The sequence below is a fragment of the Rutilus rutilus genome (genome assembly GCF_951802725.1).
Source record: "Rutilus rutilus genome assembly, chromosome: 2".
Taxonomy (NCBI): domain Eukaryota; kingdom Metazoa; phylum Chordata; class Actinopteri; order Cypriniformes; family Leuciscidae; genus Rutilus; species Rutilus rutilus.
Genome location: NC_140210.1, coordinates 42,809,073 through 43,097,430, shown reverse-complemented (window position 1 = coordinate 43,097,430; position 288,358 = coordinate 42,809,073). Strand labels below are relative to the sequence as shown.

Below are 288,358 nucleotides of genomic sequence, written 5' to 3'. Positions count from 1 at the left end.
TATCTTTGGATATTCAAAGGATGTGGGAATATGTTTTCAACAGCATCTGCTGTAAAAAGATCAGAGATTATGGCAAGCCATATTATCTTAAAATGTTCCAAACGTTACTCATTCTAATTGCATTTTTGGTAATAAGAATTAAATTAGAGAGCTCTACAATTCAATTCTTATTAGTAACAATTACAATTAGAGAAATCTCAAATTCAATTACCAGTAACATTTCCTATTAGAGATCTCTACAATTAAATTCTTACTAGTAACCATTACAATTAGAGAGCTCACTAATTCCATTTTTACTAGTCAAAGAAAACACATTAAAGATATGTATAATTGCAGAGCTCTGCAATTGCATTCTTACTAGTAACAACTGAATTTGAGAGCTATCTAATTTAATTCGTACTAGTAAAAATGCAATTACGACGAGTAGTGCTGGGAACATTTTAAGCTAAAACGGCTTGCCATACTATTTACAGTTTTTTTGTCTACTGAAATTTCATTTTCATAAATTTTTTTTTTGCTTTGTTTGGTCAGCGGAACAATCCAAAAACACATTAAATAACAGTACAGCCCACTGAAGAGATTCATGTCAATCCCTCTCAGCCTCGCTTTCATTCCCGTTGAAAACCAAAGATGGCGCTGCTGTGAATAAGGTCTATAGATCAGTGATTCTTACTCTTACACTTTTCAAACAGATAATTGTAGTCTTTATATAAATAACATACTCTAAATTACCTATGTATATGATTATGATATATTAAAGATTAAATTAAATGTATTGAGAATAAAAACAGACTTGTCGCAGGCTCACTTGCGCCCTCTGGGTCATTCTGCGCATGCGCAAGAATCCGAATCATTTCCGGGCGAAGTGACTGCTAGTAAGTGTGATCCATACAGTTACTGCACTTTATAACATCTTTAGTACATAGTATTAAATGCTAGAAAAAGCAGCGACTCAACGTGAAGCAGTATAAACGGAGGCATTGTCGTGAACTGCGTCATTTGTTGAATTCACGCGGCTTATTTGTGTTTTTGATGGGCAATTTATGTCTCGTGCATGAACAACCTGTTGTGTTGTCCGGCTGATATTCTTAAAGCATCATTTTTAGATTATGTATAAGCTATATTAGTCATGTAGTTGAAAAGTTTGTGTGCTTTGTGTGAGTTCAAAGGGCTGATTTGATGGTGGGCAGTGTAAACAGTCATGCACAGATCTTATTGGTGAATAGATTACTAATAATGCTTGTTGTTTTGACTGAGTACAAGGATCAGCAGCTCATTTGCATTGCATGAAGTGTACATTATTCATGTGTAGACATAGAGACAGTAAGAGCTGTGTGCACGAGATGCAGTTCATTCTAAGAACATGCATGAAAAGTGTCCATATTGTGTACGTTGCATTCCTGTCGCGTGTCCAATAATGCGTGTGGGAGAAAGTGCAGTAGTTGGACTGAAACTAACTGATGATGTTTGTGTTTCAGAGGATGTTGGGGTATATCTGGCAGTGTTTCTATTCCTCCTGTCTGCGCTTCTGGCTGAAATGGTTCCTCCGGATTCTCACTGGAAGATGCGAGTTGCAGCGTATTTGTGCCCGATGCAAAGCTGGAGCTCTGAGGACATCACAGATAGGTGACGAGGACTTATTTATTTATGCCTTAAAATGAATGTATGGGAGAATAGTTAAAGGGATGGTTCACTCGAAACGGAAAATTCTGTCATTAATTACTCATCCTCATGTCGCTCCAAACCTGTAAGACTGAAACTTTCATTCATCTTCCAAACACAAATGAAGATTTTTTTGATCAAATCTGAGAGATTTCTGTCCCTCCAAAGTACCACTTCACCGCTTCAGAAAGTTCATAAAGAGATCATAATGTAATCTTCAAATGTAATCCATATGTATTTAGCAGTTTATATGAAAGATTTATATGATGAACAGATTTAATTTAGGCTTTTATTCACATATAAACATTCATCAGCGCACATGTCATGGTCGCTTGGTGTGCGAGAACCAATGAGGCACCAATATGTGAATAAAAGCCTAAATTAAATCTGTTCATTGGATAAATCTATCTCTCTTAAGAAAATTTGGACTAAACTGCTAAATTCATATGGATTTGTTTTACGATCGCTTTATGAACTTTTTGAAGCGTCAAAGTGGTAGTTGCGTAGCCTGTCAATGGAGGGACAGAAATCTCTCAGATTTAATTAAAAAGATCTAAATTTGTTTTCTGAAGATGAACGAAAGTCTTACAGGTCTGGAACGACATGAGGGTGAGTAATTAATGACTTAATAAATACCTTTCAAGGTATTGTTTAACCAAAAATGTGAGTTCTGTTCATGCAGTGACCTGTTTGTATTGATTATAATTGGATGAAATTTGTTCTTTTAAGACAGTATTTTAATTGTCACGCATCACTTTTGCAAACCTGTCGTTTTTGCCTTTCTTTGTAGAGTATTCTCTGAAGTCCTCCAAAAGCAAGGTATGTGTATAGACAAGATGGTCGCTTCAGCACTTCATTATCTGAGTATTAGCTAAACATTGATGTGGACCACAATCTTTAGCCAAGATTGATCTGATGAACTCACTTTATAGTGCACTCTAAACGTTTGTGTTTGATCAGGTGTTGCGAGCAGCTTTGTCTTTGAAGGAGAATGATTTGGAGGACCATCTGGCTCAAATAATCCGGGAAAAGAGAATCAAGGAGCAGAAAGATCCTACGTGAGGCTCTGTTAAGATTGTGTTAACTTCATTCAGTTGGGAAAATAAACTTAAAAGTGAAGACATTCACATTTTTTATTTTGGTCACAATATGCGATAATCTGTTGTTGCTGTTTTACATTATTAATCCTTCACACCACATTTATATATTTGCTCTGAAATGGCATAAACTGTAATTTTTCTGATTATAGGAACCATCATTTTGACCTAATAGCCTCGGTTGCCAAGTTTGTTGCTAAATGTTTATGTAAGATTTTGTTTTTAACAGTATATTTATTGTTTTTCCTTTTTACAAAATACAAATTACACATTACAAAAAAAAAAAAAAATCATTCTTTAATTTGAAATAACAATATTTCAAGGGAGAAAAAAAACTGCTCAGAAACTACAAGATCAACAATATATTTTGCAATGTATTCATGTAAAAATCTAGTTAAAAATAATCGGTTTTCCCTAATTAAAACAAAATAAATATACAAATAAGTTAAAATAAATATCAAAGCATTTTTAATAAATATTTTAAAATATATACATTTTTAATAAATTTTTCACTTGAAACGCATCTTAATACCAGCTGTAAACAGATTGTACTCAAGATATGTGTATGTTGTGGATATTATCAAGGTCTAACATCAGTTTTTCATGCAAAAATAAATAAATCTCTTACAGGTTTAAGGGGAATCTTCGTCAATGCTTGTTGCAAATCAACGGATATAACAATCTGTTTGAGGCGGTTGAGGAACTAAGAAAAGAGGTGTTCGACTCTGAAACCGAGGAACATGAGAACATGCTTCTGAAGGTGATTGATTTACAGTCTGATATCATACCTGACTGTGATTTGAGCTTCAGTTCTGACTGCTCTGTGTGTTTGCTTGCTCTCCTCCAGTTGTGGGACCTGTTGATGCCGTCAGAGAAGTTGGAATCGAGGATCACGAAGCAGTGGGGAAACATCGGTTTTCAGGGCGACGACCCGAAGACTGACTTCAGAGGGATGGGGATGCTGGGACTCACAAACCTTCTGTATGTGGAACCTTTCTGATCATGATGAGTTACAGGAAGTGGATGCTTTCATCCCGTTGCTTTCTTGATCATTCATGTTTTTCTTTGTTTGCTCAGTTTTTTCAGCGAGAAATACACCGACGCGGCCCGGCAGGTCCTGTCACACGCTAATCACCCCACACTAGGGTAAGTCCTCTACGCCATACGCCACACTCAGTGTTACTCAGCATCAGCACTCACAAAGTTAGTGAAATTGATAGTTATTGTAATTTCTTTGTCATTGCAGGTACTCGTATGCCATAGTGGGCATCAATCTGACTGAGATGGCGTACAGCTTGATGAAGAGTGACGCTCTGAAGCTTCATTTCTATAACACAGTCTCTGGAAAACCACAACTGCAGGACTTCCATCAGTTCTACTGTGAGTAAACACACACACTCACTCTCACACACACACACACACACACTCTCACACAGACACACAGACACACTCACACTCAGACGCTCACACTCTCACACACACACACACACACACACACACACACACACACACACACACTCACACAGACACACTCTCACACTCAGACGCTCACACTCTCACTCACACACACTCTCACTCTCACACTCAGTCACACACAGACAAACTCACTCTCACTCACACACAGACACACTCACTCAGACACACACACTCTCACTCACACTCACACACAGACACACTTCACTCTCACACACAGACACACTTACTTTCACACTCACACACACAATCTGACTCTCACACAGACACACACACACTCTCACTCTCACACTCAGACGCTCACACTCTCACTCACACTCACACACACACTCTCACTCTCACACTCAGACACACACACACACACTCTCACTCACACACAGACAAATTCACTCTCACTCACACAGACACTCACTCAGACACACACTCTCACTCACACTCACACACAGACAAACTCACTCTCACTCACACACAGACACACTCACTCAGACACACACACACACTCACACACAGACACACTCAGTCTCACACACAGACACACTTACTTTCACTCACACTCTCTCACTCACACACACACGTTATAGATAGATAGATTTATATTTGAATATATATCAACATAAAATCACTTCCATAGAAATGTTTAAAAATAGGGTATTAAAAAAGTTAAAAAAAAGTTAAAACATGATAGAAGAGTGAATCTGACAAAATTTGTCAAAATCATGGTCTTATATTATTTCATTCCAAAATAAAAATAAAAAATTAGAAATTATATATATATATATATTTTTTTTTAAGGAACACTATGTTGACAAAATACAAATACTTCACAATTTATACTTTAAAATTACTTTTTTAGTTAGTAAAAAAAAAAAAAAAAATTTTGCATAGTGCGTAAGTCATACTACATTTATGCTTATTTGAAAAAGTTTTATAAAGTATTACATTTTTGCCTTATATTACAGTAAATGTTGTATTCAAGGGTCCTAAAATAGGCTTACGTTTCTTTTATGTAAAACTCATATAATAAAAAAGTATTTGTTGTTTTTTCTTTATTGGACCTGTTTTTCGCTTCAGAAAATCCTCTCCGTTATGGTCACGTGTTTCCTCTGTCTCTGTTGGTAGGTTACCTGGCGTACGAGTTCGATAAGTTCTGGTTGGAAGAGGAGCCGGAGAGCATCATGGAGTTCAATCGCTACAGAGAGAAGTTTCACGACAAGGTCAAAGGGCAACTTCAGGTGCCGGAGGTCACGCTCATCATGACCGTGGGCCCAGAAAAGTGACTTCAGCATTCCAGCATCATTTCAAAGACAATGGGAAACCGCTACAGTTGATTTTGTTTTCTTTTTCCATTGATAGTTTTTAGTTGGGAAATGTACAACGTGCATGAAACGTTATTTGAATATAAATAATTAAACAGCAACTGTATAAAGTGTACATCGAGGGTACATAGCTGGTTGTTTAGCTACATTTACCCGGTCAGGGAAAAGACTTACACTGTTAAGTATTACTAATAATACTTTAGAAGTGATATTTTAAAGTTCCCCATCACACTTGAACGTTTTGTTCGTGCACACATGACTCCTGCTTCTTAATGTTCACCCATCTCAGGAAGTTGACGTTTCTGTTCATAAGATGTTAGGAAGTTGTTTTCGTTCTGTATGCAGATGATTCAACCTCTTTGCATGTTAAAATGCGTTTAAGTTGTATTAAACCCTCACCCGTCGTTATCCTCTGCACAATTCTTCGATGTGGCCTATAAACAAGTATTTAATGTCTAATCTGTTCTGTGAATATTATTATTATTCAGACCTCAACTCAATTCCAAAGTACAGCATTTTTATGCACAAATGTCAATGTAACACTGTGTTGTTTTATTTATAAACGGTGTTTGGTTTTGAAGATGTAACTTTTTATTCCTGATGACCCAATTAATTTTATAGTGTTGGATTCATACCTAATGTTGAAGAATAAAATTAGTGATTGAACATTATTACGCGATGTTTGCTTCTTTTCATTAGAGCTTTGGCAATAAGAATTAGTTAAATTAGTTTTGAACATTTCTTTTTTTAAATAGGTAATTCAATTAATGCAGTTCATGAGTTTTTTTTTGCACGTCTTCCATCCTATAACTGGTCACCATTTCATGTAATCATTTGTATTCACCTTTTTGCCTTTACTAGATGATCGTACTTTATCCTGTGATGTATGAATTTTTAGTCGCTCAAGAACAAATATGGTCATAAAATCTGCATGGCTAACAAGCAAAATGCGATTACATTGTTGTCACAAAAATGAGTTTAACCAATGAACATCTTCATGATATCATAAATATTAAAAGGGGTTATATATAGATTTCAGAAAATCTTGTTATTAGCGACACCGGCGGCCGTTAAGTGAAACTGCAGCCCGCAACTATTGCTCGTGCACACGTAATGTTCAAGAAGAGACTTCAACGCGATTCATTCAAGGGCCTGATAGGGCCTAAGTTCTTTTTCGTAAGTGAATAGACTTTTGAAATTCTATTTTATATTGAAATACTATTTTATATTTAAAATTCTATTAATATACATTTAACGAACATCCTGACGCCGTCCACGCTGCTGAGAGTGACGGTTAGAAGATGAACATGTGCGGCGCGCGCTTTCCTCTCAATAACAAAATAAACAGAAAGCAAATGGAAGCAGTGATAATCTGATCATAGCGATGTGGATACGTTTGCACCAGTAAAATTACACGATGATGATAGTTTGATTATAAAGTATATTTGAGACTATAGATAGGCTATACTATATCTGGCAATGTGAGACCGTTTGAATAAACGTGAAGCCTTTTGGCTTTCATAGGTAAATCCGGAGAAGGTCTCCTTTTTTAAGTTTCGTTACAAGCGGTTCACACATTGGCAGTAAAAAGCAATTAATACATTAAAAATTCTAACTGTAAATATCGACAATTATTTGCATCAGCAGGCCTAAAAAAATTTACGAAGGGAAACTCATATTTGTTTAAATATCAATCTTATTTCACTTAGTATCACAACTTAATATTCCACAGTCCCCATAAAGACATCCAGAAGTTGTATAAAGGTGTTTTATTGATGCAGACATGTGTACCTTTGTGTCTTGATTCCAGTGATGAGGCAATCTCACTTTCTAGGTCATTTCAGGTTTACGTGTTGGAAAAGTTTTAGGGTTAAATAGACATTAAAGTAAATAGTTGCTTTAAACAAAGAACTAATTGCTTAAAAAATGAGGACAGATAAATATTACATAAACATTATGTACATTAACATATCAAGGGGGGTGAGGTTCAGAACATCCTCTCATTTCAATCTGTGTGATGGATGATCAATCGTTGTTCAATGGCTTCATAATTATTTATACATGAAAAATGCCCTGAAGGAGAAAGGATGGCGATCATGATCTTGAATCTGATGTTTCAATCAAATGCTCATTGATGCATCCCGTATTGTTGCCTGTTCAGCTTCCATAGCGGAAGTCTGAAAGTGGAAGTTTCTGCGCCTGCGCTCTGGTTTTCATCGTCCCGTCAGTGGTGTTTAAAACAGCCGCTCATGTGAGTCCGTGTGTTTGCAAGGATGTTAGTTCGAGTTTAGCATCTACGTGGTGGCTTCGAATCTGGCCCTGGACATCATCATAGCCCTCTTCAGCTGCTCGAACGACACGAACATCACCACGTTCCAGGAGCCCAACCTCAGGAAAGATGGAACGAAACTGAAGGAGAAAGAGAGAAAAAAAAGTTTGGTCTGTTAACGAAAACGATAACGAAAACGATAAAGACCTGGTTCTAAAAATCGTTCTAAATATAAAAGAATAATTGTGAAACACCACAACTTTAACGGCACAGAGAAACAATATTGTTGGAATCACTTTTTTTTATTTATTATTTTTGTTTCCAGTTGATGAGCAATAAAAACATTGACAGCCAATCAGAATCCATCCTGCTGTGAAGAGCTTGAGCATTTAAAGCGACAGACAACAAAACCTCAGTGCAGCATTAGATCAGGTTTTATTATTATTCACCTTTATAGGGTGAAGGATGCAAATGTGAAATTGACAAGTAGTCTCCAATAAAATTTCATAATGTAACACTGATCCCAGTCGAATATTAGGCCCTATAAGCCACTCACCCTTTGTAAAAGGCGGTTGGTCCCTCTTTGGTCATCATCGTCCAGGCGCAGTTGATGGAGCTTCTGTACTGACCGGGAGGAGAGTTCATGTAGCGAGTCTTCACCACGTCCACTGGAGACGCGATCACGGTCGTGATGAAACCGGCGCCGAACGCAGACACGAAATGACACGGAAGATTGTCTGCGATGCAAAAACAGGAATAAATATTACTGATATGTGTGTTTGAAGCATAGACTGGTTTGAAGGCTCTTGTTAACTTCGTTCAGTGTGTCCAGTGCAAGTTATATATAGTTAACTAAAACATTAAAATAAAGAAATAAAGTGATATATATTTCATTGCAACATTTCTCATTTTCATTTAGTTTAACCCTCTGGTGCTGTTGAGTCATTTTTGACCAAAGAATTTTACGAAAAATGTAGAATTTTTTACTTCATCAGAATGGTACGAAACTTAGTAAAGGTTTTGGCGCTTACTATGTGAACACACACAAACACAAAATCATGGACATCTTTTGAAAAGGTTAAATGGTCCTGAAAAAAAATAGTCACACTTGTATTGTTCGCGGTCAAGAATGACCGCATCGGAAATTAAACGAATCGAAAACAAACAAATTTTATCTAGTGCAAACGTTTGGTACTGCGCCCATACAAAATCTTACTAATAATATTTTGAGATATCAACCTCAAATTTGGAGCACAACTTGTTTAGATCTATGGTTTTGATTTGAAAGTATTTTAGTATTTTTGAGTATTTTTTGGGGGGAAAATATATACTTTGTCATATATAATTAAAAAATATTAGTTTTAATTGAATAATATTAGTTTTCATAATAATAAACTTAAACTTCTACAACTTTTTTTGTTTGTTTCAGCAATAATCTGCCATGTGTCGTCTTTAAAAAGAGACCAGACTTAAGTCTGTGCTCCAAAGATTTCAAGATTGATCACAGTTTAAGTTGGAAAATTCATTTTCAGGTAATACATGGATCATAACTATTCCATATATATAATTTGGTACCATAAAATCCTCTAAAAATACTAATTATTAAACAAAAAACAATATCGAACTAAAATATAATACGATCATTTCATAAAAAAAAAGAAAAGAAAATCAGTTATTTAAAATATATAAATATAAACAATTTTTTTTTTAATGACAAAAAACAACAAAATTAATAAAGAATGAACTAAAATTAAAATGGAAAATATAAAAATATATTTTTAATATATTTACAATTTTTACTTTAATTTTAAGTTTCAGTAGTTTTTTTAATGAGAGATGTAATATTTTTATTTAGGTGCAATTGATTTTTATTTCGGATTTGGTTTTAGTAATTTTACTACTTGAAATTAAAACATTTGTTGTTAATTGAAAAAAAAAAAAGGAACCATTTCAGTTAGTTGGCAAGGTAGGTAGCATTTCAAATTTTAGTTTAAGTTAACACTGGTGCTTTCACAGGCCTTCACTACAGATGTGCTGATGTCATGTAACTGGTTTGCTGGTCACCAGTACTATCTTATCTGGTGAAAGTGGTTTGTACTGGTTGATTCCAACACGACCCACACTGGTTATTGGAGGTTGGACAGTAAAGGGAGGGTGTGTGAGCTTTTGACCAATCACAGACACTCCAGCTGTGTCACCTTATGGACTCTTGGCCTGTTTTCGAGGCTCCGTCACACACTGCCACACTCTTTGAGTTTTGGGGAACGTGCTGAAATCATATTTTATGGATTCCCTTCTTAATAAAAATGCTAAATAAAAACAAGCTATATGCTATATGAACAGGACGTTGGGAGCAACACGTCAAAGAGCTCGTCCTGTTTATTTAAATATCCAACTGGCTTTTTTAAGGTTCCTGATTTCCAGGCGTACTGTGAGTTTTCAGTCGTGGGTCTTACCTGACAGGAGTTTATGTTTGAGAATGGCTTCTTTGATGAGATCGTAAGACACCAGCTCTGTGCAGTTGACCAGGGCGTTCCTCGTGATGTTCGGCAGAGTTCCTGTATATCACACAAATCACATTTAAATAAGCATCAAATCATCAGTGCTGTTGTTTCTTAAGCAAAGCCAGAACACATGCATATTAGGATTAAGAAAATGATTTTGGCCAAAATATATGCTGCGCACATCTTGGAAATACATTTTTCTAAATATATTACGAAATGTACTTCAAGATGCGAACAAATAGATGACTAATTACTAATGTGTTGAGAAGGAAATCGGATGCGTATCATTATATTGGATCCGTGCATCAGGTCTTAAAGTGACAGCAACCTATAAATACCTGTAATGTTAATCAAACAACAAATCACAGCTTTAACAAAGATTTGTCTATTTTTAATTTATACAGTATAGTGTTATTTTAGATTTAGGCCTGATTATTAGCCTACATGTCTGTACCTGAATACACTATTTAGACCTTACTTTGTAATTTTGTTATATTAGTGTATTTGATCTTTTTTTTCCCTTTCTTTTTTACTGACGGTTCACTTGCCTTTAATACTGTTTGACCTTTATTAGTTAGGCTAGTCATTTTTGCAGTGGTATCGAAGAACTTAAAAGTGTGTTTTAAGTATGGCTGTAACGATACCCTCATGTCACGATTCGATACATATCACGATACTGAACTCACGATACTATTGCAATACTCCAAGACAAGTCATTTGGTAAACGGTTAACAAAAAATGCACTGTTGATTAAAATGCTAAATTTGATATTACATTGTGGGTGTAAATGAATATCTTGGACTTGGTGCTGGAATTATGTATTGTGTATAATTCACCCAAAAATAAAAATAATTCTGTGTGAAAAAAAAAAAAAAAACAGTTTACAGAGTTTTACTGTCAGTTACTATATAATGTTTAATAATGCAATTGGGGAATATTTGTGTGTCCTGATAATGCCAGATGTCTGATGTTGCCAATATTATTTTAAATATATCAAGTCAGTGCAATATTCGTCTAAAAAAATTCTTCATTTTCAGCTTCATTTTCAGCTTTACTCTGGTGTCTCTATTGTCCTGTGCATTGGGTTTCCATATTGTCACTATCCACGATACATATTGATGCATTTTTGAATTGTGATATATCGTGACACGATATATTGTTACACCCCTAGTTTTAAGTAATAAATTAAAAGCAGCGTTACTTTATTTTGCTGATCCGCTCCGTGAATCAAAAACCATAATGTGATCCAAACCGTGAGTTTTGTGATCCATTGAACCACTATCAGCTACAGTCTGAGTTAATAACACTGTAGGGCTTGGCAGAATACACACCTTTCCACAGGCCTTTGAGGCCCTCGAGCTGGAAGATCTGCCTGTAGGCCTGCATGGTCCCGTTGTAGCGGCGGCCCACACCCTGCAGGTTCATCTGGGCCTGGAAACGCACCTTCACCACATCTGTGGGCTGAGCCACGGACACAGCCATCGCTCCTGTGGTGCAGCCCGCCAAGATCCTCACGCCCACGTTAGGGTCTGCAAGGCCAAAACCAAACCTTCATCCCAATACCCCCACTCTCGTCTAAGCAGATCTTACTCTAGTCTTCTCTGTGCAGTGGTGTGTGTTATAGAGTGCTGAACTCACTGTCTTTGCCCTGCGTGTAGAAGCTCTTAACGCTGTCGTAGAGGCCGATTCGTATAGATGCGAAGGCCATCTGCCTCTGAAGACCTGCGATTAAGCCGTTGTAGAGCGAGCGCGGGCCCTCGGTTCTCACCATGGTGCTGATGGTCCCGAACACACCTCGGTAACGGATGCCCTTAGCAGCGCCCGTCACCGCCTTCTCTCCCTGGATCTGGGACAATACAGGGACACGGACTGATTGTGATGGAGTGGATCAGAGGAATACTTGAGTTGCAAGTATATGTAATAATGAAAGAAATTAAAATTGCAACTTTAAAAACAAAAATGTGTTTTTGTTTAATATATATAGGCCTGGTTTCACAGACGGGGTTTAGATTAAGCCAGGATTACGTCTTAGTTCAATTAAGATATGCAAGTAGCTTTTATAAACATGCTTTAAAGACATTACTGATGCGCATCTTGAGATAAAACAATGTCACTGACATATTTTAAGATATATCAGTGGAAGTTGCTTTCAGTTCAAACATGCATTTTAGTCTGGGACTAGATTAAGCCTCGTCTGTGAAACCGGGGGAATATGTTTAACATATAATATTTAAATATTTTTTTTTCTTTCAGAAATCCTTTTAAAAAAGAATGTATACATTTACAATTTTAAATTTTAATACCTAACAAAATTCCAAAACTACCCAGATTATTTATATAATATTCATAAAAATATTATTAGTGCAAAAACATAATAATATAATATATTGTAATATTTGAAAATATATTAGAATATATATTGCAATATAATTTAAATCAATCATATTCAGGAAAAGATTATTTTAAAAAGATTTACAATTTTAAATTATTATATAATAAAATTGTGTGTGTGTGTGTATATATATATATATAGAGAGATTATAGTATATATACAGATTATAATAATTTAAAATATTTTTTTATATTAATAATATATTCTTCAGAAATCTAAAAAAGAAGGTAGCCTATATATTTACAATTTGAACTATTAATACAAATATTATTAATACAAATTTAAAAAAAATAATATAAATATTAAACAAAGAAATCAATTAATTAACAAAATTCCTAACTACCCAGATTATTTATATATAATATATACACAAGTATTATTGGTGCAAACACAGTGATGCATCAGCTCAGAGTCCAGAGGTGCTGGGACGTCCCGTCTGTACCTGCAGGCGCACTTTAGCCGTGTCCAGGGGGAAGGTGACCAGATCAGCGATGCAGGCGGCCGTTCCTGCACTGAGGACCTTCACCGCCAGAGGAGGAGGAACATCGGACGGCTTCAGACCCACCATACTGACCACTGTCAACACACACACACACACTCTTCACTATAACCATCCAGCACATTTCACATTAATATAGTAAAGTCACACCTTTGAGGTGTGAAAACTGAGGTGCATCCTGGGATGCTTTTACATGATGCACACTTGTTGCACACAGTACAGCATACAGCATTTTTCATTCATTAAACATATTTCTTTAAGAAATTCATATTTAGGCACACATTATAATTATCTGCAACACTAATTTCAAGCATTTCAGCAGAAGCCTTGTGATCAAAAAGTTAAGTTGTAAAATCATGAGAAATATAAACTCAAGCTTTTGACCGGCGTTGTAAATATTTACAACACATGCAAATGATCTCCAAGTAAAGATCAAAGTATGTCAGCTAGCGTGTGTACTTTCATAACACAATATGAATAATATTACAAGTAATACATTACACTATTTTAAAGAATATAATTATATATCACGTATTTCTTCAGAAACTTAAATGATATTATATAAAATATTTGATTATAAACTCATGTTCTGATTTATAGACCATACACACACACACACACACACAGCTGTAAGATGACTGACCTGCGAGTGAATTCCTCTGTCTGATGGAGTGACAGGGCTGTGAGGATGAAAACCAGAGCTTTGGAGGGAAGAGGACAGGTTTGCTCCTTCTTTATATATCATTCTCCAAGACGGGCTTTTCCCTCCTCCGCTCGGGGAGGTGTTCCTCTGGGAACGATTACTGGCCAACACAAAGTCCACCCTCCAGCACAGAGTCCAAAACATCCCACATCCAGATAAACAAGCCTTACAGATAACTTAGTGGACACAAAGCTGGCCAAAACTTGAATTATTGCATCAATGAATGACTACAATTACAACGTGTTGGTGTGTAAAAACATTCCCTTCAGCTTTAAGCAGGATAGCGTGATTATATCTGTTCATTGCAACGCTGATTGGAGATGTTTGTCATATAGCTAATAACGAGAGTGCAGATCCATTGAAGGAGATCAACAACGCTCTCGGCCAATAGTAGAGCCGGACCGTCCTGCGGGGTCTCAAAGATGATTGGCTTCATGGCAGGGTGGGAAACCAAACAACAAACCTTTAGGAATGTCTATACATTTCTGTTTAACAGATGGAAAACATTCAAACACTGCACAAGTCTAATCAAACACAATAGTACAACCTGTACGTTCCTCAACAAATATGTTCTGCCCATTAAAACTAAACGAAGTGCTCCAATTATTTGAGCAGATATGGTTTTAAATTGAACCATCAATATCATCAAAGGACCGTTAAAATGTGATTTCTCTGCCACTGCTTTACCCCAAAAATATAAATGATAAATGTATATTTAAATGAAACATATAGTAAGTATTAATAATAATAATAATAATAATAATTCAAAATTATTAAAATCGAACTGTGATTTTTCTGCCACTGCATTACCAAATAAATTATTAAAATTAACTATATAAATAATATTAATAAATAAAAGAATAATCATTAATAACAATTATTAATATTATTAATAATAATCCTACATATAACCATTAAAATGAACCAAATTAAAATGGTTAAAATTGAATTAAAATGTGATTTCTCCTCCACTGCATTACCAAAAAACTATAAATGCTAAATGTATATTTAAATGAAACATTTAAATATTAATAATAATAATTATTATTATTTTAAATGATTGAAATAGAACTGTGATTTCTCCGCAACTGCATTAGCAAAAACTATAAAGGCTACATTTATATTTAAATTAACTATATAGATATTATGAATAATTAAGACAATAATAATTATTAACAATAATTGTTAAAATTGAACAAAATTTTGATTTATCCACCACTGCATTACAAAAAAAACTTGTTTTTAAAATAACCATATAAATATCTTTAAGATAATGTCAGATTATGTAATAATAAATAATAAAAAAACAGATAAGTATTTTTATGGCACAAAGACAATTAGAGTGACCGCATTCAACTTTAACCTACCCAGAATAAATAAATAAATATATATATATATATATCAGACAAAAATGGTGAATAAGGATTAACATCATTAAACCAAACATTTTACTACATAAAAGCAGGAGTAAAATCACGTTTGTCATGATTATTCCATTGACAATGAGTCATACTCATGAACCAGCAAATCAATGCACTGAAATGAACCGATTTCCTAAAACTAACCGTCAGAACCAATTCACTGAAAGAGGGAGGGGGATATTCTAGCTGTGTTTGCTTGAATGCAATGAAAAACATATGAGCTACTCAAAAATCAATATATATATGCTCAACTCTTTGTCAATCTGATCTGAGCTTCACTGTACGGTGATTCCCACTCGAGAGCGGCCCAGCAGTGGTGTAATGTTTATCTGAGTCTAATGTTTATGTGAAGGTGCGACTGAAGTTCATGAAGACTGATAACAGGCTTTCACCTTATGCAAGAGCCCAGACAAAAGCCACCAGATGCAGCTGGATCATTATCTTCAGCATCTGCTGACTCTCTTATGAACCACAGCTTATCACAGGTACATCAAGACTGAGACTTACTTTACGTCCAGTTCTGATGGCTTTTCATCTGGTCCACACTGTCATAATAACAATAATAAATATAGCTGCTATAGCAGCCATTATCGGGGCCAAGCACAAATAACATGATAAGCCTTGCCAACATGGCTGGGAGTGTCAGACCAACTGCAACTATGAGCAATTAAATACATTTTAAGATGATTTTAGTCAAAATGGCTGAAAAATCATAAATACAGTCACTAGTGATATGATTTAATGGATAAACACTTTCGACCGATAGGTGGCGCTGTGACCAAATTGATGTGGTGTGGTCAGAGTGAGGTGACGATAGCGGTTTCTATCACCCTGTTTTTATGCGCATTTTTGAAGCATCGCATCAGAAACGAGAGATGGAAACACCAAATTTCACACAAAAAAAAATCCCTTAATTTGCAAAAAAGCTTTAACACTCGCTTGAGGTGGTGGAGTTAATGTGAATAATGGGAGATGGTAACACATTTGCCGAATAAATTCTGACGTAACGCAAATTAAACCCACGTGACTGATGTTGGGAATTCCGGTTCTTTTTAGGGAACAGAACCGGATCATTTGGTTCAGTAAAAAAAAAAAGCACGATAAAATTCAAAATGGCCGACGTGGGAAAATTTGGGTATCGTTCGACTTGGCATGCTGGACCAAATCTAAAGAGACCATTTGTGATTTTTGGGCAAACCGTTCAGAAGTGCTAAGCAAAAAGAGCAATTTTTCATATCTCCTGACCACTAGGTGGCACTGTGCCAAAACTGCGCAGGTAGCCTCAAGTTATGGTTGTCATAACACACACCAAGTTTGGTCAGAATTCGCTAAAGCGTTGCAGAGACATACTTTCATTTTGGCATGCTCTTCATCGAATTCATTCGCACGTTATTCGAGAACGGTTTGACGAATCAACTAGAAATCCACAACTTTTTGTCAACATGGTCTAAAGATGATCTGGTTAAATTTTCGTGAATATTGGAGCAATGGCCTAGGAGTTCGAAAAAGTAGTTTTTCGGAAAATCGAAACCCAAGCAATCAGAGGAAAAAGGAATTTTGTTTCTAGCCCTTACCGGTCAGCTGGTGGCGCTAGAGGGATTGAGTTAGAAAGTCCAAAATTGTTATGGTGACAGTTCAAACTGTCCTCTATCTGTGTGCCAAATTTCATAACTTTCCCAAAAGCAGTTCTATGGGCTGCCATAGACTTCCAGAGCGGAAAAAGAAACGGGAGAACAATAATAATAATATAAACGCTAACGGATGCAATAGGTGCACGTATACTAACATACTGTACGCTTATAATTACTGTATATACGAACAGTGGTTTGAATGCTTGCAATGCATTGGCCAGGTTTTCATGTCTGCATTATAGACAATACAGCAAACTCTGTATGACATTACATGCATGTCCCAAAGGATAAAACAACACGACAACGTGTTTACACGACAACGATGTACTAAAAAACGGAAACGTTTTTCCTTCGTGTTTTTGGCGTACTGTCGACAACGTTGTCAAAACGATCCCCGTTCACACGGATGCACGAAAACAATTAAAAACTCTGTATTATTCATGCCAGGCCAGTAGATGGCGATGCCACTTTGTAAAGAAACACTACGCACCTATGGACTGAACACGTAATACTCATGCGCATTAAGTCACCGTTTTTGCATTTTTGTAGTTTACACTGAGACGAAAATGCTATCGTTTTCAGAAGTTTGCGTTTTCAGGCCGTTGTCGTGTAAATTAACGACCAAGACACATAAAACGCTTTACGGTTTTAGTTGAAAAAGGTGTTGTGTAAATTGACCCTCAATTAAATATTTCAATTAAAAGTATAAATACTAATGCTAAAAATAATAATACAAAATAAAATAAAAGTAATAATAACAAGTATTATTATTGTTATATTATAGTTTGATTACTGTACTAATGATAATAATAATAATAATAATAATTCTGGCCTTTTGCTGAGTTTGCAAAAATGATTAATTAACCTATTAATTAGATAAAATCAATGAATGAATGAATGAATTAAATAAATAATGAATAAATTAACAAATACATAAAGTAATGAATAAATAAATACATAAACAAGAAAGAAAGAAAGAACGTTAAAAATAAAATAGCACATATAATATTGACCTCGAAGGCTGAAGGAATAACTATTTTAAATTTACTGTTTTAAATGCAGTTTAACTTCATTCATCATATCAATTAATAAAATATCTTAAAACTTTAAATAATTTTAAACAACTTTTTGTGTTTTAAACACACATCAGTGCATTAATGATGCTGACACTTAAATTGCAACAGAGAGCTGCTACACAGATTGTCGAGTAAGCAGATTAAAGTAGACTTTGATTTTTTTGGTTAATTCATAAACGACAAAATGTACAGGGATGACTGACTGTTTGTATTGCTTTACAATCTATGGCACAACACTTGGATCGAGAGTACAAAAGATTGAGGTTAAAGATCAAACAATCCTTGATAGGTGAGCGGATAACCGGAGCAGATAAACAGCTGATTCAAGATCAAGAGGTTCATGATGGGAAACTGCTTTAGCGTGTTGTAAAGAGCTTTCTTTACAGGGGGTTTTGATTCGGAGAAAAGAAGAGGTGCTCATTAAAGCTTAGAGAAGGGTTTCTGCCAGGTAATGACGCAAGGCTTGTTGACCGAGACAGCATGGTGTCTTTATTTGAGTGCCAAGTATCTCCTGTGCTGGGACAATCAGGGGACACTAGCGTCTGATTGGACGGCTCCGCTCACACCCTCTGAACGTCAGCGGTGGCCCGACAGAGAGAGCAGGGAGTGCATCGGCATTTCATTCAGGACACACCGCTTCATTACAGCCCTGCACTCTCACAGACAGCAGAGAGTTGAAACACTCAGTCAAATGTGTGCAGATGAAAGCGTCTCTCTACTGGCCTCTAGTGGACAGGACTCTAAGCAGCGTCACACTCACACTCAGCATGACCAAGCAGAAAAACACAACCCTTCTGCTGGAGTCTGTGAGGTACACAAAATGTCCCCCCGTTTGCGTTCCCTGTCCACCGAGACATAAAATGTCCCCCTGAGAAACTTTGTTCCCTGTCCCCCGAGACACAAAATGTCCCCCCGAGAAACTTTGGTTTCCCTGTCCCCGAGACATAAAATGTCCCCCCAAAAACTTTGGGATCCCTGTCCCCCGAGACACAAAATGTCCCCCGAGAAACTTTGCGTTCCCTGTCCCCCGAGACATAAAATGTCCCCCGAGAAACTTTGCGTTCCCTGTCCCCGAGACATAAAATGTCCCCCGAGAAACGTTGCGTTCCCTGTCCACCATGACATAAAATGTCCCCCGAGAAACTTTGCGTTCCCTGTCCCCGAGACATAAAATGTCCCCCGAGAAACTTTGCATTCCCTGTCCCCGAGACATAAAATGTCCCCCGAGAAACGTTGCGTTCCCTGTCCAGCATGACATAAAATATCCCCCGAGAAACTTTGCGTTCCCTGTCCCCCAAGACATAAAATGTCCCCCGAGAAACTTTGCGTTCCCTGTCCCCGAGACATAAAATGTCCCCCGAGAAACGTTGCGTTCCCTGTCCACCATGACATAAAATGTCCCCCGAGAAACTTTGCGTTCCCTGTCCACCGAGACATAAAATGTCCCCCGAGAAACGTTGCGTTCCCTGTCCACCATGACATAAAATGTCCCCCGAGAAACTTTGCGTTCCCTGTCCCCCCGAGACATAAAATGTCCCCCGAGAAACTTTGCGTTCCCTGTCCCCGAGACATAAAATGTCCCCCGAGAAACGTTGCGTTCCCTGTCCACCATGACATAAAATATCCCCCGAGAAACTTTGCGTTCCCTGTCCCCCCAAGACATAAAATGTCCCCCGAGAAACGTTGCGTTCCCTGTCCACCCCAAGACATAAAATGTCCCCCGAGAAACGTTGCGTTCCCTGTCCACCATGACATAAAATGTCCCCGAGAAACTTTGCGTTCCCTGTCCCCCGAGACATAAAATGTCCCCCGAGAAACTTTGCGTTCCCTGTCCCCGAGACATAAAATGTCCCCCGAGAAACGTTGCGTTCCCTGTCCACCATGACATAAAATGTCCCCCGAGAAACTTTGCGTTCCCTGTCCCCCCGAGACATAAAATGTCCCCCGAGAAACTTTGCGTTCCCTGTCCCCGAGACATAAAATGTCCCCCGAGAAACGTTGCGTTCCCTGTCCACCATGACATAAAATGTCCCCCGAGAAACTTTGCGTTCCCTGTCCCCGAGACATAAAATGTCCCCCGAGAAACTTTGCATTCCCTGTCCCCGAGACATAAAATGTCCCCCGAGAAACGTTGCGTTCCCTGTCCACCATGACATAAAATATCCCCCGAGAAACTTTGCGTTCCCTGTCCCCCAAGACATAAAATGTCCCCCGAGAAACTTTGCGTTCCCTGTCCCCGAGACATAAAATGTCCCCCGAGAAACGTTGCGTTCCCTGTCCACCATGACATAAAATGTCCCCCGAGAAACTTTGCGTTCCCTGTCCACCGAGACATAAAATGTCCCCCGAGAAACGTTGCGTTCCCTGTCCACCATGACATAAAATGTCCCCCGAGAAACTTTGCGTTCCCTGTCCCCCCGAGACATAAAATGTCCCCCGAGAAACTTTGCGTTCCCTGTCCCCGAGACATAAAATGTCCCCCGAGAAACGTTGCGTTCCCTGTCCACCATGACATAAAATATCCCCCGAGAAACTTTGCGTTCCCTGTCCACCCCAAGACATAAAATGTCCCCCGAGAAACGTTGCGTTCCCTGTCCACCATGACATAAAATGTCCCCGAGAAACTTTGCGTTCCCTGTCCCCCGAGACATAAAATGTCCCCCGAGAAACTTTGCGTTCCCTGTCCCCGAGACATAAAATGTCCCCCGAGAAACGTTGCGTTCCCTGTCCACCATGACATAAAATGTCCCCCGAGAAACTTTGCGTTCCCTGTCCCCCGAGAAACTTTGCGTTCCCTGTCCCCGAGACATAAAATGTCCCCCGAGAAACGTTGCGTTCCCTGTCCACCATGACATAAAATATCCCCCGAGAAACTTTGCGTTCCCTGTCCCCCCAAGACATAAAATGTCCCCCGAGAAACTTTGCGTTCCCTGTCCCCCCAAGACATAAAATGTCCCCCGAGAAACGTTGCGTTCCCTGTCCACCATGACATAAAATGTCCCCCGAGAAACTTTGCGTTCCCTGTCCACCGAGACATAAAATGTCCTCCCAGAAACTTTGTTCCCTGTCCACCGAGACATAAAATGTTCCCCCGAGAAACGTTGTGTTCCCTGTCCACCATGACATAAAATGTCCCCCGTGAAACTTTGCGTTCCCTGTCCACCGAGACATAAAATGTCCCCCGAGAAACTTTGCGTTCCCTGTCCACCGAGACATAAAATGTCCTCCCAGAAACTTTGTTCCCTGTCCACCGAGACATAAAATGTTCCCCCGAGAAACTTTGCGTTCCCTGTCCACCGAGACATAAAATATCCCCCAAAAACTTTGGGATCCCTGTCCACCGAGACATAAAATGTCCCCCTGAGAAACTTTGTTCCCTGTCCACCGAGACATAAAATGTTCCCCCAGAAACTTTGGGTTCCCTGTCCACCAAGACATAAAATGTCCTCCCAGAAACTTTGGGATCCCTGTCCCCGACACATAAAATATTCCCCAAAAACTTTGGGATCCCTGTCCACCGAGACATAAAATGTCCCCCTGAGAAACTTTGTTCCCTGTCCACCGAGACATAAAATGTTCCCCCAGAAACTTTGGGTTCCCTGTCCACCAAGACATAAAATGTCCTCCCAGAAACTTTGGGATCCCTGTCCCCCGAGACATAAAATGTCCTCCCAGAAACTTTGGGATCCCTGTCCCCCGAGACATAAAATGTCCTCCCAGAAACTTTGGGATCCCTGTCCACCGAGACATAAAGTGTCCTCCCAGAAACTTTGCGTTCCCTGTCCCCCCGAGACACAAAATGTCCCCCCGAGAAACTTTGTGTTCCCTGTCCCCCGAGACATAAATTGTCCCCCGAGAAACTTTGCGTTCCCTGTCCCCCGAGACATAAAATGTCCCCCCGAGAAACTTTGCGTTCCCTGTCCCCCGAGACATAAAATGTCCCCCCCAAGAAACTTTGCGTTCCCTGTCCCCCGAGACATAAAATGTCCTCCCAGAAACTTTGTTCCCTGTCCACCGAGACATAAAATGTTCCCCCGAGAAACTTTGCGTTCCCTGTCCACTGAGACATAAAATATCCCCCAAAAACTTTGGGATCCCTGTCCACCGAGACATAAAATGTCCCCCTGAGAAACTTTGTTCCCTGTCCACCGAGACATAAAATGTTCCCCCGAGAAACTTTGCTTTCCCTGTCCACCAAGACATAAAATGTCCTCCCAGAAACTTTGGGATCCCTGTCCCCGACACATAAAATATTCCCCAAAAACTTTGGGATCCCTGTCCACCGAGACATAAAATATCCCCCAAAAACTTTGGGATCCCTGTACACCGAGACATAAAATATCCCCCAAAAACTTTGGGATCCCTGTCCACCAAGACATAAAATGTCCTCCCAGAAACTTTGGGATCCCTGTCCCCGACACATAAAATATTCCCCAAAAACTTTGGGATCCCTGTCCACCGAGACATAAAATATCCCCCAAAAACTTTGCGTTCCCTGTCCACCGAGACATAAAATATCCCCCAAAAACTTTGGGATCCCTGTCCACCGAGACATAAAATGTCCCCCTGAGAAACTTTGTTCCCTGTCCACCGAGACATAAAATGTTCCCCCGAGAAACTTTGCTTTCCCTGTCCACCAAGACATAAAATGTCCTCCCAGAAACTTTGCGTTCCCTGTCCCCCCGAGACATAAAATGTCCCCCCCGAGAAACTCTGCGTTCCCTGTCCCCCGAGACATAAAATGTCCCCCGAGAAACTTTGTGTTCCCTGTCCCCCGACATAAAATGTCCCCCCCCGAGAAACTTTGGGATCCCTGTCCCCCGAGACATAAAATGTCCCCCGAGAAACTTTGTGTTCCCTGTCCCCCGAGACATAAAATGTCCCCCGAGAAACTTTGCGTTCCCTGTCCCCCGAGACATAAAATGTCCCCCGAGAAACTTTGCGTTCCCTGTCCACCATGACATAAAATGTCCCCCGAGAAACTTTGCGTTCCCTGTCCCCCGAGACATAAAATGTCCCCCGAGAAACTTTGCGTTCCCTGTCCCCCGAGACATAAAATGTCCCCCGAGAAACTTTGTGTTCCCTGTCCCCCGACATAAAATGTCCCCCCCCGAGAAACTTTGGGATCCCTGTCCCCCGAGACATAAAATGTCCCCCGAGAAACTTTGTGTTCCCTGTCCCCCGAGACATAAAATGTCCCCCGAGAAACTTTGCGTTCCCTGTCCCCCGAGACATAAAATGTCCCCCGAGAAACTTTGCGTTCCCTGTCCCCCGAGACATAAAATGTCCCCCGAGAAACTTTGCGTTCCCTGTCCCCCGAGACATAAAATGTCCCCCGAGAAACTTTGCGTTCCCTGTCCCCCGAGACATAAAATGTCCCCCGAGAAACTTTGCGTTCCCTGTCCCCCGAGACATAAAATGTCCCCCCCCGAGAAACTTTGCGTTCCCTGTCCCCCGAGACATAAAATGTCCCCCCCGAGAAACTTTGCTTTGTGTTCCCTGTCCTCCGAGAAATAAAATGTCCCTCCAAAAACTTTGGGATCCCTGTCCCCCGAGACATAAGATGTCCCCCAAGCAAAGACAAAAGCATTGACATTTTTTTCCCCCTCCCATTTGGAAATTTATGCAAATTGTAGTGTTGACAATGAATCATGAAGATAAAAAAAAAAAAAAAAAGATATATTTCTGAGATGTAAGTTCATCAATAACTACGAACTAAAATTTGGACGCAAACTAGCTAGTTACTTCTGTGCCAGCTTTATTTAGCATTAATCTGTTCCCTTACCCATTCTAGCTTAAAAAAACTACTTTTTTTATTTAAACTTACAGGATTTCACTATTAAAAAAATATCCTTTTTTTTGCGGTTTAAGATTTACTGATCAAAACCATGACTTTAAGCATGTCTCAAAAACTTGGGTAAAACTTTTGTTTGACCTGAGATGGAGGAAAAACATTTCCCAAAGGTTCTTTCACTGAGAAAATTTACTTCATTCTTAATAGTTTCACACCACTTTCTGTCCCTCATTCACGGAAATGCCAAGCAGCAAAAGAAGCAGAACTGAAGAGTGTCTGATAACAGGACAGGACGTTTCCTTTCATACGTTTAATTCCGGGAAGTGGTCTGAATCATTTACAGGTCAATTTGAACCATTCACAATAAAAACAGAAACTTAAAAACAGCAGCATGAAATAAAGTAGAAACTCGTCTATTTAAAAAACAAAACAAAATAAGTTAGGAGAAGACATCATGCCTGGTGAGAACACAGCAAATGAAAAACTGTACAGGATACACTATAATAAACGGTGAACGTCAGATATTATACACAGCCCATTCTCTCAGCCCATTCATATCGGAGACTTCAGGTTACGAACATCCTCACTTTTTACAAAGAAGAACAACCCAAAGTGCAGGTGCAAAGGAAGTGAGAGAGGAGGAGAGAAATGAGAAATCTGGGACATTTTGTGGCACATCGTTCCAATAATCCCAGTATTTCACGTCCCAGTTTGTCGGGAAAAACCTCACGTACGGGATCTCCATTATTCCAGTGAACGCTCTCACATTAAAGATGCTTTACTATACTGTAAAAACAAAACCATTCTCTTAATCTGTATTTTTGTCTTATTTTTAAAGTCAAAATATCTAGATTGCACTATTTCAGAGAATATTATATATATTAAAGTATGCAGTTTAATTGTATTGTTCTCCCAAATAAACTTGTTTTAAAATGGCTTTTTTTTATAGCATAAATCTAAACATTTCTATTGAGGTTCATCCTTTTCCAAAAAAATTAAATAAATAAATAAAAAGTCATGTGATTGCACGCAGTTTTGTTTCCCCAAGTAAACTGATATTGTTTGTTTTTTTTAGGATGTTTAGATACATTTATTGGAACACAACCTAAAAATACGGATTAAGAAAATGTTTTCCTCAGACTAGTGAGCTATTCTAGTCACGATCACTGTGATAAACAGTCTAACTGTATTAGATACTATTAGTAAACATTTCTGTATATAAAGTACATCAAGCACATTGTAGTATCCAACAGTTCCTCTCAGACTCTGTACAGGTAAAAAGGTCATTCTGTTGGTCACATGATGAGCCTCTGGGGAAACTCGTTACCGTCGGTCCATAACGAGCTCACGCAGACATGAAGCCTCTGAAGTCTCCATTGGTTTAGAGGAGATGAATCAGGTGGCCAGTTAAAATGAAAGCTCTCTCATCATTTGCTGACCCTCATGCTGTTCCAAATGTTTTTAATGTAGAACACAAAAGGAGATATTTAGCCGAATGTCCATGCTGCTCTTTTCCATACAATGCAAGTTAATGGGGACTGGAGATTTTGATCTTCTAATGACAATAAAAGTGGCCAAAATTATTTGTATTACAAAACATCTGAGTCGTTCAATAGGTTTGAGCGAGGAACATACTAGAATTTAAGTCGTTATTTGCTATTGTATGGTTTAAAGGGATAGTTCGCCCCAAAAATGAAAATGATGTCATTAACTACTCACCCTCATGTCGTTCCAAACCCGTAAGACTTTCGTTCATCTTCGGAACACAAATAAAGATATTTTTAATAATATTTTAATGATTTCTGTCCCTCCATTGACAGCAACGCAACTACCATTTTGACGCTTCAGAAAGTTCATAAAGAGATCGTAAAACTAATCCATATGAATTGAGCGGTTTAGTCTCGATCACTTTATATGATGAACATATTTAATTTAGATTGAGTTCATGAATGTTTATATGTGAATAAAAGCCTAAATTCAATCTGTACATCATATAAAGTGAATCACCACTAGATTCATATGGATTAGTTTTACGATCTCTTTACGAACTTTCTGTTGCGTCAAAGTGGTAGTTGCGTAGACTGTCAATAGAGGGACAGAAATCTGTCAGATTTCATCAAAAATATCTTTATTTTTGTTCCGAAGATGAACGAAAGTCTTACGGGTTTGGAACAACATGAGGGTGAGTAATTAATGGCATAATTTTCATTTTTAGGTGAACTATCCCTTTAAGAAAACTCTTTTCAATTTTGACGGTGCTTTTTGTCCATTTTTTAGCTTGACAGAGATGGTCACCATCTACTTTCATTGTGTGGGGAAAAACTATCAGAAACACAGAAGAAAAAACATCATGGAACGACATGACAGTGAGTAAACGATGCTGGAATTCTCATTTTTGGATGAACTACAGTTTGTGAATGGAGGGGTTATAGTTTTTTGTAGCACGTTAGCCTGATAGCGAGATCTCATAGTCACTGACGGACATGTGCTGCTGTCCCACCTTGCGAACGTTCTTGGCGTTGGTAATTCTTGCGGCGATCTCGACGGGCTTCTCGAAATACTGTACCAGGGCATGTTCGGTGAGCACAGAGGCCAGGAACTGCTCGAACGAGATGGCCCAGTCCTTATCCACGCTGGCGCTGTGAGGAAGACCACCTCTCCCATGATGCACTGCTCCTCTATGCGTCCCGCCGTTGCGTATGAGAACCGTGTCGTCCGTGATGTCCTCGCACTGAAGCTCGTGGGAGCCGGCGCTCAGGACGGAGTACGAGGACATGGACGTGTCGTCTTTGGTCTCGTCGTCTGAGATGAGCATGGCGGAGGACGTGCCCGTGTCTTTGGGTGACGAATCCTCTGGTTTGATGATGTCTAACGGGCCCGTGATGCAGGAGTTGATCTCGGGATCGCAAGGTTTGTGTCTCGCTCTCTCTCGCTTGCTCATGCGCAGTGGGATGCGGTCGTCCTCTTCATCCTCGTCCTCCTCCTCCTCCTCGTTGTCCTTGTTGTTGGGACAGTTGAAGAGTTTTCCCACCTCTCCCATCTCCAGGAGCAGACTGGTGACCGTGGCGGTGGCGTGATACAGCTCCTGCTCGCTCGGGTCTTCGCTGAACATGTTGTAGAGAGTCTTGCACAGCTCGATGAACTGACTCTGAAGACAGAAGAGAAAAGAAACATATACATCAGAACAGAGTCACATTTAACCTGTGAATAAACTAACCTGATGTCCTTGTCTCGCTGTAGATTTATTTAAATATGTTTATTAGATATTAGTTGCTGTTAATAACAACTAATTAATTCCTGTGTGTGTGTGTCTATATATATATATAAATGCTGAAAATTATATAAAAGTGGTTAAGAAATGTAAATTTATTATATATATATATATATATATATATATATATATATATATATATATATATATATATATATAATCAGTTTAGTTTTAGCGAAAAATTTCAATTTATATAAAAAAAAAAATCTAAAAATTATATAAAGTTTTATCTTAAGTTGAAATTTATTATATAAAAAAATTAATATATATTTATTTTAGTTCTATACACAGTATATTTGTAAAGTATATTTTTAAATTCTATAAAAAAAATTATCAAAATTATATATATATAATACATTTATATTTATTAAATAAAATAAAAAATTACATATATATGAATAAATAAAAATTATAAATAATGTATGTATATATTTAGTTTATTTATATATGTTAGTAATTTGTGTATTTAGTCTGAAATTACTTTTTTTTTTTAATCAGAGAAATCATGATTTCAACAAACAATCATTGTTGTAAAATAGAATCAAATTATTTAAATGTCAAAAGCAAAATATACTAGCTATACGGTTTATCACAGTCAAGTCACCAATGAATTCAAAAGATCCCATGTTAACGTTCTTAATTCACATTCCTGTTTTATCTTCGTGCTCAGCCTCTGAAATGTCTTTTCTTTACATTTGATTGGTTGGGAATGTAACCATGTATCTTTAATAGGTCTTGAAGTAACTTTTGTCTGGTCTCCAGATGTACCTGGTTGAGTTTGGGCAGATCCTTCATGTTCTCCAGCTTCGCTTTGGTCTCCTGGTTCCACAGGCGCAGGTACGTGCGGTAATCTGGAGTGTGTGTTTTCTTAGCTACAGCACAGACAGAAAGAAAGAAGCCTTACTGCATGCTGCACATTTAAACCGGTCAACTCTGATCTGTATAAACAGAGAGGATGTTTCTCACACCTTTATCGCTCTTAAATGTGACCCTGACGAATCCATCATCCTTCTCGCTTCTGTTCTTGGAGTCGAGGCCTATCCACGAGAGGTCAAAGCATCAGTACCAGTGATCACAGTTAGTGTGGTAGGCAAATCAACATGTTCATATGGTAAATGTGAGTGAGTGTGATATGGTCCGTACCGCTGGAGGTCTCGGGGGTGATGTCCTCGAAGAAATACTGCGTGGCTTCACAGGCCGAGTCCGGCTCCTCCTGCTCATGATGCAGCTCTGACAACAACAAGTGTATTCAGTATACGGCTCAATACAAATCATTTCTATTTAGATAACAATATAAAAATGACTAAATCTTAGTGCTGGGCAACGATTAATCGCATCCAAAATAAAAGTTTGTGTTTACATAATATATGTGTGTGTAATGTGTTTAATTAGTTCACACACATGAATGTCTAATAATATACATAGATATATAATATATAAGAAAAAATGTGTTATTTATATATAAAATATTGATGTATAAATGATGTATAAATATATATACAGTATATACATGTAAATATTTCTTAAATATATACATGCATATATGTGTGTGTGTGTGTGTGTGTGTGTGTGTATATATATATATATATATATATATATATATATAAAATTCAGGTTGTTTTTTATATATATATATTAAAAACAACCTGAATTGTATAAAGCGCTATATAAATAAAGGTGACTTGATATGTTATATTTCATATTTGTATATATTTTATTATATTATTTCCTAAAAATTAAATAAAATAAAAGACCCTGAACATCTCCTGACAAGTAACTGGATATGATCATTAGGCTTATAGAAACACTTCAGTAACATTTCTATCAAGTTGAAGTTTTTCTTTGACAAAAAAGTATTTTGTCAAGGATGACATGATAAAGTTAAAAACTTATTTCCATTGTTGTTCTTGATATCATACAAAACGACACTCCTGGCGAAGGATCTCTATTACATTCTCAGTATCTTGAATCCTCTTTAAGGAGAATTTAATTTCTTATTCTATTGATTTGGGGGTTTAAATATGACCCTGATATATTCGTGACAGATTTCATGAGATTCACCACTAACGCAGTGCATAACAACTCAAGCGCGAGACGTGAAGAAAGAGCAAAACATCCGACTTCACTTTCATTTCTGCTTTTTATTCATGTTTCCTCTCGACTAATCGCACAGTTACCACATGTATTATATGCATGTGTGCAAAGGTAAACAAATACTGAAAATAATTAATAAACCAGTTTGAACTTTATTAATGACCAGCATAATGTTTACACCCACATATTCTCACCTACAGTTCCTGGAATTACGTGAATCTTGTAGAGAAATTTGAGTTTTTCCGTCAGGTCACCGTGACACAGGACACCTGCGACACAAACCAAACTGTCAAGTTCAGCATTTTATATGTGCACAAAAACAATCAGCCCGATGCACTCCAGTTTGAATTTAAACGCATTTAAATCATATCATATATTTTCATTTTTTATTTAACAACCACCACTAAATATAACCAAAATCGTCACAATAAAATAAAAAAATAAATAAAAATCATAACATTTATGATCATAATAATTGAAAATGAATTAGCAAGCATCATTAAATATAATCAAAATCATCTCAAAACAAAAAAAGGAAATTAAAAAGAATAAAAATCAAAACATTTATGTTAATAATGATCAATTATTTAGCAAGATTAAGCATTATCTAGCATTAACAAACAAAAAAAGACAAATAAAATTGCATTTGTATTAATAAGAAGAATTTTAATTGTTACATTAAATGATTAAACCATTAATATTATTATTTTTTACACTGAGGTCCACTTATATATTTTCTGCACATTACATAATACAATTTTCTGACTTGGACGTTTTGACTTCTAAATGTAAGCTTTATAGTACATCAAATTTTTCTGGAAAAGAATTTAAAGACACCATGAAATCATAATGTACAGTTCTTATGTTTTAATGGAATATTGCAGTATTCATAATAAATGAATTATCCTTACACATCATTATTTTTTTAAGTTCATGTGCCTCATTATCTTTCATCAACTTCCCCCCCTCTCTCACAGCATCATCTCTTCTCTTCTTTGATGATGCGTTTAATGGCGTGAGGGCGGGGCAACCTGTCACTCATATGAGATCAGCCAATAGCAAACCACAACCATCCAATCAATTCCCAATGGACAAAATCAAGCCCCGCCCTACATTTGTTCTTGTTCGAGAAGCCGTTTCACTCGAATACACGTCACAATAGGGAAGAAAAGACTAATCGCAACCTCTGTTTCATGCTGACTTTAAGGAAAATATGATTCTCCTGATTAAAGACACTCACTCAAGCCGCTGATGAACTCTCTGAAGTTGATGAGCGCGTCTGCGTTGTGGTCTAGCAGACGGAAGAAGCGCAGGGCCAGATCGTCGGTGTGTGAGCCGCAGGCCCAGGGGAACAGCAGAGCAAACAGGCCCTTGAACTGCTCCAGATCGATGCGGTACTGCTCCAGGTACGGCAGGCTCGGGTCGTGGCGGCTCATGGGGTTGCTGGTGCTGCCCCAGTAACAGCTGGTCAGATGCTCAGCCTAAAGGTGTTAAACACACAGGTCATGAAACTCTGGTAGAAAGTCAATGGCTATGGAACACATGACTTTAAACATTAACACCTGAATGCACCTGCAATGGTGTTAATGTGCTTCATCGTTTGCATAATAAAATTGTCTCCTTAAACTGTAACTATGCACACTGTAACTAAGTTCAACATTTAGGGTTAGGGGTTTATTTAAATTATTTATCAAGCACCACTAAATATGCCCAACATAATCTCAATACAACAATAAAAAATAAATTTAAAATAAAATAGAATTTATATTAATAATATTAATGGTAATTTAAAATGATTTAGCAAGCACCATTACATTTAACCAAATAAGCACAATAAAACAAAAAAGGAAAATAAATGTAATAAAAAGCTTCTTTTTTTTTTTTTGAGCAAGAAGCATTAAATATTTCAATAAAAAGACAAAAAAATAGCATACATAAGATTTTTGTCAACTTTTATATTAAATGAATAAATAATTAATATTGATTTATTAATTATTATTATTATAAAGTACATAATGATGATGATCATAATCATTTTAAATGATTTGGCAAGAACGATTAAATAATAATACAAATATAGCATGTTTAATAAAACATTTTAATTATATATATAATTATTAATTAATTAACATTGATTTAATAATCATTATTATAAAGTAAATAATACTACTAATAATAATAATATATATTTTTTAATTTAAACTCCAGCTAGGTTGCATAATTTGTTGAAAAATGATGTTTTATGTGACTTTTCATTATTTCCATATGCAAAGCATCCTCTGATTAATAACCACAATTACTCCTTTAAATGAACAAGGCATTTGGGACATAAATGGCTTTGATCCAGATCAGGAAAACTCTCAGAGCGGCTACTATGCCATTGCGAGCTAATGAATGTCTTGAAGAACAACTAAAGGGGAAGATACACGACTCTCTAATAAAAAAAGTCATCCATCTGCAATATATTCACACACTCACTCCATCCATTAGCCCATATAAGGAGGAGTCATTAACTTAAATCACTAAGACAAGTCTTCTCAGCCTTGTTCGGGAAGCAGACACACTCTGTCAGTTTAAATCTCTTCAACCTGGCATACACAGAACACTATCACATTTCTATAATTCACATCTGTTTATTAGATCATTATTAGGCTGCATAAATTAGGTCAACAACACCCTTGTGACATCATAAGAAGAGTGGCATCCACGCTAATATTAGTCTCAGTTTATCCCGAGGTTACCGTAGTCAGCCGGATCCGGTCCGTATCCAGATCCGATGGTGAACCTGCACCTAGACACGACCACAACTCAGACCACAAGAACCAGACAAGTCCTCCACACAGACACTATGACCAGCTTGGGCTCCATACCGGCGCGATGAACCCCATCTTCAAGCAAAAGGAACCGGATGAATATTGGAATGCTACCGATCCTGATCTGAATTGTAACTGCCTGAATCATAATCCCACCGTGTTCGTTCGTTGGCCAGAGGAGAACTGGCTCCCCGACTGAGCCTGGTTTCTCCCAAGGTTTTTTTCCTCCATTCTCTCACCTGATGGAGTTTGGGTTCCTTGGCACTCTCGCCTCTGCCTTGCTTAGTTTGGGACACTTAATATTCAACAACATAAAGGTCCTTGCAAACTGAGTCCGAAATTTTCAAATGCGTTTTTTTTTTTCCGTATTCGTCATCCTAAAAATTCGTCACGCACAGAAACCTTGCACACTGAGTCCGATGCGTATTCATTTATACGTTGCACAAAAAATGAGCAAAACAATGCAAAATGGAGTCTTTCAAGCAGTGAGGATGATTTTGTGGTCCTCTCACTTATTAAAAAGAGAAAAAATAAATAATTGAGTCCATCCAATCCTGAGATTGCGTAGAGAGGAAGGAGAGTTTCACCTCCTTATCAAGGAAGGAGCTGCGGGATTATCCCGAGCGATTCAAAGTTTACTTCAGGATGTCAATGGCTCAGTTTGATGCTTTGCCAGCAATACTGGAGTCACATATTAAAAATAAGACCAGCAATTTCCGTGAGCCAATTGATCCTGAACAGTTCAGGTGTACGGTTGTACGGTGGCTCTGAATTGTCAAAACACCTCTAAAAACGTAAAATTTCGGAGGCAGTGTGCATACCTGATTGACACAACGTGAGGTCGTATTAATTTTTTTAACGTGAGAAAATTTCGGACTCAGTGTGCAAGGACCTTTACTGATTTGACTGCACTGACACTATTGGATGAGAACTGAACTGAGTTTTCTACAGAACCGCTTATAGTTGAACTAATTTAATAACTGATGATCTTTACAGTGAATCAACACTGAACTGACCAGCTGAACAATGACACTTTTCTTATAGAGCTGCCGTACAGCTTAAATGAAGTGTTTGCATCACTGAATCATTCTCCTGTTATCCCTGTAAAGCTGCTTTGAAACAATCTGTGTTGTATAGAGCGCTATATAAATAACGGTGACTTGACTTGACACACTCATGTTGCTGGGGTCGGCTCATGACCTCGTCATGTGACTGACCTTAAAGAGTGTGTAGAGCTCCTCCAACTCATCGATGCTGAAGGGCGTCTCCGTCACGATGGTCCGCACCTGGAAAACCAGCGGATTAGGCAAACATGAACGTGTGTGCAGTGCTTCATTAAAACTAAAAGAGTCACAGATCCACTGATTTGAGTCAGTATGGAGAGTGTCAGATTACCACATTGCGTTTGGTGGTGTCTTCAATGGCCTGGATCACTCTCAGTCTCTGTTTGAAACGCATCTGCTCGATCACATCCGCACGAATGGAGCCGAACTTCTGTGAAAATGAGCAAACGCGCAATATGACACAGACAGAACACATGAACACACTTTAAGCCGGTGAGCCCTGTAATATATGCATCACCATGCTATTAGTAAACATTTAAGATAGAACAAGGAGAAACTTCAGGTGAACGAACCTCATACGAGCAGCGCACAAGTTTGAAGATGTCCACCTCAGGATGAGGCTCGCCGTTATCCGTCAGGAGCGAGTGAAGATGAGGGATCGGAGGAAGGGTGCTGTCCTTATTGGTCACGCTGTCCAGATACCTACAACACACACACTCGTTTGTGTCAGCATACTATATAAATGTAGTACAATATGTTTGTGGCATAGCGTGCTACATTTAGTCAACTTGTAGTATACTGTACACTCACTATGCAGTAGATAATCACTTTGCACCACTACATACACTCATTATGCAGCATACAACATACACTACTCATTCTGCTGCACACAAACGCTGAATTTGCTTATAGACTATGTTTACTCATTGCTTATAGACTATGTATACTGAGTACACAGTACACCATTTAACAGATCTTTCAGTATGTACTGTGTACTCTATGCAGCACATAATCACTTTGTATGAACATAATACAATACATTTGTTTATAGACTCACTACGTAGTACACTACATACACCAAATGTGCAGTATAGTGTACAATCAGTGTAATATGCAGCATACTGTATAATCATTTGCAGCACAACATAAACTTAGTTTACAAGCAATATGTACTCACTACTATTGTAGTAAAATACGAACTATGTACTCTGTAATTTGCAGCATATAGTATAACGACTTTGCATAAACAAACTTTGCTTACAGTCTATGTATACTAACTACATAGTATGCTGCATACACTAAATCTGCAATATACTGCATACTCTGGTATGCAGCATATGATCACTTTGCAGCACACAACATACACTAATAATGTGCTAATAAACTACATTTTCACACACTCATTACATAGAATATACACTATACTGCAAATTTCTTGTACTATGCAAATCGCGTACTATGTAGTATGCAGCATATCATATATTTGCAGTATACAAACATAAACTTTGCTTATAGACAATATTTATACTAACTATATAGTATGCTGCATATACAACATTTTCTAAATAGTGTATATGCAGCATTTAATAATATTGCAGTATACAAAAACTTTGCTTATAGACTATATTTTACTCACTGCATAGCACACTACTGTTGTATAGTCACATAAATCAAGAGATCACATTCAGGTAAATCACATGTCTCTTTACTAGCATTGCATGTACCAAAAAACAACTTTCTCTTCTCCTCTAACATGCATACCAGTTCCCCACACAATACATCAACTTCTCCTCTAGTGGGCATTTGCCAATCAACATTATTCAGTGAACACAACAGCTACACACACTAAATTTGCAGTATAGTGTATACTCTATGTAGTATGCAGCATATAATCACTTTGCAGTACAGTGCTTTAGCTAGTGCTACAGTACTAGGTAGCACACTAAACGTACTCATTATGCTGTATACTACACATACTCAGTAGTACGCGGCCGTCCTACCTGCCCAGGATGGTCATGGCTTCCCCGTCATCTTTACAGTCCAGCAGCTGATGGATGTTGGCGTCGAGCACAGACAGAGCGAGCTGGAAGATAACCTTGATGCCCTCGTAGAAGAAGCAGTCGACCACCACCACGGCGCTCTCGAAGGGCATGACGGACAGGAAGATTGTGAGGAACCAGGAGAGGGAGATGGTGGAGATGACGCCCAGAGCCTGCATGCAGTCGTACAGCTGAGGAACGTAGACGTGGGCCAGCTCCTCGAACACACCCTGGTCCACCAAAGCACCTGAGATACACACACACATTCAGTACTGTCAGATCTTCTTGTATCCGAGCCGTTTGGTGGCTGATAGGGCTGCACAACTAACAATTTGGCTTATTGCGATTGTGAAATCGCAAAGGCTGTGATTATTTTTAATGCGCAGCTTGTCATTGATGCACGGCTCTGTAAACGCTGCTCACTCTGAAAGCACTGTGAGTTTGAGTCACTTATAACGTGCATTTGAAAAAGCAACACTTCTTTCCAAACATGAGAAGCATTTATGAACCTCCTGTCCAACAAAAGACAATATTTAATAACATGCTTTACTCCAAACTCACTTCATAACGACAGTTGAGCTCATCCTTCTGTGAGATGATGTGGCTTCTTACACAGAATAAGGCAGTCGTGTGTTTATTAGTCATGTTTAATCAAAGCGTTTCAATCTTCTGTTTATTCAGCTACAGCAATAGAGATTTCCTGGGATGATGTGTGTTATCGTACTCTGCGGGGCATATTTGGCATGTGTGTGTGAGGCGCCCTGTGGTGTTCAGATGGAGTAGCATTTACTACCGATCAGCCGCTGCACTGACAAGCTGTGCATAAAATAATCGCAGCGTTTGTTTAATCGCAGATTAATCGTGCAGCCCTAGTGGCTGAGAAGCTGGATGATCCTGGAGCTCACCTACGACTCTGGTGTTGTAGTAATCGGGAAGCATCCGCTCACACAAGGCCACCAGGAGCCAGAAGGCCTCTTCTTCTTTAGCGTACAGCAGCAGGACCGAGGTCACGATGTTCATGGCCTGTGGAGGAAGACGAGCTGGCGTTATGACCGTGCTGTAAGTGTGTGTGTGTTGTGGAAGCTGTGGAGATGTGCATCATACCTGGCAGTAGCCGATGTTGGGGTTGCGAAAGGCGTACGCAGTGAGGACTCGACGCAAGGCTGCGATGCCCATCTCGTTCTGGAAGGCCGGATGCTCCGGGAGAGACCGGTGAAGGTCTCGCTCGATCTCCTCTGTGGCCAGATTATATTTCCCCATCGACTTCTCCACCAGATCCTCGTAATAACCAGGATGAGTGGCCATCTCATTAATCGCCCCTGCACGCAAATATACACACACTCAAAATTACACAAATGATTTAGCTAATTTAATTCAACTCTACTTTAATTTAATTCAATTCAATTCTACTTTAATTCAATTCAAGTCTACTTTTATATGCATGTTTTATGCATGCAATAATTTACAGGTACAATAAGCAGTTAAACTCCAATATTACAATTTGATATTTGACAGATTTTTATTTTTTTTAAAGATGCATTAAAGACATTGCTGAATGTAGTAGTGATACAACATTTTTAAATATTTTATTCATTCTTATTTTAAAATATCATAATATTTTTATTTAAACTTGTTTCATAAAATATATATTTTAACATGTAGTTTATTTATATATTTGATCACATATTAAAATATATTTTCTGCTATTTTTATTGTTTGACCATGCTAGTCAAAAGTGATTAAAAGTTCTTGATGTACTACATAGTTTGCATGAAATGCATCAATGAATTTAATAGTGGTCACTGTTATACAGGAAGTGATGCTGCATCTTTGCAATGCTCTGATGTTCTGACATAAAGCTTGCTTCTGCATTTCCACATGAGCCGTTTGGTTAACTACAGTTCAAAATGTATAAATTACGCCAATGTTTGTTATAACTATAGTGCATTAGGCTAAAATTACGATTATCAATTGTATCCACCATTTTGAACAGCTTTTTTTTAGTGTTACCTACAAAATGTGTCAATCATCACCAAAACTATTACTAAAACAATGATATTACTGTACATTTGGTTTCAACTTATAAATGTATTGAAGCTTCAAAGTAGTGAGCAGCTTGTGTGGTGAACTACAAGAGGGTTCAAAAGGGTAATTTAACAGTGGCTGAGCTACTTGATTTAAAGAACTTGTTGTTTCCCCTTGCTATTACACAAACCTGTGAAACACAAGGCAGCTAGATTATTTGCTTGTGCGGTCGTGTGTTTCAGTGTGTGCACTGGCCTATAAAACTCTACTCTTCAGAATAGGGTACTCAAATATACAAACAGGAAGCAGGGTTAAATATAAACAGGTACATGCACTGCACCACGAGATAACCACAAGAAAACAGGTGTGTGTGTGTGTGTGTGCACGTAAAAGAGAGTAAACACCTTTAAACATGTCCAGGTTGTTATTGAATATTCCACTGAACACAAATGTCTAGTGCAGTGGTTGGTTTTGCTTCACGACCCAGATTTCAAATGGGTCATGAAGTGGTGTCCTGATTATTGTTTATTGCATAATACAAAAATGTTTGTTAAAATGTTACATTTCAAAGTCAGTTGTTTTAAAGCAATGTTTAATGTTTTTAATAATTGTATGCCTTATGGTCACATTTAGCAGATTAGAGCTGTGTGATAATGTAGTTTACATTTTCCGATACGTAATCAAGCAGTTGTGATTTGCTATTTAGTATAAATCGTCAATAAAGTTGGACATGCTTATGTGTCAAACTTTATAAAGAGCTGCCCAATAATATAGTTACATTTTGCGACCAAATAAATAAATCAGGCAGCTGAGATTTGCTATACAGTTAAAAAAAATATATATATATCGAACTTAAATTTCATTATTATTTGATTTTCATTATTTCGAAATTAAAAACTATTTCTGTCATGACAACCCTCTGAGTGTAGTCATGACACGCAGCTTGTCCATGCTGGCATCACTCTAATTTAACTAGCTTCCACCAAATGACAGATAAATTAGTAGAAATTGTTTTGACAGACTCTTTGATGTCAACAACAAATGATATGAGCAGACAGAAGTAAATTACAAATATTGTTTGTTCTTTGACGAATTGCTTTTGTTCGTCTTTTGTAAAGTCACTGTGGATAAAAGCGTCTGCTAAATGCATTTATGTAAATGTAAAAAGTATTTATTTTGGTGCCCTAACTGTGCTTATCTGGGGCGCGTTTCCCAAAAGCATCGTTACGAACTAAAATTCCATTGAACTCTATTGGTAACGACAGAACTTGCGACCATGTTGGCTTTGGGAAACGCACCCCTGGTTAGTTGCATTTAGCTCTGTTTTTCTCCCCGTTGTCCGTGTGGGACGCGAGACGTCTGCTGGCCGTTTGACTCACCAGAAAACAGGAGCCACAGCTCTCCTCTCATGTTCTCCGGGATGCCCTGCAGAACGAGGTCTTTGGTCTTCTCCGTGCGGTACATGCACACTCCCTGGCCGTATTCGGTGAAGTGATTCTTCCAGGCCTGCTCCTTCAGAAACTCTTTAGCCTGAAAACAAGCGATTAAATAGAGAGCATCTCATCACTGCTGCACAGACTTCAACTTCAGAAGTGCTGATGACGGAGACTCTGACTTGAACGAATAAGCGAAGCCAGTGAGCCGTGAACAACATTAGCTTTCAATTCTGAAATTTGAAATGTGGTGCAGTTAATGTATATGAAAGCTTTAGATTAGACAATCTTGCGAGCAGAATCACTAAAATACTCCTCTGAATGCAAAACATAAATTTTTGCTCTAGCGCACTGATATTGTGACTAAATGAACACAGCATAACTAGGTTGAAAGTAAATGAGTAGAATCAGCAGGTTTTTCAGGTCATTTGTTGCAGGTCAGCAAACAGAACATGAGTTGCACTTCCTGTGTGTTTCTTACTAAAGCATCTGCTTTAACCGCAACAAACACAATAACATGTATCTTACTTCAGGTTTTGAATTCTGACTGGATGATGTGCATTCGAATGCCGATAAACGCACACCTGTAACCGCACATTATATGCTAAAGAGCCAAACAACCCGTAATTAAGCTCAAGAACTACGTAACTTCAAATAAGAATAGTTTACTCGAACAATTAATGTTAATTATTAATGTATAATTATAAACCTAAGTATTAAACAGGGCCTGAGTTGTAAACACAAAGGCTTTCTTTTTCCATGAGGGGGTTTGGCATCACGACGGCTTTATTTCCAGCGGACCATTAAAGAACGAGACACACAAGTCCTGCAGAATTTTAGGAAGCGTTTCCTAGTGTTTCCGAAACTACGCTTGCCCCTGCTATAGATTCCTGAGCTTCTTCATGAGTCCTATCAGTAAAAAGTGACAAAATTAAAAAAAAAAAAAAAAAAGCGTTACTGAGGGTGTCGTACCAGTTTGGGGTTGAACTCCTCCGGGGAGCGCCGGCGGTACATGGTCATCAGGGCTTGTGTTGCGGTGGGAACCCTGCTATCATTGAGATTGAACTGCCTCTCACTCTCTCCCTCAGAGCCGAGAGCGCTGCACTGAGGACTACATGACAGGACACTGCCCTGCTGCGAGTACACCTGCACACAGAGGACAGCATTAGACACAACATCTCTAGATATAGAAGTATATATGTGTGACCCGTGCTGGCAAAAGGAGTCGGAATGTGCACAGGCTGATTTCGAGCTACAGGCAAAACAATTGATTTTTTTTATTAGTATTTTTTATTTTGAGGTTCTAACAAAAATGTGTTCATTAAGTCCTCGCCTAGCGATCCCAATGCTCCAAATAGCAATTAAACATCTAAAAGTGTCTTTATTTGTGTGTTTTCTGAGAGGAGTACCTTTCCTTTGTCCATGAAAAATCCAGTTTTTCTCTGCTCACTTCTCACGCTTCCCCTTAGCACAAGTTTGGTATCGTTGTAAAGCGCAGCATTCAAAGTTTGTCAATATTTCTAGCGAATTCTCGATGGCATGAGTCTGAACCAATGAAATGTGATTTTCAAACTCATGCTGATGTTAACAAAACGATCTTACTCGCTCTGACTGACAGATCCGAAGCGTGCGCACAAAGGCTCTCGCGACAGCGCGCGATCCCGATATACACAAAATATCTGTCTTTGCGAGTATTCACGCAAACATTATCTGTTATGTCTTAAACATTTGGTTAACTGTTGGGGAAAATCATCTGATGTGTAACATTATATTACATTCATGCGGTACAGTAGGTCTGAATATAGGCTGTCTGTTAAATAAAATGTAAAAAAAATCAATATAGATCCTATAGATATTTGGTTTTGACTTGGTGTGTGCCAAATTTGGTGTTATTACCAGGGATTTTAAAGGGATGGTTGCTAGGTGATTTTGTTTTGTAACCTTCAGAAAACTTTAACTCGATTTCTCTTAAAATTGACTTAATTGACTTCAAACAGGTGTAACTCAGAAAATGTGCTCATTGCGACTCATTTTGCCAGCAGGGGTCCCATACACACATACAAACTATCAGTGTTGTTCCCACCTCGTCGTCTGAGCTGCTGAGGCTGCCTGTGATTTCCCGCTCAAAGTAGATTTTGGAGGAGGTCTGCTGAAGGAAGTCCGAGATCCTCTGCACCAGGAAGTCCCGGTCTTTGAGGTTGGCAAAGAGGAAGGTCATTTTGTTTTTGGTGCTGATTGACAAGGGGCTGGGAAGGACGTTGGAGCTATCGGCTTTCTCAACGATGGTCACCTAGTGACGAGAGAGAGAAGGACAGGATCATGCAACATGCAACTCACAACCCATTTTATTTTCTGAGAGAAACACTGAAAATGTTTTCATCCTTTTGGAACTGACTGGTTTGTGAAAGATGGAGGATAATGTGGGATAAATGCTTCTAAACACTCAGGCCTGGTTTCACAGACAGGGTTTAGATTAAGCCAGGATTAGGCCTCATTTAATTAGGACATTTAAGTAGCTTTTATAAACGTCCCTTAGCAAAAAAACATTACTGGTGTGCATCTAAACAATGGCACTTACATATTTTAAGATATATCAGTGCAAGTTGCTTTCAGTTAAAACAACTCAAACATGCATTTCAGTCTGGGACTAGACTCAAGCTTTGACTGTGAAACCGGGGGTCAATTATGTAAAGTTTTGATTAAAAAAAACCTTAATAAAACTTTTTATTAGAGTATCATGTCATTAGCTTAGCAATCCAGTGTCTGACCTCTCTGAGTGGGATAATCAGGCTGCAGGCGGTCTCCTCTTTACTGGTGAAGCAGATGTAGTTAGTGGAGACAAACATCTGTCCGAGGATGTGCATCTTGTTGAAGGGGGTCCATAGCGTGCAGTCTGTGTGGCCGTCCAATTTCTCGTCCTTCGGCAAGCGGAAAAGCGCCCGGTATCGCTCGCTTTTAGCCCTGGCGTCCAAATCTCTGAAGGTGCAGAAACAAATATAATACTGTAAAAAGGCTGCTATAAAGTTTCCTAAACTTCTTCTAAATCCATATCGCTAACAAAATTGGTGGAGCGGAGCCGTTCCGCATGTCACAGTGCTCTCAGATAATCCTCTTAGTTTGCACAGACGGCTTTCGAAGCGCTCTGAAGGAAAACCAGATTTGCTACTTCCAATTTCACACAGTTGCCAGATGGCCATTTACTCCAAAATGTAATCCTTCACTATTTAGCATTTACACTGACATCTTTAAGAAAATTGCAATACAAATCTGACCCTTTTATTGTTCATAATATTAACTTAAAAAGTTCCACAAGCAGTTGTGACAAAACAAAAATGTTACGGTATATCACTACGAGAATTTATTTAATCACAATATACATTTTATTTAATAATTTTCCTACACAGTAAAAGCATATATCACCTATACTTATAATTATTTTTTGCTTGTCTAGCTTTTAATGCACAAGCACTCTGAACTTTTTGCAAAATGCAGAAATAAAAACAATTTGTCTAGACTAGTTTTAGTCCGGACTGAATTCAGTGTGCGGTTAGCCATTTTCTTGTTTGTAATAATTTTTTGCAAGAAATTTCACCACCGTTTTTTTATGTATTACATAATCAAGTAGTAATGTATATATTTTTAGTGTATATCTAGTGAAATTAATACTTTTACTAAATTCCTACATATTAAAAGTACTTCATCAGGTAATCATTTAATAATTTTCTCTCTTTTAAATAAAAAAAATATATTTTTAAACTTTATAGACAAAAATTTGGAAGAATAATCACAACAAATTAACACATTTAAAATTAGTTATCTTATTAATCTTGTGAAATGAATACTTTTAATATGTAGTAATTTAGTAAAAGTACTTCAGGTACTCATTTAATGGTTTTTCTCTTTCAAATAAAAAAAAAGGCTTTTTTAAAAACTTTATAGAAAATTTCGGAAGAATAATCACAACAAATAAAAAAATAGTTATCCTTATAATCTAGTAAAATTAATACTTTAAATTATTACATATTTAAAAAGTACTTCATCGGGTACTCAATTCATCGTTTTTTTCTCTTTTAAATAAAAAAAGCCTATTTTTAAACTTTATAGTCAAAATTTCAGAAGACTAATCATGAATTAAGATTTAAAATTAGTCATTTTTATAATCTAGTGAAACGAATACTTTCACTAAATTACTACATATACATATTAAAAGTTCTTCAATGGTTGCACATTTTATCGTTTTACTCTTTTAAAAAAAATTTTTTTTATAGTCACATTTTCCGAAGAATAATTACAAATTTAACAGCAGTGCAAAAACAGCTTATTAAAAAAAAAAAATTATCAGTTCAGTCAATACCACTATTTCTCCATAAAAAGTATAAATGTCACCAAGTTTACTTGGCTCAGTTTTATATTGTTTTATCTCTTCACTGGCTTCATGAGCGACACTGGCACAGACCTTTTGAGGGCCGAGACTTTCTTGGGCGACTTCTTCTTGAGTTTGGGCAGAGAGCGGTCCTGCTCGAAGCCCTTGTTGTCCAGGAGCTGTCTCATGGCTATGTTGGCAAGCTGCTCCATGAGTTTAAAGGTCTCGTTGATGTTCAGGAAGACGGAGAAGACGTGCTCGCTGAGGCGTGTGCTGACGCGCACCATGTCCGGCAGCAGGAGCGTGGCGTTCTTCTCCAGCTGAGTGATGTCAGCCCAACGGATCACCAGCTTAGCTGAAACAAACAAGAAGAGCAAACGTTAAGATTCGTTGAGACAGAGCATATTAGCAGAAAATATAGTGGCTTTGAAAGTAAAAACCACACTGTTAGTCTATCCCTCAGAGAGTTTAAGGCAATATCTAATGCTATTTCATGCATTCTGACTTAATTACTGATTGTCGGCTTTTAATAAAACTTCAGATTAGGTTAACAATGGCTGATGCATAATTTTGCTGGTTTTAACATTGGGATGTCTAATGCCTTTTCATGTGTTCTGACTTATTTACACTGTTAAAGAGTTGGATTCTCATGCTAAACATGGCCAAAGTTTAAAAAATGAGTTGGACGTATGACGTAGTATTTCAACGCTGATACGGCAACGCTGTCATTTTGTTTTTAGACCACGAAATCAAAAACGTCACCAAAGAAGTGTGTTTTTGGTTGTGAAGGAAAGATAACCTTGTTCAGCTTCCCAAAGAACCCAGCGTTAGGGGAACAGTGGATGCAGTTTGTTTTTCCAGGGCAGCAACGAAGTTGTGCAAGTGTGTTTGTTTGTTCCTGGCATTTTGGTGACAAATGTTTTATAAGCAAGGCCCAGATCGACGCTGGATTTGCTGGATTTCAGATCGTTTGAATCTGAATGATAAAATATCCCGATCATGAGTCCGAATTGCAGGTGGTAAGTAACAACAAATGTCTGTGTTTTGTTGGCAATAGGCACGTAAGTGCATATAATGAACACAACACGAACTTGTAGTGAATCAAAGTTATCCAGTGAATTGAATAAGGTCTCTTGATCTCCTCATGCCGTACTCACCCTCTTTCCCGAGCAGGTATGAGTAAAAGCAGAGGTGGTTGATGCTGAGGTACAGCCAGCCCTGCCGTGGCACCTTCCCCTTCCAGTAACTGCAGGAGTAGTAGTTCACCAGCTTCTCCTCCTCCGGCATGCCGAAGAGCTTACGAAACTTAGCGATGGCCTCCTTGAACTTGTCCGTGTCGTCATCCTCTTTGATGTCGTGGCTCTTGTTGTATTCTGCTATAATTCCCTGGACACAAACACACAGACAGACACATGTGAACACCGACACGCGAACTGGTGTGACGTCACATTTCAGACAAAATTTGGAGTTCATTTTGGGAGTTCGGAACAGAAAGGTTTGCTACGGCTGGTAAACACCTTCGTACCACCATTGGTCCGTGGTGATTACGTAATAGGTAGGCGTGGCTCTGAGGCTCCGCCTTCTTTGACGTGAAAGTTGATTCATTCTGTTCGGTCTGTCGAGGTCAGACGTGAGTAAAAACATGGTGAGCTGCTTTATAGCAGAAACTGAAGTTGTAATTCTAATTGAAAGAGACACTGATAATGTTTTTTCATGTTTAATACTGTACAGCTGCTTGCTTTTAAATAATCTAGTGTATAAAGTGCTTTATGAATAAACGTGAAGTGACTTGACTGGAGTGCCGAATTGCAGAGCTGGTGCAAACATTTCCACGTCTCTATGATCAGATGGTTTCTTAAAGTCCCCACATGTCTATGTGGTGATTTTAATATGCTTTAAGACAAACCATGTGTAAATTCGTAAGTCGACACCATTGCTGAGTATTTTCTCCACACTGGTGTTTCTGACGTCACAAACTACCTTGTAACCAATCAGATCAACGTGTGATCGTCAACGTGTGGATCTCTGAGCTGGAGTAAGTGAGTGAGTGGAGGCGGGGCTCATTTGCATATTCAGAGAACCACATATATACTAAATGAGGCAAGGGTGTAGAGTTTAAGCTATTTTAAGGCATGAAGAATTTTTTTCACAGGAAAAAACTCTTAAATATGTCATTTTGGTGATCAAAGATGAATGAGTTTTAAAGAATAAAATTATTGACTACAGGGGGACTCTTCTCTTCTCACCCCTGTCATTTTTTTGTGTGTTTATTTTGTTACTGAGAGTAAAGCGCGCAGCATTTACATATTCATCTAAACGTCGCTCTCAGCAGCGAGGGTGATGTTGGGATGTTCGTTAACAGTATATCACTGCAAATGTATTTCCAACTTCTTTTTACCCCTGAGCGAAGAACGAAAAATAACTTTGCATTCAAGCATGAAAATCTAATCTAGCAGAACCCAATAACAAAAGCAAGACCTTTACAGGTACATATAAACCAGGGTACTTGAATACAGTTTCAAATGTTTGTCGGACCTGTATTTTGCCCTTGACGAACGTGGTGATGTCATTCTCGTTCTCGAAGATGGAGAGTGTCTGCAGCAGATTCTGCTCCAGCCATTCCCAGTTCTCCGTGATCTCCTTACGAGAGCTCCCTGCGAGAGACAAAAACATTTTGGCACCTCTTAGTTGTCAAATAATACTAATCCACCAGTTTAGGATATTGAATCTCATTTGAAGTCTTTATCCGCAGCGACTTCATTCGCTTCCAGTGCTGAACAGATGGGTCCGGATTCATCATTTAATTAGCTCTGAATTAGCACAGCTCTCCTCAGGCAATGAATCAAACACATTACTGGCAAGCGAAGTGATTCATTAAGATTGCTCTGTGACTAGTGCCCTGCAAACAGGTAAAGATGGAAATACACAATGACTTTAAAAACACACTACCCCATGTTATTTGACATTTAACCAGAACTCAGAAAACAAATACAGTTGTAGAACATAAACATCAATAAATGTAATAAAAGATTTGATCATTTTACATTAATATAATATAATATTTATTAATATGATATATATTATATATAAATAATATATAAATATAAATAATATATTAAATGTTATATTAAATATTTAAATTATTGAGTTTAATATTAAATTGTAATAATAATATTACATTTGTTTGGTTGTTTACTTATAAATAAATAATTTTATCATCTTACATTTATAACATATTTAAATGTATTAATATTACATATAATATATATTCTAAATAACAGAATACATGTATTATTATTATTAATATTTAATATACATAAATATATTACATTTTATATATTTTATATTAATATTAATATGTATATATATATATATATAATATTAATGTGTGTATATATATAAAATATTAATGTGTGTATATATATATATATATATATATATATATATATATTTATTTATTTATTTATTTATTTATTTATTTATTTATTATACCCATCTATCTACCCATCAATCTCTCTCTTTGTATGTAATACTTAATTTATTTAATTGTTTATTTTACCAAAAGTCTCAAAATACCAATGTACTGTAAATGCAGCCTAGAATTATTTCTAGAATATGCATCTAATAGAAATAAAGTGAAAATGCCAAGTCATGCTAAAGCCTTTCACAGAACACATGCACCCTCTCAGAGCAGGCAAACGGCTCTCCCGCCTTAAATTAAGACATTTACCAAATGGCTTGCAGCAACCAGAGTAACAGCTCGTGAAATATGAACCAGCATTCGCAGTTGCCCCTAAACCAGATTAGCTCAGAAACAGAGCACTCTCCGCTCCTCTGGGAAGCCAGAGCTTTCTTTCGGCTTCAGACATTATGCTCTCGGATGGGGTCGGATAATATGATGATGAATACTGTGTGACGGCGATACAAATGTTATTGAAATATCTTGTATTCCACTCCATGTTGACCCTTCTCTTACGAACATGCTCTCCGATGTCTGACCATTTTCATATTTTTGCTCTAGGATAACTTTATTATTAAATACTAATAAACTTCAAGCATTCTTTAATATATTTCTTTGTTTTTCATTTTATTTTTGAATATATACTGAATACAGATTTTTTTTTTTTAAGCAACTGAAAAATTATTGAAGGCTACATGACAATGTGCTATTTATTTAAAATGATTAATTTACATAAGTTTATTTTTATTTATGTTTAAAAGTAATATTTAAAAAAAAATACTGAGATAAATAAAATAGTGAAACCGTTAACTGCTCAATAACTGTTTTAGTAGTGGTATTTGGTATTGCTACTGGCTACCAAAATCTGGGTATTTTGACAAAACTATCTGTTTCTTCAAGTGCAATTTACATAAATCGCTCCTACACAAATATATCTACTGTGGCAAGAATTGTATAGCAGAACCTGTACTAGTTTAATTTAATAATTTAATGCGTATTTGGCTTTTTTAACCAATATTTACTTGAACTGACTGAAAAATGACTGTTTTAATACATCATTTATTTAGAATTAATATTTTAAATAACTTTATTTGTATTTATAAGCAATTTAAAAATATATTACCTTAAATTAAAAATAAGGTTAAATAAAATAAAATAGAGAAATAACATAAAAAATGTGTTGCAATTGCAGTAGTTATGCAATAAATAAACTTTTGTAGTGAAACTGGTATTGAGAAATTCTGAAAAATCGGCTTGCTGAAACGTTGGTATTGTGACAGAACTAATTCCATGTCTCTTGATATGAAAATAACAAAGTAGACCTGCAAAAAACATAGATCTACGAATCTATACTGGTTGACACATTTGTACCATTGCATGCCGCCGAGGCCTAACGATTGGTTCCTGACATGGCGCTTTAGTTTCAGTGCGTATTGCTGCTGCCTAACATAACCAGAGGCGCTCTCAACATAAGTGCTCTTAATTGCACATTAACCGCGCTCGCTGTCCTGCATCAGCAGACTCCTTGCATCCCTGCACAAATTCCAATTCCTAACAAACCGTGGCTTTGCTGAAGCATTGATTCCTGCATTGAAGTTTTGAACCTAAACTGAACTTTAAAAAGCCGAGGCAGTAAGCGAACGACATGAGCAGCGTTTGAAAGAAAAGTGGATTGATTTCCACTAGGGCATGAGGTAATGCTCCGGCAGCGAGAGGCCATCAGGGAGCAGGCGGGATGTGAGGGAATATTCCAGAACGGGAAGCGGTGTGTTACCGTGGGCGATGGTCCAGTAAACCAGGGAATCGGGGGTCTGGTAGAGGATCCTGTACGGGGCCACGCGGGCACTGGAGTCCAACACCACGTCAAGGGTGCCAACCAGCAGACCTGAGGGAAAACAGACAACACACGCTCAAGATGACGATGATGCTAGGATATCAGTAGCCTAAAACAGGAGAAATCAACAACACCTGCAAAATGAGTTTCAATCAAGCTACTTTAAGGCATAAAAAAAATTCAAAGGAAATAACGTTTAAATATGACATTTTGGTGATCAAAGATGAGTTAAGGAATACAATTATTAACTACAGGGGGACTTTAAATATATTTTAGTTTAATTTATTCATTAGTTTTAGCTCATTTTACAAATAGTTTTAATTTAAGTTAAGGGATCAACTGAAGACTCAACGGAACATTTCCTGAATTATTTGCTCAAGCATGAGAGAGTTAAGAAAGAGGTCTTATTGTATACAGAATATTATAACTGCTTTAGGAACAAAAATGGTATTATGGGCAAATTTGACTTATTTCCATGAATTAGGCCTAGTTCAAACTGAATATTTCAAAGAAGCGATTCATTTTAGCATTTCGCAGTAAAGCTCTTCAATCTGCTTGGTTATGGTGGCTGTTTGGTCAAACTGATGGTTCCTTTGACTGAATATACAAGTGTCACATGATTGTAATATGCTGATGTGAACAGTTGTGCTGCTTCATATTTATGTAGAAACTGTGATGCATTTTTTTTCAGTATTCTTTAATGAACAGAAAGTTCAAAAGAACAGCATATCAATGACTGCTGCTGCACAAATAGGCATCCATGAATCCAGTAGCAGATTTAGGCAGGTGGAGCTGGGGAGGTGGAGGGGTTTCAGAGAAACTCTGATAGCGCACAGCACGACTAGCTTACAGCGAACACTGAACTAGACTATTTAAATCTCATTGGCTGCAGGACAAAGAGTATAGAAGCCCAAGAGGCGAAACTCTGTTGTGTTATGGGTAACAGTCTGTAGATGGCGCTGCGGAGGCGAATCCGCCATTATGGACTGAAAGCTGCTGGAATCGTTAGCGCCAGTCAATGGCAAAATCCATTTTAGTATGTGTTAATAGTTCATGTGTGCACTGCTAGATTGCACATCTTTTTTGTACCTTTCCGCCTGTAATAGGACATTCATAGTTTTTTTTTCTTGCCATTGAAACGTTCACTGTGTAAAATATTAACTGTCTTTAGAAATATTCATTTATAAAAGTTTTTTTCAAAATCATATATATGGTGATGTTTACTAATTTCAAAATCAACATTTGAATAAATATCTTATTACTTATATCTAATTACTGTGTATCTGCCTATAGACAAGCGAACATATATTATTTCACGAATTTCTGTTAGTCATATAACAAGGAAAATGCATAATAGAACATAAATATTGATAGATTAAAGTTTTGCAGTAATTTTATAATTGTATCTTTGCAAACCGTAAGTGGTAGGCTAATGAAGCCGATTCGGTGGGGATACCCTTACTAAAAAGTACTAAGGAATCTTATAGTATTTTGGGACAAAATAAATGTTTTTTATTATTATTGTTTTCATATTTATAGTATTTTGGGACAAAATATTATAGTAATCTTATAGGAATACTATAGTAATTTGGGACATACTACATAAGTACGATAAGACTACTATAGCAGCTTAAAAATATTATAGAGAGGCTATACAGAACATCACAGAAGTATGTTATGTTCTGTAATACCTCTATAATATCCTAGAGCCGCTATAGTATTTCTATAGTAGTCTTATAGTACTTCTATAGTAATATTTTGTCCCAAAATACTATTTTCCTAACCAACACATATACGTATATTTTCTGTCATTTAACGTCGGTCATCCTCATTAATGTATTTTAAATTGTTTTCATATTTAGATATGATGGCCAGAAAAAATTAAGCTATGTTAAGTTTTTGTTATTTTAAGTTTTTCAGTGCCATTGACTCCCTTTATTTTTCGGCGTTTTCCTTCAGTTTTCAGTCCATAATGGCGGCCGCGCCGTCAAGTCATGGGGGCAACTGTTGCTATGGGGCTTTCTATTGAGTTTCGCCTCTTGGGCTTCTATACTCTTTGTGCAGGATCAGCAGAAGCCAATCAGCTTGTGCCTTGCGGTAACGATGTGATTGCTTGCAGATTGCACGTAAAGGACAGATCAGTCTGGGCCATCTAGAGTTTCATGACTGAATTAGATTTTTTTTTTTAAATAGAAATCTTTTGTAACATTACAAATGTCTTTCCTGTCACATAAAATAAAATAAACACCAAGGCACTCAAGAAATTTGTTTTTAGAAAAATATAAAAAGCATTTATTCTTTCATGGCTTAGGTATTTTAAAACAGGTGACGAGCACAGGTGACTAAATCTGTCACTTTTGATCAATTTAATGCATCCTTAATGAATAAATTATTAATTTATTTTAGAAAAAAAAAAAACTGGCCCCAAAATTTTGAACGAAAACCGGCTGCTTGTAAGGCCCCTAGGCGAGCCTGCAACCATTGTTAACTGCTTTGACGACTCCACCTGAGGAGCATTAGCATTGCCGCAGGGCGAGACGGTGCTAATATCAGTGTCAGAGCATCAGACACCACACATAGAAACACCTGCAAAACCTGCAGATCAGAGCAGGAGCTTCTGCCTCAAGCATCACGCTCTCTTTATCTCCAGCTCGCATTCTCGCTCTTCGCTCAGAAGGTGGAAATACAAAACCTACAACATTTCACAATCCAATGTGGACTGGACAGGGTCAAAAATGGGATTTTAGAGGTGGGAAAGAAGGCAGGATTTTCATGAATAACAGGTTAAATGTGAAGGTGTAAAGAGAAAACCACACTTAAAGGTGCTCTAAGCGATGTCACGCGTTTTTTAGGACAAAACATTTTTTGTCACATCCAGCAAACATCTCCTCACTATCCGCTAGCTGCCTGTCCCCTGAACACGCTGTAAAAAAACGCGGTCTCTGTAGACAGCCCAGGCTCCACAAACGGCAAGAAAAACAAACTGGCCCAGCCTGGACCACGAAACATAACAAACAGGGTTCCAGCCAATAACCGACAAGAATGATTTGGGGGTGGGGGTCGGGGGGTTAGAGCGCTAGAGGAGAGATGTCCAAGACAACGACTAACGTTACAATTGTATATTCTCTTGAATTTTGATATGGCCGACACACGACCAAAGAGACGACGTTCCGATGAACAAATAACAAACAATAGGGAAAAGGAGAAGGAACGCGAAGTCCCGAATTTACATTGGAAAAGCGTTCGAAAGGTGGCGAGAAGTCCGCCGGCAGAAGGGCTTCCAATCCGACATTCAGGTGGCTCTGTTTTTGCTGGACTCTGTTTTGTAAATCCAGTTTGTTTTTTCTAAATCCACGGAAGGGAGGGGGGTGGGGGGACGGGATGAAGAGGAGGGAGGGTCGAGCTAGCCTCCATTTTGTTTGACAATACTTCGAACGTCAACAAGAAGTGACGTCACCCAGCATCACTTAGAGCACCTTTAAGTAAAAGCAGAGATACCTTACAGCGACCTTGATTTATTGCAAAAAAAAAAAAAAAAAAAAACGTAGTCAGAAAACACTAGTTTATTAATAAACAATTAATATGTCTCCTTGCTATTTTCCCCCGACACATTCATAATCATTAGGCTACTTTTACCAGTGCTTTAAGGCAAGCTTTATATATGCGCTTGAGCGTGAGGTATATTCCGCCCCCCAGTGGCCTATATTGGCGCTTTTCCATTACCAGTACCAGCTCAACTCGACTCGACTCGGCTCGCTTTTCGCTCCGTTTTCCATTGCAGATATTATCTCCACAATAGTACCTGGTCGCCATTGCGACGCCGCAGGAAACTTCTACGCGACACACACCCGCTAGCGATATTTTTTTTCCCATGATGGTAGGGGAAGACTCATGAATATTCATTAGGGAAGTCATCCCTGATTGGTCTGATGACCTACCCCTAACCCCACCCCTAAACCTACCCGCCACTGGGGGTCTGATGACCTACTCCTAACCCCGCCCTAAACCTACCCGTCACTGGGGTTAAGACCAATCAGGGATGACTACCCTAATGAATATTCATGAGTCTTCCCCTACCATCCTGGGAAAAAAAATATCGCCACCCGCTACCCACACACACAGGCCAATGGAGGAAATCGCGTCTGGCGCGTGCAATGATGACGCAGTGAATAGTGACGATTCTCTCTGACCAATCAGCAGTCTGCCGTGTTTTCACGTCACATTTTAGTATCGCCTCAGCTTGCCTCAGCTCGCTCAGAACCTCGCCGGAGGTGATACGAAAAAAAGTACCTGGAAGCAGGTACAGGTACAACTTTTACACAGTGGAAAACCAAACAAAGGCGAGTCGAGTCGAGCTGGTACTGTGTAGTGGAAAAGCGCCATCAAAAAATAAAATCAACGTTTTTTTCTCAGGTAATCTTTTTTATTTGCTAATTTGTTTATTTCATAAAATTGGTCTCAAAAAAGGTATTGTTCAGGAACCGGTATCGAAGCCAAAGTATCGGTATCAATATCGAATTTTTTTTAACAATGTCCCAGCCCTAACAGTAACTAAATACAAATTACTCAAATACTGGGAATAACATAGACTGATGAACCATGCACAATAAAACCAGGAATGTGTATAAAGAGATAACATAGTCGTTTTTGACGTAAAGTCTCTGTGACTCTGTGATTTTTCCCAAATTTGAATGCGTAAATAGGGATCCACCAAAACAAATCTGGCTTCCCGTTTTTGCTAGAGCTCATGTGTGCAATAACACCCCCCCCTCCTCCAGAACACATGACTTTCTGTTCCTGCTTTCATATGCTCGGATGAGCCACGGTTTCCTTGGTTGCGAAACAAGAGAGCAGAGATTTGAGAATACTGTAAGGATCACATGATCTATTCAGTTGCAGAGATATATTCGGTTGTTTATTAGCCTTCGTGCCGACAGGAAACATTCAACACATTCTTTAATGAACCTTGTTCAGTTCAAGTATTTCAGGTTTCCCTGACAGGCAGAATCACACAACAGCCTTCATGTGTCAAGTGTCACAGTATATTGATATAACAACATTTAAGAAGTTAATTAATTTACAAATGCATTCAACATTCAACGTTAATGATTCAATTTCTTCTAGAAGCATGAAATATTCTACTCTTGGATCATGAATATTAATTAAGCTGCATGATTGGACAGTCCCAGAACTCCTGGCATAATTAACATTCACGCACTATGGCTTAAATTCATACCGTTACACAGTAGCAACGTCATTAAACATTTTATATTAAGGTGCAATCCCAAAGATTTCATGCAAAATCACTTTAAACTCCATAATGAATATGGGCAACAGGATATGAGGTCAAACTCTAGGGTTTTTGTATTTAAATGACAAATTAAAAAAACAGGTAATAATAAACACTATTGTACACTGCCCATTTTGACAAATGTAGTAGGGCTTCACTGCACAGCTTTTTACGGTCATGCTTGTGTTCCCCTGTTCACATGTACATGAATCCTGGGAACACAATTCAATCAGTCCAGCGTTTCTGATGTCTTGTTAGGACGTTTGGATGAGGAGTTGTGGGAGGAACATTTCATTGTTGTCTTTTCTCTTTCTAAATATAGGATGTTCTGCTCTCAATTGAATTCATTCCTGCTGAGAGACAAACAGCCTTTACAGCGCAGGGACAAAATCCATATCCAGCATCAACCTGATACATACTGTATTGGATTGCATTAAAAAAACACAAAGGAGCTGTTGACTTTATGGGTATTTAACTACAGGAAAGTAGCTTGGCCTCCGACTGATGCCTGAAGCCTTTGCATAATGGCCTGGACTAAAAGGCAACTGTGCTGGATACCCCTATTATGCTATTTTAAAGGTTCCTAATGTTTTATATAAAGAGTCTCCTACAACTACAGCAGATTTACATGCATAAAAAATGGCCAAAGAAATTCTCATTATAAATATTGCAGCATCACCTCTTTTTTTCATAGTGTCTGAAATGGTTCGATAAAGTAGTCAGTCTAAGCCTACTCTGCTCTGATTGGTCAGATGACCCAGTCTGTTGTGATTGGTCTACTGAGCTCTGATTGGTCAGATGACCCAGTCTGTTGTGATTGGTCTACTCTGCTCTGATTGGTCAGATAACCCAGTCTGTTGTGATTGGTCTACTCTGCTCTGATTGGTCAGATGTATTATATTGGTCAAATATAATCTTTAAAGGTAAAAAAGGTTGAGAATCACTGCTGTAGAGACGACACATGTGGGAGAATTTCTACTGAGATTTAGATAAGACCGAAGCAAACGCCTCCACGTGTTCTACATGTAATCTTACTGCTGTCAAGGAGAAAGAAGCGAGTTCTCAGTTGTCATTTTTTGCTCTTAAATAGAAGACGTAGAAGAACCTATGCTCTAAATGAAAATAATCAAAGCAATAACAATTTTTTTTTTTTATCATCTAAATAACTACATATAGTATTTGTTCATTTGTAAAAAAAAAAAAAAAAAAAAGTCACGTTTAAATAAAATTCAGAAGATATTTCGGTTTGACGTATGCAAACATACCGAACACATACATGTGCTTGTTTTTCCTAATGCTTTTTTTTTGGCCAATCGCCGGCTACCCAAGACTCTCCGGGTCAGTCTTCTGGGCCGTGCCAGGCTCACTGACTCTCACTGGCAACTGGCACACAGCTCGCACATTTATGTAACAATGACATCATCTTTCCTCGCTAGAGTACGCTTTGTGTCTGTCTTTTCTCACTGACAGACAAAAAGAGGCAGACGCACAAATCCCAGCAAAATTTTGGCTTACAATATTTGATCTCTGCCATCATCCACACCAAGTTTTACCCGTAAACACCTTGTTTTTCAAGAACTCCCCTCAAGGCTCCAGCATGATATCTGTCGATCAGAGATAAAGAGGCTGACAGAGAGCGCCACACATACCTGTCCACCTATAAACACTGGCCAGGTCAGCAGGTGAGATCAATAAAACACATTTCACAACCCCAAACCAGATCAGCTTTCTGTCCAGGGACAGTGATAATAAACTGAACCATACGAAGCCTGTTTGGCCACTAATATCTTACTAGAAGGACTTTTAGTGGCTCATTAGATGGATCTCTATACCGCCATACCAATTAATAAACCAATATTTGGTCATTCTGATATTATCAAAGCAATTGAGTTTGTGGAACAGTACTAAAATCTACTGAAATTGAATTCTAAATTAAGCATATTTTTTCACTCAGCCAAACTGATATCTAGACATAAGTATCAGCCATTGAAAAAACGGGTCAACCACTGGTTATTACAGCCACATTAAGAAGCATCCAACACAAACAATACTAAGATGCATTTATATGGCGCTTGAATCCATCTATACATCTCAGCATGGCCTGTTTACATGGATATAATATGATTATGAGGCTTTTTAGATCCACATGGGTCTATATAGGCCAATATGCACAACCATACATCAATAGCACACACTAAATATATGGAAAACTTGATTCTGATTACTCAGCCAAGTATCAGGCCATCCTTAAAAATATTCTTGTTTGCCGTAACCCGACCGACCCTGTCAATTTAGTACCGACCCAATTATTTATTTATTTTCCCTTTCAGTCCGACCGACTTGCCGGTTGTAAACTTGCGTTAAGACCGACAGATTTTTTTTTAACTCTTCAAACAACTAATACAAATGCAATAAAATAATATTAGTTATTAAGTATTGTGAATATAAATTGCCTAGACCTACATACAAACATAAGCTACGTTCTTTCTTTTAAATAAAAACCCGTGGCGCGTCATCTATGATTATGTTTACACCATTGGTTAACCGTTAACGCATGTCACACTACTGGCTTTTTTTGCTTCGTTTCATTCACTGTTCGCGCTTGGTAATGATGGCTGCGGCTTTACTCTAAAGATTATTTCATTTTTATATGTTGTTGAATATGGTTTATTAAAAAATAAACATGCGAGAGCGTGTTATAGGCTATATGTCATGTTTTAGTCAGATATGACGACGCTACTGCAACACGCATTGCCGCGATGAGAAGCTGAGCATCAACGTGCAAACTATCGCAAATCAAAGTGAAAGTAAGTCGCTGACGCTTAACACACAATCATCATCATTAAATGTAAAGAAACGAAATGATCTTACCAGGGCTGTTTCCGCTTTCTCTTATTGCGGGCTTTGATTCAGAAATTTTAGCTGATGATAAATAAAATAATGTAGTCATAACTGTTGCTTTCGGTGACGTGCACTCCATTAAATCTACATATAGCGGTAATTGAAGATCGGATTTATATCCGCAAAAAAACAACACACATTTAGCCTATGTAACCAGGTGTAAATGGAATCGTTTTGATAAATCAGATTGCAATCCGATCTGAGAAAACGCATGAAGTGGCCTGGTGTAAACAGCCCTTAGACATAGGTGAAAAATGTCACCTAATGTCACCCGACCCTGATTTTTTTTTTTTAAATGAAAAAATATATACTTTTTTATATTATTTTTTTTATATATAAAAAAATATAGACCGACCTACCGACCCTTTTTTTCTTTTTTTTTGCTGTTACTGCAAACCAAAATATTTTTAAGGATGGCCTCAGCAGTCTGAATAATAACTGTTGTCAAGAGGAACACTGTAACTAGCTGGAAACATATTTTCTTATCCTGTTCAATGAATATTCAAATCAATCAATATTTCTTGTTAGTTCAAAATCTAACTTAAACATTTTCAAAGCATTAGGAGTTTGACAAATTAAAGATACTGGATAACAAGGATAAGCAAGTTTTGCAAAAACTCGTCCATGTCATTACAGCAAAAAGTAGACATACTAATAAATATGAAACATTAATATTTTTAAATTATGCTGATGATATAATTGGTAATAAAAATAATGCACTGCATTGGGAAAATGCCATATACATTTAACAAATAATTAAATATATTATAATCACATCTGACCACACAGGTAAACGCGCACGCGCCTCACCATTCACGCGGCGCGACCAAAACCAGCACGCGTCCACGTGACTGTACAGGCATGAATGAAACACACCTGTGCATAAGCTGTCATCATAAATAACACGAGCATACAAGCAGTAGATTCAGTAATCATGGCTTTACCCGCGAGTCCTCCTCCGCCGTCTCCATGGCCCTTTCTCTTCTGCAGGATGAAATACGGGTTCGCTCTCTCTGTCATCCATAACGCGCTGGCCAACAGCACCTCATCAGGGTTCACCCACATCTTCAGCTCGAGTTCCTCACGAGGACATTAACAAATCTTATATACGTGGTCCAGTATAGAGTCTCTGTCCAAAAGCGTATCCAAGCGTCAAATCGCACACCCGATACAGCCAAGCGACGCGCTTCGAAGATCCGACGGCGATGTATAGCAAAATACTCAGCTGTCAGTTGGCTACAAAACTTAGTTTGTCGAGCAGATCGATAAATATTAAAATATGTGCATTTAAAAATTTATATAATCCTCCTGGAGCTCCACAAGACGCACGCGCGCTCGCGCACCTCACACTACACAAATAATAACACCATGAACACCTTTTCCTAAAGGACGACAACGACTTTAACGCCTAGCAGAGCCCTTGAAATGCAGAACTGGTGTGTTCCGCTGATTCATAGTGAGAGACAAAGATATTTTCAGCGTTTACACGAGCTAATGAAGCACGCAAAACAAACAATGCCTAACATCTCAGCCGTGTTTTATTGATGCTCAACTCACTAGCGCCACTGCAGCAGGGACGGCGGCGCGCGCTCAGCCTGCGTCATGGGCAGGCCATTGTGACGTGGTGATTGTGGGCGGAAAGTACGTTTGCTCATAGAAAAATGAAAATAAAAAAAGATTGACAGTTTATCTTGACTGAAACAAAATAAAAATATAATTTAAGGATTCTTATGAGCTCAAAATGGGTCCAACTAAGGTATCGCTATCAATATTGTAATAAAAATAAATAAATAATAGCCAAATGAATACATGAAAATTTTTTTGCATGTATTCATTTGGCTATTATTTATTTATTTTTTTACATTAGGCCTATATTATACACTTAATTTCATCTGTGGTTGGTTCAGTTAATAAAACCATCAATAAACAAAATAAAACCATCAATAAACAAATAATGTAATGTACACAGTATAAACACAGTGTTGGGTTGAATATTAATCATTGATCATGTGTGTGTATACACAATATATTTAACCAAATTGCCCCTTGGGGACATTAAAGATATTTTAATAAAAAAAAAATATATATATATATATATATATATCGTATATGCATATTACGTACACACACATTTATATACGCACACATTTTGTAGATTATATATTTATCAGTCCTGTCAAATGAATTAATCGTGATTAATTGTATAAATAATTTATATACTATATATATATATATAGTTTTGTCAGATGGAGTAATCACATCTAAGATAAAGTATATATATATATATAGGCCTATTCTAAATGTGTTTGTTATATAGGCCTAGGCCTAGCATTTTCTTGGTTCAAATAAACCTATCATAAAAAATAATGAATGTGTCTCTGCTTATTGTCTGAGTCTGGGCCAGGGTTCCCTCAGTCAACTCCTGTGCTTGATTATCAAAATATTGTCAAAAACATAATGATGTCATGAATTTCCAATTGATATTTTACAACAAAAGGACACACGTCCTATTTTTGCAATTGACATACCGGTTGGGTGAAATGAAAACCCTCATTCTACACAAATAGGTCAAGTAAATAAAACATAGGCTGATGTTTACATGAGGTGTTTCCCCGTCAGGTGGGTTTACATGTAGCCTATGTGATCCGATCTGAAGTGTATTTTTCCATGTGGCTAACCGCTGTGTCATTTAGGTTTAACACCCCTGCTCGACATGACAGGTGGTACAGAGTGAAGTTCAAAAGGACGAAGCAAAACAACCGCATAAGCAACCACATCGACAGGAAAACAGAGGTGCAAGCAGCATCATGCATCTATTACTGAGCTCCTGCTGCCGTGGTGGTTCATCAGCCGCTGGCGGGTGAGAGAGATCAAGCTCTTTCCTAACTAAACCACAGCAAGAAAACAAACAACAAACAAGCTTGTGTTGGCGGCGCTGAGGAGGCTGAGAAGGAAAGTGGTGTGAACTTGGAATAAGTGATAATGTACAGTCAGCAAAATAAACCTTCACGGGGTATTGTGCTATCTTGCTTAGATTAGCTTATTAGCTTAGAGCTAAGAAAACAAAGTTTTGAATGAATCATGTGACAGCAGAATGTTGAGGTAGGCCAATCAGAATGAAGTATTCCAGAGAGCTCATGTGTCATAAATTAAAGTCGGCATGAATCAGAAGTTGTGATAGTCTTTTCTTCCCTATTGTGACGTATATCCGAGTGAAACGGCTTCTCGAACAAGAACAAATGCAGGGCGGGGCTTGATTTTGTCCATTGGGAATTGATTGGATGGTTGTGGTTTGCTATTGGTGGATTTCATGTGAGTGACAGGTTGCCCTGCCCTCACGCCAGTTAACGCATCATCAGAGAAGAGAAGAGATGATGCTGTGAGAGGAAGGGGAAGTTATTTTGATTAAAGATTATGAGGACACATGAATTAAAAATAATAATAATGATGTTGTAAAGCTGGCACAATTGGCTCAACGACAGTTTCCAATAGTGCGGGTGAAGGTTTCTCGCGCGTTTGGTCTTTTCAGTGTGGAAAAGTAATTTTATTCCAAATAAACTTTTATCTGAGTCCATTTAAACGTTAAAACGCTAATTGACTATTGGCCAATGGTCTAATAATTCACCTACACATTTGATTATTCTGTTTAACTCTTTATTCAAATTACACTTGAACATTTCCATAACATTTCGAGTCTCGCACCAGCCGGATATACAGATCTCATCATAACAAACTCCTCAGTCTTGCTCATGAGCGATTGACTAATACCTTTAGATGCCACACCATGCTTGCTTATTTCTAAAAGTATGCTATTTAGTCCCCGTAGAACACTTAATTAAGGTAAGACTATATCTAACCAGAGGTCTTTACCAAGCTCACCAACTTAACTTCCTCTAATGGTAACTTTATATAATCATGCCATGGTTTCCCATGTACAATTAGATATTACATTAATCAGAGGTTGAGGCTCACACTATTTAGATTAGTCTAACAACACTTTGTTGCTCTAAATGGAAATTCCATTATTAGCCTCTACAGTCTAACATGATGACTAATGCGCATAAAACATAAAACATCAGTCTTCCTCTGCTCCACCTAATTTGAATTTTAGTCCGTTACTAACCTGAGTGTAGAATTGTGGTGTTATGGACTTTACTTTATCTAGAGTTAATCATTTCAGAGTCAATCAGAATAAACTCAATTGTAATAATTTATTATTGTCAGGTTTATGTATCATGCCAATTACATAATCAATTCAAAATGACCAATACAAAACATCAAATGCTCAGAATTAAAGAGTAAAAGATGCATAGGCTACCTGACATTAGAAAAATACATAATGCCGAGTGTCTGAAAGATCTGATCTGGCTATCGCCTTGAGGCTTTTGCAGCATTTCTTTAAATACCAAGACCATGACAAAACATCCTCCATGGAGACATGAGCTAACAGTGGGAATTTGCATTGATCAAGGTCCCAGATCTAGGTAGTTACCACCTTACTGAGGACAGAAGGTCATTTAGATGAAAGACCCTGGGAGAGGTCACACACCCACCACAGTAAGCAAAGTATCTCTAAACTCCTAAAACCTTTATTACCTTCTGGTTTACTTCTGTGAAGATGAGACCATTGTCAATGATACCAAACATGTTGAGTGTTGTATGGTAATTGTTCACATGAACCATTTTGGGTGAATTTTAGGTGATCTCAAAATGTGGAGAGAAGAGAGGAAAGGAATGCAGATGAGAAAATACTGAGGTGTGATTGTGTCTCGGGTGGGGATGCTAATTTTTGCAAGAGAGTGTTCAGATGTTAATTTCCAGAAGGAGTGTTTTGTTTTCTCAGAGAGTGGCCCTCTCTTGGTCCAGACAGCTCGGCACTAGCCTTACAATGTGCACGGATAAATCATGCAACATTCCATAAAAAAGAAACAAGAATTTTGAATCCATTTTGATTTCAAGCAGGATGTAAAAGTGAAATGGCGTGAAGTGTTCTCGTGTCAACTTGGACTTTTTTTTGGGTGGGTGGGAGGGATAATTCCAAAAAAATAGTAAAAATTATTCTTACAAAATTCCCTTCAAAAGTAAAGTCTGTGGTAGTCAGTTTGAGATTCTGTCAGCTCTGAATGACTAATTTGTGTTTCATTTCCTAGTCATTTATTTTCTTACTTCATAAAGATAATGTGGGACTTTTCAATGTTACAGAACTAACTTCTTTTTCAAGAAACATAAAATAATCCCGAATGGAAGGTTGCGAACATTACATCAGAATGTGTAAAATAAACTCAAGTCATCATGACAGCATTAAGAAAGGCTTGATTTGGACGTCATCAACCTAAATTAAATTAGTTTATTTCCCAGCAGGAATATTAATACTGTATACTGTGGTCAATCTGTTCCATTATATATTTTGTATGCATATTTTCAAGGTAAAGCATGCATGTGAAAAGCTTTGATTGTTCCATTAAATATTTTGTATGCATATTTTCAAGGTAAAGCATGGTGTGAAAAGCTTTGATTGAACATGTACATGTTAGGGGTTGTTTTGAGGGATTTCTTTATTACTAATGACTTTCCCCTCTAATGTCTTTTCACCACACACAGAAACATTACTAAGAATGAAACTGTGAAATCTGTAATTGTTCTAATTTTGCTTGTATGACTCATCTATAAGAATATATGACTCATATATGAACCTCAATCTGAATGTAGAACAGTTATCTGATACAATGAAACCAGAGCGTATCTGTTATGGCCTAATACTGCTCCTATTAAACAACACAACAACTCTGTTGTTTATGTTTCAGTTCTGGAGAACCCATTAGATGCAGAAGTGATGTCACATGCCTCATGACAGCAGACACTTCACATTACAGTCAGTCATACTGTAGTGACAAAAGTACTGATGTTACAGACAGGAGATCGACAGGGGAAATGTCCTACTGTAAAACACCGGGAAAATCACTAATGTGTTCGTGTTAAACCTGAAGAGAATGGAGCATGAAGAATGGAGCAATGTAAAATATATTACAGCTTGAGTTTTAGTCATTTTAGTACTGCAAGGCAACAAGATAGATAGATAGATAGATAGATAGATAGATAGATAGATAGATAGATAGATAGATAGATAGATAGATAACATTTGATTTGATTTGAATAATGTTGGTTACCAGACAGTTAACGGCAGCCTTTGACTCCAGTGTAGGAATGGAAATCAATGGCTAGCGTCATTGTCTGGTTAGGTAGACCCTTGCTATGGCCTTCAATGCATAAAACAAAAACATGCGAAGATGTAAATACATAATATACAAAGGTTAATGATGATAAAATACTGTATGAATAACAAAGTAGGCTAGGCTAAGTCAGTTGTCTGGTGCAGCTAAGTAATGATAAAAAACTAAGACATACAACTGAAGATATTTTAAAGTTCAGTGCTTATTTGAGAGACAAAAGTGGCCTCCACAAGAGGGCAGTGTGTCTTTAGGCAATAATCAAAGTAATATTCTGAACAGCAGCCACAACAGAGGCATCTGCAAAGAACATAGCCTCCTCATTTTAAGAAATCGGTTCTTCCTAACGGCTCTCCCTCTTATATGTAGCGTTGGAGAGTCCGATTCATTCTAGTGAATCGATTCGTTCTAAATGGTTCGCTCTCTCTGCAACGTTGGAAGGCCCGATCAATATAAGGTAAAATAATAAAAGAAATAGTTCACAGTTTCAAGTCCTTATATATTTTTTCTCACTTGGTTATGTAAATTACTACAATACAATTTACTATAGCCTACATTAACCTCGAGTATTCCAGAGTATTTAGGCTACCTGTTCTGATACCGTCACCCTAATTGTGATAGTTCATTCATTCAAAACCTCGCCTTGTTTTTGTGCCAGCAAAATACAGCCGTTTCAATTATAAAGTATTGGATAGTTATACTTTTTATTATAACTATTCAATATTATTGTTATAGTTTTACATATTACCGGATATTGCCCCTTAAGTTTTCAGTGTAGTTTTGTAGCTTGCATGCATAGCCTAACTAGCTTAATTTTTGAATGATTATCATGTAGTTTTGCAAGCTACAGTTTCAAAGTAGCTTCTCCAACACACTTTATGCATAAATTTATTAGATTTTAGGTGACATAGCCTATGTTATTAAAAGACATATTTTGCTGAAAGAGGAAATATTTACACATATTTATTTTTCATTGCAGTACAATGGGTCATGAAGTCCTTTCAGGACCCATTGTACTGCAATGAAAAATAAATAGCGATTCTGTTACCCTGACAAGGTCACCTGTCCAACAATAACATTATCTGCTGGCTGGTGCAGTCGCCAGATATGTGGCTTTGGCGACTGCACCAGCCAGCAGATATGTTGCTGTTGGACATGTGACCTTGTCAGGGTAACAGAATCGCTTTGAATCAGTAATATCAGCATGCCTGATGGAAGAGACAGAACATCATCAAAATTACACCATAAGCATTCCTGTAAATAATGAAGTGGATTGCAGCCAAACAGCTCAGCGACCTGCATTGAATAATACAATGCTGATTAACCTGATAACAGAGAACCAGCAGGGGCACGTTGAGACGAGTTATTGACATCCCAACCCAAAACGCTGAAAAGTTCAAGATCAGAAATTGGCAGGACGTCTGGTTTTCTAGCTAACTTTTAATTAAACAAGAGAAATCTGGTTTGCACAGTGCAGGGAACATCCAAAACCATCCACTTGAAGTGAGAGCGTAAGCAGGGTGGCTGTAGATCTAAAATAAGGAACAGGTTGGAAATCGAGGCCACGCTTTTGGGTTACAACGGCCTGTGCAAAGCTGAGATCCTCATCATGGCATAACAAAAGGATAAACTTATAAAGCAGAGGTTGTGTTTGAAGAGCGGAAAAGACTACTTTAAAAGGATCAGCCTAAGGACATCAAGATATCAGGCATGCATGGGTTTGAGTTTGATACTGATGTTTTGAGATTAGGAAGCGTTCTGGTATCCACCCATGTCTAAAAACACTGTAGCCTATATCCTATTCCACAGAATAGGGTGAGGCACATCTTGGACAACATTACATTTGATGACTCTAAGATCACAGCAAGATAAAGCACTAATTAAATTTCCTGAAGAAAATGTTGCATCCATAAACTTGTTGCACAATGGTGTGTTCAGAATGACTTCTTATAATAGCACTTTTAATAGCCTGGAGCAAAGCAGGCAATTCCAGATTAATGTTTGGACAAATACTGCAGGACAGATATTTATTCTGGTTGAAACTCTACACATCCTGACAGCAGAAGTGGTCTAAATATTAAAAATATATCTTCTGTGGAAGTCTCAGATCCAAAACAAATCGGTTCCGACCATTACAGTTCCTCCTGAACCAAAACAGCAAGCTTTTGCTGTGTTCATGCCATGTCATAACCGTAATTTAGAGATGGCAACACGTGACGTTCTCAGACTCGGATTATGCGTTTCTATGTCACTATCAACACCTAAATGAATCTACAGCAGTCAGGTGGTACAACTAGAGCTCTGTAAGTTGTTTACGTTCATTATTATTGTAATGTTATGTGCTTTGAGACATGAGGTATTTTAACGCCGACTGTTGCGCGCGTTCATTACGTGTTTTGAAGAACCCGTGGCTTTGGAGATGCTCTTAAGAGAGGGTGGGATATCATGCTTTCAAAGCTAGCTTGCTATTGCTAGCTGCTCCGAAATTGCCTACAGTGTCCCGGTAGCAGAACACATGGCACTTTGCCTTTTTATTTTAATTATCATCCTAAATTAGGTATGCTTGATAAACACTCAAAAATCATCCTAAAAACTGGACATGACGTCAACATGGAAACCATTCTTTAAATCCTTTTTGGCGGGCTCCTCCCCCTAGTGTCATGTTGCAAATTTGACAAAATCTACATTTAAAAAAGAAATCTTTTTCTAAACATAAACGGCAGAGACTCAAGGTTTCATATTTGGCCACTGTTTTGTGATAGAAGAGATATTGTGACAGATATGTATTCATTTGTGACAGGAGAACTAAGATTGTGGATTCTGGGTGTCACCCGGTGGCTATTTTTGGTAGAGCGCCCAAATCTCACAGGAATCTCATTTCAAGCTTCAAGTTTGGAACACAAATTGGTTAGACTTATGGCTTTGATCTTCTAGCAAGTTTAGAGTCCAAATTATTTTGTAAAATATATATTTTGTATAAAACAATGTTTAGTACAGAACCTTTGCTTTACAGAACTTTAAAGTACTGTAACTTTATACTTTTTTATTTTTTAAGTGCTTTCACTTCAGCAATAATGTTGAGTGTCTTCTTTAAATAGAGACCAACCTTGGGTCTGTATTACAAAGCATTCATGATTTACAACTACTGTATTTAAGTTTGTATTCATACCCGGGTATGAATTTATTATTAATCTTAAATATTTAATATTTATTATTCTCACCTTTCATCCGTCGATATGATGGAAACATCTTCAAGCGGCGGTTGCTCTGTTGACACAGCTTTGTCATTGTGTTTACTGGTCCCCACAGCAGATGTCAGCCGGCTGACACAAATGAAGACCCATACAGTCCAGACTGTCATCTTTATGTTAACTGTTGCTTGGAAACAACGCTGTTTTCTGCGCGGATGAACAGCATTAGAGGAAGACAAATGGCAGTTATGCAACCGTTTAGTCATTAAATGTGAGACGTGTCATTTCTGTGTCACTGTCGACACCAGACAAAACGGCAAGATTAACTAGATTTACACACTTCACCTTTAAATAATGAAGCAGGCTGTTATACCAGGCTTATCATGTGCTGTCGTAAAGCAAATTAAATGTCAGGGAATAATTGCTTGTTGGACCCTTCTAACCGTTCTTGGATGCTTCATAACTTCATGCTTTATAATATAAAAAAATATATTTATATAATAAAATATATGAATTACAATATATTCAGTATAAGAAGTCATATTGAGCTTATTTTAATATATACTGTACATCTACAGCACCTTAACTTTAGATATTTGATCAAATGTTGCATTTGGACACAACAGTTCAAGAGGTTTGAACTCATCAATGTTTTTAAAGAAGTCTCTTCTGCTCACCAGGGCATTTATTTGATAGAAACCACAGTAAAAACAGTAATATTGTGAAATATTATTACAATTCAAAATAAAAGTTTTCTTTTTTCAGTCTATTTCAATCTTCAGTGTCACATGATCCTTCAGAAATCATTCTAATATGATGTTTTCATGCTCAAGAAACATTTCTGATTAGTATCAATGTTGAAAACAGTTGTGCTGCTTCATATTTTTGTGGAAACGTTATAGGTTTTTTTTCTTTCTGGATTCTTTGATGAATAGAAAATGTAAAAAAAAATAAGACTATGGAACAAAGCAACAAAGCCGAGATGCCTGCTGGAATTTTCTTTTGGCCTAGACGCAATTATTATACCTTGTTCTTATCTGTTATTTCGCAATAACCAAGTGACATAATGTCCACACTTTAGTTCTACATCGTTTGCCTGTCTCTCTAATTGTGTCATTCTGCCAATTGATGGTCAACTCTTTCTCATAGGACACCTCTTAACAATGGTCTTATTCTTTCACATCGTCTGGTGTTTACCAGAAAATCCCAACTCTATCTCACGACCAATTCGTACGAATTCGTACGAGTGATAAAAAGGTGGCTAATTCGTACGAATTCGTACAACCTCTCTCATACGAATTTGTACGATTTGTCTAAACCCACGTGATGGGTAGGTTTACGGGCGGGGTCAGGGGTAGGTCATTCGTATGAATTCATACGAATTGGGCAATTCGTAAAATATGTACGATTTAGAAAAAATCGTACTAATTCGTACGAGTGAGGTCGTATGAATTCATACGAATTAGCCACCTCGTAGAATTCGTATGAATTGCCGTGAGATCAGGCTGGAAAATCCCTGACTATGCAAAAACTGCTCAGTGGCTGCACAAACTTCTCATCTTGACCTTTGTAGTCCCTCAAAAACACATCTGTAGTGTTATCCCTTAAAACCACATCTGTAGTCCCTCAAAAACACATCTGTAGTGTTATCCCTTAAAACCACATCTGTAGTGTTATCCCTTAAAACCACATCTGTAGTCCCTTAAAAACACATCTGTAGTGTTATCCCTTAAAACCACATCTGTAGTCCCTCAAAAACACATCTGTAGTATTATCCCTTAAAACCACATCTGTAGTCCCTCAAAAACACATCTGTAGTATTATCCCTTAAAACCACATCTGTAGTCCCTCAAAAACACATCTGTAGTGTTATCCCTTAAAGACACATCTGTAGTCCCTCAAAAACACATCTGTAGTGTTATCCCTTAAAACCACATCTGTAGTGTTGTCCCTTAAAAACACTTCTGGCTTTTATAGTATTCAAACTTATTCTACATTGTTTTCTATAGAATAGATAAAATATTTCCCAATGAAATGTATTGACCCTCAAAATCATGGACATGCAATGATGTATTATAACGTAATAACGTAATATCACAATCATAATTTTGTTGTACTGGGGGGATAAAAAGCACGTAATTTTACTGCAAAAACATTCATAGCAAACCAAGAAAGAAATCCAGTGCAATTGTGTTGATAAATTAGGGAAGGTTATCAACCAAATGCTAACTGTACCTGGATAGCACTGAATCATTTTACAAGAAGAATTCTATACATGAGCTTGATAAATCAGTCTTTACACCAAAGCTTTCAGGTCTGATTTATTTATTAATAAACAGCAGTCAACTCTGTCTACAACAACACACAGACATGTAGATTAGTTCCTATAAAGGGGTCATATAAGCAATATCATTTTCCTTGATCAACTTGATTTTGAACAAGATTTCAGCACCAGCTGTTTCAGTAATGTGTCCAAATGCAGGCTTTCATGTGTGAAGAGGCCATTTACATAGTCTTAAAGGCACAGGACACAAATATTGTAAATTAATTCCCTAAGGAGGAAAAATAAATAACAAAATACATGATATGACTGCTTTAATGGACTCCGAGACAGATATCAACCACAGATATCATTGAAAGAAAACACACTATCATGGGTGGGTAATCATCGAATCTTATAAAATTCCTCTAAACAACAGTTTATTCATGCCAGACTAAAGTTACAATAAAATAAATCTGCAGATCTCAGGGAAATCTCATGTGCTTTTTGGCCGACAGATGCACATAACACTGCACAAGCCTTTACGTTAAATATTACTAAATATATATATGAATATCAGGATCACAGACCCCAGTGCTTTTCTCCACAGCTCTACGACTGATCCCAGTTCAGTCCGTCTGCGCACATTTACATCCATCATGATGATCATTCATTACAATAGTGCAGGACAGATGTGAATACACGCCATAATCCACCTATCCTAACATAAGAAACATATACGCTGAAGCTTTGGTTTAGTGTGCTGAACATTCATCAGCCCATCTGACTGCAGTAGTGCATTCTGGGTACGAGGGCGTTTAACTGGGGGAGGACATTTGAGACAAAGTCTCTCTCATTGAGAAAAATATTTAAACACCAGAACAAAACGGCTACATATACCTACAAGTTAATAATAATTAATTTACATATCATTAATGCAATTGCTTTAATAATTCAAATAAAAATAATATAAATAAAGAACAGAAAGAAATATTTTAAGTTGGCTGATACACTGTAAACAGCCAGTCTGTATTCAACATTAACAGGCTACATGTTCACAATATTGATATACTGTATATAAAGGGAAAACTATTTAGTGAAACGATAATAATTATAATAATAAAACATAAATATTTAGAAGGGGTGTTTCGACAACACTGTAAAACATTTCTAACCTCCCCAACTCAAAATTTTCTAGTGACATATACATTTTTCAATCGGCCCAAGTGAAATTCTGTACATTTAATTTTATAATTTACAGAATTTCACTTGGGCCAATGGAAAATATTTAGATGTGACCACTAGGTTAGACATTTTTTACAGTGAATGTTTATCTTCATGTACTGTACGTGTCCTTTTTTTTTTTCTTTTTTCCTTTTTCTTTTAGAAAAATAAACCCTTTGATATCAAAATAACCATTCAATAGTCTTTCACTTTCCTACTGTGAATGATAGAAAGAAACGGTCATTTAAAACAGGTCGTTTACTATCCTTCTGCGAAAGTGTCGTGAGCAGCTGAAATCTGAGCAAAGTGCTTTTCCTGCTGGCTTACATGTGCAATTTACATGTGCAATTTCTGCAACAACCAAACAAAATAACAAAAATAATGACAAAGAACAAGTTTTTTTGGACAAACGCGTAGCTCACGCCGCTGGTTGAACTGTTCGGCCCAATTCGGCCGTCAGATCGCAATTCGGTCTGGTGTAGCAGAACTTACACACTTCCCTTTAACTGGGGCTAACTTTTTAAAAATAAAAAGCCTCTTGAAGACGTTAACGGCAGAGAAAAATGAAATATAGCACACTGCACTGGTTAGGGAGTGACAACTGCGTGTAATTGCGAGTGAATTGCTTTGCTACGTTTCACCCTTTTCCCCATGAAACAGGCTTCGCTTCACCTCCATTCAGAAACCCTCACCTGTGGCCTCATGGGATAGAAAGTGTCCGTCGAATGCTCACTTCAGAATCTCACCGGAAGTAGTAGGTCATCCGGGGACTTTTCGCATACTGTTTTTCGGATACTATGTATTCGGACATACTACTCTTTTGGCGTGTTGTTTTTCACATGCTATTTAGTAGGGAAGCATTCGATTTCGGACACAGCGAGCGAGTCGTCGAGTCATTCATTAGAACGATTCGTTCAAAAGCGAGGATTCATTCAGTAACCAAACTGAAACTGTGTTGCTCTGTGACGCGCAATGGCTCTAGTGTTTGGAACTGTTTTCATTGGCAAAATAGAAGAAAAACAGACATTAATGTGTCTAAAATGTAAGTCACCTAATAGCATATTAAAGGAACACTCCACCGTTTTTTGAAATAGGGCTTATTCACCTTCTTTCCTACATTTAGATAGGTGGGCAAATGCATTTTTGTCTCAGTGCATGCATTGTTTTAGTTTGACAGGGCCAGCGCTAGCTTAGCTTAGCATAATGAATGGAATCCTTTGTTGCCAGCTAGCATGTCCTGAGTAAAAGTGATATAAAAAAAACAAAAAAAACAACCTAATTATTTCTTGTGGCCTGCGTATTCACAACGAGTACAAATAGTGATGCAGATTAACACTAGGCGATTTCCTAGGCAGATATTGACATATATTAAGGACTATATTAGGGGGAAGCACAGGCGAAGCACTGCTACTTGGGTGTGATATCTCTGCACCCAAGTAGCAGTGCTTCGCCTGTGCTTCCCCCTAATATAGTCCCAAGTCAATATCTGCATAGGAAATCGCCTAGTGTTAATCTGCATTACTATTTGTACTTGTTGTGAATACGCAGGCCACAAGAAATAATTAGGTGGGTTTTTTTTATTTTATATATTACTTTTACTCATGACATGCTAGCTGGCAACAAAGGATTCCATTCATTATGCTAAGCTAAGCTAGGGCCGACCCTGTCAAACTAAAACAATGCATGCACTGAGACAAAAATGCATTTGCCCACCTATCTAAATGTAGGAAAGAAGGTGAATAAGCCCTATTTCAAAAAACGGTGGAGTGTTCCTTTAACTTCTTGTTCATAGAATCGTATAAAATCAATATCACATTTGCAAACGTGCTGATATTCGGGAAAACAGCACTTTTGCTTGTGCGATATTGCTTATGAATATTAAAAACAAGAACTTATACGGAGACTTTTTTTTTGCACCATATCTTGGTTTTTGGGGGCATTTTTGTTACGTTTGGCCGTCTTCAGGAAGCTAGTTATTATAACCAATAACATTTTAAATATGGATATTTTTCTTACACAAACGCATGGCTTCGCTTCAGAAGGCCTTTAATAACCCCTGGAGACGTATGGATTACTTTTATGATGGATGGATGCACTTTTTGGGGCTTCAAAATCTCGCCCCCCATTCGCTCCCATTATAAAGCTTGGAAGAGCCAGGATATTTTTTTAAATATAACTCTGATTGTGTCCGACTGAAATAAGGTAGTCATATACACCTAGGATGGCTTGAGGGCGAGTAAATCATGGGGTAATTTTTCATTTTTGGGTGAACTATCCCTTTAAGCACTCCAAACCGGAGTGACACTTAATTCAGCAGTGTGCATGTGGCCTGAGACTCTATTGGAATAGATGACAATACTTTGTCAAGACAAAATGAGTTGAAAGAATGTGCTTTAACTATGCTTTTCTGGTATTATGATATACAAGCCCTGCCTCTATCATAAACCATAGTCATAAACTGGGTTCTACTTCATAGGGACGATCATGTCGTTGTGGTGTGATTTGACACGTCACAATGCAAGTACGATAAGCACTGGTGATTCACAAATAGCATCTGTGAGATGACACCGGTTAGAGCACATGCTAATCGCTTTAGACACTCAAAGCAAATGTAGACCACATTCCTTGATGCATGTTTGTATTGGCAGTGATCCCATAGGGAAGTTGAAACAGTCAAAATTTCCCAAAAGTAAAAGCGAAAACATCCCTCTTAGGACCATGTGGCTTTTCTAGTCAAGCTCCGGACAGTAGACGCCGTGAGGTTGACAAAGCCAAGAGGAAGAGGACAAGCAAGCTGTTTTATAGTGGTGTCAATGAGGTCAAAAAAAGGAGGTTGCACACCTGTGCTGCTATTTCTCGTGCTCTTTTACTGTCCCGCTGCATTCCTGCTCCCTTTATGGCACCAAGAGGCTTCAGTAACCTTCAGGACTTCACATCGTCCTGCTCTGGATCGGACTGAAGCTCTACCTCGGACGGGACGAGCTCCACTGGCATGATGAGTGAGGTGTCTGAATCATTGCTCATGGAGGGCTGGTGCTCACCTGAAACAACAAAGAACATTACCAATGCCGTTTTGGCGCCAACTTAATAGTGTGAGGCGTCATTTTTGAATCTGAATAAAAATGTGAATAAGATTTCAGAGCTTCGGCGGAGGACTAATGGCTTGGAAGATTCCACATCATGGTGTTTTTTGTCCTTTTTGAAGCTTGATGGACGTATTTGCAGTGCTTGTGAGCAGAAACTAATCTAGTCTATTAATCTGACTAGAGCTGCGATGGAGAACCAGGACAGGCTGTGCTTTTATTTGCCAAAAGGTACCAAAAAAAAATGACCTAAATATAAGAGAGCTGAAAGTAGATCACACAGAAGACCACTGGAACAGACTAAAATAATCAAATCCAGATCGTGTAGGTCAATGTGGAATTAAAATTCCTTTTAAACATTTATTTTTTAGGACATTTTCCCATTTTGATAGACCCTCATTTGAGTTTCATTTCAACTAAAACAAATAAAATAAGAACTAAGGTCTATATTCCCACTTCTTTTGAATAATGATCTTCTATAAATTGTCCAGGTTTAAGGATTTTTTAAAATAATTTTATACAGATTCCATTGACAAAATAGCAATTCTAAATTCATTCAGTATAAAAAAAACATTTAGAAATTTCCCAGCCCTGGAAATCACCATTTTAAAATGTCCTAATATGTTTTCTTTGACCGTGGGAACTGTGAATTATGAATATTTAGGCGGCACTGCCTTTCAAAAGTTTGGGTACAGTAAACTTTTTGAAAGAAATTCACACTTTTATTCAGCAAGGTTGCATTAAATTGATCAAAATTGACATTAAAGACATTTTTAATGTTATAAAGATTGATGTTCGTTTGAACTGTTTATTCCTAAAAAAATCCTGAAAAAATATGCAGCAGCAAAACCGTTTTCAACATTGATAATAATCATGTTTCTTGAGCATCGAATCCTCATATTAGAAAGATTTCTGAAGGATCATGAAGTAATGATGCTGAAAATTCAGCTTTGATCACAGGAATAAATTACATTTTACCATATAATCACAATAGAAAACTTATTTTAAATTGTAATAATATTTCACAATATAACTATTATTTGTATTACTTTTGAATGGTAGTGTATGTCACGAAATTTATTCAGAGGCTAGAATTCATTTATAATTACTCAAATATAATATTCATGAATAATCGTGTTTATGTCAATATTACAGTTCAGGTAATGTAAGACACATGCCCGTTGGTTCATCCACATACTCACTGCTGGCGATGTGGTGGCTCTCTCCGGCCGGCGGGAACGGGAAGGAGTCCATCTCGTGGTAAATGTGCGACAGGCCTGTTGGTCTGAGCGCTGGGTCCAGGACCACCGAGCTCTCGCCCACGGAGACCTCACTCGCCCCCGTCACAGGATTGGTGGGCGGCCCGCTGATGGACATCTCATAATCAGGAGGCATGTCATCGGAACAGTCTGTATTGGGCTGTTTGAATGGAAAATTACAGCTTATTTCGAGCAAAACACAAGGTCATATGTAAAGGCCATGGCAAGCTTCTACTCTTACCGGGATGCCCAGGGCTTTAAGGATGTTCATTTTGCACATGGGACAGGTTCTGTGGTCCTGCAGCCAAGGGTCCACACAGCTCTTATGGAAGACATGACTGACAATAACAGCACAGTTACTTACTCAAAAAGACCCGAAAAACATGTTTAACACTTTTCAAACACATTTGAAAGAGGACCTATTATGCTTCTTTTTTTTTTTTTTTATCACACACTATCTTTCTGATGTTTGAGCATGAAAAAGGTCTGAAAAGTTACAAAGTCACTCTGACGGGAGTTATTCTCTATATCAGTGTCACTGTTTCTGAACTCCCTGAAACGCCTCCATTGTAGTCATGAGTTTCCTTTCGGGAACAAACATGTCACAATATTCCTCATTTAAATAATTCCCACTCAAGGCATGCTAAATAAACGGGTGGGGTTTGTTAGAGTCGACTAATCACATCACACTGTTCCAGCCGACCAATCAGAGCACATTGTGCTTTTCAGAAGGAGGGGCTTCATAGAGATGGGAACTAAACAGAGCGTTACTGACAGACTGGGAAGAGAGGGGCTGCAACAATGGAGAATATGTGAAAAACTGTTTTTTTTTAAACATTCAAGCATGGAAACATTCTAGTAGACCTTAAAAACTAAATAAAGACTTTGTAAAAGGGCATAATAAGTCCTCTTTAATGCGTTGAAACGGTTTTAAATTTGTCTTTGCACTGGCTATTTTAGCAAAACAGTTGCATGCTTACACTGTTGTGTGAAAACTAACATAAGGTAACAAACTTATGCAAAAGGCACGTTAATTATTACCACAGACAGCTCTAAAAGTTATCTATTTCTGTCCACCGTAGACACATTGTAAGCAATGCTTTGGCACGGTAATGTTCATATCACATGCTGCACTATTGGGGAAAACCACTTAAAGTTGCACAGATTAAAAGATGATGGCTTTAGTTAAATAGTTTTTGGTTGAACTTTAATACGGCCAACTAACGCTACCTATACCAACAATGCATTATGCATAGTTTTAAGCATTTTATTTCTCTGAGAATCAGAATTCATAATTTCATACTATGATGTTTGCCTGAAATCTTACCGACACGGCAGAATCCTGACGACGTCATTAGGTTTGTAGTCTTCGATACACACTGCGCAGTTGTCAAAGTCCGACTCGGTTTCCTAGAAACGGGGACGATAAATGTAGTGAGTAACCACACGTGGGCGACTACATGTGTACACTTCCCTGAAATCTCCATTAGAAAAGCAGCAGACGGGAACATATAGTCATAAAGCACGTCTAATGAGAATGAATCACAGATGGGTGTTAAAAGGACAGGATGCAGACAACAGATCAAAGATACTCCATAAAAAGATATAATGAAATGTCTTTTTATTTTATATAAGCTTTTGTCGTTTTCTCTTCAAACGTGATTCTTGCAATACGAATTTAGAATCAGAACAATACGAAAGAATTTAGAATCATAATACGTTTTATACCAGTGTTAAAAAATTTGAGGTCAGTATGATTTTTTTAAATACTTTTATTCAGCAAAGACGCATTAAATTGATCAAAAGTGACAGTATAGGCATTTATAATGTTACAAACAATTTAAATTTCAAATAAATGCTGTTCTTTTGGACTTTCTATTCATCAAAGAATCTCGAAAAAATTTGTTTCTACAAAAATTTTTATCAGCACAACTGATAATAATCAGAAATGTTTCTTGAGCATCGAATCCTCATATTAGAGTGATTTCTGAAGGATCATGTGACACTGAAGACTGGAGTAATGATGCTGAAAATTCAGCTTTGATCACGGGAATAAATTACACTTTACTATATATTCACATAGATAACAGCTATTTTAAATTGAAATAATATTTCACGATATTACTGTTTTTACTGCTTGGTGAGCAGAAGAGACTTATTTCAAAAACATTAAACTAAAAAAAAGTTTGTGTAGTGTTTAATAAGTTCTTTGATCATATTGATAAATTACGTTTTTTGTAAGAAAAGACCAACTTGGAAGGACAATGAGTTTTTGCATTATAATTATCGCATTATTGCATTGAATGAAGTGCTTGAAACGTTTCACAGTACTCAAATACTAAGTCAAACAAACCAAACCTTGTCCCCCTTCCTGATGGTCCGTACTTGTAACTTGCTTAAGGCCTTTTTTGCAGCGTCACCCAATCGCCTCTGCAAAAGACATGAATCGTGCTATACTGAAAAGTCTCATTTTAAGATTTGAGGTGTAAAGTAAACGTAGTGTTGTTGGCGTGGCTTAGAGCACCTGGTTGCGGTCTCGAGCGTTGGCGTAGCGGAACCTCTGGATGTAGTAGAAGACCAGCCATGCGAGAGAGATGATCATCAGGACGATGAAGGAGATGGAGACGAACACCACGGAGGTGCGGCTCACGTACTTCTGCAGGTTCCTCGTGCCGATGCTGATGTGCATGGCCACCGTTATGTTCTTCTCCAACAGGGCCACGATCTCGCGACCTTTGGGCTCGGGGATCATGATCGCCACCACGTCGCCCGTACCTGAAGGAATGATGTGGGGTTCAAATCTCAAATGATTCACTCAAAAGAAGTGCTAGAGGCACAGAGACGACATACTTCACGTCGCACAAACACACCAACACTGCACTGTCAAACACAATCCTCATCATTAAATGTCACATCTACACTTTTAGAAGGAAAGGTGGTACGCAGAATCTGTCAGGCATTCATATATAGAAGCTTTAAATGAAGCAGCTTGTAAACATACTTTATCAGTAGAATATTTCTGTCAGTCTATCCATCTATCCAACCCTCCATCCATCTATCTGTCTGTCAGTCTTTCCATCCATCCATCCATCCCTCCCTCCATCTATCTGTCAGTCTATCCATCCATCCATCCATCCATCTATCTGTCAGTCCATCCATCCATCCATCCATCCATCCATCCATCCATCCATCCATCCGTCTGTCTATCAGTCTATCCATCCATCCATCCATCCATCCATCTATCTGTCAGTCCATCCATCCATCCATCCATCCATCCATCCCTCCATCTATCAGTCAGTCTATCCATCCATCCATCCATCTATCTGTCAGTCCATCCATCCATCCATCCATCCATCCGTCCGTCCGTCTATCAGTCTATCCATCCAACCCTCCATCTATCCATCCATCCATCCAACCCTCCATCTTTCCATCCATCTATCTGTCTGTCAATCTATCCATCCATCCATCCATCTGTCAGTCCATCCATCCATCCCTCTATCCATCCATCTGTCTGTCCGTCCGTCCATCCATCCATCCATCCATCTGTCTGTCTATCCATCCAATATACAGGATTCATATCAGCGCAAAAAATTATAAAATTAAGAAAGAAAAAAAAACTAATTATAGCATGAATAGCATGAATTTGAATACATGAATACATGCATTAAATTGTCTATCTATATATACACACATCTCTCTCTCTCTCTCTCTCTCTCTCTATATATATATATCTTCAGGGCCCGGTTTCCCGATAACGCTCACTCTTAGTGCGCTAAGAGAGCTCGAAAGATATATCTTACCAAAGGTGTTTATGTTCCTAAGTGTGTTCCCCGAACCATACCTTAGGAAGCTGCTTAAGATATACCTTCTTACGTGCGACGTTACCCGGCGCTGTCAGTGGCGATGGTGCTGAATTGTTTGATATCGATGGCTCGACAATCAATTATTCTCTCGTGCAGGGGCTGTTTATGTGAGAAAGCGGTGATCTTTATAAATGAAGCACTTCAGAAATAGTTGAAATTGCAATTTATTATGATTATTGGATATTATAAAAAATAATCCAAACTATAATAGCCTATAATAGCCTAGCCTACATATTTTAAAATTGTAACATATATTGCTGCCACAATAACCTTTTCAAAAATTTACGTGCCTTCTTCTCTTTCCCATTTTTGTTCGCTGAGGTGGAGCTGCGATGAAATATTGTTCTTGTAAATAATTCCAGCATTTCAATAATAAAAGTTTACATCTTGCGTACGGTGCTCGGCAGTGATCAAAAAGGATTTAAACCGTGAATTTTGAATCTCTTGTAAACTCAGAGATGTGGATTCAGACGGCAATTAAATTACCACACAACCTGTTTGTCAAAAAACAGAAGGTACTAATTTGGCCAGGGATTTTTACGCGGGTTGGGTGAGAAAAACACTGATATTATGGATTCGGACGGCACTAAAATCACCGACTTACCCCTGTAAATGTTTAAAATACCGGACGAGCCCATGAGAAACAATATTAGCGTCCGAATAGGACTTAACTGACAGTAGCCTATGCCTTTAAAAGAGCGTTTTAATTAAATTAAAAATTAAAAATTAAATTAATTAAAAATCTAACAACAATCAGTGTAATGACAATTTTATTCTTTGCATGAAAACACTTGAATTAGCCTAATTTAATACTGTCTGGGTGTATTAAAACTTCAGAATTATATTCATATAGACCTGCAACAGTGATAAGGTAAAGCTAAGAGTGGTCCAGACCAACCTTACGAAAGTGTGACTTACAAAAGATATACTTAGCGTACGAACGTTTCGGGAACCGTCCCATAAGGTTAAGAGAGAGGTTAAGGAATAGGTTAAGAACTACTTAGAGATAAGAACGCTTTGGGAAACCGGGCCCAGGCCCTTATATCTATATATCTATATCTCTCTCTATATATATATATATCTATATCTATCTATCTATCTGTCTATATATATATATATATATATATATATATATATATATATAATGCTTTTTTTAACTTGGGCAATTCTGTCTTTAAGATCCATTGTAATGTTTTTAGTGGTTGGATATTTTTGCATTTAAACTATATTTCAGTGTGTTTTGCTTGTTTCAAGAGGGGCAGTTTTTCAATGCATGTCTTCTGTACCATTCTGTTAAAGTCTGCAGGACATGTGTAGCATCACCTAACATTTATCATATGAAACTGAAGACTTCACACATCTCAGCTAAGCTCAGCATTCAAATCTCTCTGGACTCATAACGTCCTGTTTGCAGCTGTTTGTCATTTCTTCCTTAAAATCAGGGCAGCTGGACTGAACTGTAACAGCCAGATGATGTGTGTTTAGGCTGTTGTTCAAGTATGCGTAACATTAACATCTCAAGCCTAAGCTGAAGTATCCAGATCTGTTGATCCCTGATGTACTTGTAATGCTCATGGGCAAAAGAGTTTCTCAGATGATTTCCACAATGTTGCTAATTTTCATTACTCCAAAAATAGAATGATGAAGAATTATGAATTATGAAGTTATGAAGTAAAAAATGTTGCACGACTTTGAAAATAAACATTTTATAGACTGGAAAGAGAGAAAAGAGGGTTTCTGTAACTATTAGTATCAGCTCTTTTCGAATTTGGAAGGACTTCCCTTTTGCAAATATTGTTTCTAAGGATGACATTTTTGGGTGAACTATCCCTGTAACATAAAAAAGGCATATATCTGCATTAACCGTCATATGCAAAATATTCTGTCTGAACACTGTTGCTCTGCATGACACTGACAAAAGTGGATCGGACTGAGCAGCACAACACACTTGTAGCCAATCAGCAGTAAGGGGCGTGTCCACTCATGATGGGGAAGGAGAGAGTGAGCCAATCAGCAGTAAGGGGCATGTCCACTCATGATGGGGAAGGAGAGAGTGAGCCAATCGGCAGTAAGGGGCGTGTCCACTCATGATGGGGAAGGAGAGAGTGAGCCAATCAGCAGTAAGGGGCATGTCCACTCATGATGGGGAAGGAGAGAGTGAGCCAATCAGCAGTAAGGGGCGTGTCCACTCATGATGGGGAAGGAGAGAGTGAGCCAATCAGCAGTAAGGGGCATGTCCACTCATGATGGGGAAGGAGAGAGTGAGCCAATCGGCAGTAGGGGGCGTGTCCAATGAGAGGAGAGAATGAACAAATCAGCAGTAGGGGGCATATCCACTCACGAGGGGGGAGAAGAGAGTGAGCAAGATTTGAAGAAAGACTGTAGAAAGAGAGATGGCTGAGAGACATTACAAAAGAGAAAAGGTCAGAGTAATATCAATGGAAAAAGAAGGGTTATGATCAGGCAAGAGCTTTAAGGCCCATCAGTTATGGTAAACTGAAGCTCAAGAATGTTCGCTTGACGTGCGAGAACCAATGAGATTCATTCTCGTGTTACGCAGCACGTTTGAGCTTCTGTTTATGTTTGCTGATCAATATTTATATGTGGACAAAAGCCTAAATTTAATCTGTTTATCATATAAAGTGATCAAGTCTCTTCAGAAAATTTGGACTAAACCCTTCAATTCATATGGATTAGTTTTACGATCTCTTTATGAACTTTTTGAAGCGTCAAATGGTAGTTGCGTAGACTGTCAATGGAGGGACAGAAATCTCTCAGATTTCATCAAAAAGATCTTCATTTGCGTTCTGAAGATGAACGAAAGTCTTACGGGGTATGGAATGACATGAGGGTGAGTAATTAATGAGAGGATTTTTATTTTTGGGTGAACTAACCCTTTAAGTGGGACATAAAGTTGATCTTTATCAATGAAAGTGGCCTCGTAAACTTGGGATACAGTGCACAACTTGTACTTTTAGCATAAGTTAATGGGCAAAATTCCATTGGAGAGCAAATGCAGAAGAAAAGAGAGTTGTGTCGTCTTACCGTGATGTGGCATAGTAATGGTGTCATTAGAGTTGCTGAAGCCCACATTGAAAATGACCACAGCAGATGCATTGAGAGTGGCAGCATGTCTGATCTTCTCCTTGTAGGTACAGTTTCCTCTGGATATCAGTGCTATCCATGGGATGTTGGGATGGGGAAGGGGGAATTTAGTGTTACTGTCACATGCCTGTCTGTCCTGCAAATGAGATGGCATGAACACAAAACCCCTGGCATCTCTTTTAGGAGAGTGCTCCCCATATCTGCCACATTCACTCTTGTCTGTCTTCATTTGAGATGTCACTGGGTCCAGATAAGTGATGTTGACGAAAGCAGTGTACCATTCCTCTTTCTCTGCCACTGTGAAGTCCAGACACAGCAAATGCACAAAGCAAAAGGACAGCAGCCACGTAGACAGGGCAAGACTCCGACAGGCTTGGTTTAGGGACATTGCCATGTTTTCAGAAATGATCCCAAACAAACCGTTTTCAAGCTGGGGAACGTCTTTATCCCACTTCTTTTTCAGTATATGATGATTCTTGAGTGCGGCATCATTTGGCAACCTCACAACACAAATAGAGGGCCGTCAGATCGAAACATCTCTCTGTCCAACTCCGTCGTCCTTTAAAAGTGGCTTATAGATGCAGTCCACCATCATGTAGATTGATTCACCCAGCAGCATTTGCGCCTGTGGTGACGGACCATCGAGGTTGCCAGATATTATTACTAAACCTACACTGCAGAGAAATCATGCAGTGGTTGGAGAATAACGCAAGATATAATTCAATATTAAGCAATAGAGATCTCAAAGCGTGTTATATTGTAATTTAATATAACAACAACAATAATACATAAAAAAAAAAAAAAAAAAAAAAAACTGTCCGGAATCAACACAAGTCAAATCAAGTCACCTATTTATATTGCGCTTTTTACCATACAGATTGTTTCAAAGCAGCTTTACAGTGATAACAGGGAAATAATGCAACAAAGTTTGTTTCTGCTGTACAGCAGATCTAGAAGAAAATAGTGTCATAGTCCATCTTAAGTAAATTCAGTGATGGTTAATTTCTGAATAGATAAAATATTTATCTATACACCCTCTCTGGAGAAAACAGTGGTCATCGTCCAGCTCAGTTCAGTTCTCATATAATGGTGTCAATGCATGCAGATAATATTGTTGAATATTAATGCAACAGAACACAAAGGTTGAACTCAAGATAGAAATTGCTGGTCAATCAAATACTGTTTCTTTGCATTTTATTAATTAAATAACATATTATATAAAAACAACAGGTGCAATAGTATGAAATAATGTAAAATATTATAATATATAAATATTAGAAAATAATCGGATATTAAAAAATAACGCAAAGTCTTAGCAGATTTAGAAGTTAGATTTTATTTGTTTTTAGATATACTACTTTTATATATATATATAAAATATATGCAATATTGGACTCTTGTCTTATTTTAATAGTTATCATCATGATTCATGTATTTAACAGAGGCAATGTTTCAAACTTTGGAATAATCCAGAAGCGATTTGGTAGAGTATCTGGCAACCGCTCCGTTACGGACAGCGCAGAATAGACTCGTTGCCCTCCTCTGTGATGGAGCGGGACTGCATCTCCTGTAATTCAAAATAAATAGAAAATATGGGGTAATATACATACATATTTTAATAGGATATAACTATATTAGATTACATTCTAAACAACTCGCGCCGCGCAAAAGACACCTATTGGTAAATGTTTGTGGAACTGATAACAGCGCATACTTAAGTTTCCTGCCGGACGATTTACTGTTACACACGCACCGGAATCAGCTGTGATCATCTGCCTGGTTTCAACGTGATTAAACCTTTATCCCGGTAAGTTTTTCATACGACAGAATGGATGGCATTTACGTTGAACTGTAAATAAAAATATGAAAGTGACTGTTTAGCTAAAATGTTTGAATAATGGTTGAGATGTTAAGATATTGAATGAGGTGTCAGGTCCCTCATGTAAGTTCAGTGGAAATCAGCAGCGCGGAGTCAACAGGTTATCGCAATATGTTTCATCTGGTTTCGAGTTAATGTGTCATATTTGCATTCTTCCGTTGATATTGGAGGTGAAAGATGCCTAAGAAGAAGACTGGAGCCCGTAAGAAGGCCGAGAGCCGAAAGGAGCGAGAGAAACAGAGTCGGGCCAATAGAGAGGCGATTGATGTGGCCAAACACCCATGTAATGGATCCATGGTGAGAGTCATCATGATCTCAAACTGCATTGACAGATTACAGAATTTTAAAAAGCTTTCAAATAATTCCATTTCTCTCTCTCTCTCTTTTTTTTTTTTACGTGAAACATTTACATTTAACTTTGTGTGTTTTCCAATAGAAAGTGACATTTAGCATATTTAAAATCCTTATTATTAACATCATTATCAAGCACACCCTCCCATTCAAATTATCATTAATGTTGTATTTAAAAAAATATGTATCTTGGTAAGAATACTGTTATAATGTTATTTTTTTTATTTAATTTAAATTGGCATAAATTAAAGTCACCATGAAATACAAATTGACAGTACTTGTGCCGTGAGGGCGTATAAACCTGTCACTCACATAAGATCCACAAATAGCAAACCACAGCCATCCAATCAATTCCCCATCGACAAATTCAAGTCCCACCCTACCTAATGGGCAGACATGCAATATTTGCAGTGTTTTATAATGGACTGAATTCACTACACCTGCTTAGCATTTCTCATGTAAACATCCTTTATTGTTATAGAAATACCCTGAGCCGCATTAAAAAACATACAGAGCATATATTGTCGTAACCATATATGTCTATTTGGCATCTGGAAGGGCAGCAGTTATGATCCTGGAATATGATTGACAGATCGAGATTGAATAAATGCTCTTTGAGATCACATAATTCAGTGGAAAATGAATAGAAATTATATTGTGCATAGTAAACATGTGAGAATAAATCTGTTCTCAGAAACCATTGATAATCTAAAGCTTAAGATTTTTTAGGCAAATATTTTTTATGACCCAGAGCTCTATACTATCAGTAAATTACATTAGGGTCCTTTGGGAATTTCTATCAAAACTCGGATGTAACCTACATGAATATTTTGGCATTTTTTTACCAGTTATGAGGCTGTTTTCAACATGTCAATTTTGCTGCAAGTTACTTTTTCAGTTGGTACATTAATGCACTGACCTAACTTTTTTCTCGTTTGTCTTTTTAGGAGTGTGATAAGTGTCAAAGGTAATGTGACTTATTTGTGATTTCTGCTTTACCTTTCACATGTAAACCATATAAACTGATAAACCCTACATAACATTCTTTTCTGTTTGCCAGGCGTCAAAAGAACCGAGCCTTCTGCTATTTCTGTTCTTCAGTGCAGAAACTTCCCACGTGTGCACAGTGTGGTGAGATAAACTTCCTCCATTCTTATGATAAGTGACCCTCATTTTCCTGGCAAACGTTGCTCTGTTTTCCAGTGTTTTTCTCAAACATGGTGAGGAAAGAAAGTAAAAGAACAGGAAAAGATACTATTTATTTAAGATAAATGACAAGAATTTAATTAAATCTGCAGCCTGGCATGGCTGCTTTTCTCACGCTTACGGCAACCCCTAACCCACGGCAACAAAAAAAAAAGACACAAAAGCATCAACACTATAAATTAAATGTCAGGGGAAATGTGAAATGAAATGATAATAAAAGAGTTTCCTAAAAAGGGTGGATATCCTTCAAAAATATTTTAACTGTGGCTATCAGTTTGTTACAGCTTGAGATAAATCACAAATAGTGCGTTACACAAAAAAGAAGCAGCACTTTATGAAATTAAGAAATTAAAATTTCTATTGTATGTTTCTTTATTTAAAGGCAAAACGAAATGTATGAAGTCTTCAGACTGTGTCATAAAACATCCTGGCGTTCACAGCACTGGAATGGGCATGGTGGTAAGTGTGAACATCACCTTAATCATCCTCACAGATTTCACACTTTACATGCATTACAGCAGAAATCCAAGCAACCGTCACGGAGATGCATGGGAACGCTAACCAATAGCGTTCTCCAGGTGTTATGCATGAAAAGGGCACATTTCTATGTGATTTAAATTGATTTCTGTAAAATTTTGGGGGGGAATGTTTATTCATTTATAATGAAACATAAGATTTGTGTTTGTCAGGTTTTGCAAACTTACTATTATCACAATTTGAACTGACATGCCTCACAAAAAGGAAAGATATACTCCACTAGTTAATCTCTGCCATCCACACTGAGTCTCTGCCAAGCTCAAAACAACACAATTATTGAACAAACAGTAACAAACGACGAGCCCCCAATCATTGTACGTCTCCCTATTTAAGATGCATAAGGGTAATAGGGTATGTAACATTAGTTTTAAAGTTAGATAAATTAAGAAAAATAACTAAATAAAAGAAACGGGTTCAGTTACTGATAGCTTGTGTGGTGAGATGAATCAGGTAGAGACCGATATGGATAAATGCTTTTAATTGGTCAAGGAGTAAAGATAATACACCCAATTGGTTTTACAAAGCAATAGTGAATAAAGAAATAAATATTTAGAGAATATGTACAAGTAATAAAACAAAAACACAGAAGAGTGGGACCATGATTGATGCTAAAGTAAAGAAATCAACAGCACCATGTAATGCACTAAACTAACAATGAAATAAAACACGAAAATAAACAAGTCTTCGGCAACGGATTGCCAGCTAAACTACAGTAACTAACAAACATAAATATGTGGGGTAGCATCCACTCCTTACCTGATGTGTATAAATAAACTCAAGCTCTAATGTGTTGCATTGTGTTGGTCACGTGGCATACTAACTAAGATATTTCAAAAAGAACAGCCGAGTCACGTCACAAATGAATCAAACAATATACAAAATCAGTTTCACTAAAAATAAACAAACAATCGAGGAGGCTAGTAACAATCGAGGAGGCTAGAAACAATCGAGGAGGCTAGAAACAATCGAGGAGGCTAGAAACAATCGAGGAGGCTAGAAACAATCGAGGAGGCTAGAAACAATCGAGGAGGCTAGAAACAATCGAGGAGGCTAGAAACAATCGAGGAGGCTAGAAACAATCGAGGAAGCTAGTAACAATCGAGGAAGCTAGTAACAATCGAGGCTAGTAGCTAGTAACCATCGAGGAGGCTAGAAACAATCGAGGAGGCTAGAAACAATCGAGGAGGCTAGAAACAATCGAGGAGGCTAGAAACAATCGAGGAGGCTAGAAACAATCGAGGAGGCTAGAAACAATCGAGGAGGCTAGAAACAATCGAGGAAGCTAGTAACAATCGAGGAAGCTAGTAACAATCGAGGCTAGTAGCTAGTAACCATCGAGGAGGCTAGAAACAATCGAGGAGGCTAGTAGCTAGTAACCATCGAGGAGGCTAGTAGCTAGAAACCATCGAGGAGGCTAGTAGCAAGAAACCATCGAGGAGGCTAGTAGCTAGTAACCATCGAGGAGGCTAGTAACAATCGAGGAGGCTAGAAACAATCGAGGAGGCTAGTAGCTAGTAACCATCGAGGAGGCTAGTAGCTAGAAACAATCGAGGAGGCTAGTAGCAAGAAACAATCGAGGAGGCTAGTAGCTAGTAACAATCGAGGAGGATAGTAACAATCGAGGAGGCTAGAAACAATCGAGGAGGCTAGTAGCTAGAAACCATCGAGGAGGCTAGTAGCTAGTAACAATCGAGGAGGCTAGTAACAATCGAGGAGGCTAGTAGCTAGTAACAATCGACAATCGAGGAGGCTAGTAACAATCGAGGAGGCTAGTAACAATCGAGGAGGCTAGTAGCTAGTAACAATCGAGGAGGCTAGTAACAATCGAGGCTAGTAGCTAGTAACAATCGAGGAGGCTAGTAACCATTGAGGAGGCTAGTAGCTAGTAACCATTGAGGAGGCTAGTAGCTAGTAACCATCGAGGAGGCTAGTAGCTAGTAACCATCGAGGAGGCTAGTAGCTAGTAACCATCGAGGAGGCTAGTAGCTAGTAACCATCGAGGAGGCTAGTAGCTAGAAACCATCGAGGAGGCTAGTAGCTAGTAACAATCGAGGAGGCTAGTAACAATCAAGGAGGCTAGTAGCTAGTAACCATCGAGGAGGCTAGTAGCTAGTAACCATCGAGGAGGCTAGTAGCTAGTAACCATCGAGGAGGCTAGTAGCTAGTAACCATCGAGGAGGCTAGTAGCTAGAAACCATCGAGGAGGCTAGTAGCTAGTAACAATCGAGGAGGCTAGTAACAATCAAGGAGGCTAGTAACAATCGAGGAGGCTAGTAGCTAGTAACCATCGAGGAGGCTAGTAGCTAGTAACCATCGAGGAGGCTAGTAGCTAGAAACCATTGAGGAGGCTAGTAGCTAGTAACCATCGAGGAGGCTAGTAGCTAGTAACAATCGAGGAGGCTAGTAACCATTGAGGAGGCTAGTAGCTAGTAACCATTGAGGAGGCTAGTAGCTAGTAACCATCGAGGAGGCTAGTAGCTAGTAACCATCGAGGAGGCTAGTAGCTAGTAACCATCGAGGAGGCTAGTAGCTAGTAACCATCGAGGAGGCTAGTAGCTAGTAACCATCGAGGAGGCTAGTAGCTAGTAACCATCGAGGAGGCTAGTAGCTAGAAACCATAGAGGAGGCTAGTAGCTAGTAACAATCGAGGAGGCTAGTAACCATCGAGGAGGCTAGTAGGTAGTAACCATCGAGGAGGCTAGTAGCTAGTAACCATCGAGGAGGCTAGTAGCTAGTAACCATCGAGGAGGCTAGTAGCTAGAAACCATCGAGGAGGCTAGTAGCTAGTAACAATCGAGGAGGCTAGTAACAATCAAGGAGGCTAGTAACAATCGAGGAGGCTAGTAGCTAGTAACCATCAAGGAGGCTAGTAGCTAGTAACAATCGAGGAGGCTAGTAGCTAGTAACCATCGAGGAGGCTAGTAGCTAGTAACCATCGAGGAGGCTAGTAGCTAGTAACCATCGAGGAGGCTAGTAGCTAGAAACCATCGAGGAGGCTAGTAGCTAGAAACCATCGAGGAGGCTAGTAGCTAGTAACCATCGAGGAGGCTAGTAGCCATCGAGGAGGCTAGTAGCTAGTAACCATCGAGGAGGCTAGTAGCTAGTAACCATCGAGGAGGCTAGTAGCTAGTAACCATCGAGGAGGCTAGTAGCTAGAAAGCATCGAGGAGGCTAGTAGCTAGTAACAATCGATGAGGCTAGTAACAATCGAGGAGGCTAGTAACAATCGAGGAGGCTAGTCTGTCTTTGAAAGGTGAGTTTGGATTGGTTCCTTGGGGGAATGTTGTCACGTTGACTCATGATGACTCACAATCGTGAGACCTAAGAATACAGACAGCCGAGAATGAAAGAAAGGGGGAAAGAAAACACGACCAAAATACGCCACAGAAGTAACCGTTCCCTTAATGGAACCGTTCCCTTAAAGCACACACACGTAACGAACACACGATAGATGTTTTTAAAAAACAAACCGTTATTTAATTATATTCGATCATAAACATACATCTCTAGACAGGTATTGAACATAATCTAGCTAACATTTATTTCAATCATGACAACTCTGAATAGTTTTAACATGTTATTGAGTATGGCAATGTTAATGTATCTAGGCGAACTAGATCTGCTACGCTGCTGCTGTTGATTATTGCAAGTATGGACTTGCTACTGCTAATAGATACACAGACACACTGCTGTGAGCACGTAAGATATGCTGCTGCTGTATAAATATACATACATAAATCCAGTAGCAGGTGGAGCTGGGGAGGTGGAGGGGTTCAGAGGAACTCTGTTAGCGTGCAGCACGACTAGCTTACAACAAACAGTGATGTGATTGCTTGCAGATTGCATGTAAAAGATCAGCCTGCACCCTCTTGATTTTCATGACTAAACTAGATCTAATTAATTTACGGCTAAAATGTTGCAGGTATATGTAACAAAGTATGTATCATGATAATCAGTGTGGTCCCAGCGTGTAGTGAGTTAGGGACCTACATCACTGTCTTTGCCAGTTTGCGTACACGATATACTGACGCACGGCCTAGGGAGCTGATTGAGACGCACCCACAGTTTCTTTTACAATCCACACTTTTTACCAGTTACTAGAAGTTAGTGCACAAATGGTTAGTTCTGAGAAAAAAACGGCATATTTTATTATTATTATTATTATTTTGTTGTCTATTACAGTGAAATTATTTATTATACCTATTAGTCATTAACCCTACTTCTATTTTCCAAATACTTTTTGGGCTCACTGAATAACTGAGAACATTAATTCCTGAGGATCAGGACTAGAGCTGCACGATTCTGGATAAATTGAGAATAATGATATGATTGTTTCAAACAGAGATCACAGTTCTCTTGGGGGATGAATATGTTGTGTGACCCATGTATACGTGGACTGCATATGTTAACCTTTTATCTGTTTTGAATATTTAGACGGCATATTTGTGTTCCCAGAGTCTTTTATTTGAACTCTGACACCCAACCCTCCTACCGCATTCCTGCTCAGGGGCCTTTTGTGGTCTCTCCCTCGTCTCTATGAGCAAGTGAGGAAAAAGACATTTCTAATGATAAAATTTTAACAGACCACAATCATAAGGGTGAATCACTATAGTATATAAACACACACATTTCAAAGGGTGGAGTGAAAAGACGATCTGTTCTTTTAAAGCTGCCGTCGGCAATTTTTTTTTTGATCAAATTCAGTGAAATTGACACTATAATCCGACAGAACAACATAAATAAGGTGGTTTTAGAAAAACCCCGAGCTTCTAACTCCACCTGGAGCGTGTTATTTGTTTTGCAAAAATCCACTGCTCCGGCTCATCGGGTCCAATCAGCGCAGGGGGGTGTGAGATCTGACTGTCAATCACAGGTCAGATTCCCTCTCCCTCGCGCAGACGCGCACGTTACAATATCACATGCACACGACACGCCTGAAGTTCGCCTGAAGATTGTACGAAGCGTGATGGCGGAGAGAAAATCTACTAACAAGCTTCCAATTCCTCGGTTATTGCTATCTATGGATAGATTAGCCAGGGCAGCCTACCTCCGAGTCCATGGTGTTGATCGATGCTGAAGAGACGGACGCGTTCACAGAAAATCAGGTACACACGCACTGACGATGGGCGGGTGCTCGTTGGTAGTGGGGGAGGGGCATGAGAGTTGTAAACATTCAAAATTTTGGCTAAGTCCACTCAATCTGCCAGACTTGCCGACTGCAGCTTTAAATGATTATAAGTGAAATGATTATAAATAATTATACTACAGGCTGTATGTTCTAAGGTGTGCAATTATTTTCAGGGAAACACACGGTAGTGTGTGTGTTTGAGTGGGAGGGAGAGCGTGAGAAAGAGATGTGCTTTTCCATATTAACTAAAAAATGCATAATACGTAATTTTGTGGTAAAAAACATGGAAATAATTTGTCATTTTTATCCTACTGTTTACTATACTTATTTGCTCGGTCAGTGTCGTTGTGGGTTTTGGTTCTGTAGGCTGTAAAGAGCTTCGAAATAACTGAAATCATTTGCCGAAGTGATATGACATGTAATGTGGTCAAGACTTGCCTGAAAATAATTGCACACCTTAGAACATTAGGCAACCAATCAGAATCAAGCATTCAACAGCCTGTAGTATAATTATATATTATAATTTCACTTTTAATCATGTAAAATACCAGAACGTTTTTTTTTTCACTCAACCTTTTGAAGTGTGTGTGCGGGTATAGTGATTCACCCTTATGATTATGGTCTGTTAAATTTTTCCTTAAATTCATCATTAGAAACTTATTTTTCTCACTTGCTCACACCCTGCATGTGCTGTACACACCCAATCAGAGTTCAAAAAAGACTCTTGGGAACACAAAATGCCGTCTAAATCTTCAAAACGGGTCATAGGTAAACATATGCAACATCGGTCATAGGACGTATTCATCCCCAATTTTTGCTGCCCTAAGCAAGATTTTACGTGGTGCCCCTTGCATCACAGCCCATTTCACCCCGTCATTTTGTTCATGATATTTTATACATATAGATAGATAGAGATATTTTAAATAAATATATTATAAATATATGCTATTTTAAATAAACCGGTATATAAATATCTTTACTAATTTCAGCCAAAACTGCCCAACTGTATAGTAAAAACATTAATATAAAAGTGATAGTACATGCGTCTAAAAAACGGACAAAATCACACTGTCCTCTGGAGGACTCAGAACAGCTGTTTGCATAAAGTTTAAGGTAATATAACTGCCATTAATTAGCAAACATTATAGTATCTTACTACTTTTAATAAACTGTTCATTCATTACAATCGTCTTTACCCCCTTTTTTCCTCTTCTCTTCTTCTTTTTGCCACTGTATCAATGGCAGACAATAATGCTAATTTATGATGTGTCATGTAAATCCTGCCATCCGTCACAATCAGGACTTACTAAGTTATTGTGGAGTTTTTTGTTTTAATTGGTAATATTTCGAATTAATAGTATAAGTAAAATAAGGCGCCCCTACGGTTGAGTGGCGACCCAAGCATTTGCCTATTCCACGGGCCGGCCTTGCTGGAGGATACCCGAGGTCAAAGGTGACTGTCGTGGGTGGTCAAGGACATGGCTGGGGTCATTTTGACACATCGTCTTCCATATGAAGTGCCAAGCTTATCCAGTTCTTCTGTGATGATTTGAATCATTGTAAGCTGTTTCAATTATAAACATGCTCTCATCAGGACTGTTTTCAGTGACCACAGACGAGTCTTTGATTGTTTTTGTTTCCATCAGGGAGCCATCTGTGATTTCTGCGAGGCCTGGGTATGCCATGGAAAGAAGTGCTTGAGCACCCACGCCTGCTCCTGTCCTCTGTGTGACGCAGACTGCATTGAATGTGACCGCAGCGTTTGGGAACACGGTAAAGAGCAAGCGTTCATGTCCAGTACGGTACAGACGGTTACCGTACTGTAAAGCACTTTAATGTTGTCGGAGAAACCAATAAAAGCCTGTTCGCTTGTGTGACGTACAGGTGGCCGCATTTTCCGCTGCTCTTTTTGCGACAACTTCCTGTGCGAGGATGATCAGTTTGAACACCAGGCGAGCTGCCAGGTCTTGGAAGCAGAGACTTATAAATGTACGTCTCGTTTCCAGTGGTTTGATGAATATTTGAATTCTTCAGACTGACTTTTTGTAACCTTTTAATGATATTTGCCCCAATTTCAGGTTTATCCTGTAATCGTCTCGGACAGCACTCTTGTCTCCGATGCAAGGTTAGGGTTTTCATCTGTCCGATTTGCTTCTATGCATATTTTGTTTGGACAAACTACAATTGAAATCCTGTCGTTCTAGGCTTGTTTCTGTGACGATCACGCTCGAAGCAAAGTGTTCAAGCAGGAGAAAGGCAAGGCACCTCCGTGCCCAAAGTGTGGACATGAGACTCAGGAGACCAAAGATCTCAGCATGTCCAGTGAGTGCCGTCTACCATCTACTGTTATAGTCGGTTTTGTTTTAACTGTATTTTGAGACATCCAAATTGAGACATGTTATTTAGTATAGTGTGGGGTTACGTACTCATCCTTCCCTCGGGTCATTTTGACCCAAATCTTTTTTTTTTAATTGAGTGTGCATCAGAGGGGTCCAAAACCCTAGGTCGCACTTGAACCACGAATACACACACAAAAAATGTAATGGATGCGAGTTTTGTGGTTTAATATTAAAAAAAGTAACAAATCCAATTTTGACCCCCTTAGGAATGAATGGAATGCTTTAGTACACATAGAAAAACCTAAAAATGCTCAATTCAAACTAAAAATGCTAAAACTTTACCAGAAAATGTCTACGTGTGTACATCTGAATGCATACTGAATGGGTCTGACTTTAGGACCCAGCGGAACAGCTCCATATAGAGCTATAAGGCCATCTAGTGGCAAGAGTCATGAAATATCATGTTATATTATTATGTTTCCACAAGAGGTCGGCATAGACACCCAATGTAAGATTTTTTGAGCTGACTTAAAGGTACAATATGTAAGAATTTTGCATTAAAATATCCCATTATCTCAAGGCCAGTGTTATATATTTTGTTAAGTTGATTACTTACAATATTCCAAATGTTTCCAACTATTTTTAAATCGTGAGAAAATTGCGATTTTTAACCAAGGAAACGGGGCGTTAGAGCAGGGGGGAGCTGGGAGTCGCCAGTCAATTGCGTCATATCCGCGTTACCCTCGGTTTCCGCTCGTACTGCGTGGAGTCCTGGACAAATGCGGAAGTTGTAGTTGTAGCATCTATCAAGCAACAAACGTTAGCTTGCTTCTTGCAGTCGTTATGGAACACAATTATTCTTTACCGATTGCAGCTGGTTCTGTCGACAAATCATGCTTAATTTGATATTTTCCAAATGTAGCATTCGGTAATAGTTCTGTTTATGTAAGGGAAGTATTATTGCTTTAGATTTGTGTTTAGTTTATTGACATTGTTTATCACGTCTGGTGTTTATGGCCATGTAAATAAACATAGCATGTGTTATACATAAAGATTAATCAGTATTTTGGCAAATGATGTGGGTATGTTCGAATGTACTTTTACAACAGTTGTTTAGAACACGTAAAACTGCGCCGCGTTATCACAACAATGAATTCGACATACAGTAACATCTATGATAACCAATGTAGTATTAAACCTTACTTTTCTTGCGGTTAATTCATTTTAATGAAATAAAAGTGTGATGAGGTTCAAGAGTCAGGAAGGAAGAAGACAGGGGTCGGCGTGACTGGGACTCGTACTTTATTAAAATAAAACAAAACAAACAAAAGTTGTGCACAACGCGCATTCACCGTGGCAACCGCGACGGCACAAAAGAGTTCAAAAATGAGAGCTCGGATCCACCGGTTTTCTTTCTCTGCATCCAATTTTCTCTCCAGTCTCTCTCTCGTTCCAGCGCGCGGCTTATAAGCGGTCTCTCCACGCGGATCACTGCAATAAGACACAGGTGTTCGTCATTTGCACTTGACCTACTTGCTCGTCTTTTCTCTCTCCCATTACAGACCGCGCTGAACCACGCCCCCCTCGCCACAAAAAGCATGTCATTATAAAAATAAAACTTAACCTTAACGACAGTTCCCATCATTCCACGCTCCTTCACATCGTCATCAAGCTACGGCGTTGTTGTTGTTTGGAATGTAGCGCCCTCTAGCGGCAAAAAATTCTTGCATATTGTACCTTTAAAAGGGTTATGCATGAAATTGTGTTATTTTGAATTTAAGTTAAAAGAATGTGAGGAATATGCTTAAATGACTCTTTATTTATTGATCAAATCTTGTAATTTAAAGGTAAATAAAAAAAAAAAAAAAAAATATTGCATTTAAAAAATAGAAAAAATATTATCAAAATGAAATAAAATAAGCTTTCTGGACTAAAAATAAATAAAATTAAGTATAATTTTAGGGCTTGACCCGTGAGGGAAAGATGTTACAAAGTGCGAGGGAAGGATGAAGGTTGATCAAAATAAAGCTATTAAAATGATTACTATGAGCTACTATGACCCACATATATATATATATATATAAAATATATTAGTTAAATATGAAAAATATTACTCTAATATAGCGCCTAGTTAAGTCTCTGCTATTAACTGGATGATTTTGTTTGATGTTCTTGCAGCCCGAACCCATAAATTTGGCCGTCAGACTGGCGCAGATGAAGACGATTATGGTGCGTCTGGATACAGCTCCTACTGGAAAAACTTGGAATCTGGAGGGGGATACCGAGACGAGGAGGATAATGAAGACGATGATGACTATGACGATGATGATGATGATGAAGAGGAGGAGGAAGATGATGACGATGAAGAGGAAGACAATCCTGAGGTTGAGGATTCAATCTCAAATCTGAGCTTGGGAGCGAGTGGAAAGACCTAATAAAAAGCTGTAGATGAGAGTCAGAAATTCAGATATAGACAGAGCCGTGGAGTCATCAAAGAAAAGAAAATTACACACGAGCTTTGCGGTCACAAGCGTCAGATATCTGGCCTTTTACTAATTAAGGTTTTCTGCCTAATGAAATGGAGAGTGCATTGATGTGTGTGCATAATTGTAGTGCAATATCTGACATTTTTGAATTGCAAATATATCTGAAGAAATGTTTTTAAAAGTCAGTTGCTTTGTGTATTTCTTTCAGTGTGATTTTTATGCCTTTTAAATATAACAATAATGCAGACCAACCTAAACTTCTCAGCTCTTAGGACACCTACACTAGATTTATCTGTTATTTCAAAGGAAATTGAAATGTCGGGTCGGGGATAGGTCTCTCACTTTCGTGTGCGCCTATGGGCCGAACTGCAGTGCAGAGTACCCGGCCCTCTTGGAGTCTCTGGGAGGGGTGCTGGAAAGTGCTGCCATGTGGGCAGTGACAGTGACACCTGAAGGGGCGTGATTGGGAGGAAAAGAAGAGGTCTGTTCTTACGAAGTGCCACAATAACCCTGGGACTGGCAATCATAGTGGCATCAGAGGCACTCAAAACAGGGTTATTGCTGGCTACTATTGGTCTACAATTATCCAGGAGTGAAAGAATGGGTAATTTTATATACTTAATGGGTATCTTATATCTATACTTAAGAATGTGTCTTACACTCTTTCACATCCTGGATAATTGTAGACCAATAGTAACCAGCAATAACCATTATTAACCCAGACCTCTTCCTCTGACAGGACAACTAACTGGCTACTAACAGTACTGCCTACTGGGGCAGATGTAGAAGAGTCTGTCGTCTGTTTTAAAAGGGAAAAAAAAAACGTCTGAAAGAGTTGAAGTTCAAAGTAAATAGAAAAAGATCATATTACTATCTGACAGATTAAATTACATTAAAGTCACTTGTATATTAATACCCAGATATGGGAGCTGAACAAGTACAGTTAACATAACTTGATATTTTAAACAAATTTGTGAATTTAGCACATGAGGTTGTACCAGTCAGTTCTCTTCCTTTTTTTTTTAAGTTATTTTTTGTTATTAAATCTTCCGGTTCTTATACCCCCGGTTTCACAGACAAGGCATAAGCTAGGCCCAGAGAGTAAAATGCGTATTTGAGCTGTTTTAACTAAAAGCAACACTGTGACTGATATTGTGGCGAACAGGACGAGGCCGGTGGCCTGATTACTGATGAGCAACACCTGCGCGATGCAGGTCTCGTATCTCTCACGGAGGAGCGACGACAGTGAAGAGCGAGAGAGGAACAGGCCTGAGTTTTATGTGATGTTTTGTTCCTGTTTTGTGTGGCCAGCAGTCGTCCGTGAGTGGCTGCTGGCTTATACTTTCGTTTTTGTATTGGTTTATTTATTAAAATATTTGAATGTTCGCCGGTTCCCGCCTCCTTCCCATAACAACGCACCTCGTTACAGATATCTTAAATATGTCAGCGCCATTTTTGTTGTCTCAAGATACACACCAGTAATGTTTATTTTTCCAAGGCACGTTTATAAGAGCTACTCATATGCCATAATTGAACTAAGACCTAATCCTGGCTTAGTCTAAGCCTTGTCTGTGAAACTGGGCCATAGTTACCTTTGATGATAGCCTACCTTTGACCGTTTCACTTTCCGACGTTCTGCGTGATTGTCAGGAATTTCTCATTTTACGAGAAATTCTTGAACTTGTACATAAAATGCAAAAGAATCCATGTAGACATCAATGCTATCTACGTAACCGAGACGTTTTTTTCGCACATACAGAACAGTACAGTACAGACCGAGTAGTGACAGTGACGTCCAGGGCCGGAGTGGGGCCACTTTTCAGCCCGGGAGTTTCAGGCCCAAGACCGGCCCACTTTTTCCACGGTGGAATTCCAAATTAGCACTTTTTCCAAATTGGATAAATGAAGCAACAGTTCAGCTCTTACTATTGTGTAGTTTTTATTAATACCATAGTTCAACAAATAATGTAAAGGTTAAATAATAATTGACTTAAGCTGAGAAGTTAACAAAAAATATTCCACTATTCCACAAGGATAGGTTGATAAATTAACAAAAGCAGAAAGAAAGCATTTGAAATGTATCCCACTCTTCCACAAAGAGGCATATTGAACTAATGTTTACAGTTCAAGTCACAGTACAGTTTACAGTTACATTGCGAATAGCACCAACAGCATCAGTAGCCGCCTAAGCAGTGCACTGGTTTCAGCCGATAACCGTGTGGTTGCTTAGACATGTGGATTTCCTTCTCTGTGTACATTAACATGAAAGCCTCCAAGTTGCCCTGACTCAATGAGTTTCGTAGCCTATTCTTCACAAATTTTAAAGTTGAGAAGCTTCTCTCACATGCAACCTGTGTGATGGACAAAGTCAACAGAAACTTATATGCTAACCCAATTACATGATAAGCATCTGTGAGGAGGTTATACTGTGAGGGTATTAAATGGACACAAATGGCACAGTTTTTGCAGGAGGAACAGGTCCTGCTTTCAAGCTCCATCTCTGGTTCTTCCATATGGCAGTCCGCCACTATCCTCCTGACCTTCCTGTGTCACCTCACTACATGTCCTGACAGTATAACCTTCAAGACAGGACTGTTTCAGTCTGTCCCACTGGTATGCCAGGATAGAAAGCTTAGTTTGTAATGTGCTAACTGTAGCTCTGTCATCAAACCTAAGCAGACATTTCGTCCCCTTGGAATTATAAGGTTCTATCTGCGTTCTGAGCAGTTTTGAGATATTGAGCTTTAAAGTTTTTGCATTCCATTCGACTGTGTAGAAAGAACCTTTTTATTTTCTAGTTAAAAAGTTCCAAAATGTACACAACTTAAAAAACAACATCACATTCAGAGTGCGAATTACCCCACCATAATTGGGGGGTACTGCTCCTTCACTTCTGCATCATGGTCCACTACCATATCAATCCCCACCGTGATCGCCAAGTGCAACATGTGTTGTGCAACACACATAGTCTAAACATGCGACAAACTGATAATCAGTAGGCTACAGAATATCTCATTGTTATTATATATCCAAAAGAGAACTGTTTTGATCAACTCCCAAAAGTTAGAAGTTAAGTGCACTGAAATACCATTCTAATTACTGGTAAAAGTAATACCTTTACAAGAAGCCTATTGCCTATTTCAGGGTTTTTTCCTGGCTCAAAATGAGGCAGAGGTGGTAAAATCATAATAATGTATTTTAATAATAAGATAATTAAATGCGTATTTTTTTGTAGATCATCATATAGCCTAATGTGTTTCCCACATTTTTTTGTTGGTGGAGCTTGTTATCTCTAGGGGGGTCCGGGGGCATGGCACCCCCGGAAGAAAATTTTGTACATTTTAAAGATAAATTCATTAATCTGGTGCACTTTGAGTCACCCGAATCCACTATTAAAAACAAATAATCCACCCACAAACCGCCCATATTCTTTGATTTAGATATCTGCATCTGATCATCATATTACAATTATTCTAATTCTTAGTGTTAAGCATGAGAATATGGTAACATATCACACTGAAGTAGGCTGATTTAAAATGAACATTTATTTAAAATAAAAGTTCTTCTTTTGGCAAAATTACATTTCCTTAATAGCCTAAACAGAGGCTTTACTCCCTTCAAGCTTAAATTGTCAATTACATCATTGTTTGAAAACACTCAGAATAATGTTTTGTACCTTTATAAAGGGCATTTTCCCCTAATTTTATTAAATGTATGCTCCATCTTTCATTTCAAATTCTTAAATTTGATAAATATATTCAATTAAAATAATTAGACACTAGGCTGTTACCAATCAAATGAAATAATATACATTGAAAAATTATAACTGTATTAAATTCGATTTTTTTAATATTTTTGAATATACAAATAAGGAATGTTGAAAAGAATGATACTTTATGAAACTAGCGTTTTGTCATTTAACGTTGTTACTTGCTAGAGAAGTTGAAGTCTATCTCCGTTGCACAGTGGTTAAAAATGGTACGGTCCACAATAGGGGTGTCTGAAATCGCTTTACATTAAAATGTTCCTACAGTGAAAATAGGAGTTGACTTGTATTGTAACTGTAATTATATTTTTTCACAATATCAGAAAAATTATCTGACCCCCCCAAAACTGATATTTCTGTCCCTTTGGGGGGACATTCGAACTATGATCACATAATGTATGTGTATGTAATGAATGTGAATAACAAAATTTTGACAAAAATGTCAGATAGAACCTTATAATTCCAAGGGGACGATTTGCTGATTTCCTGGAGTGCTGAGTTAGGGAGCCCATTTATCTTTATTTCAGGAAAGTTTTTAGGGTCAAGACAAGCTAAATCTGAGGCAAGTTTTGCATTTGCTGAAAACCTCCTATCTATGCTACCTGCCACAGTGTCCAGAATAACATTATGGACATTCACCTCAAAGGCAGCATCAGATGAGGCTACTGGTTCATCATCTAAAAGCTCTCCTGGCATTCTTTTCTTTTTTCGGACACGCTTCTCTGGAAGTGCAGTCTGCACAACTAGTTCATAGTTGTCCATCTCTTCCAGCTTTTCATCGGCCCAACTCACAAACTTATCAGCTGCCACTTTCACTCCCTCAAAGTCCCTGACATATTTTTGGAGGTTATCCTTTGTCCCCTCAACCAGACGCTGAGCTGACAAAATATCCATTCCGTGTGTCTGTAGGTACTATAATAATCTCATATTTCAGGAGATTTTCAATTAATCCCTTTGCTTTGATCCTCACTGTTGACTTCATACTTCCATCTGCCTCAACAGAGGCTAGGGTCAGCAGCAGGTCAACAAACAATGCATCCTGGGGATTACCAAAACAAAGACCTTAGTGAGAACCTGATCCTTAGCCCACCACCTGGTTTCCCCTACTGGGCTCAGTCTCCTGTGACGTTTGTCCTCTGTTGTCTCTTCCCAAGTCTGCATACGTTTATAAGACTCCCTGAGGAAAACTGCCACATCATTAAGTAGTGAGAAGAGAGATGCACTCTCTATGACACTGCCTGGGGGGGGGGGGGTTCTGCCAGTACCAGATTTAAAACATCTGCATAATACCAGACATGAATTTGTGTTGGAGACTGTAAAGGCTGGAAGCTTACGCTGCTATTTTGAACCAATAATCGGAACAAAAGGCAGTAAAGTATACAAAGGATAAAGTGTATAATTCAAATATTTATCTGACTCCAATATAATAAATCTGACTCCATTAAAGTTGTTGTTATTCTTTAACCTCTTATTCTTTAAAAGTAAAAGTCTTGCTTAGAACTGATAGGAAAACGTAGGATTTAACCTGAACGTTTAGATAACGAAAGTTATAATCACTTTAGCTTTCAACATAATCAGTGATAAAAGGAAAGATTCTCAAAGCCTTTAAAGCAGGCAAAGTTATTTATTAAGTTACATGTTTAAATATACAGACAGTAGAATGGAACAACATGCTGTATTAGAAACTTAGTCGTGCAGAAGAGGCCGTAAAAGCCTTTCTTGTGGTATGAGGTTACGCACCGGTGTGCGGGAGTGGCAGGGTTAAAGCCTTTCTCCTAGATCAACAGTTACCTTTCCTTCTTATTCCCTGAGCAAAGCATTGTTAAACATGAGTGGAATACCAACACCAAACCCAACGACAGGAAACCAAAAGATGAGGCAAATGGGTGGAGATCCAGAGGGGGAGAAGAACATTAACATATTCTCCTCAATGCATGTTTAACCAATAGTACCTAGATTGTACATTAGGATACTTTAATATGTCTATTAAGTTCACCACCATTCATTTCAGTTTATAAGCTGTCAGATGAGACCAAACATGGCATAGTTACATATTAGAACACACTAGTAAGGCAAGGCAAGTTTATTTATATAGCACATTTCATACACAATGGCAATTCAAAGTGCTTTACATAGAAGAAATTAAAATAATAAAAAGAAATAAGAACAGGATGAACAGTGGCACAGTGCTCATTCAGTAAATGCATAGCTAAACAGAAGTGTTTTGAGTCTGGATTTGAAAGTGACTACTGTAGGAGCACGTCTGATCTCCTCTGTAAGCTGGTTCCAGTTGGGCTGGCATAATAGCTAAAAGCAGATTCGTCATGCTTAGAGTGAACCCGTGGTATTTCTAGCTGATATGATCCTAATGGTCTGAGTCAGGGGCGTCAGACTCAGATTTGGCAGTAGGCCGGACTTGTTGGACTGAGACCTCATGGGGGCCGTCATTGCCAATTTTGTTCATATTTTATTTAATATTTCCAAATGTATTCAAAAATATTACTTTTTTAATAAAAAAAATGTGATACCTACTCTCAGATAAATGAGGCCTATGATTAATCAGATGCAAATAGAAATATAAAACCAGTCCTAATTGAAAGAAAACAAGTTGACAAAAAGATTGAATCCAATATTGGGTGATAATATAGTATAACGAGAGATTTATAAGCTATTTTTTGTAGGCCGATCATTTGATATTTATTTTGTACAAAATAAAAGTTTTTCAAAACAAATTTCCTGGTGAAAAATCAAAGTAGACTAGTGTGATCAACAGTGCCAATTTTTTTCATATTTTATGTAATATTTACAAATTTATTGAAGATTGAATCCAATATTGGGTGATTATATAGCCTAACAAGTGATTTATAAGCAATTTTTTGGAACACAAAAGGTGTTATAGGGTTTTGCACACAACCTGAAGGTTAAATAACTTTAATTCATATTGTTTACTCTGGTATCCTCTCTACCTGTCCCTGTAGTCATCATGGCCTCCTCATTTTCAGCGGGGGACTGGCTTATCTGCTGCTCAGAAGCTACAAAAAATTAATTAAGAGGTCATTTTACTGCATACACAGATCAAGCTTGAGTTTTGTTCTCAATATTTAAATTGCATAATATTTGCAAAGTCTATGAATCGCCATGTATTGGGGTGATACAAAAAGGCTAGTATTTTAATTACATTTTATATTTTGCTTGTGAATAGGTTGACAACGTTGAAGCGTTGCTAATGCTAATCATTACTAGGCCTATCTCTCTTTACCTGTTGCCACTTGTGTTTGTCCTCTTGAAAATAAATCTGTAAGCTTGGCACATTTGGCAGCATCCTCCTCCAATGCCTTTCTTTTTTTCAACCTGGCTTTTTCAGCCCCTCCTGGCCTCTTCCTCCCATCCATCCTCCCTGACGCGTACCGTTACGGTAGGGCCGGCCCAGCTATCGGTAGGCGGTGGCCTACCTGAGAAAACGTTTTGGAAAAGATGGGCTATGGACCCAACCAACTCTATGGGAGGGAAGGGGAGAGGAGAACTCCCTCACATGGTACAACCCATGCAGAGGCTGCGCGCTGCGGTGTCAGAATGCGGAACGTGTGTAGCCTAATGTAACAAATGTAAAAAAAAAATGTAAAAAAAATTCTCGACCGACCCAAAGGTGAAGCAGCCCACCGGGAATTCTACCGATTCTCCCGATTACCCACTGCTGACGTCGTTGTCGTAAAACCGTTGGCGATGACAGGAAGTGGCAGCAAAACTTGCGTTCTTGCACATGCGCAGTTACAGATCGTGTTTCCAGGACGGATCGAGTAGTGACAGGCACTATCGGAAGAAATGATGCAACTAGGCTACTAGTTGACTCGAAATTGAAAAGACGCCGTTTTATCGTGAGATCCCACCCCCTATGGACGGGTTGAAAACATGCGGAACTAGCTCCTACTACTGGCTGTAGTCTCTGGCCCTGTTCCAAATGACACACTTCATGTGCACTTTCGGTCTTGTGGACTTACAATGGCTGCCGCGTGCGCGTGTCCGTTAAGTCCGTGAGAACGCAGTGTGTCCCATTTGTCATTTTTAGATCTCAGAAGGGTGCTCGCGAGCGCCCCCCATGTGGTCGATTTGCGCCCTTAATGCGCACTTTTGCAGAGCCCGCGCTGATGCGGACACCGCAGCAGACTTCTTCCCGACAGTCAAAGCGGCATTACGTCACGAAAGTGCGGACTCAGAGGAAGACCGCGAGTGCTTAGGGTTCCATTTGGGACAGGGCCTCTAGCCTCTGGCCAAAAAAGCCTCAGATGACGCGAAAGGACGATTTTTGCGTCATCGGAGGTTTTTTTCCAGGCACAATAGGCTCTATGCTCGATCGCTTCCGCGTTTTGTCTCAGCCCGCCCAGTTACATCAGGTGCTGCGTCGGAAGCCGTTTTTGCATTCGATGGAGATAATGGCAAATTACACTCGCTGTTTACAAGAACTTCCAGCGGTTAATGTGAATGATGTTAACAATATTGTGAGGCAGTTAGCCGTCACACCTAAGAGTAAGAAAGAGAAGGGCTTTAAATGATATATTTTGAGCTACATCGACAACTTTGAGGGTGAGTATTCTCCCATATCATGCGAAATCCGACTAGCGAATCGGTTTCTAAAATCGTTGTCTCCGTTTCTGAGAAAATGAATTTTATTAAAGTTTTTCCGCTAGTACACTTCGCTATAGAACGCGCTATGCGGAAGTAAAGACGCTGGCTGAGATTCTACCGGAAATACGTCAGCAGCGTTCGTGCATAGAGCGTATACGGAAATCTCTCGTGTCAGGGGGACATGAGGGAGGGAAGCATGGTCATTCTAAAATACTACCGGGTTTCTACTGATACAAAGCTTAATGCTAATCGGTGAAGTATCCCTTTAAGGATGTAGGAACAGTGCAAGGGTAAGTGAAAGTGACATGCTGAAAATGTGAACTTTTGCTTTATTCAAATATAGTCAAATATTTATGCATTTCACACTAAGTGGTTAACTTTGTAATGAATTAATAGTAGGCCTAGGCTACTCATTGTTTTGGATTTAATGCATTCACGCCAATAGGTGAGAGTATTAAGTGAGTGTACTAACTGCTGCCGTATCACACCAAAGCTGTGTTTCTTTCAGTATTTTTCAGCCTCCATCTCATAAACCCACACACAACCATAACAGACACTCTAAATTCAGTCTCTGTGGTTTTTGCTTGTTTGTGATGTCAGCTAGCTAAACATTGTTTAGGTTTTCTAAAGCGCTTGCAGCATAGACTAAATGCGCTAAATAAACTTAATTTTATTGTTATTAGTACTAGTAGTAAATTGCGTGACATGTGGTCATGTGATGATGCCAGCATGGCAGTACCCATTAGGGGGCGGGTCGCGGGTCGCTCTACATAAAATAAAACAGATTTTTCCAAGTCCAACTTAAAGATTGATGACTGTGGAGTCTTCATCTCATGTGAGTGGAAAATCTTTTTAATCGTATTTCTCCAAACTGCTATTCATTTCTTTCACAAATGACATAACAACTCATATGTGACTTAATTACCGTATCTCGAGGTCTTGTCAGTCAGTGGACTTTAAACCTCTGCTTCCAACAGCGATTACATTACATTAGCTTGTTTCTTTATGTACCCGAGATTAATGTATTTTTAACACCCAAACAAACGTGTTGCTGAGTTACATAAAAGGAAGAGAACTCGCGTTGCACTTCACAGAGAAAACGCGCATGTTGTTAAAGTGAAAGAGCTCCGTCCACTGGCTGCAATGGGTGGGCGGGCGTGTGTGTGTGTGTGTGTGTGTGTGTGTGTGAGATAGTGTTTTCAGTTGCAGATTTGATCAGTGCTCACACGGAGGAAGAAGCCTTCAGTGTGCACTCATGGATTAATATCCAACTGGAGTTATCAAAAGGATTTCATACACCTCCATGACATACTACAAGGACTTTTACATAGCGAGATCATGTGAACTTCACGCAACTGTTGTGGTTGGCCTACCAACAATCTCGTTTCGATGATTTTAATGACCCTCTTCATCGCCTTTATCGCAGGATTTTGGAATAGGCCACCAAAAGCAAGGGTAGGAAATGCGCACTCGCGGTGCACTAATGTCACTCATCAAATTAATGTGTTGAATGCATTTGTAAGTTGATAGTGGTGATCATGTATGACCCATTGTGAGTGAAATGTCAGATTATCGATCTACTAAATATATTTGAACCATGTTGTAAATATGTTGTAAATATGTCGAACAGCATTGTTGTAAAACGTTCTATTTCAACGTATATAAAATGTGCAGGGAGGCGCATTTTCTATTGGAAATTTAGGCTATAGACAAAAAATTATATTCTTGCTGAAATGTAGGCTATTTCTAAATATTTAGGCTATTTATATTTAAAAAATAATTTTAATATACAAAGAAGGCTCAAACCTATTAAATATATGGTATTTAAATCTATTTTACAGCATGTAGGCCTATATATGGGGCATTTTACTTTACGTAGCCTATAGGCCACTGCGTTGTTGCATAATGTTATATATAGGCTAGATATCAGATTACAGTGGGCACATTGTGCACTAAAGCGTTAAATAAAACGATGAAAACGTACTTTAAAGTTTGCATGTTAGCATTGGAAATGACTCAATCAAACTTGCAGGTGCACGCGCTGTCACGCTTCACAGCTTGTTAAATCCTCTGCTATCAATTACGAAACGACACGATTTCATATAGACTTGATGATCTTGAAATATGAATTAATATTAATTTCTGTGAATCCTAATGGCAAGCCATTTTAATATCTAACTCATTCTTTTAAACTAAAGCGTCTAGGCTATAGGCTATTATGTAGTAGGCTAGCTTATTTTTACTTACTAGTAAGTAATCCAATATTGACTAGTATCAATTTTTATTTCACTACTAACTGTTTACCAGACACCAATTAGCCTATTTGTACTTTTTAATGCTACAAGTCATAGAGACTATTCGACTGTCACTGGCAACAAATTGCAAATTTGCCAAAGATTTGTGATTATATACTATTGACTAGTTTTATCTAGTCCTGTGTACTGTTTATTTGGTAGTAGTAGGCTACTTAAATGTTAGATACTAGTAACTATCCCAGTTGTAAAGTACTAGTAACAACTCTAGTTGCAGTTTCTGTTATAGCCTACTTCTGTAAAGACTATAGTCAGATTAGCTACTCTATAGATCGACCGCTACTCTTTGACTTTTTACTAAGCTTTTAAATGTTACTTATTGTAGGCATTAGTTTAGTAGGCCTACTAGTAAAACTGGAACGGTTAACAAAATCCATTTGAATGAAGTTAACAAATATAAGTAGTAGGCTACTAGAACTTAATGAATAGTTACTGGTAAAAAGAAAATCGGAAGTAAATTGTTAATATCTAAACTACAATTCAATGGCAAAAATGTGCTTTGTTACCAGTGAGAATACTTTAAGAAGTAATATCTAATATGTAAGTACTAGTAGGCTATGCAATGAAAAGTTATAAGTGAAACTAGGGATGCATCGAATTGAAACACTTTGAGAAAGCTGAATACCAAATTAGTTTTTTTTTTTGTGTGTGCATTTTTTCCCATTTATTTTTCCATACTATTTTGTCTTGCTTAAAAAAAAAAAAAAAAAAACTATTATATTACAATACAATAAAACATTTTTTATTTAACACTTTTTAACATTCCAGCAGACATTATACAAAGCACAATATAACTTAATATAAATCAATTATTAAACTAAAAATATTTGTATTTTGCCATCTTTGAGCAAGGAAAGATTAAATCAAGTGTTTACATGTTCTCTCGATCGGATAACAAAAGGAATAAACCACCCCTTTCAATCCGATCGATTAAGGTGTTTACATGAAGGTTTTTTAGTCCGATTGAGCCGTCAATCCGATTATAAGTGTCCATGTAAACGCAGCTATTGTTCGGTAAAATTTATTCTGTCTTTTCATTTATTCAACCGAATAATTTCGGTTGCCGAACATTCGGTGCTTCCCTATAATTAACCAAAAGACGTATCAGTAGCATAAAGATACTAAATAGGTTTAAGGAATAAATGGCTTGCTAGAAACATGCATGTTCATTTGGTAAACAGAATTGCTTTGTCAGTGTTTCTCAATGAATGTAGTTCAGTATTTGTGTTTAAGTTTCCATATACTGACTGTGCACTTTGTTTCCTGGAACTGTTATTCTTTCCAACAAATGAAAGATTCACTTCTCTATCTGTGGGATTTTTGCAGCATTTTGCACTTCTGAGTACTAAAAAAAAGTGTGATTTCTTACAGAGAACTGGAAGATGTGTTTGTAACCCTTGGTGCTTTGAGAATCACATGGAATGCCTTTTGAACTCAGAGGTTTGGAATTCTATCTTAATTCTGAGGTATATCTAAGAAATTAGACTGCTTATTTCTTTTGCTGATTGCTGTGTAAATCTGGCACGTTGAATCAGTTGTACTATAATGCACTGGGGGGAGAAAAAAAAATCAGTCTAGAAAGAATTTTCACTTAGAAATTGCACAAAGAAATGACAATTAACACATTGAATTAAATGTGAATTTGTGACTGAAATAGTGTTTTCTTCTAAAGCATACTCCAATAATCTTTATTTTATTACAACTCCGAAAAATCATTATTATTGCACAGAGAAATAATAATAATTCAACACCTTTTGTGACAATGTGCCCCAATAGCAGGTCATGTTGACACTAAATTATGGGGTAAGTTGTCACAATGGCCTGTCATTAAATAGTCTGAATGAAACATTAAGCGATTCTTGAAACAGCAAAAATAGAAGAAAATACAGTTGTTGAGGCCATGAGAAGTTGTGCTGAGTTATTAGTATAACATAATAATATATTACACGTGACAACTTTCCCCGACCTGACGTTTATGAAAGATAAATATATATATATATATATATATATATATATATACACAGGACATTTGTCTAATTGGACTTTGGACTCTTTACAGTTCTTGAGTTTATAATTGTTGAGATACAGCCCTTGTGACGACATCACCATGTGAGCAATCTGATGCACTAGATATTGAATCATCCGAGATTTCTGTAAAGTGCCGCCCCACTATAGAGTGCATTAGCTAAGCGTGCACGTCTTCATAAAATTCCCACACGACTTGTAATATGACTCTACAGGAGCAATCTCTGCCTCCTGTGCCTGGAGCAAACAACACTATTGTCTGTGATTGGCACAACGTTGTTTGGCCTTTTCAATTGTCTTCCAATCAAAAGGGTGGAGAATTGTGACCTTGAAAAGTGTTTAGATGTCAGATTTAGATTTCAATTCTATTATCACAATGGGGGTAAAAAAAAAGAAAAAAGAAGTGATATAAAACTTGACCCACTTTTAACTCTTTCCACACCATTGATGGAAATTTCCCGCGATCTGTGTTTTCACAGTTATAAGGTAGGGGGCGCTATTACGCATCATCTGAAAGAGTCCTGAAACTCCGGATCAAAACACGGACAAAGAAGAAGCAGAAGCTGTCAACTTTTTTCAAAAACGCTGGCGGGGAAAGAGTTAAAGGTTTTATATAAAGGAGAAATGTCTTCAATTATTGCATAATACTTTCATGTTTTGGGCTATTTAAAGCTACACTGTGTCATTTTTTAAGTTGATTCTTAGCAAAAAACACTTTGTTCTTTCAAAATGATATGTGCTCATTAATGTGTAATTACTTCTACCAAGTATTCTCGTAAGCGTAGAATCTGCCATTTAGAATACATACGAGCGAGTTGCTCAAATGGCGGCAGCCATGTTGCGCCTCCATCTTGAAAATACATTAGCCAAAGAGGGACATACCTGGAAATTCAAGCTTCGCCTTTCGTGTCGTTTTTACACTCAGTGGCACCGTGACGAATGCGAGGGGGAGATTACTCGCGACTGCCGGCAGATTTGAAATAATACGGCCACCGCAGGAGTTAAAACGCCCTCGGAATGGGAGGGGCTAGAAAGCAATATTCAGTTGGTAGTCATAAACAATTTCACCGCTAGATGGGAGAAAATCCTACACAGTGTAGCTTTAAAAAGATGTTGGTGATAAAGTAAGTTTACGAGCTGTAAGAAAAAAAAAAAAGAAGAAAAAAGAAAAAACTTTTTTGGACTAAATCCATGAAATGATCCCTTGATGAAACCTCTATAAGATTCTGAAGACTGGTTCATAGAAGGTTTTCTTCTAAAAGTTTACTTTGTCCTAAAATACCCTCTTTTGGAGATGATGACACTTTAATGCATTAATCTTACGGAAAAAAGTGAAATGTGGATTATTAATAGTTATGATTCATTAAAATACCAAGAAAGTATCTGATTACAAATGGGCTATTCTGGTGAACATCTGTGTGCTGTGTGTGTTTTCTGCTTATTTGAGGATTGTGCCATGAGTTTAGTAACATGATATGACCAGCCTCTTGTGCTTTGCACAACGTACAGATGTATTTCAACACTGATAATAATCATAAATGTTTCTTGAGCATCAAATCATCATATTAGGACACTGAAGACTGGAGTAATGATGCTGAAAAGTCAGCTTTGATCACAGGAATAAATTACATTTCACAACATATTCACATTTATTTTAAATTGTAATAATATTTCACCATATTTCCATTCTCACTGTATTTTTTTTAATAAATGCAGCCTTGGTGAGCAGAAGAGACTGAATTCAAAAACATAAAAAAAAAAAGTGATCCGAATCAGTCGATTACAAAGTTCTCTTTTCATTGAGATTTTGGAACAGAGCCATATGCTGCAGTATTGTGTCAGGGTTTATGCATAAACATTAAGGTTTATGTTCAGAAGAGCAATATAATGCAGTGAAACACTGGGAGTAAAGGGTTTATGAATTAAATGTTAACTGGAAAACTCTCTGGAAAACTTTAGTGCCTCATTAGTTGAAACTGCAACACGTGGCATTGCATGTGTATGTGTAATGGTGGTTAAGTGATTGTAATTGCAGGATTATTGAGCATTTTTAACTGATGTCATATTACGATTCTGTTTTTGTATTTTGTGTATGTTCAGCTGTCTAAGTGCTCTATTGCCCATGGCTGAAGGTCAAGCAATCCAGGCGCTGCGAGACCTCCAGAGAGCACTAGAAGAGACGGAGCATTTATTCAATGTAAGTGTGAAATCTGATATTTTGATGCATTGTAGGGAGAAACTGCGCAGTCGATTTATCTTAGTTTTGTGTCATAATCGCTATGTTTTGTGCAAGTCTATATATATATATCCAATCTGGCTTTATCATTCAGAATCCTAATTTCCAAACATCTTCTTTTCCAGAAATCTGATGCACGCTTGTACACTCCAAATACTGATAATATCAATGTAAGTTCACTTATATAACTAAAGGAAATGAGACCAGTCGGACAAAACGTAAGCCAACATGATGGATAAATTCTGCATAAACCCAATCCAGTGTTATTCTGTTTGTTTGCAGAACTGCACATATAAGCTTATCGACTGTTTTCTGATGGAGATGAATGTTCTCTTGCATGAAGAAGACCCATCAAATGATAACCAGCTCATGATAGAGACAACTTTAAAAAAATATAGTGGACCTGTAAGTCAAAGCAATAGCCACAGTGTGTGTGTCGGGGTTGTGCATCATTCAGAATTGACTAAATATTGAGGCAGCGGAATTGTAAATAATTTTTTAAATACAATTTTTTTTGTTTGTTATTAGTACACTCGTGTGAGATATTATAGCTAAATAATATTTATAAAGTTTATATATAAAATGATCTCTGAAAACAATATGGCGGACATTTTGTGGGGTTTCTTAAGGCTGATTACTGTATTCTTATTAGACAGATAATTCTGCATAATACCAGAAAATAAATGTGCGCAATTAATTGATTCAGTGTTTGTTCCATAACTTAATCGATTCCTAGTGGGTTGATTTGATTTGATCAAATCCTGCAATTCCAATTCAAGTTCACAGTCCTGAATAGGAAAAGGATCCGATTCTTCAATTCTGAATGATGTTGATATGCATAACAATAAATGATGGTCATGTTGGTAATGAGTTTGTGTTTGGACTGCTTCTATAGGAGTGTAAAAAAACATACTACTGTGAACAAGAACTCACCAATCCCATGGTTTTCTTTGAGAGGATGAAGACATTTCTCCAGAAACTGTCATCAGTTTGCCAGGGAAAACTTTCAGGGAAAATTCTAACATGTGATTAGAATCATACTTTATCTCACTGATTGCATGTACAATAAGCTCATTTATCTATTATCATTTTAAATTATGCTAGTGTCTTTTTTTGTATTACTATTTATATCACTTCACTCTGTTAATACTGTAAGAAAATATTTTGTAACAAAGGGGTTTTGTGAATAATTGTTGAACTGTGTCTTCTAAATGTACAGAATTTTGAGGTGAAATATGAAAAATTGTTTAATGTAATATAGCTTTTATATATTGTTTTATATTCCATGTATTGCTACATTAAAGCATTAACAGAAGTCGTTTTTTGGCATGTTGTGGTGAATTGGACTGGTTTCTTATCTCAATATTTATGCATTTGCTCTGAAGTGGATTACAAAGAGTGATTTAAAAAATAAAATCGAAAAACAAACCCAATGACATGAAAGAATGAGTGACCTGGAGGAAGCGTAAGGGCCAATATCATTATTTTTAACTTTGAGGAACAAAGAGGCTCTATTATTTTGCTTATCTAAGGAGGGATTTCCTGTGGAAGTGTTCTGTGAACTCCACGCCTGTCCCATGTGAGCCAACTACTTGTTCATGTCACCATGACTTATGCAGTTCAGTAAGTTGAATTATTTCAGCATTAGTTATTCAGCTGCTTACCTGATGTTGAGCTGGTTGATGCTGCAGGTGATCAGGACCCGTTTCAGGAGGTTCAACCAACTCTGAGCTAAAGTCCCTCTGTAGTCAATCATTTTATCCCTTAAAACTCATCTTTGATCACCGAAATTACACATTTAAATTAAATGTTTTTTTTTCCTTGAAAAAAGAATTATTTATGCCTTAATATAGCTTGAATGTAACTCGACACCCTTGCCTCATTTAGTATATGCGGTTCTATGAATATGCAAATGAGCCCCGCCTCCACTCACTCACTCAGCTCAGAGATCCACTCGTTGACGATCACACGTTGATCTGATTGGTTACAAGGTAGTTTGTGACGTCAGAAACACCAATGTTTTTGAGACTGTCTTTGGTTCACTGCAGTTTTAAGGAGAAAATACTCAGCAATGGTGTCGACTTATGAATTTACACATGGTTTGTCTTAAAGCATATTAAAAACACCACATAGACATATAAACAACATTAAAAGCTTGATTTTCACCACATTTTCATGGTATCCCACAGGCTAAAAAGAAAAAAGTATAAAAACATAATTCAATCAGGTAAAGCTTTAAGCATAAGGTTCATTGGTGTAGGGTACATGACTTTACAAACATTCGACATGTTAAATAAATATCATTCAGTGTCTATTAAAATGCGCAGAAGCTTTTTCCATATTCTAACGCTCTTTTCACATAATTAAATGTTCTCTAATCCAACCTGTTACATTTTGTAATTAGTGTAGCCTAATGAAATGAACATTTGATTTCTTATCAGCCAACAGCAAGAAGGCAGAGGTTTGCAAAATGGGGGGATGAAGAGGAGATGGCCACAATACCAAGTATTTATTTTGAAGAATATTAAAATCCAAGGAGTAAAAAAAATAAAGGCTCGTTCACACCTATAAAGATATCGTTCTCAATATTAAAGATTAGCAGGGTTCACAACACAGCTATAACGATAACGGCACAGAGAAACGATATTGCTGGAATCACTTTCAGAACGATTTTTTCCAGCTGATGAACGATGAAAAAATTGACGGCCAATCAGAATCCATCCTGCTTTAACGAGCTCGAGCATTTAAAGTGACAAACGAGCACTCGGAATAAACCGTCCGCTGGTGTGGACGCTAATATAGTTATCTTTATAGGTGTAAAAGGGCCTTTATGGTTACTTTTGTATTCGTAGGAAATAAATAAATAGTGGACCAAAGAAATAGTGAATAATTTGTGTGTAGGCCTATTTAACAGATTACTGTGGGATGCCAGATGGGTAGAGATATATGCCTTGCCCTGTTTCATTTCTTGAAGGAAATTAAACCCATCAATGTCATCCAACAACCAAATTGGAGATCCTAAAGGAAATTATTTCCAGAGGTCGCAGCAATATGCTATCAAGTGACCGGCATTTATCAGATTATCCTCATTTAAAGCAATTTCTACCCCACTGTGATGATACTCTTTAATGGCTCTCGCCGGGTTTGTGTTCAGGAAAAAACAAACTCTCAGGAAGAGCATGAGAGCGAGGCACACCTTCCTTCCCGCTCTGCGTATCAAAATATTCTTAAATCAAAATGCATTTTCTACATATGAAAAATGACATTAGGTATTTAGTCTTGTTTCCCTCATTTCAGGGTGAACGTTCCTTTCTGAAACGTCGTTGACTTGGTCTCTGACCTGAAAGCCGAGGACTGTCCGTAAAGAAGATACAAATTGCTGTGCTTATGAATGAACAGGCTCCCATATAGGACAAATGAATGCCAGTACTACTTTAGGAGGGAATGTGTTATAGGCAATGCGTACAACTATTTATGAATTATTATTAATGCATCCAGTAAGAGGGGCAGATACTGTAACATCCGCTGACCTTGCTTTAATGTATCCTGCGCTCAAATCGTAAACTGTTTTAAATTATCCAAACCTACTTACATTTACTTAAAGGGATGGTTTGGAGTAAAATCAACATAGGGTCCTTTGCACCATGACCTCGAGCCAAACACCCCCCCCCCCCCCAGAAGCCTTTATTCCCTTGGCTTTTCCCAAACCCCTGAAGTGACCTCGACGTCCGGGTTAGCAGTAGCATGAGCCGTCAGGCAAGTGTTATTTAAAGAAACTCCTGATGTACTTACAATCTTTCCAATCATGCCTCGTTTTATGAGTACAGAACCTATTTGTACTACTGTAGAAGTTTGGTACCATTCTGAGCATTATTAGTGGGGTAATTTACGAGATACAGCCTTGGATCCATTAGCGTCTGCACTAAGTCATCCGGCTGATATCTCTAAATAAGCTCTAACTTTAATAATGTTCAACCAAGGGGAAAAAGGCTTCTGGTGGGGTGTTTGGCTTGAGGTCATGGTGCAAAGGACCCTAGGTTGATTTTACTCCAAACCATCCCTTTCAGTAAAACTGTGTAAGATGTTAAGACTTGTTTTCGGTCTTAACATCCTGAATTATATCTCTTGAATTATGTTTATTGCTCTTCCCCAATTAGCAAATTGTTTTTTTAATTGTTCCAACATAAATCGAACCAAATTTAGAAGAAAAATTTAGCCGTGATAGTGAAAGAAAATGTTTCTCCTTTGTACGCTGTAAAAAAAGACACTATGAAAGCAATTCGGTCGAGTGAGTTTTCAAACGCCTCTGGAAGTGGTGGACGGAAAAACCTTGTAGACTTTTACACCTGTATTTAGAGTCGTCCGCTTGGGATCCGATCGAGCGAAACGCATCTTAAACAGGGCCTTCGATATCCCACAATCCTGTGCTTTTCATTCTGCGACAGTTGAGCTAAAAAAAAGATGGCGTCTGAAAGTTGCGGCTGGTCAGTTTGTGTGTAAATGCATGTTTTTAGCTTTTAACTTCTGATGTCATTTCTAGCAAGAAATTGACAATGAATCAGCCGACTTCATAGCGAATCTACACCGTGAACTGATCAGCACAAGTTCAGCGATGAAATGTCAAGTTGCTTTCTTTGTTGTTCGCTCGCAGACTCGTTTGTTTGTTTTTGTTTCAAGTCACTCGTTCCAGAGAGACGTTTTGTTCTGACCATAGACAGTATAAGAAGTGGACAGAGCCATCTCATTGGAACTCAACTGAGACAAGTGAAGCCCATTTTTAGCTATTTTTTAGGACTTCCGTTCCTGACGCGCAGACTCAAACAGAGCTTGACGACGTAGATGTGACGTGAGCAACCGTCTGTCTTCTAGTGGCTGTGGCATGAGAAATCTGAATCATTCCCTTCCGAAACTTGTAGAGACGGAGAGTGTGAGTAGGAGGTGTCCATGAGCTAGGAGCAGGAGAAACTTTTGCTATGTATTCTGATTAATTATTTTGTCATTTTGCCTCCACGTCCCCCCGATTGCGCGCGAGCTTCTCCTCCTGTCCATACGGTAATCTCTCTACTGTGCGATCGCAATCGTTAGCCTACTTTTACAAAAACTGCTTCTACGGGGCCGTAACGTAAGATACAAGGTAATGGAGCCTTTTATACATAAATTTTAAAATTTTTTATACATTTATAATAAATAATGGACAAATGGAGTCTTCAAACGCCTCAGATGTAAAGTTATTCGCTGTCAAAGTGACGCCAAAATGAATGGGAGTCAATGGAATGCTAACAGCAGGTGAAGTTCTGCTACAAGATGGTGGCACGCGGCCGGCTTCAACTTCCGGTCGACTTCCTTCCCGCTTGGTTCTGACCGATGACAAACATGAATGTGATCAGGCAAGAATAATCAGACCAACTCAACCGCACAAGGCACATAACATTTTGTTTGGCTTGAAGGATCAGCCATTATGAATCTGGTCCACCTGTACCGCGATAAGCATCTAAAAATACCACAAATTCACAAATAAATGCATAAGTGAAAAATGATAGAAATATGTCCAAGAATCATAATAAAAAAAACGTATATACGACAGTGAAATGGCTTTATATACCAACACAATCATAAAAACATACAGTACACACTTTCAGAAATGCCTCAATACAAAAAGAAACCAGTAACAACAAAAGATATGTGGTGTTGAGACACATCTATACAGACATGTGATGACTGTGACGGGTGCAAAACAGCTACTTGGCATTCAAAGCTACATATTCAGAACGATCGCTCGCTTTTCACCTTTAATAGAAAACATTTGTACACATTTGACATGTAAAAAAAGAAAAGAAAAAGAAGTATATTTACTATAGTTTACATTTAGTATTTTTAAATTATTTTTAAATAATGCACCGCATTGTTTCGTGAAACCATAAAAAAACATTCTGTTTGAATATATTCTGCATATGTAAAACATAAAACATTTAGTTTTCTGCTCCTCATTGGATGTAATGTTCATGTGCACACACACACGCACGCACACACACACACAGCAGGGTTCAAAAGTCTGAAATTTACAACATGGTGAGTGAAAATTTAATTTTACAAGAAACTGGCCTGATTTCACAGACAGGATATAGATTAAGCAAGGATTAGGCCTTAGTTTACTTAGGACTTTTAAGTAGCTTTTATAAACATGCCTTAAAACCATTGCTGGTGTGCATCTTGAGACAAAACAATGATCCTGACATATTTTGAGATATATCAGTGCAAGTTGCTTTCAGTTAAAACAGCTCAAACATGCATTTCAGTCTGAAACTTTAAACCTCGTCTGTGAAACCGGACAATTAAGTATTTGGTATATAAGGTTTTGCTCAAGTGCTTCTGTCATTAAAGCATTATTTATAAATAAATTCTTAAATATATATTTTTTTATCAATCCCATATCATTGTTTTTTTTATTTTACTCTTTACTCCAAATTTTAAATCCAAGATTTTCAATGTGGACTTTTGAACCTCACTGTATCTCTAGATGATAACAGTGGTTTTTCATGAGTCCACCTTCCCATACGTCCCTTCAGGAGGCCGGTAGTATTTGGGAAAGGCCATCAGCTGGAGCATGTTGAAAGCATATTTTCTGCACTTTATATTCTTTTGCACATTCTCAATCCGGCAGCCTTCTCTGATGAGGGGGAAGATGAAGAAAGAAAGAAAGAAAGAAAGAAAGAAAGAAAGAAAAAGGAAAGGGATGGTGATGAGGACGATGAAATCAAACTATCCAAAACAACAGTACAAAGGCCTCAGTGTTTCTACAGTAAATATGCAGAGCATGAGGAAACATTTAGATTCTAACTCAATAAATAACGCTTCAATTATGAAAGCGTAAAATGTAAAAGATTTGTGACGTTGATGGTGTATTTAGAGCGAGTCCTTCCTTCTCACCTTCTGATTTAAAAACATGATTGACCCAGATTGAGGATTCAGGCATCATTTACTGTACTTGCCCTCAGGCATTTCCAAACCTTTCATGCTCAACCAAGAAACAAAACATGAGGGTGGAAGACATGAGGGTTTAAACAAATAAATATTACCGAAAATCTCAGTTTGAGCGCTCAAAGTGAAAGTACTACAACTTGTTAGCTGCTAGTAGTGGTAAAACATCAAATACCCGTAAACATACAGTTGCCAGTCCTGTACGAGACACAGAGTTATTGGTGAAGACAGAGAGAAACACTCAAGGAAGCAAGTAAGAAGTTAGACGCAGCTGGGTTATAGCATAATCAGCAGTTTATTGGTATTTTGCAAGCAAAAAAACAAGACTTAAAATGAGCCACACCACCAGCAGGTGCGAGCTGACGAGCAGAAGGGCGATGGGATAGAAGTGGCGGGACGCCGGCTTGTTAATAGCTATGGATCCCGCTTCAGGGTCGTCCCATTGGGCAACCTCTCTCTGGGCCAAGAGACCGCTGAGCGTTCCCAGACGAAACGACAGAGAGAAACAAGCAAACATCCAACAAGAAGTTAGTTCAATGCGTCGGTTTGGACAAACAAATTCAAGAAAAGGTGACATGGGTTAGTCCGACATACAAGACACACACACTCAACAATATGCCAATACAAACCAGTTTTAAAATGATGACAAAATAATGGTAAATGGTGACAAAAATACCAGAAGCAGGATGACAGTATTCTCATTAATGGTTCTTGAATGTCTATATCTATCAGTTACGTGAACACTGATCTGACTGACCTTTCCGCAAGCCTACTCTGCTCTGATTGGTCAGATGACCCAGTCTGTTGTGACTGGTCTACTCTGCTCTGATTGGTCAGATGACCCAGTCTGTTGTGATTGGTCTACTCTGCTCTGATTGGTCAGATGGGTCAGTCTGTTGTGATTGGTCTACTCTGCTCTGATTGGTCAGATGGCCCAGTCTGTTGTGATTGGTCTACTCTGCTCTGATTGGTCAGATGGGTCAGTCTGTTGTGATTGGTCTACTCTGCTCTGATTGGTCAGATGACCCAGTCTGTTGTGACTGGTCTACTCTGCTCTGATTGGTCAGATGACCCAGTCTGTTGTGATTGGTCTACTCTGCTCTGATTGGTCAGATGGGTCAGTCTGTTGTGATTGGTCTACTCTGCTCTGATTGGTCAGATGGCCCAGTCTGTTGTGATTGGTCTACTCTGCTCTGATTGGTCAGATGACCCAGTCTGTTGTGATTGGTCTACTCTGCTCTGATTGGTCAGATGGGTCAGTCTGTTGTGATTGGTCTACTCTGCTCTGATTGGTCAGATGACCCAGTCTGTTGTGATTGGTCTACTCTGCTCTGATTGGTCAGATGGGTCAGTCTGTTGTGATTGGTCTACTCTGCTCTGATTGGTCAGATGGCTCAGTCTGTTGTGATTGGTCTATTCTGCTCTGATTGGTCAGATGACCCAGTCTGTTGTGATTGGTCTATTCTGCTCTGATTGGTCAGATGACCCAGTCTGTTGTGATTGGTCTACTCTGCTCTGATTGGTCAGATGACCCAGTCTGTTGTGATTGGTCTATTCTGCTCTGATTGGTCAGATGGGTCAGTCTGTTGTGACTGGTCTACTCTGCTCTGATTGGTCAGATGGGTCAGTCTGTTGTGATTGGTCTACTCTGCTCTGATTGGTCAGATGGCTCAGTCTGTTGTGATTGGTCTATTCTGCTCTGATTAGTCAGATGACCCAGTCTGTTGTGATTGGTCTGCTCTGCTCTGATTGGTCAGATGATCCAGTCTGTTGTGATTGGTCTATTCTGCTCTGATTTGTCACATATGCCCAGCATAATAGGGGCACCTTTTTAAATTAAACTATATATTTTTACAGATGCAGATAGAACCCCATACTATAATAATCTTGTACTTATTCAACAGCAAATAAACAACTTCAACTGACTTGTGTCAATTCAAGTCTGAATTGAATTTGATGTGAGAGACAAATTTGGTGCTGCAAAATGATACAAACATAATAAGCAGAATTATGCAATCTTTCTATTGTGTTGTGCACACAGACAAACACAGTGCAACAAGAGTAGTCTGATTCACAAACAAACTCAAACTCATAAATTATCTGCATCAGGCGGATTGTTGCTGACTTGCTAAATCACAAAACTAATCACCATTTTCAAACAGGTTTCCCAAACATTCCCTTACAAGTCATAAGTTACAAAGGAAGGCACACATTAATAGGTTTAAAATGCTCACTATCAATAACTGATTACTTTTTTTTAACACCAAAGCACAATTGTTTAACTAATGTTGACAGCATGATATTATGCAAATATTGTGTTAAAACGCCTGTCAATCATAGTAAGCTGTGTTCATATTGAGTTTCATATGAATAAAAAAAAAAAAATTCCAGAGCTCTATTTATAGATGCACGCAAAGTTCAATCGAGGTGACCTGTATCTGATTCAGGACTCCATTGTTCGTCTGCTGATATTCCTTTGAAAAGGAATGAAAGAGTTTTGTTTTTGTTCCAGATTTACACAATCTCTCATTGAAATGTCACAGTAAATCTATACAGCTGAGTGAATGTCACACAGGTTGACATCAATCCAAATTTGTCACAATGTGTGTCAGCTCAACTTTCTTCTTTAGCTTTAAACAATTTCTGCAGACCGGTTCTGCTACGTACAATCAACAGCCTTCTCATCTGCCATTGCAAAACAAGCAAATCCCAAGCCTTCAGGGCATTAACACCCAATACAAATAATAAGAGAATCGCCCATCAGCGCAGACACTTCAAACTCCGTATCTCATACACCAGAAGCATCTTTAGCAGGTTCTTACGGCTTTGGGAAGGAAACTCGCAAATCATTGTGCTTATTGTCTCTGAAAAGTTCATGCATAGCATTTCAAATATTCAAAAATGACCAGTACTCCTGATTTCTCAAATATGTGCTTAACCAATAGCAATGAGGTCCCTTACGAAAAAGTAGTTTATTCAAGTGTTCTATTAGTATGCTTCTTTTAAACTAAAAATAAGAAAGTATACTTTCAGTCTACATTTTATATACTTCTCAAAAATATACTTTAGGTACTTCTCAGAAATATACTTAAAATTACACTTAAGTGTACTTGACTTATACTGAGAGAAAAGTCCAGGCATATTTGGCCTGTACTTGTACTCAATCTTTTGATCGAGATATACTTAAAAGTATAATTAAGTATTCAAAGTATACGTGGCTTGTAGTTGTGTTAACTCTTTTGATCGAGTAGCCTATTAAATATACTTTTTTTTTTTTTTTACATAGTTTTTCATATACAGTCTTATGAAACTTACATTGTTTGAAAATATTGATTATAATATTTATATAAAACAGATATGTTTCTAATTCTGCGTATCTGAATTTTTGTGTAGGCTAGTCCACTGGTAGTGTATAGGAATTTACTCTAATTCTACTTTACTCTTTCCCCACCATTGACTGAATTTTCCAGCTATCCATGTTTCCACTGTTATACGCTAGGGGGCTCGACATTCAAGTGTTGTTTTTAAAATTAGTTAAAGTACAGTTAAAGGTATTTTTCAAGTGTAAAAAATAACATTTGAACATAGTAGTAGTATACTGCAAGTGCAAAAATAATATATAAATAGTAAACTATAAGTATAATGTTATGTTCACTTAAAGAAAACTTACAAGTATACATGCAGTATAAACTACTAAACTAGTCGTTTACTGAGAGTACACTTCAGTGTGTACTTTCATTAACTAAAACATGTACTAGTATTAAAATAGTAAACTACTAGTATACTTATAAGTTTACTTGTAGTACAGATGCATTACAAATGAGAAACCTAGTTGTGTACTTAAAGGAGCTGTATGTAAGAAATGTATTTCAATTAATGATAAAATGGCCCTGATATGTCACTAGACATTAAGAAATCATGTTCATTTCAAATACTTATATCACTGACAACAGTAGTCCGGCCAGGATATTGTCATTTAAAAAGTGAAGTTGCAGCCCTCAACTGATGTTGATGTTGTCATGTTGTGTTTTGGCCTGATGCTCCACCCTCCACCTATCTACCAATCACAAAGTCAGTAGTGTTTCGGCATCGGGGTTGCCAGCTCTGCTCTAGTTACCACAGCTACGTAGCAGCCTACGTTCCTGCTGGATCCTGCAGCCTATCTGGCAACCTCGAGTCAGGGGGGAGGGGGAGGGGATACACTGCTCTACATTAATTTGAAAGTGATTGCAGTACCAGTTTTGGCCATAATCTTACATACGGCTCCTTTAAAGTTTACTACTGTTACACTTATAGTAAACTTAAACATATACTGTTATATACTAAAAGTGGGCCAATTTAGTCCCAAGCAGTATTGAAATAGTACACTTACAAGTTTACTACAAGTACACATTGATATTAGTATACTTACTACATAAAGTATCCTTAAAAATATACTTGAACATTACTTAAGTATACTTCATAAAATTAACTTGAAGTATACTTCTTTTTTGTAAGGGGTTCCATAAAAATATTTTTACATGCAACGTGCATGATAACAACACAAAATGTTGGTTCTGAAAGCTGTATTAAAATACCTTACAGTCCAGCTAATATTTTAACTAGATGTTTTATAGGGTCTCTTGAGAGCAATGCAGTTTAAGGCAATTTGTTTACATTGGAAGTGTGATGATTTTCCAACGCTTAAATAAACAAGACCGATACGCAGATTATGAGCTGAGCAAATGAATCGTATTTCGACACAGGCATATTTGGAAAGTAAAACAAACGAATGAGGTGTCAACTGGCAGAAATGTAATGGCAGAAATAATTATTTTGTTACTGAGTTCACAGTGTGCAATTTGATAATATAAATATTATTGGAAATCTAGCACCTGTGTTCTCAAGAGATCTATTTAATGATTAAACAATACATGCAACCAAATGAAAATATTTTGGTAGGCGGCAGAGTCCTACACAGAAAGCTTAATGAAAGAGCCTTTGTTTGGGAACATTCAGGATATATTGTGTGTTTCTGTGTTTCACATGACTTCTTTTAAAGCCTCCTCATCTATATGTGCAGCTTCTGAAAGCTCTTTTGTGGTCAAATCTTCCGGCCGCCTACATTTCACAATGACCGGTTAAAATCTCTTAAAAGGTATATGACACAGATATTGAACTCTGTGCTGGGTCTCTTCTCCAAACATGAACAGGAAGCAAGTGTCACATATTTTAGCTTCTGTATCAGTCAATCTTCAGCCATTAACTACACTGGATTGGATTTCAACCAAACTGTGTGCTCACATACTGCTTAGGACGTATTTTATTGGTCGTGGGTGACTTTTGCTGCATCTTTGTTTTTGGCAAACATCCAAGACTTTCTTATTTTAACCTCTTTTAATTAATAAATTAATAAAAGAAATCAATGAAGAAGTGGTTTTAAAACAACTTCCTGTTTAAGGAATACCGACCTCTTGGACAATGCTGTTAAAATCATGTGCTTTTCTGGCACATTTCATATCCATAAATCCAGACTGACAGCATTTTCCCCCCTATTTTGTTCCGAGATAATACATTTAGCTAATTCCCTATTTTAACTACTGTGATGGATTTTTAATAGATAAGATAGTAAACTATCTTTTAAACTAACCATGTTTCTAACATCTAAACCTTACTTCCCCTTTTAGGCCTAACATTCTAACAGTTTAAAACAAAATGTACTAAAACGTTCTGGTCTTTGCCCTATTGTGTTATGGAAAATTCTGAAGTGCTGACGATGACAATATCAACAATATATTGTCTGCATTGTCTCATGACAATATTGAGTAATCAGCTGAACTCTTAACCCTTTCCTATGTTTTTTTGATGATTCGTGATAATTTTGCTTCTACAGTGGGGAGAACAAGTATTTGATACACTGCCGATTTTGCAGGTTTTCCTACTTACAAAGCATGTAGAGGTCTGTAATTTTTATCATAGGTACACTTCAGCTGTGAGAGACAGAATCTAAAACAAAAATCCAGAAAATCACATTGTATGATTTTTAAATAATTAATTTGCATTTTATTGCATGACATAAGTATTTGATCACCTACCAACCAGTAAGAATTCCGGCTCTCACAGACCTGTTAGTTTTTCTTTAAGAAGCCCTCCTGTTCTCCACTCATTACCTGTATTAACTGCACTTGTTTGAACTCGTTACCTGTATAAAAGGTCGACACCTGTCTACCACACACTCAATCAAACAGACTCCAACCTCTCCACAATGGCCAAGACCAGAGAACTGTGTAAGAACATCAGGGATAAAATTGTAGACCTGCACAAGGCTGGGATGGGCTACAGGACAATAGGCAAGCAGCTTGGTGAGAAGGCAACAACTGTTGGCGCAATTATTAGAAAATGGAAGAAGTTCAAGATGACGGTCAATCTCCCTTGGTCTGGGGCACCATGCAAGATCTCACCTCGTGGGGCATCAATGATCATGAGGAAGGTGAGGGATCAGCCCAGAACTACACGGCAGGACCTGGTCAATGACCTGAAGAGAGCTGGGACCACAGTCTCAAAGAATACCATTAGTAACACACTACGCCGTCATGGATTAAAATCCTGCAGCGCACGCAAGGTCCACCTGCTCAAGCCAGCGCGTGTCCAGGCCCGTCTGAAGTTTGCCAATGACCACCTGGATGATCCAGAGGAGGAATGGGAGAAGGTCATGTGGTCTGATGAGACAAAAATAGAGCTCTTTGGTCTAAACTCCACTCGCTGTGTTTGGAGGAAGAAGAAGGATGAGTACAACCACAAGAACACCATCCCAACCGTGAAGCATGGAAGTGGAAACCTCATTCTTTGGGGATGCTTTTCTGCAAAGGGGACAGGACGACTGCACCGTACTGAGGGGAGGATGGATGGGGCCATGTATCGCGAGATCTTGGCCAACAACCTCCTTCCCTGAGTAAGAGCACTGAAGATGGGTCGTGGCTGGGTCTTCCAGCATGACAACGACCCGAAACACACAGCCAGGGTAACTAAGGAGTGGCTCCGTAAGAAGCATCTCAAGGTCCTGGAGTGGCCTAGCCAGTCTCCAGACCTGAACCCAATAGAAAATCTTTGGAGGGAGCTGAAAGTCCGTATTGCCCAGCGACAGCCCCGAAACCTGAAGGATCTGGAGAAGGTCTGTATGGAGGAGTGGGCCAAAATCCCTGCTGCAGTGTGTGCAAACCTGGTCAAGAACTACAGGAAACGTATGATCTCTGTAATTGCAGACAACGGTTTCTGTACCAAATATTAAGTTCTGCTTTTCTGATGTATCAAATACTTATGTCATGCAATAAAATGCAAATTAATTACTTAAAAATCATACAATGTGATTTTCTGGATTTTTGTTTTAGATTCTGTCACTCACAGTTGAAGAGTACCTATGATAAAAATGACAGACTTCTACATGCTTTGTAAGTGGGAAAACCTGCAAAATCGGCAGTGTATTAAATACTTCAAATTGTAGGGAAATTATGTAATGTATCATGTCATTTTCGCCATGCTCCTATTCTATAAAAACTGTTGTATTCCTGTTTGCTGGTGGGATTCTCTCTGAAATTTGTCTGAGATCCTCCGGCCGTGATTAAAGCTTTTTCTTGGGGGAGATTCTCTGGAGAACTGCTCGAGAACTCTTCCGGCCGTGATTACAGTTTTTTCCAATTGCTAACACACAATTTTGCAAACTCGGCTGGTTTTATCAAAATACTTAACACAATTCACAAAACCACACACCCAAACTGCAAAATACATAATATATCCTGCAAAATGAAGCACTGCAACCAAAACTACATAATAGCATTATCAAAATCAAACTTTTGCACGGAATGGCACACACTTCATTCATTACCAGATTTTTGTCTAACCACCTACACACTGTTGGGCATAATGAAAAACACTCTCATCTTTAGTATGCTTTGCCATAATACTAAAATAGTTCAAATTGTAGAAAATTCTTCAGATTGTTCACATGCACAGAAATATTTGCAGATACACACACATGCCGTTGAAACATTTTTTAAAATCATTTTTCACCAAAAAAGTCAGTGCAACATATGCACAGCAGATATATTTACATTGGACTGAACACAAATATGCTCACAAAAAACAGTAAACTGAAAAATATTGAATTTTTAACAATTAACAATTGAGGTGTTTGGCCAGGTGGCACATGTATTGGCCAATTAGCTCATGTAGTGTCATTTTGAATGGCAGTGTTTTGAAATGGCAAACATGTGACTTTATGTCAGATTGTTGTGTCTTATACAGAGAACCATGTTCAGTGCATTTAAAAAGTGCCATTTTGAATTGCAAAATGTATGTAAAGCAGAAAATTTGTTTAGACTTTTGGAGACTTGAGAAGAGGTTTTGCTCTCTGTGTGTCAGTTTAAATAATTGTGCTGTGCATGTCATTTTAGTGTGTTAGCAATTGGAAAAAACTGTAAAGCATGTAAATGACATTTGCTGAAGTCTGTCTGTTTATTATTGCTGCGCAGCAAGTTAGTTAAGGGAACAGACGAGACCCAGGTAGACTAAACGTCGACTGTAGACGCTAGGGGACGTCGACTGTAGACGAGACCCAGATAGACTAAACGTCGACTGTAGACGTTCGGGGACGTCGATTGTAGATGAGACCCAGGTAGACTAAACGTCGACTGTAGACGCAAGGGGACGTCGACTGTAGATGCTAGGGGACGTCGACTGTAGACGAGACCCAGATAGACTAGACGTCAATTGTAGATGAGACCCAGGTAGACTAAACGTCGACAGTAGACGCTAGGGGACGTTGACTGTAGACGAGACCCAGATAGACTAAACGTCGACTGTAGACGTCCGGGGATGTCGATTGTAGACGAGACCCAGGTAGACTAAACGTCGACTGTAGACGCTAGGGGACGGCGACTGTGGACGAGACCCAGATAGACTAAACGTCAACCTTAGACGTTCGGGGACGTCAATTGTAGACGAGACCCAGGTAGACTAAACGTCGACTGTAGACGCAAGGGGATGTCGACTGTAGACGCTAGGGGACGTCGACTGTAGACGAGACCCAGATAGACTAGACGTCAATTGTAGACGAGACCCAGGTAGACTAAACGTCGACTGTAGACGCTAGGGGACGGCGACTGTGGACGAGACCCAGATAGACTAAACGTCGACTGTAGACGTCCGGGGATGTCGATTGTAGACGAGACCCAGGTAGACTAAACGTCGACTGTAGACGCTAGGGGACGTCGACTGTAGACGAGACCCAGATAGACTAAACGTTGACTGTAGACGTTCGGGGACGTCGATTGTAGACGAGACCCAGGTAGACTAAACGTCGACTGTAGACGCAAGGGGACTTCAACTGTAGACGCTAGGGGACGTCGACTGTAGACGAGACCCAGATAGACTAGACGTCAATTGTAGATGAGACCCAGGTAGACTAAACGTCGACAGTAGACGCTAGGGGACGTTGACTGTAGACGAGACCCAGATAGACTAAACGTCGACTGTAGACGTCCGGGGATGTCGATTGTAGACGAGACCCAGGTAGACTAAACGTCGACTGTAGACGCTAGGGGACGTCGACTGTAGACACTAGGGGACGTCGACTGTAGACGCTAGGGGACGTCGACTGTAGACGAGACCCAGATAGACTAGACGTCAATTGTAGACGAGACCCAGGTAGACTAAACGTCGACTGTAGACGCTAGGGGACGGCGACTGTGGACGAGACCCAGATAGACTAAACGTCAACCTTAGACGTTCGGGGACGTCAATTGTAGACGAGACCCAGGTAGACTAAACGTCGACTGTAGACGCAAGGGGACGTCGACTGTAGACGCTAGGGGACGTCGACTGTAGACGAGACCCAGATAGACTAGACGTCAATTGTAGACGAGACCCAGGTAGACTAAACGTCGACTGTAGACGCTAGGGGACGGCGACTGTGGACGAGACCCAGATAGACTAAACGTCAACCTTAGACGTTCGGGGACGTCAATTGTAGACGAGACCCAGGTAGACTAAACGTCGACTGTAGACGCTAGGGGACGTCGACTGTAGACGCTAGGGGACGTCGACTGTAGACGAGACCCAGGTAGACTTAGGTCAGGTGTGAAATAGAAGAGAAATGTACCACACTACAATGGGAAACATCCCAGGATTTAACTAAGATCATCAAGTCCATTATCAATAGCATAAAAACACAACATACAAATCTGACTGTTTTTCTCCCCAAATTCTGACTTTATAAACTCGCAATTGCAAGTTTATATCTCACAATAATTCAGAGGAAAATACAGAACTCCTAAAGAGCAGCATTATTATTACTCACTATATCGGCATTACACAATGACATGAAATCACACAGGGGAAAAAGTGAGAAAGAGAGAAAATAGTATTAATAATATAATATATGCATTTAGATTTTTTCCTTTCTTATCGAGCCAAATAATTGGTCTATTCTATGGAAGCTTGTTTCCGCCAGGGAATAAAAAAGGTAAATGTAAATAAAAAAATGTATCTCGGATTTCTGACTTTTTTCCATGCTTTTCTCTACGGAGCCCCTAAAGGACATTTTGATGTAAAAATATTTTTTTACATTTACCTTTTTTAATTCCCTGGCGGAAACAAGCTTCCATAGAATAGAGCAATTATTTTTGACTAGATAGGAAAGGAAAAAATCTAAATGCATATATTATATTATTAATACTATTTTCTCTCTTTTTCTCTCTGTGTGATTTCACGTCATTGTGTAATGCCGATATAGTGAGTAATAATAATGCTGCTTGTTACAAACAGCATAGTTAATCTTTGCTACATTAAAACACTCAAGACGGACTTTATTATCAGGATGAGATATTAAAGGTCAAGTAAGAGGTTAAAGGTCAGTGTAATGTGAACGCATGCATGCACGAGCAGGACAGGCGAGCAGGACTGATGAAGCTTACCTGCGCATGCAGTCCAGAGCTCGCACAAAGTAATCTTTATTGAGCTGGTGCTCATCCCGCAGCAGAGAGCACTGCTCCAGCGTCACTGACATAGACGTCCTGTCTTTGGCACTTTTACAGCTGGTGAAGCGGATACCATTCATCCGTCGACAGATCTGAGGAGAGACGTGACAGATGGGATCGTTTTTAATTTCGCTGCCTCAGGATGAAGTATGGCGTTGATGAATTGATGGTGATAAACTTGATAAACGTTCACTCTACGCTGGTTAAACTTTGCAACTAATCTGCGGATCACAATTACAATCTGTTCCACCCCTACTTTTGATTAATGTGTATTATAGGGATAGTTCATCCAAAAATGAAAATTACCCCATGATTTACTCGCCCTCAAGCCATCCTAGGTGTATATGACATTCTTCTTTCAGTCAAACACAATCAGAGATATATAAAAAAAAATATCCTGGCTTTATAATGGAAGTGAATGGGGGCGAGATTTTAAGCCCAAAAAAGTGCATCCCTCTGAATTGTCAAAACACCTCTCAAAATGCTTGCTACAGATGCGAAAAACGCAGAAAATCGAACCCGATCCAAATTTTTTTCTGACAGGCGAAAATTTCGGACTCAGTGTGCAAGGACCTTAACCCCTGACGCGATGTATTACGAAGGATATAGAAGTATCGTAAGCTTAGACACCTCGTGGTTTAAACAAATAGGGCTGTGCAACAAACTCAAGCTCCTCTTCTCTTATATCGAAATCCTCAGATATTTCTCTTTAAAATTTCTTGTTCTGACTTCTAATTCAATATTTTTTTTGATGGATGGATGCATTTTTTTGGGGCTTCAAAGTCTCGCCCCCCATTCACTCACATTATAAGGCTTGGAAGAGCCAGGATATTTTTAATATAACACCGATTGTGTTCGTCTGAAAGAAGATTTTACACCTAGGATGGCTTGAGGGAGAGTAAATCATGGTATCATTTTTATTTTTGGGTGAACTATTCCTTTAACTACTACCCCCAGCCCCCTAGCCCCCCCCCACCGAGCCCTACAATAACTCACTGACCACAAACTTTTAAACATTACATCAAACAAACAAACAAACAAACAAGCAAAAAAATAAAATAAATTCAAGATGGCAACAATTACCCACTCAAAAGTCCATTTTGGCACGACTTAAAAGGAATTGTACTGTTTTGCAAATGTGAGCTAATGGAACACAACAGAGCACACTTCCCGCACAAACTCTATGACCTTGAATTCAGCCTCACCATTCCTGCAAGCCACAGGATCTCCACATTCTTCCTCTTCTTGGTTACTACATTCTGTCCGAGTGTGTCGAGCAGTTCCTTAATGTCCGTCTGCGTCTGAAAGCACGGCAGGCCTTTGGAAAGAAGAGACAAAGAGAGAAGACACTTGAGACGTCACGCATCAACGAGTTTAAAGAGGGCTTGTTTGTCCCTGTATCGACAAGCACTAAAGATGAGATTGAAAAGTCTGGGGACATGTTATTTTTTGATAAACAGAGAGATTGAAAGAAGACAAGATGTGACATGCTGCGATGCAGTTTGGCATCCGTCTGCTGGGAGCATTCATCATCCCAAGCCGTCACGCTACTTAGACGTGATTCACATTTCAGAGAACAATAAATTCCTGCACTCAAATCCTTAAAACATGAGACGCTGTGCTCTGCACAAACACAGCAGAAGTGCCAAACTGAACGTGAAAAAATAGGGGCCTCATTTTCACTCTAGACCTCATTCGTATTACTTCCTTTTCAAGTATTAACAAAACACAAGTTGATAAACAGACTTTAGACAAAAATATGACGAGACAAACATATGATTTAAATCTCTTTATCAGCCAATAATCAAAGGGTTTAAGTCCCATTATAATAAAATGACTTTATGTCATAAAATATAAAATCTGTTTACTGGACTTTATGCTAAATTGAATCTCAGTTCAACCCCAAAATTATTGTACGATTTTATAATAGGGTTCCATTACTTAACGTTAGTTAATACATTAGCAAACATTAACTAACTATACATTTGTTACAGTATTGACTAATCTTTGTTAATGTTAGTTAATAAAAATACAACTGTTCTTTGTTAGTTCTTGTTAGCTTGGATCCATTAAATAATATTAACAAATACAACTTTTGATTTTAATAATGTATCAGTAAATGTTGAACATTAACTGAGATTAATAAATGCTTTAGAAGTATTTTTCAGTGATAGTTCATGTAAACTAATGTAGTAACCTTATTGTAAAGCGTCACTAAAATGATTGATAAGAATGTTGAGAAATTAACGAGAATGTTGGGTTACACTTTATTTTAAGGTGTCCTTGTTTCAGTGTAATTATACAAATAAGTACTGAGTAATATTAATTAACAACATGTCCTTACTATATTATTGGGGTTAGGGTTTTGTTTAGGGTTAATTGCATAATTGCAATTATGCATAACTTACTGTCATTATAATTACATGTAAGACGTGTAACAGGGACACTGTAAAATAACAGAAAGTTACAGAATGTTTGCATTTTTAATATCAACATCAACAATATTTGCAGTTTCTAGCTAATTTCTAAATAGTCTGATGTTCCTCATTTGCAAGTGGCTTTTGATTAAAGTGTCTGCTAAATGACTAAATGTAATATAAAACACAAAGCTCAGTTCTTGAGTGTTGAACTTACATTCAGACGGCACTGTGTTCGTTAAGGATTTATAGTAACCTTCTAGAATCTCGAAGTTCTTCTGGTTTATTCTCTCCTGTAAAGATATGTCACCAAACCTGAGAGGGAGAGACAAAGAAGATTACATCAATCATGCCTCAGCTCAGACATGCTTGTGTGCTAGGCTGTGCACTCATGTTTCAAGTTCATCAGTCAGTGCTTGTACCTCTCAGCGATGGTTTGTTGCTCATTTATGCCCACGTTGAAGAGCACGGGGAGCACGCGTAGTGGCTTGCCCTCGCGCAGCTCGTCCGGGAGCGTTTGGAAGGCATGATGTGGGAGAGGCACCTCGACAGTGTAACGGTCTCTGGGATAAAAACAAACAAACAAACACAGCTCACATTTCCAAACTCTGTCAACACAAGCATGAAGCTGCTCAACTTACAGGTTCACACAGCTTCTTTTACAGTCTTTTTTTCCACTTTTGAAAATCGTTTTTGGTTCCACAAAGAACCTTTCAGTGAACAGTTCTTCAAATAACTTCTTTATTAGAGTAAAGAACATTTAAATAACCTTTTTTGTAAAGTATTTTTATTGAGCACCAGTGGTACAGGGCATGTACATATACATGAATACAAAAGGCAACAATTGTATAAACAATGCTCACATTTTATAATAGCAACAACTCCCCCCTCGGAACGTGGGACATTCATCCAAGGCAAAAAATAATAAATTAAGACAGAAATATTTGAAGTAAAAAATAAATAAAAAAAAAATAAAAAAAAAAGTAATTAAAAAAGAAGAAGTATACACACAGACTCACTGCAACTAAGGCTGCACACTTCACAGGACATATGGTTCACATGGGTAAATAAATATCACAGTAACAAGTGAATAAGCAAGAGGGGCTGCTAGTTGGTACTAAGTGGGCATAGTCTTAAGTTTGCCCAGGTGTGACAGTACTGGGTTCCAGACATAGAAGAATTTGTCCCTGGACCCTCTCAGTGTGTATTTTATTTTTTCTAACTGTATGAATTGCATTAGGTCACTAAGCCATAAAGATACTTTAGGTGGATTGTTTGACTTCCAGTGTAATAAAATCCTTCTACATGCAAGCAATGTTGTGAAAGCAATTATGTTTTTATAATTTTTCCTTAGTGTAGAGTATCTTCTATCTGTAATACCGAAAATGGCCATTGCAGCGTTAGGTAGGAGGTCGATGTTAAGAGCCTCTGACAATGTTTTGAAAGTCATAGACCAGTAGGTCGTGAGGGCTGGACACAACCAGAACATATCGGTTAAGTTGGCAGGAGTGTTACGACACCTGTCACAGCTAGCATCTATGTTAGGATATATTTTAGCCAATTTCACTTTCGAGTAATGGATACGGTGTAGAATTTTGAATTGAATTAAGCTCAACTTGGCACCGGAATAAATAACCTTTTTTTTAAGCTGAATGTAAAAGAACCAAGTATAATCTATGTGAATATAGCTAATATAATCATGTTTCTGACTGTGTGTATGTGTAGAGGTCTGTAACACGAATGGAATGTGTTTGAATATTTTGTGGACTCGCGCTCTGCCATTACATAAATTATTAGATTTGTATCTCCTTCAGCCATTACAGAATATTTGTGACAATATAAATCATTCCACTTTCTAAAAACAGACTGGACTCACAACTAAAAATGGGGCAGAGTTTGAAATGAATAAGATGTATTGACTCCACCGTGGAGGAGAGCTCCAGGAAAACTGTATAAGGAGAGTGTGCGAGAGCTGGTCCAGTTGTTGTTCAGCAGACCAACTCGGCTTTATTTCTTTGTAACAAAGTCTATCTTCCGGCATCAAAACCAAAGACTTCGAGAGTGATTTTTGACATAGGCGAAAGAAGCCACTACACACTATAAAGAACCTTTTGTGGAATGGAAAGATTCCATTGATGTTAAAGGTTCTTTATGGAACCACAGATGTCAATAAAGAACATATATTTTTAAGATTACGTCGACGTCATATTTTTTTGCGTCGACGCTTCTTTATTTATTATCTATTTTTTTTTTGCACCATTCCCGGAGGTACAGCTCGCCAAACACACACCGCCCGCCGTGTTATTCTGCCATGTTTTCTCCCTTTCTTTCCAAACCGCGACAAACGCCAGTCTCCTTTCTCTGCAGAATGCCACAAATCCGCTCAACGCATCACAGCGCACCATTCCACGCATTGTAAACAGTAACAGTGGCGCTCTGACACCCGGCATCCTAGTTTTCCTTATCTACTTTGCACTTTTTGATCAACAAACAAACAAAAAAAATAATACATTGATGAACCTGTGGTGGATTCTGCCGTAGGGAAGAAACGTAAGCCATCGAAATCTAATCATTTACGTGAGGAGATTAAGAAGATGAGGCACGCGGGAGGAAGAGAAATGCCGACTGTTGCTTGTTCTCACACGACAGCGTCAAACTTCTGTCGAATGCTGACACGTTAACCCCAGGGGATCTTTTAAAAAACTTTCAATTCTTGTACTCAAAGTCAACGAAAACCGAGCAGGACCTAAGCCATTTTACAGCTGATCGCCGTCAAAAAAGAAGGTCGCCGTCGTTCAGAAGGTATTTCTAGCGATGGCTGATTGAATGTAGCCTATGTTTAGTCCAGATTAGTATTGACCGAGTTCAGAGGCTGTCATATGTGGATCAACTTACTTTGTTGTGTATTTTCAACAGTTTCAATGTGAAAAATAACTTTTATATTGATTCAATGGATTAATTGCATGAAAAAAAAGGATTTATCACATTTATACTATATTATTCAGAAGTAAACATTGTAGCTGACAGTGTGTTAATGTCAGAATGTTTATTTTTAAACCACAACCTTCTAAGTGCTTCTTTTACCAATATATTTAACATATCTTTTGCATTTCTCATCCAAACAACGTCAAACTTGGCACTGCACTTACTCGTGCCCAGACAGCTGTCGAGTTTGAAATCCATCGGAGTAACGGCTCGACAGAGATATGCGAATAACAGACAGGATAAATAATTCCAATTAGTCGTTAGATTAGTCGACTAATCGATAAAATAATCGCCCGACTAATCGTTTAATTAATAATCGTTTACCCCAGCCCTAGTTAAAATGTAATTTATTACCTGAATTTTCAGCATCATTACTCATGTGTCACATGATCCTTATATCATGTGTCACAATATGATGATTTGATGCTCGAGAAACATTTCTTATTATTATCAATGCTGAAATCAGTCAAAACGCTTCATATTTTTGTGGAAACAGCTAAATATATATTTTTTTCTGGATTCTTTGATGAACAGAAAGTTCAAAAGAACGGCGTTTATTAGAAATAGAATTTTCGGAAATTCAGAAATGTTCATTTGGTAACACTTTACAATAAGGTTCATTAGTTAACATTAATTAATGCATTAACTAACATGAACGAACCATGAGCAAAACATTTGTTACTGTATTTGTTAATCTTTGTTAACGTTAGTTAATAAAAAATACAGCTGTTCACTGTTTGTTCATGTTAGTTCACAGTGCATTAACTAATGTTAACATGATTTTAATAAAGCATTAGTAAATGTTGAAATTAACATTAACAAAGATTAATAAATGCTGTATAAGTGCAGTTCACTATTAGTTCATGCAAACTAATGTAGTTAACTAATGTTAACTAATGAACCTTATTGTAAAGTGTTACTGTTAATTTAATATTGTAACATCATACATTTTAAATATTACACATATAAATATTACCGGCTCGGAAAGAACTATGAGTTAGGACTCGAGCTTGGGCTGTCCGAAGTGCAACTGCGCTGCCTGTAATGACACATGCTCTGACTCATTGCGGTTTTAAAATTGCTGATGTTTCCAAGTTTTCATGACTGTGGGAACCCTGTCTATGAATGCGCACTGACAGACACATGCAAACCCCCTGTGAATGTGGGGTTTCTCTCACCGTCTACCGCTGATGGTGGGCTGCAGACTGACTGCTTCTTCAGACGCTGCCTCTGTGATCCTGAAGGTCACTCTGTGCAGGTCAGAGATCCCCACCTCCATGTCCTCCAGCATTCCTATTTCTTCACCTGCGTGACAAACATCTGTGTTAATATATTTATATAAATATAGACTATATTGCCAAAAGTTTTGGGACATCTGTCTTTACATGCACATACATAAACTTGAATGACATCCCATTCTTAATCCAAAGAATTTCATATGGAGTTGGCCAACACTTTGCAGCTCTAACAGCTTCAACTCTTCTTGGAAGGCTTTCCACAAAGTTTAGGAGTGTGTTTATGGGAATTTATATCCATTATAAATAGGCATGGTGTAGCCTATGCCGAAAAGAAGCGATCGACGTAATTTTCGTGCGAAGAAGAAAGCGACATAGTAAACAACAATGGATGACATACAGCACATCTTGTTCTTGCCTCTTGGCTGTTTGCCACAAGAAGCCAAGCGCCAACATTAGGCGTTTCTCAATGCCAAGTATGGAAAGTTAGGACTTGCCAAGTCTGACTCAGGAGAATGACTCCCGAGGACGTGAGTGTTCTGGTGCTCCTTCAGGGTCTTCTTTTTGATACAATATTATGTCACATGACATACCAAAATGCATTATGGTATAAAATGGTCATTGATGTCTGTTATGCAGGGCTGACATTAGAGAAATCACAATTTGGAGACAAAAGTCTTTCTGTCATGAATTTTTTAATAAGCTTAGTATTACCACTATACTATTTGTAGGTATCGTTGAAAACATCAATACAATTATGGCCAAGTATATTTTAAATACTTTTATTTATATATTTTTTTACATTTTTGTCATATTTTCGTATTCAGATTTTAAGTCGGGACAGTTACCTGGAATGACATTTTGGGACTTTTGAGCTCAATAGTTCCTTAAAGATGAATTATTTATAATAAATTCTCACATGAGTAATTAAAGAGGGGAAAGTTGAGTCACTTAATGAAGTGCATTTAAAAACGTATACATTTTTAATATTATGAATATGCTTTGGACACCAGAATTGACACGCCATGTCATTGACCCACATATCAATACTTTTTAGTATTAAATTATAAGGAGGCCTACAATTCTAATAATTTCTCTCAATCCAATTTGTGTTTTCTTTTTTGGATTTGCTGCCTACATGGATACACTGTAAAAAACACAACTTGAAAAAAGTTGAAATTACTGAAAAAATCTCGTACAACAAAAAAAAAAACACTTAGTACTATTTTCCCCTAGCTTTTTCTTGTTGACTCAACTTTTGTAAATAACAGTTATACGAACTGAAAATAAGTTGTCTGTGACACACAAAAAAAAACCTTTTAGTTGAGTCAACTTGACATTATTTGTTTTCTGGAGACGTGCAACTATTCTGTAACAAATCTTTTGTAGTTGAGCCAATTCAACATTTTTTGTCTATTGGAGACAGAAGTTCTTATTAAGAATAAGGTTCAGATGTAGATTTTTGTATTGAAAATGTTTGGTCACCATTTTGGTGATGAGCGTTTCCTTGAGTTGGGCAGTTTGACTCTTGGCATGTGAGTTTGTAATCTTTGTAACAGTGTTTAACAAAACACATAATTTGTTGCAAAGAAAGCCATAAACAAAAATGATCAGCTGATCTAGACAACAGCATCATAAAGGGGAATAGTTCACTATTCTTATTCCTGAAAAGTGATTATTTGTGAAAAATATATTATATTTACCAACAAAACTTTAATGCAGCAGATCAGACATTCTGAATTGTGATTTTAAAATACATTATAAGGGAAAAATGTATTTTGATACACACACAGACATCAAGAATCAGCATATGAATCTCAACAATGGTGACATGTTTCATGCCACAAAGCATGCTGGGAGCCATGATTTTAATACTACAGTATGGTGCATTGCGGCATGATGCATGTCACCATTGTTGAGATTCATATGCTGATTCTTGAGGTCTGTGTGTGTATCAAAATACATTTTTCCCTTATAATGTATTTTAAAATCACAATTCAGAATGTCTGATCTGCTGCAAGAACGTTTTGCTGGTAAAATATTAATAGAAAAAAGAATAAATTTTGGTCAGAAATAAGATTAGTGATTTATTCTAGTTTATGAGGCTGAAAACTTGATCATCTTGGTTTCTTTTTTCTTAGCAACAAATTATGTGTTTTGCTAAACACTGTTACAAAGACCACAAAAACCTCACACAAAAAGCCAAGAGTCAAACTGCCCGACCAAAGGAAACGCTCATCAAGAAATGGTGATGACCAAATGATTTCCAATAGACAAAAAATGTTGAATTGGCTCAACTACAAAAGATTTGTTACAGAATAGTTGCACCTATTCTGTAACAAATCATTTACATTACATCACATTTATGCATCTGGCAGGGGTCTTTGTCTGACTTCCTCGTGCATATTTAACTAGTAAAAATGTAGTGCATCCTGGGAACCTATGATCATAATATTCACTTATGCAATGAAAAAATTAAACTATAACTAATAAAAATGACAAAAGCACACAACAAAATGATTAAACCTAAGTGATACTAAAATAACATTGCCTAACTTCAACATTCATTTACCAACGATTTGGTATTTTTGTCCAACTGATAGGAATGCTGAATCTGGAACATGTTGTACTTCATCTTAACCCATCTAATTCTCTAAACATTTCTGCAAGAGTTACATGAGTAAACAGTTGAAAATAATCTCCCCACTGGCACTGCCTCAAAGGATCAGCTTTCCCTGTGTGCAGCAAACAAATGCAGTGATTCATGAGTCATCACACACACTTCACATCAAATAATCACAACAGCCTCGAGGTCTTCAACACGGCAAGAGCGGTGAACTTAGTTCAAAATCTAATCTAAAGAGCGCGTGCAGCTGGAAGTGTTTACCTCAAAGTTTGGTTGCTGTTGGAAACAGCAATACGAATAACTACATTAAGATTATACAAACTCTTATTGGCAATAAGCCAAGATTTTCATTATATAAACAAACTTTAAAAGTGATGGATCAGAAACCAATGAAATGGCATCATTGTCAAATTGTTCAGAAGCATGATTTGTTAAGGTTTTTTAAAGTTCTCATTTATAAAAACAGTATTTAAGTGTATATATGGCCTTGCCCCTGAGGTAATCTGTCAGTTGATAGAAAAATACAGCAGCGATGGGGTAAAGACCAGAGTGGGAATTGTAGAGTTCGGAGATGCAGAACTGCTGTGGGTCAATCATCCTTTTCAGTGAAAGGTGCTCATCTATGGAACATACCATGCCTGTAGATCTTAAGTTGCAACCAGAACGCACAGTTTTCTCCACAAAGCTGAGACAATGGCTGAAATCTTTACAGCGATGTGAACATCGAGTCTTTTTCAGATTAGTTACGTTATTTTTATGAAGTTGTTTGTAAAGTTGATGTGTTTAGGTATGTCAATATGCCATTGTTGATTTGTTGGGCACATGTATAAATGTGTGTATTTGTTTTGTTTCTTGTGATGATTGTGTTTGTGTTTTGATTTTGGAAGTTTTGATTTTATGTAAAAGCCATAACCAGGGACGCGGGCCGCAAACTAGCTTTACGCTATATGCCCTATGTACACGGCATCGGCTGTCTATGTGTAACGATGCCTAGTGTATTGTCCCTGTTAAATAAACATACAAAATAAATAAAAAAAGGTTGCATAACCATGAACTTTATAGCCTCAAAATGGCTTATTGTTTCAATTAAACACTTCTAACAGCAATATGATAAAATAGGGATGCCCTGATGTTATATTGTTTATAATATATAATGTTATGCATTATTATAATTATGCTTAACAACCAACAAATAATTGATATTAAAGTTCTATTGCTTTTTAGTTTACATAAATTACTAAACACTAACAACTAAAATAATGCTTCAGTTGAATTTCGGCATCATGACATTGTAATGTACAGTATGAAAATCTGTATTATGTATTATGCAAATTTGTATTATGAATATCTGAACATGCAATATATCAAAAGAAATAACAGACCCTCTGCTTAAAAAAAAAAAGAAGAAAAGAAAAGTTATTTTAAGGTGTCATCGTTACAGTGTAATTATATATTTAAGTACTGAGTAATATTAAGCAACTACATGTCATTCAAATACTTATTTGCAGCTGTATCATACAAATAAATAGTTAAAAAATCATACATTGTGATTTCTGGATTTCTTTTTTTAGATTATGTCTCTCACAGTGGACATGCACCTACGATGACAATTTCAGACCCCTCCATGATTTCCAAGTGGGAGAACTTGCAAAATAGCAGGGTGTTCAAATACTTATTTTCCTCACTGTAATTAAGTTCCTTTTGTTTGCTCTATGTATTTAGACCCTGTGTTCTCCCTCAGTCTTCGTCCGTTCTCGTTAATGTTAAGTGTGGTTTTCTCCTGGTTCCTGAGTTTTGTCTTTAAATACTATTACTATCCTCCTTCGTCTTCGTGCTATTTCCACTACCACGTTACGTAACAATGGGTAAGTTTCATAAGAAAAGCAACATTTTGAGCAAAAATGTTTTTGTCAGACAACATCTGGATTGGATTACAGTTTTTCTCGATTATTTACACACAGTGTCTGGTACTTGAGACACAATGACCACAACATGTAACTCATTCATCAACCTCCTGAACCAATTCTGCTAAACTACAAGCACAATTCCTGCTTTACACTCAAATTGCAGTTCTAAAACACACTTTTTTCAAAACACTACACACAATTCTCTGCTTTTGGCACAATTTTCATGCAGAAAATCTCTTGTTTTCACAAGGAACACACTGCCATTCAGATATGCACACTGACTCGTCACATGGGCCGTCACACAGTTTTACAATTAGCAATCAGAGCTTTAGCATAAAAGGGCAACAGGTGAGCTCTTCAATGGAGCAATGAAGGCCAACACTGGATTTTTTTATTTATTACTGTAACTGTATACAGTAAATTCTGCTGTTGTTTTGTATGTAGACCACTGTATGTACAACTTTGTGTTGGTTGGGATGTACACTGTGTACATTGTTTTTGTGGGAAAAATAAAATATATTTGTTACCGTGTATTTGTGTGTTCTGAGTATAAAAACAATATTTTACAGATATTTTACAACACACTTATGTATGTACTGTCTGTAGTAAGTGTAACACTGAGCCAAAAAAGGCCTAAGTCATTATGATGACTGGAGAAGAAGTGTTTTCCATTCATCATAGTGTTTTACATTGAGCACATCAGTGTTCAACTGGTTCTTATAAATGTCTATTCATATGATGGTTTGTGTGTGTCATTTGAAAACAAAATACCATTTTGAGAAGAAATAACATTGTTTTGAATGTAAAGTTTCATTTTGCAGGAGAATTGAGGGGTTTTGCCCATTGTGTGTGTGTTTTTGGATTTGTGTGTAGAGTTCTGAGAATATGAGGCATGCTTTCAGAAAATGTGTGTAAACAATCGAGAAAAACTGTAAGAATGATAATCAAAACACAGATGGAGTAGATCGAGTCCATCAACAGCCCTAATGCTACACAGTCCTGCAGCTCATCCTGGGTCGACTTTTCATTCAGTAAAATTAGGCAGTTATGATTTATATGCAGTTTAATGTTGAATTCTCGTGTTATTTTACATATGCATATGATCACATATTATATCGCTTGTTTCTTCTTCGCCTGTGTTTTGATCAGGAGATTCAGTACTCATTCAGAAGATGCATAGAAAACACGGAAAGCCATAAAATGTAATCTTTGGCGCTTTCTCATAAAAGACGAGATAACTCGTCAATGGAGGGGAAAGAGTTAAATATTAAAAATGTAATAACTTTATGTGAGCATTAGATGTCTTAAATGTCAAAAATGTAACAACAAGAGAAATGAGATTGCACAATTAAAGGTATAGTGGAGGATTTTCTTTTTCCGGGTGGATCATCAAGACTATTGGTCCTCCTAGTTGTCAATCATTCTGGTGATATGTTTACGTAAGGCCGTCGTACGTGCTCGTCCCTAGGTAGTTTTCGCTTTCTGCGCATGCGCACTTTCAGGTGTACGTTATATGTGTGGTGAGCTACGGTTTCAGCCATTCATTGAAGCTCGCCGTTCTCACCGGGTTTTTTCAAAAGTGTCTACGAATTGTATGACAAGAAGAAGAGAAAGGCCTCTGAAGAAAGAAACAAGACCAGAGTGCTTTTGGGAGAATATTTCACACGCTGGCGTGCGCTAAAAGCACAGGTTGGGCCTCCCACTGATGCCTCAGTCGCGAAGGTTCTACTCGACAGGTAAAGTTTGGCATGCTATTTGGAGAAATCCATTTAAAATCACTGCTAGTAAAAGTTAATGTAAGCTATGATTAGCGATGCTGGCACAAGTCATGCTCTCTCGTGCACACGTTTAATAGGCGTTCCCTCTCGGGAGCAGGTAGAGTGCTGCGCATGTGCATTTTTTCAAAAAGTGGAGAGGGCGGTTCTTTTCTAAAATTCGGGAAAATCCTCCACTATACCTTTAAATATAAACTGACATTTTTTAAATATATACTGTATATAAATATATTTTTTTTAAATAAAAAATCTAAAAATATTGTCTAATATCCGATATGGTATCCATACCATTTTGCATCCCTAAGACAAAAGATGCCAAAATTGCAATAAATAGCATATATGTTTTATTAATAGTAATAAATCAGAAAATTACATATTAGGGTTGCACTAAGTGACATGAAAAAAAAACGAATTAAATTGTTAATCGCAATCATTTATATGATAATTAATCGTCAGCACAATATTCATGATCGTGACAGGCCGAGTTTGAATAGTTGATTTGCATTGAGTTGCTTTCAGCAGGTTATTTTGCTGTGATTGTATGATCTGATGCAGGACACTCACTGTAAGTGCTGAGCAGACTCTCAAACTGGGCCACCAGTCCGACCGCATGCAGCTGTCTGAGAAAGCCCTTATCCTCCAAACCCGCGTATAAACGCATGACAAATCCACATGCCAGTGCAGCCAGCTGTGAACACAACACGCATATATCTTTACAAATGCCTTGTCAATAAATTAGATGTGTGAACATGACATGGGGTGAGAAAACAATAATAAAAACTAGGACAAACGGTCTAAGAGTTATGAGCAATTTTGTACTTTTGGTTGCTGTAGCGCCACCTTCTGCACCTTCATTGAGGCCTACCATCTGGCCAGGTTTCAAGTCTCTAGGCCTTATGGTTTGGCCTGCACGATCAGTTTTACAAATCCTTACAATTACAATAGGGTTTCAGCATTTCATGCTTGAACCCCTATTAACTGCATTTGCATTAATGTTAGAACAGGACAACTCCCTTCCCCACACACATTTGACTAAAAAGACCAGCCAATCATGCCAAGTCACATTTATTTACACAGCGCTTCACAGTAATAATAAAATGGCAGTTTTAATATTGAAAAGTTCTTCAATTATGAAACATGTAAAGCATATGTAAAGCAGCTCTAAATGTCATTATTCAGCTCAGTTCAGTTCAGTGTTGATTCATTTTAGTCCAATGACGGTGTCAATGTTGCAAAGTTCAAGAGTTTGGAAGCGAGCTATAAAGCAACAATAAAGCAGCTCTACAGAAGATAATGTCATTATTCAGTTCTGTGTTGATTCAGTAATAGTGCAAAGTTCATCAATTATGAAACTAGTTCAATTCAGCTATAAGCAGCTCTACTGAAGACACAAGTCTGTCCTATAAGCTATATAAAATCATAATGAGAACATTATAATTGTGTGCTTGGGACATGGATTTTAATGGTGAGACTTTTGTTTTTGTAATCAGGCTTTTGGATTAAAGATTTATCGGCCAATATATCGGTTATCGGCTTTCAAATATAAAGAAATCATCGGTTATCGGTATCGGCCAAAATGTTCATATCAACGCATCCCTAAGCGTATCTGTTTGTCGTCTGGGTCACTCACTGCTTGGCTGAAGACAGTGTCCCGTCTCTGCTGTAGCTGGAGACCCTGTGCTGAACTGCCCGCCGCCTCCTGGAGCAGGACGAAGATCACCGAGCGTCTGGCTCGCTCCGCCACCGCTGACACACACTCCTTCAGCGACTGGACCACAGCACCGAGCTGATCCCGGCCGTCCACAGCTGTCAGGGGACGATCTGAGGAAAAACAGGACATTGTGACCCAGTTTCCCAAATTTCCAGTAACCTGCCATTCCAAAAGACAATTTAGACTGGTTGTGTGTCTAGAAGACATATGTTAAGCATTAGTAAAGTGATGCATGGATGACATACTTTTGTAGGCCAAAAGCCAGGAAAAAGTGAACATTTGAGCCCCAGCTCCATTGTCCTGAAATAAATTGCTTTTTGGTTAAACGCCTAGAATGAGGTCAAGATATGTCCACGTTTTATTCTATGACAGAAAATACATGGGGGACCAATAATGTTGGGGACATTAAACTTCATCAGGTCGAACAGGTAAACTCATCTACTGAATAGTCCGCTTTTACAGCCTCATTGTGTATATAATCGCACTCTTGTAAAGTATCCGGACTCAGAATGTTTTCAAAGACTGAGAGAGTTGTCAGAAGCTTAGTGACGGTGACGTTGAAGTCATGTGACCGTGGTGTAGTTCCTTTTCAGTCTACGTTTAGCTTTTGACTTCTAGCGATTGTAGTAGTGAAGATTATCATGATGAACAAAACATGTAAGAATCATAAGCTTTTGCTGGTCACAGAGCTTATTTTCTACAATAATACAAAAGCCAATGGAAAAATCCTATTGGGTTCTTGTCGAGGGAACTTCATCACTGAGGCGCTCTATTGGATAGAGGAACAGCAAGTTTTTACATGTTGGTGAAAGGTGGCTAAGACAAACATTGTTTTTTCGATTTTTTTCATTTGAAATAATATGCACTGATAAATCGTCCACAATAAGACTAGGAATGTGCAGGGTCCATTTTTGAGTAAAATCATGCAAAACTGACCAAAGATCAGACCAAAAACATGGGAAATTGTTTTGCTTTCTTCAGCACACACACAAAAATTGAAGGTGACGAGCCAAGTTTATAGTCACTGCAAGTAAACCTGAATTTCATGCAGTAATACTTTCCTTAATCTTTGTGCAGTTTAATTTTTGTTTTTTGAGGATGATGGCATGTCACTCAACCTGTCCATGCTGACGTCTGTCTAATTCGCCTCTGACAGATAACGCACACAAAAACATGGGAAGCGTTTTCATTTCCTTTTGATAAAAGTTGATAAGCCTGTTTATTTATGCATGAAAGACTACTGTACATGGGTTGCATTTAATTATTTGCATTTAACATTGTGTTTTTCTTTGCTGGTTTCATATTTGGTAACAGATTCAACGGTATAATGAAGTTAAAGTTATAAAAGGTTTATGATCTACAATTGACGCAGTTTTATAATCTACAATTAAAATAAAATAAAGGGAGAGTTTGTTTATCAGTTCTTTATAAAGGAATGAAAACCTATGAACTAGCCCACTCGCATTTAAGATTACAATGCAATTAAAAAGCACATCGAATAAAGCGGATCAGAGCATTAGACTAAGCTGTGTTTAAGGAGTCTGTTTATTATCTAAATTACACACGGAGAAACCTACATCTCTTATGAAAGTCCTGAGAGCCATGAGACAGAATTAGACCAAAGGTTAGCAGATATGATCTCAGCACGAGCCACGGAAATCCTAGTCTTGGCTTCCTGGTCTGGAATATATAAACATCCCAGGTTTCCATAAGCTGTTGCTCAGATTTAGCTATTTTTGCTCCACCAACAAAATATCTCTAAACACAGCCGTTTGTGCTGTTTCTGCTTTTGAACGATTCTCTCGAAATAATTATTCAACGACTCACTCATAAAGGCAGTCACATGTTTTGTTCCTAAATTAATTACTTTTTGAACAAATTGGTGATTCAGTGACTCCCACATAAAGACAGTCAAATGCTTCATTCCTGACTGAATCAATGTTTTTGAACAAATCGGTTGAATTAATAATGATTCAGTGACTCACACGTAAAGACAATCACATGCTTAATTCCTGACTGAATCAATATTTTTGAATGAATCAGTTGAATTAATAATGATTTGATAATGATTAATAATGATCATTTTTCTTAAATGATTCAGTGACTCATTCATAAAGACAGTCACCTAATTCACTGCTGAATGAATTAAAGGGAAAATTCATCCACAAATGAAAATGTTGTCATCACTTACTCACCCTCATGTCGTCCCAAACCTGTATGAGCTTCTTTCTTCTGTTGAACACAAAAGAAGATATTTTCTTGACAGCACCCATTGGTCCATCAACTGATTGATTACCAACATTCTTTAAAATATCTTCTTTTGTGTTCAACAGAAGAAAGAAATCCATTTCATGTTTGTGAATGAATTGGTACAACAACTGTGTGGCGAGGGGGGCGTGGCCTAGCGAGATCTGCAATAGGAGAGAGGTAGGGAACGAGCGGTGTGTAAGTAGGTCACAAACACCAGTGACTTGACTTGATGTTTTCAAGGAGAAAACAGTTAGCTGTCTCTGTAGAGTGGTTTGTGCGAAATCCAAATTGCATTGGGTGTAAAGGGGTGTGGCCCAAGTTTAGATGGTTTTTCAGTCACTTTGGATATCACTGATAGAATACTAATGGGTCTATAATTTGACACCATTGTTTTATCACCAGACGTGTAGATCGGAGATACTACTGCTGTTTTCCAGGAGCTTGGAGAAGTACTTTGCCAAACTGACAGCTTGATCAGATGTTCCATGGGGCAAGCCAGTGCGTTCCCTGTGTGATTTTAAAAATGTGATATCCAAACCATATGAATCCTTTGCTTTTGAATTCCTTAGCGAGGTTATAATTTTGATAACCTCTGATTCAGATATTTCCTTTATTTTAAAAATAGGTTTAGCTTTATCAATGGGTATAGATGGTATAGTTTCAGTTGGGATACCTTGAGCCAGCTCCCTGACTGAATTTATAAAGAAATCATTAAATGTACTTGCTATCATATCATTATCTTGGGTCAGGATTCCATTCACTTTGAGTTCAGGTAAAGTTATCCTTTGTTCTTTATTCCTACCAGTTCATTTATTAAGATTTCTCCAGATGTTTACCATTTCTCTGTGCTTCGTTAATGATTCTGATAAAAAAAACTCTGCCTTAGCCTTTCTTAAATTCCTTAAAACCTTATTTTGGAGAGTTGATAAGGTGAGCCGGTCGCTACTATGCCCTGATTTTAGAGCAGAATCTCTCTCTTTCATTTGTTGCAAGAGAGTGTCATTTAGCCATGATAAGGTGGTCTTTTCTCCATGTTTACGCTTCACCTTTCTTGTGAAAGCTGCTCTTATCTTGGTAATCGTAGAAACGAAAGTGCTGCAGCTAATCTTAGTATATCTGCTGGTCAGAAGGTCAGACCAGTCAATTTGATTAATAGCTTTTACCAAGCTTATTGTTTCACTTTTAGGAATTTTCTAATAGAATTGATTTCTTTTGGTAGAATTTACAAATTGTTTTCTGGTAAGTTTCCTTACCAGCAGTGTGAAATTATGGTCGGACAGACCAGCATATTATGCGATGTAGTTACTCTCTCAGGTCTGTTCGTAAATATCAGATCAATTTGTGTCTGGGAGGAGTTGGTTATTCTTGTTGGACCTTGTATCAGTTGGGAGAGATTGAATTTGTTTGTTATCTCTTTAAGTTTTTTTGTCCCAGTTTATATTAAAGTCACCCATTAGTATTAACTCCTTTTTACCATCACATTACTTAAGAATATTATGGAGATGCTCATAAAATATGTTATTGGTTGATGGTGGTCGATATAGGCAAATGACAGTGAAAGACATTTGAGGAGATAGTGACATATTCAACCCAATATACACCATGTCTATTTCCTGTGACCATTCAATGAAGTTACATGTAATTGTGTTTTTAACATATACTAGCAATCCCCTCCTTGCCCTTGTTTCTATCCCTCCTAAACACATTATACCCAGAAATATCAAAGGAAGCATCGGGGGAGTGTTTGTTACAGAAAGGCCAAGAAAGTCCAAGTTAGAGTGAGACAGTAAGTGTTCTAGCTGATTGCTTTTAGAGACAATGCTTAGTATATTTAAATGTCCACCGAGTAATCCTTTGGGCTTGGATTGCGGATCCCAGATCAGTTTTGCGTGATTGAGAGTTTTTTCCGAATCGTCGGGTTTAGTCCCCAGTGTTGCCGGTTGAGAAGGGTCTGTTTGACGGGATTCGCAGTTTGATTGGGCCTATTTTCTTGTGAGGGTGGAGCAGTCAAAGTTTGAAACTCACCACTACCCAGAGTTCGTGGACAGGAGCGCTCTCCACACAGCATCCGATGAAAATCCCAAACAACTGCGGCCGTAACATCCAAAGCAGGGACAGCACACCGCGCGTCGGCACCAGAGGAAAGCGCCCGCGTCACGAACGCCGCTACCCAGCCAGGACAAATCAACCAGGCCACTCCATTCGCCGCCGCTGTCCCCCCGCCGCAACAGGCACCCCCACTCAGGAGGAAAATCCAAAGCTCCCGAAGAAGGCAGCAGATCGCCAGCGGAGGCCAAGCGAGGCCCTGGGTTTAGTTGGATATCACCAGCTAGCAGGAGGATTGCCATCAGGTAGATGATCTTTCTGTGCGGTTGTTTCAAGTTCTCAGCTCCTCAGGTATTTGTCCAGGTTGGTGGTCGGGTAGCACGGCCATAGTTTAGAATTTTGGCATAGGCTACATATTGGCTCCATGGGTTGAGATTGAAGCCGCGACGAATGTCACGTTCACAGCCAGGTTGTTGTTGTTGGCATGAATGGCAAATTCACACGGATAGTAGCAGCAGTGCAAACATATAGTTTAAAACAAATAGTCTTTGAACTATGTTGGCTATTCTACGTTTTTTGTGTGTATATTTAGAACACAATCCGTTTTTGTGTTGTTTGCGTGCGCTCCAGCATTGACCTGCCAGACTCCCGTTGCGCACCGCCATGACTTTTCAGCCATTCAACGACTTGTGCATAAATTGTAATATTTTGATTAATTTTGATATGTTATATATTAAACTAATCACAGTAAAAACAAATTCTACAAAATGTATTTATATAAATTAACATTATATGTAAGATTTTATTAATCAATGTAAGACAGATATTTAATAAAGGCCTGGTTTCACAGACAGGGTTTAGATTAAGCCAGGATTAGGTCTTAGTTCAATTAGGACATTTAAGTAGCTTTTATAAATGCGCCTTAGAAAAAACATATGTGAAGATATATCAGTGCAAGTTGCTTTCAGTTCAAACATGCCTTTTATAGTCAGGGACTAGATTAAAGTATTATCTTTAAAACCGGGGGGAAAGATCCTGTTGAAATTTCACACGCACTAGCTTGTTATTCTTGCCATTTATCATTCAGAGTTTGATTAGAGTTTATGAGAAAAGCGCTTCATTCGGACTCTTTAATCTACTGACTGGCTCTATCGTGTTCCTTTCACACCCATTTGTTTTGCAACATGCTCTGTGTTTAAATTTGTTTTGCATTAGTCATCAGATTTTTGGCAGTTGCCTACTATACTGTACCATTCTGCATGAGTGACTTTCACCCATTTAACCCCATTTCCCAAAAACAGAGTCATGTTCAATAGTTTGGTTCCTATCCAGGGTGTATTCATGCTATTGATCTAAATCGTTGCTCAGTAAATACATTTTTTATGTGCATGACATGAGACATCAACCTAAACCGGTCCGGCGACATTTCATCATGCCACAATTGCTTGTGTTATGTGAAGTATTTACACAGACACAATAACATTTTATACTGCAATTAAATGTTGAAATTGTCACACAAAATGTAAAAAAAAAAAAGATCCTGCAATGATGCAGTCTTGTGTGAGGAGAAAACACAAGCACACATTTGCATTCCAGTGCTTATGCTACTTTAAACCTGTAGGAAACTGCTGCAGCGAAAATATCAGATGCTAACAAAGCACACAGTATTTCTGAAATGAAAATTAAACTGTTTACAATCAAAAGGAATCAATAACCAATTGCTTTAACATGAACTGAAGGTTTAGCCTGCTAGATAGAATTACAACCTTTACTTAAAGATTGAGATGAATATGGAAAATTGTCAGAAATTAAAGTTAAATATGATCTCAGAATAACAAAAAGTGTCTTTGCCAATCAGAATATACGTTATATTGTGGATTGGCAACAGGCAGAACATTAAAATGCAGTTTCAGATGGTGTCCAAGTGGTGGCAGCATCGGCCATGTTAAAAACTTGTACTGCTTGTCAGCACTTGTAGAGTTTTTCCAGTTTAATAGCACTGAGTGTCAGAAGTTGCCTTTAACTATTTCTGTCTGACAGAAGATCCGTGGATGCCGCTAATATTCATCTCTCAACTGACAGATCTGACATGTGCTCGGGGGAAAAAAGACGTGGTTTGTTATTAAAGCGTGAAAAAAAAAGTAAAACCAGCGAAAAGTGAAGTGAAAAACCCTCTCAGGGAATGTCTCGAGTCAAAGTGGAAAATTTGCCATCAGAAGCTTATCTAAGATGCCTAAAGTTGCAGACACTTGTGCAATATTATTGCTGTTGAAATGATGAGGAACAAAATGATTATTTTTGAGAGGTTTTTCAGAACCAAATTTCAAATTAAATGCAATTTTAAAATCTTCATAACGGGGGGCATGAAGTGTAACAAAAATATGTATTTGTTCACAATCAATCCAGAGCAATGTCATAGCTAATTTGATCAAATGATAATTGTTTTCTCTCAGTTTATATTAAATCACCTTTAAGCATTTAATTGATCATTCCAGCATCCGTTTGACATGTTTGATTTGTTATTTTAACATTTAAGCATTTGATGGGTCAGTCTTGAGCTTCTGATTGGTCATTTGGGTTTTTCATCATTGGTTTGTGGTTGGACAGAGACGTACCGGGACTGTGTGAGGTGATGACGTCAGCGAGCGTTTGGCAGGGCGCTGACTCCTGGTTGTTGTTGTCTTGCTCCTGTAATTTATCCACCATGGCAATGACACAGTTCAAACTCTTCGCCACACTGGCCCAGACCCTGTCCTAGAAGAGTCAAAGCAAACGTTAATGGACCGACACTTACACCCCATTAACCAGCCACAGTCGTGATAAGCATTGAGTGTGCAAGTGACCTCTGGAATGATAAATTGGGAGATTCACTCCCATTTGAGGCACTAGTCACTACTAAATCTTTGCCGTGTGTACGTGGTCCAATTTTTTGCATCTTCTGTGCTGATTATGGGGCAAAAGGCATGAATTCAGACTGACAGGAAAATGTCTTTCATTTCCGGCAACTTACCAATCATTAATCAATATGTAACAACAATATAACTTCAATAAAAAGTATAAAAAAAAATATTACTAAAATATTACAATAAATTATTTAGCATATTTTATTTTGAATGCACATTTATACATTATTAAATATAAATAAAATATTAAACTGAATTATTTTGTATATCTATATGTATTATATGATATATACACTTTCTGTAAAGCTGCTTTGAGACAATATGTATTGTGAAAAGCGCTATACAAATAAATTTGAATTGAATTGAATATACAGACCCTTTCCAAAAAATTTGAATATCATGGAAAAGTTCATTTATTTCCATAATTCCATTCAAAACGTTAAACTTCCATAGATTATAGATTCAGGGCCCACAACTTAAACGATTTCAAGTATTTAGTTGTTTATTTGTACATAATGTGGGCTTCCAGCTCATAAAACCCACGAAAACAGGATTTCAAAAAATTTGAATATTACATGAAATCACACAGTAATTACACAGTGATACCATGGTCATTGAACCAGGTTTTGGTTCTTTTGGCAGTGTGGGCAGGTGCAAATCCTGCTGGAAAATGAAGGAAGCATGCTCTGAAAATGTCCTGGTAGACGGCTGCATTGACTCTGGATTTAATAAAGCACAGTGGACCAAAGTCCTGCAAATTTTGCATCTCATTTGGAAACCAAGGTCCCAGAGTCTGGAGGAAGAATGGAGAGGCACACAATCCAAGATGCTTGAAGTCCAGTGTGAAGTGTCCACAGTCTGTGTTGGTTTGGGGAGCCATGTCATCGGCTGGTGTTGGTCCACTGTGCTGTCCACTCAACGCAGCCGTCTACCAGGACATTTTCAGAGCACTTCATGCTTCCTTCAGCAGACAAGCTTTATGGAGATGCTGACTTCATTTTCCAGCAGGATTTGCACCTGTCCACACTGCCAAAAGAACCAAAACCTGGTTCAATGACCATGGTATCACTGTGTAATTACTGTGTGATTTCATGTAATATTCTAATTTTTTGAAATCCTGTTTTCATGGGTTTTATGAGCTGGAAGCCCAAATTATGTACAAATAAACAACTAAATACTTGAAATCGTTTAAGTTGTGGGCCCTGAATCTATAATCTATGGAAGTTTAACGTTTTGAATGGAATTATGGAAATAAATAAACTTGTCCATGATATAAACATTTTTAACATTTATAATATTATAATATATTTAATATATTTTAATCTATAATTAACATATATATAAATGTACATTTTACAGACACACATAAATAATAATTATTAAATAATTAAAAATTAAAACTTAAAATCAATTATTTTGTATACTTATGTATTATATCATTTATATTTTATATTTATATCATAATTATTTTTTATTATTTACACTGGTGATTGAAGCATACTTCTAAAAGGTAAACTATTTTATGTATACATTAAAAATGTTAATATTCAATAGCTTAGCTCTGAAAGGTTACTTCATTTGCATAATTTATTTGAAGGATTTTAAGGATTGTTTCGAATTTTCTGTATTTTCTGAACCTCTACTTGACTCCTTTCTACAAGTTTCTTCAACCAAAAGACGATATTTCTGTTCGCCTGTTTTCCGCTTCTGGGGCTTTATTACAGAAACTTCCTATCTTAAATGTTAAATTAAGATCTAGACGAGTTCAACAGAACGTATACAGATCCTAATTGAAATGGTTAAGAAGTCAGGATTTTTCTGTAATATGCCCCCGGGTCTCATTAAGAAACACTGTGGAAGCTACGCGCACACACACACACACACACACACACACACACACCGCTTGGACCGACAGATTAAGTTACAAAGAGCACCAAAAGATGGAAAAAGATGTGACGCAGGAGGAAAAGAAACAAGCGCGTTTGAGACTATAAAAGTAAAACATCTTCCATTTTATTGTACCTTTCTATGGAGAGATAGAAACAAAAAAAGACTTTTCATAATGTTTAATTAAGCACTTGCTGGTGACTACTACTAAGTTGATGCAAATTTCTACAATTCTATTGGCTGATAGAATTAAAAGAATTAAAACACAAATGTAAAACATTCTGAAAGAAAAACGACAACAATCCTTCCTGTATGAATATCGGGAGAAGTCTATACAACTAACTTCAGGCTTCATCTCTCTTCCCTCTTGTGAGTGGAGCTCAAGGGCACACAAGTTATTTTGGCATTGATTAGAGATGCTTGTCTTATCTTGGCCTCTAATCCTCTCCTGTTAGCTATGGTTATGGCACACACACACACACACACACACACACACACACACACACACACACACACGAAGGCAATTACAGGAATTAGACACCAGAGTTTAAAACAGCAGCACTGACTACACAAACAGAACTTGAGCCCCTTAATTCGAGGTTGTAGTTTGCGGTTCATCCTTCAGTTACTGTGGTAAAGGTTTCTACGAACAGAAGCTAATATGTGCTGATGTCACTGGCTTGGTTGTTATCCCTGTCTCGCCTCTAGTCCTGTGGAATGATTCAACCTCTCAAGATCCTATCAAATACGTCAGAGCACAGCTGCTTCTAACTGAGCTGAAGAGACAACCAGCACATGAGAAGCAAGACTTGAAACTAATATCAATTTACAAAAGAAACCTGCTCAGTTTAATACTAGGGTTTGTTTCAAGTCCCCCTGTAGTCAATAACTGTCTCCCTTAAAACTCATCTTTGAAGACCAAAATTCCATATTTAAAAGTTTTTTTCCATGAAAAAATGTCTTCATGTCTTAAAATAGCTTGAATGTAACCCTACACCCTTGCCTAATTTAGTATATGCGTTTCTATGAATATGCAAAAGAGCCCCGCCTCCACTCACTCACAGCAGCTCAGAGATCCACTCGTTGACGATCACACGTTGACCTGATTGGTTACAAGGTACACCAGCGATTTCAAACCGTGTTTTTGAGACTGTCTTTGGTTCACTGCAGTTTTAAGGAGAAAATACTCAGCAATGGTGTCGACTAATGAGTTTACACATGGTTTGTCTTAAAGCATATTAAAAACTCCACATAGACATATAAACAACATTAAAAGCTTTAGGGGGACTTTAAATAGTAAAAGTGCTATTAGCAAACACCACTTATAAACAGTGAAGATTAGCAATATTTCTAAATTACTAAAATATTTTTAACGAATCGAGTGAGTCATTGACTCTTAAAGATAATCACCTGCTTCGTTCCTGAATGAATCAGCCGTTTGGATGAATCGGTTGAGTGAATGATTCAATGACTCACTCATTAAGACTTGCTGCCATCTACTGGTGCTTTAGTTTCATATTTAGTGTCATTTCATTTTTCATTCCTATTCATGCCATTTCTGAGCTGCATTAAACAATGTGTAAATATACCTAAATGACATTTCAGATGCAGCTTTAGAAAAACAAAGTTATATGGCCACATTGTTGCTTTAAAAGATTATGTGTAATACATCCTATGTTGAATCGAATCGAATTTATTTCTAAAGCTACTTTTTGTAAAATCAATCCAAAGCTTTTCTCATCTAACTCAATAATGACTTTAAATGATCTTTTGGGGGTAATTTCTCAACCAAATGTGATGAATTCGATTAAAAGTAGTGCTGGGCAACGATTAATCACGATTAATCGCATCCAAAATAAAAGTTTGTGTTTACATAATATATGTGTGTTTATAATTATTTTGTAAATATAAATACACACACATGCATGTATATATTTAAGAAAAATGTGTTATTTATATATAATATAAATTATGTATAAATATATATAGAATATATACATGCAAATATTTCTTAAATATATACATGCAAGTGTGTATTTACATATACAAAATAATTATACACAGTGCACACATGTATTATTTTGGATGCGATTAATCACGATTAATCGTTGTCCAGCACTAATTAAAAGTTTGAATCGCTTGACAGCCCTAATTTTTACATTTCTGTCACTATCGTCAAATATGATTGACAATTAGCATACAGTTAGGATTGGCGGTATGGTTCTGTTCTGGCCAAGCATGCAGCCAAGCACGGATAAGAGCAGCGATAACCCCCCTTAGGGGAAACAGAACAGAACCAACATCATTTTAATGTACAACATAATTTGAGAATTTATCCTGATTCAGGGGGAATCAGAATGCCAAACTGACTGACGACAGGAGGAGCTGGGGAGGAAGGAGGGTAATTCGCTCCAGAGAAACGCGATAGCTGCTGATAATACTGAAGGAGCTTATATATGTATACAGTGATAGGCGTCGTGTTCCTATAGGTAGACGTGGATCAGCTGAGAGTCAGCTGATGCGAGCTTGACTAACCTGACCTGGCAGAACTGACTCTACTATTTTTGTGATTTATTTACTTCTCTTCTATTAAAAACGATTAACTTGAAACCCTGTTTTTTTTTTTTTTAAGGTGACGCTGCTATTACATAAATACACAGAGTTGAACAACACTTGCCCATTCCTCCTCGTCGTACTCTTTGTGATGCGGGATGGAGTCGGAGCGGACAGGGGACGCTTTGCTGTCCTTCTGGGGTGTTTGGGAGCCGTTAACATTATTGCTGATGGTGTGGGACTCCTCGGTCACGGCGGGGTGCGAGTCGGCCTTGTGTAGGCTGGACGGGGTAGAAGTCTGACTTTTGCTGACGTATCCGGGACGGGCGGCATGCAGCGCTAAGAGGGCGCTCTTCACCAGCTCGTCTTTCAGAGCGTGAACAAACTGATCCGTCTGCAGAGAGAGAGAGAGAGAGAGAGAGAGAGAGAGAGAGAGAGAGAGAGAGAGAGAGAGAGAGGGATGTTTTTTTATAGCATTTATATAACCAACATTTCATTAAACTATGGCGGAGCATGAGAGTGTGTGACAAAGATTAAAGGGACGTGGATGAGAAGCGTATCAGAAAACTAATAAGCAGACAAGAGCAAACAGTGATGGCTCAGTGGATAGAAAGAGAGGAGTGAAGTATGAGAATGCAGAAGAATTAAAGAGACACAAAAAGAGGCGCTGGTTCTTCTGAAACAAGGTCTCGGCACAACAACAATATATGATTCAATTAATCTTCTGGGATATTGAAAAGATCGCAAGAAAACAGAAGGACCTCATTCATATTCGTACGTACTTGTACATATTTGTATGTTTGGAGAAACACATCAGAGTAGGCAACATCTGAAAGTCCAAAAGTCTGATTTCACACTGACAATCTCATTGTTTATGAGTCATGGAGAAACTTTATCTGAGAAAGAACTTTTTAAATGTCAAATTTATTTATGAATGAAATCAAGATGGGACCAATAAAAGTCTGTGAAAAATTTATTTGTGACTCAGTTTCAGTATCAAAACTCAACAAATAAAAGGATTGCAATGTTAAACTGTTTCACTAATTTGTTTGTGTGCCGTTTCTGTTTGTTCACACTGATGTCAAATTAGGGAAATGAACTGCATTAAATAATCGTGTTAAACGTACTCAATCTGTTTAATTCATTACAATATAATCCACTAATTATTCTAACCTCAAAACTTTTGGACATCTCTAGGGCTCTCCCTTTCAGATGCTATTAGTATTAGTTAAAAAATATGTATACACTACAGTACAAGCACTACAAATGTGTCTGTGTGTGTGTGTGTGTGTGTGTGTGTGTGTATATATATTAACTGGCACAAAATACTTGAAGTTGACATGTCCATCTAAAACTATTTTAAATACGATTTTGCCAATTTTATTTTAGAATCAATGCATTCTGCTTTAATAACTTCATTTATGACAAAGAAGCCTTTGTCACACTAGCCATTTCTGAAAGATAATTTTTTTCCTGACACTGCCCACTATTGGCGTTCAGATAGCTGTGGCATTGCTTAAAAAAAAAGAAAGAAAAGAACCCAGTTAGGCCTCGCTTATCTTTTCAATGTAATTTGCCAGCCGTCACCAGTAAGGTTTACTCAGTGTCCTCATATTTCAGGGGCAGTTGTACAGATGCTGGATGGGACATTTGCATATCACCAAATCAACGCCCCTGTGACCTTTTCTCTACCCCACCAATCATTATCTTAGACATGATAATCACATCCCACAATTCATCAAATTCTCCAGCAATGAACTTCCACGCTCCCTCTGTTTCTATTCTCACCTGTCTGAAATGGCGGCATGTTTTAATGCAGCTTTACCGAGCTATTTTTAAACTCAATGGCATTTTAACAAGCCTGGTCTTCTTCACGCTCTCCACACTTTGAGTTACTGGCATTCCTGCGAGATGGTTTTTCATTCGCCTTATCACGCGTCAGGATCTGAAGCTTCCGTGTCATTACGGTAACACACATTCATGAGAACAAGCGTTGATTCTCAGACATGTGCAACAGTGACAGGAGCTGCAGGAAAGGTGAACGGACTAGACCTCAGATACCCAAACTTTCTTTTGCCACTTCAATAGTTTTCAAAGTTTGCGCCCTCCCTGCCACACTTGAAACCTGTTTTACTTTTGATTTATTTTCATTTATATGCACCAATTTAACAGTTCCTAACTACTATATGCACTTGCATTGATGCATAAAAATGAAGAATGATTAAAACTCATTCTTACCTCTGTTAATCATGAGAAACCTTAAAATTTTTAATTAAATAATTGCTGTTTGGTCAAAATAATAAAGCAAAAATAATGAAAATAAAATTGAAATGTATAAATACAGTATGAAAATACAATAAAATAAATTACAATAAAATAACTAAATATATATTTTGAATCAACTTCGTTACAACTGCTGTGTGGTCAAAAAATAATAATAATAATAAAGCAAAAAATAAAAACATAAAACAAAACATATAAAATAATGGTAAATGTGACAAATCCCCCCCAAAAAGTTGTTTGTAAATTGGTTGTAAATTGTCTGGAATAAAAAAAAATTTTTTTTTAAATATTTTGAAAACTTATTGCAATTTGGTCCAAAAAAAAAAAAAAAAAAAAAAAAAAAATTATATATATATATATATATATATATATATATATATATATATATATATATATATATATAAAATAAATTGCCGTTTGGTATAATAAATAAATAAAAAAGATATATTCTGAATCAGCTTCATTTCAATTGCTGTTTGTTAATCAACAGCTCTAAATAAAAACATAAATAAATAAATAAATAAACTATTTAGTTCTTAAACATTTTTAACATACTTAGGTACAATTGCTGTTTGGTCAAAATAATAAATAATAAAACAAAAATAAAAACAACATTATATATATATATGTGATGGCTCTAAACATAAATAAACAAATAAATAAATTAGTTCTTTGTAAATTGGTTGTAAATTGTAGTTTGGAATAGAATAGAATAAATAAAATAAAAAGGTAATAAAATTATATAGTTGTCACCGCCCTAGACTGTGTGTGTGTAGAGATCTAATGCAACAACACGCACACACACACACACACACACACACTGGCTCTGGAGATTTCAATCAGCTTGAGCGTCTGATCATGCGGGACCGTCACACTTCTAATCAGGAGGTGAAGAGAGGAGAATGAAGAAATGAAGGTGGATGATTGCCCATGCTCCTCTGTGGCAGAAACAATCCCTGTGTCACAGATTGCACACTGACGGCACCAGATGTAATTCATTAATTACAAACATAAAACACCAAGGCCTCCAAACCAGATCCTCGGCCTGGTGCTTCTGTTGTGTTTGGCAGAGGGGAACATGACAGGCCGATGGCCGTTCGTCAAAGAGCCTCGATGTTTGCTAATCAACCCGTTTCAGGCCAGGACTGGGTGGTCTCAGTGAACGGGACGACGTGGCTTAATGACAGGAACATGCTGTGTTTGCTCATGCTAAATCTGCTTTTGTCCTCAGAAACACATGATACAACAGAACACATTCAGTGAGCATACAATTTGATTTAATTTACATGCCACCATGGTTTTTGTTCAGTGTACCATGGTAAAACCATGTTTTCAGGCCTTACCATGATAGTAATACCATACAAAGAACTATGGTATATGAATATGGTAATCATACAGTACAGCACTATACATCAAAGCACCATGGTATTACCATCTGATTCGATTCCTGTACCAATTGAGTGTCATTCAGTGGCAGAAACACTAGACATCGTTTCTGTCACTCGATCACCAGCAGCTTCAGAATGTGTGACAGTAAAGTATTTCATTAGAAAAGATATTTGCCCTTAAAGCATGAACATTTGCAGGACTATTAATAGACGCACTATCAGCCGCACGATTCAGACTCATTTTACATTTATGCTCCCAAACCACCGTCTTGAAGATTAATACTTTATTTAAATTTTTACTTCTGCTTTAAAACTTTATGTAATTCCAAATTGACTTGGGTATTCAAGGACACTGGCTGAAATAGTCCTTCGGATGAAGATTTTTCAAAGGTTTTTTCTTTTCTTTTTATGAGTCATAGTAATACCGTAATAAATCTTTCCAGTTATTATCGTAAAAAAATAAATAAAAAAAAAATGATTTTTTTTAATAATAATTTAATATATTATTATATACATTTATTTTTACCGAGAATGTTTCTTTGGTTTTGATTTCAGTTTTAATTAACTATAATAAACGCACGCACAAACACTCACTCACGCACAAACACTCACTCACTCACTCACTCACTCACGCACTCACTCAATCACTCACGCACACTCACTCACGCACTCACTCAATCACTCACGCACACTCACTCACGCACTCACTCACGCACTCACTCAATCACTCACGCACACTCACTCACGCACTCACTCAATCACTCACGCACACTCACTCACGCACACTCACTCAATCACTCACTCACTCACGCACACTCACTCAATCACTCACTCACTCACGCACACTCACTCAATCACTCACTCACTCACTCACTCACTCACGCACTCACTCACTCACTCAATCACTCACGCACACTCACTCACGCACACTCACTCAATCACTCACTCACTCACGCACACTCACTCAATCACTCACTCACTCACGCACACTCACTCAATCACTCACTCACTCACTCACTCACTCACTCACTCACGCACTCACTCACTCACTCAATCACTCACTCACGCACACTCACTCACTCACTCACTCAATCACTCACTCACTCACGCACTCACTCACGCACACGCACACTCACTCACTCACTCACTCACGCACACTCACTCACGCACTCACTCACGCACACTCACTCACTCACTCAATCACTCACTCACTCACGCACTCACTCACGCACACGCACACTCACTCACTCACTCACTCACTCACGCACACTCACTCACGCACTCACTCACGCACACTCACTCACTCACTCACGCACTCACTCACGCACTCACTCACGCACTCACTCACGCACTCACTCACGCACTCACTCACGCACACTCACTCACGCACTCACTCACGCACTCACTCACGCACTCACTCACGCACACTCACTCACTCACGCACTCACTCACTCACGCACTCACTCACGCACACTCACTCACTCAATCACTCACTCACTCATGCACACTCACTCACTCAATCACTCACTCACTCACGCACACTCACTCACGCACTCACTCACACTCACTCACGCACTCACTCACTCAATCACTCACTCACGCACTCAATCACTCACTCACTCACGCACACTCACTCACGCACTCACGCACACTCACTCACTCACTCAATCACTCACTCACTCACTCACGCACACTCACTCACTCACTCACGCACACTCACTCACGCACTCACGCACACTCACTCAATCACTCACTCACTCACGCACACTCACTCACTCACTCACGCACTCACGCACTCACGCACACTCACTCACTCACTCACTCACTCACTCACTCACTCACGCACTCACGCACTCACGCACACTCACTCACTCAATCACTCACTCACGCACGCACACTCACTCACTCACTCACTCACTCACTCACTCACTCACTCACTCACTCACTCACGCACTCACGCACACTCACTCACTCACACTCACTCACTCACTCGCACAATCACTCACTCACTCACGCACAATCACTCACTCACTCACCCGCACACTCACTCACTCACTCACTCACTCACTCACTCACTCACTCGCACAATCACTCACTCACTCACTCACTCACTCACTCACTCACTCACTCACTCACTCACTCACTCACCCGCACACTCACTTACTCACGCACAATCACTCACTCACTCACTCACTCACTCATGCACAATCACTCACTCACTCACTCACCCGCACACTCACTCACTCACTCACTCACGCACAATCACTCACTCACTCACCCGCACACTCACTCACTCACGCACAATCACTCACCCGCACACTCACTCACTCACGCACAATCACTCACTCACTCGCACACTCACGCACTCACTCACTCGCACAATCACTCACTCACTCACTCACTCACTCAAAAAACAGCAATATTGTGCTGTTTAAAGTTTAAAATATTTTTTAATGTAATTTATTCCTGTGATCAAAGCTGAATTTTCAGCATCATTACTCCAGTCTTCAGTGTCACATGATCCTTCAGAGATCACTCTAATATGCTAATACTTTCCTGATTATTATGAATGATGAAAACAGGTTCATATTTCATCATATTTCTGTAGAAAACCATGATCCATTGTTTTCAGGATTCTTTAATGAATACAACGATCAAAAGAACAGCATTTATCTGAAACATCATCATTATAAACGTCTGTGCTGTCACTTCAGACCAATGTAACTGCGTGAGGAACCTCACCTTCTCCTCCAGGCTCTTCAGGACGTCCCGCAGAGCTTCAGTGGAGCAGTGCTGGGCTTGGAGCAGCTGGTCGGCCAGCGCAGAGATGAGCGGCTGGAGCTGGTACACCACACTCAGGATCTCACGCGCACGGGCCGTCTGATCCGGGGGATAGTAGATGCACTGATACGCTGTGCTGTGGCTGGAGGACATCGAGAGAGAGAGAGAGAGAGAGAGAGAGAGAGAGAGACTTAATTAATAACAGCAGGGAGATCAAGAGCGTAGTGCTGGGTGGTATGGCCAAAAATGCATATCACAGTATTTTTCAAAATGATACCTATTTAAAATTATATATATATTTATTATATATCTATTTTTTATATATATAAAATACAATACATATTTTTTATATATACATAATATATACATGTATTACATAATATAATAGTATAATGTAATATATATATAATATATAGTACCTTTATCATTTATCAGTGTAAATAATAAAAATTTATCATAATGTGTAATACAATATATAAATTATATAATACATATAAATACAAAAAAAGTATAACAATTTGTATAACTATATAATTAAAAATAGTTCAATTATATAGATTGTTTATTGGAATATTTTAGTAATATTTATAATTATAATGATTTTATATTAATATAATTAATATTTTAACATTTATTGATATGTATATATATATATATATATATATATATATATATATATATATATATAAATAATTGTGCCTGTATGTACAGTATCAATCATCAGTGTAAATAATAAAAATTATATGTCATATAATATATAATAATATAGTCTGATATGAATATACAAAATAAACAAAATAATATAACTATATAATTACAAATATATTATTTAAATTATATATATTATTATTCTTTTTTTTCTTCTTTTTCACATACTGTTTAGTGATTGGTATGTTCTAGGAAATTATTGTAAGACATATTCATACTCTGAATGGAGGCCTGAATTCATGTCTGGCATCTTTCACTCTCAGTCCATTGTGAGACGTATCGTCATATTTGCAGACAGAGGTCGTATATCTAAACATCCCGAGGGTCAGAGCGAGGGTAATGCGTCATAAAAAAGTAGATTATGACTTTATTTGGCCACAAAATGTGTAAGTGGCCATCAGGAGGGGAAATGAGCAGCTAAAAATGCGTGATATATTCCCTTTAAAAGAGCCATCTCTATTGCCCACCAGTGTCTTCTGAGCTGAGATGAAACACAGGCCGTGATGTTCAGTATTCACACAGGGATTGTAATTGGTTGGTCTGGGTTTATTAGATATGTTTCGTGTTCAGATTGCTTCATTGATGTCACAGTTCTGTAAATCACATCTGTTTGATGATGACAAGATGACGCTCTTCTAGTGCTGGGCGGTATACCAGTTCATACCGGATACTGGTGTTTATTTTTGTTACGATATGAATTTTTTATATACCGCAATATGTGTGTGGCTTAAACACCCTTGGGAACGCGGCGCGACACTGTTTGAGAGGGTCGCTTTTCACTGTTGCACTGTGATGATGCACAGCTGTATGTGTTACTAAGTGTGATGGAGAAGACGGAGAAGTTAAACTATAATTGATAGCTGTCAAATTATATTACAGTGTTTCTCATACACTGGTTCACAATAGCAACACTGCCGCCCACAAATACTTTTCCCAAAAGGTCTGGTGACATCTGCTGTTCCTCCAGAAACGCCAACGCTATCATCATTGTTCATTTGTTGTGCCTTCTCCAAACTCCAAAGGACTTCTGGCTCTTTGAAAAAAAAGAAACGTTCAACCTCTTTTAATCCTGAGGTGATCTGCCCGGTGTAAGAATTCACAATTTCTTTGTGGCATTTGTCCCAGCTGGAACAATTTTTATTAAGAAATAGAATATATAGATATGATTCATTAAACGTGTTTAATAGCATTACATTTAACATTAACACTAATTCGACATTATAAGTGTAATTCTCTGAACTACTGTGACACTGTTATTAGTCCCATCTGGAATTCATTTATAATAAATTTGCCATTACAAATATTTCTCCATCAATTACAATAAATGAAAGCCCTGCCATGTGTATTGAAGTCAAACGGCAGTTTCTCTCAATACAGTCATAAATGTGCCCACTTGAAAGAATACACGACGATAAGTGCCTGAATGTTAGATAAGGCCTTAAATAAAGTCCTCGAGCAGCCGAAGTGTCACGAGTATCCAATTCAAGTCCGCTATTAATGGCAGATTTCTTAAGGTGGCATCAAACACAGAACGACATCCACACTCGAACGAGGCGATAATGAGGAGAATCTGCGGGCGGTGACATCAGTGTTTCCCGCTATATCAGCCGGACACCAGTCCGTTCGTAAGTTTGTTTGTGATGCTGGAGATTAGAGACGGAGTTTGTGCCCTGTACCCTAACCCTAGATCAGCGTATCCGGGCGAGAATTCAGATAATTGGCTCCCGGGAGGATCGCTAACTATCGCCGCTCTGAGCAAATAAAAGGCCTTGCTTAAAGAGAGGAGACACACACCAATGGACAGTGAAAAATATGAGAGAACATCAAAAACACAAGCCACTGGACTCATTTAGCAGGTCTAAAATGACACAACACAGCAGGGAATACACTCCAAAAGTCAAACTGATGGTTAATGTCAGTGCAGGGGAGCACATTTCATAAACACATTTTCGTTTTTCCAGTATAGCTTGACAAAGCACTACTTCATTACAGTGAATCAGCTGGTAAGGACCAGTTCATTTCATTTCATCAACTTTTGTAGTCCAAAAAATAGACCCACTGATTAATTTGATTAATCACTGATCGTGTTCACAAACGTTTCTGCAAATAGTCTGTTTTAGAGAAATGATTTGTTCTGACTGCTCATTTCAAAGAACTGGGGCATTCACTATTGATTTGAGTCACTGTTGCCACAGTGTTCATTTGGGATTGTTTTAATGAAAATGCTTTGTTCCGGCAGCTCATTTTTATGAACTGGTTTTAAAACGTTTTGCCATTCATTACTCAAATGTGTTCAAATTGGTTCATTTAGACAGCTCATTTCAGTGAGTGGCTTCACAAATAGATTGAATGATTCCTTTGAGTTATTATCACTCAATTTTTAGCAATTCTGTTCATTCTGACAATTCATTTCAATCGACTGGTTTAAAAAATGTATTTACTGAATCATTCATCCAATAGTGTTCATTTTGTTTTAATCAAATCGATTCATTCAGAGAGTTCATTTCAATGAAATTGTTCAGATTCACAGATTTTTTTTTTTTTTTCATTGCTCAAAAGGTGTTTAGAAAAGTCAATTTGAGTTTTAGCGATTCAAATAATTCAGACACTTAATTTCAATTGACACATTTAAAAAAAATAGACAATTTGAGACAGTACTCAATAGTGTTCACAAAATTTAATTCCAATCAGTTTGATTTTTAATCAAATTGATTAGTTCAGACAATGAATTGGCTAAAAATAGATTCATCAATTAATTTGAGGTATCACTCAAAAGTGTTTAGAAATGTCCATTTGATTTGATTTAGTGATTCAGTTCATTGCAATTTAATTTTGCAAAGATTAATTTGAGTCAAAGTATTATATTTACATTTTTTGGTAGCACAATTATATATTTTGTAAAACATTTCAATATTTGTAATGCATAAAATGTACATTATCATAAAAAAAACTAATTTTGTGCCATTAGCTATACTTTTAATTAGCAACTACTTATCTTCACTGCAACTGCTTTAAATTGAGTAGTTGCACAATAACGCTGTATGCAATATGTGACCAACTCTGAGACCGATAAAACAAAAACATTTTAAAATCGATAAATGGCAGTGTCCTATAAATCAAATGAATGTGAGGCAGAAAGGGTGCGACGTTTCATCACAACACTTATTAGGATGTGATTCACAGAAAGTGACAGGACTATAATGCCATCTGAGACCCGGCTCGATGGCTAATGGCTTGTTGGCCGAGCACCACAGGAGAGCCAGACCTGATCTAGCCTGAAGAAGTTCTTTATCAACCTGGCTTCAAGAAAACAGCATTTGTGCCGCAGCCGACTCATTCATCACAAACCCTCCAGCTTCTCCAATCTCAAAGCCCAGACCGAATCCTTCAGATGTTTTTTGCATTTTCATTTACAAGTGGGCCAAGTAGATGGCGTATTATAAAACGAGGCAGAGACAATACTCAAATATCATTGGGATATAGCAAATAGTCTGATTAGCATAGTAGTCACATTCATTTTAGCATGTCAGTTCATTTAAATTAAATTATTCAAAATAATGATTCACAGATTTATCTGAATCATCAGTAAGTTGTGATCCGGAAAGATTCTGAGACATTTTACGTACAAATTGTTTTAAATATTTTCTCAAAGACAGCAGTAATAGAGCCCTGCATTTCAGCCCGAGCCCGACGGGCCCCGACTTTTTTACGCCCCTAGGGCCGGGCTTCGGGCCAATTTTCACGTCATAGTTCACATGCGGGCCGGGCCTCTGGCCTTTTTTGGGTTATCCTTCTTTTTATATTTTTAGACATTAATTAAAAAAATATGAGAAGTTGACGTCGACGATAGAAGAACAAACATAGAAAGACATTTAATAACCTCATAACTTTCATAATCTAATAATTACACTGACATATGATTGACATGACAGTTTCACGCACGCAAGCACGCGCACAAACAGAAGGTTTCCCGTCAGCGCAACCAACGATTCACCTCACTTGCAAATAATGCAGAATATTAAGAGAAAAATCGCAGAGTGATAGAAGAGAGGACTGGGTTAAAATCTCCCACTGTGGATGCTATTCTTTTTCTCCACGATGCTCTGTAAGAGACTGTTCTAACTTTTCGTTTGATTGGACTTTATTTTCATTTAACTGTTGGAAACTAGGCTACTGATGTTTTTCGTTTTTCGTTTGATTGGACTTTATTTTCGTTTAACTGTTGGAAATTACTGGAAAAAAGAATGGCCATGTTCTGTGGTGCATTTTTTGAGGTAAGATAACCTGCAAGTTTTTTTTTTTTTTTTTTTTTTTTTTATTTTTTTATTTGCTCTATTGCTCATTTCGTTTGCGAGCGCTGTTGCGAGCAGCCTGAGCCTGCCTCAGTATTTAAAAAAAAAATACTCACTGTGGTTTAATAAATAAACATTAAACTAACTGTCTGTGATATGCTTTAAGTGTTTTATATCTATGGATTTTATTGTAGCCAAGTAAAGTATTAGCGTTGATTTGAGAGGCTAAATTGATCAAACATGTTTTACTCGCTGTTGGCTCGGCTGCTTGCTCGTAATTTTTAGCGCAATTTTCCACCGGACAAAATTGCGATTGTTAACTCATGATTTCTGTTCTGTCTGTGCGCACCAATCTTGCACTTCTATCTACTCCTCAACCAGACCACCTAGAGACTTCGGGTTTTCGGCATTATGTTAAGGAAGGTCTAATCTCGGGAACGCACAAAAAAAAAATCCAGGAAAAGATTTACTATCTCTTAGTGTTGTGATCCCATGACGTCAGAAAATTGCGCTAAAACACTCACTGAGTTTTTATTACTTTTTTTTTTTTTTTTTTAAATGCTCCAAACATTTGTCTAAATTAACTTAATAAAGAAATGAAAAGAAAAGAAACATAACTAACAAAACGGACATATTTTAATGGCTGCAAATAGGGCAGGCTGCCGCTGTAAAAAAAAAAAAAAAAAAAAAAAAAACCGGGCTCGGGTCGGACTCGGGCTGATAATTCTGATGAGCTGTCGGACACGGGTCGGGCTAGGGCCTGAGCGTCTCGGGCCAGGGCCGGGCTCGGGCCTAGATTTGAGGCCCGTGCAGGGCTCTAAGCAGTAAATATAAATAATTTTCTGTACAAAAATATAAATATACAAATATATATATAATAAAACTACAATATTAAATAACAGTATATATATATACACTCACCTAAAGGATTATTAGGAACACCTGTTCAATTTCTCATTAATGCAATTATCTAATCAACCAATCACATGGCAGTTGCTTCAATGCATTTAGGGGTGTGGTCCTGGTCAAGACAATCTCCTGAACTCCAAACTGAATGTCAGAATGGGAAAGAAAGGTGATTTAAGCAATTTTGAGCGTGGCATGGTTGTTGGTGCCAGACAGGCCGGTCTGAGTATTTCACAATCTGCTCAGTTACTGGGATTTTCACGCACAACGATTTCTAGGGTTTACAAAGAATGGTGTGAAAAGGGAAAAACATCCAGTATGCGGCAGTCCTGTGGGCGAAAATGCCTTGTTGATGCTAGAGGTCAGAGGAGAATGGGCCGACTGATTCAAGCTGATAGAAGAGCAACTTTGACTGAAATAACCACTCGTTACAACCGAGGTATGCAGCAAAGCATTTGTGAAGCCACAACACGCACAACCTTGAGGCGGAACAGCAGAAGACCCCACCGGGTACCACTCATCTCCACTACAAATAGGAAAAAGAGGCTACAATTTGCACGAGCTCACCAAAATTGGACAGTTGAAGACTGGAAAAATGTTGACTGGTCTGATGAGTCTCGATTTCTGTTGAGACATTCAGATGGTAGAGTCAGAATTTGGCGTAAACAGAATGAGAACATGGATCCATCATGCCTTGTTACCACTGTGCAGGCTGGTGGTGGTGGTGTAATGGTGTGGGGGATGTTTTCTTGGCACACTTTAGGCCCCTTAGTGCCAATTGGGCATAGTTTAAATGCCACGGCCTACCTGAGCATTGTTTCTGACCATGTCCATCCCTTTATGACCACCATGTACCCATCCTCTGATGGCTACTTCCAGCAGGATAATGCACCATGTCACAAAGCTCGAATCATTTCAAATTGGTTTCTTGAACATGACAATGAGTTCACTGTACTAAAATGGCCCCCACAGTCACCAGATCTCAACCCAATAGAGCATCTTTGGGATGTGGTGGAACGGGAGCTTCGTGCCCTGGATGTGCACCCCAAAAATCTCCATCAACTGCAAGATGCTATCCTATCAATATGGGCCAACATTTCTAAAGAATGCTTTCAGCACCTTGTTGAATCAATGCCACGTAGAATTAAGGCAGTTCTGAAGGCGAAAGGGGGTCAAACACAGTATTAGTATGGTGTTCCTAATAATCCTTTAGGTGAGTGTATATATATATTTAGCAGTACATCTCAATTTAGTTTAATTTAGTTTTATTAGGTAAGTGTAAATCAAAAACAGTCTTTTTAAGGGTCTACTGATATCCTTATTGTGTTTGTGGCAGATACATGCTCTTTCTAACAATCTCGCCCTTTGCCAGGAGTTTGATTGACAGGCGATCTGACCAATCATAATCCGCCATCCGCCGAATCCGTTATTTTGTCCGACAAAGCAGTCAGGAGAGATAGTAGAATAACGCTGGAGGATTTGAACTTGAAAAACAGTGTGTGCTGACGTCTTTCCGCGGTTGAAACAACATTCCTTCTGATGTTCATTCAAGTTTATTTGATGCTATAAATTAACTAGAAGGAAGAGATGATCGGTTCACGAGCAGCTTTAACTGAGCGATCTGTCACGACACATTAAAGAGACACAAAACGGCATTTATTGTTTAAATTTCTTAAAAAAAATGACCAAATTTGAAAGTTGAGACTTTGTTTCATATCAAAAGTAACCAGCTCTGTCCTGTCTGTCGACGTGTTGTCAGTTTCCTCTTTAGTCCGCCATGTATTTTTCACTGCGTGAGAACATGTTGTGTGGCGTGATGAAAGCGGCGTGGCTTGTCAGACATAGCAACAGTAACTAAAGGGGGCGGGTCTTTGCGAACGGTCTGTTTTGTACCTCTAGCATAGTTAGCTTTTTCTTTGAAATCAATTTTCTATATTGAACCACTTTAAATTACCAGTAGCCTTATAGCTTGTGCAGCTGCAGAGTCAAAACCTCTTCCACAAAGCCTCATTGTCATACAATTAAATATACTGTCTACTCTAAAGTCTATAATCAAATATACAGTTCTTCAAAAGGGTGCATAACTAGCCTAAAATAATCTACACCGCAGCATCAAACACACACAGCAGGGGAGAGGGAAATTTCACCACAGAACAGCAGGAAATATTTCAAAGGAGCGCTACCATTAGCCACATCCTACACATACACGAAGATCAGTTAATGTGCAGTCCGGATATTCATAAATGATCAATGGATATAAAAATGATGCTAATGAGAGAAAAAGCAAACGCCAAGCCCCTCAGTGCAATAAGGCCCACATCTCTGGTGTGTCTCTCATTAAATGTACAAATGTAAAGGCAGAGAGGGACATTTACACCACAGGACAGGAGTTTACACCAGGCCAGGCCAGGGGTGTATAATATGGAGAAAGATATCTGTTAGCATTCCTATTCACTCCTAAGCAGGAACAACACTTAAACCAGCAAACGAAAATATGTTATAACAACATTTGGCTAAGATTCCCATTAAGTTAAATTCTCTAAACGTTCAAAACATCAATTTTTTTATCGTTTTGAAAACGTTTTCTTGGTTGCATGAACTTCAAGGGAACATTACTTTTTTTTTCAATTTGCAAACATTACTTTTGAATGTTCTCTGAACGTTCTAAAAAAGAAGCAACTGTAGACGAATGTTTTGAGAACATTATTAAAGACCAGATAACTTTTGAACGAACATTCTATAACTAGGGGTGTAACAATATATCGTAATACAAAAATGCATCAATATGTATCGTGGATAGTGACAATCTGTATTGTGGATAGTTCACCCAAAATGAAAACTACTGTGTGAGAAAAAAATTCAAGTTTTTAGAGTTTTAGTGTCAGTACTACTATATATAACTACTATATATAATGTTGAATATAACGTATAATAATGCAATGGGGGAATATTTGTGTGTCCTGATAATGCCAGATGTCTGATGTTACCAGTAAAAAGTGGCCTACATTATTTTAAATATACTGTATCTAGTCAGTGACAGAGTACAAGCTTATTCGTCTAAAATAATTCTGTATTTTCAGCTTCAGAATCATGAATATTTTTATTCTGGTGTCTCTATTGTCCTGTGCATTGGGTTTCCAGCACCAAGTCCAAGATATTCATTTACACCCACAATGTAATTACACAGTACATTTTTTGTTAACCTTTTACCACATGTCTTGGAGTATCGCAATAATATCGTATCGTGAGTTCAGTATCGTGAAATGTATCGAATCGTGACATGAGGGTATCGTTACAGCCCTGTCTATTACCGTTACATTTGTTTAGAACTTTGAGAGAACCTTGCCAGAACGTTCTGCCAAAGTTCCGAGAACTTTCCCTGTTAGCTGGGATGGAGTCAAAGTACACACACTCAAATCCACCACATAAACACTCGATCCCGCCATCTGGAAGAAGACGATTATCATTGTGCAGAAAGCAAATCGACTGCTTAACGACAGAACATTCTAGTCATGCAGACACGCTCAAATTAAAGGCAAATAAAAAGCTTGCGGATGTTAAGGAGAAATAAATGCCCGGCTCTGGGGCGGCCTCAGGGAACCAGAGAAATGGATATTGATTGGCTCTCACATAGCAGGCCAATCAAAGCCATTGTAGCTGCATATTACATTGGGCCGAGCGTCCAGCCCTGACCTGATGGATTCTTCCCTGCTTGGCTCTATAGGCAGAAGAAAAGACAGATGGCTCTTTCATTTCGCTTTCAGCGTCTTTTTTTCCCCAGCATCCTTTTTCTTCTGATACATTAATAACGGCCAATAATCGTGTCTGTCCAATTATTTGTCCTCTAATCAAAGAAAAAGCTAAAAGGTTGCTTTCCAGGAAGGTCCGGGCGGATGTGTGAATGAATATGGGTTTGCTCGTGAAGTCATCTCTCATTGTCCATGAAAATACACAAATTGATCGTTCACGCACGAGTTCTGCTGCACTACTTTGTCATTGTTGCATATTGTGTAAACTCCCCCTTTATGTGTTCAGAGATTAAAAAACAACCTAGAATGGAAGTTAAAGAGATCATTCACTGAAAAAAATGAACATTTTGCATTATTTATTTATACTCAAGTCGTTTATACACTTTGAAGAATGCATTCGGTCGCTCTTTTCCACGCAACTACAATGGGGACTCGATCTTTTAGGCTTCAAAAAGGACTTAAAAGTATCATAAAAGTACCCTATACAACACTATACTGCACTTTCAAGTCTTTGAGAGTAGCTTTTTGTGAGCAACCAACCAAATTTAAATCAATATTCACCGAACCTCTATCTGCCATTGTTCTGCTTTGCCGGATTGTGAACATTTCATTCTTTTGAGTCGGATCTTTCCAATGAATCAAATGATTCAGGTGATAAAACCAGTTCACACTTGGCATGTTTGGTTGGATTAAAACGAACCCTAGTGCGATTGCTCTGTCACTTATTTGAACAAGTGTGAACGCTGTCATCCTCGCAGCAGATCTGTGTGTGTGTGTGTGTGTGTGTGACGCAGGGATTCCTGCCAACTCCTTTACACATTTTATGAGCTCTTCACGAGTTCTCAGCTGGTCAAAATACCATCATATGAAGCTACGCACATACAGCGAGCGCATTTCGCCCAGAACACAACATTGGTTTGGATGTTCGGAACCGATCCGAACCGAAATATCCGTAATAAAAGCCGACCAATCAGGTTGTGAATGAATTCCTATGCCTTTAGGTTCGGTGTTAAAACGCCAATGTGAACGTTAGTTTTCTTTTTGGTTCGGACCAAACGAACCAAGCGAACCGAACTACAAGTGAGAACACGCCCTTAGTCTTCATTCATTGTAATTGCAGCAAAAGTACAATCTTTAAATACCTTTTACTTTCCAAAGAAAGTCACACAGGTTTAGAAGAACACAAGGGAGAGTAAATTATGCCAGTTTTAATTGTTGGGTGAACTTTCCCTTTAACAAGCATCTTTAACTTAATTTGCAAATTTAATAAAGCACTGTTTTAATAGAAAGAATTCTGAGGGTCCTTTCACACCTACCTTGTTTGGTCCGGATTTTCTGACTTTTTCAGATCCGAATCAAAATTACAGGTGTGAAACCTCCCCCGGACCACAGTCCGGACCAAACAGACGAAATTTGGTCAGACAAAAAGAGGTAGTCTCGGTTCGGATCAAACTGAACAAAGGTTTGGTTCTTTTCTAGCGTGAAAGCATTTTCTGTATGGTTCGGACTTTCAGACCATTTACAGGAAGTTACAGTAGTTCTCGCAGGATTGCTTGCAGTCTTCTCCTCCTTTCCTGCCGATAACGAGGACGTTCATTTGGCGAATTTGAACTAGCCTCGAGTATAGTTGATGCTGCAGGTAGTAATGCTGTAATAATAACAGTATAGTGGCAACGATATGCGTCTGTTCATTCGTTCTTTATTCTCAAGTTTTTTTTTATTTTATTCTTGTCAAAGTTACCCGCCGAATTGACAACACGCTGACATCAGACGCACGTCCGTTTACAAACCAATCAATGTCAAGATGCAGCCCACATAGATGATGACGACAGGACGCAAGTATGTCATGTAAAGTTGTTTAGTGCGCTCGCATAATTGCAATGTGAAACCAAACCAAAACTTACCGAATGCATAAAATGTATCAAAATATGAACTTTGGTTCGGACCTTGGTGCGGACTTTCAGGTGTGAAAACCCCCTAAAAAAGGAAGGACTCTCTCAGCTTGTGAGGAAGTAAAAAAAAGTAAAATCTGAGGATGAAGTAAAACATTAGCAAACTCAGAAAGGAAACAAAATGAGGCCCGTCTCAGCCTGGATTAATGTGCAGCGCGAACGCTCTTTCACAAATTGATTTCTCTCAGGTAGAAACGGCAAATGTCCTTGCCTCGTATCAGTGGCGCTCTCGACAGATAAATCTTCCCACCACTGGGGCTGGAAACCTTTGAAAGGATGTTGAATTCCTTCATAGTAGTATTCCTCTGTCGGTCAGGCTCAGTAACATGAAAAACCCCGGCACTGTAAAGAAAATAATTGGACTTTGCTTGGTTTTTTTAATGAGTCTATCCTCAGGGGGTTTGAGCGAAGTACAACTTAAATGCTAAAAAAATTGACACGTTCACATGATCAGCCTCGCATCAACAAAATCACCCCCTAAGATTGCATCCACGAAAGCCAGCTGTGATCCTTCACAAAAATGCAAATAACCGAATAAGAGAAATTTGTGTTGTGGAGCTCTTTACTTATGGATATCACAAGGGGGCTGAAATGACATGACATGCTTTTCCTTCTTCTTTAGAGGGCTGGGAATAAAAAAAAAAACACACTTATATTTGAAATGTTTGGTGTGACGGCAAGGACAGACAAACTGCTCAATGACTGCCAGGCATCTCTGTGAGGCCAAACTGAACAGAATATAAAGGAGAAGGAGTGGGTCGTGATTGATTTGAGAGTGACAAACAAGTCAGGAGAGACTCCAGAGCTGTGCCAATGGGATCCAATTGGGAAACTGTCCGACTCTGAAGTTACTGAAGTCATTAAAGACTCCAGAGAGAGAGAAAGAACAGTTCTACTATTACTGTATTTTCCAGGAGCACCAACAATTTGAAACTTATACTAAACTTCTGCTATCACAAGTGAACACTGATTACTCATGACAGTACAATCCTTGCAAGTGGTTTTAGCCTGATATGTCAAGCACGACCACTGTTGAGAAGACTAGATGAAGGCTGATCTGATTTAAGGCTGATTTAACATTAATAAAAACAATAACATCTGTAAATAACTTTTAATTTTTTTTTACAGGGGCCAGATTCTATGTTGTCGACACACCTCCATTATACATCAGTAAAAACAATAACATCTGTAAAATTTTAAACTCTCATTCTTAAAGGTTAAAATGAAAAAATACTTACCGAGTTAGAACTCTACTCTTATTAAAATTAACCAATGGTCATCTTGAGTTTCATACATTTAGATCATGAAAACCACACATGGTACCGTAAAAAAAAAAAAATGACAACATGGTTTCTATGGTATCTGAAATGGCTTTATGGTATTTAGTCAATCAACACATTTAGTATAAATACAAATGCACCAAACTATCTTATATCAAATGTATCTGCAATTTGCCCTATATTTTATTTAAAGTCCCCCTGTAGTCAATTATTGTATCCCTTTAAACTAATTTTTAATCACCAAAATGACATATTTAAACGTTTTTTCCTTGAAAAAAATCGTCATGCCTTAAAATAGCTTGAAAGTAACTTTACACCCTTGCCTCATTTAGTATATGCAGTTCTATTAAGATTCAAATGAGCCCCGCCTCCACTCACTCACTCACGCCAGCTCAGAGATCCACTCGTTGACGATCACACGTTGATCTGATTGGTTACAAGGTAGTTTGTGACATCAGACACCGTGTTTTTGAGACTGTCTTTGGTTCACTGCAGTTTTAAGGAGAAAATACTCAGCAATGACTTATGAATTTGCACATGGTTTGTCTTAAAGCATATTAAAAACACCACAGACACATAAACAACATTAAAAACTTGTTTTTCACCACAGGGGGACTTTCATACTTAATACATGTCTACATTGATAATATAATAAAATTGAATATGAATATCCTACATTTCTACTACTATACCATGTTTACAGTCAGTGTTACTACAGTAAATCCATGGTAAATGTTGGTGATTTGTGGATTGAAAAGTATTCTACCTGGATTGTTTGCCGCATCAGATGTTTTTCCGCGTCAGTGTTGTTGAGAACGTCAGCGCTGGTTTAATCTGGCTTTAAACTAGTTTAAATCACCAAGACATTTGTGTTTGTATCGGAGACTTCTGCGCTGAACTCGAACGCTTCTCACTAGATCTCACTGCGCTGTTTAGTGGGCGCGTGATTGAGACGGTCAGCTGGTAAACGCATTTCTTCTAAGCTCACGCTGCGCTGCCATTTGGCAGAGATAATAAATGGTCCGTGTGCCGCTTTTGCCGCGTTTAACGTTTCTCATAAGCGACAGAAATGGCAGCGCTTATCAGTTACCAAATTTAGTTTCACTCACGGTTTACTGCTACACCTGGCCTAAAATCTAGTGCTGTCAGTTTGTGCTGCCACTGTGAAACTGCATGATTTGTAAATGATGCGTGGCAGGCCACATATAATGTATTCTAATAGACAAGCTGCGGGCCGTTTAAAATTCATCCCCGGGCCACAATTGGCCTGCGGCCGGACCTTGGACACCCCTGCTCTACTCTGATAGTACACCTATGAATGTAAAATCCAGGCTTAACTGAAAGTCTAGCCATTCAAAATCGATAAAGCAGAAAATCATAGCGCTATTGGGTTCACGAATCAGGGCAACTGGAATGTGTGAGGAATTGTGAAACAACTCCATCATTCATCGAAATCAACCGGATTAACCGATTGATCAACTTAAAGAGTCTTAATGAGGGCAAATATTTGAGCCTGAAGGAAAAACATCAACAATATTAACTTCAAAAAGATAAAAATGTGCGCGTGTGGATTAGAGTTCTGCTTCCGAATGATGCAACCTTCGTACAATTCCCTAGAAATGCATCTAAATGTGCAGCAGCTCATGCGGCTTATATTTCTCTCTAGCAAAATAATCAATTTACACAGTGCAAGTTCCTGAGACTCACTACTATCGCGATGTGCATCACACAAAGTCAATGAGCAATACGTTTATAGTGTTTGTATAGTGTTTTGCCACCTTTTTTTCTGAGCTTGACAGCCTGTGGTCTCAAAATATTTTAACCAAAAGACACGGATGACAAGGATTACATGAATTTAGAATATCTCATTAAATGAAAAAACTCGTCAGTGGTCTTGTGTTGACAAATTAATCTTGTATAAAATCGTCTCCGCACAGATGACATACAGTACATGACATATTTTGTATTCAAAAAGCGAAATTTTCCAGTTTATATCTCTAAAGGGGGATGCTGTCAAATGCACAGATGGAGGCTTTTACGGTTTAATGCCAGAGAAAAATAATCATGCGTGCATGGCGTGTGCATACGTGTGGAGACTGACCTCTTCTTCTCGGATTCGTATTTGCTGAGCAGTTTCTGCAAGCCTCCGTTCTTGAAGCCTTGCGAATGTGATGCCGGAGCTCCTACTGTGACCACATCATAGAAGGAATCTGTGGAGGAAACAGCAAACATCCTTCAACAGGCCTTACAAATCACAAACAAGCCCACGGCGCACGATTTACGTCTATATTTTATTGTTTTATGTGCTTCCTGTTGTTCTGCGAATACATCCAAACAGCCTGTTCCAGCTGAAGAACTGTGATGCATCTATTGAACAGGATGTAGAAAGGAACGACGTGCTGTTTAGACATATTTAAATGTGTGATGCGTTTCAAGTATGGAAATCGCCTGCACAACAGCAAGGCTCCAGTATTAATACTTGTGAATATCATAAGTAATACGAACAAGATAGTATATGCTACAGTTTTATCATAAAACTTACATTTAATATCCAAATTTCCAGCTACTGCACAGTACATACATAGTACTTAACTACCCACAATCCTGAGCAATATCCACCTTTATGAATACCAAAAGTGAATTGATTTCTTTGTATTTTAGTCATTTTTAATGAAATATCATCGGAACATTACATCAAGACCAGCTCATGGACTCTTCAGGAGAAAATCTCAGTACTCCAGGAACACAATCTCAGGCATCATTAGACGACTAAACATTAAGAGCCGTATGCTACGAGGAACAAATGGGTCGCTCCATGAACCAACTACTGTGCAACTGTGCAAATAATATATTCCTTGTATATTTTATATCCTATAAAATGTGTGGTTGTAAAACACTTGTGTTTGTTGCAACTGTTCTGACAATACAATTCATTGAACAAATGGAACAAGCAGACTTTATGAGACTCATTCCAGTGATTCACCTGAGATCAGATTGCTTTGGTTTAAGGCTTAAAGGAACTTTTTGGGACTTAAAGACTGGAGGTAACACAAAGACTGGAGGTAAACGGCTCCAGCTAGCATACTGCTCCCAATAAGTGACAAAATAACGCCAACATTTTCCTATTTACATGTTGTGATTTGTATAGTAGCCATCTTCTAACCGTATACACACTGGGAACTATATTCTCAGAAGGCGAAGCACTGCTACTTGGGCGGAGTGATTTACACGCAGCGCCTGAGAAGCCCCGTGGTGAGGAGCAGAGCTCGCTCAGAGTTGGAGTAAATCACTCCGCAGAAGTAGCAGTGCTTCGCCTTCTGAGAATATAGTTCCCAGTATGTTTACGGTTAGAAGATGGCTGTCTCTCATGTGACCTTGTTATTTGTACACGCTGTGACTATACAAATCACAACATGTAAATAGGAAAATGTTGGCATTATTTTGTCACTTATTGGGAGCAGTATGCTAGCTGGAGCCGTTTACCTCCATTCTTTGTGCTAAGCTAGGCTAGCGGTGGGTGCGTCAGACAGAGTTACGGCACGCACGGAGATGAAAATGGTATGTATGGACTTATCTAACTCTGGGGGATACGGTGAATAAGCTAAAGTCCCAAAAAGTCAGTGTGTTCCTTTAAAACTAAAGGTTTCAATAATCGAAATAACTCTTTCCCACTATAAAGAACCTTTTGTGGAATGGAAAGATTCCATGGATGTTGAAGGTTCTTAATGGAACCATCAGTGCCAATAAAGAACCTTTATTTTTAAGAGTGTACAGGCAATATAGATTAGCTTAGAGCATAAACGGTGGAGAAAATTAATAAATATCACAACATCCTGACATTCATCACCCAGTATACACTGAAAGAAATTGGCAACCAAACGATTCAAACATGAAATTTGCAGTGGTTTAATTTTTAACACCCATTTTTACACTAACTGTGGCCCATTTTCATGATTTCACCTCGATTTCTCAAAGCCACCAATGGAGAAAATGAATGTGAAATATCGTGTGCGGTCACTGTGGAGGTCATACACTGCATCTGCAGTATTTCTGCTAGATATATGCAAGGTCAACCAATCGGCTCCACGGGAAGTGAGCACGAAACATTAAACAGAAAATAATGATTCAGGTCCCTTCAAACATAGGATCGTGACGATCCTTCGCTTCATTCCTTCGCTAATGACGACGAGGATCTTGTGTGACGACTCGGATCCCACCCTCACGCTCTCGCTGCTCCCCGGCCTCTTCAGGAGACTCTAATTGGCTGTTTCACAACAGTGCACCCACACGATGAATACAGTGGCATATATACAGGTCAGGATCATCCGTCACGCATGGCCCAATTTGGAGGCGATTTGTGCAGGTTCTTGCAGGCTCTATAAATGGAGGCTCTGATCCGAGGGGCTTAGGCACCTGGGTCTCTTAGTGGTGGAGATGAATTATTTGCAGAGGACTAGAAACCTTTAAAGTAGGGCTGTCAGTTCAACACGTTAATTTACTGCAATTAATTCTGTACTGTATGGAAGTACGCAAAAAATATAAACAATTATGCCAATTAAAGGGATAGCCCACCCAAAAAGATCATTGTCATCATTTCCTTGAGAGTCTTTCTCTCTATTGTGGAACATAAAAGTGGATATTTTGAAGAATACTGATGACTAAACAGTTTTGGTTCCCATTGACTTCCATAGTAAAAACTCAATGAAAGTCAATGGGAACTGAAACTTGTCTTCTTTTGTGTTCTGCTGAAGAGAGAAATGCATACAGGTTTGGAACAACATGAGCAGTGTTGGGGAAAGTTACTTTTAAAAGTAATGCGTTATTGTGTTACTCCCTTAAAAAAAAGGTAACTAATTGCATTAATTACTTAATTACTTTTTATGTAATTACATTACAGTAATTACATTAATTTTGCGTTACTTGGGCTGGGCTTGATTTATTTTCAACAAAAACAAAAAAACTTTCACACAAAAAGTGCAAATGCAAAAGGAAAGAGAGTGCAGTAGGACTGTAATATTAAAATTAGAATTTCGAATATTTGTCAAATTTTAAATAAAAATCCACGTTCTAAAACAAAACCGGTGCATTTGAATTTTAGGTGCGCGTCAGGCAGCCTTATCAGTGGCGAACAAGATGATGATTTAAGAGTTGTTGCGTTTTAATGTTTTTCTTAGTCTATCCAATTGAACCTACTTGATGCGGCGCTTCTGCGTTGTTCATTCAAAACATTGCAGAAATATAGAAGCTCAATGCGAAGGAGATATTAGTTACGTAAAAAACGCATTTTCTGCACTGCTTTTCCGTTGTTTTCTATGCAAACAAGCACTCGATGGACCATTGCTCTCGAGCATTGCAGCAGAGATCCGCATGTTTAGAAAGCCATGCACAGTTAAAAGTTCAACTTTTAGAAAACATTGATACTTTTGTGGGTTATTTTTCCATTCCACTGCTTCTCATGTTTTTAAATGCAAAAAAAAGAAAAAAGTACTCTGTTTGATCGGCGCCTCGGCTCTTTGTATTAAACTATGCATAAATACATGATGCTGTTTTGTTCATAATCGTTTACACAATTTACAAAATTATATTTGATTTATAAACATTATTTTAAACGTTATGCACTTTTTTGTCATGTTATTTCATTGCACAATATTTTGCCCATTGCGCCCTAGCTCTTGTGGCCTCAGGAGACAAGCTAAAACCGTTTCCCCCCTAACTGAAATTAAGTTAGAATATAATAATTATATTAAATTTGAATAGAATTCTTATATACGTAACATTTCATTATAAAACTCAAATATTTAGAGCGCAGTACAAACAAACCTTTCAGCTGTGCTGCCATTCTGGACTGCAGAAGAATAGGACGCAAGAGAAGAAAGTTCAACACTCTTACTTCTGCATTAAAAACAAAAAAAGTTATTTAAAGTTCTTTTTGGCTTATTAGTATGGTTGCAGTCCCTCTGCCTTGTCCTGCTCGCCACACTGGGCAGTGATTATTGTAATGTGATTAACGTGATTATTGCAATTAGTTGAATTAAATAATTCATAATAACATGTAACTAGATTAACAGTTTTAATTTGATTGACAGCTCTAATGTGAAATTGTTCCTGCAACGTATTATAAATGTAAGGTGAGGCTTGACATTTGAATGTGTGAATAGCTTTAGAAAGAAAAACACTTCCATATCTTTAAAAACTGACATTTGAAAACTATTTCAAGTAAAAAAATATTTGCCGTTATGGTCCTTAAGAGCAGCTGAGTGCTTGTCAGCACTGGGCAAAAAAGAAAAAGAAAGACATAGATGGCGTGTTGCTGGTAAGAAGTTGAAGGCCAGCCTGTAAAGTGCTGTCCACCACTGTCACCTCAGGACTTCTGTTTGAAGCTGTAAACAAAACCGGCTTCTAGGAAATTGTGTGTGAGCATTGTCTTTAAAGATGCAGCCCCATTAACAACATGAATCCAGCTGAATCAGGAGATGATGGCTGGCTTTTAAACTTTCATTCTGTCACTCAGCTGTTCAGTATCAGACATGAGTCATGGCTGAAAAAAACATTATTCTGTACATAAATATCATAATTTAACATTAGCAATCAATCAATCAATTAGTGAGGCCAGCAGGGGGCGCTCACCCTGGTGTCTGTGTGGGTCCTAACGCCCCAGTAGAGTGACGGGGACACTATACTGTGAAAAGAGCACCGTCCTTCGGATGAGACATTAAACCGAGGTCCTGACTCTCTGTGGTCATTAAAAATCCCATGGCACTTCTCGTAAAAGAGTAGGGGTGTAACCCCGGTGTCCTGGCCACATTCCCTCCATCGGCCATTGCCAATCATGGCCTCCTAATAATCCTCTCTCTCTCCTCTCCACCTATAGCTGGTGTGTGTGTGTGTGTGTGTGTGTGGTGAGCGCACTGGCGCCGTTGTACTGTGTCTGCCGTCGCATCATGTGGATGCTCACACTGGTGGTGTTGAGGAGAGATCCCGACATGATTGTAAAGAGCTTTGGGTGTACAGTATTACATATGAAAGCGCTATATAAATGCCTCATTCATGTTCATATTATATACTATTATATACAGTACTACAAGTGTATATAATATATACTGTTTTAAAAGTTCAGGAATTTTATTGAACCATTTTATTAAATTAAATTGATAAAAAAGAACAATCTTTTACATGGTTTATATATATTTATATATATGACATTCTTTTAATCTTTCTATTCATCAAAGAATCCTGAAAAAATGTATAAATAATTTTACAAATATTACAAAGAAATTATTTAACAATTTTATAAAAATATTATACAAAAGTATTCAAAAATATGAATCAGCACAACTGTTTTCATCATTAATAATAATAATGATAAATGTTTCTTGAGCATCAAATCATCATATTAGAGTGATTTCTGAAGGATCATGTGACACTGAAGACTGGAGTAATGATGCTGAAAATCAGCTTTGATCACAGGAATAAATTACATTTTAATATTTATTCAAACTAGGGTGACCACCTGCTAATAAGCCCAAGGGGGGACAATGGGTATGTTTCTGAGGGACAATGTGGGACACTGCCTGGCGCGGCGGTGCCCCACTGGCAGACTCACTGATAGTGGTGTACCCATTTCTAGCACATACCACCTTAGTATTAATAATGCCCTATTCTCCTAAACGTGTAATTTTTGATGTATGCTCATGAATAGGCCAACCAATGTGTGTTTTTTCTAAATAAAGACTCATAATATTTTGAACATTCAATGAATTGACAGATGTACTTCCACTTAAGATTTACTATTTAATTTTATTTATTTTTCATTACAATTTATTTACTTTAAATAAATTAATAAATTATAATATAAATGTATAGGATTAACAGGAATTGTAGTTGCTCAACACCACAGGAACAATTTAAAAAAAGTATTTTAAAAAAAAAAATACGATTGACCTCGTATTCCCCTCCCTCCATGTCCGATTGAGAAGGACGTTTTGCAAAGGTCACAAAAAGCCCTCTCGGTATCCCCCTCAACACCTTTCAGCCACAAATATTAATTTCCCCATTCTTGTTTCTTGTACTCACACCTTTTCTTTTTAATTGATGATGGCATTGCCTCTCAGACAGTCTCTTTCTCGAATTTTTCGAATTGGAAAGCGCGCATCTAAAAGTTCCTTCCTTCCCAGTGTGTCTGGTATGCGCGTGCGTGCGCTGTCATGACAACAACGAAAAAGTTGACAACCTAGTCAGCAGTTCAACTGAGGGGTTTGTGTGGCAACAATAGCGTGCTGAAATGTCAAGTAATGTTCGTTTGTCTGCTTGGGGCTCGAGTATATAGAGCGACCAACTTTTTTTTGAGCAAGCATAGATTATGCGTGACACGGTCTCAATTTGCGTGACGCGTGAATTGGGCTTCAAACGCTGTGCGCGCACGCGCTACGCGTGGTCACCCTAATTCAAACAGAGAAAAGTTATTTTTTTATCAAATAAATGCAGCCTTGTTTAGCAGAAGAGACTTCTTTCAGAAACAATAACAAATCTTACCAAACACAAACTTTTGAACGGTAAAGAATATATATATTTTTAAATATTTGAAATACTAAAAAAAGAGATTCATTACTTTGAGCATCTAAAAATCGAAACAACAAGGAATTTAAACGCGATATTTCAAGCTTGATGCATTGGCAGTATTTGTAAAACACTTCACAGTTGTGGTGAATGCTATTATTTTGACATGCATCTTGTCCAATCAGGAGTGAGTCTCCTGCTGTGCTGAAAGTGTATGCTGTCATATCCTCATTTACTCGTCTGCACCTGTCAACATCTCCCCGCTGACTGTCCCGCCACCTGCCACTGGGACACAAATGTGTGAAGCGAAGCACCAGAGGCGGCGGGGCTAACTGCACTTTGCTAATAGGGTGATGTACTGATCTCTGGGACCACCATGCACTGCTTCCCAGAACTAAATAAACAGCCAGACACAAGACAAAGAGAAGCTCTGTCGTACACTACCATGTTACTTTAACTACTCCTGCATTATATAGTATGCATACTGACTGTGCACAGTAAGCATAGCATTTGTGAAGTATACAACACTGCACAGAAAATAAATATAAATATTTTATAAACAAAAAAATGATCTATAAATGGTTTAAAAATATAAATATTTCAATGATATCAATAATGTATGGAATAATTACGTTTTTAATGATTTTAAATCTAGATGATCACCAAGGCTTATTTGTTTCAAATTGTGAAATATTATTATAATTTAATAACTTTCTTTCTATGTGAATAAATGTTCAAATGTAATTTATTCCTGTGATCAAAGCTGAATTTTCAGCATCATTACTCCAGTCTTCAGTGTCACATGATCCTTCAGAAATCACTCTAATGTGATGATTTGATGCTCAAGAAACATTTCTGATTATTATCAATGTTGAAAACAGTTGTGCTGATTCATATTTTGGTGGAAACCATGATACATACTAAGCAGCTAAAACTGTTTCTAACATTGATAATAATAAAAAAAAAACTATATTGAGTACCAATATTAACCAATAATAGAGCAATACTTGAAAATTTAATTACATTTTAAAATATATTCAAATAGAAAAAAGTCATTTAAATTGCAATAATTATTCACAATTTTACAGTGCATTTTGATGCAGCCTTGATAAGCATAAGAGACTTCTTTCAAAAACATGAAAAAAAAATCATTAATTGTAATTATTCCAAACTTTTGACTGGTAATGTATATTAATATAGAACTTTATAAATAAACACCTTTTTTTTAATGTTATTTTTTACCAAGTTAAATATAAATGCAATGGAATGAGATCATGTGACAAAAGAAGCATATTACTGTTTGAAATATTTATACATGTTTCTTTATATGTATGCTGTACAGAGTGTATATTCAGCACGCTTGCTTATAATCCCGAGAATATGAACAGAGGGAATAAAGAAAGCCTGGGACGCACCTGTTTTTCTTGGACACGTCACCCGCATTCTCTGTGTGTGCAGGTTGATGGGAACGAACTCCAGATATTTCTGGCCTTTGCTGCAGCTGGGCTTGAACGACGGGCCTGGGAAAGATCACCAAAAGCCAAGCGTTTAAATATAATCTGGTTCAGTCATCGTTCAAGAGCAAAACAAACAGGCAGAAGAGCACAAACAAACAGCGAGGGGCTCTGCCCCATCTGCTTCTATTGATTTACAGCTTCATGCAAATACATCCGTTAACTATTAGTCCGAGTTTGTGTGCGTTGCATGCGACGCGTTCGAGTACAAAGCGACGACCTGATCAAATGAATGCCATGTTGGTCTGATTAAATGAATAAAAAGAAGGCATTTAAACATCAATTAAAAGCGAGAGCCAAAGCAAAGAGCCTTCAAGCAAAGGCCTTTCATTTAAAGGTGTGACGGGAGCCACATAAAAGAAGCCCTGGATGACCTTGAGTGACTCGTGCTTTAGTAATGACCGCTGAGAGACGCACCACTGCATCAAAACATCACAATCTGATCACAGTTACAAATATCACTCTCCCAAATACCAGCTCATTTATTCTTAAATCCACTAAGCACCGGATTTTGCTGAAATGAGGCACCACCTGCTTTGTGCAAAAACAACCCAATTAAAATCTTAAGAAACGGATACTGTAAGCCCCTATGGTGAAGCAAATATCGCCCAGCGACACACGGCAGGCTTTTGATCCCTTCAATGTAATATATGCAAATATAGCCAACAAAGACTCTTTGAAATGTTATCAGCACTCCTAAGAACTTTCAAACTGAACAAATCATCTGAGCAACTGTGCTGTGAGTAGACAAAGAAATAATACAAATACACTGGTGATAAATAAATAACTTAAAGAGTGAAAATGCTGGGTTCTTTTAACAAAAGACAGCTAAAAAAAAAAACTAATTAGGGCATTTTTGCATGCTTTTTATATTAGTGCCCTCCAAATTAATGATTACTCTTAATTCTCAGATTTTTTTTTGTTTTCTATATCACAAAACTACTAACATGTATCAAGTACTGTGTTGGCTAAGTTCCCCTGTGAAAATCAAGTTTTTAATGTTGTTTAGATGTCTATATGGTGTTTTTAATATGCTTTCAGATAAACCGTGTGTGAATTCACTAGTCGACACCATTGCTGAGTATTTTCTCCTTAAAACTGCAGTGAACCAAAAGCCCTGTTCGCACGGGATAAGTATTACCTGGTGACCTCTAGTCATTTGTAATAATTGTGGAGGTTGTCTGTGATCTTAATCCAGTGCGAATCGCCCATGTCTGTAATTTGTAAAGTGAAAATTCCCCCGCAAATGACCGACCATATTTCGCCGAACACAGAGGTCCTGTGATAATAATAGTCCCGTGCGAATCGGCATCTCTGTGATTTGGCGGGGTCGTTTATAATTTGTTCAAGGTTTTTGTTTCCTGTGCGCTTATTTTATCCATCTTTCGTGAAGAATGGAGGCTGCGTTGGAGTGTTTACACCATACAACTGTACAATTTGCATAAAGAGAAAGCTGGAAACCTTGATTGGATGGAGACGGATGACATGTATAGCAGCATGCGGTAAGGAACATTCTTCTGTTCATCATATATCATACAGCTAGACCTATAATAACGACAAGACATTTCCAAGCAATAGCCTATTGACATCATATCCGGGAGATAAGTCAGTAAATTCGAGTAAAATCACAGGCTTCGCTTATCCCGTGCGAATGGGGCTAAAGACAGTCTCAAAAACACAGTTTAAAATCTCTGGTGTTTCTGACGTCACAAACTACCTTGTAACCAATCAGATCAACGTGTGATCGTCAACGAGTGGATCTCTGAGCTGGAGTGAGTGAGTGAGTGAGTGAGTGAGTGAGTGGAGGCGGGGCTCATTTGCATATTCATAGACCTGCATATACTAAATGAGGCAAGGGTGTCGAGTTACATTCAAGCTATTTTAATGCATGAAGAAATGTTTTCAAGGAAAAAACTTTTAAATATGTCATTTTGGTGATCAAAGACGAGTTTTAAGGGATAAAATGATTGACTACAGGGGGACTTTAAAACAGTTATTAATTACTAGACATTTTCAACAGCGTAATTGGATTACTGTACTAAAAAGTATTGGATTGCGTATTACTAATTACTTTCTCAATCCCATATCAACCATGACCAGATGAACAATACAAGGATAGACATAAAAAATGCTCTTTGTTCATTCAAATAAATAATATAACATTCATAAATTATTCTTAAACTGACAAAAGTATTTTAAGGGGGAAGGGTTGCATTAAAAATTAGACGTAAAATGTTTATGTTTTTGAATTGTTCTATAATCTATAAAGTATTTAAAGCAATTACTTAATTAAATGATAGAAAAAGGAGGAGTAATCCCTTACTTCAGTTATAGTAATCACCCAACACTGATTAAGTACAACAAAAACTACTGTGTATAATACAATTAGTTTACAAATTAAACAAATCAATACAATTTTGGGGAAAATTGTCAAGAAAATAAAGTCAATGCAAAAATTCATGGTCTTAAAACAGGCTTCATTTTGATAACAGGCTTTCATTTTATTCGATGCAAAACTTATAATTCATATTATCAATGGTGATTCTCATCACTGTAGTACAGAATGTATCTATATTACAAAAATACTGAAGTGTTTTTAATTTAAATAAGTACTATAAATACTACTACTTTAATGTACAAGTAAATAAATCCATACACACATAAATTGGGGGAAACTGGCATGAAAATAATGACACACAATGCAAAAATTTGTGAGGGTCTTTAAATATGCTTCATTTAATTTCATGCAAAACATCAAAACAAATAATGATAAGGTAACCCCCCCCCCCCCCCATTACTCTCATTACTGTACTACAGTATTTATCTTTATTACAAAAATGCAGATTTTAAAAAAAGTACTACAAATACTTTCAAATTAAATTAATTAATTAATTAAGTTAAAATTGTCATGAAAATAATAGCACACAATGCAACAATTAGTGATGTTCTTAAAGTAGGCTTAAACAGCCTTTAATGCGAGATGAAAATATGATCAGGGATTTACCCATATAATGTGTGAGCACTTTAACATTTAACAGCACATTCTCAATCGAAACCAAAAGCACAAACGGACTCTTGAAAAAGTTAAGTACTTTGATAATTACATGAGATAATACTGCTTTAAAAGCCCGCGAACATCAATTAAAGGTTAAACACCCCCGCCAGAGCCCACTGAACAACACAATCCACCAGCTTCCCATCACAACAACAGCTCAGACACTGCTCAATAACACTCAAATATACATCACACCTGCCACGACAAAATGTCCTTTTCATTTATAATAAAACATACCGAGAAAGTAAATAAATAAAGAGTAGCATCCACACTGAAACATGGCCTTTGCCCAAACATTTTATCTCTGCTGCAAGTTTGACCCTTGTTAAATGTAAAATGTGCACAGTGAAACTTTTAACAAGGCATAAATTCACTACACCTCCACAGCATTATGTTATGTGGGAAGACACAGCAGTCAGAAGCACGGACAAAAGAAATACATCATGAACCAAATTAGATACTGTATATATATATATATATATATATATATAATTTATACACACACACACATGTGTAAACCTTTATCTAATGAGTGCATCTTTAAGCGGCACTGATGCTGAGCACTTGCGGGTAGTTTAGTGTTGTTTCCAGGAATGCTCTGTGTGTCATGAGTCCCGAGACTGAGCTGTCAGTGGGACAGATGTGCTCTCTCCTGGGACACGGGCTAATGGAGGCGGGCCAGCCAGCCATGGCGGAGGAATTAGCCCCATCACACACACCATCTGCCCGCGCAGGTGCTGGCCAGGGAAACCCCATGAAAACTGACCACCCGTCCACATTGTTTAGCGGTGGATCCTGTGACTCAAACCTTATCACACTCTTAAAAATGAATGCTCTTTATTGGCATTGATGGTTCCATTAAGAACCTTTTACATCCATGGAATCTTTTCATTCCACAAAAGATTCTTTATAGCAGAAATATGTTCTTTAGATTTTTTATATGTTCTTCACACTAAGAAAAAAAAAAAAAAAAAACGGTTCTTTTAAAGGATTAGTTCTTTTCAGAATTAAAATTTCCTGATAACTGACTCACCCCTATGTCATCCAAGATGTCCATGTCTTTCTTTCTTCAGTCGAAAAAATAAATTAAGGTTTTTGAGGAAAACATTCCAGGATTCTTCTCCATATAATGGACTTCAACGGGAACCTATGGAAGCTTGTTTCCGCCACAGAATAAAACACTTAAAAACGTTTTGACTCGTCTGCACTAGCTGTGATGCGCCACGCATTATGTAATCACGTTGAAAGGTCGCGCGTGAAGTAGGCGGAAGTACCGACCTAGTGTTTACAAAGCGAGCAAAGACCAAGTCAAAAGCCCTTTCCAAAAATAGTATAGAAATAAAAGGTAAAACAACGATGACGGACGATTTTAAAGTTGCAGGAGAGTTTTTCGCCCTACCCTACATTTTCCGCCAACGTCAGGTTACCGTCGACCTTTCCAAAGTGAATACGTAATGCGTGAAGTCGTGGATGTGCAAGACGAGTATATGAATGTTTTATTTTTACAAAATGACAGATGGTTTGGCTAGATAAGATCCTTATTCCTCGGCTGGGATCGTGTCGAGCCTTTGAAGCTGCATTGAGACTGACATTTGGATCTTCAAACCGTTGGAGAAAAATCCTGAAATGTTTTCCTCAAAAACCTTAATTTCTTTTCGACTGAAGAAAGAAAGACACCTTGGATGACGTGGGGGTGAGTAAATTATAAGGACATTTTTATTCTGAAGTGAACTACTCCTTTAAGAACTGTTCTTTAAGTTCTTTGGGGAACCAAAAATGGGTCTTCTATGGCATGAAACAAAGTTTTGTTAACATTTAACTTTATTTAATTTAACATTTTATGGCCAGCAGCCATATCGCCCTGTAGCCCAACACTGGTTGCCCACTGAAGCTAAGCAGGGCTGAGACTGGTCAGTACCTGGATGGGAGACTCCTGGGAAAACCAGGTTTCTGCTGGAAGAGGTGTTAGTGAGGCCAGCAGGGGGCGCTCACCCTGTGGTCTGTGTGGGTCCTAACGCCCCAGTAGAGTGACGGGGACACTATACTGTGAAAAGAGCACCGTCCTTCGGATGAGACATTAAACCGAGGTCCTGACTCTCTGTGGTCATTAAAAATCCCATGGCACTTCTCGTAAAAGAGTAGGGGTGTAACCCCGGTGTCCTGGCCACATTCCCTCCATCGGCCATTGCCAATCATGGCCTCCTAATAATCCTCATCCACTGAATTGGCTCTATCACTCTCTCTCTCCTCTCCACCTATAGCTGGTGTGTGTGTGTGTGTGGTGAACGCACTGGCGCTGTTGTACTGTCTGCCGTCGCATCATGTGGATGCTCACACTGGAGAGATCCCCTGATATTATTGTAAAGAGCTTTGGGTGTACAGTAGTACATATGAAAAACACTATATAAATGCCTCATTCATTCATTTTAATTCAAATAACAAATATTGTATGGTTTATGGTTTTAGATTTAGTTGAATCTAATAACCCTGGTGCCGGGTGTCATCATGCACGTTTCCTTGCTTCCATCTCAGAAAGTACTGAGAAAAATACATACAGTGCTGCCGGCACAAACGCCTCTGACTGATTCAGATGTTCTCCTGCTTCACGGTAGGTCTCTTATGCCGAGCATTTTCAGGGTTTTCCTCCCGTCAAACAGGCACCAGAGTCCCAGGGCAACAGCAGCAGGAGTGTCTCGTGGAGTCTGCGGCCTGGAGGCTCACAGGCGGTCTGTGGTTTCACAACGCTTCTGGGAAACAAATCAGCGTCTGAGGCTTAATAAACTGTTTTTACGCCTATGAAAGGAAGCTAAAGTCAACAAAAGCATTTCGAAAACACTATAACAGTGTCCAGAGGCTGTCAAAAATCACCATAAAAGTATGATTAAAAAACCAGTCCAAATGACACATGCACTATATTTTGAGTCTTCTGAAGCCATATGACCGCTTTGAGTGAGGAAAAGATTGAAATTTAGATGCATCAATAACATTAAACTTGCCGTGATGTGGCATTTTTGAATCTGATAGCATTTGATTATGGGGTCAGTAAGATTATGTTTGCTCATCATTGCTGCATTCATTCGATCAACACTACAGTGCAAGCAGTCATACTGTGAAATATTATTACCATTTAAAATAACTGGTTTCTGTTTGATTATATTTTGAAATGTAATTTACTCCAGTAATGGCAAAAAAATACTTTTCTACTGTAGTGTATATACAGTATATCTATTTTATTGATATTTTATGGTGGTTTAAGAACCTGACAGATTAACTTATTCTACTGTCACTGTCAACTGGGTGTGTTGTAGTTCACACTTGTAGTTCGGTTCGCTTGGTTTGTTTGGTCAGGACCAAAAAAAAAACGTTTAGTCCTGGTCAGCTTAGCGTTCACATAGGCATTTTAACACTGAGTCTAAAGATACCGAACCTAAAGTCATTGAGATTCATTCACAACCTGATTGGTCGGCTTTTGGCAGCGTTCACACTTATTCAAATGAACCGCACTAACAGAGCAATCGCACCAGAGGTCACTTTAATCCAACCCAGGGCTCCAGACTAACTTTTTGCCTTGGTTGCACTGGTGCGCCTAACTTTTTTAATGCCACAATTTCAAGGTCACCTTTTTATCACGCTCTATATACATTCATATATATTTTATAAATGATTTTAAACAAGAATAAGGTGTAGGTAAATACTTTTTTTATTTGAAGCACAATTATACTGTATATAAAAATAAAAATCTTTTTTAAAAAGTAAAAAAAGTTTAAAGTGCTTCACTGAGCTGCCAAACTAACTATTTTGAGTCTCTAGCTCAGGCGCGGTAGGCTCTACCTCCGTCTCTGAGTCGGATGCCATCTCCGACGAAGGACCAGGGCTTGGCATCTTACCAGGGACTGGGGAGACTGGTGGCTGAAGTAGCTCCATGTCTGGGCTGTTGTCGGAGCATTGACCGGGGAGTAGGGTTTTAACGGTATTCCTACTCTTACCAATACTGCTTATTGATCCGGTACTTTAACTGTATTCTTATCGGTTCTTTTTATTTTATATATATATATATATATATATATATATATATATATATATATATATATATATATATATATATATATATATATATATATATATATATGTATATATTAAACAAACAAAAGATAAACAATTAAACAAATATACACATTATATAGGCCTACACAGTACTTTAATTTCAGGAAGGTCTACTACCATTACTGTTCAGGTATGGTCTAAAAAGAAATCTAATAAAGTAATCAAATGTAAAATAACACTGCATAATTTATCATAAATAGATTAATGCTTATTAAAGCTGAAGTTATTCTTTCAAGAGCTGTGAGTGATTTTTCTCTTGCTGTTTGATTCGCAGTAATGGCGCAATCGTCAGCATGTTTATTAGACTGCGGCCCCTTTAAGACCGAGTGCAGATCTAATAGGCAACTGGTGCACCATATTCTCCCAACTATTTCCATAACTACGTCCATTTAAGACATAAACTGTTTTTAGTGAATCTCCAAGCCGGTCATTTTGACATACTTTTGTGTACATTTGATCGTTTAGACGCGCACATGAAACTTAAAGTATAATTTGCTTGTCTCGGTCTGTTTCGCAGCGCACGCCGCCTTGCGAACAGCATCTCTTGCGCAGATTTTTGTGCTTTTAATAGCTCTTTTAATTATTTAGCGTGTCCCGCAATCTAGCAACAGTAGCTAGACTGCATTTTACAACAATCACCGATCGTGCTGATTCTGTCGTTAAAGGAGCCGTATGTAAGAAATGTATTTCAATGAATCATAAAATGGCCCTGATATGTCACTAGACATTAAGAAATCATGTTCATTTCAAATCCTTATATCACTGACAACAGTAGTCCGGCCAGGATATTGTCATTTAAAAAGTGAAGTTGCAGCCCTCAACTGATGTTGATGTTGTCATCTTGTGTTTTGGCCTGAAGCGCCACCCTCCACCTATCTACCAATCACGAAGTCAGTAGTGTTTCGGCATCGGGGTTGCCAGCTCTGCTCTAGTTACCACAGCTACGTAGCAGCCTACGTTCCTGCTGGATCCTGCAGCCTATCTGGCAACCTCGAGTCAGGGGGGAGGGGGAGGGGATACACCACTCTACAGTAATTTGAAAGTGATTGCAGTACCAGTTTTGGCCACAATCTTACATACGGCTCCTTTAAGTTTGAGTTCCATCAAAGGAGAACAAACGCTTAGTTCGTGGAGAGGCAGCGGATGCGAGGACGTTAGGTGCACCGGTGCGACCTAGGAAAAATTTTAGTCACACCCTTACAAGATTTGGTCGCACTCTAGAGCCCTGCAACCAAACATGCCAAGTGTGAACCCACCCAAACACACAAATACAGGATTTTCCTTTAAAGAAAAGTCCAGAAAGCTTCTTCGCTAAGGATTTTAATTACCCTAAACTCATTCCGTGGTTCAGTGGGGTCTTGGATTTGTCTTACTTTGCTCTCTCTGACGGGACGAGCGAGTATGTGGGTTTCGCTATCCCGCTGGAGGACTGACAAACAACAGGATTAGCTCCTAGTGCCTCTAATTCCACCGGCTGCAAAACAATGCTAACACAAAATGATTAATTCATTAGTTAACACACTCTTAAGTACCCCGAGACAGCCTTGTCTAATTAAAAATGAATTAAATGAACGAAAGAAAAAAACACCAGAGGTTTTTATTTTTTAATTTAGACCAGAGCCAAACGACTGCAATACCCGCCCCGAGGTGAAGAGGGCGGCGGGAGAACGGATCTGCCATTTGGAGGAACGACTGCTGAAAACCAAACACTCTCTAGAGCCACAAGTTGCCAACCTTGTTATAACTGATAACATTAGATATCAATAATTAATACTCTGCAGTGGCACTGCGGATTATGACAACATCCCACAGGACAGGAACAACATACACAGCTCCTATCAAGATGCTCCATTAATAATGTTGACTAGTGTTTCTAGCTTAGTTTACAGGTTTCATCTTTAAGATTTTAGCTGCAGTACAAAGGAGGATGCATTGAGGGATGCGTGTTGTAGCATGTTCTGTGTTAGCATGTTAACCTCTGTAAATGCACTGAAACATTTTGAAAGTTAAGGCTTTCAGTCCATGTGTATCAGAGATGATTTAAATGCACAGATATATGCATTATTTAAAATCCAGGAAAACGGGTCAAATGTATTGATGACTCAACCTGCACTAAATAGATTTTTGTCCAATCAAATGCTCTTAAGAAACTCTTTCACACTAATGCCGACTGCACTCGCGAGCTACTATTATATTTTGAATTAGTTTAAATTTTTTCCATTTTAATTTGAAAGTTTTAGTAATTTAGGTATGTTTTTTTGCATGATTTGAGACCCCTGCATTCCCAGCAAACAAGTTGGCTTTAAGTACTATGTACTTGCATCGAAAAATAAGTACAATGTACTTATTGTGTTGATGTTGTAATGTAAAAGACTTTTGCTGCTATTGAGGTGTGATACGGGTAAGGTTACGGACGGGTGTGGTGGTATCGGTGTGTTTAAGGGTGGGTTAAGGTGTAAGGAAAGGGTCAACAGTGTAATTATAAATGTAATTACATAAACTAAGTACAGCTGTAATTGCATGCAGGTATTTTTAAAATATAAGTACAACGTAAAAACATGTATGTACACTAAGTCCATTGTATCAAATTATTAATTTCAATGTTAGTACGTAAGTCGTTAAAGCCACTTAATATAAAGTGGGACCAAAAAACACCAAAAAACAACACTTCCCCTTTAAGACTGACTATTCTGTTGGATTTAAAAAATACATAGTTCTGCATATGCCTTGTATCAAGGGGAAAAGGGAAGATGGGAACGGCTGAGAGGGTACAGGGCGTCTGCTACACGGCAAACAAGATTAGAGGTCGATGTAGCAGCTGGGCACTCGTGGCCTGTCGAGAGGCAGAATAACCCGAGATCTCGCCATCTCTCCTCTCCTCCTTCAGGGACGGACACGTCAACACCGCTCAGCTGGCGAAACACAAGCTTTCAGAATTTCATCCCTGAATATTAGCCTCGGTAATGGGCCGATCGATCAGGCAGATCAGTTTTTCGGCCTGTCACGACTGATTATAAGGGCAAGATCATCAATGACTATTTTTGCTTGGTGTGAGGCGCGGCACGGCTGACAAATACTGGCATTTTGTGCCCCGGTTTATTTTTTCTCCAATGATATAGATCATGTTTTCAGGCTAGAGCCGGGCGGGATGATGGGATATATCGTACGACAGTGGCAATGTGTCAACTGGTAGACATACATAATGTTTATATGATGATCGCTAATGCAAAACGCACTGCGGCAATGTCTTATTTGTCATTTTGGCTTATGTGTTGTGTGTGTTTGTGCATCTGAAAAGCAGTAAACTTGTCATTTTTTAGTCAATTCAAACTTTGTTTCCTTGGCTGCATTGCTCCTGCGCAGAAATATGACATTGCATGCAATTTGCAATCGCAACACTACAGTACATCTTATTGTTGACAATTGACAAATATGTGATTACTGTAAACAAGCTTTATAGATTGTAATGCAATAGAAGGCAGTTATAAAAGTGCACACTCTGCGCCCGCTTGTTCCTTTACAACATGTGCAACCATGCGGGTTTAATATTGCATTGAATGTGACAGCAAACTGTGAGCTGTGTATAAAATTTTTATGAACTAAGAAATTCTGCATGAATGAGGCTAGATAAAAAATATTCATGCTTCTACATGACGGCACTGCTGATCAATTTTGTGTGATGTCACATGCAAATTGCAGAAACTGTTTGTATTAGAAAAAATTCTCATGCATGCAAAATGAGAAAGGCAGAATATTATGTGTGTGTGTGTGTGTGTTTGTGAGAGAGCATGTTTCACTGCATCAGAAGCCTTTACCAGTATGTTTCTCAAGCTCCGCCAGCGTGTCCTGGTATTCTTTGATGATCTGGTCGTAGCGAGAGATCACGTCCTTCCGTAGGTTGTCCCAGTGTGGAGAGAGCTCTCCCAGATCTTTCAGCTCCTGTATCCTGTAGGACACAACAACAATCAATCACCATTTTGTTAGCTTGACTTAAAGCATTCTCATATCGGACTTCCGAACAGGCCCAAATTCCCATAGACTTTCATTGAGGGGGTGAAAACTTTTATTCAAAGCAACAACTAGCCTAGGACAATGTGCTAGAAACATGCAAGCAACATGCTAAAACATGTTAGCCATGTGCATAAAAAATAATAACAATGTCTTAGCAACATGTTAAACATGATAACAGTGTACTAAAACATGTTAGAAACATGCTAAAATAATAACTATGCCAGAGGAATTCTAGAAATGTGCTAAACATGCTAGTAACATGCTATCGATGTGCTCCAACATACTACAAACCTGTTGGTCATGTGTTAAACATGATAGTAACATGCTACTAACATGTTAAAACAAGCTCAAAATGATAACAGTGTGCTAAAACATGTTATAAAATTGCTAAAACATGTTAACAGTGTGTTAAAACATGCTAGAGGAATACTAGAAATGTGTTAAAATGTGCTATCAACGTGCTAGTAATATTTTAAACATGCTAGTCACATGCTATCGGAGTGCTCAAACATACTACAAATCTGCTAGTGCTAAGCATGCTAGTAACATGTTAAAACAAGCTAAAACATGTTAGAAACATTAACTATGTTAAAACGTGCTAAAGGAATGCTGTGCTAACCATGCTATTAATGTGCTAAACCATGCTAGAAACATACTAGTAATGTGCTAAACACGCTAGCAATGTGCTAGCAACATGTTTAAACAAGCTAAAACATAGTAGCACCATGGTAAAACATTTTAACAATGAGCTAAAACATGCTAGCAACATTTTATTGACTTTCTCTGACTTCTAAAACCGACTTTGACTTTGACTTTGTCTGACTTTCAGACGGCATTGCCAAGACAACATCAAGTTTGTCTTTAAACTATGCTCATTCAGTTATAACGGTTCCTGTTCAAAATACAACATCCAAAAGTCTGAGAGGACTAGTGAAGCTCTACTTTGCATTCAAAATGCTAATTTTTGCTTTTGCTAATGACAGAAGCACTGGAGCTGACATGATCAAAACCTACTCGAGCAAGAGATGTTGAGCATATTGAGCTTCCCCAAGAAGCAAGAACTTCTGAATTAGGCTACTGGCATATTTTAGGTTTTCACACGTATTTTACACTCTCTCTGAACATTTTTTGTTTTGTTTCTGTTAAGGCTTCTATGAAAACACGTGAAATGCTTTACTGCGCTAATTCTTGATCTGCGTGTTCACGGTTGGATCTGATACAGTTTTAACGGCTCCATCCTTCAATAAAAACATATCTGCTGCCTAAAACCAGCATTACGCAAAATAGATTAATCAGACACCCTGTGCTCTCGAATATGCCTGAAGACTGAAACGATCAGGGATGTTGTTAAAAAGAAGCTTCAACTCAACTTTACTAGGATTTCTGACATCAAAAAGTTGCCGGAGTACAAAACGAGCCGTGTCTGCTGCTTAGTTTACATAAATGCTTACTTTTCACTGGGGAAGAAGTTGTTTTGAGTTATGAATGCTACGGTACGTTCTTTCAAAGAACCAAGAAACAGCAATTTTCTCATCATATGACCCCTTCAAATCTGTATATGCAGGGGCTAAAAGCCCCCAAAATCTTTCATGGGGTCTTTCAAAAGGGATCAGAGTATTTTTGCATCCAATTCAACAGGTAAAATTCCCTCATTCAGTCTCATTCAGCAGCAAATATACATAGACGTCTCTCGTGACATGCTTAGAGGTTCTTTTGCTTGACCTACTGTGTGTTGGAGTAAACGCTGTGTCTTTCATGTTGTCATGTGAGGACTTTTACGGTAGATTTGAATACGTTACAGGCTCTTATCTCTCCACACAGACTGACAGAGCCAGGTCTCATTAATAAAAGGCCCAGGAATCTTTAATTGTGGAGGGAATTTCCAAAGGGAACAATGATTCATTTTCATGTAAATTCAAAGTCTCTGTGATACTTTAATAATAATTTCAGCAATGTGATTAACATCTTCAAAAGGAGGCAAAGGTGACAAGAGCTGCAGAAATTAGCAGAAAATAGAGAGATTATTGTTTCTATTGAACTCTGTTAAAGGTAAGACCAGGTCCCAATATTTTTTCCCTAATAATCCTGAATCTTATCCTCAGTTATTTAAAGCCTAAGTGGGTTTATGTGCAACTAATATCAAACAGAAAATTATGATTGTTTTTGCCGAAGAGATACCGTTAATTGCTTCCAATATATCAGCATATATGTGCACAACTACAAGTAGTTTAGCAAAGAAATTAAACTGATTAAAAGTGATAGCAAAGACTACCGTTCGAACAGTATTTTAACTTAATTTCCAAATATCAATCTGATATGCTTTTCTTAACCCAACCACAATTAAAGTTCCAAATGTAATTTCAAATCTTAATTGAAGCAATTTGCAACAATTATGATTTAAGCATTGATTAACGAAGCAAACGTAATCCACAGTGCATATTGTAGCTGATGTCTGAAATGTACATATGGGCTCATATGAGTCTGGAAACACCATTGGGTAAGATTTATATCAATCTTTTTAAGTTTATTTTTCAAATTATTAAAAGTTTATATCATTTTTCACAAGACACAAATTACGATATTTTGAGGAAGGCTTCAGCTTTTTTTGCTCATACAATGAAAGTCTCTGGGGTCCAAAACAACAAGATTGGACCCCATTGACTTTCATTGTCTGAACACGAAAAAGAACAAATAAACGCCAAGACATTTTTCTAAATATCTACACACCAAGCAGCGGTTTCCACGCGATATCTCCAGAGAGGGAAAAAATAGCTTATAGAGGATGAAAACCGTACCGTGTGCCAACTTAACCCTCTGGTTAATTTGGAATTAAATTATATTTATGCTGTAGTTATAATCCATTTATTCACTTTTTCGGCATATACCTTAAGTTTGGTCTCCTTTTAAAGACGACACTTGTCAGATTAAACAAGTTGTGTTCCAAATTTGAGGTTGATATCTCAAAAAATGAGCTTTCAGTAAGATTTTGTTTGGATGCAGTACCAAACGTTTCCCATTAATTTCCAATGCGGTCATTTTTGACCGCTAACAATACAAGTGTGACCATTTTCGAATCATATACATGATTTGTGTGTGTGTGTGTGTGTGTGTGTGTGTTTGTTCACACAGCAAGTGCCAAAACATTTATCAAGTTTCATTCCATTCCAATGGAGTAAAAAGTTCTAAAAAACATAAAACGTAATTTTTTTAAGTAAAAAATGACCGAACAGCACCAGGGGGTTGAGAGGTTTTCAAAGATGTGCTGAAATGACATGTACGGTTTCATCTGAGGTTTAACAGGATAAACAGTGCAAATTAATGCAGGTAATTTAAAGACGTCTGCTTCAGCATACAGTCAAGTCTCTTTCAAAAGACACAGAGGCCTTCAGAATGATCTATTCTGGTCTCGTTCTCATGGTCAAACAATGGTTATCTAAGGAAAATAAGTGAGAAGGAATTGTTATTACTTCATGCCGAGCCAAAGCTGTGAAAAGTCTGAGAAGATCTTGTGCCGAAGTTTGTCGAGCCACTTAAAAAAGCATCATATCTACCATCTTTTTTTTTGTTCAAAGGCTCAGACTTGAATTGTAATGCCGCTTTATCAGAAAGTGCTTTGGTTGGAGCGGTGGTGATAATAAAAAAGAGATTTGTAGCGGAAAGAACGCACACGGGGAGGAAGCGGAGGAAACTTCTGTTTCATATTTTATTGGGTTTGGGTGGATGAAAGACACACTGATAAAGAGCAGAGCTGAAACAAAAGATCTAAGTGGTATTGGAGTTACAAAAACACATTACTTTGGAACACTGGAATTATGTCTATATGTTTTTGTACAGCGGGCCATCGCGGAAGCAGCCACTCCGAAGCCTTCATTTCATGGTGCATTACGGCCACCATTCACTTTCAATCACCGGAGGCTTTGTGTCTGCAATCAATTCCAGAAATGTGAAGGGAATAATAATTAACAACAGTACTTTCGAGTGACGGACACTAGCGGTGAAAGCGGACTAGTCTCGATGAGCACTTGCTTGTATAATGACGTTTCTTTATACAAGCGTTCCCTTGAGTTTACGTTCGGCTACATCAAGAGAAAAGCTGATGATTTCAAGAGCACTGATATTGCGGCTAGCGGGGAGGAAAAAATCATCATTTTGAGTTGATGAAGTAATACGCTGATGATGAAACTGCAAAATACACTGACCTCAGGGTTAATCGACTTAAACAAGGGAAAAAAATATAATTTGGGGAGATAAATGCCAAATGATGTGATAAAAATGTCTCTCCGAAATAGCGCTTTCTCCTGCCAAAACCTGTGTACGGGCTGTCAATGTCAAAAAAAGAGTGAATGTAAAGAAAAAGTGAGTCTCAGCACAGCCCTTCAGCGAAGATTATCACATCAACACTGCAAACAAACTGGCCTATAAACCGTGGAGAATGAAAGTTATCTGTCATTCATCTCAATGACATGAGGCATCTTTTAAATGCGACTGTCATGTGACTAATCACTCTGTAGCCACAGGGAAATAACATCATGACAACACTGACAGACTGGGGGCAACACAGGAACATACACTATCCTGAACGGTGATGTCAAAGACAGCAGACAGGGAACTAATCCAAGTATATAAAGCAGCGTATGAAGTATATGGACACACTGGCAAAACATTATAATACAGGATGAAAAGCATTTCTTACAGCAAACAGGGAAAAGTAAATGAATGAAATGAAATGATAAAAATTTAAGTAAACATTATTTATGTATTTACATATACTGATTTTTAATTCACTTTAAAAAATAAATAAATACCAGACACTGGCAAAACATCTATTATAGTATATAATGAAAAATTGCTACTTTTTTCTTACAAAATAGAAGAAAATTTGTACAAGCATATTTCAATAGAAGAAAAAATGTAAATTAAATAATTATGTATTACATTTTTTCAAGAACATTTTGATTTCTCAATGCATGATCCCTTTAAGCAAGTAAATAGCTTTAATTTGGATGTCATGTTGACTGGTGAAGGACACATGCACTGAAGAATGACACCAGATTCCACAGTGAATTTGCATTGACGTCAGTCCGATGAAAGCGCAAATAAACACTGATAAACAAAAGTAGACAAAGCTGTCTCTCATTCATAATAAACAAACACTAGCTTTTTACAATTGCTGAAAAAAAAAAATCATATGTGAGTGTCTGGGCAAAAGCCGGTGCCGTGATGTTGTGGGCGGATGCCAGTTACAAACCCCGAGTATGACTGACATTAACAGTGATGCTTAGCAAACACAACTAATGATACACTATCAGCATCGCGCTGAGTTCAATTTCTTCATTTTTCTAAACACATTGAGACATGAAGCTCTTTTAAGCGCTTATGCCATTGTGGTTAAACCAGAGCCAACAAAAGCAGCAGAAACGGGCTTAAAGGTGAATGTGGTGCCTGGGCCGATAATGAGATGTCTAGGGATAGAAATGTCTGCTAAAGTTACCAGTCTGTAGCAGGGAGAGCAGGTGTGGAGGCCAAATAGCCTCCCTGAATAATGCACACATGATGATAATTGCTTAGCAGGGTCTGATCTATGGGAGCTCCAGTCTGGGAATGTGCGTCTCGCCGAGTTAACGATCTCAGATTCTTCAATGGACAAACACACATGTCCTGGTCTGGCTTACAATGATTTTGTTGTAGATGAAAACGATGTGTCTATGCTAATATCTGTCGACTTTGGGGAAGTTGCTGCAGATAATGGTGCATGCTGAGAAGTGTTTTGCATGTGCATAAAGCCAGAAACTCTGGGGAAAGTGCGAGAGCAGGAAACAAAGAGCAAATTAAGCGGTGGGATCTTTCAGCATGTTGCTCTGCAGTGAGAAACAGCCTCACTAATGGTTTAGGTTTAAATAATATTGGGCAAAAATCTGAATTTAAAGAACTGACTCCATTCGTGTGAATTTCAATTGAATTGACTACGTATTCAACAGGATTTTGAACCGCAATGACAGGAAGCAGAATTTATTGAAATTAAAATCACAGAATCGCACAGAAGTTTTAGAAACAATAAAAAAAAAAATGAACGATTTATGACGCACAATTTTGTGCTGAATAGGGATTGGTGACAGGGTTTGAGGAGTCCCGCCCAAAAAATTTGCATTGTACCTATTTATTTTCTGATATGCAGAATATATATATATATATACATACATACATACATATACATATATATACATATTACATAAAATGTATATTTATCATATTACATAAAATACACACATATATACACACACACACACACACACACACACGCATACACATATACATATATATATATATATATATATATATGTATATACGTATATACACATATATACATATATATATATAATGGAATAAAAAAGGTTTTCTCGATTTAGTTCTGATCACACGTCTCATGGACAGTGAGCTGTGGTGGTCATGTCACTTCCTATAATCAACTGTCAATAAAATAATCATAAATGTCAAAACATCTCTTGCTGCACCATCTGAAGACGTGCTAGTTCTGCAGCATTGATCTGACATGCAACGACACTTTCCACTTTCTGTCAGAGATTTTCATCAAGGTGTGTAATCACACATGCATCTGATTGCATCTTTAAAAAGAACATCTATGCTCTGTGTCAGAGTGTATTATTGACTGCTGTGCTTCAAAAAGTGCCGTTTCCTGCCATGCGCCCTTGTTCTTTTCACCTCGCGATTCCACGCGGCTCAATTCTCTTTTAGATTTTCTCTTTTACGCTCAGGTAACAACGCTCCCACAATGAGACAGAGGGAGGAGAGAAAGCAAAGGTAAAATGAAAGAGAAGCAAGAGAGGGAGAGGTGGTTGAGTTTCCGAGAGAGAGGACAGGCGCTCTCCTTTGAAGTGTTAAACATCCTTGAATAATTTAGTGCAGGCTAAGTATAGCTCTAAAACAGCCATTTCCATCTCTGAAATAAACCCTCGCTCGACATGCACACGGCATCTCACTCCTACTGCCTTTTGTGTTGCACTCTTTCTTCCAAACAATTCCAGCTTCGCCCAACCTTCACTTCAACCCGTTCTTCTAGGAGTGGGATCACCAGGGATCTTACGAGACAATGCATTCGCGACACTTCAGCCGCCATGTTGTTTGCAGTAGGACATTCATATGATTTACACGTGCACTGCAAATGCTAAAAATGCCACTATTAAAATGCAAGTACAAGTTGTTCCTGTAGTTCAAGCATGACGCTAAAAACGCAAGGTCATACAGTAGGTTTGATTCTTACTGAGCAAACAAAATGACGAATCATGCATCTTGAATACACTGTTGGTTAAAAGCATCTGGCACATGAATAAATCAAATTTTCAATATATTAATTTCACAGTAACACTTACAGTGTATTCATGTTTACAGTGAAGGCGGCTCTTCACACAAGACACTGCATTGAACATCTAGAACAAACGTTTATACAGTTTAACTCCCGATATATCACCCAAGACGAATTTATTCCTATGGGTGTAAAACTCTTGGTGCCGCTTTAATGATCTTGCCTCCTTCACTGTCCTGTTTCCTAGCCGTCCTCTCATCGGTCTGAATTTTACCTGCAGGTGTCCTCCTGAATGTAGAGGGCGATGAGCTGCTTCGGGATGCTGAAGGACAGTGTGCACTCCGCCATCTGTTCCCGCACCAACATCCATTTACTGTCCACCGTCTGAAACCTGTACACCTTACACACCGCGTTCTTAAACACTGATGGAGAGAGAGAGAGAGAGAAACATTAGGTGTATTACAGATGTTTTTACATATGATCATTTTGGCAAAGTACAGTGAATAACGACTTCAATTTCAGCCTATTCCTTACATAAAGCCACTGTATGACTTCAGCTAAGCAGCTGGACAGAGAAAGTGGAGGAAAAAACAGTAGGAGGCATGGAAGACAGGTAAAGCATTTTTACTTCCTAAAAATGTGTCCAGAATAATAAATAAATAAATAATAAATAAAAGAGGGCCCAAGACTGAGCCTTGGGGAACACCAGTGGTAACTCGCGATGGCTTAGATCTGAAGTTTTTGAATTGTACAAACTGATAATGCTCTTATCAGAGATGAGGCAACAGTAGAAGAAGTTGTTTCCTCTATAGCATGAAATCATGCTTCTCGTCAACACTTCGCTCCACAAGCGAGTCAACGGAGCAGGCCACACACCTGAGTGGAAATCTTCAAGTATCACACAAGCATTTATTCTACACTTTTCCTAATGCTAGAGTTGCTTACATTTTGACCATTTTTGATTGTCATAGTTTAAGCATGAGATTCCTATAAAATACACAGGGGGGAAAAGTCTAACTCCAGTTAGAGCTTAAACAAGGGGTTGTGATGCATAATGCTGGTATATGCACTGGAAAAAAGTCTGACTTGCATAAAAAAATGGCTAAACAGTGAGAAAAATAGAACTAACATAAAATGAACCTACGTAGCTAATTTTAAACGAGTCTTTACTGTTGCCCCTGTATGTATCTATTAATTGCAATTATATGTTACGATGTTGAAATAATCTATACTGATTTATACAAAATGTATTGCATTAACAATATTCTTAATTAACCTATTTTGGTAACACTTTACAATAAGGTACAATTTGATAATGCATTAGCTAACATTAACTCACAATGAACAATGTATTTTTTTTTAAAGTATTTATTATTCTTTGTTAATAATAGTTAATAATAAATCTGATTGGTCATTGTTTGTTCATGTAAGTTCACACTGCATTAATTAGAGTTAACAAACACAACTTTAGATTTAAAAATGTATTAGGAAACGTTGAAATTAGGCTCCATCTGCATTTTAATTCTGTTAGACCTTTCCTCTGCATTTTACACAATCTCTTACAGTACTCTCATTTCACAACTCTCTGCTCTGGGTATCTCTGAAACTGCCCTATCTTGGTTCACTTCCAACCTGTCAGACTGTCAGCATTACATCTCTATCAGCCAGACTAGGTCGACTATTGCCCCTTTCTCACACGGTGTTCCCAGGGTTCTGTTCTTGGACCTTTACTCTTCATAATCGACATGCTTTGACTAGGTAGCATTATCGGTCATCATGGCTTTAACTTCCATTGCTACGCAGATGACACACAACTTTACATCGGTTCTCAACGCAATGCTCCTTTCCCCACCAACTCGTTGTATTGATGATATAAATGCTTGGATGACCAGTAATTTTCTATTTCAACTCAACACTGATAAAACAGATATACTTCTTGTTGGTTCACCTCAAATTACATCCCGTTTCTGTGTTTCAATGTTATTATTGCTGAGGTCTTGGTTTGACCTTCCACCACTGTTAAACACCTGGGTATAATCTTTGATTCTTCTCTCTCCTTCCTTCATAACATTTCTTCACTAAGTCTGCCTTCTTTCACCTCCGTAATATCGCTCGCTTACGTCCGTTTTTAAATGTCAATGACACTGAGACCCTAGTTCACGCTTGACTACTGTAATTCTCTTTTCTCTGGCTTACCCAACACAACAATAAATAAGCTATATAATAGGGTCCTCACATATAAGAAGAAATCTTTCCACATTACTCACCTCAGTTTATTATGTTATCTACCTTAGTTTATCTGCAATGTTTCTTTGTCTGCTGTCATGTTTATTTGTTATGATATTGTAAAGTGACCTTGAGTTTGCAGAAAGCCACTATATAAAATAAACTTCTTATTATATTTTATACTAATTTTAACAAATGTTTCTTCATTATAAAAGAGAACAAAAAACCTAAAATTGTGACACCCATGAAGTGACATAATTTGGACCTTATCTAAAGCAAATAATCTCACACCATTTCACAACTATGTTACCCAAGAGTTCATAAGAAATATGATCAAACAGATACCTGTCTTTCATTTATGTAAAAAAAAAAAAAAAAGTGTTATTCTTTTCACTAATGTAACTTAAGCTTACTACACTGTATTATTATTATTAAAATACATTATATATAATATAAATCACACACACACACACACACACACACACACACACACAGCTCATTTATAACTTTTTAACGAAAGAAAAATGTTGTATTAAAACAAACCAAAGGCTTTTGGACCCCACTGAAAATGTACATACATATTTCCTTTTTTCTTAAAAAATATATTTTTGACCAACATAACATTGTGAGAGCTGTCTTTAATGGAAGGAGAAAGTACAGAAAGGTAGTTCGCTGAGGATGTCGAGTGAAGACAGAGACAGATGGGCGCGTGACCTCGAGAGGAGGAGAACTGAACGCAAACTCCCTCATCCAGCGCTGTGGAGGATTAACCTCTGACCTCTAATCCGACGGCCAATCGGATCGCAGCATCTCTGTCTGCTCAAGCTCTTAGGGAAATGACTTTGTGTTGCGTTAGTGTTGAAGCACAGCGGATGTCCAGGGGTTGGGGTGACGGGGACAAATTTCATTAGTCAGTCTTTCAGAAGCAGCAGAGACTAACATATTTTGACAAGAAGCTGTGTGACTAACACAACAGCCATCCACAACGCCGCAATGACATTCAATACGGTTACAGCACCAGCAAATAAACACTGCAAAACATCAGATACGAAGATAACACCGGACACCCTGGACTTCTAGAGAGACCCGTCTGCCGTTCCCGGCATCGCATCCATCCATCACATCACAGCAGCTCATAAATAAAGAAATGACCTTCTACAGAGTTTGTTTCTCAGGGAACTTTCAGAGACTTCGGGTTTATTCACTCACAAATAAATTACCAAAACTATCCAAACTCTCTTTTCTTCACTGTGCAAAACAAATGTACACTGACTACACTGAAATGGCATTAAAGCTGATGTCTTTGGCGATTTCCCCCAATACTGTTTATCCTGATGCGTTACCTGAGGTAATTAAGCTAATGAGCTTCTGGTAGTTACTTAAGATAAGCAATCACACCGTTCAGCAATCAGACGCAGCACAGTACACTCCATGATCCCAACCAGGGCTTGACACTAACTTTTTTCCTCACTAGCCAATGTGGCTAGTGGTTTTCCAAAGTTACTAGCCACACAGCATTTTTACTAGCCACATTTTTGTTGTTGTGAAATTACCTGATAAAAGTGGACTATGGCGTGCTAAAATTTACTTGAACTAGATTTACAACCCTTTTAAATATAAAACCATTGTTACATCCACCCAAATCAAGACTACATAAATATATAACAATACAGGTCATTATAATTAGCTCTGATAAGGTTGTGTGTAAAGCTCCTTTTTTAAAATAAAACCATGTATTATGTATTGTATGTTGCCACATTGCTCCACCGGTATACGACATAACTCCAGCAGGGCAGCTAGCTGTCTCTTCGATTCTTTGTTGTCGGTCACTAGCGACAATACTCATTAGGGCTGTCAAAATTGCTCAAAAATGACCTTCGAATATTCCCTCTAAAAAAAAACACATAGCTTATATTAGAACTATTCGAACATCTGGTTGCACATGTCAATGACACGCATTACGTCAATAACAGGACAAATTAATACAAAGAGACATAACTACTTGTATAGGTAGTTTATTTAAGTTTAAACATTATTTGACAACGTATTACCTACACGAAAACAAGTAAATCAACTAATGGCCAAGACCGCAGACCTCACTCACTCTCGCTCGCTCACTCGCAGGCACTCTCTCTCTCTCTCGCCCTCCCTCAAGCTGCGTTCACACCAAATGCGAATAGAGCGTCTGGCGCGAGTGTAAAGACGCGCTTACGCGCGTCTGGAGGTCTTGCAGCATGAATGAGGCGTCACGCGCTCTGTGCAGTTTAAATGAACAACAACAATAAGCAAATGTTGAGTGCTGATCAAGAGTTTTGTGCAAGCAATTTAAGGTCGCGACTCTTATATAGCAGGCTTGATTCAGTGATTGAAACAAATATTATTAACATTAATTGAAGTTTTACAGTATATAGAACCGACATTGAACGCTCCGAGCGAGCTGAGCTGTGGTAAACATGGAACTTTTCCTTGACATGAAACGGTAAATAATCAAACCAGTGGAAGCCTGCAGTGCATGAAACTGCTGTATCTAAACCTACCTTATTCATGCAATATCTATTCAGTCAGTACAGTAGCCTACACTTTAGTAATGTTTCTGTTTAACGTTAAATAAAATGATCCCTCAGGCAGCGCGCCCACTCGCAAAGCAGACAGCCGCGCCTCTGCTACCGCGGGCGTTTTTCCACATTCGAATATTCATTTTCACCTTCGAAATTCTGTTTTTTAAAACTATTCGAATATATATTCGAATTTAGAATATTCGTTGACAGCCCTATGGGATTTGTAGTGTCGTAGTGTCACACTTATTTCAGATGCCTTTTGAAAAGACTACAATTATTCAACCCGCCAAAGTGGCTAGTTGGAGTGACTGCGTTACCCGCCACGAGCAAAATCCACCCGCATTTGGCGGGTTGGCGGGTGTTAATGTCAAGCCCTGATCCCAACAATACGCATGGCAATCCAAACGGAACTGAACAATTCTGCTTCCGATTCTACTTAACCATTCCTTAACGTTTCCATTACTGATTATTTAATTGTTCACCCACATAATTAGACCCAAGACTAAATAAAAATGCTAAATTAAAGGGGTGGTATAATGCCCTTTACACAAGATGTAAAATAAGTCTTTGATGTCCCCAGAGTGTGTATGTGAAGTTTTAGCTCAAAATACCCCACAGATTTTTTTTTATAACATATTAAAATTGTCACTTTTTGAGGGTGAGCAAAAATGCATCGTTTTTGTGTCTGTCCCTTTAAATGCAAATGAGCTGTTGTTACCGGCACAGGGGGCGGAGCTTCATGAGCTCGTGTCGTTTTACCTCACACAGACATGCACTGAAAATTTCAACAACTTTTAGCCTTTTATGTTCAAACCGGATTCAGACAATGATGGAGAGACTCAAAAAGAAGTGACAACGTGTAGAATGAAACAGGACATTTCTGAATGTTTAGTTGATGAATTTATGTAGCTTATGTGTAGTTATCTTCTAGTCATTGATTAGCATATTCTGTCATGATAATCTATAAATTGTGTTCCGGGGGAGCGGTTTATAAACATTTTTAGGGTTAACAGTGATGTCACTAACCCGGGAGGAAACTTGTGTAGTCCCTACCAGCCGTTTGTTGCAGTCCTTAAAAAACTATTTCTTTAAAAGCAAATATCTCCCTTTGCTTTGAAGTTTGAGCATTGTAACTTTGCAGATGTTGTTTATGCTCAAACAACAACATTACACACTAACTAAAGTTAGCTAACTAAAGTTAGAAAAGTGAAATAATAATCAACCACCCCTTTAAAACGACACTATTTTTGATTGCATATTTAGTCTTTATTAAAGCACCATTTATTCCCACTAAACTTCCCTAGAGTAGGAAACTGGGCCTGAAAAAAGGGAGTCAACAAAATTCTCTGTGGCGCGTTCACGAAGATGCAGGTGGGGGGCTGGTGAAGTCACCGTCTATAATTCGCTTTCATTTAGGGTTGTAACGGTATACCGGTATGGCGATTTATCACGATATTGGCATGTACGATTATCATATCGTAAACATTTGCTAATCCACGGTTTTGAAAAAAAATAAAATAATTTAAACCAGATCTCATCTGCGCATATGCAACTTCTTTTCACTTGACTGCTTAGACTCCACCCAATACATGTGCAGCAGACAGAGGCTGCGAATTCGAATCTCCTTTTCCCCCGCCGAAAACAAACACTTTTGTCATCTGAAAAACGAACGCGGGATTTTCCTCGAAGATGGATATCCAGTTTAGAGTGCTGATCGGGAATTTTTCTGTCCGAGCCCGGCCCGCGTCCGACAGAGCAGTAACCGAACCCGACCCGAGTCCGACAGGCATAAAGATATGTCCGAGCTCGACCCGAGACCGACAGTTAAAATCTGTTTTTTTTTTTCTTCTCATACTAATGAGACATGTACGTTTGTTTGTGTGGGAAGCCCGCTTTTATTAAGCAACTGTAGGAAGGCATTCGGAAACTTCAACAGGTCAGTTGTGTCTAGAAATATGGACGAAGAGTGGCTGCAAAAGGAGGAAATATGTCGAACATATTTAAATTTCTAAATGGTAAATTAATCCAAATCGCTATGAGTGTGTCTATTAATATACAGCGGAAAACAATGCTATACTGTAAAACTATATTCTGCTTGTTCTGTGTGAATGAGCAGCGCCATTTCGCCTAGTACATACTCAAGTATGTGTGACGCTGACGCTCATGGTGTTTAAAGCGTCTGCCGTCTCACTCATATGAGGACGTGAACACATGAACATATCCAGAGCTGCTCTGCTTTAATTTAAAAGAATTATCATCAAATACACTCTGACTGAAACTCATAGGTGTTTAGTACAACCTGTCAAAATAAAAGTTTGATTTAGCTTAAAGAAATGTTACTATTGTACAATAGAATATAGCTTAGTTATAACAACAATAATAAAGTTTATTTAAACATTAAGAAATATATTTTTTTTGTCTGTTTTAATTTAGTAAACCTATCCAGACAAACAAAAATTGTTACATTTCATCTGATTGCATTTTCAATAATATATTTGTATTAAATCATAGAATCCAGACAAATTATATCAGACAAGTTACCCAGAATTTCTGAGGAAATACATTTTATAAGACTCTACTATCTTATAATTATCTGAAATAATAATTAATAAATTAAGAATAAAAATAAGTTAAGGTTTTATGAATTCAATTGATTAGATATGTTTGTTCAATTGGGAATTATTTTTTTCTTTCTTATTTTTTCAAAAGGTAGACTCATACAAAAAAGTTTGTTTTAATAAACCATATGTTCAACCAAAAAACCCTATCTGTTTTCATTCATTTAAGAGCCATTGTAGCAGATGATTAAAATAATAATAATGATTGTTTAATACCGTATATCATGAAACCGTGATATTTTCTGAGACGATTATCATACCGTGAAAATCTCATACCGTTACAACCCTACTTTCATTCAGTGTCTAATATTTTAAAGGCCGATGCAGCACAAACGAAAATTGTACCGGCACAAAACAGCACAAACGAGGGCACAAACGAAAGAGACTATTTTGGGTAAATTTGAGTGACCTCAGAATGACCTAAAAATATTCTTTTAATATCTAAAAAACCAAAGCAGCACAAACGAAACTTTTTACAGCACAAACCGACACTGTAAGCTGTTAAAAGTATTCAGAAACCTTAAGACACTACACAAATTTTTTTTTTTATTGGTTATTTTATTTTATTTTAATACAAAATGAAGCATCAGTCACACATAGCTTACAGCCAGAGTAGTGACAGTCGGCTACATTACATATCATAGTGCATTGGTGATTATATAAAGACCAAGTGTCAATAGCATAAATCTAAAATAAAACATTCCCATAATCTAAAGAAAAGAACACTGACAGCTGCGGCCCTGTGCGAGCACAAACGAACCGGACAGGGTTGTAGACGAGATGGATGGAGAGCGCGGCTTGCTTGTGTGACGTCACTACTCCTCCAAAGATTTTGTGATGTCTAAAGAATGGAATCATTTACTGTATGATGGTTCTTTCTACGGCACAAAACAGCACAAATCGAGCACAAACAAAAAGCACCGGTTTGGGGCGATTTGGACAGCATGGGCTGCAGAGTGACGTCACTGTCCCAAATCCAATGTGTTATTTCTAAGGAGGGGAAAAAGATACAATGTTTATCGTAACGGCACAAACCGGCACAAATCGAGCACAAACGAGCGGCACAGTTTTGCAACGATTTGGACCATATGGGGTGGACAGTTATGTAACTGTACTTAAAAAGTTTCTGATTTTAAGTTTAAGAGGGGATCATAGTTACAATGTTTCTTTCAACGGCACAAACCGAGCACAAACGAACAACACCGGTTTGGTGCGATTTAGATGAGGTGGGGTGGAGAGTGACGTCACAGCTCCCGAATTAAATTTGTTATATCTGCGAAAGGAAAACAGATACAGTGTTTGTTTTAACGGCACAAACCAGCACAAACGAACGACACCGGTTTGGAGCGATTTGAAGGACATGGGGTGGAGAGTGACGTCACACAACCCCAAAAAATAATGTTCAATATCTCAAACACCAAACCAGCACAAACGTTCGTTTTTGCGGTACAAATCAGCACAAACGAATGGCATAGTTTTGGAAATTATTTCGTTTTATGGGGTGCCAACTTCACATGCTCAATGAAAAAACAAACAAATGGTGCTTCAGAAAATGTTTATGTTATGAGATGTTTTAGCTTCAATTACACAAATAAGGGTTCAACTTTCTAGGAATATACACGGAAGAACGTAAGGTGAACTCAAACTACATCATGCTTTAGAAAGAGTAATAACCAACCATAACCAAACCTAGACAGTAATGAGATGAAACAGCAAGCAAAGGGAGATGTTTACTCCTGCCTCATGCATCATCTCTCGAGTTGCAGGAGAGATCACAAACTGCTCAAAAAGACACAAAAGCCTACGAACTCAATATGAACTCATGAATTTCTCATCAGATTCTCTGAAGCCTGAGTGATCTGAGCTGCAATCCACATTCATTTATAGCTCTATAGTTTGACTCTATTTCAACAACAGCCTCGTTTTGCAATTCTTTGTAACTCTTTGAAAGGAAGTGAAGAACTATAGAGCTGAGAAATAAAATACTTCAATAGGAAGTATACATCATATCTACCAGTGATAGTTTGGCTGGTTAGCATGACCCAGTTAACCGCTGATGGTAGATGGTTGCTAAAAAGCTTCTCCATTCACAACTGATGGCCATCTTCAAATACATATTATTGACATAAATTGGAAATACTCCATTAAATTATACACTGCTCTTAAAGATAAAGGTTCTTTCCTGGATCAGTGGTTCCATGAAAAACCTTTAACATCTATTGAACCTGGAAAAGGGTTATCAAAATGTTGGTTCTTTTAAGAACTGTTCACAAAAAGGTTCTTTAGGGAACCCAAAATGGTTCCTCTATGGCATCGCTGTGAAAACACAAAATAAACCTTGTTTTTAAGAATGTAAGCTCTAAAGTTTAGAGCCTGTAAAATGTTTCAATGTTTTTGAACACAGTCTCCTATGCCCACGAAGTCAGCATTTATTTGATCAAAAATACAGAAATGTTTTGAAATATTATTACAACTTAAAATAGCTGTTTACTATGTGAAAATATTCTGAAATATAATTTATTCCTGTGATCAAAGCTGAATTTTCAGCATCATTACTCCAGTCTTCAGTGTCACATGATCCTTCAGAAATCATTCTAGGTTTTGCTGCTCAAGAAACATTTCTGATTATTATTATCAATGCTGAAAACAGTTGTGCTTCTTCATATTTCTGTGGAAACAGTGTCACATTTTTTTCAGGATTCTTTGATGAATATACATTTCAAAAGAACAGCATTTATTTGAAATACAGCAGATTACTCTCTAGTCTCTATCTTCAGGTATTATAACGCCAAAACCACAAAATATAAAGCATTTTTGAACTCACCAGAATTCATTATTGGTCCGTTATCCTTGTCATTAATGGTTCCATGCGACGACTCGTACACCAGCGTGCACTGTGGGAAAAAACAAGATTGTGCATTTGAGATTGAAGGTCATTTGTCACTGATTATTAGATGTCAACATAATGACTACTACTCTAAATACGACCAACGACACCAGAGACTCTCGTGACTCTCTCTCCCCGTCTCATGAGCCGAACGAACAGTGACAAGCTGTCACCTGCACCACTGCTCAGATAATAGAGGAGTTCTCCAAGTGTCCCAGAGCGCCAATGTAAGCAATACAGGAGAGGAGAGACCCTCACGAAAGCTCAAGACAAACACGATCCTCCATCAACATCACCCACAGCGCTTATGACCTAATCACTTGAAATGCACACCCTGCATCAGGGTTTAGTGTGATGACGGATGAGTCTTCACGTCTCATTAGGTCTCATGACCTTGGATGGGTCTTGTGAGAGTTTCCAGACTGTTCTTGGCATAAAGCTTAAAAAAAAAAACAAAAAAAAAAAACAAGAGTCGCGATCAGTCCATGTTTTATGAACAGTCATGTTCTGTGGCAGATCCTACTCAAATATACATCAGCCCTGACCCACATTCCCTCTTGAAGAACAAAGTGAATCACTTCTGAAGCCCACAGATCAAATAAAACCACAACGGCTTTGAGCCAATACATAGACAGACACATGTTACAGTAAAGCACAAAAAGCCCTTATTGTGCAATCAGTTTTACAACTTCAATGATTATCTATCAGTCGTTAGGTCTGTCGGTCTGTCTATCCATCTATCCATCCATCCATCCATCCATCCATCCATCCAACCATCCATCTACCTATCTATCCATCCATCCATCCATCCATCCATCTACCTGTCTATCCATCATCCATCCATCCATCCATCCATCTACCTACCTATCTATCCATCCATCCATCCATCCATCTACCTGTCTATCCATCATCCATCCATCCATCCATCCATGCATCCATCCATCCAACCATCCATCTACCTGTCTTTCTATCCATCAATCAATCCATCCATCCATCCATCCATCCATCCATCCATCCATCCATCCATCCATCCATCTACCTGTCTATCCATCCATCCATCCATCCATCTACCTATCTATCCATCCATCCATCAATCCATCCATCTACCTACCTGTCTATCCATCATCCATCCATCCATCCATCCATCTACCTGTCTATCCATCCATCCATCCTCTGTCTGTCTGTCTGTCTATATATCCATTCATCCATCCATCCATCCATCCATCCATCCATCTACCTACCTATCTATCCATCCATCCATCCATCCATCCATCTACCTGTCTATCCATCATCCATCCATCCATCCATCCATCCATCCATGCATCCATCCATCCAACCATCCATCTACCTGTCTTTCTATCCATCAATCAATCCATCCATCCATCCATCCATCTACCTGTCTATCCATCCATCCATCCATCCAACCATCCATCCATCCATCCATCTACCTATCTATCCATCCATCCATCAATCCATCCATCTACCTACCTGTCTATCCATCATCCATCCATCCATCCATCCATCTACCTGTCTGTCTATCCATCCATCCATCCTCTGTCTGTCTGTCTATATATCCATTCATCCATCCATCCATCTATCCATCTGTCTGTCTGGCCATCCATCCATCCAGACAATCTTAAGTAAAAAAAAAAATAGTATATTAATTTACATTAACTTCCCTATATTCAAATATAAATTCTGAATCTCATTTGCTACCTCAGTTCAAATTCAGGAATAGAACTGTAAATGATGACGCATTCTCTATTTAAATCTTAAAGGGGTGGTTGATTATGTTTTCACTTTTCTAACTTTAGTTAGTGTGTAATGTTGCTGTTTGAGCATAAACAACATCTGCAGTTATAACGCTCAAAGTTTAAAGCAAAGGGAGATTTTTGCTTTTAAAGAAATAGTTTTTTAAGGAATACAACAAACGGCTGGTAGGGACTACAAGAGCTTCCTCCCGGGTTAGTGACATCACAAACCCTAAAATTTACATAAACCCCGCCCCCCAGAACACGATTTATAGATTATCATGACAGAATGTGCTAATCAATGACTAGAAGATAATGACACATAAGCTACATAAATTCATCAACTAACCATTCAGAAATGTTGTCTACATTTTGTCACTTCTTCTCCATCTTTCTGACTCCAGTTTGAACATAAAAGGCTAAAAGTTTTTGAAATTTTCTGTGTGTGTGTGTGTGTGTGTGTGTGAGGTAATAGGAGCTGATAACACACTTGAAGCTCCGCCCTCTGTGCCGGGAACAGCAGCTCATTTGCATTTAAAGGGACAGACACAAAAACTGTACGTTTTTGCTCACCCTCAAAAGGTGACAACTTTAACATGTTATATAAAAATATCTGTGGGGTATTTTGAGCTAAAACTTCACATACACACTCTGCGGACATCAGAGATTTATTTTACATCTTGTGAAAAGGGCATTATACCACCCCTTTAATGCTGCACAGTCTAAATATCCTCCATTTCCTTTCTCATTTCCAACATCCATCTCCATAATTCTCATACCCTTCTCCTTTTCTTCCCTACAGTATATTCTGTCTGTCTCTTTCATGCTGATTAATGAAGGTTAAAGGGTTTTGCTGATGGTCGTGTCAGTGTAAGTTATCGAGTTTAGGGGACATGAAGGGTGTCATGCTGTCTGTCAGCGTAGTAATGCTCAATTCTCCACAACACACATATGGCCCATTTCCACATGCCCATCACAAATACTGAATAAAATATTCAACTAACAAGTTTAGAGGACATGAATCATATTGTTTTCTTTGATCAGAACAGCACAATTAAGCAAAACTGACAACATCATCCTACAGGAAGTGACATCGCCAATAGGTTAGGCTACTATATATATATATATTAATATATAATTGCATTTCGTTGCCTTGTACTTGTACTTGTGTAATGACAATAAATTGAATCTACATCTACATCTACATCTACATATATATATATATATATATAAACCCTCATAAATGAACTGTAAACACTCTATAAATGGATGCTTTACTTCTTCAGTCAACTGTGCAATTGAATTTCAGGGATGCCACACTCAATATTCACTCTGCTTTCCCTCTTTGACTGGAGACACGTCCTGAGAGGCGATTTTCTATTACCAACCCTTACAAACTGCATGCACATACACAAAAAAGACAACTTCCCATGACACAAGCCACTTTTAATTTACTGTAGTTCAACTGCAGTCAAGCAAATCTCTTGAAAACGTAGTTAGCATGTAAACATTGTTAACGTAGTAACAAACAACACTGAAGCATTGCATTTAACTAAATATTTCACTTCAAAACCCGACTAAACTAAATCAGTAATCATTATTTGATCTGTGAATGGTGTGACCACAATAAAAATGGCATATCTGTGTACATAAGGCTTGTTTACTCTTTAAAAGCTAAACTGTGTTTTGAAAGCAGTTGAACTATACTGTTGTTGAGTTAGTAGCTAGTTTAAGACATTAACTGCCCAACTCCGCTTACCTTCTGGTGCATGTCGGCGGTGATGTGGTCCACCTCACCATCCTCGATCTCACCCATCTTCAGCCGGCTCAGCACCACTGTGCCCACTGTCGCTGAATCATCTGCTGTCCTGAAACACAGCAACACAAGAGAAATGAGTCTCAGTTACATGTGTGTCAAGGGCTTCAAGCTAATGTGAACATGAATCACAGCGTCCAAATGTTTTCATGTTAAAGCCCCCCTGTATTCAATACTTGTATTCCTTAAAACTCATCTTTGATCACCAAATGACACATTTAAATGTTTTGTCCGGTGAAAATAATTTCTTCATGCCTTAAAATAGTTTGAATGCAACTACAGCCTATGCAAATGAGTCTCTTCCTCCACTCAATCACATGAGTCCTGCCCTGCCCCCACATTGACGGGATTGGCTACATGTTTGTGATGTCAGAAACACCGGCGATTTCAAACCGTGTTTTTGAGACTGTCTTCGGTTCACTGCAGTTTGAAGGAGAAAATACTCAGCAATGGTGTCCTCTGACGTGAGTTCACGTTGTGTAACAGCGCAGCGCTTCTGGGTTGTATGTCACACACATTACCAGCGTCAGCCAATAGTGAGCCTACGTTCTGACATACAATGCCCATATAGAAGAAAATGAATAGTTGAATAAAGTCGTAATTTTTGTTTGTTTTTTGCACACAAAAAGTATTCTCGTCGCTTGATAAACTTAAGGTTGAGCCACTGCACTTGGACTATTTTAAACATTCTCTTTACTAACTTTCTGGGCCGGCAAGTTTCGATCCCATAGAAGCCTATGGAGGAGTGATCCAGCTCTCAGATTTAATAAAAAATATTGTAATTTGTGTTCCGAAGAGGAACGGAAGTCTTACGGGGTTGGAACAACATTTTTGGGTGAACTAACCCTTTAAGAACATTCAAAACTAACTTTCCCATAATCTTTGCAAAATGATAAAACAGAATTCGCATAACTAAGAAACAAAAATAGTTTTTTGGACGTACAGAGAGCTTTCATAAATAACATTTTCATAACTTAATGGGAACGTTAGCAAAACGTTGGGAGCATGATTTCTAGACTAATCAGATTAAAAAAATGTCATGTAAACGACTCAAGTAGGGTCACTGCAGCCTCACTAAGGTCCCTAAGCCCGAAGTTAATATCCTGAAGACATTAGCATTGATTAAGGAAGATTACTCGGTTTCTCAGTAGTAACCGGACGCATGTTTGGCACGAGCAGATCAAACCCCAGCTGTGGCTGTTCGCGTGCCAGCAGACTTGGATCGAGTCTGATATCTGAGGTTATGATTGACCTCAAATTAACTTTGAAGCTCGACTGAGTCATGGAGGAGAGAAAAAGACATCCAGTCAGCCTTTAGAGTTGCATTGGCAAATTACCCATCCATGAACATGACCTAGACAAATCTAATTGGCCCTGGGTCTCTTTATGACAACAGTAAATCAGAGAGCGCTGTTATGAGAAGAGCTAGCGGTGTATGCTAATAGATCTGAATGGGGTGCCGTTAGCAACACATTTTACTTCTGTAATGCGACACATTTCTGGATATTTAAAGATTGAAAGAAATGCAGGGACTTTTTACCCATTGGGGATTAATTGGAGAGCGACAAGTAGTCATTATAAAGCAAAAATGGAGCTTGATGGTTTGAGGGGTTAATAAAGTAGGAGGCATTCATGAGGTTAGTTGAAAAGGAAAGTCGTTTCAGAGGCAGTGCAAGTTATAACACCGTGGTACTATTTTTTACTAGCTTGTATTTCCATCTCAAAGTCAGCGTCACTACGTACGCTGTCATGCAAGAACATATATTTGAAGTTTATGCACTTAACACATGCCACAAGTTTAAAAGATGTTTAGTACTTGCCACCCAATGTGAAATTAAAATGAACAATATATTTCAGAATACACTGAAGGATGATTAAAAATGACAGTAAAGACATTTAAAATGTTACAAAAGATTTCTATTTAAAAAATAAGCTGCTCTTTTGAACTTTCTACTCATCAAAAAAATCCTGCAAAATTTGTATCACGGTTTCCACAGAAATATGAAGCAGCACAACTGTTTTAAACACTGATAATAATCAAAAATGTTTCTTGAGCAGCAAATCATCATACTAGAATGATTTTTGGAGAAATGGTGCTGAAAATTCAGCTTTGATCACTGGAATAAATTACTTTTTTTTTTTTTACATCGGAATAGAAAAAAATGCTCATTGCAGTTACACCAGTAGGTGGCGACAAATGACCGTCTTCACAATTTAATCATTAATTCAACCTATTCGTTATCAAACACAGATTCACTGAAGAACGAAACAAGCGAGTCACTGCGTCCCAATGTCCATACTAAGCGGCGTTACGTCACGAAAGTGTGGACTTGTAGGAAGACAGACAGTGTTTAGGGTGCCATTTGGGACAAGGCCACACACTTTAATGGCTAATATTGCCCACAAACCATTGCGCTTTGGAGCTGGATTTGGTTCAGAACTACAAACACAAAAAGTGTTAAAAACTACAAACATGGCGGATGCGTGTAACCGACGGTTAAGTAGAGAGCTTTAGATAAAAGTGTTTGAGTGACGTGTACACAATATATATCCTTATCTAAAAAAATATTTATTTAATGTTATCCGTGTTATATTTTATCTGCAACAACACTGTGAACTTTTATAAAAATCAGTTTGGTCATTAACTTTTACATGCCTCATTATGCATTAATATGAGGAAAGTTTTCCGCATGAAAGACCCACAACAGGAAGATCAACGTGCTTCTTTTCTCTCCAATACGGCAGGAAATTAAGTGAAATTAAATGTGGAGGATGTTAACTGAGACTAGATGACTGACAGGGCAATTTACGGTGACAGATGTGCGTAAACATGCAATTTTAAGACGTGATAGTTTCTCAAAGCTCAAAGCTTGTCTACTCTTCTGCTACACACCCAAAAGCATGTACTTTTTCTGCACAAAAAGAGTACGTACTTTATGACGTAGTACAAGTAGGCGAACTGGGACACAGCAAGTGTCTTTATGAGTCACTGAATCATTCATTCAATTGATTTGCTCAAAACGCTGATTCATTTAGAAACTAAATGCCAGCAGTGTGTTGATTGATGTTGCAACGGTTCTGATGTGAAAATATTGCAATTATTTTTGTTGAAAAAATTATGTACAAAACAAACAAATATTGTAGCCTATCTAAAATGTACGTTACAGAATATTAAAGTCTTGTTCATTGGACTGTATAAAATCAACATCACAAGATTGTGCTGCTTCTTTGTTACTTTTAACGTCACAGAAACAGCCCAAGTCGCTTTAATGTGACATTTTCAATTTAATAATGGAGGCTTGAGCATCTTTAAGTTATATACATGTATCATGTACTGAAGTCCTGCATGGTGTAAAAAAGGGCAAAGGAAAGCAGCAGTGGTGAGGATCATAAATCTTTTCCCATGCAGCATCAGAAGGCTTGATGATTTATGATGCCTTTAAACTGTGACACTATTTCCCACTGCGACTAACAGCACAGTCAATTAAGAGAGGTAGAATAGATATTTCTCTCACAAAAAATACATACAACATGTCTTTATTTTGAGCTAGAGGGCATCTCAAGTACACAGAGTGCTTTTCACACAGAGAGGATCTGATAGTGCTGCCACTCACAAAAGAACTTGAGAAGGCTGAATTTGTACATGATGTGAAGAGCTAAATGAAGAGTGACATTGAAAAGAAATACTTGACTGGAATGCTTGAAAGCTTACTTCTTCACCAGTCGTCACTCTTGGTCCATGTCAACCATCTCCGTTAGCATTGCCATTCAGTTTCTTGAATTAAGAATGCCATTTGCAATCTGCTGCCTTTGCTTAAGGTCACTGAGACCAACAGTTAATTTTTTCCCTGACTGCCGTCAAAGTAAAATAATTATAAAAATAAATTAAATTTAAATACAAAATATAAAAATTTAATTAAATACAAGCTAAAAAGCTTTAAGCTAAAAAAAAAAAAAGATTAAAGTGCCCCTATTATGCTATTTTAAAGTTTCCTAATGTTGTTTTGGAGTCTCCTACAACAGGTTTACATGCATCAAAGGTCAAAAAACTGTTTCATTTCCTCATAATATACATTTGCACATCACCACATTTTCAATGATTCTCAAACGACTCGTCAGATGAATCAATCTCTCTAAATCCCTCCTTTCCGTGAGCTTCTTCCATGAGCTACTCCGAGCTAATACCGTGCTCTGATTGGCCAGACAGCTCAGTCTGTTGTGATTGGCCTACCATGTACAGCGCGTCAATAACAAAAACGCCCATTGCCATAACAGCGTCAGCTCTGCGTGGCCTGAGGCTTCCTACACCGTAAACTAAAGACAGTAACGAACAATGACGTTGATTTTACCATATCAATCCTAGCGCGAGTGCGATGATGAAACACTGGAAGAACTAGTTATTCAACCCGAACCTCCATCGCAAGGACGACTCGAGCAGGACGTTTCTCAGTGATACACTACTCAGTTTGAGGTACATTATGGGATGTTGCAACTGTAATTCCTCACCATCAGCATTAACAAGTGCATGTTCATCAACAAACCGATTGTTTTACTTGTACTTATTTATTTACAGAGTATTTTTCTCGATAATTTATTGCGGTGAACACGTGGATATCACGTATCAATAACAGTGCATACATTAGCCGAGCTCTAGCGTGAATGACTGATGTAACATAAACGTTGGTAAAACAAATCCTTTCCTCAAAGTAGTGAGAACGACAGACAATCTGCATTAATAGACACAGTTATAGGTAATAGTGGCCCACAGCTGATTAGCAGAAGTGTTTCAGTAAGACAGTGATAGCGTGAGTTAGCCAGTTAGCACGAGACCTACACAATACAAAACTCAAAACTAAGTATTTTGAACACCATCTTTCAAGAGCAAGCGGTTTGCGAATCCTGCATTGAACTCTGAGATTCGAAAAGGAGTCGTCAGTAAAATAAAGGGAACACAGCAAAAGTTTAGGATTATATTGCTGTGATATCGTGGTAAAGATGAACTTTAACCACTGATTCTTCACATGCTCGTCCTTGGGCAGTGGAAAAAACTGGCTTTACCTTCACATTGTAGAGCACAGCGAAATTTCCACAGGAATCAGCTGCAGGTTTGAGGTTCAAGTTTTCCCTGGTGTCTGCGCGCGCAATAAGTGGGCGGGCAATATGCTAATGTTTCGTCTTGACGTTACAACGAAACGGCTTATGATTTGTTTAAAAACCAATTAATTTAATTGACTCAGAGTCGACTCTTACTTTTGAAAGACAATAACTTTATATACGGTGCACTTTCAGATTTAAAACTTTGCAGGATGTTTTCTTTCACTTAGAGCTATGTTACACACTACATGAAAGGTCATTTTCAAAAATCCATAATAGGGGCCCTTTAAATTAAAAGCTAAATTAAACAAAATAAAATAAAATACAAAACTCAAATAAAAAAACCTAATTTAAAATAAAATGATTAAATATAAAGCTAAATGAAAATATACAAAACTAAATTAAAAATTAATAAAATAATAAAGTAAAATAAAATATAAAATATACATGCATGTGCTGCTCAAGTCAGGTTCAAAATAAAATTGTTTAGAAAACCTAAATATACCTAATATACATTTACAGTACATAAAACAATACTGACATTCATTTGCATCCTTGGCTGAAAAGGTTTTAGCATAAATAAAAATTCTGTTTATTAAAACCAACTCTGTTTCATACACTGTTTCATACACACATTTTTTCTTGACTCATATATAAAACACTGTTGCTTTCACTTCCCCCCCTCGCAAGTTCACTCAAAAACTGCTTGAGTTCTTAGATGACGGAAACGATCCGACTCAAAAGAACGATTCATCCACGAATCGGACATTGCTAGTCGACTCCTTTAGTAGCTGTGAAGCTCTGTCTGGTTCTGGCCCACAAGTCTCAGCCCACCTGCGGAGAAATCCTCCGATTTTTGACCTACATAAAAAACCTGGACGGCGCTATAAATAGCTGGCCAGTTTTATGATTGTCTCTATGAGTAATGCTGGCACAATTCTGGAGAGCGAATGAGCGAGAGCTGCTCTGGAACCGTGCAAATGAACGAGCTCTTTCTTCCCTCGGTTTTCCCCATGACTCAGCAGTAACTGCATTCGGATGGCCGTCTCAATCAGAGAGTTGACACACTGAGAAAGCGGTAGAGATCGACTGAGCAGATGCTTGTACTAGGGGTGTAACAATATATCGTGGCACAATATATCGCAATTCTAAAATGCATCAATATGTATCGTGGACAGTGACAATATATATTGTGTATAATTCACCCAAAATAAATATTTCTGTGTGAGGAAAAAGTTCTCACAGTTTTGGTGTCAGTACTACATTAAACTACTATATATAACGTTGAATATAATGAATAATAATGCAATGGGGGAATATTTGTGTGTCCTGATGATGCCAAATGTCTGATGTTACCAGTAAAAGTGGCCTACATTATTTTAAATATATCTAGTCAGTGACCGAGTGCAATATTCGTCTAAAATAATTCTGTATTTTCAGTATTTTTCAGTATATTTTTACTCTGGTGTCTCTATTGTCCTGTGCATTGGGTTTCCAGCACCAAGTCCAAGATATTCATTTACACCCACAATGTAATAGCAAATGTAGCATTTTAATCAACAGTGCAGAGTATCGCAATAACATGGCATCGTGAGTTCAGTATCATGATATGTATCAAATCGTGACATGGGGGTATCGTTACACCCCTAAGCGGAACATATAAAATGAATTGAGTTGATTGTAAAATCATGCTGCATTTGCACGCTCGGGCGAGAGGCTTCTCTGTCCGCTCGGTATTATTCTGATGGATGCTGCTGAGCGCTGAGAAAGGTCATTCGGCACTTGATTTCCGAGGGCTTTTAAAATCTCAGCCTCAAACGAGGTCATGTTATGAAGACTCAGCGCTATAACTGTGCGTTACAGGCTCCATGTTTCATTCTAGAAACATGGAGATCTTTTAAAAAGGCTAGTTGAGAAATAGGTCAGTGTGTGTGTGTGTGTATGTGTGATCATTATTAGGGCGAATACGAAACCTGTCAAGGACACGTCTGGGTCATATTTAACCGTCAAATCAAAAGGAGGAATAAGAAATGATGTGTTGAATTGTTTCCACAAAACCTAGTCTCATAAGAAAAAAACATTAATGAGGTAAAAAAAGATTTATGAATCTTAATTAAACTGTAAAGTATTTATTCATGACAGTATTTGATGCACTACCTTTAATGTATAAATAAACGGGCAATACAACAATGATCTAAAACAAACATTATAAAGTGAAATGCTAGAATGTATAAATGAGGAAAGGTTCTTTAACCCTTAAAATATTGCAAAGTTAAGTTAACCCAAAAACTGATAAGAAATTATATTTAGCAAGTATATTTAGTCTATTTTTACATTTAGATGTTTCAAATTGTGATATTATTTACATGATAGATTGCATTACCACACACCCACAACCATAATAATAAAAAATGACCGGAGAAAAATACATAAATAAATAAGAAATAAAATAAATAAGAACATTTAAGGCGAGACACTACAGGTGAATAGGGTAAAATTTGCAACTAGCAGATATCACCATGAAACTTTCCCAGTTGATTACCTACATTAAGATGAGAAAAAAAATGTATTGCAAGTTTTCTGTAATTTAATGTTTAAATATGCAAATCAGGCAATATCTAATCAAATATGCACTAATTTGCATATATAAAAAAAACGATATCTGAGTATTGGATAAAGCCAGGTTAAAAAATATTTTTTCATTGTGTTCACATATTAGATGGGAAAAAAATTACAGAGGGATTTATGGATATCTACTTTTGTTATCCTGTAAATCAGAAAATACTGTCAATAGCCTTAAAAAAGAGATTTTCGCCATGTTTTTTGGAATAAAATGTTATATAAATCAGGCTAGGAATAATATATTTACAAATCCCTCTGTAAATGTCTTCATAATATAACTAGGTACAAGTCTGGAAACTTTGGTGTATATAGGTGCTACTGAAGTGGAGATTTCGGACTTGGAGAATGAGAGAAAAGTCATTTTGAGAAAACGGGTTTTAAAGATTTTCATCAGCCAATGAGATTGCGCATTCAGACCTTTTACTTTCACGATTGGTTGCTGATAAAAAGGAAATGACCATATTTGGATCCGACAGGATTGTACAGGAGAGTGAGAGCTTCCTAACGGTGCTTGTGATGACAGGCTGACGGCAGAGATCGCGGAGCAGCATGTTGATTTAGAACGCCAACTTTTGTTGAATTTATGAGAAATCTACAGACGCAAACAGACAAAGTGTAATAAAATAAAGACCTAAATGTGTATTTCGGACTTTGTTTCAACACAAGTCTGAAAGAAGACATGTTATTGAAGACAAATATCCAAAAATCTCAAAATTGACCAGTAAAAAAAAAACGATGTTTTTGCCTGCCGTGTCTCGCCTTAATAACTAAATAAGTAATTAAACAAATACATGATTTAATAAATAATTTAACACAATTGATAAATTAAATTAAATCATAACCAAATTGTAACATATTTATAACTAATGATTTGAAGTAATAATGAAGTATTATGTTTTAATTCATCGCTTTGATAAATAAATACATAAAATACAGTTTAAAATGGTCTTTGAAACAGACTTTTCTTTATACAGTATATAATTCCTTTCTTTTTGTGTTTAAATATTGAGGTGAAATGTGACCTGGACATGTTTTCATGAGATTCGCCCACTGAATGCCAAAATGAAACGTATAAACTTGTTGATTCAGGTAAACATTTAGAGATTAAACTCCCCCAGCAATAAAATCCGCTCTCTTTGAGGATCTTATGTCGCACAGCTTCTACCGAGGCTTATGAATTGAGGCTCTGTGTTTGGTGCAGTCTTTCATTTCCATAAAGGTTCATTATGTACGCCCTGCTTGTGGTTGTGAGTCAATTTGCAAAGGCATTTTGTGAGGCAAGCTCCAATCAATGGCAATCGAATGAGAGAGCCAGTCACTGGAGCAGAAAACAGGAAGCCGGTCATTGACCTCATCACAATCCAGCGCAGTAATTGTGCTCTATTATCAACTAGATTCGCACGTTCCCTGTGCCTGCTAATTCTGTTATATTCAGTTATTTCGTTATGAAATAATACGTTCAAAAGCGAGCTGTGAGTTGGCTCATGAGGAGGCGCAGATGCAATCTGATTACTTTTTTTTTTCTTACATTTTCTCAATTTTGTTGGGCAAATCTGTGGAAAAATCTGTAGAATCCAAGCAGAGAGTGATTCAGTCTTATTGGTAGCTGAAAACTACAAAATATTTATATTAAATATTTTTAAATATTCAAAAGGGTCGAGTGCTTCTAGAGATGTGAAATGTCTGACAGGCCCTCACAAAATAATTAAAATGATAATTGGTTTGATCCTTATTTTTACTCATACTTTTGCTGTTCTGCTTGAGCAGTTCACAGTTCAAAAAAAAAAAAAAAAAAAAAAAAATGTTTTTGCATTTCTATGTTCAAACATTTGAAAATAAATATGATTGGTATAATCATTAAAAAAACCTATCAATGGATAATCTTAAAATAGTGATATAAATGTAATTGGTGTGATATATAAAAAAATTATAATTTAAAATATAGAATCAAATATAAAAATATCAGTCAGTAACCTTAAAATAATAATATTAACATAATTTGTGTGATATATTATAATAACGTAAAATAAAATAAAAAATAAAAATGGTAATATAAAACATTTCAGTTGATAATCTAAAAATAATGGTGATATATAATAAAATAAATAAATAAATAAATAACTATATATATATATATATATATATATATATATATATAATACTAGCTGATAACCTTAAAATAATAATATTTATATAAAAAAACATAATACTAATATACAATAAAATTTAAAAAATGCAAACAAAAATCAGTCAACAACATTAAAATAATATTAATATAACTGGTGTTATATAATAAAACAAATAATAATAATAATAATAATAAACAATTTTGAATAATATCTCAAATTAAAAACAAAAATAATATAAAAAAAATGTTTGATAACCATTTCATACATACAGTTGTTACGTGTGTGAATAGGACCGCAGTCAAAATGCTCACAAATCAGAGCCCACAGCTTGCTGGCTTTAGGAATTATATCATTGCCGGAAATGTTTTGCCGCTATACGTGAACAAAGCGATCACAATTTCAAAAGTGTTTCAGTGGTGGAGTGTACGGTAAATAACAACAGCTCAAAAAGCCTATTGGTAGTCGGCACATCACTTATTAATTTGCATAAGTGGCCACGCCCACATCACCACCAGTGACTTAGAAACATCACTGACAACCCCTGACTCATCACTGCATGTTTCTGCAGCTCCCTTGAGAAAAGACATGTTTCTCTTCACAGTTTGTCAGCGCTGTGGAAAATGTGTTTTCACAAGTTACTTGTTCCAACAGCTCAGCAAGTTTACAATAGACTCGGCAGACAAGCTCCCTCAGACCACACGAAAACATCTAAAAAGTCCATTACAAAGCTAAAAACCGTCAAAATCTCACCCAAACCTGAGACCACCAGCACTACACCCCTGCTCGGCTCTTAAGATGCAAAAAAAAACTAACAAAAAACAGCTCACCTTCACAGCTGAAGGTCCTGCCCTGTGGTCGTGAATGTGAAGGTATCTCAGGCCAGTCAAAATGTCAAGCTTCCTGCAGAGCAATGTGAGCAAAAGGCAGCAGAGACTATAAATACCCTGTTGTGTGGGGCTGGACGGAAACAGCTAAAAGGTAAGCTCTCCGTCTTAAAAATAAGGCTTGAGACGCTCAGGTCGGGGACAGAGTTTAGAAACTCTAAAAGGCTTTAGTGTCTGTGAAGAATGCCTCAAACCAAAGCATTAATATTTTACACCTCACCCACACATACATAATGAAGCATTCAAGACACTAGGTGTGATGGAAAGACTACTACTCCTCCTACTAAAGAAATGTTTGTCAGTCATAACGACAGTTATGTGTTAACCAGACTTTCAAACAAATTAACAGTAGCTAGATTGTTTTTGCACAATCGTCTAGTACTGTCTGTTGTTAAAACCATAAGTAATTAATAAGGGATCTGCTTCAAACAGGGTATGAAACTTTCAGAAACTTTATGTAATTATAATACTTATTTATATGATCCTTAGGTAACAAAAAATATGTTTTGCTAACAAGAACGTTCTTGATGTTCAAAATGTCAGTTAAAAAAAAAAATGTACAATGATTTTCTTGGTTATTCGGACATTAAAGGAACATTGTATTTGATCATCCTGCAAACATTATAGGAAAGTTATTTTAGAATGTTCCCGGAACATTCCGGATTGAGTGGTAACATTTAAAAAACGTTCTATTAACGTTACTGGAAGATTATTTGTTCATAACTTTAAGAGAATCTTGCCTTGTTAGCTGGGAAAGTGGTAAAAATTATACAAAATCCAGACACGTTTACCAACATAAATGAGAAACTGTTCACATAATTTTTTATTGAATGCAAAAAAAAAAAAAAAAAAAAAAAAGTGAATCTTATGATGTCCAGGTTCTATTTAGGCCCAAAATACCAAAATAAAACATAAGAAACTATACATTTATATAAGTTAAGCCTTTTAGGACAATTATTTAAGACAATTAAGATGTTTTTGACATGTTCGTGGTAATTATATTTCCTTCTCAAATTAATACAATATCAATAGGGGTGTTACGATTCTCCAAATCCTCGATTCGATTAAATTTTCGATTCTAAGGTCACGGTTCGATTCGATTCTCGATTTAATTATTATTATTATTTTTTTTTTAAAGCACAGGTTTCTATGCCATTTTTAGACTAGACTTTTATGCATAGGCGTAATTTGCGGGTGAGACATGTCGCCACCACTTTTTGCTAAGGTCGATATTGTCCCCACCACTTTTGAAACATCTCTCAGCACGAATGTACCAATACAAATAAATAAAACATCTCCAGTTAACTAGCAGAGCATTCATTTCGTTCGTTAAATAAGAGGCGATCCAGTGCTGAAATGTGTTGTTTTTGAAATCAAGTGATCAAAGTGCCCGTTGCCGTTTGTGGCTGGCGCACAGTCTTCACTCGGACGCGCGCTTCAATCCGTTGTGGAGACTCTCTATTCGTTCCGATGAAATTACAAAACAAAATGCACACAAACGTGTCCCTGCCTGATATACAACCACTGATAAACATAATCGGTTTTGATAAAAAAAAAACAAAAAAAAACACTATACGAGTTCGGATTAGAACACAGAACCTCTGATACGCTTGCCAAAAGTTCTGCCACTGGACCATTTAAATACACACTTAAAATAGTCGGATCTATGTATTTATCTATTAACATTAAACGACAAATGATGTACCCAATGTACTATTTAAGTACCCAAACCCAATGTACTATTTAAATCGATTGCTGGACATTGTAATGTTATTGTACATACATCTGAATTATGATTTACCATTGTGTTAGCAACGCTTTTTTTTCCGCTTGGCAAGCCGACCAGAAGTGACATGGGGGCGTGGCAGCATCGACGATTCCATTTTTTTATTCGAAGTTCGAGATTGTGACTTAATTTCGGTCGATATAGTTTTATTTATTTATTTATTTATTTATAATTAATTTACTACATTAAAGTAATGAGGATATGGGGGAAATTCAGTGTGTCATTAAAATGCAAAAAATCTTGAGTCCTAATAATAATAATAATAATAAAAGCATAAAATATAATTGAAATAGTATTTAAAATAGTACAAGACATTTATTTCGGGGTAAAATGTCACTCCAAAAGAGTTGTTCTTGACAAGTTTTATGCGATTGGTTCTTTTACTAGTACATGAAGAGTTGTTCAGCTCGCGTGGAGCCCGTCATACGCCCAGTCAGACAGAAAACATGGACACCGGAGCTCAGAGTGTGATCGGCAGGCGCGTGGACTCTGTGCACTGTGGGCAGGAGGATGAGAGATGTTGATGCGAGGCATTGATATTGACAGTCTGGGCTGTTAGCATTCCGCCCGCTCGCTCCTGAAAGTCACTGGGATTAGATTTATCAGAGCTGATGCAATCCCAGCACTGCAACAGGGATGTCCTCTGACAACTGCCACTAATCCGCAGGCAACATACACTACTGAAACATAAGACAAGCATGACTAAAACAACACTGCAGAAACAACTACTCTTCTAATGAAAGTGTGCATCTTGATCATCACCTTTTTTGGCCCCAAAATGTATTTGGACACTTGGACAGTGATTGTATGAATATCATTTCAATAGACCAAAAAATCCCACCCCTTTTAACCGGTTCTCTTCAGTAATTATCTCATCTGAATGGTACGAAAACTAAAAGTTCACACACACACACACACACACACACACACACACACACACACACACACACACACACAATATCATGGACATGATTCAAAAAAGTTAAATGGTCCTGAAAAAAAAATAATTGTCACACTATTGTACTGTCGAATTTGAATTGGAAATGAATTTCATCTAGTGGAAGCGTTTGGTACTGCGCCCTTTTTTTGTGTGTGTGTGATATCAACCACAAATTTGGAACACAACTTGTTTATATTTTCTCACAGTTTTAGAGTAAAACGTGTTTTGGAAAATACATTTTTCATATCAAAATTGAAAAAAAGTATTTTTGTGCATTTGTCATAACAATACACATAAAATTGTAAAACTTTCACTTCAGCAATAATATTCCAAGTGACGACGACTTCCGCTCCAAAGCATTCAAGATTTGCGACAGTTTAAGTTGGAAAAAGTATTTTCCGAGAATAAATGGATAACTATTCCATAAATATAATTTAGTACCATTAAATCCCCTAGAATGCAAAATATGAAATAAAAAACATTATTGAACTAAAATATAGTACAAATGTTTTGACCGCCACGAAAAAGAGCACAAGAGGCTTTTTTAGAGTGTCTTAAGTGTCAAAAAGCATCCAAATACTTATTAGGGTTTATATTTGGCATAAATATTTTCATTGCTTTAACACAGTTCTTTTAAATTCCCTAATATTTCTAGCCTTTCCATAATCGTGGGAACTTTTACACAGAACCTATGAAAACTGTTCATTTGCAGTAGTGTAACATGCAATCAAGCATGTAATGGTTGTTCCTGTAAACATTGCTGCTTCTAAAATGATGATTAGAGGCCCGATTGCCCGTTCGCTTTCATTATAATCCGCTCGCAGAATTGTCCCTGTCAGAGATGAAACAGCTTATTCCTTCCCCAAAAACACTGCTGACTTGAACGCGCGTGCCACGCTGTCGACCAAAGGCGTCTCATTTGGTGGTCATTAAAACTGTAAGCAGCTCCTCGAACTCTGCCCACGTGTGAGACGGTGACGAGCCGAGCTCAACCCTGTCCCTCCGGTGTCAGAGCCCACTTTCTCTGTCAGCCATTTTAACTCAGCGTGGAGGAGCTCTGTCTAATACCGCCAGACTAACAATGAGAAAAATGTCAGAGCAATGAAAAATGGAGGCGCTCCTCTGACAGTGCGCCCGCCATGGGCTTAAATGTCAAAGCGGGATCGGCGGATGCCTGCTCTCTCACCTCAATAAACAGGTCTGTTTGTTAACCGTGTAATCCATGCGCTTTGAAACTGTTATGAACGGAAACTCATTAAGCATGACAGCTACGGCGTCTATGGTGCACTTACAGACTCTGCTGCTCTGAAACCTACATTGGTATTAGCTAACAACACACCAATAAGAGTAAAAATACACAGCATAGTTATTTAGTCATATTTCATGTTCATTAGTATTAATGATTCAATGAATAATCAATATGATTAGGTGTACAAACAACTGGTGATTATTATAATATAATGCCTTAAATATGCAATTACACAGTCATTATACAGAAATTTCTGAATGGTCAGATTCAAGAGAGTGGTGTAAAAATATCGAATCTAATTCAAATATAATATTAGTTAAATAAATATGATTTATTTATTCATAAATAAATTGTTGCATTTTGATATTATGCATATTTGAAAATATTTAAGTAAAAAAATGTTTTTAAAGTAACTATACTAAAAAACATGAAAAGTACTATTAAATATTATTCCAAATTTATTCATGTTTTTTTCTTTTCTTTTAGTATTCATCTTAAATATCTTAATATTAATATTAGTTTTAATTTTTAAACCATCTTGAATGGACTTTTTACTGAGCTCTTTGCAGTGCATTATGGGATGATCGTCTCTGCAAAAGATACAGGCAATACTGACTGCCTACCAAAATAATGAATACAAAATAATTTTGCTGCCTATATTTCGGCACCAGAAGCGTGCATACGTTGACTTCAAATGCTGGTTTTGAAACCACAGCTTCAAACATGAACGTTTTTTTTAAGGCCACAACTGGAACTGTGCACATGTGAATTTGTGTCCATGCATTATAGTTCATTATAGTTCGAGCTCCATCGCAATCCATGCAGCATGAAAACCAGCACTGACACTGAGGTCAAGTGAAATCCATCCAGTAAGTAACACATGCCAGCGTCCGATAACACAGCACAAAACTCAACACTTCTGCTAGGGCTGGAATCAGCCGCATGAAACCCCGAAACATCAAACCCAACCAGAGCAACGGCCCTCTGCTGGCATCCAAGCATGGAGATTACCTCCTCAGTGCATGCTCGTGTGCTTGCAGTGTGTAACAAGTGGTGACTAGCAGCAGATAAACCTGGGAGGGAGATGAGCAAGCCACACACACACACACACACACACACACACACACTGCAGCATCAGAAGTAAAGTGTGACGTGTCAGTATTTCTCCAGCACAGCAGCACCTATCCCTTTTTCTGCTGGGCTCTGTATTTCACTGGATCAGATACTTGATGGCTTTTCCATCACCATGGCAATAAGCCTGGCCTTAAGTGTGTGTGTGTGTGTGTGTGAGATGCTGCAGTGCTGTGATAGGCAGACTAGTAGAAGCCAAGGAAAAGAGTTAAGTAGTTCTCTGATTAATCTCAGTATACAGAGCACAAATATGCATACACTTGCTTGCCACAGTGTTCAGAGCTTAAACCAGTTCGAGTTTAGGATTACCGAATTACAAATCCCATATTCAGCTCAGACTGAAACAAGATGTGCATTTCCTGAACGAAACAGCTGTGTCTGCAAAGTTTTAAATAGGTTGGTAGCACTTAACAATAAGGTCTCATTGTATTAACTAACATAAACTAACAGTGAGCAACACATTTTTACAACGTTTATTCCTTTTTGTTAATGTTAGTTAATAAAAATACAATTGTTCATTGTTTGATCAGGTTAGTTCACAGTTCTGCAAAGTTCCTTTTTTTAAAAATGCATAAATGTTGGAAATAACGATAGCTTATAGTAGTGTTACCAATAAGTTTATGTTTCAGGCCTAAGCAAAATACTGCATCAGAGCTGGTTTGACATGAGAATCAAGACAATGATTTTGAGCGACTTTGCAGATGTTAAAGGGTTTATTCACCGCTGGCAAAATGGGCTTTCAATAAAACTTGGCTGGCTTTGCCATAGAAAGGAGATTTTTTTATAATCAGTGCTACTTGAAAACTTCAACACCCATAATGCTCTGGGCATGTTGCCATCCAAGGCCACTCCCACCAGTCTGCTATGGGTACACCTGAGCAGAGTCAAATACTGCCTTGCTTCAGTAGGAAATACTTCTAAGCAAACTTCTATATATAATAATGCTGTTTAAAGAGTAGACAGAGTACGATACGATTTTCAGCGATAACCCTACCCTTACAATAACTGTTCTGTTAATAACCCTCTGATGATCCGACCGATTCCAATAAACGCGGAAGTATAATAAATCCGTAATTGACAAATAAAATTGAATTTCTCGGTTTAGGTAACACAGAGAACAAGTAAACATTGTTCATTTACATATACAGTACTTCCGACATCGTAAGAATGCAAAGCAGGTTGAAAATCGGTTAATGTACACTTTAAATAGAAAAAAACAACTAATCACAGTTCATCATGCAAATAAATGCAATTCAGAATGCAAATGTCACAATGACATCATCACTGTAGTTCCATTTGGAATGCTGAACATTTCATTAAAGTCGATCTGACATTTTCAAATTGAATTTATAAGCACAATGTTAAAAACCACATATAGACCAGCTAAGACTTGAACTAGCTACAAAACTAAATTGGAAGAAGCCTTTAGATTCAGGCTGAACTGACTGCAGAAGTTTAACACTGGGCGATAGAGAACAATCCTTGACCCGAATGTTTGAGTAATAGGAATACAGCGCCGTCTTGAAAGAACTGTATTCTTTTATTGTTTTAAGATTGTTTAAAGGTGTTTCTCACGAACTTGCTGAGAAAGAGCTGAGCATGTCAAAGTCTTTCAAAGTCAAACATACATCACAGACAAAATTAAAAAGTCAAAATTACATCACAGCCGATTTATTCAGGAAATTACATTCATTTTGACAATGTTAATTTCACATAATTTAGTTTCTATAAGAACTGAAACACATTAGCGGCAACCAAACAGGAATACAATTATGTGCAGCATTTAGATAATTCATTGGGTCTAATGCAGCGTTGCTCAAATAAAAATGGGGCCAGGTCTGTTCTGATAAAGACTGTTAAATACGCATAATAAAACCTTAAGTAACCTTAAATAATATAGCCTAATCATAGTTCAGGACCTGAAAAATAAACAGGCTTATCAATTTTTCAAAAGGAGGAAACTTTCTTATAAGGGGGATCATTTGAAAAGTGCAAGCCATGTCAAAGGTCTCTAAACCAAGAACCTCCAGATCAGCTCTCACCCAAACCCATCATGGGTTTTATGAGGGCTTAAAAATCACCAAGTTAGGGTCTAATTCTGGCCAGTGTCGGCAAAGCAATGAAATTATACTGAGCGCAGCACATAACAGAACCAGCGTCTTGTTTACACCCGGTTTATGGTCTATGGAAAGAGATAGTTTATTGAGGGTGGAAAAGAAAGAGAGACACTGCTATAAAAAACACTCAATGTGTGGGGAGTAAATATGTGTGGTGATCTGATGTGATATTCATATATATACATATCTATATCCATATATATATATATATATATATATATATGGTATAATTTTTGACGTTAGTTAATGCTTTTGGTATCATGAACAAAAAAACTTTTTATAGCATTTATTAATGTAAAATAAAAATCTGTTAGATAGTGACAATATGTATTGTGGATAGTTCACCCAAAATAAAAATTACCCTGTGAGAAAAAATGGAAGTTTTCAGAGTCAGTACTACATTAAACTACAATATATTATGTTGAATATAGTGTATAATAATGGGGGAATATTAGTGGGTCCTGATAATGCTTATGCTATAAGTCTTATGTTACCAGTAAAACGTGGCCTACATTATTTTAAATATATCTAGCCAGTGACAGAGTTCAAGCATATTCGTCTAAAATAATTCTGTATTTTCAGTTTCAGAATCATGAATATATTTATTCTGGTGTCACCACTGTCCAAGCCTATTCATTTACACCCACAATGTTATATCAAATTTAGCATTTAATCAACAGTACATTTATTCTTAACCTTTTATTATATGTCTTGGAGTATCGCAATAATATCGTATCGTGAGTTCAGTATCGTGATATGTATCGAATCGTGAAATTAGGTATCGTTACACCCCTAAAAAGTATTGTACATTGTATCGATTGTATCGACTGTACAATTGTTAACATTGTTAACATTAACAAAGTATTTAAAAGTACAAATGTAACAGTAAAAGATAATGTTCATTGTTAGTTCTTATACCATGGTCTGGGTGAATACTCGATTCTGATTGGCTGCAGGGTGTCCATTAAAAAGTGATAGAGGACACCTAGTAAAGGAGTTCTGGTGAAACTGACTGTTTACCGTTTGAAATTAATAAATAAATGCGCTGGCTACATCAGCTGTGAGTAACCATAGCAACAGGCAGTCAAAGTATCTATACGGACTATACCTCGAGCGGACTAAAAATATCTCCGGTTGCTAAATAAACCGTCAGGCGTAACCAGGGAAACCAAGTTATTGTTTGTAAAAACTTTAGATTTCGATTGTAAAACGAATTAAAATATAAACTAATGTTTTAAAAATGTGTTATTTGGCAAGTGACCATGGTATAAGCGGGTTAATGCCCGACGAGGTGTCCATTGTCAGGTATTAATGGACGACGGCGAGGCGTGGTTGCCTCCGCCGAAGTCCATTAATACCTGACAATGGACACCTTACATATTTTCCAATCACAGTCCATATTCCTGTTAAACATTTATTCCAAATATCGGTTCCGATGTAGTGTAACATTCCTGTATGGCGTATACAAGCAAATAAATCCAGAACAAACAAAGACATCAATGTTTTCTTCCCTGTACTGTGTTCTGTTTGCTCTTGGCATTTATTACACTGCATTTAGCAGACTGATTTAATCAAATCATTCATCTTCATTTCAACAATAGCAGACGAGAGGCTAAAGGATGAATAGGGAAATGTAGGCCAGCAACCCTTCTAAAGACATTCATCTGCATGCTGATTTATGTTCATTTAATTTAAGGTTATAAATGATTCTCTCTCCTCCTCGAGCTTGACATATTCCTGCTGGCGGTTATCTCGCATATCTCAAAGATATGCATAAACGTTCACCTACAGGAGAGACTCAAAACAAGGTGTTTATGTGACGCGTGCATAATTGAAATACGGCCGTATTAAATTATCCTCTCAAGCTCCCTGTCAGATCTGATCGTACATGCGTTTTATAAATGAGCCTCCAGATGTCTCTAAACACTTTCTTCCTGAAATTCTCTGGTGACCTGGATGAACTTCCAAAGACACTCATTCTTCAAAGCACACTTCCTTCCTGATACACACCAACAGATGAGTGTGTGAACAAAGCCATGCTGAGTAATGGTTGGTCAGGTGCTAATAAGACGAGGGTTAACGTTACCCCATTATTTATCTCACGACAATTTGGAAGGAAAGGGACAGGGTCATGTGAGGTGAACAAAGCATCACGGGATAAGATCTGAAAACGGCCTTCCTGGTCGTCCATTACTGGAAGAGCTGGATTTATTATTGGTGGATACGAAAGTCCGTGGCTCTACCAGTGGAGAAAGAGTAATGGTCAATTTTGATCATGTGTGCCTTGATAACCAATCACATTACAGCCTTGACTTCATTGAATTTAATTCAGAGTAGTGCAACAGTCAATCACTGCTAGAATCCAATCTGTTGCACAATTGTCCGTGACTTCTCTTATAAAAAAGCATTTTTTTCGGTGTAAACTCTGAAAATAGATCTATCCCAAACAAGGTTTAAGAACAAACATGTTGAAGATTAGCAGACAGGCTATCGATTCATTACATTATTCAGCGTAGGGAAACCTCTCCTCCATTGACACCCATTAATAAAAAATAAAATAAAATAAAAAACACTCCCCTGTGTCACTGTTTCTGAACTCCCTGAAACGCCTCCATTGTAGTCTTGAGTTTCCTTTCAGGAACAATCACGTCACAATATTCCTCATTTAAATAATTCCCGCCAAAGGCATACACTAAATAAAGGGGCGGGACCTGGTTGAGTGAGTTAGTAGTGTGTTAAACTCGTGGTTATGATAAGGGGCGGGACATTTCCCAAACACGCTCAAAGCGCTTGACCAATCACAACACACTGGTCCAGCCGACCAATCAGAGCACAGTGTGTTTTTCAGAAGGAGGGGCTTCATAGAGACGGGAACTAAACAGAGCGTTACTGACAGACTGGGAAGAGAGGAGCTGCAACAATGGAGAACATGTGAAAAATAATGTGTTTTAGATATTCAAGCATGGAAACTTATTCTACTAGAGCCCAAAAACAAAATGAAGACTTTGTAAAATAGCTTAATAGGTCCTCTTTAATCCTTGCGCACCAGAAGCTTTTCTCTTCTAAATGTTCTCATTGACTTTTAATCAACCCCAAACAGGGTCCAACATTAAAGCTGAATTCAGTCATTTTTTTCCTTCATTACAAAAAGTTTTATTCCTAAAAGAATGACTGTACTTTAAAAAAATAATCCACACTCGCATGAAATGAAATGTCTCACATTTTTGTGTGATGCTAGTTGGAAGTGCCAAATGCAATTTTATCTTGAAAAATTGGCTTTAGCGTCTTGCAAAGTCAAAATATTAGGGATTAAAATGAGAGAAAACAGCCAACAACTTTTTCCTCAGAAGTAGGAGTTTGTCTAAAATGGCAACACAGATATTCCTCACATTAAGCCAGAAAACCGAACATATTAATAACAAAAACTCAATCCATCTTCTTCCGTTTCTGTGAAAGGAGTAGTTGCACAGAAAGACAACAACAGTTGCTCTTAAAAAAAGGTTCAGTTGTGTTCTATATAGAACCCTAGGGTTCTTGACTCAAGTTTAAAGAACCCTTTGTGCCAAAAAGGTTTTATATAAAGAAAAATGTCTTAAATGATTGCATATTACCTTCATGTTTAACAGTTTTTTCTAGTGATAAAGTAGTTTTATAAGCTGTTTATTTCATACAATTCCATACAAAACAAAACTCATTACTTAAAACTAAATCCATAAAATGATGACAGACAGACAGAACCCTTTAGGTTCTAAATAGAACCTTTTCTTCTAAGAGTGATAAGTGACAAAATAACCTATAAACAAAACAAAAATTAATAAAAAACCCCAAGATTGTAGAAAATGTACTCAGTTAACTAGCAGGTGAGACTAAAAGTGAACTCTTTTAGTTAATGCATTAACCAACATTAAATAATGGGACCTGGCATTAGTAGGTGTACCAAAAAAATCTTTCATTTTTCGACCTAAACTCACAGATGATGGAGCTTTCATTAAGTGCAGGAGAAATTTCATTTAGTGCAAGACCGACCTGCTCACATTTAGAGGACGCAAGATTTCATTGGCCATGGGTACGGCACGTCTCAAAGAGAAGCTTGGCATAAACTCTCTCTCAATCAATACACCGACTGTAAAGTGATTGAATTCAAGACTCGGAGATCTCCACTGCAGAACGCTGTTTATTGCCCTACACTCCGAGCATCTGAGACTGCTTGGATAAGGATCTATAAATAACTGAATGTGCCGTGATATAGAGAGAGGAAGAGATAAGGCAGAAAAGAAAAGGTGACCTGCGAGGGGAGGAACAGAGGAAAGACAAGACTTCCTGAAACACAGCGCAGCAAACCTGACAACTGTGTGAAAGGTCTCGGCCGGGGCGAGCAATAGAGTCGCAAACAAACGCTAGGGACGGATGCATTGCTTTCCTATTAATTTCACAGCAAAAACAACCCAAGTCGAAATCTTTGCTGAAAAGCATTTTTTCACATACAGTATAAACTAAAAGGAAGGGCTGATTATGAACTTTTGAAGATGTAGGGCTCAAGAGTACCGCCCTCTTTTTCAGCAGCTTTGTTTCTGAAAGTGTTTTCCCGTTCCCATTGTTCTTCAAAGGCCTTTCAGAAAAGCCAGCCAGTTCTACGCCATGATCCAAGCAAAGCTCTGAGATAAATCCCCACATTATAACATTCGAGTCGAATCTATTACTGTTGAAAAAAACTAAGGTAAATAGACTTTGTACTTGAAATTGTGAAGTAACTAAGTATTTTACTAATATTTATTAACTCATATTTTACAATAAAAACATAAAAAATATAATAAATGAATAAATGTAGCGGTAACACTTTAGTTTAGGGTCCAATTCTCACTATTAACTAGCTTACCAACTGCAACAAATGCAATATATAGTGGGGTCCAAATGGTCTGACCACTTTAAACATAGGTATTTTTTTTTTTTTTTTGTATTTAATTAGAAAAGATGTCTACACTATTTCTAGGTCACTTATCAAACAAGTACATTTATTTATTTGATTAGTGACCTAGAAATAGTGTAGACATTTTTGTGCAACTTTATTTCTATTTAAATACTGAAAAAGGCTCTCTGAAGCTCCAGACGCTCTTTGGAAAATCTAAAGTCACGCTTGAGCTTCAGTGCCGCCTTCATTAAAGCGCATGAGACACAAACCAAATACAGCGACAATCTGAAATCCATCATCATTTTTCCAATCCAGCTTTTTACAATATGAAAAAAAAAAAGTCATTTTCACAAGCAGTCTGAGACTTGGACCCCGAGCATTGTACGCCTTGCTGCATTACACAAGAGACAGCGCAGTGCTTTTGTACTTCTGCTGCTCCGCACCAAGAGAAACGCTATTCTGAGCATCAAGGGAGACAGAAAGAGAGACAGAGAGCAAACAACCAGCCAGAGACAGACAAACAGAACAAACAACATGAAGCAAAGGCCAGTGTCTACACCGTAACATGACCAATACGCCAATTAAAGGGAAACAACGATCAATATTAATACGAATTCCACATTGAGGGAATCGTAAACACAACATTATCAATTATGATGACTAAGCAGATGTCGAAACACACACCGATTCTGCTCCAAAACACAGCAAGCTTTCTTAATGTGTACTAGCATGACGGCCAAGAGACTCATGAGGGCGCTTTTCACAGGCGGCAACTAAGCAAACAGCCCTCCAATTTGAGGTAGCCGTGTGGTAGAGCTTTAAAATGAGTTTTGGAGCAAATCCAGTGTGTCCGTGTCCACAGGAAAGAATAACTGCACTGAAGCAGCTGTTTGAATAGGAAATCGCTTAGCGAACGACAACAAGGCAACAAAACTGTTGGTTTAAAGTCCTGATGGCATGTTGCAGATGCTTCTGGATATGAATGTGTCCTGCCCGCACCATCTGTACTACTTTAGTACCAATTTGTCATTTAATTGGAGCTCAAAAATGATTTACAGTACATTTACAGGAACAACCCCACTGGGAGGAGATCATCCTTCATGATTTATTCAAACCTTGTGGGCTTTGAACTTACAATCGTTTAGGTTGCATGACCATCTATAACCATTATACCACACAACGTCTCTTTCTCCACAACACACTGCACAGTTTGCATATTTACCCCCTTTTACAGCCCTTACTTTCATCAAAATGATCCAAACTTAGATAATATAGGGATGGGTGCTATAGCTAAAATATTTTATACTAATATAATCAGTCATTTTTGCTTCATATCTTAAATTAAAATGTGTTAAACATCTATTTTTGTATGAAATTACACTGAATTAAATGACAAACGGCAGGTTCTTCATCCCATTCAATTATTATTCGGAACTTTATGGATGAGGATCAGACATAAAATTATTCACAACAAATTAATGACAAAAACAGCTTCAAGTTAGCAACATAATTCTCGAAACAGTCAAACTAATATCTTAAATCTGACAGTTCTGAGTCTAAATTTAAATTAAGTCTTTATTGTACAGTATTTATGCTGTAAAATAACCTGATGTGCAACGGTTCTCTGCAATAGCTAAACTCTCTACGTCTTAACCAGTTTGGGAAACATCCTACTCCGTATTTAGCATAAACAAATCTACCACCCACCCAGTCCTACCATACAATGAAAACTCAAGCTGTGCATTCATTGGACAGTCAGACTGAGATGTGTGGCAACTAAATATGTGCCAAATACAGGAGCAGATGGCCTGTTTTCTGCTGGAGTCTCAGCACTGTTTGATCAGCTGTGACATCATCTACCTCCAGAGAGTTCGTCGCATGAGCACGAAACACAGCGAATGAAGTTTCGCCATAAAACGAAAGCACAGCCTGAATGAAGTGAATGATAAAGCAATGCGACTCACCTCAGGCTGAGAGAAAGCTGCTGGTCTTTGAACTGGAGGAGATCGGCCACCGAGAAGCTGCTACTTCCCAAGAAGTTGCTCTAAAGAGGAAACACAGCAGAATCTGGTCATGAAACCATGTACAGATGATCTGTTGAACACGTGCGGTTATACACGCTTCTGGAGAGTTTCTTACTGTACATGTTTAAAGACATACTACAACCATCAGTGTTACACTTGATTTTTCGCAAACAGGATCGAATTTTAAATGTAATGTAGCAGAATTAAAACGAATTCAAATTCAAATCCATAGATGGATGGATGGATGGCTGAACTGGAGGAGTGTTTCTCTCAGATACAGCAGCTTAAGCACAACTGCTCTGTCAAACAACATAATGACAAAACAGAGACATAAATGCGGACTGGAAGCGCTCATCACTCTGGGTTTGCTTTTTCCGCTGAGAGAGATCTGTTCATACCAAGGACATGCAGCCCTCTATGCTGCTTTAATTGGTAATTACAACACACACACACACACGCACGCACACACACAGGAATCCCTCGACATTTCTCAACAATTAATTACCGTGCCACGTTCTTCACTGGAAAGGCTCAAACAGGGCCAAACAGACCCTGTTAAGTTGACAAGACAAACCAAATGAGAACCAAATTCAATATTAATAACGTCTCGGTTACGAATCTACAAGGGAACGGAGACGTGATATACTGAAAGGTTGACTGATTATGTTGTAGTCGATGTAGCTTTGCTTGTTCGTGTCATATACAGTTTATTACATATTATAAGTTAGAGCTGGAATCGTGACACTTTATATATGTGTAACGGCCACCCAACGCTTGGAAATGTTGCCTTGTGAAAGCGAATCAAACGCATTTTAATGGTGTGTTCACACTTGTAGTTCGGTTCGCTTGGCTGGTTTGGTCCGGACCAAAAAAAGAAAATTAACGATCACATTGGCATTTTAACACAGACCCTAAATGCCGGACCTAAAGTCATAGGGATTCGTTCACAACCTGATTAGTCGGTATATTTCGCAACAGAACTTCCCGAACGTCTAAAACAATGTTGTGTTCTGGGCTAAATGCGCTCGCTGTATGTGCATAGCTTCATATGATGGTATTTTGACCAGCTGAGAACTCTCTCTCACACACACACACACACACACACAAACACACACAGATCTGCTGTGAGGAGACGCGGTTCTGATGCCTGTACTGAACTGTGATGAGCAACATCACGACTATGATGAGAAAAAACAGGGACGCTTGAGGATTCTGTCCTTTTTAGGGTCGCATCTTGTGACATCACGTCCTGTTTTTGGTTTATTTACATGTCTTTGGTCTGTGTTGTGTTCATATTTCAGTCGAACTGCACCAGAGTTGGTTTGGAGGCGGACAGAGACTCATCTTTTCAGTGTTTCGCTCCTCTTGTTTGGTGCACCAGGGTTCAGACGGCAGCGTTTAAACTTATTCAAATGAACCGCACTAACAGAGCAATCGCACCAGAGTGTGAACACACCCAATCCTGTGTCAGAACAAAGCAAACGGGTTGTGCACTCTTATTGGTAGCTGAAAGCATCATTACATTTTCTTTGTTTTGAAACCCTAGTTGTGTCTGTGTTTCAAACAACATTCCTCTACTGTTCCTCACCTCCACAAATCCAGCTTGCTTTAAAATCATTGGAAAGCAAACATGAGCGGCACTAAATGTTCCCGCCGTTTTCCTCAAGATTTACTCAAAACAGCACGCATATGGTGTTCACCCAGACATAAGTGTTGTCACAGATCAAGACGGGATCTCACGGTTGTGCATGACATGATGAAATACGCGGGAATACTGTGAACAGCTTCACTCTGACAGTGATGTGGGATAATTGGGAACAAGAGTGTTTATTCCTGAGCAGGAATTGGTTTAGCATCATCATCGCTTTAATTCGGCTAAATAAGAAGGTCGCCAGCCACTCGATGTGAGGTTAAAACAGACTGGATAGTAATTTATTGATGTTTTACATGTGCTGCAAAGGTTACGGGCCAATTCACAGCATCGACAAAGGCTTGAGTGAAAGAGCTGGATGTGAGTCGAGATAATAGCTTAATACTCTACATGTACCCTGAATAACATTCAATGTACAAATACTCCTCTAGCTTGTCTTGATCTGCGTCTCTTTTGAAACCTGACAAAATGGCAGTGCTGGAGGAACAATCTCAGGCATCATTACTCCACAAAACATGCTGAACATTATGCTAAGTGTGAGAGAGAGATCAGTCGTGCAACTCGGGAAAAACTCTGTCCACGCAGCAGAATCGTTTTCAGAGAGCCAAGAGATTCATCCGCTGAGGCTAGTTATCTACATATAGCTACGACAATAAGTGCATGGGCAAAATTCATGCATGTAAACACGTACACTGGTTATTCAAAGGGCTGTGCCACGATTAATCGCATCCAAAATAAAAGTTTGTGTTTATATAATATATGTGTGCCCTAACCATAACTCTATAGTAAGTAGTTAATTAATATTACCCAGACAGCAACATAGTGTCGGCCAAGATCCGGCCCACATCTGGTACACGTGGATGTGGGCCGGATCTGGGCCGAAATTGTGTTGCTGTCTGGGTACTCAATACTTATTTGAGTAAGTACAATGTAACTACGTCCCCTTAAAGGGTTAGTTCACCCAAAAATGAAAATTCTGTCAGTAATTACTCACCCTCATGTTGTTCCAACCCCGTAAGACCTTCGTTCATCTTCGGAACACAAATTAAGATATTTTTGATTAAATCTGAGAGCTGTCTCACTCCTCCATAGGCTTCTAAGACACTATAACTTGCTGGCCCAGAAAATGTATTAAAGACATCGTTAATATAGTCCAAGTGACTCCAGTGGCTCAATCTTAAGTTTATAAAGCGACGAGAATACTTTTTGTGCGCAAAAACAAACAAAAATAACGACTTTATTCCACTTTTCATTTCCTTCTCTCTGGGCCTCGAGTTAGTTTACGTAGTGTTTAAGCGTAGCGCGTCTTGTGTTGCACGTCACCACGTATCACACACATGACCAGCATCGCCCAATAGTGAGCCTACGTGGTGACGTGCAACACAGACGCGCTGCGCAAAAACACTACGTAAACTAACTCGAGGCACAGAGAGAGAATGAAATGAATAGTGGAATAAAGTCGTTATTTTTGTTTGTTTTTGCGCACAAAAAGTATTCTCGTCGCTTTATAAACTTAAGATTGAGCCACTGGAGTCACTTGGACTATATTAACGATGTCTTTAATACATTTTCTGGGCCAGCAAGTTTTAGTGTCTTAGAAGCCTATGGAGGAGTGATCCAGCTCTCAGATTTAATCAAAAATATCTTAATTTGTGTTCCGAAGATGAACGAAAGTCTTACGGGGTTGGAACAACATGAGGGTGAGTAATTACTGACAGAATTTTCATTTTTGGCTGAACTAACCCTTTAAAATAAAGTGTAACCAAAGTTTGTCTTTATGCAGTAAATATGTCCTCAATGCAAAAGGCCTTAAATACATATTAGTGATATTTATTCTAGATACAGATGCATTAATGATATGCTGTATGCTGTAATCCATATGCTGTAATCCTTCTCTCTGCCATATCTGTAATACACAGAGACAGACAGGTGTTTAGGGAAGTGCTTAGGTGGTTTTTAGTTTCTATTTAGTGTTTCTAGAGCGAATAATAACCCAAACTGACCTTTTACCCCAGATGGCCTTTAGCCCTGTTGTACTTTATAAACACTTCACCTTGGTTTTCTTCTCCCTAACACGCTTGCATGCAGACACACTCACAACAGTGTGAAATCTTGATAACAAACCACCTGCAGCGTAATGGTTTTTGTCATGCTGCATTGTTTTCTTTCTTTCTTCCTTCTTTCCGTGCCGAAGCTCTCAAGGCGACTCGTGAAGGACCAGACATCACCGCACAAATAGTCTCAGTCTCAGGATGAGTCACACACGAGAGCGTTTTTATCTCGTGTACTTTTCCAATTGTTGGTGGAGGAATTTTCTGCTTTTAAAGGGCATCCTTTGCACTGACCCTTTTCAACGCGAACACTTCCTTCCTCAGCGCTTTTACTCTAATAGATCGGTTTCTCGGGTGCGTTGCAAGATAACAGCCACACACACCCACACACACACACACACGCACACACAAAAAAACACCCATGAAAACAAAATGCATGAGCATAAACCAAATACATTGACAAAACAAGCTATTTACACTATAAAAAATATTTAAAAATCTATGTAACATAAACATACAGCACATAAATGCGCATGGACGCGCACACACACACACACACACACAGAGAGAAACAGTGGAGATGCATTCCCTCAGCAGTTTATAGATAGAGTAAGAGAATCTACTCATCATTCAAGCTCACGAACAAAACTTGATGAGTATTTCCTGAAGGAAAAAGCAACACGATCAAGGCAGTAAAAGATGTTACGGATTAAAGTGAGTGTATATTAGTCTTTGATTCGGTGAATGAAACGCTGCATCAGAGGCGCTTTGTCACGTCACGCAGCACAGACACATCTTCACACGAGAAACACATGCGACGATGTACAGTTACATATATGCAAGGTAGACGAATCATGGTGCATGTAGATATCGCAGTGACATAGTTGCGGTTGGACTCTATCAATGTAAGTCAACAGAAAATGTTCAAAATGTAATCTCAAATAAATAAATAAAAGTTTAAATTTACAAAAATACTTGAGAGACGATTTTTTAATCGACCAATATATCGTTCAGAACACTTAATCAACCAATACTGAGTCAGAATGTCAGTTCTAGTGATAATTAGGCTAACCATCTTAATTTACCTTATAATTAACAATTGTCAAGAGATAAACTACTTCGGTTTTAAATTTTTATATATATAATCTTAATTTGAATAAATACTTAAGAAATGTAAGCACTGTGTTAGACATATTGGCACCAAAAAATCCATATCGGTCTGAAGCAAATTGGGTTGACCGCTCATGCTTAGCAAAGCCAACACTGAAATTACTGTCAAAATACACTTTAAATGGAGAGCGTCAAACAGTTCAAACAGAATTAAATCCAGCCGTTTAATACCAAGTGTTGAACAAACCCTCGCCAGAAGAATGTCTGAGGAAAATCAACATTGTGCAGCTTTGCAAGAACAAACAGATTAGCCAGAGAAAACAGAAAAAGCGAAATGAGAGGCTTCCTGACACACATAATGAGTTATGATCACTGGCTGCTGTCACTTTCTCTCAGTTGGAGGCTTAAAAACAAACTTGATCGTGCTCTCGCCTCGTCACCGGAGGAAGTGTGCATGCAACACAAACACCCGCTTGCCTTGCTCTCTAAATGAAGACACACCACAGACTTCTGCTCTTTATATCAAACTAATCATGACTCCAGACTAACCCAACCGCCTCAAAGAAACTTTCAGCCTGTTAGGATTCAAAAACCGTTATGCACTTTATCTAAAAATCATTTGGCAACATCCCCAAAAGGGAGATTTGCCACATTTAGCTCACGTCTAAGGACAATTTTGTCCCCAAACTCTAACAAACACACATGTGGCTCATCAAAGACGACACGTCTCACACTCCAAATCCCAAAACATGCCAGTCCAGCACCAACCAGTCCATCCCACCTGTGAGTTGGGGTCATTTTGCTTTGGGTGACAATCTCATGCGTGTCCATACCTTCACAAACACACTTAAACACAGCACCCTGAGAGCAGACTCACTTGTTAAGAGTAGCGCTGGTCCTCAGAGGAAGTGTCCTAGCGAAGCTGTCGCGGGGCAGGACCGCCTCACAGGGCTTCTGCGCGACACCACATCTCCTCCTGATAAACTGTGCACTGGTACATTTGCAGCCTCCTTCACGTCTACGCATAGCAGCCGGAGCGAGCAAACACACACGCACACACACGCGCACGCATGCAGAGCAGCGACACGACCCGACTGACTGAATCAACCACTGCAGTTCTGAGCCGACGCCAGAAACACTGAGACAGACAGAGAGAGAGAGAGAGAGAGAGAGAGAGAGAGAGAGAGAGAGAGAGAGAGAGAGAGAGAGAGAGAGAGAGAGAGAAAGGGGGAGGGAGTAAGACTGGGGAGGCGTGTAACACTGAGAGATTAAGGAAGGAAGAGAGAGAGAGAGAGAGAGAGAGAGAGAGAGAGAGAGAGAGAGAGAGAGCGCAAAACTAGGTGAGACAGAAAGAAACCTCACACGGGTTGAACAGTGACGGGGTCAGTGACTCAACAGCTACTTGAATTAACACACACAAACAGACGCTGATTGTGTGGTAACGTGTGTGTATGTGTGTGTGTGTGTGAGAGAGAGACGTATGGTTCATATATGGTTGATATTTGAGTGCGTTTGCTCTGCAGTTGGAGGAATTAGTTTTACAGGCTTTACAGGCTTACAGCTAATCCACAAACACGCACATGCATCAGAGCCATGTTTTCTGAGAAAAAGCAGGCTGTCTCTCTTCAAATATATATATATATATATATTGTATTGTATGATAAAATATTTGACATTACAAACCAGACATTACAGAACATTAGATTAAATACCATATAAACCATATTTTCTCTGAAGTAAAAGGTGTTTGCAAAAGCTCCGACTGTGCTGTTTCTGCAGATCTGTGGCTCTATAGACCAATTTTCCCCCTGAAAATTCTCAGGAGTCGATATAGTTGGGCAAACTTCTATTGTGCTGAAGAGGAAACTCAACTGAATATCATTTTTGCGTTTCCTTTTTCTCCAATAGCAAAAGAAAAAAATAACGATGGCATTACTATGATTTTACAAAAGAGAAATTTTTTTTTGAGAGATTGATTACATTGGTCAGAAAAGAGAAAGAGGTCAAATTTGCAGTAACTCTTTTGGCCTTTATATTAGAAACACTCACACACTGAAATAGTTCGATAAAGGATTGGGTCATTAGCCTACTCTGTTCTGATTGGTCAGAAGGCCCAGTCTGTTGTGATTGGTCTATTCTGCTCTGATTGGTCAGAAGGCCCAGTCTGTTGTGATTGGTCTACTCTGCTCTGATTGGTCAGATGACCCAGTCTATTGTGATTGGTCTACTCTGCTCTGATTGATCAGATGGACCAGTCTGTTGTGATTGGTCTACTCTGCTCTGATTGGTCAGATGACCCAGTCTATTGTGATTGGTCTACTCTGCTCTGATTGATCAGATGGACCAGTCTGTTGGGATTGGTTGATTAAATTGATTAAATAGTACTTATACACCTCTGTTGTCAATTAAGACATATTATTAATGTTACAGAGCAAATTTAGTGAAAAAAACAACAAAACAGTGTAGGGTCACATGAGAGAGCGCGGAGATTGGCTGATTACCCTGTCAATGCCATTATTCAGCCCGCAAATCGGTATAAATATGTCAAACTTGTGAAAATGGATGGACTAATTGCAGAGTAAACAACTTAACCACTCAGGCATCACCACGTTTGGTCACGTTTGAATCGTGATGACCTTGAAATGATGATCAGCTCATTTTTTTTAGCTAAATCTGCACCTCCTTTTTTATGGTAGCTTCAGTATTTACAGATAATTTGATGACTAATGGTCTGAAAAGAAGTTGAGCATGTAAAAGCAAAACAAATTGTGATTGGCCACAATATATGTCAATCTCTTCAGGTCTAAGTAGGCGGGTCTTAACCAATATAAGCTGCTTATTCAGGCATATGACGATCAAAAGTCTAGCAGGGTAAAACTGTTACATAACCTCTCACGCTAGTGGAACTGCATGACGACAAATTTACATTACATTATTAAATAATAACTTCTTAATTCCTGAGCTAAGCAGTCACTTCAACAGCACTGGCCTTTGAGTCTTTGAGTCTACTAATACTCTAATGAGAGTTATTTGACATGTAGTTGCAAAGTTGCTTATAGTTGACCATCGAAATAAAGTGTAACCAATATACATCACTACAGGCCTAGAATTTCAATATCTTAGGCATGTTTGTTTAAGATTAATCTGATAAGATAAGTCTGCTTTTCTTTTACTCTAAACAACCTTTAAACTGAAAGCAACTTCTAAAACACACACACAGAGTCATAATGACAAAACACAGGTCATACTGCACTGATAAAGAAGTTCAAAGAGCACACTTCAGATGCTGTAGGAATTTATACATACACATCTGTTTACTACCAACATATTCATATCCTGAGGTGAATACAAGCGACTGAGACTGAACTTCCCTTCATGACCTGATGTAATTCCTACTGAACATGACACATGGAAAGAAGCAGTCATGAGCTCTTATATAGGCTGATGTTGTCTAGACTAACGTCTTGACAATTAAGCAACAGTGGGATCATGTGACTATGTGTACTTTCTATTAAAGGTTTATTAATGAAAGTATACATGCAAGTCTACAACTCAGTCAAATCAACAGCTTGCATACACCTTCACTCACAAGAAGTATGGTTAATATACAAGACTGCAACAAAACGGTGCATCAGAAGTAACGTGGTAAAGTAAAGTGACCTACCAGCTTGAACTTCAGACCCAGTAATGCTTCTTAATTTCCATAAACAGCAACAGGCCTTTGAATCAAAGAATCATACAGTAAACTTATCCTTGATCAGACTTACTCCATGTGCTGAAACACAACTGAGTGAACAACTCTTAACACAAGAAAACACAGAGTCATTCCGCAACATGCCCATGCTCGCCTCAAACCTCCACGTGACCGTTGTTACAACTGCCAGTGATGAACAAGTCAGAATCCCTTTTAGTTCATGAACTGGAAGAGGCATTTACCTAATTGCAGTTCAATGGAATTTCATTATCTTATGACTGTACATTATCCTACTTCTTACCAAATGAATAAATAAATGGACAATATTGATTTGAGTTGAAACTATTCTATTAAGCTAGAAGAAAGAGACAGCAGAGTGATACGTGAGACATGAACCCAGCACAGCTATGTAGAAAATCAGTCAATTAGTCAGTTTGACGGCATTTGACAAAATACTTAGCAGAATGACACGACTGACCAATCAGAATGGAGTATTCCAGAGTCATAAAGATGTAGATATCTGAACGTGCCTGGATTAATTTTCCATTCGGCTCCAAGTCTCACTCCAGCGTCAGACCCAGAAGGGTCCCGGTGATCCCACAGGGCTAATCAAACTGAACTTTGAGTCTCCTCTGGCCTCAGGTGTGGAGAGCCAATCTGAACGCTTCCCTCTGAGGGATTTCAACCAGAGTTTCAATTCAACTGGGGGAGTTACAGAAAGGAAAACTGATACAGGGCTTGACACTACCACCCGGCAACCCAAATATACTGAAATATCTGAAACGCTTCCAATACTCATTTTCCACAGAATAGACACACGCTCTCTCTCATCTCTCCGACAGCGTGTGACACACAAACCCGCCTCTCCCGACTCACTCGTTTCATTTGTTCCGGATGAATATTGTTGCTATTGCAGGGCTTGAATTTTGGTGTGGGATTGCGCGTATTGCACATAATTTTACTCATTCCAGCAGATTTTGTGCTCACAGCCGAAGTGCGTTACATAAAGCCGCCTCTCAGTACTAAATCGCTTTTTATTGCACTTAAACAGTCAAATACACATATACGTCTTGGTGAGTATTCACGTAAACACAGTAATTTGTGTTTTAAGTGAGTGTAAAAAGTTGAGAATGAAAACACATGTGTAACAGTATAATGGATCCATGCATCAGGTCTTAAAGTGACAACAGCCTAAAGGTGCGTTCACACCAAACGCGAATAGAGCGTCTGGCACGAGTGATTTCAATGTTAAGTCAATGCAAAGACGCGTTTACGCGCGTCTGGAGGTCCTGCTGCGCGAATGAGGCGTTTAGCGCGGTGGACGCGAATTGAGATTCAAATCATTTTATTTGGTGCTTTTTGTGCATTCGCGCGTTTGACGCGAATTCGTGTCTGACGCCCGAGTTGAAAAATCTGAACTTTGGCGTCAGTTTGCGCCGCGTTAACCAATCAGGAGCCTACTGCTGTTGTCACGTGGTGAAGTAAAAACAAAGTAAATCTTTTATCACATAAAAACTTGATTTCAATATATGAGACATATTAATTTTGTATTGAATGCTATTTATTCCATATCTAAATCCAGATTATATGAAACATTATTATTCTAATGTAAAGACAACCAATATATTTTGGTGTATAAGGACATAGTTCGTGTCTGGACAGTGTTGTGTGAGAAAGAAAATAAAATCAAAGGACAGGTTAATTACTTTTGGAGGCTGGCTCCATTTATCATCAATACAAAAATAAATGACAGATTATGTGGGTGAGGGCGAGGGTGATCCTCGCTCCGATGCGGGACAACAGGTCATCAAACTGGCTGCGGGACAGGCGGAAGCACCGCTGATAGCGGCCGTCATCCAGGCGCAGCTCCTGGAGCAAATGGTGAAACTCGCCAAACTGGGTACGCCTCCGAGGGTCTCGGTGGACCCAAGTACGGCGACGATGACCCCTATGCCGCTGTTCTGCTTTCCAAAGCAAATACAGAGCGGTAACTCTCTTGAGGAATGCTCGATCAACATCAGCCATTTACAACACAAACAGACAACCGCCTAGCACTTGCCCCGCCCACAAGAAGCGGATTTCGCCTCAAACTTTTGCTTTTAACGCGCGAATGGATTCAAAATGTTCAAGCGTCCAACTAGACGCGGTAGATGCGAATTTGACGCGCTATTCGCGTTTGGTGTGAACGCACAGTAATATTCCTGCCGCCAAATTATAAGATCATTTTAAAAAAAAATCTATATGGCAGTTTTTTCCTATGCCAAGGTCTCGATGTCAAAATTGTGGCCAGTGAAAATGCTGAGTGGCTAATCATTTTGGAAAACCACTAGCCATAGGGTTGCATATATATATATATATTGCACTTCTATTGCATTCTTGCACTTCATTCATATTATAATTTATAATATAACTGTTCTTCTTTTAACCGGAAATCTTAGTTCTATCTTTATTCGATCTTTGTTTTATCTGCAGTTTATATAGTTATATTGCACAGAGGTACAGAATTAATTATCACTTCTAAGAGCAAGATGATTAAATGTGATCAAAGAAATAATCATCAGACAACTAGGGGCCATGTGGTTTAGAGGTCAAAGGTTAGAGTGGTTGAGGGTTCTTATCTCACATACTGTGTGTTACAGAATCAGATAGTTTTGTTTCACAAGAGCAGCTTGTTTTCCTGTCGCTTTGAAGCATGCAGGTGGGCGGCTCGGCAGATAAAAATGACAATGACACGAAGATGCACAAGCTTGATCATCTCAGAGAGATCACAAACAGCACAGAGTAAAGATTCACAAAACTGCACTCGATGAGAAATAACATCTGGCTGCCCAACATCAACAGAGTGGCTTCTGGCTGTAGTAACTCTGTGATACGCTTTGACTTTGAAGACTTTTAAGCACAAGGTCATTTTAGAGTTACTCAAACGTGCAGTCAATACACTTGAATTAATGCACCTCAAATAACCCATGGCAACAGCGGGGGCAAAAAAACCCCGCTTTTGATGCTGGTCAGGAAAGAACCGTTAAACACACACACACACACACACACACACACACACACACACACACACACGCACAACGCCTCTGGGTGAAACTATCATGCTGCGTCTCTTTGACATACAGGAAGTCCAATTAAGGAAGTGCTTTGAGTCTCTGGCTCTGTTCTAAAATCTAGTGAGCTGCCTATATAGGCAACATGACTGAAATGGATCATACATCAGAGGTGGTTTAGACTGTTTTTAGCCCCCCTAAAACTATAATCACCTATTTGAAGGATCGGGCCAGTGTTGCTTCAAGAAAGTTTATAATTTTCACGTGTTTTTAAGTCATATCAGTTTTTAAACATTGATGTGATTTTAAGCCATTCAAGTGCAAGACGCTGTGAAAGAAACTTTATTTGGTACTCCACGCTGTGATAGATCGTTTAACACAAGTACACGCAAAATTATGTCAAAACGCCCATTATGACGTGTAATCCCGTAAACACTGTCGATTATGTCTTAAAGGGATACTCCACTTTTTTGGGAAATAGGATCATTTTACAACTCCCCCAGAGTTAAACATCCATTCAGCCGATCTCCGGGTCTGGGGGTACCACTTTTAGCATAGCTTAGCATAATGAATTGAACCGGACAAGACCATTAGCATCTCTCTCAAAAAAAATGAACAAAGAGTTTCGATATTTTTCCTATTTAAAACGTGACTCTTCTGTAGTTACATCGTGTACTAAGACCGACGGAAAATGTAAAGTTGCGATTTTCTAGGCTGATATGGCTAGGAACTATACTCTCATTCCTGCGTAATAATCAAGAAACTTTGCTGCCGTACCATGAGTCCAGCAGGCGTAATGATATGACGCAGCGCCTGATAATAGTCCCCAGCTCGGTAGCCTATTATCAGGCGGCATGCGCTGCGTCATATCATTACACCTGCTGGACTCATGCTACTGCAGCAAAGTTTCTTGATTTCCGTCGGTCTTAGTACACGATGTAACTACAGAAGAGTCAAGTTTTAAATAGGAAAAATATCGAAACTCTTTGTTCATTTTTTTGAGAGAGATGCTAATGGTCCTGTCCGATTCAATGATCTATGCTAAGCTATGCTAAAAGTGGTACCGCCAGACCCGGAGTTCGGCTGAATGGATTCGAAAACGGTAAAACTCAACTGTTTAACTCTGGGGGAGTTGTAAAATGAGCCTATTTCCAAAAAAAGTGGAGTATCCCTTTAAGTGAACGAAAATATCGGGCCCGTGTCAATATAACGGATTCGTTATACATTGGGTAAAAGAGTCTAAAAGTATGCATGACAATTTATATTAGATACATTGTAGTATTGAATGATTTATATTTACAAATCAACATTTCTCACTTTGACTGCATTGACTTTTTAATGAGCTTGTTAATTATGCTGCCTACCTTCTGAAACAGCCTTTGCTTTGTGATTTAAAAAGCTGCCTACATAAGCACTAGACTTTACACCCACAATGAGCCTTAGCATTAACTACAAAGATGCCAATTCTGTCCTAATCAGTACATCAAATCAACTAATCGTGTCTGTAAAGTGCTTATGGTAACATGTGACCACAAAAAAATAAAAAAAATTATAATGCTGTCAACACATGCATATGCCAAGCATTGAATATTGGTATATTATTAGTGTTGTCGCACATGGTCAGACCAGGTGTTTTGACACCTGGTGTGTTTAAAACATTTGATGGAGAAAATCAGAAAAAAACTAAAAATTAAGTTTAAAAATACCTGAACCAGTGCAAGGACAAAAAAAATAAAAAATAAAAATAAAATAATATATATATATATATTTTTTTATTTTATTTTTTTATAAAATAAAAAATGTAATAAAATAAAGCAACCAAATTCAGTTTTTTCTCAAAAGCACTGATCCTGTGATCCTGAGTCCCAGAAGATGCGTAAACCCAATCAGATCAGAGATTATGGTGAGTGCTGCCATGTGTAAAACGCATCAGGTGGAGCTTGAACAATCTCTCTGAGGCTGAGGCCGTTTGAGTGCTGGAATAACCCCTACTTCAGAAGAAAGCTGCCATGAGCCGACCTCCGTGGATATATTACAGTTACAGTAAGCCAGTTTTACATTGAGAGATTAGAGTTAGCTCAGCACTGAACTCACCCTTGACCCACTAATACAAACCAGGTGACAGAATATGAATCAGTTATGAGCGGGAGGAAGAAGTGAGACCACCTTAATTACATTGCAAAATGAAAAACGCATTACAAAATTGATCTGGACAAATCCCATCTTGTAGAACCTGGAATGGGATTATAAAGGGAAGGGATGACTGGAGCGTCTGAAGAATGAGTTTCTGAAAAGATTTGTGATGTTTGACTAAACCACAGCACCTCCAGAAGGGTCCATCAATACCTGACAAGACGCGCTGGAGCGTTTCACTGCAGGACACACACTGTACGCTGGGCAGCAAGTGCCATCCAGAGCCATTTGAGTTTTTATTTTAGTTTTATTCATATTTTCAATTAGCTTTTATTTTCATTCATGTTCATTTTAGTTTAATTTCGTCATATGCTTTTTCTTTTTTTTTATATTGGCATTTAGGTTTAATTTATTTTTATTTCAGTTTTAGTTTTTCAACTAATTTTTATATTTTATAATATTTCAGCTTATTTCAATTAAGAGAGATGTTTCTAATAGTTTTAGTTAGAAATAAACCATTTGTTGTAACTTAATGAACATAAAAAGTTACAAAAACTGAAATTTCAGTCAGCATTTACTCACCCTCATGCGCTTCTTCATTTTGTGGAACACAAAAGAATATAGAATATATTTTGAAGAATGTTTCAAATGTGACTTTTTTTATTTTTCATCTTCTTTTGTGTTTTATAGAAGTTTAAATTTATTTAGTAAAACTTGTAAGTTTTAAAAATAAATAAATATTTTTTAATGGTAGTTATATATATATAGATTAATATAAAATTAATCCATCCGTGGCATATTCGTTAAATATAATGATTGAATAAATGCCAGTATATCAAAATCAAAAACATAACATTATGAATTTTTTGGTTACATTCTCTTCATTAGTAGACATTTTAAATAAATAAATAAATAAAACCTTATACTTTTACTTCCTTGCACTAACATCTTAATTCATAATCATAATCAAATTCAACATACTGTAGTGTTTTATTATTTAAAATTAGTAGAACGACCCAAAATCAATCCAGCTGTGGCCTATTTGTTAAATATTATGATTGAATAATGGCAAGAAGACAACATCATATATTTCATGGTTACATTATATGCAGCATTTGGCATTTTAATGGAAATTTGACTTAATAAATAAACACAATCATGCACTTTTACTTCCTCGCACAAACAAGTAAATTTGCTGCAGTATATACAATAATAATCGGCTTGCTGCACAATGATTATGATGGAACTCCATAATGTCTCGAGTTGTTCCCGAATGCCACATCGGTATCATCTTACCCACAAGCCTTGTCATGGCGCCTCGGCACTTTTATAACTGTGACAGTCTTCACGCGGCGGTAAAACAGCAGATGCTCACTAACTCCCGTCTGCACGTAAAACTCAGCAGCTGCTTTCTTTTATTTGACTGCTTCATTTGTCTAACAACCAGTCAGCCAAGTTTGCTCACGTTCTGGCGCTTTGCCACTTTCCACCGCTATAAAATCAAGAAGCAGACATCCAAATCACTATTAATATTCGGCGCTGTATAAAACCCTGTGACCGTTTACAATGGCACTGTATTAACAACCTAATTCATCACTCTTCACCTCCACACCTTCATGGAGACGCTGTTTACTGGCCGCTCAGTCATTACAGCTCAGAGGGGAAGCTTTTATACAAGGAAAAGCTCAGCCAAAGAAAACCAAACAACAGCTCATAGTGACCACATCTGTCAAGCCCCCAAAAAAAGGACAAAAAACACCATAAAAGTAGCCTACTTTATACCAGGGATTTTAAAACTATAGAGTGCATTAGTGCCTGCCAGCCGCGGCGCTACCATTGGGCCCACCCATTTTAGGTCCGTGCCTACCCATTTTCTACTATGGTTTTGTACGTTTCTTCATTCGGATCTATTTGCGATTCATTCCATTCTAAACAAACAACGCAGTTTACATGCTTCGTCCTTGTTACATTATTCATTAAGATAGTAATTATTAAATGCACGCATAAATGTTGCAGATATGTTTTACATGCATGCACAAACAAATGCCTTTCAACTTAGTGTGCAAAATTCAGAATAAAATGAATGTGCAGCAATTTGTACAAATAGAAAGTCTGTAGGCCTACTATATGTGTTGTAGCCATTAAATAAGCTCATTTAGTTTCATATTTATTAAAATATTATAATGTTATTTTTTCATTTATGTTGATTATGAAAAGTCACGAGTAAGATAGGATGCGCAATATCGAGAGACATGGAGCGGGTCAGACATGATTTTGACCACTTAATTAAGGTTTGTTTTGTAGAAAACCTTTTTTTAAGTGAATTTCGTTTTGTATAAATTGTATCTTAATTTGAATATTTTTTATCAACCAATTGCCTGGATTTAATATAGCAGACAACATAATCATGGAGGCGCCTGCGCGGTCACTTGCATTGCTCGTGAACAGGAGCGCTCATCCTAACTTAACGAAACTCAGCATATGCCTCACAGACATGAAATATATCTTAAGAAAGCTTGAAATGTATTTTTAACAATTTAAAACGAAAAGGAATAGGCTACTCTCTGGTTATGTAATCCATGATGTGCATTTCTCTCTATAGGCGCGTTCACTATGGAGATGGCGATCGTCAACTTCATCTTTACAGCTGTTGTTGCGGTTAATAAACAAAAAATAATAGGCCTATAATTTTATTAAACAATAAATTAAATGAAACTGTAATTGTATTAAAAAAAGCTACAAAAAATTCCTGTTTAATTTTTTTTTAAAACCTATGCTAATTACGCATTAAATTCAGGTAGGCTACTGAGTCCTCACTGTCCTCAGTGCCGCAGAAAAGCATTGAACCGGAGATGAAGGGGAACCCGTTTTTTTTTTTTTTTTTTGGGCTTATTTTAACTGGCCCATCCAGTTTTCTGGGGGCCCACCTACAATCAAAATCCTGGCGCCGCTAGTGGTGCCTGCCCCTTTTTTTCAGCGCTGTTGGTTCTGGAAGTATTTTTTCTATTCAATTTTCCCATTGGGATTTAAAAAAAGTCTTTGTTAATAAGGGTTACAAGCCATGAACCAAGCTAATCAGCTACGAGGTGAATCACAACACTGCAAACAAAAAAAGCTTTTTTTTCCCAACTCTCTGATTGGTGTAATTGTCTGTACAGCATCATGGGTAATGTTTCACCAAGAATTCCACTGTTAAACATGATTATTTAAAAAACTATGCTGAAATAACGCGGGCTGACGTCTTCAGCAGAAGCAAATATCATCGATTAACAACTTTGCAGCTCACGGAAGGTCTGTATTTAAAGGTTTATAAGTCATCATTAAAAATCTATTTCCCCATGGAGAAATTCAATAGAGTTTTTACTTCCTCAACCAGACTTTTGCACTCTTTAGAGAGCCTGTGAAAGAAAGAAAAAAAAGACATATTCTACGAAATGTTTTTTTAGTGCCCTTAATGTTAACATCAAAATATGTATATTTAAATTTTTCATTTCATATTTTTACATTGGTTATTAAATAATTCATGCAAATCAGTAAATAATGACAGCGAAATGTTTTTAAAGGTAGAAAATCTTCAGGAAACCCTGTCAAGTTAAAGGCATGAGCAATTCAGACGGAATCTACCGGAAGCCCAGGCTCTTCTTCATCTTAGAACGTCAGAGAAATATGATGGAATATGAAACAATTCCACGCGTACGAACACGAGTACATGCCGCGCTCGCGACCAGCGGCCGCCGTGCCATTTTCCTCTGCCAGAATCCTTTGAATGACAGAGCATTAACATAAAATTAGCATAAACAAATGAGCGTAATGCGACGGCCACGGAATTACCCTGGCAGACGGGAATGAGAAATGCGTGCTCATAAAGCATTCCCTTTCAGATGAGTTCGGATGTTTCAAGGACTGTTTTGAAACGACGCCATGATTGTCGCCGAACAAAACACTAATCAACTTGGTGTGTGGCCCGGGACATCTTAATGATCTCTCGGTCTGTCTATCTGTCTCACGCACGCACACACACACACACACACACACTGACCGAAGCGTGCAGGAAATACAAACACCACTTGTCAACTCTAAGTCCTGGTCTTTTATATTAAAGCCCTTCGCTCCTCTTTCCAGCCTTAAAATAGGAATAACCGGAGAAGGCCTGAGCGCAGGGGTGGTGAAGAGGGAGAGGTGGCTTTTCATTTAGATTGACAGGGCGGCGTTATCAGCGTGGAGCACCTGTTCGGGGTCAGTGCCGAAAACCGGAGCGCAACCAAAGCCGATCCAGGCAGTCGTCGCTGCTGTAATTGCTTCCATTGACCCTCCTCTGATCGGCTTGGGAATCTCTGACAGGCCGGTCAGATGTTACTGATCTCTGCAAGTATCAAATGCAGATGTGCTCCCGTTCAAACAGATGCTACTAATAATAATAACAACAGTAAAATAAAATAAAATGATAAAACAAAACTAAAACCCACCATCAATAGCTAGTTGCAAATTTTTTTTTTTTTTTAGATATTAGTTAATGTCTGTTAGCTATAAATTAAAAATAATAGTAAATACAAATGTAATAAAAATAATATATATATATATATATATATATATATATATATATATATATATATATATATATATATATAAAAAGCTATGACCCACCAGCAAACTCTAGTTCCTTTAAGACAGGGGTGTCCAAACTCAGTCCTGGAGGGCCACTGTCCTGCAGAGTTTAGCTCCAACCCCAATTAAACACACCTGAACCAGATAATCAGACCTTGATTATCTGGTTCAGGTGTGTTTAATTGGGGTTGGAGCTAAACTCTGCAGGACAGTGGCCCTCCAGGACTGAGTTTGGACACCCCTGCTTTAAGACCTCGTGAAATATTACCTGAATTTGTTTAGGAATTAGTTAATGTCTGTTAGCTATAAATGAAAATAAATAAATATAATTAAATAATTTAAAAAACAAATGGAAAATAAAATAAGGTCAAATAAAATAAAATAAAGACCTCATGAAATATAAACAGATATTTGTTTAAGGCGAGACACTACAGGTGAATAGGGTAAAATTTGTAACTAGCAGATATCACCATGAAACTTTCCCAGTTGATTACCTACATTAAGATGAGAAAAAAAATGTATTACAAGTTTTCTGTAATTTAATGTTTAAATATGCAAATCAGGCAATATCTAATCAAATATGCACTAATTTGCATATATTTAAAAAAACGATATCTGAGTATTGGATAAAGCCAGGTTAAAAATAATTTTTTCATTGTGTTCACATATTAGATGGGAAAAAAATTACAGAGGGATTTATGGATATCTACTTTTGTTATCCTGTAAATCAGAAAATACTGTCAATAGCCTTAAAAAAATGATTTTCGCCATGTTTTTTTGGAATAAAATGTTATATAAATCAGGCTAGGAATAATATATTTACAAATCCCTCTGTAAATGTCTTCATAATATAACTAGGTACAAGTCTGGAAAGTTTGGTGTATATAGGTGCTACTGAAGTGGAGATTTCGGACTTGGAGTTTGAGAGAAAAGTCATTTTGAGAAAACGGGCTTTAAAGATTTTTCATCAGCCAATGAGATTGCGCATTCAGACCTTTTACTTTCACGATTGGTTGCTGATAGAAAGGAAATGACCATATTTGGATCCGACAGGATTGTACAGGATAGTGAGAGCTTCCTAACGGTGCTTCTCATGACAGGGTGACGGCAGAGATCGCGGAGCAGCATGTTGATTTAGAACACGAACTTTTGTTGAATTTATGAGAAATCTACAGACGCAAACAGACAAAGTGTAATAAAATAAAGACCTAAATGTGTATTTCGGACTTTTTTTCAAAACAAGTCTGAAAGAAGACATGTTATTGAAGACAAATATCCAAAAATCTCCACATTGACCAGTAAAAAAAAAACCGATGTTTTTGCCTGCCGTGTCTCGCCTTAAGTCAAGTCAAGTCACCTTAATTTGTATAGCGCTTTTAACAATTTAGATTGTTTCAAAGCAGCTTTACAGTGATAATAGGAAATTAAAGTAACAGAGATAGTTTGGCTTTACAGCAGCTCTAAAATAAAGTTATTGTCCAGCTAAAGTTAGTTTTGATTGATTCACTTTCCGTTGCAAAGATCATTATTAACTTAGGGGTGTTAATAATGACATCCCACAGATGCTCAATTGAACTGAGATATGGGGAATTTGGAGGCCAGAGCAACACCTTGAACTCTTCATCATGTTCCTCAAACCATTCTTGAACAATGTGTGCAGTGACAGGGTGTTTTATTCTGTGGAAAGAGCCACTTCCACCAGGGAACACCACTGTCATGAAACAACGTCAATGTCACGGGTCAATTCACCTTTGGCTAAGCCCCGCCCTCCTTAGTTACTGTTGCTACGTCCGACAACTTCATCTGGGCAACACGGTGGCGGTAACGTTAGTCACCTTAAAAACTACCACAACAGCGTGTCTGTAACATTAACGTTAGGTGTTTGTATCTTGAATAACAAAAGTTAGCTAACATCCAGCCACTAGTCAAAACATACAATCCTGACTTACGTGATAACTAAACTATCGCTAAGCTTGCTTGCTAGCACCTTGATTCTTCATTAATTAGGGTAGAGAACCGAAATCATAACCTAAAACAGCATAAAGCTGTCTAACTAGTATAACTTCACAGTAAGGTTAAAAGCAAAATTTACCACAAAAGTGTACTTGTTGATCCTTGAGGGGTTTAGCTGACTGTGAGGACGTCCACAGTTTAATCCAAAGACGACACTTGTCAGGATTTGACTTCGGTTTTGGGAAGGGAAAAAAACGGACACCCCCCTCCAACCTCTCTGGGAAACGCATATCTGTGTTACAAATGCCCCAGGCACAACATTTAACCATATTTTTGATAAAACTACGACGGTAATAGCCTGCCGAGACCAAAAATATGAGACGCCTGTGTTAAAGTCAATGGAGCGCTGTGAAAAAGTGTCGGACCTCTGTGGGAGCTCGTTCTTGGCTGCGCTGTGATTGGTCAATCTACATTCTAGGGTGTGGCTTAGCCAAAGGCGAATTCTACGTCTTACTGTGTCCTCCCATAACCATTACAATTGTGTGTGACTGGTGCCTCAGTAGAGCTTCTGCTGGCCTGGACCAGACTAGATGTTGACATGTGGCCTTGTTAGAAGATGCTTAAACTCTAACTGGTCGTACTGTTTTGGCTCGTATATTTTTTCCTCAAAAGTGGGACCACCCACAAGTCTGTTGGCCAACTCAAGTACACAAGCACACACTTGCAAAAACAAGGGAGGTGAAACACACAAGCAGTGCAAATAAAAGATTTCCCGCTGTCTTTTGTAGCACTGGGCGGAAACAGAGCCAGAAAAACACACATTTGTGTGCTGGTTGCACATGATGAGCAGGTGCTGATAGTCAGTTTGCTGCTTGCACACATAAACGGAGAGATGGTTTCCCGCAGAGAATGCTGGGAAGGTCTTCAGGTGAACACCGTTAGATTACAGGCCAAAAGCAGACGGGATGCTGGGATATCACAGCGGGAGAGCGGCGTGCTTGTGTTTGTCTCTCGCTGGCTGAGGCAGATCCAGGAGCGGCTAGTGTAAACGTGCGGATGTCTCGCTCCAGATCCGCCTTTGTTTCATCTTCATCTCTTTGTACAGCTTTGATCTGCGCTTCTCTCCGGATTAAAGACGCCTCGCCCTGCAGGGAAAGGACGAGAACTGACGTTCCTCTTCATCTGCATGTCGTGACGGTATCATTTTCAAACAGGATGATGAAATGAGATGTGATGATGTCAAAGAAATGTATGGATTCTGACAGGTCACGTCTCTGGGGAAGATCAGATGTTTCGTTCATGATGCCGGTTGATTGCTAACGCTCAAAGTGACGTAACCACACCATATGAGGGCGTCTTTCTCCATTGACGGCTTTGAAAAAGAGATTTATGTCATCGCTCGACAACAATCACGGGGAGAATTACATGTGAAGTTCGTCTAAGTAGATTAACAACTCTGACACTGGAAATCTGCTGAAATGCAAAAGATAATGAAATCGAGAATAATGCAATAATAAGTTACACATTTAATTTATCCACAGATTTGTCAGCTTGTTCTGCTAATACTTTGGATTATTTTTCCATTTCAAGAAGGTCTTCTTAAAAAACTTCTATCAAAAAGCAAAAAATAAATAAATAAAATGAATAAATTAGGGCCGGGACTCGATTAAAAAAATTAATCTAATTAATTAGAGGCTTTGTAATTAATTAATCGAAATTAATCGCATTTTAATTGCATATAAATTAGGGCTGTCAATCAATTAAAAATAATTGTGTTATTGAAATAATGTTCAAATGTTCAAAGGGTGAGCATTGAAATAATTGTGCCTAGCAAATAATCAATACAATACAATACAATTGAACATTATTAAATTATTGAACATTATTAAATTATACATTTGATATTAAACATTAAATTATAAACATTATTTACACTTGCTTTACAGGTTTTTAACATTACTTCGAAAATGCTGAAATTGAAAGTTTGAGATGTTTTTCATCTGTTTTAGAAAGTATTTTTAGACTTTTGTTTTTTTCAGAATAAAACTTGTTTTACAATCTTGAGCATGTGTTATATTTTTATTAAATGTGTTTAATTAAGCCATTGCTGCAAGTAATTTGACGGTTAACAATATTTTAGTGTACAGTTAATCACAAATTCAGTCAGCATTGTCATGACTCATTATCCCATGATGAAAGGTAATACGGTGAAACAACGTCACGATATCAACGTTGATTCAATTTGCAAAACCGAAGCATAATTCATCATTGGTTCAACAACGTCGACATACAATATTTATTCACCCATATTGAAAGAAGAGACGGTGAAACAACGTCACGAAATCAACAATGAAACAACGTCACGATTTCAACGTTGATTCGTTTTGCACAATCGAAACATAATCCAACATTGATTCGACCTTGGTCCCTTACGTTCACCGGTGAATCAACGTTGAAATGCCGGCTGTTTTTTATAAGTAAATGTTCCAATCAATGATCCAGGCAGCGCCAGCGCGTTCTCGTCTCCCTCCTTCCTTTTACAGTCGAATAGTGGCTAGAACGGCTCCAGGTTCAAAGGTCAATACGGAATGGATTAATCTGCGTTATTTTTTTTAACGCGTTATTTTGTCTCAGATTAATTAATCGAAATTAACGCGTTAATGTCACGGCCCTAGAATAAATATATATTCTGCCTTCTAAAAACTTATATCAAATGAATAAATAATTTTTTTGTATTTCTATCTTATTTTCCAGTTAAAATAATGCCATAAAAAGTTTAATTCATTTAATTACATTTCTTTTGTTTCTTTGCTCTTGTTAGATCTATAAATTCTTATATAGCCTAAAAAGTATATCAAAACGTTTAAAAAAAACAACAACAGATAAATCAATAAAATAGATCAGACATAGATAAATAAGTAAAATTAACAAATATTTTCCCAATTAAAATATATATAAAAAAATTGCTGGATAGAAAAAAAGACTTAAAACACATGTATATTAATTGTCTGGCAGATTTTATGACTTGTTTTCAGTATAAGCAACAAGTTACATTCAAGATGTAATATGAAAACAAATCTTATTATCTTGTTCTCTTTTGCTTAAAGCAAATTCATCTTGGCCAAGGTAAAAATGGCTAATTAAAAACTCATTAAGAAGTCATTGTTTTGCAGTGCACTCATGCACTTTAAAATGAGCTTGTACTTTAGATTGTTCTATTTAAATATCAAAGTTTTGAGTATGATATAAATGAATGTAATAAATATCTATTTCAGTCATGAAACTCTAGATGACACAGGCTGATCGGTCCTTTACATGTAATCTCACATGATTACCGCATGGCAAAAGCTGATTGGCCTCTGCTGATCCTGCAGCCAATGAGATTGCTTGCTCAAATACTTGCTTTAAATAGTCTGGTTCAGTGTTTGCCCAATGTGTCTGACCTATCAGAGAAGACCAATCACAGACTGGGCCATCTGACCAATCAGAGCAGAGTAGACCAATCACAACAGACTGGGTCATCTGACCAATCAGAGCAGAGTAGACCAATCACAACAGACTGGGCCATCTGACCAATCAGAGCAGAGTAGACCAATCACAACAGACTGGGCCATCTGACCAATCAGAGCAGAGTAGACCAATCACAACAGACTGGGTCATCTGACCAATCAGAGCAGAGTATTCTCTTGGAAAGGAGGGGTTTATAGAGACAGAATCCTCAATCAAACTGTTTCAGACACTGTGAGTAAAGAGGTGATGCTGCAATGTGTATTATGAGAAAATTAAAGTGTTTGGATGCATGTAAATCTATTGTAGGAGACTCCAAAACAAAATTAGGAATATTTAAAATAGCATAATAGGGGTACTTTCATGTAAATAAATGCATGAATGCTAAAATAAATAAATGCATACACACACACTGCAAAATTCCAGTTCCTTGGCTGGTATATTTTCACAGTTTCCTCACTATTTGCACATAGCCAAAACCTACTTTTGGACCCCTGCCCCAAACCATTTCTCACTCTGGATAAATTGATGTATGCACATCTAATAACTTTAATAACTAGTTTTTATACTTTTCAACGCGTTTAGGAAAATCAGTGATTATGCAAGCGCTTCTTCGCTCCCATGAGCACCTCCATGCATCAAGACAATCAAATTAAGGGGCGGGTTTATGGAGACTAAGTGATAAAAATATTCGTTCATTATCCGGTGGCGTGTTCCTTCTGAGCGTGAATGGAAATGAAGGAGCGCTTGATTAGCTGGCGCGCTGTTGCTGCGACAGCTATGACATGTTCAGCAGTCCAGCGGACAGTAGATAATTACTTTCTCCTGACAGGCAACTTGTAGCACAGCTATTAGTTTGCCTCTCAAAGTGCTTCTTAAATCAGGTACACAAGTGCTATAAGATATGAGAAGTCTTATCTGCTTTGGCCGAATGCTTCTGCTCATTTCTTACACTTATTCTCTCTCTCTCTTTCTCTCTCTAACACCACATGCAATATGCAGTTTCATCAAGTTCATTTTATTTGCCTCATTAAGTTTTCCACAATATTTCAAACTGAATCGTGATCATTCACAATGTGATCTCCAATCATTTAGCGAGTTCAATAATGAAAAGTCAATACACAGTTCTGACAGGGTCATGGACAACAGGGGGAAAAAACAATGCTAACTGCAAAAAATAATATGCAACTGAACATATAATTGTGGATAATTATTATAACACCATTTTATGACAGCAAAATCAATAGGCTAATGAACTTCTATATTTGGTAGAAACAAAACAAATCAGAGAGATGCCAACATGGACATCCTCAAAAACCATGAACAAAACTACAAAGTAAAAGAAAATGTACAAGACAAACTACAAAAAGGTTCACTTGCAACAAGATTTGTAAATTATTGGTTACCAAAGAGCACAAATCCATCAAAACTGTTTTGACATTTAAAGATTAAAAATAACTCAAACTAAAAATGCTTTATGCATTTATAAAATTGGTAATATTTATGTCGTTTTAATAGCGTTGCATGAGCTTATGCAGTTCATAGCAATATTACAATCTTTCAATGTTTGATTTTTCAAAAATATATTCATTTAATTTTGCACATTAAACAATTCTGAAGCCAATTTGTAACAATTTAGCATCTCGAAGCCCAATCCCAGACAGCAACATAGTGTCGGCCCAGATCCGGCCCACATCTGGACCGTGTGGAATCCAAGTGAACCAGATGTGGACCTGATCTGGGCCGACACTATGTTGCTGAGTCCTGAAGCTAAACTTGTTTTGAGAGATCAACAAGATGCAATATTAAAACAAACAAGCCACTGAAATGAATCATAATTTTCCAAGTTTCTTCATGCAGAGTGATGAGAAGGCATGCTCTGCATTTGTAAGTGAAAGCTGTGCGTTTAAAAACATGGAGATCTGCATCGCTATCCATCTGATCCATCACAGTTATGAAGCAAAAGCAAACATGTCTGACTGGAATCTTTTGATCTTCAGATAAGCCACTATATATAGACAGCAATCTCTTGAGTAAGCTCAGACCGCAGAGCTGGACCTGACAGTAATGGAGCCCATACGACTCCAAAGCCCCCCGCTGCGGGTTCAGAAGTTTGCGTTTTATTTATTGCATAAACAAAGCCTATTTCTGGAATTTCAACCTCTTGAGAATATTGTGTTCTGTGGGTTATCTTACTCTGTACTAGGGTTGCCAACTGTCCCGTATTAGCCGGGACGTCCCGTATATTGGGCCTAAATGATTTGTCCCGTATGTGACCTCCCTTGTCCTGTTTATTGAATGCTATGCTGATCTAACCACTCAGTGGGCTTCACATATGTTGCGTCCAAGTTTGTTATTTTAAAGGGATAGTTCACTTTGAAATTAAATTTTGGTATGTTTTAGCTTACCTCAAAGGCATCCAAGATGTAGGTGTCTTTGTTTCCGCAGTAGTTTCAATTTTGATATTTTTAGGTCAAACCGTTCTTGTCTGTCAGTCATATAATGCAGGTCTATGGTCACCACCTCAAAGAGCATGCACAGAGAAGTCCAAATTAAACAATTCCCTATCGTAAGTACACATTGATGGCCTAAGACACGAAACGAGCGGTTTGTGTGAGAAAACGAAACGTACACAACCACGTCCAAGTGATCTGAGGGCGCGCGCGCTTCCTGGTGTGTGACGTGTACGCTCCATTGCTCTGAGTTCTTGATCTGTGTATTCTGGTTCAAATAAATATGGTTGTGAAAAAAATTCAACGTTGTCTGTTGACATATCGAAATCGTCTTCCATTGTGATTTCCTGTACGTCTAAATATGTTTAGACCTTCACAGTGAAAGGTAACACTTCCGAAATCTCTGTGTAAACAATGAGTGACGTACACGCACGAGAGATCACTTCTGGCGCTTTCCGGCGCTTGCGCAGACTAAGCCACAACGCGCGCACACGTCACACACCAGGAAGCGCGCGCGCCCTCAGATCACTTGGACGTGGTTGTGTACAAGAGGTAAAAACGATATAAATACTGTTCGTTTTCTCACACAAACCGCTCGTTTCGTGTCTTAGGCCATCAATGTGTACTTACGATGGGGAATTGTTTAATTTGGACTTCTCTGTGCATGCTCTTTGAGGTGGTGACCATAGACCTGCATTATATGACTGACAGACAAGAACGGTTTGACCTAAAAATATCAAAATTGAAACTACTGCGGAAACAAAGACACCTACATCTCGGATGCCCTTGAGGTAAGCTAAAACATACCAACATTTAATTTCAAAGTGAACTATCCCTTTAAATGTAGACGTGCTACAAGCACGCTCAAATAGCAACACTCGTTTTTTCCAGGCGCGTGCGTCTATGCCACAGCGAGATGAAAAAAATCTCACATTTTCAGAATGCCGCAAGCAGGTCATGCGACATTGAACCAACCGATCAGCTTTGGCCTTTCCGTAACAACATTGAAAGCTCAGCCAAGATGGACGAACAGCTGATCATAGCTGTACAGGGCAGGTTTTTTTTATTGCTCATCTCCATAAATATATCTAGCAGTAGAGTTAATGCAAGGGCTCGAAATCCATTTATCCTTTGCTGAAACTTCATCATCATGGAGAACGCGGCTCATGATTGCTTAGCAACGGCAGACACCACGAGAGCGTTTAGTTTGTCGGTTTATTTGTTCTGCAAACTAGGTGTATGCGAGTAAAATGCGGCAGGAACATCTGTTTGTGTATGCATTATATTGCAAACAAATCATTATGACATTCACGGTAATACTGTAATGGGAAATCCACGTTGAAAACAGTAACAGGATTCTTTGATGAATAGAAAGTTAAAAACAGAATTAATCTGAAATAGAAAGCTTTTGTAACATTAAAATGTCTTTACTGTCACCGTTGACACATTTAATGCATTCTTGCTGAATAAAACTATTCGTTTCTTTAAAACAAATTATTACCAATCCCAAACTTTAGAACGGCAGTGCATAATGCTACAAAAGCTTTAGATGGTTTGTGTGTAACAATTGACATTCATTTCTATGATGTTAAAATTCTTTTTAGGATTAAATTGTGCATTGATAGGTAAAGCAAAACAAATGTGTTTATATCTGAGAACCTTTTATACACACACTTAACTGCAGACACTGAAATGACATACACGGTGTGGTTCAGTACAAATATTTTGAGTGTCCCTTATAAAGAACCACAATTGTCCCTTATTTTCCTTTTCTGAAGTTGGCAACCCTACTCTGTGCAGTTCCATGTGCCCATCACATACGCTTTAAAATCCTAGACAAAATATTAAGCTCCATTTATAAAGATGCAAAACATGAAAGATGCATTAGTTTAGTACATAGTGCTGACATAACATAGTGTTTGACTGGATGTTGTCAAGTTCCTAGGAGTTGCTCGCTGTTCACAGTGTTAGAAATATGGGTTATATGTATAATGGAGTTAATGGGAGTTGTTTCTCTGAAGGGAACTGACTATCTTCAGTAATGTTTCGATGGAATTATGGTATAATGCCTATTGTTATAAGTAATGCCTATTGTTATAAGTAGTGTTTATAAGCGCTGCTTTGTGTACGGCGGTAATCAAGGAAACGCTGTATCACTGCTGTTTCATAAGCGCCACCTACTGTCAAAGAGTGAATTTCACAGTTTACGCGCAGGTATATTTTATGTAGCATAATTTCACAAAGCTAAAGTCAGACCAAAAAAAGTCTGTTTTTGCTTTTAATCTTGAAATCATAATTTAAATACAAAAAACAACTGCTCATGTGTAGTAGCATCTTTATTTGGATCGTAATCAAAATGCAGTGGTTGCCTCTAATTTAAAATGGCTCCGTAGTAGGGATGGGACGGTATGAAAATTTCATATCACGATTATAGTGACCAAAATTATCGTGATTATCAATACAGGGAACTACACTGCGACCAAAATTTTTAATGGGTCGCAAATGTATCACTGATTATTTTTGTACCTATGTTTTAGGCAATATGCTATGAATTACTATGAGCATTTATTAAAACAGAAATGTGTATTTTAAGAATACGTTTTATAACGTGCTCTGAGCATTCAACACATCAGTTGGCTTCAGCCCCGCGACCGATACTTAGATTAAAACATACCATTGTATCTGCGCGACTCGCGAGCTCTCTCTCTCTCACAAATACGGACGCGCGCGCGCACACAGAGGGAGAAGATAATTGTAAAATGAAAATTGACGGGCTATAGTTTAAATTTTGTTCTTGCTTGGTTTTTTTTCTGTCAAAATGTCGGAAAGCATATTGTATTATCCATCCGTGTTTTTAAAATTCGTTAAATGACGGACGTTTTACAACACAGCCCTCGTTATATGTCGGATTCATCAAACTTAGCCTACTTGATATTATTTTTAGAATACGTGATTCGTTACGCTATTATTGGACTCCTGTCTATTCATTGTCAACTGTTTTCTATAAATATGTTTGTATTGGCTAACATTTATGCAGCTAATGCCTGTCCTGTTTAAAATGCGCAATGTTCAAATGCAAAGACAGCACGTCACAAATATAAGCTCTTTTCCCTGTGCTATTTAGTATCATATTTGGTTATTGGAATAATAAATTAAGTAGCCTATCTTTATTGTACACCTGTTTTTTTTTTTTTTTTTACTGTTTTCTAGGGGTTTCTTAATTTTAGACAAGTTGACCAGCACACATTATATGCAATTCAGTGCAATATAATGCATGTGTCCTATGTGTGACATATTTTGCACACAGGTAAAGGTGATTTAGGTTATTTCTAAAGTAAAAAAACTAAAAAAAAATTCAATAATAATTGAAATATTATTATAAAAAATAAAAAATAAGTTTCCAAATGTTTTGGAAAATATCTCTTTATTTGATTATCAGTAAATTTGTTTTCTATACAGAGATATCGATATCGGCCATAACAGCAATATTAATATCAGTTATTATCGATATCGGCCACAATTTTCACATCGGTGCATCACTACTTAAGAGTTCAGGAGTCTGCCCATCTGTGCCAACCATAGCATGTTGAAATCCATTTGGCACTTTATTGTGTACTGTATTTTCTATTGCAGTAAATCTATCCCAACTAATGTTAAAGAAAACAAAAACAAGAAGGCATGTGGTTTAAAAGATGGCAAGTAAAAAAGCACATCTGTATGCAATACAGTTTCATTATTGTTCATTATTATCCAGAGCGGCTTACTATAAACAATTTGTGCGACCAAATCATGTTTTGCGCCAGTAACTGAAAAAGTTAGTAGCGCAAGTGCCACCAGTGGAAAAGGTTAGTGTAGTTCCCTGCAATATTATCACGGTTTTGTTAAAACGAGATGAAAGTGTTCAAAAAGAACTGATGGTCACACTAAAACTCAACAAACAACATAAAACAAGCAGCTCTATGCACTGTTTTAAGCAAGATTATATTCTATGGCATTTCCTTCCTTATAATGACCGTCCTCAATAGCAACGCATTATAACACCGCGCACATCCATGTATCGCAACATAGATCGCAACGGACTCTCGCTCTCTCGTTTCATTCAAATACAACTTACAAGACGGCGCCTCCGTTTTTGTACGATTGTTTTGTACGCTGTACGAAATGGATTTATAAACAGGTAAGATTTAAAACATTAATCTCAATTCAATATGTCCCCGTAATTATGTGGTAAAAAAAAAAAAAAAAAGGTGTAATAAGTGTACAATGATATACATTTTTATCATGGACTGTAAAAAATTGATTATTATCCCTTAAATGTCACTCTTAATAGTCTTGTTTGAACTTGATCGGTTGTCTTTGGCTCAAAGCCATTTGCTGCGAACTTTTCTTCGCGGAAGCTTCACGTTTATTTCAAGTGAGTGAGATAATATTTCAACTCAAAACAACATTTGGTGGCCAATTATTTCCCAGACGTAACGTTAGTTTTGGTAAGTTATTGAGGTCAAAGTTAACTTGCGCAAGGTTCGCTATAAACAGTGGGTGATGGTCACACAAGACGACTCGGCAGATTTGAAGTGTTTCCCCCCTATTGTAGTGACCATCCTCGATTAAGTTTCACTCAAAGGCTTAAAAATCTCCCGAGCACGGTCACTGCCTTCCGCCATTCCTTCTCGAATAAAAAACAACAACAACATTGCGCGCTGCGCCTGCGTCACACTGTTGCTGGCTGGACAGGATTTACAGTGAGTTGTTAAAATCGCGATAATCAAATACGGTTTTAATGATAATTAAATTTTAAACGATAATACTAACTGTCAGTACATTTTATCGTGGTTTATAGTGAAACCGGTAATCGTCCCATCCCTACTCCGTAGCCATTTGAATTTAGAGGCAACCACTGCATTTTAAATGTAATATTTTTGGTTTAAGGCCAGTTTGGCATGTAATAGTGCGAACTGCGCTATCGGAATTGGACCATTTGTTTGTAAAAAAAAAAAAAAAAATTCCTGATCGGTGCATCACTATTGACCATGACATGACTAACATGACTAACTATCATGTTATTCTTTTTTTGCCACTATCTAAATAATCCAGTTATACAATAATTAAAGTTGAAGTGCCGGTCGTAAGGTAGAGCATTACAGAAATAACCCTGCTATTATTTTTTATCTATATATGTGAGATGCAATGCAGTCCACCTGTCCGTTCTGACTTCATGCCCTTCGGCAAGATCAAATCCAGTGAGAGCAATCGGGAAGTGTTTCCATCGCTCTTCCTGCTCTCTTATTCATGAGGCAGGGCTCGTACAGAAATACTAAAGTGTGAAGCTACAGGCTGGACGAGGAAATGATGCTCAAATGAAACCTGAAGGATCTGCTCAGAATTTCAAAAACTCTCTTTCTCGCTCTCATTAGCATCTTCTGCTAATGTTTTGTTTCCTGAAGCTTGGCAGAATGAAGTGGATTGGAACGGATTCACTGAAACGAAATGACTCAAACAGGCACAATAATCGCTGGAGGAATCTAGGGTTGAAGAGTCTTGACAGCTCAACATTTCTCTTCAGGATTTAAACCCACAACCTTGCAGTTGTGGCCAAATGGTTAGAGAGTCACTACTACACTAGAGAAGTGTTCACTACTCACTGCTCCTAATGTGTGTGCACTAACTTGGATGGGTTAAATGCAGAGGACAAATTCTGAGTATGGGTTACCATACTTGGCCTTTACGTCACTTCACTTCTTCTTCACTTAACAGCCTTGATCTTTAACCACTAGGCCACACCAGCTTTGTGTCTGCTGTGGGAAAATAAATGTAATGAGGTCCTGACTCTCTCAGGGGGCTAATAAACATGACATACTGTACACACACAGCACTGGACAGGTGCTTTGTTCAGTGAAGCTGAAGGCCTGCAGTGATAAACTCTCTGTGATTAATGCCAATACATTTCACTTCCCGGCAAAAAAAAACAAAAAAAAAAACATTTGCTGTTTGGATATAAATAGGCAAATGCTTAAGAGTGTTTGATTCTATCATTATTGCAGTGATTATTATGTTTCTAGCATGTTATATCTTTGGTTCCTCTAACTCTAAATGATTAAACAACCGTTAATTGCCATCAGGATGGAAGGTGGGTAATATAGTGTCACCAATTTTTAAATCAGGAGACAAAACAAACATTTCAAATTATCGCCCCATCAGCATCCTCCCTGTTGCGTCTAAGGTTGCAGAAAAGTGGATCGCCAAGCTGCTGAATAAACACCTCAGCCACGGCCATTCTCTCCTGCGCCCCATGCAATTTGGGTTTCGCCAGTACCACTCCACAGAGACGTCAAACTGTGTCTTCATAACAAACAGTGAAATCCTTGCTTGATAAAACCACCTGTGTTGGTGCAGTCTTTTGGGATTTAAAGAAGGTGTTCGATACAGTAGATCATCGATATTTATAAATGATCTGCCAAACGCTTGACAAAAAGTCCATTTCCAAATGTATGCTTTAAGTAATAGACTTGGCTGCTTACAGACACTGTCAGAAAATGATCGCAGGCTATCTTTGGCCGCAAGATCGTGACAACGGCCATCTTTGAATATCTCTCACTGTACGACGCAGGACCCCCGTTTAGGAGCCAAGACCACAGAAATCACCACGACTGGTCATCTTTCGTCTGGGACAGCCCAAACTCGTACAATGTGTACCGAGCATTAAAGTTGGCAAATGTCTCTAGTACATCTGCATATCCTGCTTTGTTATCAGATTTTGTCTGTGAAATAATATCTCATTTCTTTGGTGTTGTCTGCAGAATGGACTGCTGTGACAGAAATTAAATTACTGTCAATTTGTGGCAGAATAAAACGTCAATGTGCCAGACTTTATGCAAAATAATCAAACATGTGGCTTGCAAGACAACGTCTGATTTATAGACTAAAGTTGCAGCTCACAATGATTTTGTGACAGAAATTGCCAAGCATGTGATTACAAGAAAAGAAAAAAAACATTCAGGGTTTAGCAAACAACAGGGACCAGAGACTGAGATCTGCAGAACAACAGCTGAAAGGACCCGAGACGAGAAGAGCCGTAACACGAGTCTCCAGCTCAGATTGATGTTGAGAGAAACCTCTTCACTCACCGTCTGCTGGTGGCCGTCATTCACACCGTAGACGCTGAGTTTGATGAGTGTCTCACTGCAGACGGGACAATCAGGTGGGTAACTCCCTCCAGTGAGGAACACGGGATCTCTTCTTCCCTGCAATGAGGAAAGAGAGCAGGAGGTGAGGATGAGAACTGAACCAACAGCGAATCTGCAGCACGCATGGTCACTCGTTCACTTTTTCAGTGGCAGATAAAGTGGAATAAAAATGAGACGCGTCATGTTGAAGGCTAGAGTTCGGAGGAGAACGAGGCCAATCAGAGTAGTGATGTGATACACCAGGGTTTCAAACTGGGGTGCAAATAATTTACTGTGTAGAAATATGGCCTTGTAAAGTAAAATTAAATAAAGTAAAATTTAATTAAATTAAAAATTAAATAATTTACAAAATTGTCCAGATATTTTATTTAATATTCCAGATTATATATATATATATATATTTAAAAAATGTTACAGTATAAATATCCCCTAACATGTTCAAATATACAAGATATACTGTTCAAAGGTCAGTTCGGATCAGAAACAAGCCTTGGATGACTAAACTTTACAAGAGACATTGCCACTGGGGTGGCAAAAAATGTATAAATGTTTATAAAAGTGACTATAAAAAAAACTTTCATATTGCTCACAAAGTCAGCATTTATTTGATTCAGCATCATTACTCCAGTCTTCAGTGTCACATGATCCTTCAGAAATCATGCTATGATGATTTGCTGCTCAAGAAACATTACTATTTTCACTTATTATTGTAACACTTATTATTATCAATGTTGAAAACAGTTGTGCTGCTTAATATTTCTGTGGAAACCATGATACATAATACAGTACCCTTAATATTTTTGGATTTGGACTAGGGCTGGGTATCGATTCAGATGTTACAATTCGATTCGATTTCGATTCTCGATTAGATTTTCGATTTCGATTCGACTCAATGAATATATACGTTTACATAAGAACATAAGTTTACAAGTGGTTAATTCATAAAAAGAAATTAAGAGCTACAAACCTGTATATTCAACTCTTTTTATTTTAGGTACACTTGGGTACATTAAAAAAGAATCATATTTACCTGTGCCCTTCCTGTCTAACAGGTAGGACATATGCAGAAATTGAATAAAGTTATCAAACAGTCTGCGCTGTATTAATTATAAATTATATATAGACTAATCCTTATTAAAGTTACAAAAGTTCTTTAGTCAAGAGTAGTGAGTGTTTTTCTCTGTTCCCTTTGTTCTTTGATTTACTTTAAAGACAGAGATAATTAGTGGCTACTGTGTACTGTCCCTTTAAGACCAGCCGCTGCTGACAGAGACGCGGATCTCACACGCGCCTCAGTCTCTCACGAGTCACAACTCTTCACGTTCATCATAAGACTGCTCTTATGTTATGAAGATACTCGACAAAAAGACATTTTGGCATAATTGTGTGTGTTATTGTTCGTTCAAGCGCGAAAGATAACTCTATTCTGGGCTGTCTTGTGCGCACGCACGATATCAGCGCGAGTCTGTGTGTCACAGTCAGGACATTCACAGACAGCGAGCTCTTTTTTGTCTTTTTCGCACATTTTGCATGAATAAGAGCGGGATCATGTAACACTAGCCAAAGGATGACAAAAATTAACAGATGCTGCATTAATTGCATTAATTGCATTAACAGCCCAAATTTGTTTATTTCATAAAAAATATAAAAAACGCAGCATTTTGCGTCATATAATTGCGTAGGCTTGACATCGCGATTGCGATATGATTAATCGTATCTATCGTGCTATTTTATGATTAAGATAAAACAAACATAAAATCTCACAGCATTAGCTATAAAATGGAGTTTGCAAGCCTATGAACAGTGGAGGAAAACTAATACTGGCTTTTGGGTAATAGATAAATAAATATGGGAAAAAATCGATTCGTGGCGTTTGAGAATCAATTTTGAATCGACCACATTTTAAAAAACGATTAAATCGAAAAATCTAATTTGGACCCTTCAAAAGGGAATCATCATTTCTGTGGGTCTGTGGCATCAAAAAGTTCCAAAACTGCTGAGCTAGACTACAACATTTTCCAATAGACTTGTTGTTAATTGCCTGAACAACTAGTCAACTAATCTGTCTTGCAACCTTTATAAAGTTGAAGCACAACATGTCAATTAGCCTAAAGCATCACCACTACAAATGTCAGAACTAGCCAATCTTACTAATGGATTAGTCATTTGTTGGATGACCAGTCGGCCATCCTGACCCATTCCTACATTTAAAAGCACAACCACAGCAGTAGACTCTTATTGGCAATTCACACCGCACAGACAAACGCCAACAAACATGCTTGTTGGGGTTTGTTGGATCGGTGTGTTACACCTGTCGCCGTCTGTTGGTGTTGGTCGGAGTTTGTTTTCACCCGACTGAACAAGTTCAAGTGTTTGTCAGTGTCTGTTGGGGCGATGTGAACATGACAGTTATTCTTCATAAAATTCTAAATCCAACGGCCAATTTGTTTGTTGGAGTTCATAAACAGTATGAAGCGCCATGACAGAACACTTTAAAGTCCCCCTGTAGTCAATAAAGTTATCAAACTTGAATATTCCTTAAAATCATCTTTGATCACTAAAGTAACATCATTTTTTCCTTGAAAAAAATTCTTCATGCCGCGATTCTATGAATATGCAAATGAGCCCCGCCTCCGCTCACTCACTCCAGCTCAGAGATCCACTCGTTGACGATCACACGTTGATCTGATTGGTTACAAGGTAGTTTGTGACGTCAGAAACACCAGTGTTTTTGAGACTGTCTTTGGTTCACTGCAGTTTTAAGGAGAAAATACTCAGCAATGGTGCTGACTTATGAAGTTACACATGGTTTGTCTTAAAGCATATTAAAAACGCCACATAGACATATAAACAACATTAAAAACTGGATTTTCATCACAGGGGGACTTTAAGATTATATTTGGAATCTTTCCATTTAATAGTGTAGAGCGAGAGTTCATTTAACAGGGCACTTCAGGCCTCATGTTGAGATGAAACCCGCACCACATCAAAAGACATCTGTTTATTCGACCCGCAAGAAGCCAGTCGTCTTCCCACGACCGATCCCTCGTGCACTTATCATAGGTCACTTATCTCAGAGCGGGAAACTCCCAGTTTACACATGTCGTTCTGGGGCGTCTCTGGACAGTGGTCCCCTGAGGCGGCGGGCGGGACAGATAGCAAGGGGCGATTGTAAACTCAATCAGAAAACCAGAAACTCGACCAGCTCTCTTTTTAAGGGGTAAAAATCAGCCCGGCTATTATACAAGTCAGCGCTGGATCGATGAGGCCACAGTCTATCGGTTTCACATCTGCTTATTGGCTGAGCAGACGCCGCTATCTGAGCCACAGATCACATCGAGTCTAAGAGCCTCCGGTTCTGCAAATCAACTGAGGAAATGTATCCAGTTAAAGGGAGAACTCACCTATAAATGAATATTCTGTCATCATTTACTCAAACTCGCGTCGTTCCTAAACTGTCCACCGAGAAAGACGATTTTTGGCGGTTTTGATGGCCATAAAATGATTGTCTATAATAACTCGTTCACTATATTTAGCTTTTTGTGAAGTTTTAGATTATTCACTGAACATCTTCCCCTCTGCTCCAGATTTCAAAATGTATTTTCCATGCTGCATGTCTGAAATGGTGCGTCAATGAGGGCAAACATGGTGCAACACTTTTTAAACACAAACATAGAACACTAACGGCATAGAGGATGAAAAAATGAAATCATTTTAAAGATATGTATCTCAGAAAAGCTACTTATACAGCTTCAGAAGACATGGAATATAATGGAAGCTCGTTTATGCCATATAATAAAATAAAAAAAGGTTAATTATGACATAAAAAGTGAAAATTACTAAGATACTAAGTCATAATTATGAGATAAAAGTATCCAATAACTTCAAATTTGTCATAATTATGACAAAAAGCATAATTGTGTTAATTCTGATGATGACATGCAATAATTTCGTCTTGTGTATTTTTTTATTTCATAATTCAAATGAAACCAATTTCAACTTTCTATACAATTTTGATAATTTTGGTGACACAACTTGAAATTACAAGATATAAAGTTGTGTGGCAATGTCTTAATTTCTCAAAATTATGCTTTTATGTTTATCTCAATTACAGGCATAAAAAGTTATAATTACACCATATAAATGTCAACTATGTCATTATTATGACGTCATTATTCCGATGTAATGTCTTTATATCTCATGATTCAAATCAAACCAATTTAGACTTTTGTCATTGGTTTTTTTATTTCACAATCATGACATTTCTTCACAACATTTCGTCATAATTGTTATGACAATTTTAAATTATGATTTTTTAAATATATTTTACGGTATTATATTTTACGGTATTGTTTTCGAAGCTTGTAAAGATGCTTCAAACGTCCTATTTTGTTCCAAGAAAGAAAGAGTTTTGGATGAACTATCAAGCTAGACAAGAAAACACAGAGACATTAACGTAGTGTCTCTCTCTCTCTCTCTCTTTCTCTCTCTCACACACACATACCTCCTCAAGGGGCCTTAAGAGTCTTTTACAGGTTTGCATCATTCATCAGTTCAACAGGGTGAGATTGATAATTTATAAGGTGCTTAATTAAAAGAATCAGCAGGATGTAAAGACTAAAAGGTTTTTGCATTTTGTCCTATTAACAGCACCAAGAGGACCATATTTGAAAAAGGTTAGGGTTACCGAGCCATGCTAACTCATTAAAAAGTACTGCAACATCACACTTACCTCACCTTCCATGCCTAAAAGTTCAGTTAGAGTCGAGGTAAAGCAAGTAACCAGCCTCAATCCAAACCCATACAACCACAAGGTCAATCTCAGAGCGGTAATAAATCAGCGTAGCGACGCGGGGGAGCTCTGAAAACTCACTGCTGCAGCGTGGGTAATGGTCAGTCCTCAGGACTAATGGCCCCGCTTCAAAAAGCAGCATTTATTTAGAGTGTGTGGTGAATGCGGGGCGGAGGGAGTCATTTAGACGTGTCCCAAAGTGGCCAATTTGTTCCGTAATGCGCCATCATGCTGGCCAGACTCAGACACACTCATATTTTTACACTAACCGGATGTTCGACAGGAATGCCATGCAAAAACGGACAGGATAAATGGCTGGTCGCTTCGATTTTGGCTAGAAATAAACGTGCACACAGATGCACGTATTTCAAAAACACATAGCCGACAATGATGTTTTATAAAGAGGCAGGAGCGTGACGTCAAACCGCTTCAGCACAGATACACATTTATAGAGTGGGATTTTCCAGGAGATTAAGAGGTTGAATTTGTCTGAATTCTTCTCCTGCACACACACACACACACACACACACACACACACACGCACAAATCCTTTCCAAATATATTTAGGGACTGAATTCAATATTCTGATACTTAAATTTGATAACTTGGTATTCTTAGTATGCAGTAAAAGTCTATGTAGCAAACGCTTACCACTAAAAAGTCTGCAGTCATTAAGATTTTTTTACTTTTATTCAGAGAGGATGCATTAAAATTATCATATTATATTTAATTAATTAAATTGAGTAAAAAAAAAAAAAAAGTTACAAAAGATTTCTAATTCAAATAAATATTGTTCTTTTGAACTTCATATTCATCAAAGAATCTTGGGTAAAGAATATTTTGGAAACGGTGAAAAGTGTCATGGTTTCCAAAATATTAAGCAGCACAACTGTTTCCAACACTGATAATAATTCAGCATATTAGAATGATTTCTGAAGGATCATGTGACACTGAAGACAGGAGTAATTATGCTGAAAATTCAGCTTTGCATCACAGAAATAAATAATATTTTAACATATTTAAGAAACAGCTTTTTAAATTGTAATATTTCACAATATTACTGGGTTCAGTATTTATCAAATAAGTGCAGGCTTGATGAGCATAAAAGAATTTTCCAAAACATAAAAAAATCTTACTGACCCCAGATTTTTTAATGCTAGTGTATTTGTTTTATTATTGGAAGACTGAAATCATACTAGCTTTTTTTTTCTGGGTTTCAGTGATTGTAATTTTTGTTGGTGTTTAACTATATATCTATAAATTATTAATAATTCCAGATGTTTCTTCATTGTTTTTCTTTCTCTAAATAATAAGGTTTATTTCAAACAAAACATATTTTTCTTTTTTCTTCTAAATATGGTTCTAATAGTTTATCTCCTCAATATCACTTTCCATCCAGATTCCAACAGCCAAAAGCCAGTTCCCTAATGGCATCATCCTCCACCAAGCGACATCATATTTGGTGGGAAAAACAACTAAACAAATAAGTATTAAAAAAAAAAAAAAAAAAAAAAAAAACGAAAAAAAAAAAAAAACTGTATAATAGTATCAAACTTTCAAAAGATGGAAAAAAATATCAAAATTAACAGAAGTTTATTAGAGCTAACAGAAAAACCCACAAATTTTAGATGACTAGTTTTATTTTCATTATCATATCTACATTAATGTTACAAAAAAGTAATAACTAATATAAAGAAATAATGTTATAAATATCCCTTTTGAAACTCATTTCATAAATCTAGTTTAAAAGTTAGATTAACAATATTCTAACGATCCACTAAAACCATTAAACTACTTAAATTGCACGAGATGGCATGATGCCCGTGAAGTCAAAACACACCAATCAGATGCAATCCTTCACAGCCCTCTCTGTAAAAATGACTTTCGGAGATTATTGGAGTACGTTTCACAAGAAAATACTATTACAGTCTTTCGAAATCACATTTGATTGAATATGTTACTCGCAGTTTCTTTGGAATTATTTGTGACATTTACTAGCAGTTTCTGCAGGAAATTACCCTGGAAATGCAGAGTTCTCGCGAGAGCACAAGTTGAATGTGCTCAGCAAGTTCACTCTGGCGTCGAGTAATGATGCTCATTAAATATGCCCTTGTATCCGAGCTGCACCAATCACATCGGGTTATCTGATATAGGCGGGCCAGAGGCGAGCTAAACAGATGACGACAGCGCTGTGACGTCGAAGTCATTAGTAAACATTGCAAGATGGCTATGGATGAACACCAGTTGTTTGAAACGGCTTTGGCCGCTACAATGAACGAGTTAGACTTGGCTTTTTATCTAAAAGAGGAACAGAAGACGGCGCTCGAATCGTTCCTTTGCAAGACTTTTTTCTGTTTTGCCGACCGGACACGGCAAGAGTCTAATCTACCAGTTAGCGCCGCTGGTAGCTAAGCGTATGGGGCTTGTTGTGATTGGTCGTAGTGTTATCCAATTGCGTGCAGTGAGATTTTCAAATGCATGCTTGGTGCCGCCCCTCGAGCTGGCCGATTTTCATTAGTCGACGCCAGACCATTAATCTTTTAGATTTAGGTCTGGATTTCCAGGCTAGCACGAAATAGTTTCAGCGCGACTCCTCAAGATTAGCACAGCAGACTTTGAGACCACCAACATCAGCACTGAAGCAGCTCAGTCCCACAACAAGACCTCCACTGGGAAATATGGGAATTTGCCAGGGCAAACAGCCTCTAACATGTTCACACATCCGTTTACGCCTGCGCTGTACATGAGATTAGATGTGCATTAAGTCGACAGGCCGGGGAACAGCTGTAGTCTCATTTCAGTCTACACCACCTGTCTATACTAAACAACAAAAGTGGGCCAGCTCTCCTCACACCTGCAGCTATTTCAGACAACTGCCATTCACAGGAATCACAACAGACACCGGCTCCCCACGCACAACTCAGTGTGTGACGTTTCTCCCATTAGGGGAACCTCTGTGGTTTTCACCACCACTTCAGATGATCACATGCGATTATGAGTCACATCTCAGTGGAACTGCTAACGTGTGCAAGATTAACTTCAATTCATTTGTATGTTGCCTAGCAAATTATATTGCATACCGTTTAACGGCATAAAGCTTTATTTATGAATGCAACACACAGCAAACAAGATGTCACAGCAAGCCAGACTTACATGAATAGATCAGCCAATAATGTATTCACACATCATTGATTTACTCAAAGTCTTCTGAAGGAGACCAAACTGTATCTAGAAGCTATACTGTATGAACAAACTGATGTTGGCTTGAGAAAGACTGAACCTTGAACTCGGGTCGCCTTGTGTACAGCTGCGGCAAATGTGCTATTTTACCTCAGTGCTATTTCTCAAGTCTACATAATGATGTCAGTGGTGTTTTGGTCACAAGTCGCATAAAATTTAGATGACTTTGAATATAGTGCTACTTTTGAACTACTTTTATAGTGCTTTATTGGTTGTTTTTGACCTTCTGGGAGCTTTTTTTCTTTGCGAACTGCTGATATATGTATGCAAAAGAGCTTCATGAATATTTAAATCAAACACTTTCCAATTGTTTTTACATTTATGCATTTAGCAGATGCTTTTATCTAAAACAAACTACAATAGAGGAACAAAGTAATTTGTCATAGAGCCGACAATATTCGTAATATGAATATTTAGTTACGTGGAAAAAAAGTGTATAAAAACGATTTTCAAATCGTTCTCAATTTTATGTAGGCTATTATATTTAGTTGCATTTAATTTAGTAAAATATCTTATTAAAATATTTTTTGGACAGATGTAAATACAAAATGTTTTCAAAACTGTTTCATGAATATTCTTAAATTCTATTTTGTGTTTCATGAAAAAGTAAAAGATTAAAATATATATAAAAGTATTATATAAAAAAGCATTAAAACATAGGGTAATTCATTGTATTTATATAATTTATTTCATTACAATAGTAAAAAAATATATATATTAAAAGTTTCATATTCATTCAACTTCCGCAAATAACTTAATAAATAGAAATGTACACCTACCGAACACCTCAGCCTCCAACAACATGAGCTCAAGTCCATCTTTAGTCCAAAGTCTAGCGAGGTTTCATTAAGAGGTTAAAAGCGGCAATATTCAGCACCTTCCAGCATCCAGTTTGCTAGATTGCTAACTCTGATACTGACGCTAGTCATCGTCCGTTCTATACCGTGAGGTTTACAGAAGATATGTCGCAGAACTACAAACACACATGCATGAAAGCTAAATATTACTGCAGTCTGGGTGAGCTATAAAAGTGCAAAGCTCTTTCCTCTAGCAAATCTAATTTGGAGGGAAATAGACTTCTCTTTGTGCACTCTTGTGGGGCTGAGAGTCCATGTGGAGGGAGGAAAAGCAGAAACACAGGGATCAGTGTGTCACTGGAGGGTGTGTCTGGGTGTGAGATACGGGCACAGGGAACAACCAGCTGTTGCCCTCAATAAAGGACTCAAGAGGATTGTCAGCAGAAACATGCCCCCCTCTCACAGTTAATAGTGTGTGTGTGTGTGTGTGTGTGTGTGTGTGTGTGTGTGTGTGTGTGTGTGTGTGTGTGTGTGTGTGTGTGTGTGTGTGTGTGTGTGTGTGTGTGTGTGTGTGTGTGTGTGTGTGTGTGTGTGTGTGTGTGTCCCGGTAAACCCCACAAAGATAGCAATATCTGAAATCCTTGTCCTTGTAGGGACTTTTTTTTTGGTCCCCATAAGGAAAACAACTTATAAATCATTTTTGAAAATGTAAACATGCAGAAAGTTTTCTGTGAGGAGTAGGTTTAGGGGTAAATGCAATCTAATTTTAGTCAAAGAAAAGAACAATTTTAGTTGATGACACATTTCAAATATATATTTTCACATTTTCCCATATTAAATGCAAACATTACATGCATCAACATTTAACTAATAACCAACGTGAAAACTGTTGTTGTTTTACAAGAGAGTGTTAGGAGTAAGCCATTCATTTTGCGAATGACACACTTCACTTGTACGTGAACTTCCACACCACAGATTTTTAATGTTGTCTGTTTGATCCATCTTTTTGATAAAGCACAGCTTTTGAGGTCAGAGTCTAGTTCGTTTGGTTAGTGTGTAAGTTTTCCGAAACCAGCAAACTACACCTGAGAGTCTTGGGTTTGGGATACAGTTCACAATGTGCATGGAAACAATCGCCAAAGCAAACCGGTATTGATAACATACAATTGCATCTTTGCATGATCCCGGTCACATTTATCATTCTATAACGCAGTTTCTCATCAGTAAACTGCTGCCACTAGTGCTCACATCGAAAAAAGCAAACAAACCCAAAAGTACAATGTGAAAAAGGACTGGTGAGTTGTTGGTTTGTTTTTTTTAAACCAATCAATCAGCCAAGCATGAAAACCGCCTTAGACAGACTGACACATTAGGGGAAAAAAAAGATTATAACCCGGTATCTTCCCGGAAACAGATTCCCACTTCCTGTAGCTCAGTAATTAGGCCAGCGAGAACACAAACACATTATGAGATCATGCAGATCAAGCTGCTTTTACTTCCACTACCATTTACCAGCAAAAAAAGCACAATAAAAGTGGTCTAGATGACTTATTCCATCGATAGATTTTAGTTGCTATAGGTTCATTAACGTCAATGGCATTTTGGTCGCAAGACACATTATAACAAATGATTTGGAATATAGCGCTAATTTTGAACTAATAGGTTTTTTTTTGTGGTCATTGTGAACTGATAATGTACGCAAAAGAGCTTAATTTTGAAATATTCTGAACTGAACTAGTTTAACTCTTTCCCTGCCACTGACGGAATTTTCCGGCAATCCGTGTTTTCACTGTTATACAGTAGGGGGCGCTATTACGCATCATCTGAAAGAGTACTGAATCTCTGGATCCAAAAACATGCGAAGATGAAACGAGCATTTTTTTACGAACATGTAAGCGAAAGCGATCATCAAACATTAAACGGCATATAAATCAAATGAAATGCCGACCCAGGAAGAGGAAACGGCTGTGAAGCTTTGGGGGGGGTTGATTTTTGAAGGACTCGATCGACTCCATCATTGTTTTATTCATCGTTCTGAATCCCTTCCTGGTGTAGTCTATGACAAAAACATGATTTTTTGTGTGATTTTTTATTTTTTATGAAACGTACCTACATTCAAATGTTGATAAAAATAAAAAAGAATGCATGAAGCAAGAATATTTTTTCTTGCTCTGTTCTTTCTTTCAATATATTGTAAGTTCGATAATCATATTACAAAAAATTCTGGGAGCTATGACATTTGTGAAAATGGTCAAAAATGCTAGTATAAATTTAACTAGCTTTAACAAGCTAGTTTGCTAACATACTAATTTGTTAACATGTACATGTACTGAATGAGTGCAGCAATATAAAGGTTTTATTTGCTCTCAAATCAAGCTGCATGCACCACTTGTCACCATGATGGTAACTATCCTAAAACCAACATTAACAGAAATTCTTCTAAATTAGCATAACAAAACATTAGTCACTACTAAATCTCCCACTTAACATTAATCTTGCACAAAAAAACAACATTATATTACACTTAATTTTAGCATTTACTCTCCCTTTCGAGTGCCATCGGCAAAGCATGCTGGGAAATAGACATCCCAGCCGTTTCAGTTAAGCTTAAGTTTGTCTAAATTTAAAGAAATAATTTCATGAAACTCAAAACAATGAAACAGTTCAGTTTACTTATAATATATCAGTTCTGTGAACTTGAAAGAAAAAGAAAGTGCTAAATACTCAAAAAAGTTAATTTGACTGAACTAATTAGTTTAAGTTTGTCCTACTCAAACCGCGTTCGTGTTTACAGTACATCCATAATCATGATGCCGTGCCTTTAAATGCCCAACACAACCACCTGCACCGACGGGCTCAGTTTCCTTCCCATGAACTCTGACACCCACCCTTTACATGCTGAGAGAAAAGAGACAAGTCATAAACACAGAATGATAGAGTCCAGAAGAAAGATGAACGCTTGATACAAGAGGAAATTGAGGGCGTGAGAGAGAAAGCAGATGAAGATAAACATCCACTCTTTTGTGACAGAAAACGTAAAATAGGGCCCAAAAGAGGTGAGAAACCTTTAAATGTGTAGAGCGTTATGTTGGTATCCACAGGAAGTATCTCAGGAGGAAACAGGAAGTCTGGCTGAGCCTCCTGAAAAGTGTCTGTGAGAAGTTATTTCTCCCATTACGGTTGAATTTCTGTCAGCAAATGCTTCAGTGAGGCTTTCACCCTCCCATTCCAGGTTTCCCATAGCAGGAAAAGCCGCTCCGCTCTGGAGCTATTCTTGAAGAGAGATTTCTTTCACTCCTTCCCTTCCTTCCTCCACAGTCTTCCTGTATAACACCATTTCACCAAACTCTGAAAGCCTCTGGGATTAAGATCTGTGTAGTTTATTAAACTCATGAAAACCAAGTTTCACAAAGCAGCCCGAGTTCAGAATCTAAAAGAGTTGGATATGTTCTAACAAACAAGAAAGCGGTCCGCAGTGATCCAAGGTTAAAAAAATAAAATAATTCAAGCCAATGAAAAATGCATCAAAAGAACTGACCAGGAGCATCAAGGCTTCCTGTCAAACACTCCTGTAAGACTTTCAATGGAGTACAAGAGCTCAGGTTATTGACCTGAAGCTACAAAATGAACGTGCTACATACTGTATGGATGGGAATCGTAAGGAATGTAACGATTTCGGTTCCTTAACGATTCTACTGAAGATTCTTAGAACTTTCGAGGAAGAAATAATACTAATAAATAAATGCAATTCTATTGCCAAATGATGAGATCATTTTAATCATTTTAAAACGATTATTTTTGGATGCACCATAAATGGAATTTAATATTTGCCTTTCAACATCACATTATCAATCAATAACTGGACAAACTTAAAAGACCCCTGTGGTGAAAATCAAGCTTTTAATGTTGTTTATATGTCTATGTGGTGTTTTTAATATGCTTTCAGACAAACCATGTGCAAATTCATAAGTCGACACCATTGCTGAGTATTTTCTCCTTCAAACTGCAATGAACCATTGACGTCACAAACTACCTTGTAACCAATCAGATCAACGGGTGATCGTCAACAAGTGGATCTCTGAGCTGGAGTGAGTGAGCGGAGGCGGGGCTAATTAGCATATTCATAGAACTCAAGGAAAAAACCTTTTAAATATGTCATTTTGGTGATCAAAGGTCAGTTTTAAGGGATAAAATGATTGACTGCAGAGGGACTTTAAGAATAGTGTAGTCATATAGATTCAAATACTCTTATGTATTGTCATTCATATGTGTTATTGTTATTATGTATTGTTGGTTACCATTTATGAAGTATAGATGTCTATGTTAATATTAAACCTGCGAATACTGGAGGGTGATGCTAGGGGTAGTGGTGAGCCGCAGGTCGTTTCACTTGTTGACCTCAAGAAGTCACACTGCCAGCTACTTCAACACTGTGTGATACAGAAACTACGGTAATACTGTTGTCTTTGTTGAACTTGCAGATCTCACAGTGTGTGACAGAAATAAAACCTATATGTGCCACCAGAAAAACAGCCTCTTCTGTGTGTGCAACAATAGCATAGCAGATTAATTGGTGTATTAAAAAGCATATAAACAAGAAATACCTGGATATCAAAGAGAAAGATCTGAAAACCATATGAAAACCACAATTTATGTTGGTTGTATAAATGTACGGATCATTTTGGTAATCCAACTACATGCACAACATAATATGTAAGATGCATCATTTTCTGATGTTGTAAAACGTGCATTTAATAGTCTGTGCACCGCACTTCATCCAGTCATCCACTACTAAGATCCCCAATGGCTTTCTTGACCAAACTGGAGAGATGTTACATATGTGGATCCCTTGTGCATACTTGAGTTTCTCAAGTAGGCTTTCATGAAGACATTTACGCACAAGGATAGATAGTTACAGCACCTGCTCAATCTCTCAGGACTCTATGTTCCTGGCAACGATTTTTCTCATTTTAGCAACTGCTGGAAACAGCAGTACAGATGTGAGATCTGAAAGTCCCAGGTAGGACCGTTTTAAAACCTAGGCATTAGAAACATAATGTCTAAGCTCATATAGGTCTACGCTGACAATGGCGACATCAGTAAACTCTCTCGGCAGGTTGCGAGGTGAACTTTTTAACATCAAAGACCCGTGAGTAATTCACACCTGACATCCATCGGGTGATTTCAGCCACCATCCATCTGCTAATCTTAACAAAGATCTAGGAAAACAACCATAAAAAGATCTTATTCTTATCAGCTGTTCAAAACAACTCAAGAGTCTCACAATAATTGACTCCGTCCTTCAGGGCGAAACGGCGCATTCATTAACGCTGCTTCACACACGGTTTCATTAGATGGGCCTGCTGCCACTTCAAACACATCCAGGACCAAAAATAACACACACAATGCTGACATTATAAAATAGATGCTCACCTTATGATTTCATTGACATTAAAAGCCTATGACGTTAGGATTCAAAAATTACAAAAATGTAAGATGAATAGATAAGACACTGATAGAAATAAAGGTACAAGATAAAAAAAAAACAAAAAAAAAAACACTGTACTATCATAATAAATAATATAATTTAATCTTTTAAATAAATAATATAAATTAAATAAATATTTAGTCATTTAATTATAATTAAATCATAATTAAATAAAAATAATACATAAATAACTGCATAAT

The 288,358-nt window shown here is 37.9% G+C and overlaps 8 protein-coding genes across 15 annotated transcripts in view; 4 read left to right on the top strand and 4 right to left on the bottom strand.

Moving 5' to 3' along the window:
• Positions 1-24, top strand: part of LOC311286101 (uncharacterized protein) — a 7,436-nt gene extending 7,412 nt beyond the window's left edge. The window contains exon 10 of the mRNA XM_084402139.1: positions 1-24. This exon is cut by the window's left edge and continues 771 nt beyond it. The gene's annotated coding sequence lies outside the window, so the exon portion shown is untranslated.
• A 747-nt stretch (positions 25-771) lies between these two features.
• On the top strand, positions 772-6,219 carry elmod2 (ELMO/CED-12 domain containing 2). 3 transcript variants are annotated; one of them, XM_084401970.1, is made up of 9 exons: positions 772-875; positions 1,479-1,626; positions 2,453-2,481; positions 2,623-2,720; positions 3,390-3,519; positions 3,607-3,740; positions 3,837-3,905; positions 4,006-4,139; positions 5,352-6,219. In XM_084401970.1, the coding sequence occupies exons 2-9, from the start codon at positions 1,482-1,484 to the stop codon at positions 5,507-5,509; spliced, it is 897 nt and encodes a 298-aa protein (XP_084258096.1). In that variant the 5' UTR covers positions 772-875; positions 1,479-1,481; the 3' UTR covers positions 5,510-6,219. The 3 variants fall into 3 exon arrangements, with proteins under 3 accessions (XP_084258096.1, XP_084258094.1, XP_084258095.1); XM_084401968.1 differs by lacking the exon at positions 772-875 and adding an exon at positions 918-1,218; XM_084401969.1 differs by lacking the exon at positions 772-875 and adding an exon at positions 1,259-1,387.
• A 1,131-nt stretch (positions 6,220-7,350) lies between these two features.
• ucp1 (uncoupling protein 1) lies at positions 7,351-14,052 on the bottom strand. Its single transcript, XM_084392432.1, has 7 exons — positions 13,856-14,052; positions 13,156-13,289; positions 11,960-12,167; positions 11,653-11,850; positions 10,274-10,375; positions 8,374-8,554; positions 7,351-7,957 (listed from the first exon to the last, which is right to left on the bottom strand). The coding sequence occupies exons 2-7, from the start codon at positions 13,279-13,281 to the stop codon at positions 7,843-7,845; spliced, it is 930 nt and encodes a 309-aa protein (XP_084248558.1). The 5' UTR covers positions 13,282-13,289; positions 13,856-14,052; the 3' UTR covers positions 7,351-7,842.
• Positions 14,053-24,917: 10,865 nt separating this feature from the next.
• tbc1d9 (TBC1 domain family, member 9 (with GRAM domain)) lies at positions 24,918-57,996 on the bottom strand. The gene is made up of 21 exons (XM_084400240.1): positions 57,369-57,996; positions 48,174-48,284; positions 45,475-45,593; positions 44,097-44,325; positions 43,033-43,294; positions 41,345-41,552; positions 40,660-40,866; positions 39,549-39,722; positions 38,523-38,673; positions 36,223-36,437; positions 36,024-36,141; positions 35,080-35,365; positions 33,652-33,781; positions 33,411-33,509; positions 33,233-33,301; positions 30,443-30,683; positions 29,397-29,471; positions 28,252-28,338; positions 28,077-28,145; positions 27,877-27,980; positions 24,918-26,985 (listed from the first exon to the last, which is right to left on the bottom strand). Exons 1-21 carry the CDS (start codon positions 57,487-57,489, stop codon positions 26,284-26,286), a joined length of 3,777 nt encoding a protein of 1,258 aa, XP_084256366.1. The 5' UTR covers positions 57,490-57,996; the 3' UTR covers positions 24,918-26,283.
• Positions 57,997-71,239: 13,243 nt separating this feature from the next.
• rnf150a (ring finger protein 150a) lies at positions 71,240-81,268 on the bottom strand. Of its 2 annotated transcripts, none has more exons than XM_084402884.1 (7): positions 80,577-81,268; positions 76,193-76,443; positions 76,027-76,098; positions 74,996-75,078; positions 73,910-74,006; positions 73,612-73,828; positions 71,240-72,367 (listed from the first exon to the last, which is right to left on the bottom strand). In XM_084402884.1, exons 1-7 carry the CDS (start codon positions 81,028-81,030, stop codon positions 72,249-72,251), a joined length of 1,293 nt encoding a protein of 430 aa, XP_084259010.1. In that variant the 5' UTR covers positions 81,031-81,268; the 3' UTR covers positions 71,240-72,248. The 2 variants fall into 2 exon arrangements, with proteins under 2 accessions (XP_084259010.1, XP_084259011.1); XM_084402885.1 differs by having other exon boundaries at positions 71,274-72,367; positions 73,608-73,828; positions 80,577-81,238.
• An 877-nt stretch (positions 81,269-82,145) lies between these two features.
• On the top strand, positions 82,146-94,747 carry znf330 (zinc finger protein 330). Its single transcript, XM_084402883.1, has 10 exons — positions 82,146-82,443; positions 82,686-82,812; positions 83,814-83,833; positions 83,927-83,997; positions 84,455-84,531; positions 91,384-91,510; positions 91,622-91,726; positions 91,816-91,862; positions 91,942-92,059; positions 94,255-94,747. Exons 2-10 carry the CDS (start codon positions 82,693-82,695, stop codon positions 94,509-94,511), a joined length of 942 nt encoding a protein of 313 aa, XP_084259009.1. The 5' UTR covers positions 82,146-82,443; positions 82,686-82,692; the 3' UTR covers positions 94,512-94,747.
• An 8,924-nt stretch (positions 94,748-103,671) lies between these two features.
• il15 (interleukin 15) lies at positions 103,672-110,929 on the top strand. Of its 3 annotated transcripts, none has more exons than XM_084402081.1 (6): positions 103,672-104,406; positions 106,635-106,729; positions 109,389-109,485; positions 109,650-109,694; positions 109,807-109,929; positions 110,420-110,929. In XM_084402081.1, exons 1-6 carry the CDS (start codon positions 104,341-104,343, stop codon positions 110,555-110,557), a joined length of 564 nt encoding a protein of 187 aa, XP_084258207.1. In that variant the 5' UTR covers positions 103,672-104,340; the 3' UTR covers positions 110,558-110,929. The 3 variants fall into 3 exon arrangements, with proteins under 3 accessions (XP_084258207.1, XP_084258208.1, XP_084258206.1); XM_084402082.1 differs by having other exon boundaries at positions 106,635-106,703; positions 110,420-110,869; XM_084402080.1 differs by having other exon boundaries at positions 104,153-104,406; positions 109,786-109,929; positions 110,420-110,852.
• Positions 110,930-115,906: 4,977 nt separating this feature from the next.
• On the bottom strand, positions 115,907-282,907 carry inpp4b (inositol polyphosphate-4-phosphatase type II B). 3 transcript variants are annotated; one of them, XM_084401686.1, is made up of 20 exons: positions 282,653-282,907; positions 273,782-273,898; positions 240,391-240,470; positions 215,509-215,617; positions 211,936-212,005; positions 201,984-202,131; positions 194,193-194,323; positions 183,120-183,224; positions 175,250-175,358; positions 160,223-160,403; positions 153,934-154,203; positions 149,082-149,220; positions 142,090-142,280; positions 141,024-141,147; positions 134,095-134,221; positions 130,354-130,494; positions 130,149-130,246; positions 128,720-128,832; positions 127,452-127,606; positions 115,907-116,191 (listed from the first exon to the last, which is right to left on the bottom strand). In XM_084401686.1, exons 1-20 carry the CDS (start codon positions 282,689-282,691, stop codon positions 116,059-116,061), a joined length of 2,580 nt encoding a protein of 859 aa, XP_084257812.1. In that variant the 5' UTR covers positions 282,692-282,907; the 3' UTR covers positions 115,907-116,058. The 3 variants fall into 3 exon arrangements, with proteins under 3 accessions (XP_084257812.1, XP_084257813.1, XP_084257814.1); XM_084401687.1 differs by lacking the exon at positions 282,653-282,907 and adding an exon at positions 278,574-278,749; XM_084401688.1 differs by lacking the exons at positions 273,782-273,898; positions 282,653-282,907 and adding an exon at positions 246,140-246,638.
• Positions 282,908-288,358: the final 5,451 nt, after the last annotated feature.

Coding starts and splice junctions, on each gene's coding strand:
- inpp4b (XM_084401686.1), bottom strand. CDS start 282,691: ATGGACTTGAGCTCATGTTGTTGGAGGCTGAGGTGTTCG. Junction 273,899..282,652: donor GTTGGAGGCTGAGGTGTTCG/GTAGGTGTACAT, acceptor TCCTCATTGCAG/GGAAGAAGAGATCCCGTGTT. Junction 142,281..149,081: donor CATCACCTCACACAGTCCCG/GTACGTCTCTGT, acceptor GTTTTTCCTCAG/ATCGTCCCCTGACAGCTGTG.
- ucp1 (XM_084392432.1), bottom strand. CDS start 13,281: ATGGTGGGTCTGAAGCCGTCCGATGTTCCTCCTCCTCTGGCGGTGAAG. Junction 10,376..11,652: donor CCTCAAAGGCCTGTGGAAAG/GTGTGTATTCTG, acceptor TGTGATATACAG/GAACTCTGCCGAACATCACG. Junction 8,555..10,273: donor CAAACATAAACTCCTGTCAG/GTAAGACCCACG, acceptor TTTGCATCGCAG/ACAATCTTCCGTGTCATTTC.
- elmod2 (XM_084401968.1), top strand. CDS start 1,180: ATGGTGGGCAGTGTAAACAGTCATGCACAGATCTTATTG. Junction 3,520..3,606: donor ATGAGAACATGCTTCTGAAG/GTGATTGATTTA, acceptor GCTCTCCTCCAG/TTGTGGGACCTGTTGATGCC. Junction 4,140..5,351: donor GGACTTCCATCAGTTCTACT/GTGAGTAAACAC, acceptor CTCTGTTGGTAG/GTTACCTGGCGTACGAGTTC.
- rnf150a (XM_084402884.1), bottom strand. CDS start 81,030: ATGGCAATGTCCCTAAACCAAGCCTGTCGGAGTCTTGCCCTGTCTACG. Junction 76,099..76,192: donor ACGCTCGAGACCGCAACCAG/GTGCTCTAAGCC, acceptor TGTCTTTTGCAG/AGGCGATTGGGTGACGCTGC. Junction 73,829..73,909: donor TTAAAGCCCTGGGCATCCCG/GTAAGAGTAGAA, acceptor CCATTCAAACAG/CCCAATACAGACTGTTCCGA.
- tbc1d9 (XM_084400240.1), bottom strand. CDS start 57,489: ATGTGGGTGAACCCTGATGAGGTGCTGTTGGCCAGCGCGTTATGGATG. Junction 30,684..33,232: donor AGCTCTACACACTCTTTAAG/GTCAGTCACATG, acceptor TAACACCTTTAG/GCTGAGCATCTGACCAGCTG. Junction 28,146..28,251: donor CACCCCCGAGACCTCCAGCG/GTACGGACCATA, acceptor TCTCGTGGATAG/GCCTCGACTCCAAGAACAGA.
- znf330 (XM_084402883.1), top strand. CDS start 82,693: ATGCCTAAGAAGAAGACTGGAGCCCGTAAGAAGGCCGAGAGCCGAAAG. Junction 83,834..83,926: donor GAGTGTGATAAGTGTCAAAG/GTAATGTGACTT, acceptor TCTGTTTGCCAG/GCGTCAAAAGAACCGAGCCT. Junction 91,511..91,621: donor CCGCAGCGTTTGGGAACACG/GTAAAGAGCAAG, acceptor TGTGACGTACAG/GTGGCCGCATTTTCCGCTGC.
- il15 (XM_084402080.1), top strand. CDS start 104,341: ATGATTTTAATGACCCTCTTCATCGCCTTTATCGCAGGATTTTGGAAT. Junction 109,695..109,785: donor CAAATACTGATAATATCAAT/GTAAGTTCACTT, acceptor AACCCAATCCAG/TGTTATTCTGTTTGTTTGCA. Junction 109,930..110,419: donor TAAAAAAATATAGTGGACCT/GTAAGTCAAAGC, acceptor CTGCTTCTATAG/GAGTGTAAAAAAACATACTA.